Genomic DNA, 282,348 nt, shown 5'->3' with positions numbered 1-282,348 from the left:
GTTGAAAACAAGCGTTCTGACGCCCTTCGAATTTGCGAATTCAAAATCAACAAAAGTAGCGGAACAATATCAATAAACCAGATATTTTCAGCACTAATATCGAGATTAATCAGGCATAGAACTCGATACCAAGTAATAAGAATTTCCTGTAACAGTTGCGATATGAAAATGTTGCGATGTGAGTAAATAAATGATTAATTTCTTTATTCTGATTACCATTTCTTAATTTGACGGTTTGATCCCGAACATTCCAATGACGTCACTTTTTAGTGATCTACATGTATGAGCCCGGGTGATTCGACCTTGCAAGCTGACGTTTTGAAGGATTGAATAAGCATTCATTTGTGGCATTATGGTGGCAATTTGCACTCATATACAGCTTAACATAGTTTCAAATAATAGTGTTACTTTATCTTGAAACATTTCATTATTTAAACGTCACTTTGACAAAAAGAAACAGTAGGCCTACGTAGGCTACAATGTAAATCTTACAGCGTTTGTGGATACAATGCTTCGTTTAGTAGATGACATTCATGAAATATTGCACAAAAACATCATTAACATGCTTCTGAAACATATAATTAATGATTTGAATTGAATATGTTTGACATTGTGTGTAAAAAAATCTATTTTGGTCTTTCGCCGTCGAAAACCGATGAAACCGCGGTACCACTGGATAGCGAGTAGCTATCGTGATTTTTTCGTGTTTTTTTCTTATTCATTATAAAGGCGATCTTTGAAGACTTAAGACTATCTCTAGTCCAAAAGGTTTCGGCAATAGCATTCATTTTTTTTATATTTGAGTTGAATGCATCAAATCGGATCTGTTCCCAACATCGACTGTGCATTGTACATGTATAACGTTAGGTCTACATTGTACCTGTACCTGCAGTTATCGTGATTTTTCATGCAACTTAGTAGAATTTTACGATGCATACGCAGTAGAAAGATATAATCTAAAAAAGATTGTAATGTACAATTTCTCATTGCATATAACTTTGATATTCCATGGTATAAAATAAAAACTGTCGTTTTCTCCGTATCAACGTAACACGAGCCTGTGCTTCGTCTCGGCGAAATCTAACTCATTTCTCTCAGAGGGTGTCTTCACCGACATTCGAGCATATCAGAAAAAAAAGCAATAAAATAACAAAGAAAGATTATCGTAAACTAGGTATATTAAAGAACAACAAAAAACTTTGTGATTTGTGATCAATGTGTTATTATCATTTTTTTCACTTTTCTTGTGCATGAGGTAAATTTATGAATTACAAAAAACATATATTTCTTCAATATATTTGTTTAAGGAGATGGCCAGACTTGTAATGGAATGTTCATACAGGCTATTTCTATGCCAAAAAGTATTGTTTTAAATCTCTGTGTTTTTTTGTGTTTGTTTGTGTCTCATATTCATGTTCTTGCAGTTCTTTCTTCAATATATTCAATGTGGTCAGCTATTACTAAATGCTATATAACCGTACTATGGAAGGTATCAAAATAATCTCTGCAAACTGTCAAGGGTTAGGGGATAAAAATAAAAGAAAAGATGTTTTTACATTTTTAAAAAGTAAACAGTACAATATATGCTGTCTCCAAGACACGCATTTTACTACAGACATTGAAAATATTATCAGATCAGAATGGGGTTTTGAATGTTGTTTTAGCTCTTATAAGTCAAATTCTAGAGGGGTGGTTATTCTGTTCAATAATAATTTTGATTTTAAAATTTTGAGAGAGAAAAAAGACATGACTGGTAATTTTCTTTATTTAGAGCTAGAAATAGAGGGCACAAAAATAACTTTGCTGACACTTTATGGTCCAAACACAGATTCACCAGGTTTTTATAGCAATATATCAGACACTTTGAATGAATTCCATGGTAATTATATAATTTGTGGGGACTTTAATTTAATACTTGATTCGGACCTAGACTATGATGATAGCTACAAACAGGTAAATAATCCAAGGGCTAGGGAGAGGGTTGAAGAATTGATGGAGAAGCTTAACTTAGTAGATATTTATAGAGACAGTCATCCACATACTCGTAGATATACATGGAGAAAAAGGAACCTTAGAAAGCAGGCACGTTTGGATTTCTTCCTGGTCTCTGAAAGTTTATTACCTAGTATTAATCACTCAGATATCGAGCCTGGGTACAGATCAGATCATTCTAGTCCAGTTAATTATTCAAGTTTAATGATTTTACAAAAGGAAAGGGATTATGGAAATTTAACAATCTACTTCTTCATGACTTAGAATATCTTAAAACAATAGAGAAACTCATTTTAGACATAAAAAAACAATATGCTGTCCCAATATATAATTTAGATAAACTTGACCAAATTCCTGATGACCATATACAATTTCAAATTAATGATCAACTATTTTTAGAAACTCTATTACTTGAAATAAGAGGCAAAACTATTTCTTATTCGTCATTTAAGAAAAAACAACAGGATAAAAAAGAAAAACTATTATATGATGAAATTAAGCTTTTGGAAGACCAAGATAATATAGATTTTATGCGATTGGATGAAAAGAAAGAAGAAATGAAAAAATAAGAGAAAAGAAAATCAAGGGGAGTATTATAAGATCAAAAGCAAAATGGCTAGATGAGGGGGAAAAACCAACAAGTTACTTTTTGAATTTGGAAAATAGAAATTTTACATCTAAAATCATTCCAAAAATAGAGAAAGATAATGGGACAATAGTTACAAAACAGGATGAAATACTTAATGAAGTTAGATCTTTTTTTGAAGAAATTTATTCATTTGGTAATAATGCAGATATTGAAGAAAAAAGCATAGATGATTTCTTATTTCAGTGTGAAGTACCCAGGTTAGATAACTCTGAATCTAATAAATTAGAAGGTCCTATTACATACAGTGAAGCAGCAAAAACTTTAAAAAACATGAAAAATAAGAAAAGTCCTGGTTCGGATGGCTTCACTGTTGAATTTTTTAAATGTTTTTGGAAATTCTTAGGTCATTTTATTGTTAGATCACTAAATTTTGAATATAGTAATGGAAAATTATCGGTAACTCAAAGCCCAAGTAATTTCTCAGAAACTGGAGACCTATCTCTCTTCTAAATGTTATATACAAAATTGGGTCTGGTTCAATAGCAAATAGAGTAAAACTTGTTTTAGATAAGTTGATTAATAAAGATCAAACGGGTTTTATATCGGGTCGATATATCGGTGAAAATTCTAGATTGATTATATGATTTGATGCAATTTGCAGACGAAAATGATTTATCGGGTATGTTACTTATCATTGACTTTGAAAAAGCATTTGATTCAGTTGATTGGAAATTTATGGACAATGTATTGAAATTTTTTAAATTAGGAGATAGTCTGAGAAAATGGGTAAATATTTTAAATAATAGTGCAATTTCAGCAGTCAATCAAGGGGGCTATCTCTCACCTTTTTTGAAATCAAACGTGGTTGCCGTCAGGGAGATCCTATTTCTCCATATATATTTATTCTCTGTGTAGAAATCTTAGCCATCAGAATTCGAAATAATAATAACATAAAAGGCATCAGTGTAGAAAATCAGCCAATTTTAATATCGCAATATGCAGATGACACCTCTCTTATTTTAGATGGATCAAAATTGTCTCTTAAAGAAGCAATGAAAGAATTAAAAGAATATGCTAAATTATCTGGCTTGAAAATAAATTCTAGCAAAACTCAAATAATTTGGATTGGCAATAAAAAATATAGTGATGAAATTTTCTATCCTGAGTGGAATTTAAAATGGGGAAATACTAAGTTTACTCTCCTTGGCATAGAATTCCATGTTGACCTTCATCGTATACCAAAGCTAAATTTTGATAAAAAACTTGTTAAATTAAAATCTCTTATTCAGTCTTTGAAAAGAAGAATCCTTACACCCATAGGTAAAATACATGTTATTAAATCTCTACTAATATCTCAATTCAATCACCTGTTCATCTCTTTACCTAATCCTAGTGATGATTTTATTAAAAAACTAAATTCAGAACTTTTCAACTTCCTTTGGAATGGTAAAACTGACAAAATCAAAAGAGATGTGGTAATTAAGAAATATTATGAAGGGGGTCTTAATATGGTGCATGTTAATTCTTTCATTGCTTCTCTAAAACTAACATGGATAAGGAGACTTCTCACTGGAGATAGTAAATATAAGACCATTGTTAACACATTTATTGATTTGAATAAACTAGCATATTGTGGAAATGAATATATTTTTTATTGTGAAAAAAATGTAAAAATCTTTTTTGGAAAGATGTTTTAAAAGCTTGGTATATGTTAGAACAAAAAAATACGTCACTGGAAAAATGTGTTGAATCACTATTGAAAACACCCATTTTATTCAAATTAAATTTTAATTTATTCAAAATTGAAAACAAAAGTATTTTTTATCACGATTGGTACAGAAAAGGGATTTCTGTAGTTAATGATTTCATAAAAAAAGATAATATTTTATATACTTTCAACGAATTTTGTCAACGGTATGATTTAAACATCAACTTTCTCCAGTTTGAAGGCATTGCTACTAGTGTTAGAAGATATATTGCCAATCATGATCTGACAAATGTAACTCTAAATTTCCCTTATATGCCAATATATCTTAGATTATTTTTTAAGAGTAAAAAAGGTGCAAAAGATTTCTACAATATACTCAGTTCAAATGATACTATTGCAACAGGACGGAAAAAATGGGAAGACTTTTTTAACTTTGACAATGATAAATGGAAAATGATTTATAGAACCCCTTTTCTTGTGTCTCAAAATACAAAATTGCAGTGGCTACAGTATAGAATAAACCATCATATACTTACAACAAATGTTCATCTTTTTAGATTAGGTATTACAGAAAGCCCTTTTTGTTCGCTATGTAATGATGAAATAGAAACTATTGAGCACGCATTTTGGAACTGTTACAAAATTCAAGAGTTTTACAACACTTTGGAATATTTTATTGATGCTCTGCTAATTCCCTTTAGATTTAATAAAGAAACATTGCTTTTCGGATTTCATAATAGAGTAACAAATAGCGAAATTGATAATGAAATAGTTCTTATGATTAAATGGTATATATATAAGTCCAGATGTCTAAAAACACCATTATCCATCACAGCTTTCATAAATCATATTAAAGATCAGTACAATATTCAGAAATTTAATATACAAATTAGTGATAATATACTGAAAGTTAAATTTGACAGGAAATGGGTAAAATGGCAAAGTTTACTAGAATTATCATGATTATTTAAAAAAAAAAAAATAAAAATGTCACCATACCTTTCTTTCTTAATGCTTTACCATGTATATTTTTCCAAGTAGTTGACCACCATAGTCTTTTTTTTTTTTTTTAAAGCTATATAATTTAATCTAAATGCTTTTCTAATGTATATTGTTATGTTTTGTAAAATGCAGTTTCAGTGTTGTCTTTTGTGCAGTGTTTTGTCTATATGACTAACTATATGTGTGAGGAGTATGTGTGTCTTTGCGTGTGTGGGTTTTTTTTCTGTTTGTTTGTGGAAGTATGATTGATATAATGTTGTGTATTATACATGTATGATAAAATGGAAAAATAAAAGAAATATAAATTTTTTTTTCACTTTACTTCATGCTGAAACAACAGCTACATGCACATTACATTTACAAATTTTTATTTTTCCTATTAGGAAATACTCAATCATACATCATCAAAAAAATAACAATGTTATCTGCTTCTTATAAAAAAAATCACTGTATATAAAAAAGCAGAAATCTGGCTTAGTGTTAACGTGCAGATCTTCTGATCTTTCGATTCTCACCACCGGCGGCAATTTTGTTTTCACTTTTTTTTAATATATCATGCAAACATGCCTATTCAAACTATTCACAATATCTGGCGAGGGCTACATGTACATGTAGCTCTATTACTACAGAATAAATAATTATATATCTGAGGATTTACATCGGATATATATACACGGTCAGTATCTTACAGTACATAGGCCAAGGACGTGTCCTTGAATAGGCCTGTTAGTTTTATTTTGGTGTTGACACGGAAAGTCGAGATGACTCCTGTCTCCTGGACATTAAAACAAATCATTTATTTCATCTAGGCAAATAATAACTTGAAAATTCCATATACCGCCTGCAAGGAGACGTCCTATGCCTATCGCTACCCACAATACACTCGATCATGGTCTTATAGTACATATGTATTATGTAACTTTTCATCGATAATTTGGACCAGATATAGCTGTCTTCGACAGTTATATTCAGAATTATGAATATGTGGAAGGAACGTACATTTTATGTACAAGATAAAAACAACCCATCTCAACTGCTATTCCGGGACCGTGAAATGTAATATTGGTCACCTCAGCCCAAGCACAGGGGCACGCAAATTATTCATCATGTAAAATAATTCATATGTACGTCATGTCCACATGACTGAAAATTACGAAAAATGAATTATATATTATGTAAATATCGGTTAGCTTGTAATAATAATAATAGTCTTTATTTCCTCCAAACTGAAGATTACAATATCATTATATAATAATATTTATATAAATAAAGACATAATATGCAAAATTAAATTATGAGAAAAAAAATCTTTATTGTAATTACAACTTTTCATGTTACATTGAATATGATTATAATTTAATGACATTCAAACACTTGATGAATAAATAACTTTGTTGGAAATTGGCAATCACAATCTAATAGATTAGTTATTGTAGAGAGAGAACATATTGTAAATATTTATAACACAGACAATTCTAAAATCTTCTTAATTCGTTCTGCCGTAATCTGAATTTTAGTTCGCTTCCAAAGAGTTTATATATTATTTCATCTTCAGGTAATGAATGTATATACTGAATGAAAGTTAAATCATGAATATTGGCTATATCCATCCATAATTTATCCCTATAGTTGCTAGATAGATCCTAAAAAATCATTCCACATCTATGACAAAGTTTTGTTGAATTTTCGTTTCTCATTTTTACAATTAGATTCATGATAAAATATATCTTGTCCCTAAGAACAGGATATTTCTTAGATATCATCCATAAACAGTGTGGTTTTAACTGGTAATGAATATTTCTAAATTTACAAAAATCATGATCATTTGAAATACGTTCTCTGAAACAATTTTCTTTTTTGTGGAGACAGAAATTTTTACAATAGTTTTCCATTTTCTATTATTAGGAAAAATACAGTTATATATAAAATCATGTACATAACTATTCCGCGAAAGCCGATTGGGCTCATTTTGGTAGAAGAAAAAAAAATTCGCGTAATTACGCAAAACTATCGCGTTAATACGCGAAACCTTTGGCGTTATTACGTGAAACTTTTGGCGTTAATACGCGAAGCTTTCGCGTTATTACGTTTCGCGTTATTACGCGGTTTTTTGGCGTTGCTACGTAAAACTTTCGCATAATTATTCGAAACTTAAGCGTGAAACTTTCGCGTTATTACGCGAAACTTTTGGCGTTATTACGCAAAGCTTTCGCGTTATTACGCGAAACTTTTAAACAATTAATATTTTGTTTGATGATGTTATACCGCCCCAATTTACGTAATCGGAAGTCTTTATTTTATGTTTTACCTATATGCACATTAAGCGAATCAAAAGCCTCTAGTTTGTAATTTGTATAAGAAAATAATTTTCTCTGAAAAATGTCAATAGGATTATTTGAGGTGCTTGTTAGTAAGAAAAATGATGGCGATAAGACACTACCCTGATGAACCCAATGTCCTATTGATAGTGGAATTTAAAAGTCCAATATCGATGAGACTATGACGCCACAACACTAATATTAAACTGATGTTTCTAAAAAATGATCCAAGTACATACCAGGTATGCTATACATAGACCTCCGCGTGACCATAGGATAGTGGAAATTTTTGTCTTATACATTTGGATTTCCAACAAAAAAAATTCATAAGCCGTAACACAAACGTTTATGCTTCTTATAAATTGTGTGTAAAATGGTAATCAGAACCTATTCTAAAATGAACATGAAAAGTATGTGGATGCACGTGAGTAGGGGAGTATATTGTAGCTTTACACCTAAAAGTTATTGAAAGCAAACAATTTTCAGATTTAAACGATATTTCAACATTTATTTTGAGTGAACTTCAGCATTCCGGACAACTTCATGTGTACAGATGACAAAGTTCTTGCTCGTCCATATTAAATGTGGCTTCCGGAATCAAAATGTGGCTTCCGAGGGCTCAAACAATGTAATTATATAAAATATTTTTCGGTAATAACGCGAAAATTTCGCGTAATAAAGCCAAAGTGTCGCGTTATTACGCGAAATTTTATAACGCCAAAAGTTTCGTGTAATTACGCGAAAGTTTTGCGTAGTTACGCCAAAAGTTTCGCGTAATTACGCGAAATTTATTTATTTTTTCTTCTACCAAAATGAGCACAATCGGCTTTCGTATGTATTTACATATTATTGTCCAAAACAAACATAACGATTATTCTTAATATCTACCGTACCGCTCAGATCACATTTGGTGAAAAGACCTATTGTTTTTGTTCTGTTTTTTATTATTCTTCTACACTTTTTTTGTGTCCAAAAGATCTTCAAAATGGTAAGAGGTATGCCAATGGCCTTATTGTTATATTGTATGGCATGAGTTGAAGGGGTGACCGCAACATTTTTCAGTTGGTCAAAAATCCAAGATGGCCGCCATGACGTCATACCTAAAAAGTTTAAAACAGCCATAACTCAAACACCGTTTAAGATACAGCAAATATTTTTGATGTTTTATGTAGATCGTATAGAAGACTAACTTTTTTTTTAATTACAGCAATTAGGTCAAAGGTCAAACAAAAAAGTTCGCTATGGGGTCAAAGTTCACGAATTTTTATTTTTTTTTTGATTTTGCGAAATTTCTTTTTACATATCGATGCAGAATGTCATTCTGATGAATTTATTTTTTTTTTATTTTTCGGTAGCACTTCCGGTTAATGCTGTATGCCATTATGAAAAACAATCCTTTGATCTTTGCTAAATTCCCGCCAAAATGTTTAATAATATTATATATTGTCGAACTGAATGACTAATATAGTCTGCAATTGCTATAGAAAAGACCCCTCTAATGTTCTCTAACGTTTGATATGATTTTCATCTTCATCAAAAAAACAAAATGGCCGCTATGACGTCATATCTTAAAATTTTGAAAATGCATTTAACTCACTAACAGTTCTTTTCACAGATTTCATCCAATAATATTTTTTTTGCAGATAATCTTAAGCGTAAACTTTTTGTCTCTACATGTTACTACAAAAAATGGCAACTACCGGTTTTCGGTAAGGGTAAAATGTTAAAGGTTCTGTTTTTAACAATAAATTTGATTTTATTACTTCTGTAAGGTCTAGGATCTTCATATTTCATATATAAGACGTCCAGGGGATGGGCTATAAAGTCAGATACTAGGAATGACTTTGACCCATATTCAAGTTCACAGGGGTCAAATACACATGTCATAAATATATTGTTTAAATGGTCATAACTAACTTATCGTTGGTTTTACAGCTTTCATGCAGTTATGTTATTTGAAGATAATCTACAGGGAAATGTTTTTCTAATAATAACTTGTTATAACAAGAGCTCCCAGAGGGATCTTGGCGCCCACCATTGAGTGAACTTTATTGGATCTTTGTAAGACTGATCTTTTCTCTGCTTTTCCTTCTTTCCCTGCTTCCTCCACCTGTCGGCCATGCTGATTTCCGATTGGTCCCAAAATGCAATATGCATAACTAGGGACCAAGGGGAACCTACACATGAAATTTCAGAAAGATCCCTTTAGTGCTTTCTGAGAAATAGCGATAAGAAACTTCAAATGACAAAATCCAAGATGGCCGCCTGTCGGCCATGTTGTTTTCCGATCGATCCCAAAATGCAATATGCAAAACTAGGGACCAAGGGAAACCTACACGTGAAATTTGAGAAAGATCCCTTCAGTACTTTCTGAGAAATAGCGATAACAAGGATTGTTTACTGACGGACGGACGGACGGACGACGGACAATTTCTAGTTTTAAAATGATTTCTGCAGGTATGTTTCCATCCAAAAAAAATAAGACTTACATCTTATGTTGTAGCTTCTGTGTATATACATGTTTCACAAGGACCTGGCACGAAAAAATTTAACCAACAGTATACATATATATATATATATTATAATATCTTAATACATATACATATATATATATATGTATGTATACTGTTAGTTACAAAAATCGTGCCAGGTCCCTGTGACATATTTGTCTGTCCATTCGAATGATTTTCATAGCTTTATTCATCAAACCTGATGGTTTTCAATTGGTCATTTTTTTGACAGTTGTGGCATTATATCTAACATATTCTTCTGCTTTAACTTATTTCATATTTAACATAGACTGGTTTGTGTAATATTAATTCATGCAGGCGTCAATTATTTCTGAACGAGATAGTTTTAACATGATCATGTACACGTCTGTTCTGTAGGTAAAAACCGGCAAGGTATACATTATAATTGGAAATGGTGAAACATTAGATTAACTGTTGAGGGCGAATATAATCAGTATAATGCAGAAGATCAAAATTAAATTCAGGGATAACTCGTAGAATTATAAATAACGTTTCGTATTTCTTCACGGCTATGTGTAATGTGTATTTCAATGCGTTCACGTATCGATATACAGCATGTAGATATTATGCTCATCATAAGCGACCGTGCTTAGTCACATGACTTCAAAGACTCGATCTGACCGTTGGTCGGAATATTCCCGCCTAATCCATTGTTCATGAGAAGTCCGGCGAACTGACAACACAATTTTGAGCTTCCGAATTGCAACTCTTTATAAAGGCAAAAGGCAAGTCCATTTTGAACATTTCATTTATACGATATATTTATATATATATATACAGTATTGTTTAGATTTAAAGACTTATTAACAAAGTCTTACATTCCCGTATGTGAAATTATACTGGCATAAATCACAGGGACATGGCAAGAATTTTATAACCAACGGCAACGGTATATATCTCTCCTCTCAAAAAACCTAAAACCACGTGTAAGTTTTTTGTATTGTTTTTCTCTTTGTTTGATATAATATGTAAGCCACGTAACATTGGACATACTCATGAACATATCTCGGTTTCTACATGCAATTTCTACATGCGCACACATCACAATCATTTGAGTTATCGCACAAAATTACAATTACATGTATTTTTTTTTATGAAAACCATGAACTTCTCAATATTTTAAGGTTTAAGACCCTGTTTAAACTAGTGATGTTTTTGTATGCCTATACATTGTATATCACTGTATTCACTTATTAGGTGTATTTGCATAACATACATATACATGTACATGTCCTTAGTTACTAAACATCCTCGATATTCCAGGGGTTCCGTCACTTACGATATCTACACGTGTAGAGATAGTAAGTGATCGGAACCCCTGGAGTATCGAGGATGGTTACTATAAAGTGTCTATGCATCCGTACTAACCTTACTAGATATACTGTTGACTCTGTATAGGTTGTATCTGATGTGTTGTTTGTAAATTTTGGCAAATTATGCAAAAAATGTAAATTTTCAGTTTTGCATGTCCACAGGGTTCAGTACATATTTCTGTCACCAAACAGCCATGTCATTATGTTTACTAGTGTTTATAGCATGTAGCAGGAACGCTGGTTTGACCGGATTCGACTTTATGAAGGCATACACATATAAATTGTCCGGAAAATTTGACAATATTTAGGTTTTGTTCAACTACAGCTTAGACATGATATCTTAAACAGGGTCTTAAACCTTAATTGTCCATTCAAGATCTCATTTTACACTCTTCTATTTCAGGTTATACATGGTTATTTCAGTAATACAAACTTTATTCTAGTCCTACATATTTTACTATTAATTTGTATGGATATACATGTAAACCCCGGTCAATGCACAAACACTGATATATTGACTATATTCCACATAAATATTCGCAGCTTAAGAAATAAAATAACTCACCTCCAAAACATTGCATGTGAATTCCACGTAGTATGCATCACCGAATCTCATTTAGACAGCACTATTTCTGATGACGATATACAGACCGTGTACATTCCTATTGTGGAGGTGTTGTCGTCTATATATCTTATTATATGTATGCCAAACGTTTTCTTGACTTAGAATTTCCATCAGGTGAAGTCGTATGGGTAGAATATTCATTAACAATTCCTCATACCTCCTTTGCACAGTTTACAGACTCAATGATAGTATAAATCCTTTTTGGGAACAATTTGAAAACTGCACTGAAACCGCACTTGATGAAAATCGGCATGTGGTAATAGTTGAAGACTTGAACATTTAATGACTCTCAGACACCCGTCACATATTTATATATACTTAGTGATAGTATACGTCCATATTCCTTTTCCAATGTCATACACAAACCTACACGTGTACATTTGTAGGTCGAACGCGCGCTTCGTCACTAGATCCCGTGCTGGTCAGCGATGCGTGCGAAATAGAGCTTTCCGGTGTTATCGATATATGTAGACCACGATATATTTCTGATCATGATATCTATGCCACTATGGTTGAAGTACTAATAATTGTTTACGTTCGGTCTGGTGACCATGCTATAAAAATGCTAATTACCGATACTTTAATGATCTTATACAAAATATGCCAGGTCCCTGTGTTTGTTATTTAGAGGCGCTCAATCATGTAATGATATATGTAAATTATTTTCTGAAAAAATACTCAACTATGCCCATGTTTGTATTCCCACTAAAAATATCATTATAAGACCTAATGATAAGCCGTGTTTACATATGAATTATGACATGAAATAAGAGTGAGAAATAGGTTACATAAACATCTTAAACGTAGCTATTCATTGCTAAATTTAGATAAATTTGAAAAAGCAAAGAAATCATGTCAATAATTTAAAACGCAGAACCAGGGAATTATTTTTCGCTAATGTAAATGGACTATTAGACAATTTTGCCAAAAACAACCAAAATGATTTCTGGAAACTTCTGCGTAATTTAATAAAGGGTTGTGATACAGTTTCTAATATCCCCATTAAGATATCCTGTTAATAATACTATTATGGTAGAAAATGAACGAAAAGCTAATGTTTTAAACGATTACTTTGTATCTACAATGTATATCAACCTTATGTGATACTGGTGTTCCCTTACCAGATGTTAATACCAGAACACAAAGTCGTATGGGCGATTTTTTTTTCGCATACTGATATTATCGATATTCTAAGTTCCTAGACATAGGCAAAGCTGTAGGTATTGATAAAATATTACTATAAGAAATATATATATGTATACTGTTGGTATACATATATATTGCATTTTCTACACCTACCTACATCAATTGAAAACGCCATTTCGTCCCAGTATACATATACACTTAGCTTTGTTGTGGTCTTTGGGCGAGATGACTATGTCCATTAAATAATTCTGACTGTTTTTTAAAACTGTTTCGTCCCAAGACATGATTCTGGCAGCAGCAATATTTTCAAAAGGTCACCAGAGCGTGACCCCTAATGGGATGTTGTCAGATCCTCTTATCAAACGTACGTAGTGATAATAAGGATCTGTACTTTAATCAGATTGGGACTAGTCTGGAGTAGCTGGGACTAAAAGAGCTAACTTTGGTCATATTTACTGAGTTAAAGGACCTCTGGGCCTCTTGTACTTATTATATTTGGTGATTTAATATCCTGGTTGAGGATTATTTTCAGAAGCTACCAGAGATTATTTAATACATGTAGTTTGTGTAATACGTAAACGGAGACAAACTGTTCCCACTCTATAACATTAATCTAGGGGAGACAATCCATTCCTTTATAACATTACCTCCCTTTAATAGATAATGCTTTAATTTCTTTTTTCCTTTTCCCATTTATCATTTCATCTTTACAGTATATATAAACATATAATTACATATACTCCTATACATACACTTTTACTCACTTTCACACTCCCATTCAAATTTCTGATTTATATTGGTCAATCAATCTACATGTATATCCATTTTTCCATACTTTTGTTAGCTTTCTTTTTTCTTATAAATAATCATTGTATGTTTTCAGAATATATTCCACACTCATTTGCTTTCATTCTCTTACTCATTCATCATGGTTTAAGATAAAAACATAAGAAACATTTCGTTATGATTTTTAGTTATAATTCTTTAGTATATTGTCACTGTACCTTTTTGTAATATAATTTTTGTGAATTTAGAATTAGGTGTTTTTAGCCCACCATCATCAGATGGTGGGCTATTCAAATCGCCCTGCGTCCGTGGTCCGTGGTCCTTGGTCCGTCGTCCGTCGTCCGTCCGTAAACAATGCTTGTTATCACTATTTCTTAAAAACTGCTGCAGGGATTTTGTTCAAATTTCACATGGAGGGTCCCCTTTGTCCCTAGTTGTGCCATACAGATTTTGAGGCTGATCGGAAAAACAAGATGGCCGCCAGGCAGCCATCTTTGATTTTGGCAGTTGAAGTTTGTTATCGATATTTCTTGAGAACTACTGAAGGAATTTTGTTCAAACTTCACATGAAGGTTACCCTTGGTCCCTAGTTGTGCCATACAGATTTTGAGGCTGATCGGAAAAACAAGATGGCCGCCAGGCAGCCATATTTGATTTTGGCAGTTGAAGTTTGTTATCGATATTTCTTGAGAACTACTAAAGGTATTTTGTTCAAACTACACATGGAGGTTACCCTTGGTCCCTAGTTGTGCCATACAGATTTTGAGGCTGATCGGAAAAACAAGATGGCCGCCAGGCAGCAATCTTTGATTTTGGCAGTTGAAGTTTGTTATCGATATTTCTTGAGAACTACTGAAGGGATTTTGTTCAAACTTCACATGGAGGTTACCCTTGGTCCCTAGTTGTGCCATACAGATTTTGCGGCTGATCGGTAAAACAAGATGGCCGCCAGGCAGCCATTTTTGATTTTCGCAGTTGAAGTTTGTTATCGATATTTCTTGAGAACTACTGAAGGGATTTTGTTCAAACTTCACATGGAGGTTACCCTTGGTCCCTAGTTATGCCATACAGATTTTGCGGCTGATCGGTACAACAAGATGGCCGCCAGGCTGCCATTTTTGATTTTCGCAGTTGAAGTTTGTTATCGATATTTCTTGAGAACTACTGAAGGGATTTTGTTCAAACTTCACATGGAGGCTACCCTTGGTCCCTAGTTGTGCCATACAGATTTTGCGGCTGATCGGAAAAACAAGATGGCCGCCAGGCAGCCATCTTTGATTTTGGCAGTTGAAGTTTGTTATCGATATTTCTTGAGAACTACAGAAGGAATTTTGTTCAAACTTCACATGGAGGTTACCCTTGGTCCGGTCATCTTGGATTTTGATAGTTAATGTTTGATATCCCCATTTCTCAAAAAGTGCTGAAGGGATCTTTCTCAAATTTAATATGAAGGTTCCCATAGGGCCCTTGTTGTGCATATTGCATTTTTGGACCAATCGGTGAACAAGATGGCCGCCAGGCCGCCATCTTGGATTTCGATAGTTAAAGTTTGTTATGGCTATTTCTCAGATAGTGCTGAAGGGATCTGTCTCAAATTTCATATGTAGGTTCCCCTAGGGACCTGGTTGTGCATATTGCATTTTGGGACCAATCGGTTAACAAGATGGCCGCCAGGCAGCCATTTTGGATTTTGTTATTCAAAATTTGTTATCGCTATTTCTCAGAAAGTACTGAAGGGATCTGTCTCAAAATTCATATGTAGGTTCCCCTAGGGCCCTAGTTGTGCATATTGTGATTTGGGACCGATCGGTCAACAAAATTGCTGCCAGGCAGTCATCTTGGATTTTTATATTTAAAGTTTGTTATCGCTATTTCTCAGAAAGTATTGAATGGATCTTTCTCAAATTTCACATGTAGGTTCCCCTAGGTCCCTAGTTGTGCATATTGTGATTTGGGACCGATTGATCAACAAGATGACCGCCAAGGAGTCATCTTGGATTTTGATAGTTGAAGTTTGTTACCGCTATTTCTCAAAAGGTACTGAAGCGATCTGTCTCAAATTTTATATGTAGTATGTTTGAAAAAGTTTAAAAAGTAGAGAAAAGATCCATCTTTCCTTTGTCAGATATATATCATTCTTTGGCGGGCGCCAAGATCCAGATCTCTTGTTTTATGATGGCATCTAATTTATCTTTATACAAATATCTTGCTATCTATACAGGGGGTCCTGAGATGTATTGTCTCCCCTTCATTGGTCAGCCAATCAAAAACGTTTTGCAAACTGATCGTCGCCGAGTTGTGCAGGAGATCAAAGGGATCCAAACTATTTACCGTTACAAGTTTTGCTAAATAATAAGCGGTATCGCTGTAATTGAAATTGATCGATCATTTTACACTTGAACAGCAAGCTGAAAACAGTTAACCGAGTGTCTCTCAATCCATTTGATATTGATTACAATTTAATTATATTAATTAACTATATGTTTCAGTTTTCCAAGATCCATTTGACGACAGGAAGGGCAACATAGTAAGCATCCTTGGATGACGACGGATGGTTCACCTCCATGAATGGTATACTGGAGTCGTGAAAAACTACCAAGTGCATTTATGTAAGTATACTCTCACTGTGACAACACCTGGTATATCTGCCAGGTTAATGCATTTTCATCAATTTGTACGCAAATGTGCCATGCGACAGTGCAATAATGTGCCATGCGACAGTGTGTTTGTCACATGGCTCATTGTTGTATTGTCGTCATGTCGCCAATGCGACAGTGCGACAAAGCCTTAATCAATCACCATAGAAATAAGAAATATCTAACTTTCGACTTATCAAATGGAAAGGAAAGTCGGCCATGTTGATTGACGTGTTAAAATAAGCACTTGATATATATATTGCCATTACAGTAATGACATATTTTCTTCTCACGCAAATGGTAACCACGAAACGTGGCCGTTGTCCGAGACTATATGTTTCAGTTTTCCGAGACCAGAGTGACGACAGGAAGTGCAACATGATAAGCAACCTTGGATGACGATGGATTGTTAAATTCCATGAATGGTATACTGGAGACCCGAGTAACGATAGGAAGGTCAACATGGTAAGCATCCTTGGATGACGACGGATGGTTCACCTGCATGAATGGTATACTGAGAGTCTTGTAAAACTACCAAGTGCATTTAGGTAAGTATACTCTCACTGTGACAATAACCGGTATATCTGCCAGGTTAATGTTTTTTCATCAATTTGTACGCAAATGTGCCATGCGACAGTGCGATAATATGCCATGCAACAGTGTGTTTGTCGCATGGCTTATTGTTTCAATGTATATTTTGCCATTACAGTAATGATATATTTTCTTTCGCAAATGGTAACCACGAAACGTGTCCGTTGTTGGAGACTATATCTTTCAGTTTTCCGAGAACCGAGTGACGACAGAAAGGGCAACATGGTAAGCAACTTTGGATGACGATGGATGGTTCTCCTCCATGAATGGTATACTGAGAGTCTTGAAAAACTACCAAGTGCATTAAGGTAAATATACTCTCACTGTATCAATACGCGATGTATCTGCCAGATTAATGTATTTTCATCAATTTGTGCGCAAATGTGCCATGCGACAGTGCGATAATGTGCAATGCGACAGTGTGACAAAGCCTAAATCAATCACCATAGAAATCAGATATATCTTCATTTATGTGCATTTTCATCAATTTGTACGCAAATGTGCCATGCGGCAGTGCGATAATGTGCCATGCGACATTGTGTTTGTGACATGGCTCATTGTTCCAATGTCGCTTTGTCGCCCATGCGACAGTGCGACAAAGCCTAAAGCAATCACCATAGAAATCAGAAATATCTAACTTTTGACTTAACAGCTGCAAGGGAAAGTCAGCCATATTGAATGACGTTTCGAAATAAGCACTTAAAATATATATTGCCATTACAGTAATGATATATTTTCTTTTCTCGGAAATGGTAACCACGAAACGTGGCCCTTGTTGGAGACTATATCTTTCATTTTTTCGAAAACCAAGTGACGACAGGAAGGGCAACATGATAAGCAACCTTGGATGACGACGGATGGTTCACGTCCATGAATGGTATACTGAGAGTCTTGTAAAACTACCAAGTGCATTTAGGTAAGTATACTCCCACTGTGACAACACCCGGTATATCTGCCAGGTTAATGCATTTTCATCAATTTGTACGCAAATGTGACATGCGACAGTGCGATAATGTGCAATGCAACAGTGTGTTTGTCGCATGGCTCATTGTCCCAATGTCGCATTGTCGCCAATGCGACAGTGCGACAAAGCCTAAATAAATCACCATAGAAATCAGAAATATCTAAAGTTCTTCTTATCAAATAGAAGGGAAAGTCAGCCATATTGATTGACGTGTTAAAATAAGCACTTCATATATATATTCCCATTACAATAATTATATATTTTTTTCTCACGCGAATGGTAACCACGAAACGTGGCCGTTGTTGGAGACTATATGTTTCAGTTTCTGAGACCCGAATGACGACAGGAAGGGCAACACGGTAAGCATCCTTGGATGACGATGGATGCTTCACCTCCATAAATGGTAAACTGAGGGTCTTGAATAACTACCAAGTGCATTTAGGTAAGTATACTCTCACTGTGACAACACCCGATGTATCTGCCAGGTTAATGCATTTTCATCAATTTGTGCACAAATGTGCCAATGCGACAGTGCGATAATGTGCCATGCGACATTGTGTTTGTCGCATGGCTCATTGTTCCAATGTCGCATTGTCGCCCATGCGACAGTGCGATAAAGGCTAAATCAATTACCATAGAAATCAGAAATATCTAATTTTCGACTTATCAAATGCGAGGAAAAGTCAGCCATATTGAATGGCGTTTCGAAATAAGGACTTCCAATATATATTGCCATTAAAGTAATGATATATTTTCTTCTCTCGCAAATGGTAACCACAAAACGTGGCCCTTGTTGGAGACTATATCTTTCAGTTTTCCGAGAACCGAGTGACGACAGGAAATGCAACATGGGAGGCATCCTTGGATAACGACGGATTGTTCAACTCCATGAATGGTTTACTGGAGAACCGAGTGACGATAGGAAGTGCAACATAGTAAGCATCATTGGATAACGACGGATGGTTCACCTGCATGAATGGTATACTGGAGTCGTGAAATACTACCAAGTGCATTTATGTAAGTATACTCTCACTGTGACAACACCTGGTATATCTGCCAGGTTAATGCATTTTCATCAATTTGTACGCAAATGTGCCATGCGACATTGCAATAATGTGCCATGCGACAGTGTGTTTGTCACATGGCTCATTGTTGTATTGTCGTCATGTCGCCAATGCGACAGTGCGACAAAGCCTTAATCAATCACCATAGAAATAAGAAATATCTAACTTTCGACTTATCAAATGGAAAGGAAAGTCGGCCATGTTGATTGACGTGTTAAAATAAGCACTTGATATATATATATTGCCATTACAGTAATGACATATTTTCTTCTCACGCAAATGGTAACCACGAAACGTGGCCGTTGTCCGAGACTATATCTTTCAGTTTTCCGAGACCAGAGTGACGACAGGAAGTGCAACATGTTAAACATCCTTGGATGACGATGGATTGTTAAATTCCATGAATGGTATACTGGAGACCCGAGTAACGATAGGAAGGTCAACATGGTAAGCATCCTTGGATGACGACGGATGGTTCACCTGCATGAATGGTATACTGAGAGTCTTGAAAAACTACCAAGTGCATTTAGGTAAGTATACTCTCACTGTGACAATAACCGGTATATCTGCCAGGTTAATGTTTTTTCATCAATTTGTACGCAAATGTGCCATGCGACAGTGCGATAATATGCCATGCAACAGTGTGTTTGTCGCATGGCTTATTGTTTCAATGTCGTATTGTCGCCCATGCGACAGTGCGACAAAGCCTAAATCAATCACCATAGAATTCAGAAATATCTGATTTTCGACTTATCAACTGCAAGGGAAAGTCAGCCATATTGAATGACGTTTCGAAATAAGCACTTAAAATATATATTGCCATTACAGTAATGATATATTTTCTTTCGCAAATGGTAACCACGAAACGTGGCCGTTGTTGGAGACTATATCTTTCAGTTTTCCGAGAACCGAGTGACGACAGGAAGGGCAACATGGTTTGGATGACGATCACTTTGGATGACGATGGATGGTTCACCTCCATGAATGGTATACTGAGAGTCTTGAAAAACTACCAAGTGCATTAAGGTAAATATACTCTCACTGTATCAATACGCGATGTATCTGCCAGATTAATGTGTTTTCATCAATTTGTGCGCAAATGTGCCATGCGACAGTGCGATAATGTGCAATGCGACAGTGTGACAAAGCCTAAATCAATCACCATAGAAATCAGATATATCTTCATTTATGTGCATTTTCATCAATTTGTACGCAAATGTGCCATGCGGCAGTGCGATAATGTGCCATGCGACATTGTGTTTGTGACATGGCTCATTGTTCCAATGTCGCTTTGTCGCCCATGCGACAGTGCGACAAAGCCTAAAGCAATCACCATAGAAATCAGAAATATCTAAAGTTTTGACTTAACAGCTGCAAGGGAAAGTCAGCCATATTGAATGACGTTTCGAAAATAAGCACTTAAAATATATATTGCCATTACAGTAATGATATATTTTTTTCTCTCGCAAATGGTAACCACGAAACGTGGCCGTTGTTGGAGACTATATCTTTCAGTTTTTCGAAAACCAAGTGACGACAGGAAGGGCAACATGATAAGCAACCTTGGATGACGACGGATGGTTCACGTCCATGAATGGTATACTGAGAGTCTTGTAAAACTACCAAGTGCATTTAGGTAAGTATACTCCCACTGTGACAACACCCGGTATATCTGCCAGGTTAATGCATTTTCATCGATTTGTACGCAAATGTGCCATGCGACAGTGCGATAATGTGCAATGCAACAGTGTGTTTGTCGCATGGCTCATTGTCCCAATGTCGGATTGTCGCCAATGCGACAGTGCGACAAAGCCTTAATCAATCACCATAGAAATCAGAAATATCTAAAGCTCTTCTTATCAAATAGAAGTGAAAGTCGGCCATATTGATTGACGTGTTAAAATAAGCACTTCATATATATATTCCCATTACAATAATTATATTATTTTCTTCTCTCGCAAATGGTAACCACGAAACGTGGCCGTTGTTGGAGACTATATGTTTCAGTTTTCCGAGACCCGAGTGACGACAGGAAGGGCAACACGGTAAGCATCCTTGGATGACGATGGATGCTTCACCTCCATAAATGGTAAACTGAGAGTCTTGAATAACTACCTAGTGCATTTAGGTAAGTATACTCTCACTGTGACAAACACCCAGTATTATCTGCAGGGTTAATGTATTTTCATTAATTTGTACGCAAATGTGCCATGCGACAGTGCGATAATGTGCCTTGCGACAGTGTGTTTGTCGCATGGCTCATTGTTCCAATGTCGTATTGTCGCCCATGCGACAGTGCGACAAAGTCTAAATCAATCACCATAGAAAATCAGAAATATCTAATTTTCGACTTATCAAATGCGAGGAAAAGTCAGCCATATTGAATGGCGTTTCGAAATAAGGACTTCAAATATATATTGCCATTACAGTAATGATATATTTTCTTCTCTCGCAAATGGTAACCACGAAACGTGGCCCTTGTTGGAGACTATATGTTTCAGTTTTCCGAGACCCGAGTGACGACAGGAAGGGCAACATGGGAAGCATCCTTGGATGACGACGGATTGTTCAACTCCATGCATTAGTGAATGGTATACTGAAAATCATATTTAACATTTTCAATCAATATATGCACAACATTTAATGCTTTCTTCTTTCGCAAATGGTAACCACGAAACGTGGCGTTGTTTTGAGATATATTTTCAGCGAGACCCGAGTGACGACAGGAAGGGCAACATGGTAAGCATCCTTGGATGACGACGGATGTTCACCTCCATGAATGGTAAATGAGATGTCACTTGAAAAAAACTACAAACTGCATTTAGGTAAGTATTGAAACAATATCCAGAATATCTGCCATTATTAATACGAATACATGCAATTTGTGCAATTATAATTGTTCACTGTCGCATGACATAAGCATCGCATGACTCATGTGTATTCGCATTGTGTTTTTAATGCGAAAAATAATGTAGAAAAATTTACAATATATTATATGACATTTTATTATCAAATAAGGATTCATATTATTATTCTCAATGATGCAAATGGTAACCACTTGGATGTGGCCGTTGTTGGAGACTATATGTTTCAGTTTTCCGAGACCCGAGTGACGACAGAAATAAACATAAGTAAGCATCCTTGGATGACGATGGATGGTTCACCTCCATGAATGGTAAACTGGAGTCATGTGAAAAACTACCAAGTGCATTTAGGTAAGTATACTTTTTAACTTGACGTAATTTAAAAAGTAGCTCTATTGTATCAATGTCTCATTGTCGCACCATGAGACAGTGCGACAATGCCTAAATCAAATATACATCATAGAAATCAGTAACTATTATAACTTTCGGACTTACAAAATATTGTCGCAATGTCGCATGAAAAAATTAGTCATTGTTCATTGACCGTATCGAAAATAAGCACGTCATTTATCTTATTGCCAATTACATTTATCTTTTTACTTCTTTTTTCACGCAATTGGTTAACAACGTAAACGTGGCAGGTTGTTGGAAGTCTTTATTGTTTCCAAGGTTTTCCGAGACACAGTGACGACAGAGAGAGCATAAATGAGTAAGCTATCCTTAGATGTCGACGGTCATGGTTAAAACTTCATGAATGGTAAAAAAGAGTCAGTGACAATAATCTATCAAACTGCATATAGGGTAGCTTATAATTTAACTGACTAATTTGTAAAGAATAGAAATTATTATAAATAATGAATTTTTATAAAATTTGTCGCAACTATTAAGTCCATTTGATAACTCGACAATGCGGCATGCAATGCGGATTAGTGTGGTTTGTTGCAGATTGCATTGTCGTCTCGTCCGTTTACTTGTTTCAAATGGCATTTTTGTCGAACTGTCGCATGGCCATAATGGCGCCACATGTTTCCAATGTCCATCGTCGTATTCATTGTCGTTTTCGGAAATAAGCACCATCATTAATATACTGCTTATCACAATAATTATATACACTTCTTTCTCTTCGCAAATGGTAACCACGTGGAGGTGGCTGTTTTTGGAAACTATTGTTTCAGTTTTTCGAGAACCGAGTGAAGACAGGCAGGGCAACATGGTAAGCATCATTGGATGACGACGGATGGCTTCACCTCCTGATGAAGATGGTAAAAAAGAGGCATTGGTAAAAATAAAAACTGCATTTAGGTTAGTATACACTATACTTTCTCAGTTTATTGTAAAGAAAAAACTATTCTAAATAAATGAATTTTATCAATTTGTGCGACTATACGGCATGCGACTCAACTCGACACATGCGCCATGTGGTCAAGTCGTGTTTGTTGTATTTGGCGTATTGTCGTAATTTTCGCATAGCATATTGTTGCATTTTCTGCCATGACTTATTGTCGCACTGTCGCATGGACATTGTTCTGTATTCATTGACGTATCGAAATAAGAACATCATCTATTACTGCTATCACACTAATTATATACTTCTTTCTCTGGCAAATGGTAACCACGTTACGGGTGGCCCGCGTTTTAGCTACCACTATGTTTTAGTTTTCTGAGACCGAGTGACGACAGGAAGGGCAACATGGTATGCATCCTTGGATGTCGACAGCATGGTTTCACCTCCATGAATGGTAAACTGAAATACGTGAAAAACTCACCTCAACGGCATCTAGGTAGGTATGCTTTGAGATTTAGTATTAGTTATAAAAAATTCTGACAAATTGAATATATTTATAATTTTACTCAACTTATACGCCTTGCGATAAGACAATGCGACATTGATAATGTTTGAATTTGTCGCATAGCCGCATGTCGGCTGTTGCATGGCATAATGGTTGCGTGAATGGCATAATGTCGCATGACATATCTCGAAATACGCCACATCTACTTGCTATCAACATTTAATCATTGTCTATGATTGATGGGCGTTTTCGAAATAAGCAAGTTTTCATATATACTGTTATTACAATAATTATATACCATTCTCACTCTCTGGCAAATGGTAACAACGTGTGGTGGCCATTTTTGAAAGACTATATGTTTCAGTTTTCCGAGACACCAGAGTGACGACAGAAACTGTGCGCCTTGCGACATGTGGTAAGCATTGAACTTAGATGACGACTCATGGTTTAACCACTCTGACATGAATTGGTTAAAAGCTGGATTTTTATGATAAAACATAATTCAATTACTGCATTTAGGTAAGCTATACTTTAACTTATCAGTTTTAATTGTAACAGAAGGGGAAACATAATTCTAATAATGAATTGTTTCATCATGGTTTGTGCACACTACCACGCCATGCGACCAACTCGACAAAACCTGCGTCATGCGAAAAGTGTTTATTGCATAGCACGCATTGACAACTCGTATTTGCGCCATAGCATGCGCATTGTTAGTATTATTCGCATGACATATTGTCGCACTGTCGCATGAAACATTGTCGTATTCATTGACGTTTCGAAATAAGCACGTCATATAAACTGCTATCACACTAATTATATACTTCTTTCTCTCGCAAATGGTAACCACGTAATGTGGCGGTTTTTAGAGTCTATATGTTTCAGTTTTCTGAGACCCGAGTGACGACAGGAAAGGCAACATGGTAAGCATACTTGGATGTGGACTCATGGTTAATCCTCCATGAATGGTAAACTGGAGTCGTGAATAAACTACCAACTGCAAAATTTAGGTTGGTATACTTTGATTTAAGTATTTGTTAAGAAACTATCTAAATAATGAAATTTTTATCAATTTTATCGACTTTACGCCATGCGATAACTCGACAATGCGCCATGTGACAATGTTTTTGTCGCATAGCGCATTGTCGGACTGTTGCATGGCATAATGTTGCACTGTCGCATGGCGCATTGTTGTATTGATTGATATCTCGAAATAAGCACATCATATATACTGCGTTTCACATTAATTATACACTTCTGCCTTTCACAAAATGGTAACCACGTGAGGTGGCCGTTTTTGGAGAAACCATATGTTTCAGTTTTCCCGAGACCCGAGTGACGACAGGAATGGCAACATTTCGTAAGCATCCTTGGATGACGACGGATGGTTCACGCTCCATGAATCGTTACAAACTGCATTTAGGTAAGTAAAAAAACGTGAACAAGCTGTATATCCAAAATACCTGCTCAGTTTTAATTGTAAGCAGACACTGTTCTAAATAATGAATTTGTATCATTTGTGCTAATTCGACAATATACTTCTTATTGCATAGCTTGACTCTCGCAAATAGTAACCACGTCGTACGTCGTGGCCGTTTATATTAGAGTCTATATGTTTCAGTTTTCTGAGACCCGAGTGACGACAGAAAGGGCAACATGGTAAGCATCCTTAGATGTGACTCCATGGTTAACCTCCATGAATGGTTAACTGGAGTCGTGAAAAACTAAATTTAAAGTATACTTATTCTATATATACGCCATGCGATAACTCGACAATGCGCCATGTGACAATGTTTTTGTCGCATAGCGCATTGTCGGACTGTTGCATGGCATAATGTTGCACTGTCGCATGGCGCATTGTAGTGTATTGATTGATTTGCCATTATATATAATTATATATTTTTCTTCTCACGCAAATGGTAACCACGAAAACATGGCCCTTGTTGGTGACTATATTTTTCAGTATTCTGAGACCCGAGTGACGACAGGAAGGCAAATGGTAAGCATCCTTGGATGACGACGGATGGTTCTCCTTCATGAATGGTAAAAAAGAGTCGTGAAAAACTACCAACTGCATATAGGTAAGTATACTTTAACTTACGTATTTGTAAAGGAATTATTCTAAATAATGAATATTTATCATTTTGTGCAACTATAAGTCATTCGACAACTCGACATGCGCCATGCGACAGTGTGTTTGTTACATAGCGCATTGTCGTACTTGTCAAATGACATATTGTCGCACTGTTGCATGACCCATTGTCGTATTCATTGACGTTTCGAAATAAGGACGTGATATATACTGCTATCACGCTAGTTATATACTTCTTTCTCTCGCAAATGGTAACAACGAGTCCTGGTCGTTGTTGGAGACTATGTTTCAGTTTTTCGAGCCCCGAGTGACGACAGGAAGGGCAACATGGTAAACATACTTGAATGACGACGGATGGTTCGCCTCCACTAATTATATACTTCTTTCTCTCGCAAATAGTAACCACGTACGGTGGCCGTTTTTAGAGTCTATATGTTTCAGTTTTCTGAGACCCGAGTGACGACAGAAAGGGCAACATGGTAAGCATCCTTAGATGTCGACTCATTGTTAACCTCCATGAATGGTTAACTGGAGTCGTGAAAAACTACCAACTGTATTTAGGTAAGTATACTTTAACTTAAGTTTTTGTAAAGAAAATATTCTAAATAATGAATTTTCATCCATTTGATCGACTATACGGTATGCGACAACTCGACAATGCGTCATGTGACAATGTGTTTGTCGCATAGCGCATTGTCGGACTGTTGCATGGCATAATGTCGGACTGTCGCATTTCGCATTGTAGTATTGATTGATGTCTCGAAATAAGCACATCATACATACTGCTATCACACTAATTATATACTGCTTTCTCTCGTAAATGGTAACCACGAGAGGTGGCCGTACCATATGTTTCAGTTTTCCGAGACCCGAGTGACGACAGGAATGGCAACATGGTAAGCATCCTTGGATGACGACGGATGGTTCACCTCCATGAATGGTAAACTGAAATCGTCACGAAGTACAAACTGCATTTAGGTAAGTATAAAAACGTGACAAACATATATCCAGAATATCTGCTCATATTAATTGTAAAAACACTGTTATTAATATTGAATTTGTCTCACTGTCGCATGACATATTGGCGCACTGTCGCATGACTCATTGTCGTATTCATTGATGTTTCGAAATACGCAAGTCATATATACTGTTATTACAATAATAATATACTTCTTTCTCTGCAAATGGTAACCACGTTGGGTGGCCATTTTTGAAGACTATATGTTTCAGTTTTCCGAGACCCGAGTGACGACAGAAAGGGCAACATGGTAAGCATCCTTAGATGTCGACTCATGGTTAACCTCCATGAATGGTTAACTGGAGTCGTGAAAAACTACCAACAGCATTTAGGTAAGTATACATTGATTTAAGTATTTGTTAAGAAACTATTCTAAATAATGAATTTTTATCAATTTTATAGACTTTACGCCATGCGATAACTCGACAATGCGCCATGTGACAATGTTTTTGTCGCATAGCGCATTGTCGGACTGTTGCATGGCATAATGTTGCACTGTCGCATGGCGCATTGTTGTATTGATTGATATCTCGAAATAAGCACATCATATATACGGCTTTCACATTAATTATACACTTCTGCCTTTCACAAATGGTAACCACGTGAGGTGACCGTTTTTGGAGACCATATGTTTCAGTTTTCCGAGACCCGAGTGACGACAGGAATGGCAACATTGTAAGCATCCTTGGATGACGACGGATGGTTCACCTCCATGAATCGTTACAAACTGCATTTAGGTAAGTATAAAAACGTGAACAAGGTATATCCAAAATACCTGCTCAGTTTAATTGTAAGCAGACTGTTCTAAATAATGAATTTGTATCAATTTGTGCGACTATACGTCATGCGACAACTCGACAATGCGTCATGCGACAGTGTGTTTATTGCATAGCGCATTGACGTATTGTCGCATGACATTTTGTTGCACTATCGCATGGCCATAATGACGCACTGTCGCATGACCCATTGTCGTATTCATTGACGTTTCAAAATAAGCATATCAATATATACTGCTATCACACTAATTATATACTTCTTTCTCTTGCAAATGGTAACCACGAGAGGTGGCCGTTTTTGGAGACTATGTTTCAGTTTTCCGAGACCCGAGTGACGATAGGAAGGGCAACATGGTAAGCATACTTGGTTGTGGACTCATGGTTAACCTCCATGAATGGTTAACTGGAGTCGTGAAAAACTACCAACAGCATTTAGGTAAGTATACATTGATTTAAGTATTTGTTAAGAAACTATTCTAAATAATGAATTTTTATCAATTTTATAGACTTTACGCCATGCGATAACTCGACAATGCGCCATGTGACAATGTTTTTGTCGCATAGCGCATTGTCGGACTGTTGCATGGCATAATGTTGCACTGTCGCATGGCGCATTGTTGTATTGATTGATATCTCGAAATAAGCACATCATATATACGGCTTTCACATTAATTATACACTTCTGCCTTTCACAAATGGTAACCACGTGAGGTGACCGTTTTTGGAGACCATATGTTTCAGTTTTCCGAGACCCGAGTGACGACAGGAATGGCAACATTGTAAGCATCCTTGGATGACGACGGATGGTTCACCTCCATGAATCGTTACAAACTGCATTTAGGTAAGTATAAAAACGTGAACAAGGTATATCCAAAATACCTGCTCAGTTTAATTGTAAACAGACTGTTCTAAATAATGAATTTGTATCAATTTGTGCGACTATACGTCATGCGACAACTCGACAATGCGCCATGCGACAGTGTGTTTATTGCATAGCGCATTGACGTATTGTCGCATGACATTTTGTTGCACTATCGCATGACCCATTGTCGCACTGTCGTATGACACATTGTCGTATTCATTGACGTTTCAAAATAAGCATATCAATATATACTGCTATCACACTAATTATATACTTCCTTCTCCCGCAAATAGTAACCACGTACGGTGGCCGTTTTAGAGACTATATGTTTCAGTTTTCTGAGACCCGAGTGACGATAGGAAGGGCAACATGGTAAGCATACTTGGATGTGGACTCATGGTTAACCTCCATGAATGGTTAACTGGAGTCGTGAAAAACTACCAACAGCATTTAGGTAAGTATACATTGATTTAAGTATTTGTTAAGAAACTATTCTAAATAATGAATTTTTATCAATTTTATAGACTTTACGCCATGCGATAACTCGACAATGCGCCATGTGACAATGTTTTTGTCGCATAGCGCATTGTCGGACTGTTGCATGGCATAATGTTGCACTGTCGCATGGCGCATTGTTGTATTGATTGATATCTCGAAATAAGCACATCATATATACGGCTTTCACATTAATTATACACTTCTGCCTTTCACAAATGGTAACCACGTGAGGTGACCGTTTTTGGAGACCATATGTTTCAGTTTTCCGAGACCCGAGTGACGACAGGAATGGCAACATTGTAAGCATCCTTGGATGACGACGGATGGTTCACCTCCATGAATCGTTACAAACTGCATTTAGGTAAGTATAAAAACGTGAACAAGGTATATCCAAAATACCTGCTCAGTTTAATTGTAAACAGACTGTTCTAAATAATGAATTTGTATCAATTTGTGCGACTATACGTCATGCGACAACTCGACAATGCGCCATGCGACAGTGTGTTTATTGCATAGCGCATTGACGTATTGTCGCATGACATTTTGTTGCACTATCGCATGACCCATTGTCGCACTGTCGTATGACCCATTGTCGTATTCATTGACGTTTCAAAATAAGCATATCAATATATACTGCTATCACACTAATTATATACTTCTTTCTCTTGCAAATGGTAACCACGAGAGGTGGCCGTTTTTGGAGACTATGTTTCAGTTTTCCGAGACCCGAGTGACGACAGGAAGGGCAACATGGTAAGCATCCTTTGATGTGGACTCATGGTTAACCTCAATGAATGGTAAGCTGGTATCTTAAAAAACTACCAACTGCACTTTGGTAAGTATACTTTAAGTTAATTTAATGCTAAGTTAATTGTAATGAAACTGTTCTAAATAATCATTTTTATCAATTTGATCGACTATAAGCCGTGCGACAACTCGACCATGCGCCATGTGACAATGTGTTTGTCGCATAGGGTATTGTCGCACTATCGCATCCGGACTTATGGCAGCTGCCATGTAAAAGTTCTAAACAAGATTATCAATCTTTAAAATTTTCAATTCACAGGGTAGATAACCATAACGACCCTTTGGAGTTGACAGTATCTGTGAAACAGTTTTGTACGGGAACTTCTGAAGTAGGTCTTCACACAAGATGCAGGTCCAGATATATTTTCAGTGAGAGGGTTAAATGCATAAGGGTGGTGCTAATGTTGCTGTGTAAATTCATCATTGTTTTATAGCTGTTGCTATTGCTGGTGCTTGTTGAATTCGTTGTATACCGTCTGCTTCAAACCATGTAACTTGTCACCATCTTAATGTTTGTGTCTTAAGATGTCGCTTTAAATCATAAAGCCACTTATATTCTCTCAAGCAAAGATGACATTGGTGCGTCTTCAGTTAGACAGGGGACTTCTTCTTCGACTAGGGGTGTTGGTATAGGATTTGAACATCCTACCTGATTATGCTTCTTCTTGTGAAGTAGGTACTTATCTCATCGAGTAAATGTTCTGCTGCCATTTTTGCATCTTTATTTTCCGCTCAGATTGGCCATTAGGCTTGACTTGTGACTAAAGCTTTGGTCACAGGTGCCACAACGATAATCCAGGCGGGCTCTGTGATGGCAGTTCAAATTTCTGATCGAAGAACGGACATTCTACGTAATAATTGCACAGTCAATTTTATTGTTTTTGTCATCAACTGCGATGCACCACTCCAAAATCGTCCACATGAACTAGGGTGTACCGATTTAGGGCGGGATTACTTTTCTAGACGGAAAGAAAGAAAATAAGTAATCCGTCCCCGTAATTATCGGCAACCTTTCCGACTTATAGTTCATGTGGACACTTTCAGGGTGGTGCTGTGCTGTTGAGAACAACTGCATTGAATTGACTGTGCAATTGCTGTAGAATGTCCGTTCTTCAAGTAGAAAATTGAATCGCCAACACAGAAAGCCCACCTGAATTATCATTGTCACAACGATAATCCAGACGGATTTTTTGATGGTTGTTTCATTTGATTGAAGAACGTTTTATGTCAATCGCACAGTACATTTCATCGTCTTTGTCATCAACTGCGATGCACCACTCCAAAAGCGTCCCCATGAACTAGGGTGTACCGGTTTAGGGCGGGATTACTTTTCTAGACGGAAAGACAGGAAATAAGTAATCTGTCCCCGTAATTATCGGCAACCTTTCCGACTTATAGTTCATGTGGACACTTTCAGGGTAGTGCTGTGCTGTCGGGGATAACTGCATTGAATTGACTGTGCGGTTGCCGTAGAACATTCGTCATTCAATCAGAAAATGGAACGGCCGTCACAGAAAACCCGCCTAAATTATCATTGGGGTACCTGTGCCCAAAGTCCACAAGTCAAGGCTGGTACGTCGGCATGAGTCGGCTTCCAGTGCTAAATGAATCGGACAATTCAGATGCAAAAATTGCAACACAACATTTATTCGATGAGAAGTATCTACGTCACAAGAAGAGCCATAATCAAGAAGGAATATTCAAATCCTATATCAACACCCCTAGACTAAGAAGAAGCCACCTGTCTAACGGAAGAAGCATCAATGACATCCTTGCTTCAGAGAACAATGTGGCCATTTGATTTAAAACGGCATCTCGGACACAGACATTAAGATGGTTACAAGTTACATGATTTGATGCAGACTCTATATGACAAATTGTAAACAACAGTAGCATCAGCAGCAACTATAAAACAATGATGAATTAACCCAGCAACATCGACACCACCTCATTGTGTTTAAACACCTTTTTACAGCAAATTATCTGGACCTACATCTTGTGAGGAGACCTTCTCAAAGTTCTCAATTAACTGTTTGACAAAGATATGGCCACCTCCACAAGGACGGTATGGTTATCGGATGGCGGAGAAGACAAGCATGTAGCCTGTAACAATGGAGAAGACATGAAGACTCGAGGGAAGAAAAAATAACAAACACGAAGCCTTTGATACCATAATGAGGTAAGCCAGATCTGCTACAACGATGAGGAATGGGTTAGGAAATATGGAAATTACGATAATGAAGGAATGTCAGAGAAACAAGGTACTGGTGAAAATGGAGGGAACATGAAACTTGTGGAAATGAACATGTTTGATGCAAAGTTTAAGTCCAATTATCAGATACATTCTTCAGTTACAAAATGATTCAATACACGAAAAAAGTCATAGATGATGTAACAGAAGTCATTGATGTTGGAATCATTGTAATGAATACCTTTCAGTTGGCATTCATAGCCAATCAGACGACCATCAGGATAATGACAACCATCAGGATAGTGACGACCATCAGGATAATGACAACCATCGGGATAGCGATGACCATCAGATGGCAGACATTCCTAGATAGTGACTAAAATTAAAATTGGTACTTTCCCAGGTATAATATGTTTTTGAGAATGAACGTTTTGTGTTATTTCTGTACTTTTTTGGAAAAAACTTTTTGGAAAATAAAATAAATACAAGAAAATTTGCAATAAGGTCTAAAAAGAATATCGTTAAGCGGAAGAACAGGTTTCGTAAAGTATATGTATTTGAAAAGAAAGAAAAAATAGATTTTTTTTCACAATTTTTATAAGCAACTTTAACTAATAAAAATAGACAATGGATTGGCTGGTTTTATTCATGTATTTTCCACTATACTAATGATATTAATTAATCATTCAGGAGAGTGACAACCATAACGATAGGATAGTGATAAACATCAGGATAGTGATAACCATCAGGATAGGGATAAAGACATATCTGGTAAGCGCTTGTATGACTATATTTTCTGTTTGATGCTGTGAAACACCAATCATACATGTAGGTACAAAATGTACGCTCAGTAAGTCCGAGCACATCAAAACAATAATAACAATCCTCGATGAAAATTAAATGAAATCCTAATTGAAGGTATGAAATAATAAAAAAAAACATATGCAATGATTTTTACAACGATTATCGATGTTTACAATTATGCGATCGGTGATGTTTTCCAATGTTTACTTGGTTCTATTTCGTTTTCATATTTATGAGCAAAGTGTGTATTTCCACACACAACGCTTTCTTAATTTATTCCTCAGCAGTAAATTTCTATCTATCTATTTGAATGTTATTCAATTTGGTGATTAATAATTTATTAAAATGATTTATACAAAAATAGATTTAAATGTGTTTGCTAAAGTCTTTTTGTTTATACTACGCTCTCTTCCATCGAGATTTGGTAGCTCGAGTTGCCTCCCTTCATAGGGATATATTATTTTTAGCTACCTTTTAATCATATATCATTTTCAAACCAATACATATAGAAAGTATACATAAAAAGATGTCAATCTCTAGTCAAGATTAATTTTATCTTTTTTGTTTTTGAAAACATGATACGACCGTAATACTGCTATATTTAGTAACAGTGCATAGCACTTGTTGTTCGACTTGTTCAAGCTGTGTTTAAACAAAAATACACAGTGTATTACTTGCAGAAATGTTTCATTTCATAAAAAGTGTTATAAGTAACCAAATTATGTACTTTTTATTTGGCAAAAGTATCTGACCATGATTTATAAGTCAAACAAGAGGCCAATGGCCTCGTAGCACGATGGTCCAGTTAATTAATGTTTAATAATTGATTTTGACTAATATTCTTGATTATCATTCATATGCACTGTTTAAACTAATAATTCAAATGACCACTGGTATTTAATTGTTATCAATGTTGGTATTAAAACAATCATAAAATTTCCTTCAAGACAGATGTCATTCATCACATGTTAAGTTATATATAGATCAACAGTTTTATAAAAAGATTGATTTGTGCAGAACAGTTTTTTTTCTGAGCAGGATTTTAGTGTGAGCGTATGCAGAAGCAGCATCTTCTTAGTAAGAATATTGTTGGGACCAATTCAAATAGCATCAACTAAACTTTAATATAAGAAAATTTAATAAAATTCAAAATTTAACAATGCTGTTTATTCAAATTTATCAGAATATTGTTATATGATAAAAAAATAATTGGGGAAACTGTTTCCTGTATGATTGCTTATCGGTATCACACAAACTATGTATAATCAAAGTGTTAAGTTGACTAGACTTTTAAAAGGATACCTGCTGGAGGAGGGCTTAATTCATTATAGGTGTCAAAAAAATCAATGATGTTTGGCTGTCCTGGTTATAAGAGGTAAACTGAATTCGCTTCAATACGTTGAAATTAATTACTTATCTTTTATCTCATTTTCTTCAACACAATATAAATTTCACAATTAAGATAACAATGCACAAGTTGTATTGGCTGGGTCTCGGCACAACGGAATGTGTACTACGGGTCAACAAATTGACATTGGCAGCTACAGTCGAGCCTTTCCCAGGGCCTTGATAACAAAATACATTAATTAACTCTCAACCATTGTTTTTCCCTTTAACAGTAAATGGTATATGTAACACATTTACACGCACATATAGGCCTATAAACAGCATCTAGATGAAACTAGGTCACCTGACTTGTGACACTGTCCAGGGAATATAGATTATCCAACACAGGTAATTATGATGTCATGACACTTTGAGTAACATATTTAAGAATAGAAAAATAATGAATATTTCTTAATTGCCTTATTCTTTTCTTAAACTTTATTTCTTTTGTATGAAGTGGTACCGTCAGCCATATAATTTCCCATAATGCATTGTGTTTCTCATTTAAATATTACTATAGACAAAGAAGGAATGAAATATATTTTAATTCCTCAAAAATAGAGTTTATGTCTGTTTGTCGCCAAGTTTTATCAGTTCCGTCCTTATCTATAACTACATGTCTCTGCCAAATTTCATTGCTGTCAATGGTGTATAACTTGAGATATCCTGTTCACAACGTGATTTTCAAAACTAGGGGGTATGCTATAAGCTACGCTCCATCGTGCTAAAAAACGGCAAATCAAAGTGATACACATGTAAGCAGCCATGTTGGTTTTCTAAAAAGGAAACCAACACATAATCCGGAAATGGTAATACTTCTAATGTTATTTTTTTCGAAAATATTCTCAAATTAAGTAAACATTAATTATGGATATATTTACTTTTTTATTTTATTTTTTTCTTTGAAGAGACATTGGTAATTTAGTAATTAATATATGAATATAGAAATGATTAATTTGATTAAGAAACGGCACTTAGATTTTTACCGGATTTATTAGTGTTGAAATTGCTATTTCAGAAATAAGAAATTTTAAATAAATTTATTTCAGTTATATCAGGAAAATACGTTATTCAACTTATTGATCTTGAATCAACTTTAAATATCAAAAATAAATAAATACCATTTGTTTAACTCTAAAATTCAACATTGTACAAAATATACTACAGATATACTAGATTCAACATAAATGATAAACCAATTTCTTTATTCCTTTGTTTGAGTCCTTCATTCACAGCATCTATGAGTGGCTTGACTGGTTCTAAAATGTACTTGGTTTTAACCTTCGAGCTCTATTCTGTGTGTTACAGATTCACCCCCAACCCTTGCAACAACTCGGCGCCAGTTAAGTTTTCGGAGAAGCAGACTTTCTGCCACTGTTACAAAACATGCCAGTGAGGATAGGTCCGTGGACAGTTCCTTGACACCTCCCGAAATGTAGACAACATACGACACGTCCACCTCAGACGATCAAGATGTGAGTACACTTTATTTATTGATTATATGGGCGTGCTACCTTTCTTGTTTGCATACAGACAGTATGTTACCAATTGTATGTATTTTCTCTGTTACAGGAGTCAGATGGACCTAATGGAATGGAGAGCTATGGAGCGGTTGAGGCCCTGGCAGGGTACCACGTGTCCCCTGAGGGATCAGATGACAGCCCTGGCCAGACGACACGGTGATCACCATCGTTTCCCTGTGGGGCGGCCTTCATCCCTTTGACAGGAGTCCTACCACCTTCCCCTCTCGTCACCGAACTAGGGCAGTCGCCCGATTCGAGGCGTCGAAGAGAGGGTGGCCCTTGGAGTGGAGTCAACCAAACAATACTTCCTCGGTCAGAACGCAGGACCTGCACAGTGTCCCGACTTTAAACGTGGAGGCAATCATCATACGCCTATGTAGGGCTTTCTCGTCACCAGTGAAGAAGCAGGGAGCCTCTTGTACCAAGTGGACTATGGTGATGCAGGCATACAAGACGATCCGCGACAAGTTCCTTGACAAACAGCAGGTCATGTCACAGATTCAGCTTGTGTCACCAGTGGTAAGTAATATATGTATATATATTGTGTATGTAAAATGCTACAAAGAATATAGAAAGGTGGAAAGGTAAAAAGTAATTGTTTTGGCTTATTGTGAAACTGTTGCATACAATGAAAACAAATTGATGTTATGTTTCATTCCGGTATTTTACAGGTTCAACAGAAGATCGAAGAGACATGATCACAGTGCGTTGAAGTAAGGGTTACAGATTGAGATTTCGGAGGAGAGCTGAAAGCTCCTGTCCCACGTCGTTTGAACATGCAACCTCACCGGTCAGGGTATCCAAAGCCAGCAACACCAGTTTGATTCGCCATCCAACACCGCAGGTCAGTCACCAATACGGAAGTGTCGTCAGAAGTTCATATTGCCAACGAGCAGCGCCACGCCAGTTACTTTCGGTTGCCACGACCGTTGTCTCTGCGCCGGTTTCTGTTACTTCTGTTCCGGCTACCTTTGCCACGATTCCTCAAGGGCCATACCAGATATACTTTGGGTCTGCGCCTTTGACTGTCTTCTTCTGCTACAGATACCTAGTCCAGGTCAGCAGTTTGTTCCGATACCAATACAGCCATCCCCGCCTCAAGAAAGTCCTGTTCAGGTGGTTCCTCAGAGCGCTTTTCCGATTCAGCAGTTCGTCCCTATACAGATACTGCCATGCTCTCTACCAAGTCCTGTCCAAGTGGTTCCTCAAAGCACCACTCCATCACAGCAGTTTGTCTCGATTGTACCACAGGAATCCACGATGTCGCGTCTACCATCACCACTTCGTCCGTCACCATCCAGCCCTGGCCCATCGCGAAGCAGCAACTCGTACTACAAACGTCAAAACGAAGAGGTCGAGAAAGGCAGGGTTGTGAGGACTGCAATATTATCATTTGAAGAATGGACAGAGACGATGAAGGCTAGAAGCTACACCACCAGAGAAATCCCAAGATTTAGGGATCCCTGATCTCCGTTTACATATACCAAGTGCTGGACAACAAGGCACAAGGGGGGGTGGGTGGTGGTGGATATAAATATTTTAATGCTGCCTAGCAACATTGCTAGAAGGTCCCAAGCCCTTGAAAAAGCAGAGGGGAAATATTTGTATTCACTGAAAAAAACCCAACAAACACTGTGATAAATCGTGTAGTGTCTATAGCAATTCCTATGGTGAAGTGGCTATCACAATTGTCACTATGTGGCAGGAGACCCGGGTTCGATTCCTGGTGGGAATTTCAGCACAATTGGTTTGTTACAGCTTTTTTGGTCATATTTTGATATCTCGAGTCATAATTATATGAAGGATCATTCAAAGATAAAATTCTTGGTTCATGTTGCGAATTAAATTGTGTAATTGTAAATGAAATTTTCATTTTGTGTTCATTTTGCAAATTAAATTGTGTAATTTTATGTGAAATTTCCATCATTATTTTCTTTTCATTTGAAAAAACCCCAACAAACACTGTGAAAGACCATGTAGTGTTGAAAGCAATTCCTATGGTGAAGTGGTTATCACACTTGTCACTATGTGGCAGGAGACCCGGGTTCGATTCCCGGTGGGAATTTCAGCACAATTGGTTTGTTACAGCTTTTTTGGTCATATTTTGATATCTCGAGTCATAATTAGGGCTTTTCACCATGTGGTGAAATTTTCACCATGTGGTGAAAAGACCTATTGTTTTTGTTCTGTTTTTAGGGCTTTTCACCATGTGGTGAAAAGACCTATTGTTTTTGTTCTGTTTTTTAGGGCTTTTCACCATGTGGTGAAAAGACCTATTGTTTTTGTTCTGTTTCTTTATTATTAGGAAAAGACCTATTGTTTTTGTTCTGTTTTTTTTATTATTCTTCTACACTTTTTTGTGTCCAAAAGATCTTCAAAATGGTAAGAGGTATGCCAATGGCCTTATTGTCATATTGTATGGCATGAGTTGAAGGGGTGACCGCAACATTTTTAAGTAGGTCAAAAATCCAAGATGGCCGCCATGACGTCATACCTAAAAAGTTTAAAACAGCCACCGTTTAAGATACAGCAAATAATTTTGATGTTTTATGTAGATCGTATAAAAGACTAACTTTTAAGAAATTACAGCAATTAGGTCAAAGGTCAAACAAAAAAGTTCGCTATGGGGTCAAAGTTCACGAATTTTTTATTTATTTTTTTTTTTTATTTTGCGTTTTACATATCGATGCAGAATGTCATTCTGATTAATTTCGTGTCTTTTTTTTTGTAGCACTTCCGGTTGCTGTATGCCATTTTGAACAATCCTTTGATCTTTGCTAAATTCCCGCCAAAATGTTTAACATTATATATTGTCGAACTGAATGACTAATATAGTCTGCAATTGCTATAGAAAAGACTCCTCTAATGTTCTCTAACGTTTGATATGATTTTCATCTTCATCAAAAAAAAACCAAAATGGCCGCTATGACGTCATATCTTAAGATTTAAAAATGCTTATAACTCACTAACAATTCTTTTCAAAGATTTCATCCAATAATATTTTTGCAGATAATCTTAAGCGTAAACTTTTTCTCCCTACATGTTATTACAAAAAGTAGCAACTTCCGGTTTTCGGTAAGGGTCAAATGTTAAAGGTCCTGTTTTTAACAATAAACTTGAAAACTTTTCTCCTGAAGTTCTGTAAGGTCTAGGATCTTCATATTTCATATATAAGATGTCCAGGGGATGGGCTATAAAGTCAGATACTAGGAATGACCTTGACCCATATTCAAGTTCACAGGGGTCAAATACACATATCATAAATAAATTGTTTAAATGGTCATAACTAACTTATCGTTGGTTTTACAGCTTTCATGCAATTATGTTATTTGAAGATAATCTACAGGGCAATGTTTTTCTAATAATAACTTGTTATAACAAGAGATCCCAGAGGGATCTTTGCGCCCACCATTGAGTGAACTTTATTGGATCTTTGTAAGACTGATCTTTTCTCTGCTTTTCCTTCTTTCCCTGCTTCCTCCACCTGTCGGCCATGTTGTTTTCCGATTGGTCCCAAAATGCAATATGCATAACTAGGGACCAAGGGGAACCTACACATGAAATTTCAGAAAGATCCCTTTAGTACTTTCTGAGAAATAGCGATAAGAAACTTCAAATGACAAAATCCAAGATGACGTTAAGGCGCATTCGATCTCGTTATCATTTGCTTGAACGAATTTGGAAATATGAATTGGATTAAGATGAGAGTTATCTGCGGCTGATCAAATTTCATGCAGATCTTCACTAAAACACTTTTATTCAGGGCTGAAAGTCAAGGTCATTTATTGGTTACAACTTCAAAACCCATGCATTACCTAGTTCTTAACTTACCTGGCAATGGCGGTATTGTAAACTAAATATAGTGCAAAGCCCGCCAAACTGTCTGACAATTTCTAGTTATAATTAGCAGTGTTACATTTATTAAGAGATTCGTATAATTACAATGTTCAACAAGCATGTCCGATTTTCAAACAATGGATCAACCAATAGGAGATTGATGGAATTAGCCAAGGACGTACAAATGTATATGAGAAGGATAAATTACACTGGGTTTTGTGCATGTGCACTGACCGTGACGCTGGGCGACGACTGATTTTTCTTTGATGTCCGCTGGAGGCAGGGTGGTGTGAACAATGAAAAGTGTTGGTAATATAGAACAATGGAAAACCAATTTTAGTCAGTTCCATATTAATTTTTACCCGTGCTTACCTGTGTTCGTTTACCTGAGCTACTTATAGTTTGCCAAAAGTGGGGAAATAGAGAGATATCAATATATACACTACAGTACTATATATTAAAACATGGCTGTGATGTCATCTATTATTTTAGCTTGAGGTATAATCAGAGCAAAGTATACTATTATCACCTACTACTGTAGTTACCTTTTGCTGTGGAATAGTTTGTGAACTATTCCACGGGAAGAGGTAACTATTCCACAGTTGAAGGTAAATGTATAAGTAGAGACCGGGGTAAAACATAGTTTAGCATGTAATCAGAAATACATCCTCATTCACTAAATCCACGGGGAGATGGATTAAAGATTAACCCATGTACTTGTCAACGTTGTCGTGATGTATTTTTAAACTTATTTTCATAATACCGATATATACTATTTTCATCACTTCAAAAATAAATTTCATCATTTCTTTCGCAGCCTCCGTATTCACAATCCAGAAAAGAATTCACTTTCACAAATCCAGAGGAGAGAAGATTAAGATTTAATTCTATGAGTTAAATGCTGAATTATCTGTCAAAATGAAATTACAGATGCAATGCTTGACATGATTTTTTGGGTATCAATCAAACAAATTTACATCCCAACACCTTTCATGAAGATAATAATCCAAAAGGAATACTTACCAAAACACAATCTTTTGCCACACGATGTCACTTTTTTTCTGTATGTACCGAAAGTATTATGATCCAAAATATGGGAATTTTTGTTTTTTGGGTTTTTTTTGTTGTAAATTTTGATTAGCTCCCTCTAAGGGTTGTGCTTCATGGGAAAATATTTTTGCCCAAATTTCTTTAAATTTATATCCAGAAATCATCACTTCTGTGTTCAAAATCTGCATACAGAGCTACCTACACTGTATGTATGGTCCTCCATGTTGAAGAGTGAAAACTAAACTGAGTAAATGTTTCAGTGCGAGTACCATATAGAACCTGTGAACGGTTCTTTCAAAAAAAAAACAAACAAAAAACATGCAAATCATGATTCTTGTTTTCCGAGTGAGGTAATGAAATGAATCACGAATAGGTATCAACGTTTGAATAGGTAGTAAGGGTTTACCTGGAGCTGTGGAATAGTTAAACAATACCCAGTGTAATTGTGGAACGTACCAGCACATGACTTTCGGTCCCTTGTTTCACAGTTTTCGGTGTTTCTCCTATACATATTTTGTGCATTTTGACAGACAAATATAAATAATATTTTATATGTTACATCTTTATAAATTTCACAATTGGAATTGTGAATTAAAGAACAAAATTGTATCCAAGTTTTAGGAGAATTAAGTGTCAGAAAAAAGTTTTTTTACAAACTGTTGCAAAATGTGATATTTAGTAATACACAAATTCTACTATCATTATTATAAAGACGTTGTCAAGACAATAATGTGTTTGTAATATATATAAAAATGATACCCTTACGGAACAAGTACAGTACGTATCACAGGTAAAACACGGGTAAATAATTGTTTACTATGAAATACATGTAGACTATAATCCTTGTCACAATATTCTGTTAATTATCAGATTATAAAAAGTGGGCAAATGGAGATACAGCCATCTTACCGTCTTACTTTCTGAAGCGTGCTGTCATTTCATAAGGCCTCTCGCAATGCTCGGAATTAGCGCACGTGAAAAAATACCGCTGTTTTCCGTCAGTGCTGAATACAGCAAAAATATAGCCTATGTGGCCTAGGCCTACTCAGTAGGTGTATTCCGACAAAACCAATGCTAGTTGCAGGATAAACGTAGCCTATGTACCTGCATCAGATATTTTTGAAATAGTATCCTACATGTAGCTATACATGATGAAATGTATTTATTATCTAAGTATGTCTCTGCCTGCATGTACATGTACATGTAATTCGTCTACTTTAATTTATCATCTAATGGAACATGTTGAGACGGTAAAAAAGTAGAATATATTAGTCAAAACGACACTATTTCTTCAAATTCTTTTGTTGGATAATAAACCGAAAAAAAGAAGAGATGGTGATATAATTTAAACGCATGTTACTTTATATAGTAACAAGTACGTATATGCTCGGTTCGTTTTAGTAAAGGCTTGTGGTCTGATTTGATCACCTACAATGTGACTTCCGGTGTAAACATGCGGAAACCACAGACGTATCATCATCTTCCTCGATCCTCGTTGATCATAGCAGCTTGCAGGTTACAGGTAAATATTTAAACAATTTATGTGACAAAGAGTTGAATGAGTTCATGTGATGAATAGTTTGACGGTTTACACTGTTGGATGTCATTTCAATACCATTTATTGACACGACGTTTATATCAGGTGAGGTTGGGCACAACCCTGCATACGGGAAACAGTTACCCATTTGAGCCTAACAGTTACATGTTTCAGTAATCAATAAGTTACCCAAATGAGGAATTGTGTGTAAGAAAAATGCAGGAAGTTGTTTAAATTTTTTTTTATAAAAAAAAAGCGTGATAATTATAACATGGTACCATTACTAAGATAACTAAGTACATCATTAATAAAAATGGGACAAACTTCATTGTCTCAATTAATATGAATTTAAGGCAAAGCCTCAGAAGAGCGCAGCTACATGTAAAAGATTATAACATCATAACTTTATATTGTCTATATTTTTCTATGAGATAAACAATAGAATATTTCACTGACATGCAAAAAAAAAACCAACAATCCAAATGGAATAGTTCAATATACACGTACTCCAATCTTGTTTTTATCAGATGCAGAGAAAACTTGGCAACATGCCATATGTGCTATCAAAAATACGCGCGAATCTGTGCCGTCATCTTTGGCGTCAGGTTTTGTGACGTCACTGCTGACGGTGCCGTGCGCTTGAGAACATACACACTTACACAGTACATATTGGACAACTACATTTATTGCGTTGTTCTTGTACATGTGTAAATTAAAACTACTTACAGTAATTTTAAAGCGTATACTGATAACACATTTAGTCTAGTACAGAAATTTCAAATCTCGTCGTGCTGATAACGAGAATTAAAACATGGCTGCCTACATGGAGGCGCGAGACTTTTCCCGCGGGACACAATTTCAAAGTCCAAGGGGTACTGGAGTGTATTGGAATCTATATGCTCACACACGTGTTATGGTTAGTAGAGCTTCGCTCTCCGCGGCCTTCGGCCGCGCAGAGAGCTGCGCTCTTATTATTTAGGTAAAAGTCACAAACTAAATCACCTCCCTTGCTTATTTATGACGCCATTTTTTTTTATAATAATTTTTAAAACAACATTATCTGTTTTCTTTTCACAGAATTCCTCAATTGGGTAACTTATTGCATGATTACTGCAAACAGGTAATAACTGTTACTCAAATGGATAACTGTTACCAATATGCAGGGTTGTGCCCAACCTGGTTAGCAACGTTAACACTGATCACTGATTAATTACAGGCATATCTGCTTCTGGTTTTGAATAAACTATATACATACTTATCGTACATGTAGTAGAGGTTACGCAACAAATGGTTGTTGCATGGGTACTGGAATTCATTTTACCTGAGTGAAAAAGGACACGATCTTCGCTTTAGTGAGTGTCTTTTGTATCTTTTAAAAATAATTTACAAGTGTCAAATAAATTCCATATCCAACAGCCGAAAAAAATTTCCATATACAATAACCCCAATTTCAAGTTGTGTGACCTGTTTCTACCATAATGAAATTATCTACATGTAAAAATAAGACCAAAATGAGATAAGGTTATTTGCTGACAAGGTGTAGTGATATTATTAGAAATGTAACAGGTTGCTGGATTTATACTAAATTGAATACCTACCTCTGCCAGGGATCGTACATTTCTCTCTAGCCGAGTGATATATTGTGACTAGTATTGACCAGGGCTAAATATTCCCCCTTCCAGGAATCAACTCGTCCTCGAGTTTCCAAGGGTCACAATGATTCCTTTGCAGGTATCGTTCAGTATCATTCCCGAGTCGCTACATGGGCGCCAATGTAATATGATGCAGGATTTACAATAAATTTAATACCTGCCTCTGCCAGGGATCGAACTCGAGACCGTTGGATAAATTAATAGTCTGATGCTCAACCGATTGAGCTAAAGAGAAGTTTTCTCTTTAGCTGAAACTTCTCTTTAGCTGAGTGATATGTTATGGCTAGTATTGATGAGGGTTATAATTAATATTCAATTTAATTACTTAAAGAATGTATTAATAACAAATAATTATACTTTTCCATGCATTCCTACTTACTGAACATCTATTTGAATCCAGATTTCTAGGTACTTAAACATTATTTAACTAATCATTGTCAAACTACATTTTGACATGTTTACTGTAACTTAGTGCATGTGACATCTTCTTTCCACCAAATAATCCTCAAACCATGCATTTAACCAAAGTTAAAGTATGGTCTATGCGCGTTAATTCTAGTAAAATCACCCCTAGGGTCCTCGTACGATAAGATATTCTACTAAAAAAGACAATAATGAATTTTGAATCAATAGTTTATGCTATGACTGGGATAATATGGAAGATTCATGACGTTTATTGTCACACATCCAGTTTCAACAGTGGTTTTACTACAAGCAGGCCAGCAAGCTGCGTACAGTAATATGACGTCATTCGATAATTGATGACAGTTACAATTTGTGACGTGACAATGAGGAAAAGTAGTTCAGGTCAAAGTTTAAAAAATCTCGACCAGTCAATAGACCAGAAGGTGTTATTCCACTAGTGGAATATCAATATTTTTATCCAACACCCAGCACATTTATACAATGGCCTGAGAGTGGAATAATACAACGTATTGTGGTAGAAACATATACATTGTATTGTATATTAGGAATAACTCATTAAAGATGCTCTACCGCCAACAGAGCATAAATGACATTCATCATTAGAACAATAACTGGTGTTTAATCATGTGTAAATATGTATCTAATTTACACTAAAAATAATATAAAATAATTGATTTTGCCTTCGGTGCATGCGCAATCGGTACTTCATTCCATATAGGATATAGTGCCACAGATTTTTTTCGGGATGCAATTAATTATTTTTCATATTTTTAACTTGAAGTAAAAATAGAACCTCAAACTTTTCAATGGTGGTAATGGTGTAAATTAAATAACTTTTGTAACTGAAGAAAAATACTAAATTGTCTGCTCCTGTTTTTGATAGTGGAAAAAATACCAATTGTCAGCAGTGGAGCACATTCAAGAATTGAAAACATGCTGCATTATTTTTCTTTTCAGTCTTTCTTGATTTTAATCTCCGTTTTCGTACAATTAGTACCGGGAGTATCTGCAGAACCAGGTAAGATACATATGTTCCCTTAACATTAGTATTTCATATATAAAAATATTTTTTGATGATCAATAGGAAAACGGTGAAAATTCTGCCGAAGAATGAAAAGATTTGATTCATATTTTGTCTGCAGCATCTTTGATTGAAAGGAAATCACCAAATAACCTTGTCATTGTTTTACTAGTGTCTATAGCAGGTACGAGGAGTGCTTGTTTGACCAGTCAAATCTGGTCAAAGAAACACACTTAGTAAACATAACGGTATGGTTATTTAGTGACAGAAATATGTTCCGAGCCCATTGGACTTTTTTCTGTAATGTACATTTGTTTGCTTATTTTGTCAAAATTTACAAGTTACAAAACAGGTCAGAGATATCACTATATATCTGAAAGTAAACACACAATAACATGACTACCACAGCATATCCCCATATAATGCAATATTGTAATGACGACCAATCACTTGAATGAAATTGAAGCAATAGACTGTGTTTATATACATTGTACATGTTTACAACACAAAAACACATGTTTTAGGTGTTTTGGTGAAAATACCCCGTAGAACGAGGCTTTACTTCAAAAGTTGGGAGACATGTTGAATTTCATACACTTATAATCTGACCCATTTTGTAAGCGCCCAGAAAAAGTTGAAAATTGAATTGAAATAAAATTGAAAAAGTGCTAATAAGACAAAATTATTGCAATCTACACAGTTTTTAGTCTTTAGTTATGCCTGGGTAATTGAAATCAAGGCCAAGGCAATACGGTACATGTGTATGTATAATTTTAGACAGATGGATTTTTTCCCTATTTACTCCTTAAAGCAAAGTATTGGTGAGTTTAAAAGGACAAACAATATTGATACCAGTACTATGCATTGCTTACAATGAGCAATACAGGTCTTCTTTGCTTCTTGTGTAATATTTCTTTAGGTTACCCTGATTAACTGTTTATTATTTCATTATAGATTTCCCTGCATTGAATCACATCAGAACACAAACATCAGCCACAATCCAAACAGATGCATCACAAGCCCTGATTGGTCGAATTGTTGGGAAAAGAGCCAATGAATTTACAGCAAAGGTTCAACCAAACCTTGGTCCTAAGAACAGAGATACTTTTGTTGTAAGTAATGTTTGTCTGTGTAATTGTTTCACTTGATTATCTAAGTATGTCTCTGTCTGCATGTACTTCGAGTCTTACATAAAAACAATTTATGTTTTCTTAACAGAACCAAATTTGGACTAAAATTTCACAAAAATATTGCACAAAGTAAGCCAATAATTAGAGCTATCATTGATATACATGTAAATTTTAAGAATGATATATTGAAAGAAAAATATCATGATGTATCGATATATATCAAAACAATGCATAATGTTGTTGAGAAAAGGATGAAATCTGGAATGGACGTTTTATGTATTACATAATCGGTTTATGAACGAAAACAATGCATGTCACGCGGGAACTATTGCTGAGTTTTTCATATATAATTTGTGGTAATTGTGAAAAAAATCATATAACATGATAACATGATCAGGAACCTTACAAAATATATACAAGTACAATTGGAATACTGTAAGAAATAATACATAATTCGTTGGCATTTGAAATTCCAATGTTACTAGGTCATAGGCAGGTCATCAAGTACAATTTCGGTCATTGTATCGATTTAAAAAATTAGGATTCGATATCGTATCGCAAGATGAGAATCGTCAATACATTAATATTGTTTGTAAAGATGACAGGGCTAATCAATTCGTAAAATAAATTTATTAGAAACCTACATAGTTGACTGCATGTATAATTCCAGGTACATGTACTTTTAAAATTGAGGCCTCAAAAATGGGGAGGAGAGCTCAAAGTGTTAGGGCCGCTTCTTGGGTCAAATATAGTAAAAAGTACAATTAAATAATGCAATATTTTTTGTCATAGAGTTATGGTTAACAGTTCTGTATTAAGCATGACTTCAGCAACACAACTTAAAAATTAAACATTAAGTATTCAGACAGTTATAATTTTAGTTATATACATTTCAGATTTCATCTTTTGGTTCCCATGTCAACATCACCGGGACGACGGGAGTGGCGGTTGCCATGGGACTGTACTATTACCTGACCAATCACTGTGGCTGTCAGTACACGTGGGCAGGCCAACAGATGGACATTCCATCTACCTTACCAAATGTCCCATCCCCAGGGATCAAAATCACAACCAATGATAGGTAACTTTGTTTTAAGAAATAAATATTCAGCAAATCCCATTTTACCTTCAGAATGATCCATCAGGCTTTATTATTAAGCCATTCTTCTCCTTTTTGGCCCATTTAACAATAGTGATTAATTAATTTAATTTCATAGATTCATTATGCTTTAGATTTCCTGTAAGTGTTGAAATTTTAAAATGTTATTTAAATGATAAATTGAAGCAAAACTGTTTGTATAATACAGGATATCCCAGTTTTTATAATTAATGAGGATGATCTCCCCTTTGTTCCAGATTCCGTTACTACCAGAATGTGTGTACGGTCGACTACTCATTTGTTTGGTATAACTGGCCGGAATGGGAACAACAGCTGGACTGGATGGCCCTTCATGGGATCAACATGCCTTTGGCCTTCACTGGGCAGGAGGCCATATTTCAAAGGGTCAGGCAAAAGGATTAATCGAGGAGAAAAAAAATCTATTTCTGTTATTTTTTAATTAGTTGTACATTTCAATTTCAATTTCTGAAATAGTCCTGAAACAAATAACATAAATAACATTTTGGTGTTGTTTAACTTTAATCCTCAGTAAAATATCAATACTAGATAGCTGAATTTGTGTGTATCTATACTGCCATGGAAAAATAATATATTAATAACCAGTAGTTGAACTAGAAAACTATTCACAGGGCTTTCTAAATCTACCAGGGTGTTTTCATGTGTAGTAATTAAAAGAAAGGGTAAAAAAATATTATTTTTAAAGAAAATTATGAGGATGCAGGTTTTTCATAAGCATAAGTAAATGCTGTGGATCTAGCACTGGATATATTAAAAAAATTTTTACAGAAACATTAAAAGTCTTAAATTGGAAAAGGAGATGTACCAATTAACATGCATTTGTTCTGCAGTATATTAATTTTAGAGCTAATGTTTATACATGTTTATATTGTATTGTCCTTGATAATGTTTTCCCTAAAGGTCTATATGAAGATGGGGTTCACTATGAAAGAAGTTCAGGATCACTTTGCTGGACCAGGGTTCCTAGCTTGGTAAGTTACGGTAGGATGCAGAAAAAAAAGAATTGAGGAAATTTGTCTTTTGTAGCATATTTCTAAATCTAAAACCAGAAAAAGTAATTTGCCTTGTGATGTGTAATTAATCATGTTCTATCGCTGATGAATTGTCTCCCTTGACAGTTCAAGAATGTGTAACACGCATTGGTTGGGGACGACCAGATATATAATAAATCATTTTCTATCGCTGATGAATTATCTCCCCTGACAGGTCAAGAATGGGTAACATGCATGGTTGGGGACGACCCTGATAGGTCAAGAATGGGTTGCATGCATGGTTGGGGACGACCAGATATATAATAAATCATTTTCTATCGCTGATGAATTATCTCCCCTGACAGACCAAGAATGGGTAACATGTATGGTTGGGGAGGACCAGATATCTACTAAATCATCTCCCACTGATGAATTATCTCCCCTGACAGGTCAAGAATGGGTAACATGCGTGATTGGGGAGGACCAGATATCTACTAAATCATGTTCTATCACTGATGAATTATCTCCCCTGACAGACCAAGAATGGGTAACATGCATGGTTGGGGAGGACCAGATATCTACTAAATCATCTCCCACTGATTAATTATCTCCCCTGACAGACCAAGAATGGGTAACATGCATGGCTGGGGAAGACCAGATATGTACTCAAATCATGTTCCCTCACTGATGAATTATCTCCCCAGACAGACCAAGAATGTATAACTTGCATAGTTGGAGAGGACCAGATATCATGTGGTTCACTGATGAATATCTCCCTTGACAGGTCAAGAATGGGTAACATGCATGGTTGGGGAGGACCATTACCCCAATCCTGGATTGACCAGCAATTGGTCCTACAACATAAAATCCTTGACCGGGCCCGGAAGCTTGGCATGATACCAGTACTACCAGGATTCGCTGGACATGTTCCTAGCACCATCACCAGGTAGTGTTTTATTTTCATTTTACTTTATTTCAGTGTAATGGCTAGATATCAATGGATTATGCAGTTATATCAGACAAGTTTCAAACCTGTTATGGTTAAATTTGTTTGATTCATTTATTACACTAGTTGTCAAAAATTTGGTGACTGATATAGCTATTCTACATTTACCGGACATGTACATAATGAAGATTCATACCACTGTATCGGTAGTATTACATTGCATGCAAGATTTCATAACATTTTGTGGTGGCTCAGGGACTAAATTTTCATCCAAATATTTTTGGGATATAAAGTGTAAATGCAAGTAAAATTAATGACTTCTCACAACTTTTGGGGTTTCAGTGGTTACTGAGTAATACCTTGTCAAGGCTAATAAAATCTATTACCTGTAAGTGATTGAGATCGGGTTATCTCAGTCGAGGGCTATGATTTTGGAACATCCCAACCTCAGCTAACGCCTTGGTTGGGATTATGTTACAAAATCTTGGCCCTCGACTGAGATACCTGATCTTGATCACTTAAAGGTAATTGATTTTTTTTCTTGCACTTCTAAGATATAACAAAACCCATCTATATATATGCGTTCAGAGCGTAAAATTATCTCCGTCTTGGGCCTCCTGGTTCAAGGCCAAATAACCATTTCATCTGCGCTTCAAATTCAGTCATTTCTCATAAAATTATAGATTTAAGAAAAGTGTATTGCTTTATATCAATGAGACCTTAGATGGGTTCAGTTCTGGTCAAAATCCATCAATATTTGCAAGAGTTATGGGACTTTTAAATCATCAAAACATGGTTCCCGCTCGATAACTTTAGTATTTATTGTCTGATTTCAACCAAATTTGGTGTATTGCTTTATGTTCATGGGATCTTAGATGGGTTTGATACTGGTCAAAATCCATCAATATTTGCAAGAGTTACAGGACTTGATAACTTCACCTAATTATTAACAACATTTTGCATAAAAAATACAATACTCTGGTCTATGAAGTACATAATATGGTTGATAAGGAACCAGAAAAAATACCATAACAAAGCAACTGGATTCAACTCTGCTTTTATACAATTAAAGAATTTATTACTTACACATATCAATGTCTTTGTCAAAACTAGCTACAACAAAGACAACGAAAAAGAGATGGAAATAATTAGATTGAATGAGATAGTGAAAGCAAGTGGTGTATAGTGGAGTATAGTTATATGTTGTATGTATATAGTAGATATATATGTGTGTACATGATTTGTAATTTAATTTACTGTACATGTTATGTATTGTAATGCAACCTAACACATGTTTGTATAATACATTTCGAAGGAACAGGTTTCGTAATAAAATACTTATATTTTGGGACAAATATTTCCCACTTACAGTCAGAATTTATCATGTCTAACGTAACTTAAGAACGATAAAATATAATTTAAGTTCTCGTATGCAAACAAATCATGAAATCAAGACAATACTACCTTTTTATAACTGTTGCCATATCCCAACCGGATACATGTCAGGTTGTATAAACTTATGAAAAAAGGAGTCAAATTAGGTAGGAGAAATCCAGAAAATTCAGTACCTATATGTAGGCTACATTTTAAAGCGTACTGTATTTGAATAGGTTACATAAAGATATGAAAGTATTCATATCTAAGTGTATATATATATTTATATATATTAGTAACACAGATCATAATATAAATATTCTTTATATCATATTAAATTTCAACTAAAGGTAATTGGAAGAGAGTTGCTTCCCTTCTATTTTTTTACCATAAGGAATTGTCTCCCCTGTTATTATTTTTTTTCTTGTATAAAAGAATACGGCTGTAGTCACATTAATTAATTTGGTCGTGTGGCTATTTATTGTGATTGTTTATATTATAAGGATGTGGATGTACGGTTTGTAATAAAGAGATACATGAATGGTTGTAAAATTACGCCAATAATCACGTAAAGGTACCAGACAGATCGGAACAGATCGAAAAATCTAGCTCTGGGTATCATGTTAGATTTCCCTGTCTGAGGTGCGAGAAAAGGATTTGACGTTTGTAATTTTTACGGTATCTTCAATGCAAATTTTGGAAATTAAAGATTCTGAAGTGGTAGAAAGCTGAAGATTTGACATCAAAGTGGAAGCTAGATTGGTCTTATAAACAGTAGACTATATATATATACATGTTAATTGATAGTGTTAACATGTATACATTTATATATTCAAAAATATGAATATTTTGTGTTTTAATAGTGCTACATATAATAGTTGATAAGTGTTTTGTTCATCCTAATGTTGCTGTATAACAATATTTTTCAAATTTTACAGACTTTTCCCCAATGCCAGAGTGTCACATCTACCAGACTGGGGTCATTTCAATTCTTCATTCTGTTGGTAAGTCACAGGTTATGGTATTATGAACATAATTTTCTATGAAATTTTGTTTCAGTTTTAGGTCATCTGACCCAAAGGTTTTTAGGTCATCATGTTTTGTCCGTCGTCGTGCGCCGTAAACTTTTCACATTTTGAACTTCTTCTCAAGTTCCACCAGTTGGATTTAGCTGCAACTTAATGAAATGATCCTGACATGGTCCTGACAAAGTTTTATTATTTTTTGGGTCGATTCGAAATTCAAGATGGCCATGCCATGGGTGCACATGTCTATTGAGTAAAGTACACTTACCCATAAAGGTCTACAAACACGCTAGTAAACTGAGCTATAAAAACCTGTACATTCACTAACGCAACAAACTGTAGACTGACTACCAATAGAAAACTCATCAACATTTATACCTTTGCCAAATTGACTAATGTATTACATTTTTATGGGACGAGTTGTCTTCTTATCGTTATACAGGGAGGTCCCATTTCACTACATAACTATATTGTTATACAGGGAGGTCCCATTTCACTACATAACTATGGCGTTATACAGGGAGGTCCCATTTCACTACATAACTATAACTTTATACAGGGAGGTCCCATTTCACTACATAACTATAGTGTTATACAGGGAGGTCCCATTTCACTACATAACTATAGCGTTATACAGGGAGGTCCCATTTTACTATACATAACTATAGTGTTATACAGGGAGGTCCCATTTCACTACATAACTATAGTGTTATACAGGGAGGTCCCATTTCACTTAATAACTATAGCGTTATACAGGGAGGTCCCATTTCACTACATAACTATAGCGTTATACAGGGAGGTCCCATTTCACTTACATAACTATAGTGTTATACAGGGAGGTCCCATTTCACTACATAACTATAGCGTTATACAGGGAGGTCCCATTTCACTTCATAACTATAGCGTTATACAGGGAGGTCCCATTTCACTACATAACTATAGTGTTATACAGGGAGGTCCCATTTCACTACATAACTATAGTGTTATACAGGGAGGTCCCATTTCACTATTAACTATAGCATTATACAGGGAGGTCCCATTTCACTACATAACTATGTGTTATACAGGGAGGTCCCATTTCACTACATAACTATAGCGTTATACAGGGAGGTCCCATTTCACTACATAACTATAGTGTTATACAGGGAGGTCCCATTTCACTACATAACTATAGTGTTATACAGGGAGGTCCCATTTCACTACATAACTATAGTGTTATACAGGGAGGTCCCATTTCACTACATAACTATAGCGTTATACAGGGAGGTCCCATTTCACTACATAACTATAACTTTATACAGGGAGGTCCCATTTCACTACATAACTATAGCGTTATACAGGGAGGTCCCATTTCACTACATAACTATAGCGTTATACAGGGAGGTCCCATTTCACTACATAACTATAGTGTTATACAGGGAGGTCCCATTTCACTATACATAACTATAACTTTATACAGGGAGGTCCCATTTCACTACATAACTATAACTGTATACAGGGAGGTCCCATTTCACTACATAACTATAGCGTTATACAGGGAGGTCCCATTTCACTATACATAACTATAGCGTACATTATACAGGGAGGTCCCATTTCACTATATTTTCTGTAATGTCACATATCTGTATTGGTTGTTTTTTCCAGTGATTTACTGTTGGACTTTGATGATCCTTTGTTCAAGAGGGTTGGGCATGAAGTAATCAAAGAAGTAAGTATATACACAAAATTTTATCATATTTTGCCGTATAATGACATCGGGCGCACGCTGTTGGATTAAAGGGACATGAAGCTTAAAGAAGTTGTTGTTTATGCTTAGTTATGGTTTTCAGATGTTTGTTGAATATTTTATTACAATGATTGGTTATCTAAAACAACAGGAAAACGTGGGGAATACCTACCTCAAAAATGATAAAAATAGACTGTCATATTCTATTTTTGGAACATAAAACGAAAGCTGGCCGAAAGCGAGGTTATAATGAACAACAAACTTGCTGACATGACAAGGAATATTAGTTTTCCACATTTTAAGTTTATTTTCTAATTTATGATGGTTGACAAATGAAGTTTAAGCCATATTTGTTATAAAACAATATATATTTAGCGTAAGAATGAAAAGTCAAAAGAGACTTTTTATTCAACAGGGCACCGCGAAGGGAGGTTCCTGACTTATTGCACATATATACATCGTGCAAGTATAAAGTGGGGAGTTGCTCCCGTCTCTTGCATTTCAGCAATCCATTTATATTTACCTACTTTTCAAATCACACACGTTACTGACACTTGACGTACATTGTTTTCTATCGGAATTTGTTTGTGTTCCACTTCACCCACGTTTTTGACCCACCATTTTGTTTACATTAATTTAATTTGTGCAGTGCAATGTGGGAGGTCACTAATCAATAATAATAAAAGTTCAACACTTCTATACTATCGTAACAAAATTCGACCGGGCCGGTTCAAAATACAGAAAGATGGAATTTCCATTATAATTATTTTATTTGACACATTTGTACAATAACTGATATATATAACTTAGTAAGGTATCTGACATGTCTTAAATATGTATTTTACTCAAATTTACATGGTTTATTTCGGTTCATGTCCCTTTAAGCATGCGCAGTTATTTCAGACCATTTACAGATCATTTACTAACAAACACAATGTAATATTGATATTTTATGAATAAAAAAATGTAACAGAATTGTTTTATCTGCATCTGCAGTGTCTGCAGTTATCTCTGGCTACTGTGAAATTTGTAAGAAATGATTTGTAATTTACCAAGAAATTTTGAGGGTTTATTAGAGTAGGCCTCCTTAATAGGGAAAATACATATATGTATTTACCATATATACTTTATAGTTGGTACAATTTGTATTTACCATATACTATATAGTTGGTACAATCTGTATTTACCATATACTATATAGTTGGTACAATCTGTATTTACCATATACTATATAGTTGGTACAATCTGTATTTACCATATACTATATAGTTGGTACAATCTGTATACTTTATAGTTGGTACAATCTGTATTTAAAAATGATTTCGGTTGAAACTTAATATGTCTCTTCCATGGCAAGCTCGTGTGACTTGATTGATATAAATGACAAACATGTAAATTAGATTGAAAGTGGCCGTTTCATTAAAACAACGGATACATATCACTTTGTATAAACAATCTGTTTCATTTTATGTGTGAAATTACGTAATACAAAACCTAACTCTTCAAAGTTTTGTGCAAAACTATTAAACAAGTCAAAGATGGGAGTACAAAAAACGCCACAGAGATTACAAACCCTATGTAGTCTTGTAGTATAAAAACAGAATACATAGGGTAGAAATCTCTTCCCCCATCCGCAGTCTGTATTTACATTATCCTTTACATTTATTTTACTTTCAGATGTTGAATGAGTTTGGTACCGACCATGTGTATAACATTGACACTTTCAATGAGATGCTGCCTAAATCAAAGTAAATATTAAGTCAATATTAAAATTAAAAAATAAAGAAAAAAGAAATAAAAATCTTTCCATATACTATTTTACTATATTTTTGACTTACTATAAATTAAGATGGAAAATGCCATATAATTACTCCAAAATACACAGGAACAATTGACAAGTTACAACTGTATTGTACATGGTTACCTGTGCTTCTTCCCTCTGGTGATTTGCTTCAAAAAGGTTCCCTATTTGTATAGAAATTTTTAATGAATTTTTGTATCATCAATCTTCAATCCCTTTGTTTGTACTTTTTTTTTTTCATATTCCAGTTCGTCGACCTATCTAGCCCAGTCAGCAAAATCTGTATTTGATGCCTTGACTTCTGCTGATCCACAGGCAGTGTGGTAAGAAGCATTTTACATAGCTACTTCAAATAAGATCACTGTTTTAGGTCTTCACCATAGTATGGGGTGGCATATTATATGACTCTTTCACAATGTGAATATGAAGGATAGGAATAGTCTACTCGAGGGTCACAAAATGTAGTATAACCGAAAGACTTTCTGAGGGTTTTTCAACATTTTGTGATCCCTCTGGTAAAATATTCCAATCCTTCATACCCATGTATAATAGAGTATTTTTCTCTCATATCTCGACATTTTGTTGCAATTTTACAATTATGATAGCCCATCATTTTGAAGAATAAGTTAGAAGAAAACTGCAAGTCAATTCTACATACATGATGATCTTTGCATGATATTTTAATGTAAATCAATCAAATTTGTTCCTTGTGTGTCAATGCTTGTCCCATCCATACCTGTCCGTCTTGTTCAGGTTTCATGTGGAGGCAGAGGCATTTAAAATGTTTAACAGACACTTCAAGGATAATTGAACTACATTGTATTATAATTAATTTTTTCTTTGTTTTCATACCACTATGAAAAAAAAAATCCGAGAATGGCGCGAAACCCAATGTTATCGTGACGTCACAATAGAGACATTGACGTTGCGTATTGATTCGGAAAAAAGAATCCCTTGAAAAACCACTATAATGTTACATTTAAACATACTTCATTTTATCAAATAGAGTATAAAATTGATTATAAGTATTGATGTCACTATTTTTTAATTTTATCGGGTTATGAAAAGAAAAATTGTTTGCAAACTTTTGTGAGAATCCGCTACGCGGATTCACACAGTTTGCAATCATTTTTTTTCATACCCCGATAAAATTAAAAAATAGCGACTACATTGTATTATGGTTCTTGACCGCAATTTATTGAAACAAACAAATGCAAAAAAACTTTTATCATAAGTCAGTGATTTTTGTTTTGAAAAATTCAGGCAAGATTCATGAATATACATCTTTTAGGTTTTATGTATAAAAAGTAGAGTGTGGCAGTAGAAAATAAAACTTAAAGGAACATGATAATGATTTTAAATATTGATTTTATTGTTTGTCATCAAGTGTGCGCTAATCCTATTGTTTAGCTCACCTCTCGAAGAGAGGGGGGGGGGGGGGGCTTATGGAATCACCCTGGTGTAGATGTCGGTGTTGGAATTCCCAGATTAAGGTTTTGGCAGTAGTGTTGAAAAACTGTTATCTCATAATCTGTCACAACTGACATTAATTTAAAGGTGCAAAATACTGGATTTTGAGAATTTCAAGAGGCCCAATAGGCTGAAATAGCCAAGTTAAGGTTTTGGTTTAAGTGTTGAAAAACTATTATCTGTCACAACTGACATTGATTTCTACAACCATTTTGGATTATTAATTGTTATTATGGGGTGGACAATCATTTAAAGGAGTCAAATCCTGAATTTTAGGAATTTCAAAAGGCCCAATGGGCAGAAAAGTTAAGTTATGTAATGACATTGCTATATTTTATAATACTGGTAAATTACAAGGAACTTGATTTAAATAAAAAAAAATTCCAGAGGCGAGCTTTGCTGTTCTCAAACAGCTCTTGTTGATTTGCTGTTAATAGGTTGATGCAGGGATGGATATTTGAGAATTCTGTGGACTTCTGGAAAAACCAACAGATAAAGGCTGTTGTTACTGCTGTACCCATAGTAAGTATATAAATGATATTGTTAATTGATTTTTAATTACACCCTTAATTAAACGAAACTCACATACTGTATAACAGGAAATTTTTGTGGATATTTATTTTCATGGTGAATTGGTTAAAGAGTATTTTGTGTTGGCCATTTAAACAGTGATTACATTAGCATATAAAACAACTTCCAACGTTTCTATATTTGTGTTTTCATAGCACCCACAAAAACAACAAATTAAGACAGTATAAATGTACTTTCTCTGGGTCCTGAATACTCAATTCTATTATAATTTGACAAATACTGGGGGGGGGGGGGCTTTTTAATGAACCAAATTGAATGTTATGGACGAAAAAGGTCAGCCATATTTTAAATCTTTCTATACTCATTGTACATTAATCTGTTACCGTATACATGCATATGTCATCCTTTGAGACGCATTATTATGTTGTGATTCACATGTAAAAGACTGGCAAGTTCATGTAATATGGGATACAATGCTGATGTTATAGGCATCGCATATTGTAAAACATTATCAAATTCATGAGATGGGTACATTAATACAACTTCAACTCTTCTCCAAAAAAGGGGAGGGGTGCTAATAACCGTGAATATGGTAAATGTATTTTGTACTTAAAATTGTGTTACAGGGAAGAATGCTAATTCTAGAACTTTTTGCGGAGAATCGTCCTGTGTATCGCCACACTGAGTCCTACTTCGGCCAACCTTTCATCTGGTGTATGTTACACAACTTTGGAGGAACTTTGGAATTGTATGGCATGTTTGATAGCATCAACACTGTAAGTTATTTTGAACAATTCTGACTTTATATAAGCTGTTTGGTCGGTCTTAAAACAATGAACATCAAAACGCTGTCACTATATGAAAGTTTTAAATTAGTCGGGTGTTTTTTTACAAAATTGACATTTATGACATTTAGGAAATAATTTTCATTTTTCTTGGACATGATATAATTTAGGGTCCATTTGCTGGTCGTAATTTTCCAAACAGCACCATGCTTGGAATCGGTCTTACTCCTGAAGGGATTAATCAGAATGAGGTTATTTACGAATTCATGGCGGAGAACTCCTGGGTATCTCAGCCAAGAGATGTCTCAAAGTGGTGAGTATACTGGCAAATATTTCAAACCACTGATAAGTACATTTGTACTGTAAAACCTGCCTTAGTGACCACCTCTGTATAATGACCACCTGCCTTAGTGACCACCTCTGTATAATGACCATCTGTGGTAGTGACCACAACTGTATTATGACCACCTGTCTTAGTGACCACATCTGTAAAATAGCTGTTATCTTGAAAACACAATGCGATTTGACTGAAATGATTCTGATGTTGCCTTGAGAAAGTGTTGTTACATCTCTGGTTGATCTGAAATCCAAGATGGCCACCTGGACACCATATCTAATTAATTTCCTGTATGACTATTGGACGTCAGATGACCGTTAAAGCCCTTGGGCATGTTCTTTGTAATTCATATTATTTTATTTTATATGAAATTTAATTACAACAAGCTAGTGCAAGATAATTTTGTTAATTTGACATAGCTGATTATGATACTATTGCGCTGGTTAGTTTCGCTGACCAAAATTTTTGCGATTTTATCTAAAAATGAGGAAATCCAATTTCAGCGGTTTTAAATTTTCGTGATATGGATTAAAGGGTATATGTCGTTCAACCATTTCTTAATATTTTGCTGATTAAATTTTTGCGAACATCGTAATGTCCTACGAATTTGCGAAAATATACACAGGAAAGGTATCCAACTATACGATAATTTGTTTAAACTGTGAGTACATGTATTGGTAACCACAGTATCCTAAGATAATTTGTTTCAATTGTGTATCCATGAATTGGTAACCATGGTAACAAACATCCTCTGACAGTAACCATGATAACAAACATCTTCTGACAGGGTGATTGAGTATGCTGCTAAGAGATATGGAAAACACAACAGTTATAGCTCAAAGGCGTGGCAGCTGTTACGGGTAATCCTTTCCTCAAATTTACTTGATCATATCCCATGTACCTGTAATGTGTGCTTATAATTTCAAAAATGTTCTTGCAAAAGAAGTTTTTTTAAAATACCAGAAATTCTTTCTGTGATTGTTTTGAAAATGTACGTATCAGTATTTGCAAAAAAATTTATCTGGCATGTTTTTTAATCAATTATAATCTCTTTATGATTTCTTAATATGATTCATGGTTATACTAAAAAAAAAATTATTGAGGAGGTTGTTCAAAAAGTGGTAAGCTTAATCACATCATTAGTGAAATTCATTTCTCTTTCACTACGTAAAAACGGTGAATACATGTACCCGTACTTCAATAGAGATCGATCGTATACACAGATGGTTACGTGGGTACATAGGCTTTTGGGTGCGGCTTCTATAATGGTGCATCTTATACGTGTACAAAACCTGAAAAAATCGTAAAAAAGACCTCTGCGGCTTATACACAGGTGCAGTTTATTGTCCGGAAAATAGGTATATCTTCTCTAAAATGGGGCAACACTGATCAGTGATGAAATAATAAAAGAACAGAGCTGTATCTCTAAAGTCGATAATAGAATAAAATTTATCCTTTATTTTGCACATAGTATATTGTGTAATATTCTTTTTCTAGAAAAGTGTGTATAATAACACTGATGGTCTAAAAGACAAGAGTAAGCACGTGATACCAACATCTCGTCCCTCCTACCATCCACGGTTGGTCCCTGATGTAAGTCTCTGCATGTTACTCTAGTAAAATACTGTGAACCGAATTCATTTCACAGCTACTATATTCTGTGGTTCCATTTTCGCAAATTAAAAAAACTGAATTGAAATATCTTTCAAGTTATCAATGAAAATAATAATATGCGAAGATAAACTTTTGCAAACTTACCTTCATCGCGGAAATTGCGAAAAATAAATTGTATGAGAAAGATACCAACCCACAAGGGTAGATAACTATGTAATATTCAAATACATAATAGTGCTGGCGATTCAAGAGTCCTTGTAACCCTGTAGGTCTGGTACGATGTGGAGGAACTATATCAAGCCTGGGATAATTTTGTGTTAGCAGCAGACCAGCTCCATAATAGCTCATTGTTCATGTAAGTATAATTATGTTGTTTGTTTTACATCTCTGACTATGGGGAAAGGGATGGTGGTGGGAAGGGGGGCACAACGTTTTAAACTGGAAATTGCTGAAAATTTTTATGGAAGCAGCCGTCGATCCAAAAGAATACCGAGGCCTCCCTTGGGATCAAAGTACTGTGTTTTCCCTATTAATAGCGCCTCCTCTAATAAGCTATGGCGCCCCCCAAGTTTTTTTGCTGAAAAAAATCAACTAATTTCATATAATTTTTGTTGCAAATTGTGACAATTTGTCTTTACATTTTTGCAGAGTGTTTACGCATAGAAACAGCGAGATCGCCATGTTCAAAACAATTGTGTCACTTGAATGTCCCACACACTTGTGTGGATGAACACTAACAACCTGTAGCAACAACATTTTAGCAATGTCTATATAGGTTTTATGAATACTTACTGTATATTTATGATAAAGTTTCCTAAACAATATGCAGGAATGTTATAATTTCTAAGCGTTTTATTGTGTGCTCTTGTCGGTAATTCCTATCTGCGACAAAACGATCGTAGCGATCAAAAGCACTGTCTGCCATTTTGTGTACACATGGTAAACGAACAGGTTTGCATGAAATGCCAAAATTCCAATAATTTCAATAGTTACTTGACTTAAAAATGTTAGTGGGTTATACTAAGTTTTAGAATAATACTAAAATAAAAGCAAGATGATTATAAGCTGTTTCGGAAAAAAACTTCTAAAAAAGGTCTCAAATAACGGCACCCCTCTCGGCCAATTACCAGCACCCAGTGCCCTTATTAAGGTAAATATGTTAAAAGAGTGAGTCCAATTCGGTAGTTCCTTCCAGTAAACTGATTGTTTATTCAGAGCGTTGTTGACATGTTTCGACTCGAAGGGAGTTGTCCTGAGAACCAGTGGTCAATTTATTGGAAGGAACTACCATGTTGGACTCATTCTTGTAATGTTATGTTAATAAATACATATAATGTGTGATAATGATATAAATTGTTTATATGATATACACTAGATCATGACGTGACGTCACAGTTCGAGGTTATCATGACAAAATGGCTACCTCTGATTTTCGTAACACATTTTGATGTTGAGACTCTTCGAAAGTTAGATAGTTGTTCTTATGTGATAAACTATATAAAGGGTAAGGGTTCCACTATACAAGAAGACACAACACAAATATACCACAGTCTCCCAAAACACACACCCGCACTTCATACACGCAACCTAACGCATACATGGGAGGCCATTCTTACATGACCTTGGCTATTAATGGGAGATTAGTTTAATCAAACAAACAAAAACAAACAAGCAAGTCTTAAATTTGTGTTTATTTCATCTGAGTTTTTTTATGAAACTTGTTTCTTAGTTTTTATTTTTGTTCGCCAAGGCTGGAAAAAAATAATAACTTATATAATAGACTTATTGCATAAACTCTCGCATTGAATGATAGCTCTCTTAAGATTCTATTCATTTATCTCATGGAATGGATAAGTATTGAAAATAAAAATTGATATCCCCATTCTTTATTTATAGGTATGATCTAGTGGATGTTACGAGGAACTGTCTCCAGGAACTGTCCCTGACCTATTATAACTCCCTCGTGACCGCCTTCAGGGACAAAAATATACTTCAAGTCAGGTAAAGATAACAGTTGGGTCATTATATGTACCATTTTAAACCAACTGATTTTCATAACATTTTCATTTAGTGATTTCATTCCATTGGCATTATGGCTGTTTCACGGTACTGATATTGGGCCTGTAGCATGCTTGGGTGAAGGGCTACCATGTTTGTTCAAATAAATGACCTTGACAATCATTAAGGTCACTGTAGTTTAATATTGCAATTTAGTGTCATATGTTTCTACTGCAACTCTGTGTTTGAAAAGTTATTGCGGTGATATTGCATGAAGGATGGAAAACTAAAAAGCTGGTGAAATAAGTAGATTTACAGTTATAGCTCTATTCAGTTGTTTCTTGTTTAAAAAAAAAAAGTAGATTACATCTTTAAAATGTTAACACACACTGTCTGTAAATTATTGATGAAACAATATATAAGGATTCTTGGAGAGAAAATTATTGATGTACCGTAATCCCCGTCCATGATAAAATGGAAGCATGTAAACAGTCTAACCTGCCATAGCATCCACCTCAGTAGACCACCTACTAAATAAGACCACTTTTCAGTATTTCTACACAATTTGACCTGTGTATAAAGACCATCTACCTAATAAGACCACTTTTCAGTATTTCTACACAATTTGACCTGTGTATAAAGTCCACCTACTAAAGAAGACCACTTTTTAGTATTTCTACACAATTTGATCTGTATATAAAGACCACCTACTTAAAAGACCACTTTTCAGTATTTCTACACAATTTGACCTGTGTATAAAGACCACCTACTAAAGAAGACCACTTTTTAGTATTTCTACACAATTTGACCTGTGTATAAAGACCACCGACTAAATAAGACCACTTTTCAGTATTTCTACACAATTTGACCTGTGTATAAAGACCATCTACCTAATAAGACCACTTTTCAGTATTTCTACACAATTTGACCTGTGTATAAAGACCATCTACCTAATAAGACCACTTTTCAGTATTTCTACACAATTTGACCTGTATATAAAGACCACTGGACTATAAAGACCATTCTTTTCTTTGACCTTTGTATGGTATTTTTAGACAAGTTTGACTGTAAAGTCTAGTGTTACCAATATTTGTCTTGTCTTTACGAATTGTCACATTTTGTCTCATCTCATCCCGATTTTATATGGCTCTGAGGCAGGAGTATTTACCTGGTATTTCCCACAGACTGCCTACTAATTTTATCAAAATGTTTAACTACCTTGTTTAATGAATTGTATTATTAATTTTAATTTGATGTTTAATGCATTAACAGTGTGACAGGAAATAAACTGCTCAAACTTCTGGATGACATGGAAACACTGCTGGGGTCAGAAGGTCATTTCCTGTTGGGAAAATGGATTCAGGCCGCTAAAAATCTAGCTTTCCGGCCCGAGGACAGACTGCTGTATGAGTTCAATGCCAGGAATCAGATAACACTTTGGGGACCAACAGGCAATGTAAAGACATACATATTTCACTGATTCTGTACATGCTATAGCAAAACTAGATGTAATTATTAAACTAAGAAAATGACAATTTTAGTGAAAAAATATTGTGAAATAAATATTTAAACAAATTTTGCATCAATTTATAAAGATGTTGAATCTTTTACTAATTATAATCTCTTTGGTACAAGTGGATCACTATTTTACTAAAAAATATTGATCTATATTACTCAGTGAATATTTAATAATATTAGAGAAAAAGAGCTTGTTCTTTTGATATTTCAGCATTTAGACTATGCTAGCAAACAGTGGGCTGGTCTTGTTCATAGGTAAGTAAACTATTAATCTTATAAAGTTAGAGGAGGAGAGAAGTTATTTATGAACCATTTCCGAAATTACTGTCAGGAATCAATCTAGGTTTTGTAGGAAACTACCCTTTTTCAAATTAGGGGAAAAGTTTGACGAAATAATGGGGAAATTGACTCTCCGTATTTCGGTCCAAAATGATATTCATTTTTACCAAAAAGTACTGTAAGACAACTAATTTCATTTTTTGGTATAGTAAAGCAAGATTTTAAGTTCAATTACAATTCAAAATTTGAGTTTATCATAAAATATCCAGAAACTGTATGATAGATATGAAGAAATTTGCTAACAAAAGTCTAAAACAACTAAACAAAAATAAGATGTAGGGGAAATTGTGCAAAAAAGTTCATTTTTTAGCTTCATGCAGAAAGGGGAATTTTCTGCTCTTCAGGGGAATTTTAGGCCAGAGGGGAATTCCTTCCTTGAGGGGAAACTACCCATAAAAAATAGTAAATCATAGCTAGATTAATCACTGACTGAATAATGTTAATTGAATATAATTACAGTATATTTAAATAATATGAAATGGCAGATATTAAAGTGAATTTTACCTGGAAATTAATCTGTTGGATGTACTGTCATTGCAGATATAAACTTCAATCTTCTTAGTAATCCTCAAATAAGATTATGAAGATTGTGATGAATCAAAACTTCTGACGCTTTTCTATTAATTTAGATAAGTAGTTCTCATTTTCATCCAATTTTTCTATATTTTAAACCAGTTATAAGTGTAATTTTGCAATGAATTTGTATCTATCAATCTTCAGCTACTATAGACCGAGGTGGAAAATGTTTGTAGATTCACTAACGGATAGTTTGCATACGGTAAGTTTAAAGCAAATGTAGTTATGTTTTATGAGATAACAAAACTTACATTGTTATAAAGAGAAAAAAAGCAAAGGTATCTGCTACGACCACTGTGACGTCACAATGATAATTATACCATTGTAAGCGGATGGCAGTTCATAGACTGATGAATGCAAACTGTGATTGGTATGGGTACATAGTAAGGCTGCAGTGAAAATGTGTATATGATGATATAACAAAGTAATAAAATAATCAGGAAAAAATTGTCACTAAATGCTTATTATGGGAAAAAAAGCTAAAACAAACACCATAGTCATGAAAATAAATAAGTGATCATGCAAGAAAAGATCAAATTAAATTTAACTTGTTGGAATATGGCTTTTGAAATGATTGATTTTGATCACTGTTTTTCTTTATTGTTTCATAAAGCAATCATCCTGTTCAGATAAGAATATGTTTCTTTGTATTTTCACAGGGTAGAGCATTTAATCAAAGTGATTTTAATAGTAAAGTTTTCAACATGATAGAGCTTCCTTTCTCTGCAAGTACAAAGATCTTCCCAACTGTTCCCTCAGGTAAGACTTTCAGGCAAAATTCAGAATCCATCACTTTGAAAAGTACTATTCAAAAATATTATTATAAAATCTTCCCAACTGTTCCCTCAGGTAAGACTTTCAGGCAAAATTCAGAATCCATCACTTTGAAAAGTACTATTCAAAAATATTATTTTAAAATCTTCCCAACTGTTCCCTCAGGTAAGACTTTCAGGCAAAATTCAGAATCCATCACTTTGAAAAGTACTATTCAAAAATATTATTATAAAAGTTTAAATTGCCAAATTTGATCCAGTAAGCCCCTATAAGTGCATATCCTCCTTTTTGAGGCCTCAAATCAATTGCCCAGGTACAAAGACCAAGACTACACAAAACTGTATAGGTTTGCAATAATTTCATCTTATTAAGCACCTTTTCACCTTTTTTCAATTTTTTAAACGCCCTGGGCGCTTATTGGGTCGCATACAGTAATACTGACTTTGGTTTGACTAAAACTCGGTGAACCATAAAATCTTAACAAAACTAAAGGGATATTTTATCCTTAAGGACTGGCAAAAGCTTTGAATTACAACTTATTCATATCGTACAACTGCCCCACATGGGATTCAAACTTGTGACACCAGGGACGTTGTTGCCACTCAGTCTACATCTTCACCACTCAGCCACCACGACCCCATCAATAAACCCTATTCGACCCAATAATCGCCCAGGGCTTTTAAAAAATTGAAAAAGTGCTAATAAGACGAAATTATTGCAAATCTTTAGTTTTTGGTCTTTATTTATGCCTGGGCAATTGAAATCAAGGCCTCAAAAATTGGAAGGGGCGCTGATAGGGACATGGGCGCTTATTGGGTTGAATTTGGTATATACACTAAGATCAATTATCACTAATGTTTGTGCGAAGACTTCAATTAATTTTGTGGTACTGTAAACCTTTGTTTGTTCGTTTGAGTTTTTAAGCTCATCGGCAACTAACTTAAAGGTCATTTAGGGCCAAACTACTGTAAACCTATTCTATAATGTACCATACAATGTATGTTTTGTTTGTTTCTAGGTAACCCGCTAATGATTGTGAATCAGATACACCAGAAATATCGGCCACAAACATACCCTAACAGTCTACCAAGAAAAGGAGGATGAATGTATTAATCTGATGACATCTTGGTTATATAACTATGAACATTCTGAACATGGATAGTGTCCCCTGTCTTATAACAGACAAGTGATATATCGATCCCTAATGAATGGAGACTGATGCAGCAACATGGTGTAACACCATTGTATATATCAGCTTAATGCAACTGGCCCATTGCCACGCCGTATATTGATCTGTCATAAATTGTATAAGAAACTTGTATGATAATTCTACTGTCATATATCACAAGATGGTTGATGTACTTCATAATTAATGTAACAATGTATGGTTCTTCCAACCAAGCAGGATTTACTCTCATCTATTACAGAGACAATGCATGGTTCTTCCAACCAAGCAGGTTTAACTCTCATCTTGTACAACCAATGCATTGTTCTTCCAACCAAGCAGGATTTATCTTGTTTTGTACAAACAATGCATGGTTCTTCCAACTAAGCAGGATTTACTCTCATCTTTTACAGAGACAATGAATGGTTCGTCCAAACAGGCTGGATTTATTCTCGTCTTGTACAAAACAATGCATGGTTCTTCCAACCAAGCAGGATTTACTCTTGTCTTGTACAACCAATGCATGGTTCTTCCAACCAAGCAGGATTTACTCTCGTCTTGTACCGAGACAATGCATGGTTCTTCCAACAAAGACAATTGATAGTTTTGGTTATAATAGAATCTCTTACTCATTTCTACACGATATACCTACCATTTGCTAAGTTGAATCTCCCTAGCTTCATAATTAATAATTCAATGATCCTGTTTAATTAGAAGTGTCCTTTTGGTCCTAATTAAACATTTTTAGTGTATATTTTAAGATCTTGGATTACTCAAAGACTAAGCCATGGCTCTGTCAAGTTTGCGTTTTGTCTGCATGGTAGCCACAAGATTCTTTAAACAGGGGTTAAAATGGATAAAATGAAAATATTTGATAAGGTACCATTATTACTTTAAATCAAATCACATTTGTATTGTGTTGAAATGTCATATTATAACATGAACTATATGTTTGAAGATATTTTTTGTTTGACGACCAATGCCATATGTCCGATATTGAAAGCTGTAAAACTTTGAAGACTAATATTATTAATCCAAATGTCCATTGTCTGAATTAAGAATATTAATAAAGTCTGATTTCCATTGTAGCGTTCTTTTGAACATTTGTATGGTTAAACCTAGTTTAATTTCACCTTTGGCCTCCACTCTCCAAAGGATTTATTGCATTTTACTTTATTATTTGTTTTGTCTTCATGTATTTTTTTTCATCCTTAATTCTATATCAAAAGTGTGACCATGTTTGTTTAATGTATGTCTTGATAAAGGGACAAACTGCCTGTGAAAATTTGACAAACTATTTTGTCTACATGGTTAAGATTACTTCCTTGTCCCATATTTACTATTTGAGGTAGTTATACCTGCATAACCTTAAAGACATTCAAGGTCATTCATTTGTACGACTAGATAACCTACCTGGAGCATAATTATTAGGTCTTAATTTGATTTGTTATCTAAACATGCATCATCAAAACTATAAATAGGCAAGAGCTGCATAATACTTTATTCACCTTGTCATTTTATCTACCCCTAGCCTATGTTCATAGTGAAACTGAAGGCAGTTCATGAAAAACAAAGAGACCCATGGACCTTAACGTCATGCTGACTATGGCATAATACAACACCTCAAAGAATATAGCAGTGACAAACAAATAAGGCAATACAAAAGAACTCTTTTAATACAAGTTCATCTTGCTGATATGTTTTGATGAATTAGACCATGAATTAAGGTTCCTTGATACCCCGCCATTCTACAAATCCAATATCCAAGTCTCTAGGCCTCTTTAGTTTATTTTAACAATAGGGTTGTTCAAAAGAGTTTAGCCTATTTGAGTTCTTGTGACCTCTGAATGAAGGTCAAGATCATTCATTTGAACAAACTTGGTAGCCCTTCATCCCAGCATGTCACAGGTCCAATATTAGGTCTCTAGGCCTCTTATTTAATCACAAGAATTTGTTTAAGATTTTAGCACCTTTGGCCTCCACTCGTTTCAAAGCTATACAATTTTATTACCGTTATTTGATTCTCCAAAGGATTTATTGCGTTTTACTTTATTATTTGTTTTCGTTATCTAAGTCATGTATTTTTTTTATCCTTAATTCTATATCAAAAGTGTGACCATGTTTGTTTAATGTATGTCTTGATAAAGGGACAAACTGCCTGTGAAAATTTGACAAACTATTTTGTCTACATGGTTAAGATTACTTCCTTGTCCCATATTTACTATTTGAGGTAGTTATACCTGCATAACCTTAAAGACATTCAAGGTCATTCATTTGTACAACTAGATAACCTACCTGGGGCATAATTATGAGGTCTTTGATTTGTTATCTAAACATGCATCATCAAAACTATAAATAGGCAAGAGCTGCATAATACTTGATTATCCTTGTCATTTTATCTACCCCTAGCCTATGTCATAGTGAAACTGAAGGCAGTTCATGAGAAAACAAAAGACCCATGGACCTTAACGGTCATCTGACTATTGGCATAATACAACACCTCAAAGAATATAGCAGTGACAAACAATTAAGGCAATACAAAAGAACTCTTTTAATACAAGTTCATCTTCTGATATGTTTGATGAATTAGACCATGAATGAAGGTTCCTTGATACCCGCCATGCTACAAATCCAATATCCAGTCTCTAGGCCTCTTAGTTATTTACAATAGGTTGTTCAAAAGAGTTTAGCCTATTTGATTCTTGTGACCTTGAATGAAGGTCAAGATCATTCATTTGAACAAACTTGGTAGCCCTTCATCCCAGCATGTCACAGGTCCAATATTAGGTCTCTAGGCCTCTTATTTAATCACAAGAATTTGTTTAAGATTTTAGCCTATTTGACCCCTGGGACCTTGAATGAAGGTCAAGGTCGTTTATTTGACCAAACTTGGTAGCCCTTCATCCCAGCATGTAACTGGCCCAATATGAGTACCCTGGGCCTTTTGGTTCTTGACAAGAAATAGTTTGAATGAAAAATTTACCTTAGGTGTACGACTAATGAGTCACAGGTCTATACAAAGACTTTCTTTGAATATTACAGATAGTGACGTTTCAAAGCTATACAATTTATTACCGTTATTTGATTCTTTTAATATACATCAATGAACCAAACTAGCAGTACCTGTGTCTTCAGTTGCTTTCAGTTTGGCTAATATAATATATATATAAAGGTCATAGGTGTATTTATTGACAGTGATATTAATCACTAGAGTATCGAGGATTTAAGTTATTCACATGTTTTACTAAATTACAAAAGGAGACTGGAGCTAGAGTAAATAGTTTATTTCAGTAATTGTGAGTGTAAATTCTATGTAGACTAAGACATTTAAAACAATATTATTTGTACAAGCTTGGTGTGTCGGACACAGTTGTGATATGGTTAATCTTCAGATATGTCACTCGTACAATTAAAGCACAACTATGATAAATTTTGATTGTAATAAAGAAAACATTGTGTACATTTACATTACACAGTGCACACAGACAGCGATGAAAATCATCTGGAATTTGATATCTATGTTCAGATAATGAACACAAAACAAGATACATGTAATACAGTATGGTACAGATACTAGAGGCTGTGCACATTTCCAAAACATATACCATCTCTAGTAATATGTGTCAATTAAAACACCTTTAATCCCCAGCTAAAAATACAAGTTACCTTTTCAAAACACAGATTTTCCATCTTTGCATACAACAGAGTTGTCTCCCATGCAGGTAAGTATGGATCGTTGCATCATTAGTCTAAAAGGCGAAAAATTTGTTATTTTCTCTGAAAAACATGACGTAACAATAATTTCTTCTTGCAAGGGCAGATAACTCTGTAATATACAAATACAGAATATTTATCTTTACTTTAAATCTGTAAGCTCCATTGTTATGGTATAGTGTAAACATACATATTTTATTAATAATCTTTTTTAGCGGTTTTTTGGAACAAATCTTGCACCAATCAAATTAATTGCATTCCTTGGTTTACGTATATCTTGTATCGCAATTCTTGCACATAATTATGCAAGTTCAAAAATTAAATTTCACGTTAAGGTTTGATTAGTTCAAAATGTTTATTTACAGTATACATCTTAATTTCAACGAAACAAAATCTAATTCTGAACATATTAAGATCTACCAGAGTTACTTCCCTTCTTTTCACTTCATCAGGTTTCAACCCTCGTAGATCTGAATGTTCTGAATAATGCACAGCCATACTTCATGTACATAATACTAAAGATATGCGTAAAAACTATTCGAGATACAGAAAAAATACATTCAAATATATAAAGTAGCAAATCAACAAAAGAAAACATTTGAATCTAATCTGACAGCTAAATAACATTTAAGTGAGATGTCGCTTATCGCAGTGTTGCCAATATATATTCTGATGTATGCCCTATTTTTCTTACAAAAGTGTATTTACAGCATGTACATGTATTCATTAATTTGTGAAAAGAAATCATTATTATCCTTTCCATTCACTGGTTATAACCAAATTTATCTCCTTTTTTAATCTTCGTTCGTTATTAAGTTTATGGCATTTATAATATACAAGAGGCAAATCTAGAAATGTAATGAAGTTGCATGAAATGACATAAATTTAATCTTCAGAAATAATTTTTTCATGATGTCATTCATTTCATATGAGATGTTTTATGAAACTAAACTTCATAAAATCTCATCCGGATTTAACACAAATTCAAGATGCACTTAATCACAAAACTAGCCAACATTTTGAAAGGTTTTTAAATTTAAAATATATTTTTCAAAAAATTTCATGAGATGTTTTATGAAACTAAACTTCATAAAATCTCATACGTATTTAACACAAATTCAAGATGCACTTAATCACAAAATTAGCCAACATTTTGAAAGGTTTTCAAATTTAAAAAATATTTTTCAAAAAATCCATCAAAGGCTGTCATTTTGTCACACTATCCTCAAACCATGATCTCATTGTTTCTTAATTCATTGACCCCTCAAAACTCATAATGAACTCTTCTAGCCTTTGGGGGTCTTTGAATTGGGAGAGTTCAAATGTGTCTTCTGGGTGAATGGGAAAATTATTTGTCTTTTTTTCCCATAATATTCATTCAGATCGGCCAATATTATAAACAAAAATAACTTTTATTCATAATAATTTCACTTGAGACATATGCAAACATATTGCGAGAGCGAGTTCTCTGGATATCTGAGGGATTATGTAATAAAGCTATAGATTTTATACTAAACTTTAACTTGTCATGTACATATAATACTAACTGTACAAAAACAATGTACCAAACTCAAACACGAATTAATCCGTGTGAACTAAGGGAATGCATGGTACTGTGTATATACAGATGTATAATTATTATAATCAACAAATTTAAAGTAAAATCACATATCAATACATGTATATGTACAAATCAAAGGAGAACACAAATATCCAGTACAAATTGCATAATTGTTCAGCGAGAGCTAAGCCTACCGTCACCACAACCTTACTTTCTCCAGTTTCTGTACAATACACTTCATATTTTAACACAGTACATAATACATTATCATAATCAACAACTGTTTTCTTTAGTTTTGTAAGATGTAATACATTTTTGTAAATCAATTTATTTTCACAATTAATAAAGGTATGGATTTTTGCGTAATTTTGGTGAGAACTCAAAACACCAAATCAAAAGTTACACAAATAATTGCATGAAACGTACAATTTACCATATAGCCAGTTGTTTTCGCGGACCAACATTTTCGTGATTTGATCTAAAAACGAGAAAATCCAATTTTAGCAGTTTAAAATTTCCTGATATGGATTTAGGGGTATATATTGTTCAACTACCAGGTATATTTCTCAATATTTCGCGGATAAAATTTCGGCGATCATAACAACATCCGCGAAATCGTGAAAATATCCTACCATTGAAAATATCTGGCTATACAGTATGGAACATGAATGCATCGTTTGTCATGAATATGTTGGGGGAAAAAAACCCGATATGAAATATTGTAAATGTGAAAACAACTTTGTTTACAGTAATATATAATCTGTATCATAATCATTTATCAACAACAATATTTCAAAGCATAATTTAAACAGAATATCATTTGATGTAGGCATACATGTACAAAAGCACTGAGTGTACAATTGAACCTTGTTTATCTCGAAGAATTTGAAGCGTATTGTTGGTCAGAACAAAATGTATAAAACTACATTGTTTGTCAGATCATTCAAACTTTTGCCATGATCCAGCCGACAACAAGAATTGATTCTATAAAGAACTTATTTTCCTCCCTTTAATTGACCTTGACATTGATACCCATCTTTTTTCTGATATTGTATATTACGTACGAACATTAAAAATATTTTTAAATGAAAAACATATGATAAACCAAATTATGATTTAACCATGACAATTGTGCCAAATCATGGATGAATTGAGCTGTGAGGGAAAGTTACATACCAGTATGTTGTAGCTGCAATATTGTAGTTCTAAAGACTTGTGGACAAATATACTGATGTATTTAGAGCTACCATTGGTTCCCATCACTGCTAGTGGAGCACATTAAATATTTTACAAACTAATTATGTGATTTACACAACTGTATTTATTTTATTGGACCAGTTTCATACCCTTACTACTGGTAACTAGGTGATGTAAACAAGAGCTGCTGGAGAACAGCAAAGCTCGCCTATTCAGAAGAACATGGCAATATGACAAATTAACAGACTCAAAAAATCCCTAAAGGGCCCCAAATTGGTTGTATTATCACGTTCAGCATCCATACACATTAGGAAAATAAAATCATAAACATTTATGATGACTTAAGCTTAAACAATTGAGGAAACAGAAACTTGCTCAAAAACTTTAACGTGAAATGGGACGCCAACGCTGACGCCGTGAAATGGATTCTTCGAATAGGCGAGCTAAAAAAGGTTAAAATCACAGCCAGACACTTATATTTGTTTTACATTCAAGTATGGCTATCTTTTCAACAGAAAAATTGCACAGCAATAATACGGATTGTGGACGTCTTGTGAGTGGTAATAACGGTAGATATTAAGAGCATTTGAACTTGTTTTCTTTAAGCAAAAATGATAAATACATGCATCTAAACGTAGAAAACAACTTGAAATCTAAAAATAACAGACTATTGTACCAGTGATTCAATGGGGCATTGGTCCACTAGAGTCATATGGAAACCGTTTCGAACATGTATATATTCATTCTACATGCCTAGTAGACAAATAGGGAGAATTTTATAAGCTTTAGTTTGATTTCTGTGAAACTGGTCATATGAATTGATCACACCAGTCTAAACACTTCATAAAGTTGTTTATCAATGTTTTAAAGATGAACGCTAAAATTTTGACAAAATACAATGATGTACAGAACAATGCATTTTAAATCCCATAGTCCTTTATACACAGGATAATGTCAGGTCGCCAGCCAACAGAAAACAGCACTATCCAAAATAAACGGATATGTGACGTTGTTCGCAGAATCTTTCCAGATTTGTTCCAATTTCACGAGATTTACATGACAGAAATCTCAAAGATCCCTGTAGTGAACATAGTACATGTATTATAGGAAGTCGAACTCGTCATACTTTTGATGTAAATAAAGGCTGAGCTAATATTCAGAAATATTTCTGGTGTTGCTATGAGGTCAGAATAGTCATCACAACATTCCCTTTGGCATTTTTGAGTTTTACGACCGCTTCTTCATGGCTGCAGCCTTCGAGGCTTTCACCGTTCACATTCAGGATCTGATCGCCTCGTTTGAGATTTCCGTCCTCAGCAGCAGCACCTTTTGCGAAAACGTTTTTGACATAGATAGGAAGGTCACCATGTGGACTACCATGGCCACCCACGATAGAGAACCCAAGTCCGTCGCCTCCACGAACTAGTGTGATGACCTTCTGCTGAGGTGGAGCTCTGTCAAAACAGTAAACATATACATGTAACGATTTATCAAAAGAGCGATAAAAAGTCATCCCTTTGTGGTTTGTATTGTATCTATTCCATCTTTGCACAATACAGAGTTAGCTCTCTAGCAAGAAGGTATCAATTGTGAAGTCATTATTTTCTATCGCAATTCGTGTCGTTTTCTCCAAAATTATGACATTACGCTTGCAAAAACATGACGTTATAACTTTCTAATATGCAAATACAGAATAAAATACTCTACTTGTTTTAGAGCAGAACCTATTCTTGAAAATAAAAGGTGAAAAGTTTTCCTGAAATGAACCCTTCCAAAAAATTTTATTTTTTACTAGACAATAACAGAAGTTTATTAAAAAAGAACTTGGGAACTGTTATGTTTTCTGTTAGATGTTTGAATAGAGAATATTTTTTAAAAATATACTGACCCTTCTTCTTCCCCATCAAATACGTTGTCTGTAGATGTGGGTACAAGCTGGACATTAGCGATCTCCTGTGACATGTCCATGCTGACTTGACGAGAAGGGTGACCACTTACACTGACTCTCTTCTCCTCACCTGGAAATAAAAATAATTCTAGAGTTATTTCCCTTATAAAGTATCTTCATTTTAGTCAAACTCAATTTGAACTAGTCTATGAAGAGAAACATTAAGTCTCAGAATATCTTTGAGCTCATAGAAATTACAGCCTCCAGAAGCAGAAGAGCTACAAATTGAGTGATCAGAATTTTTAATCAGTAGAAGAGGGAAAACTGAGTATAGAACAGAAATATGTTAATTAAGGGATTTGTTTAAAACTTGTATTCCGTCTTTTCCATATTACAGAGGTAGCTCCCTTGCGGGTAGGTATCCATTGTGACTTCATTGTTTTGGGCACAATTTCACATCCTTTTCTCTGAAAAAGTATGGTATTATGCTTGCAAACACACACACCACAATCAATACCTACTCGCAAGGGCAGAAAACTCTGTAATATGCAAATACAAAATATGTGTTATCTCTCTTATAAATCAACTAGAAGTGATAGCCCCAACAAAGCAGAGGAATTATCTCCCCTTTATACAATTATAAGGGAGTTTCTCCCATAAAAATCATAAATGATTTAAATCCCTTCAGAATCACAATGGTACACACAGCCATTTACAACAGGTAGATTTTGAATTTCAACTAACATCAAGTGACCGCGGTGGCCAAGTGGTTTAGATGTTTTGACCTATGACCACCAGCCTTTGGGTTGCAAGTTCGAATACGAGGTGAGGCAGTTGCCCAGTACTGACCGCTGGTCAGTGGTTTTTCTCTCTGGGTGCTCCGGATTTCCTCCACCAACAAACCTGGCACGTCCTTACATGACCCTGGCTGTTAAAAGCATGTTAAACTACCCTGAACCAATTAAATCAATGACTTTAAAATCTACATAATGCTTATTGACAGTGCTACATACCATGTTGGACCTGCAATTTGACCACACCCGGCGACTTCAACAGCTGTACAACCTCGTCATGACTGAGACCGTCCGTGACCTGATCGTTGATCTGTAAAATCTTATCGCCAATCTACAATAAATAACATGATAAAATTAAAACCCATACTACAGGTGCAAGTTGCAGGAATTTACACCGATATACTGACAGTGTTTGTTATAAAACTTTATAGCTGTGAGGTCAGCAGTAAGATCACCTAAAGTCATTTAATAGTTCCAACTTGACATATGTGACAATGCGTAATGTTCATTAAATATTATCATGCTTCTGACAGACATGTTCCAAACGATGAGTCAAGAGCTATCATGTTACGACCTCTATAGCCCCTTATAGGGGTTAATAACTTTATCGTGGTGTAATATACATGGCTGCTATTGTTATGGCTGTAAATGGTACAATACTGTATGTAATATGAAACAAAACAAAGGTCTTTAGTACAATTAAGTCTTGTTATCAGATACTGACCCCCTATAAAGCCATCACCTATAGGAATATAGGATCATTATCCAGGTCACCTGACCGTCTATAAATCTTTATATTGACCCTTTATGGTTTTATTCTGTCTTTGAATATTACAGAGTTACTTCCCTTGCGGGTAGGTACCCATTGTGACGTCATTATTTTGTGAAAGAAATTCACATTGTTTTCCTCTGAAAATATGATGTGTAATATGAAAGTCACAATCAATACAAGGATAAGTCTGTAATATGAAAGGTCAAAATAGGGGTTTAGTAACTGAGTTTATAATTAATATAATTGTATTTCTCCTACATGAACAATATTATAACAACAAAGACACATGGACTGATATCTACCTTCAACTTATGACTTTTTTCTGCTGGTCCACCCGGCGTCATGTTTGCTATCATAACTGCCACGTCCCCGATAGAGCTGCCGATTCCGCCGGCGATGCTGAGACCCAGGGATCCAGCCGCATCATGTTGGAGTTCTACTACTCGTATGTGGGAGCTAATGTCTTCACTGAGGCCTGAAACAGAGAAGTCACAAGAATAAAGGAATGAAATCTAGTGGAAACAGAAAAACACATTTACTATACAGTATTCCTTTCTATATCACATTGTATTATTCCTTTTTTATATTGTATATATATTATATTGTCTCCTTTCTTAATTTTGTATGTCACAATATAATGCACTACTTTTAATGTCATATTTCACATTGCACTCCCCTTTATATCATGTCACATTACATTCCCCTGTTTATCATGTCACATTACACTCCCCTTTATATCATGTCACATAACACTTCTTTTTATATCATGTCACAATGTAATGTACTTCTTTTAATGTCATATTTCACATTGCACTCCCCTTTATATCATGTAACATTAGAATCCCCTTTTTATCATATCACATTACACTCCCCATAATATCATACAATATTACACTTCCTTTTATATCATGTCAAAATGTAATGTACTTCTTTTAATGTCATATGTCACATTACACTCCCTTTTATATCATGTCATATTACGCTCCCCTTGATATTATGTCAGATTACACTTCACTTAATATCATGTCACATTTACTCCCCTTAATATCATGTCACATAACACTTCCATTTATATCATGTCAGATTACACTCCCCTTCATATCATGGCACATTACACTTCAATTTTTATCATATATCACATTACACTCCCCTTTATATCATGTCACATTAGACTCCCTTAATATAACATCACATAGCATTCCCCTTTATATCATATCACATTAGAAACCCCTACATATCATGCCAGATTACACTCCCCTTTATATCATATCACATTACACTCCTCCTTATATCTTGTCACATTACATTCTATTATATTCTTATTGAAAACAGTACACTCATTTAGCTCTGAGGAAGTTCTCATGCAGTAATTTGAAGTATAACTTACATAATAATTCAATGTGAAAAGCCGCATCAATAATTTTAGAATGGTGTTCAAATAATCCAATATGAAAATGCTAATTATACAATCAATTAAAATGATGATGGTTTAGTAACCTTGTCTCTTAAAGTGACACTCGTATCACAGTAAACTGAAGAAACTGGAATAAATTCTGAATAAATTGTCTGGCGAACAAGTACAGATTTCAATATAATTTTCCAAGTTGTCTATAATTCTGGTTGCCAGAAGTCGGATTTTAACTTTCGTCCATCATGATACAACTTCTGCAGGCAATTAAGGTTGAAATTGTCCAGCAGGGCCCCATATTATGTCCATCAAGATTTCTACAGTCAATCATGAATCTGCATGTCTGACGGGGTGTCACTGTATGTCTGATACATTAAAGATGAATTAAAGAATAACAAAATCTAAAAATAACTTAATTAAGTGTGATTTTTATTACTGCTTGAATGCATTTGTAGAATAAAAAAATCAATTGTTTTAACTTTACATAAAATTCCATAAATTAACATCACAAATAACGACCATGAAAACACTTCATGAATAGAAACATGAAACTTTACATAAAGACTGCATACTAACTGAATCTCAACTTAAAGTTTTACCATATCTATAACATACAGATGTGTACATAACTGTTATCTTGGTATTCTCATGGGAAATAATGGTAATACATGAACAACTAATGTCAATCTATAGGAATCACTTAATTTCGGATTTAAACCGACCGAGATGTGAAATGAAATAGTTAGTGGTTAATTATCAAGAATTCTTCACCACAAAGGCTGAATCGTAAGTAAGGTTTGATATTTCTTTATAACTCATTCACCCCTGAAGACACATTTGGGCTCTTCTTAATCAAAGACTAGACCAGTCTATTATAAAATTTCAGGGGTGAATAATTTATCATATAGCCATGTGACACTGCGGGAATACTATGACTTATCTAGGAGTCAACATTACAGTGATATTGAAGAAATATAAGGTATAGATAACAACAACATATTTATAACAACAGCTGCATAATTAATTTACACTAATTAGCATAGTTAATTGGTCTAGTGCTATCCTCATTGTTGATTGTTTTTGTAACAGTTCATATATGAATCATCAAACAATACTTTCACTTATTTTCTTCAGGCAACAGTTTTTGATATCGAGCAACTATACAACAGACAACAAAGGGGGATCACTCTTACTTGTAAAATTATAATATTCGACACAAATGAATTTTTTCCTCTATTTCACATTTCCATGCTTTCTTTTTGGACAAAAATTCAAGGAAAACATTGTCAGCAACATTCACACATCACATAGACTTCCATGCATTTTCTATAGCAGAATTATTAAGACCTGAATCTGATTATCATTATCCTAAAACTTAATAGGATAAATGTCCTATAGAGAACTGATCTGTCATTTCTCAGTCTATCTGGATGATTTCCCTTGATCCAATTCTTAGAGTTACTTCCCTCGAATATCATTATCCTATAGAGTACTGATCAGTCTTTTTTCAGTCTATCTGGAATATATCCTTTGATCCAATTCTTAGAGTTACTTCCTTTGAATGTCATATCGTCCTACAGAGCACTGATCTGTTATTTCTAAGTCTATTTGGATCCAATTCTAAGAGTTACTTCCCTTGATTATCATCATCCTTCAGTGTACTACTCAGTCTATGATCTCGATCTGGTTTATTTCCCTTATATATGTAACATATTTTCTCATCCTTAAGTTATGTCTCTTTAACCTATTCCTATCTGATTTATTTCCCTTACTTCTCATCCTAGTTTGTCACCTTCAATCCCAACCTAGTGATGTCCCTTGACTCAGAGTTATGTCCCTTGATTACAATCCTAATTTGTCACTTTGTTCCACTCTGTACATGTAGTTATGCCCCTTTATGTTCACCATATATGGTCATGTGCCTGGTTTTGCCATTGTTTAGCCAAAGCCTTAACTCATTCATCCCTGAAATTCCATAATGGACTGGTCTAGACTTTGATTTAGAAGAGTCTAAATGTGTTTTCAGGGGTGAATGAGTTAATTCTATTCTAGTTGTTCCCCTAGCTCACATTCACTATTAGCTATATGGCCCTTTATTCATGACATTTCGTTATCCAAAACGTCATAAAAGCTTTTCATTTTTTTTTTGCTTTCCAGGGTGCATTCATTAAAAGAAGACAATTTTTTTTGGGGCTGTTAGGTGTAAATGTAACAAAAAACCAGATTAATGTGGAGTAACGATGCAAAGTACCAAAAGAGATGTAAATACAGTAATTATGTATGTCATGTATACAATATCCGGAGAGTTTTAGTTTAACACAACACATTCATGCTTCAGGCATGTCCAAAACAACTAAAAAGAAACGAAACGTCTCCATGCACCAGTCGATACCATAATGGCCCAAATCATGAGGATGTCAGCATACTGATAGGAGTACATTTATATTGACAACTGAGGATGGAGGGAGCATGCGGACAAAACGGCAGAAATTTTACAGTGTGATGTGAGTGTAGCCAACCGTATCAAGAAAATAATTCCAAGTACAATTATGTTTTCCTGAATAAGATAGACCAGATATGGCTGTATGCATATAAAAACATATAAAGAGCATTCTGGTAGTAGAAACTGATTATTATTTATTAGTATGGTGAATAACACTTTGAAACAGTTTTAGATACCAATACACAATATTTCAAATAATAGATCTGGACGATTCTTTTTGGATACATGTATAATCTGTCTATGTGTTCCCTAAAACGTCTGAGTATATTTGTCTGAAGCTGATACGGGGTTAGATACATATATGAACAAAATGTAAGTCAACATGTCTTTTTAGTGTTTTCTTTGTAGATTTATTGTGACGTATTTAAGGATTAACTTGAATAGATTTTTTATGTTATGGAGATATAACACAAAAATCTGAGTGTACTCTAAATAAACCGCGAAGCGGTTTATGATGAGAGTACACACAGATTTTTGTGTTATATCTCCATAACATAAAAAATCTATTCAAATTAATCCTTATAATTCAATTTACTAAAGATAATCTCTTCAATATTCAAAATTCATTATGGGACTCTTTTGTCTATGAAATCATTACGCCGTCATCTCAGCCAATCAGAAGCAACGTTATAAACGGCGACGCCATTTTTTCCTTTATGGGCTGATAAAGTAAATTTTTAAGCCAATGAAAATGCTCGTAACAAGCAAAATTGAATTATTTATAAATATGCTAATCTTCAACAAAAATACAACCTTTTAGTGCTTTGACAATTTTAATAGGAATTTTTTTTTAAATCCAAAAACTTATTAAAATTGATCGCTTTTGATGATAAGTTAACTCATTAACCTAACCCCCTTGAAATTCATAATGAACTGTTCCATCCTTTGAACTAGAGGATATTAAATGTGTGTACAGGGGTGAATATATCTTTGAGGGTATTATGACACCACAACTTGTGCTAAATTGGTCTGTGAAACTGAGCCTATCTCGATTTGCCCTAGCTCTTTTACTTCCAGAATATAACTTCCATTCACTCGATTGTAACTCTTTTACTTCTGGAAGCTGTTCTTAGAAGAGCGCAAATCGAGTTGAGCTTTGGGGACACTGTGTATGGTACAAATATTCCTGTGATTATCATTCATAGTAAGTCACCTACTCATCCCTAAAAGTTTATAATGGACTATTCAAGTCTTTGAATTAGATGAGTTCAAAAGAGATTTTAGAGGTGAATGAACTATGGGTGAACTTTTCATGTGATATTTCAATTTAATGACTTTTTGAGTTTAGTCTAATTTTTTTTTTTTTAATTTTGGAGGGATTCAGTAGAATAGTTTTAAGAGCATGCAAATTAATGTACACATTAAGATCAATATACGAAGGTATATATATATAGATAAATGCTTTTGCAACATATTGTCATAATTCACATGCAGTATCCATAGTAACTTACAACACTCCTTCAGCCACCGTCCTGGTTACGTTTGGTAACCTAAATTCCTTATCATATTTCGTATTAAAATGCTGTGTTACGTACTAGTTACGAAATAAATGACAGGTTTTTGCAACGTACAGTGTAACTTATGTTGATAGTACTAATATGATTTCTAGGGCAGATATATATACCAATAGACAAAGAATAGGAACAATGTCTTGAAAAATGTTAACAAAATGAAAAAAAAATAAACATATAAAATTCATAAATAATCTGAACAGAATAGTATTGTACAATATGACATTCATTTCACAACCGTTTTTGATGTTTAATAAGTGTCTCCTAACGTTGGACTAATGACTGCATATGTTTCTAAATATTCTATCATACATTTACTGAAAAAATACGAAAACATTTATGCAAGACCCTAGATATTAACAGTTTCAGAAATTAATCCTGATTATTAATCTGTTAGTTTGTTCTTGTATTAAAATCACGATCATGAAAGTTCTTTCTTCATATGACTTACAAAAACAAAAAAAACAAAAAAAAAATTGAAATGAGAATCTAATGACAAGTTAATTAATATAAATGCCTCTAAATGCTAGGAAAATTTCATATCTTCAGCACAAGATCAAATTTCATAAAAATTAAAGGAAATAATTAACTCTTTTTTTTGTCTCACAGTTGTTATTTGTTAAATATTGCACTTAAACAAAAACGACAGAAAGATATCCAATGTTGTGAAATCCAAACATAATTATTGCAAAATTAAAGAAAATTACTATTTCCATTTTTTTTCTGGGTTTCATTATTTTCAAATAAGAAAACATTTCTGTATTTCATAAATATGAAAATTGAATCTAAACATTTGCAGCCATTTTTTATATATAGATTTATTAAACTGAAGTATTAATTAATACAGAACTATTATATAACAAGATATATATATACAAACACCTTTGACTTTGGAATGAATACTTGGAGTATCAAACACAACACAGAAACCTTTAATATCCATATATACATGTACACGAAATTACCATGTAAAATATTCCATCTTTGCATATTACAGAGTTAGCTCCCTTGCGGGTAGGTATCGACTGTTACGTCATTATTTTGTGAGGGCAATTCACGTCGTTTTACCAAAACATATGACGTTACGCTCTCAAACACATGATGACACAATCAATACCTACCTCCAAGGGCAGAAAACTCTGACCACACACAATTGTCTATGGTAAGCAGTATTAACTTAAAAAGCACCAAAACAGAATGAAGACTCCCTGTAGGATTTGTACAGTGTACCCACTCATAAAACTATTAAGTTTGATTCCCATTAAAAACAAACACTTAACTTGTATAAAACTGTCATATTATTATTTGTTTTCAGAATTTTAATGTACCACAGGTAAAGAAAAAAAGAAAATGATATGCACTTAAAATACTAAATTTCTTTCAATGCTCCACAGGTAAATAAAAAAAGAAAAATATTATGTAAAATATTAATTTCATTGTTAAAACTGAGTTTAGATGAGATATACAAATTAAAAATTTAATTTTAGTCATTTGTATTTCTTATAAATGAATATGCAAAATGGATAAACTAGCTATCACTTAGGAACTGGGAAAACTGCTCCATCATAATTAAAGTACTGTTGTATTGTCATTGCGGTGAACTGATTAAAATCAAAAACATTGTACCACAATTTGGTGACATGTTGATGTCCATTACAAGTGTTCCCATGAATCAGACACTATGTTTAAACGTTCAAATGACTCAGACACCGTTTGAAACGGTGTTGGTTGGAGGTAATGTCTGTTCAACACAACGGGGTGTCAGGTGACCAAGCAGCCAATAACACCATATTTGGGCAATCACAACTTTGGTGTTGATGAGTGAGAATTAACTCGAATGCAGAGATTGGTCAATAAAAGTAATATGCCATGAGTGTGTTTATTTATAGTATCTAGGGTATAGTGAGCATGAAACAAAATGTCAAGCAACCAAATATAACCAGGTTCTAGTAGCTTTTTGAGGAAGGCAGACCTGTCAAGAGAGAAAGAAGACCGTTAAATCCTAATAGACAACTTGTCTACAAAATACAGTTACTCACCTTATATCAAGTTAACAGGCAGTTTTATAGACCTTATTATTTCTGCCTTGATCACCAGTAAGAGTTTGGATCACATCATAATAAAATTGCTTTCATTGATTATGATTATCTAGAATGTCATTGTTTTGTAACAGGAAACAGGCCGCTTGGAAATCTCTTTTGTATATATTGGAAAGTGTTCATATGTTAAAGCAGAGAAAAGAAAGGCATATATGGTTGTCATGTTGTCTAAATGTTATCTAATGATTTATGACAATGCTTTATTTATATGGAGGAAATTGATTATTATGATTATAGGGAAGTTTTAATGTGTGAATATTTGTGAGTGGAAACAAAGGGAGAGAGCATTACATGGCCAACATCAAAAATAAAGGAAAGAAATTATAATGCTAAAGTTTTAGCCTCATCTATCTCATGTTAAGGTAAAAGTGGATGTGCTCATCAACAAAGTCCTCCTTTAATGCAAATATAATGATAAACTTTACAATTGACGATTATAATACTTAGGGTGGAATTGGACTTCCTTACAATTTGATCCCTTCCATTTTATAAAAGGCAAAAAAGGTTTTTGAACATAACTTAAAAAAGATTTCTTTCATGTACTAAGCTGATTTAGACATGGATACACAGCATGGTAGAGGACCAATGTTGATGAGGAAGTATTGGTGTGACGTTAGTGTGAGGGAATGGCTGGACATGATCACTGTCATAGTGTGAGGGAATAGCTGGACATGACCACTGTCATAGTGTGAGGAAATGGCTGGACATGATCACTGTCATAGTGTGAGGGAATGGCTGGACATGATCACTGTCATAGTGTGAGGGAATGGCTGGACATGATCACTGTCATAGTGTGAGGGAATGGCTGGACATGACCACTGTCATAGTGTGAGGGAATGGCTGGACATGACCACTGTCATAGTGTGAGGGAATAGCTGGACATGACCACTGTCATAGTGTGAGGGAATGGCTGGACATGATCACTGTCATAGTGTGAGGGAATGGCTGGACATGATCACTGTCATAGTGTGAGGGAATGGCTGGACATGATCACTGTCATAGTGTGAGGAAATGGCTGGACATGATCACTGTCATAGTGTGAGGGAATGGCTGGACATGATCACTGTCATAGTGTGTCAATATCTTTAGATAGGATGTGATCACTGATGGAGTTTGTCTTATATACAATGGTATACGACTGGCACAGGACTGATCTTGTGACTGGTACAGGACTGGTCATGTGACTGGTACAGAACTGATCATGTGACTGGTACGGGGCTGATCGTGTGACTGGTACAGGACTGATCATGTGACAGGTACAGGACTGATCATGTGACTGGAACAGGACTGATCTTGTTACTGGTATAGGGTTGATCATGTGACTGGAATAGGGCTGATCATGTGACTTGTACAGAACTACTGATGTAACTGGTACAGGCCTGATCATGTGACTGGTACAGGGCTGATCATGTGACTGGTATAGGGCTGATCATGTGACTTTAATGTACAGAACTACTGATGTAACTGGTACAGGCCTAATCATGTGACTGGTACAGGACTGATCATGTGACTGGTACAGGACTGATCATATAACTGGTATAGGACTGATCATGTGACTGGTACAGGACTGATCATGTGACTGGTACAGGACTGATCATGTAACTGGTACAGGACTGATCATGTAACTGGTACAGGACTGATCATGTGACTGGTACAGGACTGATCATGTGACCGGTACAGGACTGATCTTGTGACTGGTATAGGCTGATCATGTGACGATCATGTACTGGTACAGGACTGATCATGTGACTGGTACAGGACTGATCATGTGACTGGTACAGGACTGATCATGTGACTGGTACAGGACTGATCATGTGACTGGTACAGGACTGATCATGTGACTGGTATCTGATCATGTGACTGGTACAGGACTGATCATGTGACTGGTACAGGACTGATCATGTGACTGGTACAGGACTGATCATGTGACTGGTACAGGACTGATCATGTGACTGGTACAGGACTGATCATGTGACTGGTACAGGACTGATCATGTGACTGGTACAGGACTGATCATGTGACTGGTATAGGGCTGATCATGTGACTGGTACAGGGCTGATCATGTGACTGGTACAGGACTGATCATGTGACTGGTACAGGACTGATCATGTGACTGGTACAGGACTGATCATGTGACTGGTACAGGACTGATCATGTGACTGGTACAGGACTGACCATGTGACTGGTACAGGACTGATCATGTGACTGGTACAGGACTGATCATGTGACTGGTACAGGACTGATCATGTGACTGGTACAGGACTGATCATGTGACTGGTACAGGGACTGATCATGTGACTGGTACATCATGTGACTGGTACTGATCATGTGACTGGTACAGGGACTGATCATGTGACTGGTACAGGACTGATCATGTGACTGGTACAGGACTGATCATGTGACTGGTATAGGCTGATCATGTGACTGGTACAGGACTGATCTTGTGACTGGTATAGGGCTGATCATGTGACTGGTATAGGGCTGATCATGTGACTGGTACAGGACTGATCATGTGACTGGTACAGGACTGATCATGTGACTGGTACAGGACTGATCATGTGACTGGTATAGGGCTGATCATGTGACTGGTACAGGACTGATCATGTGACTGGTACAGGACTGATCATGTGACTGGTACAGGACTGATCATGTGACTGGTACAGGGACTGATCATGTGACTGGTATAGGGTGATCATATGACTGGTACAGGACTGATCATGTGACTGGTACAGGACTGATCATGTGACTGATACAGGCTGATCATGTGACTGGTACAGGACTGATCATGTGACTGGTACAGGACTGATCATGTGACTGTGTACAGGACTGATCATGTGACTGGTATACAGGCTGATCATGTGACTGGTATCAGGACTGATCAGTGATGTACAGGACTGATCATGTGACTGGTACAGGACTGATCATGTGACTGGTACAGGATCATGTGACTGGTACAGGACTGTCATGTGACTAGTGTAAGGACTGATCATGTGACTGGTATGGGACTGATCATGTGACTGGTACAGGCTGATCATGTGACTGGTATAGGCTGATCATGTGACTGGTACAGGACTGATCATGTGACTGGTATCAGTGACTGATCATGTGACTGGTACAGGACTGATCATGTGACTGGTACAGGACTGATCATGTGACTGGTACGACAGGACTGATCATGTGACTGGTACAGGACTGATCATGTGACTGGTACAGGACTGATCATGTGACTGGTACAGGACTGATCATGTGACTGGTACAGGACTGATCATGTGACTAGGTACAGGATTGTGATCATGTGACTGGTACAGGACTGATCATGTGACTGGTAAGTGGACTGATCATGTGACTGGTACAGGACTGATCATGTGACTGGTACAGGACTGATCATGTGACTGGTATAGGACTGATCATGTGACTGGTACAGGGCTGATCATGTGACTGGTACAGGACTGATCATGTGACTGGTATAGGACTGATCATGTGACTGGTACAGGACTGATCATGTGACTGGTACAGGACTGATCATGTGACTGGTACAGGACTGATCATGTGACTGGTACAGGACTGATCATGTGACTGGTACAGGACTGATCATGTGACTGGTACAGGACTGATCATGTGACTGGTACAGGACTGATCATGTGACTGGTACAGGACTGATCATGTGACTGGTACAGGACTGATCATGTGACTGGTACAGGACTGATCATGTGACTGGTACAGGACTGATCATGTGACTGGTACAGGACTGATCATGTGACTGGTACAGGGCTGATCATGTGACTGGTACGGGACTTATCATGTGACTGGTATAGGACTGATCATGTGACTGGTATAGGGCTGATCATGTGACTGGTACAGGACTGATCTTGTGACTGGTATAGGGCTGATCATGTGACTGGTATAGGACTGATCATGTGACTGGTACAGGACTGATCATGTGACTGGTACAGGACTGATCATGTGACTGGTACAGGACTGATCATGTGACTGGTACAGGACTGATCATGTGACTGGTACAGGACTGATCATGTGACATGTGACTGTACAGGACTGATCATGTGACTGGTACAGGACTGATCATGTGACTGGTACAGGACTGATCATGTGACTGGTACAGGGACTGATCATGTGACTGGTACAGGACTGATCATGTGACTGGTACAGGACTGATCATGTGACTGGTAAGGACTGATATGTGACTGATACATGTGACTGATAGTGTGACAGGTACAGGACTGATCATGTGACTGGTACAGGACTGATCATGTGACTGGTACAGGACTGATCATGTGACTGGTACAGGACTGATCATGTGACTGGTACAGGACTGATCATGTGACTGGTACAGGACTGATCATGTGACTGGTACAGGACTGATCATGTGACTGGTACAGGACTGATCAGGTGACTGGTACAGGACTGATCATGTGACTGGTACAGGACTGATCATGTGACTGGTACAGGACTGATCATGTGACTGGTACAGGACTGATCATGTGACTGGTACAGGACTGATCATGTGACTGGTACAGGACTGACATGTGACTGGTACAGATGACTGATCATGTGACTGGTACATGATTGATCATGTACTGGTACAGGACTGATCATGTGACTGGTACAGGACTGATCATGTGACTGGTACAGGACTGATCATGTGACTGGTACAGGACTGATCATGTGACTGGTACAGGACTGATCATGTGACTGGTACAGGACTGATCATGTGACTGGTACAGGACTGATCATGTGATGGTACAGAGATGACTGGTATAGGACTGATCATGTGACTGGTACAGGACTGATCATGTGACTGGTACAGGACTGATCATGTGACTGGTACAGGACTGATCATGTGACTGGTACAGGACTGATCATGTGACTGGTACAGGACTGATCATGTGACTGGTACAGGACTGATCATGTGACTGGTACAGGACTGATCATGTGACTGGTACAGGACTGATCATGTGACTGGTACAGGACTGATCATGTGACTGGTACAGGACTGATCATGTGACTGGTACAGGACTGATCATGACTGGTACAGACTGATCATGTGACTGGTACAGGACTGATCATGTGACTGGTACAGGACTGATCATGTGACTGGTACAGGACTGATCATGTGACTGGTACAGGACTGATCATGTGACTGGTACAGGACTGATCATGTGACTGGTACAGGACTGATCATGTGACTGGTACAGGACTGACATGTGACTGGTACAGACTGATCATGTGACTGTACAGGACTGATCATGTGACTGGTACAGGACTGATCATGTGACTGGTACAGGACTGATCATGTGACTGGTACAGGACTGACATGTGACTGTACAGGTGATCATGTGATGGTAACTGGATAAGGTGATATATATGGTAAAGTACTCTGCATGTTACTAGTGTAGGACTGATCATGTGACTGATATGGGACTGATCATGTGAGTGTTACAGCACTGATCACGTGACTGGTATATATGACTGATCATGTGACTGGTACAGGACTGATCATGTGACTGGTACAGGACTGATCATGTGACTGGTACAGGACTGATCATGTGACTGGTACAGGACTGATCATGTGACTGGCACAGGACTGATCATGTGACTGGTACAGGAGTTGGTAAGACAGGGACTATCTAACATACAGGGAAGGATAAAGATTGAACAGGCTACAAACAGTGAATAAAGTTGGTGCACCAGGCTAATGGATGTATTGATATATAAAGAGAATGAAATAAAGCATTAATCAGCCACGCCCAAAACGTCTCTTACTTTTATTGTGTTTCCCTCTCGACTTGTTGCTAGCAGTGGATTCTGATTTCTTGAGAGCATTGCCCGAATTAGAGTTGCGTCTGGAGGAGGTACGTGAGCCAGCTTTAAGCCTGCCTACCGAGAGACTAATCTTTCCCATTGTTGTCTGTAAAACAATAAACATTTTATCTAACTGGATCCTATTGTGTTGCCACTTGAAGCAATCTCTACTAAGAAGGAACGGTATTGTTTTAATCTAAATTAGTTAACAAAGACCATATAAACCATGATTTTATGACAAAACCCTGAAAAACCGGTTTGTTTAACATGACAACAGAAGCTAATACTTATACTGCAAACCAATTATTTCTGTGTGCGAATAAATTATAGATATTTTGCATATAATCAGAAACCACTTAAATTAACCACAGCGAAAACACTTTGACCACAGATAAAGTTGAAGCATTCGACACAAAATCACAAAATAAAATCTCTGTGAAAATGTTGTTAGACAGGAAAATGTGGAATTAAAATAAAGATAAGGTGATTTACAGAGACTACCTATACGTTATCTATCTTTGAAGATTACTTATCTTACATATTAGAGTTTATAAAGGTGATAAACGAAAAGTTAAGACACAATTTGTGTTGGCCCTAGTTGTACTGACCTTGAGTACTGTGGCTGCGTACTCCTGGGTGGCATTCCTCATATCCTCACCATTCACAGCTAATATCTGGTCCCCTTGCATAAGTCTGCCGTCTGCTTCGGCCACTCCACCTTTTACCTACAGTCATATATAAGTAACAGTCAAACCTGTCTATAAAGACACCCAAACCTGTCTATAAAGACCACCCAAAGGACAAACATTGGTAATACTGCACAGTCAAACCTGTCTATAAAGACCACGCAAAGAACATACATTGGTAAAATACTGCACAGTCAAACCTGTCTATAAAGACCACGCAAAGAACATACATTGGTAATACTGCACAGTCAAACCTGTCTATAAAGACCACCCAAAGGACAAACATTGGTAATACTGCACAGTCAAACCTGTCTATAAAGACCACCCAAAGGACAAACATTGGTAATACTGCACAGTCAAACCTGTCTATAAAGACCACGCAAAGGACAAACATTGGTAATACTGCACAGTCAAACTTGTCTATAAAGACCACCCAAAGGACAAACATTGGTAATAATACAGTCAAACCTGTCTATAAAGACCACCCAAAGGACAAACATTGGTAATACTGCACAGTCAAACCTGTCTATAAAGACCACCCAAAGGACATACATTGGTAATACTGCACAGTCAAACCTGTCTATAAAGACCACCCAAAGGACATACATTGGTAATAATGACACAGTCAAACCTGTCTATAAAGACCACCCAAAGGACAAACATTGGTAATACTGCACAGTCAAACCTGTCTATAAAGACCACCCAAAGGACAAACATTGGTAATACTGCACAGTCAAACCTGTCTATAAAGACCACCCAAAGGACATACATTGGTAATATGACACAGTCAAACCTGTCTATAAAGACCACCCAAAGGACAAACATTGGTAATACTGCACAGTCAAACCTGTCTATAAAGACCACCCAAAGGACAAACATTGGTAATACTGCACAGTCAAACCTGTCTATAAAGACCACCCAAAGGACATACATTGGTAATATGACACAGCCAAACCTGTCTATAAAGACCACCCAAAGGACAAACATTGGTAATACTGCACAGTCAAACCTGTCTATAAAGACCACCCAAAGGATATACATTGGTAATACTGCACAGTCAAACCTGTCTATAAAGACCACCCAAAGGATATACATTGGTAATACTGCACAGTCAAACCTGTCAATAAAGACCACCCAAAGGACAAACATTGGTAATACTGCACAGTCAAACCTGTCAATAAAGACCACCCAAAGGACATACATTGGTAATACTGCACAGTCAAACCTGTCAATAAAGACCACCCAAAGGACATACATTTGTAATACTGCACAGTCAAACCTGTCTATAAAGACCACCCAAAGGACATACATTGGTAATACTGCACAGTCAAACCTGTCTATAAAGACCACCCAAAGGACATACATTGGTAATACTGCACAGTCAAACCTGTCTATAAAGACCACCCAAAGACACATACATTGGTAATACTGCACAGTCAAACCTGTCTATAAAGACCACCCAAAGGACATACATTGGTAATACTGCACAGTCAAACCTGTCTATAAAGACCACCCAAAGGACATACATTGGTAATACTGCACAGTCAAACCTGTCTATAAAGACCACCCAAAGGACATACATTGGTAATACTGCACAGTCAAACCTGTCTATAAAGACCACCCAAAGGACATACATTGGTAATACTGCACAGTCAAACCTGTCTATAAAGACCACCCAAAGGACATACATTGGTAATACTGCACAGTCAAACTTGTCTATAAAGACCACCCAAAGGACATACATTGGTAATAGACAGTCAAACTTGTCTATAAAGACCACCCAAAGGACATACATTGGTAATACAACAGTCAAACTTGTCTATAAAGACCACCCAAAGGACATACATTGGTAATACAACAGTCAAACCTGTCTATAAAGACCACCCAAAGGACAAACATTGGTAATACTACACAGTCAAACCTGTCTATAAAGACCACCCAAAGGACAAACATTGGTAATACTACACAGTCAAACCTGTCTATAAAGACCACCCAAGAAAGGACACCCAACATTGGTAATACTACACAGTCAAACCTGTCTATAAAGACCACCCAAAGGACATACATTGGTAATACTGCACAGTCAAACCTGTCTATAAAGACCACCCAAAGGACATACATTGGTAATACTGCACAGTCAAACCTGTCTATAAAGACCACCCAAAGGACATACATTGGTAATACTGCACAGTCAAACCTGTCTATAAAGACCACCCAAAGGACATACATTGGTAATACTGCACAGTCAAACCTGTCTATAAAGACCACCCAAAGGACATACATTGGTAATACTGCACAGTCAAACCTGTCTATAAAGACCACCCAAAGGACATACATTGGTAATACTGCACAGTCAAACCTGTCTATAAAGACCACCCAAAGGACAAACATTGGTAATACAGTGCACAGTAAACCTGTCTATAAAGACCACCCAAAGGACAAACATTGGTAATACTGCACAGTCAAACCTGTCTATAAAGACCACCCAAAGGACATACATTGGTAATAATACACAGACAAACCTGTCTATATAGACCACCCAAAGGACATACATTGGTAATAATACAGTCAAACCTGTCTATAAAGACCACCCAAAGGATATACATTGGTAATACTGCACAGTCAAACCTGTCTATAAAGACCACCCAAAGGACATACATTGGTAATAATACAGTCAAACCTGTCTATAAAGACCACCCAAAGGACAAACATTGGTAATACTGCACAGTCAAACCTGTCTATAAAGACCACGCAAAGAACATACATTGGTAATAATACAGTCAAACCTGTCTATAAAGACCACCCAACTGACATACATTGGTAATACTACACAGTCAAACCTGTCTATAAAGACCACCCAAAGGACAAACATTGGTAATACTGCACAGTCAAACTTGTCTATAAAGACCACCCAAAGAACATACATTGGTAATACTGCACAGTCAAACTTGTCTATAAAGACCACCCAAAGAACATACATTGGTAATACTGCACAGTCAAACTTGTCTATAAAGACCACCCAAAGGACAAACATTGGTAATACTGCACAGTCAAACTTGTCTATAAAGACCACCCAACGGACATACATTGGTAATAGTACACAGTCAAACCTGTCTATAAAGACCACGCAAAGAACATACATTGGTAATAATACAGTCAAACCTGTCTATAAAGACCACCCAAAGAACATACATTGGTAATAATACAGTCAAACCTGTCTATAAAGACCACCCAAAGGACATACATTGGTAATACTACAGTCAAACCTGTCTATAAAGACCACCCAAAGAACATACATTGGTAATAATACAGTCAAACCTGTCTATAAAGACCACCCAAAGGACATACATTGGTAATACTGCACAGTCAAACCTGTCTATAAAGACCACGCAAAGAACATACATTGGTAATACTGCACAGTCAAACCTGTCTATAAAGACCACCCAAAGAACATACATTGGTAATAATACAGTCAAACCTGTCTATAAAGACCACCCAAAGGACATACATTGGTAATATGACACAGTCAAACCTGTCTATAAAGACCACCCAAAGGACATACATTGGTAATACTGCACAGTCAAACCTGTCTATAAAGACCACGCAAAGGACAAACATTGGTAATAATACAGTCAAACCTGTCTATATAGACCACCCAAAGAACATACATTGGTAATACTGCACAGTCAAACCTGTCTATAAAGACCACCCAAAGAACATACATTGGTAATACTGCACAGTCAAACCTGTCAATAAAGACCACCCAAAGGACATACATTGGTAATACTGCACAGTCAAACCTGTCTATAAAGACCACCCAAAGGACATACATTGGTAATAATACAGTCAAACCTGTCTATAAAGACCACCCAAAGGACAAACATTGGTAATACTGCACAGTCAAACCTGTCTATAAAGACCACCCAAAGAACATACATTGGTAATACTGCACAGTCAAACTTGTCTATAAAGACCACCCAAAGGACATACATTGGTAATAATGCACAGTCAAACCTGTCTATAAAGACCACCCAAAGGACATACATTGGTAATAATGACACAGTCAAACCTGTCTATAAAGACCACCCAAAGGACATACATTGGTAATACTGCACAGTCAAACCTGTCTATAAAGACCACCCAAAGGACATACATTGGTAATACTGCACAGTCAAACCTGTCTATAAAGACCACCCAAAGGACATACATTGGTAATACTGCACAGTCAAACCTGTCTATAAAGACCACCCAAAGGACAAACATTGGTAATACTGCACAGTCAAACCTGTCTATAAAGACCACCCAAAGGACATACATTGGTAATACTGCACAGTCAAACCTGTCTATATAGACCACCCAAAGGACATACATTGGTAATAATACAGTCAAACCTGTCTATAAAGACCACCCAAAGGACAAACATTGGTAATACGACACAGCCAAACCTGTCTATAAAGACCACCCAACGGACAAACATTGGTAATACTGCACAGTCAAACCTGTCTATAAAGACCACCCAAAGGACATACATTGGTAATACTGCACAGTCAAACCTGTCTATAAAGACCACCCAAAGGACATACATTGGTAATACTGCACAGTCAAACCTGTCTATATAGACCACCCAAAGGACATACATTGGTAATACTGCACAGTCAAACCTGTCTATATAGACCACCCAAAGGACAAAACAAATGGTTTATACAGCCTCAAGTTTTTACACAATCAACAATTTATGTTATCAGCCACTAATTCCTCCCTAAAACTTCATAATGAACAGTTCCAGTCTTAGAATTGGAAGATCTCAATTGTGTCTTTAGGGAAGAGTTAAATATAGAAGATGTATATACATGTGTCTTTAGTGGAGAGTTAAATATAGAAGATGTATATACAAGTTTTTTTCAGTGGAAGAATGTCACATTAGATAAAAAAGATCAAATTTACAATAACAAAAACATCTGTCCGACATAAAATTAATATTCCTGTCTCCACATGAAATCTAACTTCGAGACGAAACACGACAGCTACGACAAAATGGGCCATGACACGATGGGATGGGACAGTCCGGCAGCTAGTGTGCGTACACGAAATACTAGCCCCAAATTCATGGCGATGGCTTATGTTGAGAGAAGACTCAATGGGTCAAATTCATAGCAAAATAAAGAACAAACCAGAGTATATTTGATTATTAAACTCATTCACCCTGAAAGTTTATAATGAACCATTCCAGTCTTTGTATTAGAAGAGTTCAAAGGTGTCTACAGGGGTGAATGAGTCAAATATACAATATACTTACAATGTCGGAGATGTAGACACCAACATCATTACGTTTGCCAACTATACTAAGTCCAAGCCCTCGTCCAGGCTTTTTCATAAGTTCTACAGCAAATATATTGTATATATCTTCCTCCTTTACTTGGTTGTCGTCGCGGAACACGGAAATTTTCACGGTTGCCGGAGTTTGGCGTAGCACCTGGATTGCATAATCATGGGTAGCCTCCCTTAGGTCTTCCCCATTAACCTGTACGAAACAAAAAATATGTTACAGCCGAGATATCAAAAATACTTGTCTAACCTGACAACTTGTTCTTTTTCTTGACAACCAAATAGATTCCCTTTCTTATCTAGACATGTCAAATCAATTTTTGAAGAAGTCCTTGATATAAGATTTATAATCTGGACCTATCAAATAGATCCCTACAAACAATCAACTCTATAAGACTTCAGTTTGATATAAGACTTCAGTTTGATAATCATGTATGACCAATTTCTTTCTTTATCGAAATACCTGCATTTTTTATTTCCAGGTCAAAACTAAAGCTATGACTTGAATAATGACATCACATTTACTACATATACAAGAAATAGAATAAAAAGTCAATTTTAATGTAAGAATTGAAATATATGCGTATGACTGACATTTGGTATAAGTGTTTATAGACTTACATCTAGAACCTGGTCTCCAGCCCACAATCGACCATCACGGGCTGCAGCACCATCCTCATAAACCTCATGGATAATAATCGCACCCTGGGAAAAAAATAAACAAGTTTGTAAGAAAACAAAACTTCTTCATAACAGCAAGTGAAAGGTAAAACAAAACAAGAGCTGTTGGAGAACAGCAAAGCTCGCCTATTCAGAAGAATTAAACATGGAAATATGACAAATTAACAGACTCAAAAACCCCCTAAAGGGCCCCAAATTGGTTGTATTATCACGTTCAGCATCCATACACACTAGGAAAATAAAATCATAAACATTTATGATGACTTAAGCTTAAACAATAGACAAAATAGAAACTTGCTCAAAAACTTTAACATGGAAATATGACAAATTAACAGACTCAAAAACCCCCTAAAGGGCCCCAAATTGGTTGTATTATCACGTTCAGCATCCATACACACTAGGAAAATAAAATCATAAACATTTATGATGACTTAAGCTTAAACAATAGACAAAATAGAAACTTGCTCAAAAACTTTAACATGGAAATATGACAAATTAACAGACTCAAAAAACCCCTAAAGGGCCCCAAATTGGTTGTATTATCACGTTCAGCATCCATACACATTAGAAAAATAAAATCATAAACATTTATGACGACTTAAGCTTAAACAATTGACGAAATAGAAACTTGCTCAAAAACTTTAACATGGAAATATGACAAATTAACAGACTCAAAAAACCTCTAAAGGGCCCCAAATTGGTTGTATTATCACGTTCAGCATCCATACACATTAGGAAAATAAAATCATAAACATTTATGATGACTTAAGCTTAAACAATTGACGAAACAAAAACTTGCTCAAAAACTTTAACGTGAAATGGGACGTCAACGCTGACGCCGACGCCGAGGTGACAACATTAGCTCCCCCTATTCTTTAAATAGGCGAGCTAATGATTACTTAAATAAAAAGCTCTAATTTTGTTGTTTGTTGTTGAATCTCACTAGGAGAAAGTCAGCCCAACCATTATACTGAGTCCTATATCTCGCTGTATAGATACTTACTAGTAGAGTGTCAGCCCCGCCCACTATACTGAGCCCTAGACCAGTGCGGCCCTTCTCTATTTCTATCGTCGTCTCTTTTCCTGGAATGATTGGACACGTAAAGGGGTCGTGTGGTGCAGAATCTTGCTGACTGGGAGAATTTGGGGCAGGATCTGTCGAAGACTCCCCTGAAACATAAAAATACAGGTTTTGAACACAAAAACCAAATATTTCCCTTCTTTCATGGTTAATCCACTTCAGGATTGTTATGATTAGCAGTCAATGCATGTAATAGGTAAACATTTGAAACACACATGGGTTATATTGTAGACCTCCACGGAGTGTTACTTGCCACCTGACAGACAGTGTTGTGTTGTAGACCTACCTGGGGCATTATTTGCCACCTGAAAGACAGCTTTGTGTTGTAGACCTACCTGGGGCATTATTTGCCACCTGAAAGACAGCGTTGTGTTGTAGACCTACCTGGGACGTTATTTGCCACCTGAAAGACAGCGTTGTGTTGTAGACCTACCTGGGGCGTTATTTGCCACCTGAAAGACAGTGTTGTGTTGTAGACCTACCTGGGGCATTATTTGCCACCTGAAAGACAGCGTTGTGTTGTAGACCTACCTGGGGCATTATTTGCCACCTGAAAGACAGCGTTGTGTTGTAGACCTACCTGGGGCATTATTTGCCACCTGAAAGACAGCGTTGTGTTGTAGACCCTGGCCACTGGAAACCTTTTCGTTGCTCTCCCCACACTTGCGTACTTTTAACCTCACCGTGCCTTGACTATTGCGTAAAATTTCTATTGCCTGAAATGAAATCAGAATGACGTGAGAATCACAGCACTTCATGACCCTATGTTATATTTTTTTTAAATATAAATACAACAACATTCTCATTTACTGAACAGGACTCATCGCATCTTTAAAATGAGAACTTTATATGCCGTACTATACTGTAAAGGGACCAATTTCAGGTGCAATTAAATTTGACATATCAGTATTTTATGGGTGACTATTAAAACTTGCAAATATTATTTACCACAATTTTTTTTCAGCACCGGTTGAGTAGAACTGTATTTGTCTAAATTAAACTTCAATTTTTGTGAAATATTATTAGCCCTGGAAAAACAAAATTGAAAGGCAAGGTATTTTGAATTGAGGTCATAATGTTGATCATATTTGTTGCTAGACTTACTTTATCATAATGTACACCGGTCAGAGGTCTGTCCCCAACCTCTAGAATCTGGTCACTCACACTTAACTGACCATCCTTCGGAAAGAAAAATAAAAAATAAAACATTGATATTTTGGTACTGTACAGCATTGGTCAGCTAGGGTAGAGATCTGGCAGTGGTACTTGGTTTCAATGTTTCCTATATGCACAGTAATTTGTATTTTTCAGTGAGGTAATTGTGGGTCTTATTATTTTAACTTCCTATTAACAGCCAGGGTCATGTAAGTATGTGCCAGGTTTGTTGGAGGAGGAAAGCTGAAGCTGAAGCTGAAAAATCACCGACCAGCGGAAGGTAAGAAACGGTCAAGCCAGTAAACATGCTTGTCTCAGTATCATCTGATTGGGTAATCATAAATTCAATAATTTCATTGAGCGACATACTTCTCATGCACTGTTCAGTGAGGCAGTTAGGTAGTTACCATATTACCGCTGACATAGCTCTGCCTATTCAGTTAGGTAGCCAGCAGCTACTACATCAGGAGAGCCTTAACCTTAAAGATAGGCTGTTCACAGGCTGGATGACACTTAGTCAACCTTCAATGTCATATTGTCTGGATCATTTGTATGTGTGCATTTATTTACCTACCTACCTTGATGCTATATGAACACCCAGCATACCCCACCTTTCAACACTCGGATTTCTGTTAAATTACCTGAGCTGCCACACCTCCGGGAGTTATACTTCGGACATAGATACCCTGCCTTCCATCTCTGTTATCTTCTACTATGGCAAATCCTAGACCTGAAGATCCCTGTCAATGAATAAAAAAAAACATGTTTAAGCTTGCAAAAATTTCTCATAAAAAGAAACCCAATATATTTCTATCTTAATTTTAGTTTTGTCCAATACAAAAATTAAAGCTGCAAAAGCCTTTCATGTCTTACAGAAGATCAAAGACAAAACTAAACACTTGTTAATTAGACTACGGTTGCATTTAAAACACATACCTTTTGGAGATTGAAAACCTGGAAAATATCTTGTGGACTTAGATTACTTCCCCCTGTTTCTATGGAAGGGTCAGGGGTCGTTGCAATAGTTGCAGGTTGGGAATGACTTGGATTGGAAAATATATCCTGAAAATCAATGATAATATGATGAACTTTCTGAACCAGCAAACAATTTAAAGATGCTCCACCGCTGACAAATGGTATTTTTTCACTATCAAAAACAGGAGCAGATGATTTCATATTTTTCTTCAGTTACAAAAGTTACTTACTTTACACCATTATCACCATTGAAAAGTTTGAGCTTCTAATTTTACTTTAAGTTAAAAATATAAAAAATAATTAATTGCATCCCAAAAAAAATCTGTGGCACTATATCCTATATCGAACGAAATACAGATTGCGCATGCACCAAAGGCAAAATAAATTATCTTATATTATTTTTTGTGTTAATTAGACATATATTTACAAGATTAAACACCAATCATTGTTCTAATGATGAATGCCATTTTTGCTCTGTCGGCGATGGAGCATCTTTAATGTAGTATGATTATCATCAAAATTCAGAAAGTAAATATGTAGGTTAAACAGCCTATACTTGGAATAACATCTGATTTTCTATAGATATTCAATCAATAGAGTTTGTCATATACTTTTACAGTTTATAAAATAATTCCTTATATGATCTTTTGGTTTTTCTCAATATCACTATAACACTCAATATCTGGGATGACCTTTGACCTATATTTTATTTTAAAAAATGACCTTTGAATTATATTTTAATTGAAAGATTGACATTTGGCCTATATATTACTTTAAAGATTGACTTTTGACCTTATTTTACTTGAAAGAATGTCAATTGACCTATGTTTAACTTTAAAGATTGACCTTTGACCTATATATTACTGTAAAGAATGACCTTTGACCTACCTCTGAGGACACAGCTGCTGCAGTGGGTTTCAGTGGCTTGACTGCCATGTGTTCCAAGTTTTCTTGTCTCCTTGGAAACAGAAGAGAAAAAGTTTCAATAAAGCAAATTAAACAATAAAGTTTGTTTAGATATACATACCCTCTCTCCAAGAAAAAATAATTTAGGATAATTTACAGGAATTGTTTAGAATATAAACCGTAACCATGTGTTGATCAATAAATATTAAGTAGTTTTGAGAAGTAGTATTATGATTTTTTAAGTGGAATTGCAGTAGAAACTTAGACAAACTGTAAAACCTGCCTAATAGGGACCACCTCTGTATAAAGACCACCTCTGTATAAAGACCATCTGTTTAATGACATCCTAATAGCCAATATCAACAGAATTTAACCTGTGTATAAGGACCACTTGGCTAAAACGACCATTTCTCTTTACCCCTAGGGTGGACTATACACAAAGACATTTCCCTGTAAATCAAACTTGAACTAAAATTGATGAAAACCATTATCATACAGCTAGTACTTTTACTCCTATCAGAACAATACCAAGAAAATGTTCTACGGAGAGGTTAGATCAGATAAAGAGTGGGATCTGAGAGCCTTGTACCACTCCCTGTCTGAGGCTGATATGTATAAACATAGATCTCCTGATTCCCTGACCAGAACCACTGACCATTACACACTACAGATACTGACCACACACACAGCGGTCAGTGTAAACTATAAACATTCTGTAAAATTTTATATATATAATGAGGTCAATGCGCCTAGTAAGTATAAATCTTTTGTCTTTTATCATAATAGGTTTGTATTAGTCTAATTTTTTAAGAAAAAAAAAAATTCATGGCTGCAATATCACCCATCATGATGTTCTCCCTGTTTATGCATTAACTCACTTTTGATCAATCTACTGATGTTGCATCTCCTCTTTGAAGTTAGATATCTAATAATGTTAAATGCCAGATAAAACCTCAGTAAGTTGAACTTCATTCACACAAACTTAAAGATCTGAAAGATCTTGTCTAATTTTAAGAGTTTTGTTGACTTCACCTAGACTTTTTATGACACATATATTGTTTTCAAGTACTTGAGTACAAAAGAGTATGCAAGATACCAAGGTTCATTGTATATTTTCTCAGACAACCCTGGCCAGCGTCTTACCTGACAAGAACAATCTTGACCACAGCTGCGGTCAAACCTTTGATGATGGCCGAAGCATTGAGGTGACTCCTACCATAAAGGACCTGACCATTCACCTGAAAAAATACGAAACATCAACAAAATTTAAACTTCGTCCATCATGGAGAATTCAGTCAGGACTAAAAGAATTGATGGTCTTTTAGCCCATATCCTTTATCCTCTTTGTACTGTCTTGGCTTTGAATGCATGCTGTATTGTGGCTCATACTCAGCATACGAGTGGGCAACACTAGGAGTGTCACAGATGAAATAAAGTGAATTACAAAGGGGAGATAACTCTTGATGTTACTATAAAAATGTGTGTGGGAATGGAGGGGACAAGGAAGTGACTTTATTTGTCATAATACGATCTTGGAAGTTATTGCCTAAACAACAAGGACATAGTCATTCAGATCCCCCGCAAATGGAGATATCAAAGCTGAAGTAAGTTTGATTGTGGAGACTTATGTGTATGAAAAAAACCAGGAAAAAGGAAGTTGAGCTAAAGAAAGATGGAGTATAATTCAAGTAGAGCGGGGCTGCAATTGTTGAATCAGGTATACAGCCTTGACATTTATATTAGACTATATACACAAAGATGGGTGGAGTTTTGCAAAGTAACATTTACCATTTACCATGATATTTTCAGCAATGTTTCCATGGTAACGGAAAAAGTGCAAAAAATGAAAACCTAAAAATAGCAAAAGGTACTACTAGACCATAAGAACAATGTGTCTATGAAGTTTCATGGAAATATCTCTGCTGGTTTTAGAGTTGTGCTCCGGAAACGATTCTTACACAAAAATCTGCCATTTTCAGCAATGTTTCCATGGTTACAGAAAAAAGTACAAAAAGTGAAAACCTTAAAATAGCAAAAGGCACTACTAGACCATAAGACCAATGTGTCTATGAAGTTTCGTGGAAATATCTCTTCTGGTTTTAGAGTTATGCTCCGGAAACGAACCTGGTACAAAAAATATGATATTTTCAGCAATGTTTCCATGGTTACGGAAAAAAAGCAAAAAATGAAAACCTAAAAATAGCAAAAGGCACTACTAGACCATAAGACCAATGTGTGTATGAAGTTTCGTGGAAATATCTCTACTGGTTTTAGAGTTATGCTCCGGAAACCATTCGTACGGACGGACAGACGGACGGACGGACGGACGACGGGACGGACGGACGGACGGACCCATTTGTATATCCCCCGCCAACTTCGTTGGGCGGGGGATAATAAATTACAGTAAAAAACACACTTATTTGACCTTTAACCTCAAGGTCAAGGTCACACAGACATAACGATAGCTATCCACATAACAGGCAAAAGAAGTATCCTCCATGCTTCATCACCATCATCAGTTCAGATGGTTCTAGGACTAAAACAAGGAACTATCAAAAAACTATCACTCTATTATCCTCCTTTATGTTGAGGGGAGATAATTCATATATGCATGGTCTTTGCATGGTCACTTGATCACAAATTGATACTCAATCATACACAGTTCAAATTGATAACCTCATTTTCTAATTCCTTTAATCATATTTATTTTGCAAGTTTTGATTAGGTCTTTAGTATTTTATTCCCTATTAGTGTTAGAAGCTATATAGTCGCTCCAACTTCGTTTTTACATATACCTCCAGTAGTTCATCGCCAATGTGTATGCGGCCATCGCGCCATGCAACACTCTCGGGTTGTATGCCAGCCACAAATACGCTCATCGTGTTGCGATCTTTGTTGCCAGCCAAACTGATACCAAGGCCATTCCCGCTCTTTTTTAAGTCCACCAGGTGTAGGGCCCCAGTCAGGTCACCATAGCGGCGTTGTATCCGTTCTGAAATTACACAAAGTTTACAAAATGATTAAAATCATGATGCTTCTTCTTCAAACCAAGTTCAAAATCTTTCGAAAGAAATGTCTATAAAAGTTGCTGTCTGCTTGAAACAGTAGGTATGAGAGACATTGGTAGTGCCTAATTTCACCCACTCCCCTCCCCTATTTCATGATGAGCTAGGACATTTACTCATTCACCCCTAAAAATTCATAATGAACTGTTCCAGTCTTTGAATTAGCAGAGTTCAAAGGTGCCTCTAGGGGTGATTGTCTTATATTGGTTTACAAAATTGTTGACTAGGACAAAAAATTCATTGAACATTGCTTATCTGGTATAATAGATTCTACTTATTCCAGTAAATATGAAGTGGGTCATGGACTCACTGGATGCAATTCATGGCCAAAGAATTTTCATTTTTAAGATTAATTTATCAAGGACAGCCAAGGATGAAAACTGGATAAACTAGTTACAGACAATCTAACACAGATGCTGTTTCCACATTAACGTAAAAATTGGAACATTTAATAGCGAAATATCTTTTGAAATAAATTGAGCATGCAAACATAAAGCCAAGATATTTATGAAAACAACCAGAATACAACAGATGTGAGTATTAATCCTTCCATGGTATAAAAGGTTGTCTCGACCATCATCACTAATGTGATTTCTAGTGTATACTGACAGTCAACAATTCCTTTGGTATATTGCTTTGGGCTCAAATGTCGAGAAAACGTTCTCCTTAATTTGTTGTAATTAAGAATGGAATTCCACATTTCCATGATTATCCAATTGAAAGTCAAGTTACAAGCAAGTTACTCAGATGTAGTTTGCAATTTCACTTCTTACAGAAATGAGAAAAAAAAAATTAAATGTAGGAAAAATTGCTTGCAAAAAGGTACATGGTCCACAGGACGTAACATTGGCCAAATTTGGGTACATTTTGACTTAATTTAAAGGATTTTTATTGTCAAATAACTTGAACTGGCAGATTGCCTGTCAGTCATATAGTGATAAAATCACTTTGAGTACAGGTATATTGTATGTAATATTGTGTGGTATTTATTTTGTTAGAAATGTCATTCCATCATTGATAATGTTTACTTAAAGCTCTATAACCTACCAATCATTTACAAAACTTCCAACATGTCATAATGGTCAAGGGCAACAACTCTCCTAAATATTCTTAATCTTGTCTTTGCATGAACCCTACATCATGTTATTTAAGCCATGAGAGTGTGACTCCAATGAACCCTATAAGAATTATAATCATATGCAGGGTTCCCACTATTTTTTGGACCAGAATTCAAGGCTTTTTCAAGGTTTTTTTTCAAGGACAATAACTGAAATTCAAGTCATATTTTCACACTTTCAGATACCTTTCTTAAGTTGTATGCTTTTTTTTTTAAGAGTAAATGCAATTTGAATGATGCTGACTGGATCCTATTCCAACATAAAACTATATTCATTATGAAAGAAAACAATAAATAAACTATATATTAACAATGGTATGTTTGTGTAGCTTCCTCCATTGCCTCTCATTGGTGATAGGACACAGTTTAATATATTAAAGCAAGTAATACAATTCAAGGCTTTATCAAGGTATTTCAACTCCTTTTCCTTGTTTCTCAAGGTTTTCCCTATCCTGATTTTTTATTTCAATTTTCCTCACTTTTTCCAGTTTTCAAGGTTGCGTTGGAACCCTATATAATATGCCTGTATATAACAAAACAGCTAGATGGACAGACGGTGTTCTTCATAACAATCCATTCAACTTGAGGTTCATTTATAAAATGGTGAACAGGCAAATAGACACAGGCCTAGACGGTTGACAGAAACAAGACTATGATACAGCGACTATCGGAGCTACAGAGCTTGTTAAAGCTCGTGTCTATACATCCATATGGACCGATCAATGACGGATTCACAGTCAACCACGGCCAGACTACATGGATGACCAAGTTGACCACACCTCAAGGACACTGGTGTCCAAGCTCTGACCTACCAGTATCCTAGCTATATAATTGTATTAATGGTGTTCCCTAATTTAGTCTGATTTAGGGAGGCCATTTGACCTAGTGTATCTGGCCGATTCCGAGTCTTCCTGCACTGCCAATGATCCTGCTAATTGACAGCGGTTCCTGGAACTACTACACTGTCCCTAAGCTATCAGGAAACCTTACTAGAGATAGTTTGTACAGGATGTGAGAATGCATAGAGCTTCCAATCTGCATTCTTAAAGCTAGCTGATTTAATTATCCCACTAACCTAGACAGCTGGCATATTGACAAATTACCCACGAAATAGTAAAAGTCATTAGTATTATATATAAACCTACATACAGGACAGTTAGTTCATCTATTTAGCATACATCGTAGGGGCCGCGGTGGCCGAGTGGTTAAGATGTACCGACATATAACCACATGCCCTCCACCTCTGGGTCGCGAGTTCGAATCCTATGTGGGGCTGTTGTCAGGTACTGACCGCTGGTCGGTGGTTTTTCTCCGGGTACTCCGGCTTTCCTCCACCAACAAACCTGACACGTCCTTAAATGACCCTAGCTGTTAATAGGACGTTAAACTTATCAAATCAAATCAAAAGCATACATCGTCCCCTACTAGCTACTTGTCCAGTATGGCTGACCATTGTCCAATGGAGAGGTGATTGACCAGTGTCCACTAAAGTGGTGACAGAAGGGAGGTGGCATTTTACTAAAAATCATTTGAACCAAAAAAATTATGGCCCCCCTCTTAACTTTGTTGGTGGTGGTATAAAAAATCTAAAAACTTTGCAATGTTTATGAAAATTTGAAAGACGTTTTTTGAATTTTGTAAGGCATGAAACAGGGGAACAAATATTACCCATATTTAATAAAATGAGGATCGAACAAAGGATCTGAAAGTGACAAGATGGTTTTTTTCATTAGTTTAATGTCCTATTAAATCCATGGTCATGTAAGGACATGCCAGGTTTGTTGGCGGAGGAAAGCCGGAGTACCTGGAGAAAAACCACAGACCAGAGGTCAGTACTGGCAACTGCCCCACATGGGATTCAAACTCATGACACAAAGGTGTAGGGTTTGTGGTAATATGTCGAGACATCTTAATCATACAGCCACCACGGCCCCTATGATTATGGGTAATATTTTACCCCTATTTTCTCAGGTTTCGAATATCTACAAATTAATGTCCCTCTGAAGTAATGATTTCAAGCAAGTATTCCATTCATTCCATACTTAACCATATATATGACCCGTATACCTTAATTATTTTATTAATTAATTCTAATACATGATTAATTATCTGGTTTATTGCTATCAACAATCAAGTGGAAGTTGTGCCAAACATCTTCTAAACACCACTGGCTCCTCTGTACAACACATGGAGATGAGAAATAGATTTGATTGCCCCAGAAATATTGATTTCACCAGAAGTCATGTCCAACCACTGCTAGCCTCAACACACTATAGGTTGTAAATATACCCAGTGTAGGCTGTCACGTTCAGTCTACACACAAAAATTTAAAACCAGGATCACATATATATTTGTACTTTTATAATGCTTGATTTATGTTGATGATACTTATATATTATGTATTTATCATGTGTACTACAACCCAACGTATTTTGCGAAGACTTAATCTTTTGACCCCTTTTCAATTGTGATTCATTCCCAAATTTAGAGTCATGTGGTTTTAATGTACCTCTGCTGAGAAAATTTTCAAGATCACAATTAATTTTTCTAAGGTTTTTCATTTTAATCATTGGAGATATACACAATTTTTTATTACACACATTCTACAGTATTTTTGAAAAGAATATTTCAAAATGAACACTTTAGTATATTCTTTCCATAAAATTTGCCAGTTTAAGAGAATAAACGTACCTGTATAAAGTATATATACAAACTAATACTTCTCTCTATTTACAGGTATATACAAGAGGGAGCTTATTACATAAGTCCACAACATAAGTGTTTAGATAATTTTTGTTTTTTGTTTTTGTTTTTGTTTTTTTTTATAATTTTCAATTATTGTTAGATTTTGTTGTTGTTGACATTTTTCAATTAATTTTAGATTTTTTTTCTTTTTTTTTTTTAATATTTTTCAAATATTGTTGGATTTTGTTCTCCCTTTTTATATTTTGTTCTCCCTTTTTATATTCTTTTATATTTTTAATATTTCTATACTATATGTTGTTAGTTTTAACTAAAACAGACAGTAATGGCAGTATCATACTCATCACAGAATAATTTTGATATATTTTATCCATAAGGATTCACCTCCATATTTTAATTTAGATGTTCTGGTTTAAAAGAAATGTGGTAAATATGATCCATTACAGATATCCAGATAATGCGCTACCACAAGAAAGAGGGTATATATATATGAATTATGGAATTATTTAATTATCTAAACAGTTATATCAGTTGTGATGGCAACAAGCTCTTATCCAGAAACAATAAACCTCATGGGGAGTGTTTGAGATTTCCTGACAATGCCATCCATCATTTATTATCACCATGATTTCAATCCCAAACAAAAATGTATTCCATGTGGGCTTAGCCCAATCTGCTTTCTACATTTTATACACACATGGGAAATATTGGAGATGATTTTGTTTTGGGTGCTAGACCTAGATAATTAATCTGTCTATCAATCACTGACAAAGTTTTATTACTGGCTCAACTAATTAGTTAGGGTGAAAAAGTTTGCATCGCATTCATATCCCAACATCAATACCGAAACTAAGGGGAGGTAACTATTGATATCAGTATTAATGCTTAACATAAGGGGAGATAACTTTACTTTATCATCAAAGCATAAAAGGGAGATGTTTATGATCACATTAGCATCCAAGCTATAAATAAGGAGAGGAAACATGTACCAATGCAAAACACAAGGGGAGGTAATTTTACTACATCAGCATCAGTGTCAAAATATAAGGGGAGGTAACTTTACTTCATCAGTGTTATATATGCATCAGTGTTAAAATATAAGGGGAGGTAACTTTACAACATCAGCATCAGTGTCAAAATATAAGGGGAGGTAACTTTACAACATCAGTGTCAAAATATAAGGGGAAGTAATTTTACATCAGCATCAGTGTCAAAATATAAGGGGAGGTAACTTTACTACATCAGCATAAGTGTCAAAATATAAGGGGAAGTAACTTTACTACATCAGCATCAGTGTCAAAATATAAGGGGAGGTAACTTTACTACATCAGCATCAGTGTACAAATATAAGGGGAGGTAACTTTACTACATCAGCATCAGTGTAAAAATAAAAGGGAGGTAACTTAACATCAGCATCAGTGTAAAAATAAAAGGGAGGTAACTTTACTTCATCAGCACCTATGTCAAAATATAAGGGGAGGCAACTTCATTACATCAGCACCATAAATAATACACAAAAGGGCAGGAAACTCTGTATATACATGTCCTGAATCAAAACTAAAGATGTGAAGTTACAGAGAAGAAAGCTTGGTTTTTCAGTTCCCATGTGAACTTAATAAACTGTTAGATAAACTTAATCTACAGCTGTTTTCAATCATTTTTACATGTATCATGTTCCAACAGATACAACACTATACACACATAGTATAGTAAACTCCATGTATCATCACGTCAGAGAAACACCATAAATATTGTTACATCTACATTGCTGAAACTCAAGGCTGATGAGAAATTGATAAATTTTACAGTAAAACTTTAATCAAATTATTGATCAACTGTCAACCAAATGTGTTCCAAATTTCCCCTCATTCCTTTAAGCAAATAAACACCAATAGATTACTAGGATGCTGGGAGGGAAAGGAAGCTTTCAATACACAAATTAACCCCTACCCATCCCCTGTGCTCATAAATCTCATTTACAGCTAGGGTATGAAAAACAATTATATGTGTGTAAGCTACACAGAAAGGAAATCAAAGATTGGTATCATTTTATCCTCTCACAGAGCTTACAGCTTACACACTTTCATTACAGATTCAGGCCTGCAGATGAATTTACAAGCCCTTGATTATGACGGCCACAAATGAACTTAGTGTGCATGACACAAGGATTGCCTTCTTATTCCAGAACATCACACAAAAAGAATCCTCACAATGCAATGTCACAGAGCGAATAACAAGTATATTAACAACATTAGACACCATCTGTTTCAAGCACAGAATGATAAACGCTGACATCAAACGGACTCTCAACACTAACTTATAGTCCAAGCAGCTTACTAAATACATAAGCCTGTTTGTGACTGGTCAAAATTACTGTCAAACCTGCATTTAGAGACCACTTGTCTATTACTTCAGTCAAACCTGTCTAAGATACCACCTGTCTATAACTACAGTCAAACCTGTCTTAGAGACCACCTGTCTATAACTACAGTCAAACCTGCCTTAGAGACCACCTGTCTATAACTACAGTCAAACCTGTCTTAGAGACCACCTGTCTATAACTACAGTCAAACCTGCCTTAGAGACCACCTGTCTATAACTACAGTCAAATCTGTCTTAGAGACCACCTGTCTATAACTACAGTCAACCCTGCCTTAGAGACCACCTGTCTATAACTACAGTCAAACCTGTCTTAGAGACCACCTGTCTATAACTACAGTCAAACCTGTCTTAGAGACCACCTGTCTATAACTACAGTCAAACCTGTCTTAGAGACCACCTGTCTATAACTACAGTCAACCCTGCCTTAGAAACCACCTGTTTATAACAACAGCCAAACCTGTCTTAGAGACCACCTGTCTATAACTACAGTCAAACCTGTCTTAGAGACCACCTGTCTATAACTATAGTCAAACCTGTCTTAGAGACCACCTGTCTATAACTACAGACAAACCTGTCTTAGAGACCACCTGTCTATAACAACAGCCAAACCTGCCTTAGAGACCACCTGTCTATAACTACAGTCAAACCTGTCTTAGAGACCACCTGTCTATAACTACAGTCAAACCTGTCTTAGAGACCACCTGTCTATAACTACAGTCAAACCTGCCTTAGAAACCACCTTTCTATAACTATAGACAAACCTGTCTTAGAGACCACCTGTCTATAACTAGTCAAACCTGCCTTAGAGACCACCTGTCTATAACTACAGTCAAACCTGTCTTAGAGACCACCTGTCTATAACTAGTCAAACCTGCCTCAGAGCCCACCTGTCTATAACTACAATCAAACCTGTTTTAGTGACCACCTGTCTATAACTAGTCAAACTGCCTTAGAGACCACCTGTCTATAACTACAGTCAAACCTACCTTAGTGACCACCTGTCTATAACTTCAGTCAAACCTGCCTTAGAGACCACCTGTCTATAACTAGTCAAACTGCCTTAGAGACCATATGTCTATAACTACATGCAGCCAAACCTGCCTAAAAGACCACTCGCCCTATAGACTACTATTTTGCAGAAGAATGAATGAGTCCTAAGTGGGCTAAATAAATAAAACACACTGGTTTATTTATGTACATTGTTTTATCATAAAAATGAAGTGCATTGTATCTATATTTACCAACAACTAGTGTAAAACAGAAGCCACTGTCTGAGGTATATGTACAGATGAAGGTGGTGAGTGTATCTGTAGGTATAACACACTGATAAATCTTGTGAGATATCTAACTGATAATGTGCATTGTTAGGAAAAATGCTACAAGAAGAAATCACAAACTTTTTCCCTCATGAATTCAGAAAATTTCAACTTAATCATTATCTTTGTTACATATAACAAATGTATGACGTCCTTCCTGACCTTAGTCCTTCCTGACTTTACCTTCAGGCTTTATTGTTTATACTACTGGTAGCAAACATTAACCCTGAAAATACATAATGAACTCTGCCAGTCTTTGGATTAGAAGAGTCCAAATGTGTTGCCAGGGATGATTGAGCAAAGTATCTGATTTAAATGTGCACATTTTTTTTTAAATGTTCATGTATTAGCAAACCTAGTATATTAACCACCTGACATAAAATTATCAAACATGTCTTAGAGGGACCACACTGCTGGATTAGTCAACTGCATATAGGAAACCGGTCCTAAAATAACAGCCAAAACCTTGCTCTATAACTACCTGTCTATAACTTACTCAAGTGCCTTGAGAGACAACTGTCTAATAGGTACAAAATATTTTCAATTTTAAAACACCTGTCGCTAGAGACCACCTGTCTCAAAACTACAGTCAAACATGCCTTAGAAACCACCTGTCTATATACCTATATCAAAAACCTGTTCTTAGAGACCACCCTGTCCTATAGGAAGTAGTCAAACCTGCCTTAGTGACAACCTGTCTATAACTACAAGGTCAAACCTCTTCTTAGAAGACAACCTGTCTATAACTAGTCAAACCTGCCTCAGAAGCCCACCTGTCTGTAACTACAATCAACCTGTTTAGTGTACCCACATTGTCTTAACTACATCAAAACTGCCTTACGAGACACACACTGTCTATAACTACAGTCAAACCTGATCTTATGTGACCACCCTGTCTATAAACTTCAAGTCAATTTTGCCATTAGAGACCACCTGTACTAATACTAGACAAACTGCCTTATATAGACTAAGCATGATGTCTATAACTTACATGCAGCCAAAACCTCTGCCTAAAAGACCACTTGACCCTATAGACTACCTATTTTGCAGAGAAGAATGAATGAGTCCCCTAAGTGGGCTAAATAAATAAAACACACTGGTTTATTGATGTACATTGTTTTTATTATAAATAATGAAGTGCATTGTATCTATATTTACCAACAACATTAGTGTAAAACAGAAGCCACTGTCTGAGGTATAAGTACAGCATGAAGTCGGTAGACCGAGTGTATTAGTAGTACATAACACACTTGATAAATCATTGTGAGATTATCTAACTGATAATGTGCATTCGTTAGGAAAAAATGCTAGCAAGAAGAAATCACAAACTTTTCCCTCATGATATTCAGTAAAATTTCAACTTAATCAGTTATCTTTTGATACATATAACAAATGGTATGGGACGTCCTTTCCTGACCTTAGTCCCTTTTTTTTTCCAGAGTGACTTTACTTCCGGCTTTATTGTTTAATACTACTGGTCAGCAAACATTAACCCTGAAAAATACATAATGAAAACTCTGCCAGTCTTTGGATTAGAAGAGTCCAAATGTGTTGCCCTTGGGATGTATTGAGCCTAGTCTGATTTTAAATGTGCACAATTTTTTTTTAAGTATGTTCAGGTATTAGCAGCCAACCATTACAAATTGTCATATTGATCATTCAATAACAGCTAGATTAATTGATGGAAATTCTGTGTAGTACTCTTGATGGCTACAGTGTGATGATATTTTGAAGGCCCATTCTACTACAGAACAGACAAGACCATTGTCTCAGCTATCAATGAACCACAACCATCAGGGTTTAAGGTTTAAAGCTATTCCACAAGATGTTGCTCTGTCACAATTAACAAGGACAAAAAATATCAAAGAAATTCATTTCTCTGGATTATCAGTATTAATAATCACTTCTTACATCTTATACAATCAGAATACACTTTTTGTTTACCTCCCACCAATGTGGCCAAATAGTCAGTGTTTTAAAACACTCAGACGCTAGGAATTGGTTTCACACCTAGAGGTTTAGAATCTGTTAGCTAATGTGATATTTATGTGCCTTGGGTGGTCTTTATAGACAGGTTTGACTGACCCTTGGGTGGTCTTTATAGACAGGTTTGACAGACCCTTGGGTGGTCTTTATAGACAGGTTTGACTGTCCCTTGGGGGATCTTTATAGACAGGTTGACTGACCCTTGGGTGGTCTTTATAGACAGGTTTGACTGACCCTTGGGTGGTCTTTATAGACAGGTTTGACTGACCCTTGGGTGGTCTTTATAGACAGGTTTGACTGACCCTTGGGTGGTCTTTATAGACAGGTTTGACTGACCCTTGGGTGGTCTTTATAGACAGGTTTGACTGACCCTTGGGTGGTCTTTATAGACAGGTTTGACTGACCCTTGGGTGGTCTTTATAGACAGGTTTGACTGACCCTTGGGTGGTCTTTATAGACAGGTTTGACTGACCCTTGGGTGGTCTTTATAGACAGGTTTGACTGACCCTTGGGTGGTCTTTATAGACAGATTTGACTGTCCCTTGTGTGGTCTTCATATACAGGTTTGACTGACCCTTGGGTGGTCTTTATAGACAGGTTGACTGACCCTTGGGTGGTCTTTATAGACAGGTTTGACAGACCCTTGGGTGGTCTTTATAGACAGGTTTGACTGTCCCTTGGGGGATCTTTATAGACAGGTTGACTGACCCTTGGGTGGTCTTTATAGACAGGTTTGACTGACCCTTGGGTGGTCTTTATAGACAGGTTTGACTGTCCCTTGGGGGATCTTTATAGACAGGTTGACTGACCCTTGGGTGGTCTTTATAGACAGGTTTGACTGACCCTTGGGTGGTCTTTATAGACAGGTTGACTGACCCTTGGGTGGTCTTTATAGACAGGTTTGACTGACCCTTGGGTGGTCTTTATAGACAGGTTTGACTGACCCTTGGGTGGTCTTTATAGACAGGTTTGACTGTCCTTGGGTGGTCTTTATAGACAGGTTTGACTGACCCTTGGGTGGTCTTTATAGACAGGTTTGACTGACCCTTGGGTGGTCTTTATAGACAGGTTGACTGACCCTTGGGTGGTCTTTATAGACAGGTTTGACAGACCCTTGGGTGGTCTTTATAGACAGGTTTGACTGACCCTTGGGTGGTCTTTATAGACAGGTTTGACAGACCCTTGGGTGGTCTTTATAGACAGGTTTGACTGTCCCTTGGGGGATCTTTATAGACAGGTTTGACTGACCCTTGGGTGGTCTTTATAGACAGGTTTGACTGTCCCTTGGGGGATCTTTATAGACAGGTTTGACTGACCCTTGGGTGGTCTTTATAGACAGGTTTGACTGTCCCTTGGGGATCTTTATAGACAGGTTTGACTGACCCTTGGGTGGTCTTTATAGACAGGTTTGACTGACCCTTGGGTGGTCTTTATAGACAGGTTTGACTGACCCTTGGGTGGTCTTTATAGACAGGTTTGACTGACCCTTGGGTGGTCTTTATAGACAGGTTTGACTACATGATGTCTACAGTGTATATTTGAGCACATATTGTCATAAAAGTATGTGGATAAATAGTATCTACATTACAAATAACGTAGTCACCCCAGTAAGTGTAGCCACAAAAAAATAAGAAATAAGAAAAAAAATAACTGCAGTTCAGAAATATAAAAACCAGTGCTTTCTTATTTGATTTTCTTTTGCACATTAATTAATGGATTAATTTGAGCAAAAGTTTTCTGAAAGGATTTTCCAAATTTGATCCCATTTCGTGGTTCTCATTTTTTTTCTTCAATTATTTGAGTATGCTGGGCGCCTATTGAACCGAATTCAGTATGTTTCATCCAACAGCAAATTGCTAGAATTTTTAAATAAAATAAAAATGATGAAGTATGGTTTACATAGTGATCGATGACACTATCAATAATTTTACTGAATATAAAACAAATATTGGATAATTAGGTAAGTAAATAAAAATAGCACTGTCTGATGATCCCATCAAAGAGTTTAATGGTGACAAAATATAAATGTTACCTAACATGTGACACAATGGTGTCTCTATATCTGTTGTTCTGATTATCCCCTGCATCATTGACTTTCACACACCTAACCTCTATACCACACATGTTTTTATCCTGAAAATTCACCACTAAATCCTTGTGCCTCATGCTAAGGCATGCTCAAAGTTGACAAAATATCACCACTGTCTGGTCGTGGATTTTCCCATCAATGCACAGTAAATGTACGGTATGGATCGATCCCAGCAGTTTCTTAGTAAAACTCAAGTACCTTTTAAAAAATCCTGAAGCATGGTTATACTTTATAGTGGCATAAACGTCCTGGTAAAACTGTTTAATTGTTAAAATCTGTGCCACAGATGAAATATCTTTCAGAATTTAATTTCGTTCGGTACATTGTTCTGTATATAAACATACTGTGGCACAGTGTCATGATGCAGTAGCTGGTGGCTTGTTGTGTCACAGTAGCTGAGTGGCCAAGGTGTTTCCTACTTTAGGTACTGACCATTAGGTTGGTGGTTTTTCTCCAGGTACTCACTCCTCTGGGTAGTGAGTGCAAAATTACCATTGGGTAGTTTCCAGAAATACTGATTATAGGACAGGGTTTTTCTCTGGGAACTCTGACTTTCTGCCACATCCTAAACCTGGCTTATCCTAAAGTGACCTTACATGCTGTTAATAGGACATAAAGCGAAATAAACCATAAATACAGGACGAGCAGTCCAATTTCTCAAAAAGCGCAACCCTTCATCAGCAGAGAGTGTCAAGCACTACACTTGGACTCTTCACCCCAGGCGTCATCGCCTTATTAAGCTATTACGGTATTCATGTTTTTCGGTAATTCACAGAAGTTAATCAATATCTAATAGTACTTCACCACCGTTTGAATTCACCAGGAGAACCTTTATATAATGTAAATATTCTCATCCTTAAAACACGGAAATCGATGTTACCAATTTAGTCTAGCTAATAAAAGATGTTTCAATAGTCTGACTGTACTACTGTGAAACACTAAAAGTCCAATACTATACTCACTCTCCTGCCATTACTGGCACTAGCTAGGCTATATGGGCTAGTATTTGTTCATAGTTATAAACTTCCTAAATGTGTGGTGGCTAGTCAATAATTATGCAATAAACCAAATCCCTATTAGATTTCTTTGGATCATATTTGCTAGCCTGGATTTTATTTCAGAGAAAATGTATTTTAGGACCCTGGCATTAAATTGCCATATTAAATGTAAGGACAAATTTTTGAGCATGAACTTCTGCCAAACTGTGAATGATTGATTGAAATTGAGAAGTCAAAAACGGTTAAGCCAGATATTATAATTTTTGTGTTTTTGTTATTTAAGATATGACAGACTCCATAGGAAAATTGGTGTGAAGTTCAAATTATTATAGCAAATATATGGATGTCTAAACCATACACCAATGTCTAACAAATGTAGGGTTCATACATTGCCTGGCATATATGCTGGGAAATATGTGTATGCACAAAACCTTTTTGAATTACCTTGACATATTTAATTTTGCTCTACCATATGAAAGAGTACTAGTAATTTCACTTATCTCCAGAACTTACTCATATATCCCCAGATCTTACTCATAGAATATTTTCAAAATATGCCAAGGAATTTTTTTGTCTTGGCATGTTGTCAATGAAGTGTCAAAGAGTGTCAGGGTCTTTAGGAACAATCAGTGTTATGTTAACTCACTCACCCCTCAAGACACATTTAGACTCTTCTAAATCAAAGACTGGACCAGTCCATTATGAAATTTCAGGGGTGAATATGTCCAATGTAACACTGACAGTAATCTAAATAATCCAACTGTAGCAGAATTGAACTAGGTCATTTATCAGTGACGGTAGCTCAGTCTGTAGAGAATGTGGCTTGTGTTCTGAGGCTCCAGGTTCAAGCCCTGGACTGGTTGTTTGCTATATTTCCCCAATTCACCTGATACAGAATTGATGTCCAACTTAAATACACAGGGTAAACGTGGTTGAGTATATATATTAGTGTCTCATTTGTCTTTTAGGGTGAAAACATTGAGAAGGGACGGAGGAGCGTAGTGGTGTTGGACTGGGTAGCTCATTTGTTTAAGAGCATTTAGTGGCTTGTATTCAGAGGCTTCGGGTTCAAGTTCCAGTCTAGCTGCTCTCTTCTGTTAAACTACTGTAAGACTATAATGCTTAACCTACTGGGATCTACTGAATAATTATAATGAAAAAATGTAAAGGAATATTGTATGAATTTTAACCAAATCTAGAATGTTACCGTATTAGGAACGCATTATTATAACATAGGATAGAACAAGATATACAGTGGCCAAGACAAGGTTAACTGGTCAACAAAACTTTTAGTGGCATTTATGGTTAATAACAAGTGAAAATCATGCATACAATCACATTAACGTTTGCCAGCGAATTGTCCTGGGGCAGCATTCAGATCAATAAATTCTTCATGCTTAAACAACTGAACTAGTAATCAAACAAAATGTATTTGCTTATCCTTCCTTTATGTACTGCCTTTCGATGTCTCAATATGTCTAGCTGAATAATAATCAACACTTTCATAGAGGAATAATATCGTATGAACACCAACATATGCTTTCATACTGGACAGAAACTTCAAAGTAGGAATATAGTCAATGCTAGTTAACACTAGAATATACTGGACATTTATATACCTTATATAGCCCGTTATTTTCGTTGGGATGACATTTTGTGGTTTGATATTGCTAAGGTCATGAAAATTTGATCTCTGAAAAATTGAGAGATAGATGATTGATTTATAAAATCACTAAAATTTGAATTTTTCATCTTTAACCCAAGTCGCTAAAAATTTGAATTGCGAAAATAAATGGCCATACAGTTTATTATGCTTTTTAAAACTGGAGAATAATCGGCACCTCGATCAACAGAACAATTATGTACAGCAAAGGCAGCATGAACATTATGCCAAATGAGACTCTTCCTTAATTGTATAGATCCCCTGTTTACTTTCACTACCCACTCAAATTAATTACAAAGCCAACTTCAGAGGAGAAAATGTTTAATCAAGCATGGTGCATAGCTCAATCAGGTGTGAAAATAGATTTGTCCACCCTATTTATGACAATATCCAATTGCATCATTTCTAAAGATAGTCAAACTTCATCTATGGGAACAAGACAAGGACAACACTGCAAGTTCTCCAAGGACTGTAGGTGTTTAGTTAACTGGAGTTAAATTGAATAGAGTTAACTGGAGTTTACTTGAATAGATTTAACTGGAGGTTAACTTGAATAGAGTTAACTGGAGTTTACTTTGAATAGAGTTAACTGGAGTTAAACTTGGAGTTAACTGGAGTTAAATTGAATAGAGTTAACTGGAGTTAACTTGAATAGAGTTAACTGGAGTTAACTTGAATAGAGTTAACTGGAGTTAAATTGTATAGAGTTAACTGGAGTTAACTTGAATAGAGTTAACTGGAGTTAAATTGAATAGAGTTAACTGGAGTTAACTTGAACATAAAGTTAAATTTTAATTGGAACCACTACTTAAACAGGGTATTAATGATATAGTTAATGTTAATTAATGATATAGTAAAAGTTGATTAAGTTATCAACTGTGTATACCTGCTAAACCTGTCTAAAACGGACAAGGGAAAAGTGGTCGTTACAGTCAGGTGGTCTTTATACACAGGTCAAAATGTGTTATAAGTGATGGGACCCCAAGAGAGTGCTCATAATAAAGAGGTGGTCTTTATACAGAGGTGGCCGCTAAGTCAGGCATCACTATATATATATAAAACTTGGTTCAGGGTCATATCTTAGCGATGACCTCGCCATGAACTATTTGTATTGAATATACATATCCCGAACCCTGGATGTTTTGTACACTTCCTGAACGTTATTGAATACATTTGGCTGCAGGGCCAACTAATGAAATAAATCATGTAGGATTTGGCCTTTGGGACGTTTGGCTATTAATTATAACCTGGAATAGGATACATATACTAATGATCTGGACTATGATACATCTTCTGTAGACTTACCTGTAGGACTTTCATTGATGTGTAAATTCATTTGTCGGCATCCACAGCTTCAGAAACTTTACGGCCTATCCTCATACTGTTGTGACCGGTTTAAATGTTATAAGCCTGGACAGTATGCGTTCACAGTCTTATACGATGTGTAAGTGCATTTAACACCTTCCTGATTGATATATTTTTGTAATTCTTGTTTCAATAAACAATAAATTTCCTTATCAGCAGAGCAACGAACCCCCAAGTCGGAGCTTTAGTATAAACACACTGAGTCTTACAATTAGCAGGTTCCCTAATATCAGTAGATCTTTCTATAATAAACAGGTCTCACTTAGGACTTTCACATTATCATAAACGGTCGGTCGTAAATATGCAGCAAAATTCATATATTGAGAACCTTTTGTGATTGTCTGAAAGAGACAAATATAGATTTTCTTTCAGAGACCAGAGAATTTTTCTCTTCAGCTTATGAATTCCTCAGATGGCAGCCAAATGGAGTGCAGTTGTTCACACACACCAATGTTTTATTTAACAGTCAGATATGACATTTTGCTGGGTGTTTTTCACAGAATCTGCGTAAACCATATTCACTGTTAGCAGCTGAAAGACTCGCACATCCTATAGGCTGTAGATATATATATCTTACTGTTGTCTTTTCATCTGTTACAACTCTATTCCGACCACAGAACAGACTCCAGTCTGCTGGAACTCGGTGTTACTAGTCGTGCACAGTAGTATAGCACAGAAAACACACCAACAGTCAGCAGATTCTGCGAGTGGGACTAGAAATCTGGTGAGTTTTCCCCAAGGTATTCCATCTGTTGATTACTTCATCTGATTCTGTTGTCCAGTCTCACAGTTATTACATACATGTGGATGATGCGGTGATTAAGTCGCCTCTCCATGAACATCACATGTAAAGACAAATCCCCACGCAACACATCTATACACACAGTTACTAGGACATGGGTTTCACTCCCACACTCAGTGTCATATCCTTACGATACACATGATGATGCCGTCTGCTCACCAGACAGGAAATATCCTCCACTTTCAGGTGACTGTTGGCGGTGATCTCCGGGAGTCACTCCAGCTACACCCCCTACATTTCAGACCTGTTCTCCATATTGATTCCAAGACAGCCAGCCACACCGCACAGTTCCATCAAAATAGACTTTATGTTGCTGATAATACAAACGTTTCAGATATGAACTATACTGCTTGAAAAGCAATGTGTGTTTATGGAAGCTGTGTAGTGTAAGTGTACATCCAGGCTGTTGTGTCTCTCCACCACATACTGGTTCAATATATACCTTATTCTCCATCAAGCTAAGTGTAAGTGTACTTAGACTTTACTACAGATTTACCACTCTACAACCACTGTTTCTGTACTTTACTACAGATTTACCACTCAACAACCACTGTATCTGTACTTTACTACAGATATACCACTCTACAACCACTGTATCTGTACTTCACTACGGATAAACCACACTACAACCACTGTATCTGTACTTTACTACAGATATACCACTCTACAACTACTGTATCTGTACTTTACTACAGATATACCACTCTACAACCACTGTATCTGTACTTGACTACAGATATACCACTCTACAACCACTGTATCTGTACTTTACTACAGATATACAACTCTACAACCACTGTATCTAAATTTACAATAGATATATCACTCTACAACCACTGTATCTGTACTTTACAACAGATATACCACTCTACAACCACTGTATCTGTACTTTACTACAGATATACCACTCTACAACCACTGTATCTGTACTTTACTACAGATATACCACTCTACAACCACTGTATCTGTACTTTACTACAGATATACCACTCTACAACCACTGTATCTGTACTTTACTACAGATATACCACTCTACAACCACTGTATCTGTACTTTACTACAGATATACCACTCTACAACCACTGTATCTGTACTTTACTACAGATATACCACTCTACAACCACTGTATCTGTACTTTACTACAGATATTACCACTCTACAACCACTGTAGCTGTACTTTACTACTGATATACCACTCTACAACTACTGTATCTGTACTTTACTACAGATATACCACTCTACAACCACTGTATCTGTACTTTACTACAGATATACCACTCTACAACCACTGTATCTGTACTTTACTACAGATATACCACTCTACAACCACTGTATCTGTTCTTTACTACAGAAATACCACTCTACAACCACTGTATCTGTACTTTACTACAGATATACCACTCTACAACCACTGTATCTGTACTTTACTACAGATATACCACTCTACAAACACTGTATCTGTACTTTACTACAGATATACCACTCTACAACCACTGTATCTGTACTTTACTACAGATATACAACTCTACAACCACTGTATCTGTACTTTACTACAGATATACCACTCTACAACCACTGTATCTGTACTTTACAACAGATATACCACTCTACAACCACTGTATCTGTACTTTACTACAGATATACCACTCTACAACCACTGTATCTGTACTTTACTACAGATATACCACTCTACAACCACTGTATCTGTACTTTACTACAGATATACCACTCTACAACCACTGTATCTGTACTTTACTACAGATATACCACTCTACAACCACTGTATCTGTACTTTACTACAGATATACCACTCTACAACTACTGTATCTGTACTTTACTACAGATATACCACTCTACAACCACTGTATCTGTACTTTACTACAGATATACCACTCTACAACCACTGTATCTGTACTTTACTATAGATATACCACTCTACAACCACTGTATCTGTATTTTACTACAGATATAATTACTCTACAACCACTGTATCTGTATTTTACTACAGATAAACCACTCTACAACCACTGTATCTGTTCTTTACTACAGATATACCACTCTACAACCACTGTATCTGTACTTTACAACAGATATACCACTCTACAATCACTGTATCTGTACTTAACTACAGATATACCACTCTACAATCACTGTATCTATACTTTACTACAGATAAATACCACTCTACAACCACTGTATCTGTACTTTACTACAGATATACCACTCTACAAATGTACTGTAACTTTACTACAGATATACCACTCTACAACACTGATATACTACAAATAACCACTCTACAACCACTGTATCTGTACTTTACTATAGATATACCACTCTACAACTACTGTATCTGTACTTTACTACATATATACCACTCTACAACCACTGTATCTGTACTTTACTACAGATATACCACTCTACAACCACTGTATCTGTACTTTACTATAGATATACCACTCTACAACTACTGTATCTGTACTTTACTACAGATATACCACTCTACAACCACTGTATCTGTACTTTACTACAGATATTACCACTCTACAACCACTGTATCTGTACTTTACTACAGATATACCACACTGTTACTTCTACTACAATATACCACTCTACAACCACTGTATCTGTATCTTTACTACAGATATACCACTCTACAACCACTGTATCTGTACTTTACTACAGATATACCACTCTACAACCACTGTATCTGTACTTTACTACAGATATACCACTCTACAACCACTGTATCTGTACTTTACTACAGATATACCACTCTACAACCACTGTATCTGTACTTTACTACAGATATACCACTCTACAACCACTGTATCTGTACTTTACTACAGATATACCACTCTACAACCACTGTATCTGTACTTTACTACAGATATACCACTCTACAACCACTGTATCTGTACTTTACTATAGATATACCACTCTACAACCACTGTATCTGTACTTTACTACAGATATACCACTCTACAACCACTGTATCTGTACTTTACTACAGATATACCACTCTACAACCACTGTATCTGTACTTTACTACAGATATACCACTCTACAACTACTGTATCTGTACTGTACTACAAATATACCACTCTACAACCACTGTATATGTACTTCTAAATCTGTACTTTACAACCACTGTATCTGTACTTTACTATAATATACACTCTACAACCACTGTATCTGTACTTTACTACAGATATACCACTCTACAACCACTGTATCTGTACTTTACAACATATACACTCTACAACACTGTATCTGTACTTTACTACAGATATACCACTCTACAACCACTGTATCTGTACTTTACAACAATACACACACACTACCACACATACAAACTACACACATACAACTACACACAACTACCACACATACAAACTACACACAACTACCACACCTACAAACTACACACACAACTAACTACACACACACAACACAACTACACACATACAACTACACACAACTACCACACATACAAACTCTACACACAACTACACACAACTACCACACATACAAACTCTACACACAACTACCACACATACAAACCACTACACACAACTACCACACATACAAACACTACAACAACTACCACACATACAATACTACACACAACTACAACACAACTACACACATATCACAAACTACATACAACAACTACCACACATACAAACTACCACACACAACTACCACACACATACAAACTACTACACACAACTACCACACATACAAACTACACACACAACTACCACACATACAACACACAACTACCACACATACAAACTACTACACACAACTACCACACATACAAAACTACTACACACAACTACCACACATACAAACTACTACACACAACTACCACAACATACAAACTACTACACACAACTACCACACATACAAACTACATACAACTACCACACATACAAACTACATACAACTACCACACATACAAACTACTACCACACACAACTACCACACACCAACAAACTACTACCACACAACTACCACACACAACTACCACACATACAAACTACCACACACAACTACCACACATACAAACTACTACACACAACTACCACACATACAAACTACCACACAACAACTACCCACAATACTACACACAATTACCAAATACAGGTACCACATACAACTACCACATACAACTACCACACAAACAAACTACTACACATACAACCACCACATAAAAACTACACACAACTACCACACATACAAACTACCACACACAACTACCACACATACAAACTACCACACACAACTACCACACATACAAACTACTACACACAACTACCACACATACAAACTACTACACACAACTACCACACATACAAACTACTACACACAACTACCACACATACAAACTACACACAACTACCACACATACAAACTACCACACACAACTACCACACAAACAAACTACTACACACAACTACCACACAAACAAACTACCACACACAACTACCACACATACAAACTACCACACACAACTACCACACATACAAACTATCACACATACAACCACCAAATGCAAACTACACACAATTACCAAATACAGGTACCACATACAACTACCACACACAACTACCACACAAACAAACTACTACACATACAACCACCACATAAAAACTACACACAACTACCACATACAACCACTAACTATCCAACTAAGTGAAATTGAGTTTTTGCCAAAATTTTGACAGTTAAGCAATCCACCAGCCTCTTAGACTTCTAGATTATTGAGAGGAATGAATCAAACAATTAGAAATGTTTGACCTCTATGACCTTGTACCAGTCAAGGTCATTTATCTTCACACATACTGTTCTACTGACACTGATGTCATTTAAACAGAGGCATTAAGTGTCTTGTTTTACAGGCACTTTAGATCGTGTAAACCCCTGATATTTAATATCTAGATAATATTTGACACGTTGCCTCGAAATAAATTAATTCCCTAAAGTGTGTAGAAATTAATGTTTAATCTGTGCCCATTAATCCTGCTTGACAGCGACAATGTAATAATAGATCTTAATCTGCAGTCCTCTGAAATGTAGTGATGTTTCCAAACCACCTGGAGGATACAAAGAACGTCTGCACTATTAAAGAGGCACAACATGACCCCTGACCCCATACAGTACTAAATGACCTTTGACCCAGACAGTGCCTTACAAAGCAATCATAAATGTTCCAATACTTTTAATTAGATAATGTTGCATGATATAGAAAATGATGAGCCAATGGACAGAAAAGAATATTGTTATAAAATAAATGAAACAACACATAGAAGACGGCAAACAATGGCGAAACAACAACTGATACAATAAACAACATTTTCATGAGTATCTAATGATGAAAACAACAGATACAATAAACAACATTTTCATGAGTATCTAATGACAAAAACAGCAGATAAAATAAACAACTCTTTCAAGATTATTTAAACAGATAGAATAAACAACATTTTCACCAGTATTTAATGATGAAAACCACAGATAGAATAAACAACATTTTCATGAGTATCTAATGATGAAAACAACAGATAGAACAAACAACATTTTCACCAGTATATAATGATGAAAACAACAAGAAAAGTTAACACTGTCACAAGCAAATGCTTCTAGTAACTGGATTATACCAACATGGAAATGATGAAGTAATAAATTAACAAGAAATCTTGTTTAAAGCAACAAAAAAATCCACATTAACACATGGATCTGAAGAATCCGTTCAAAACCAATAATTGGATTTAGGTTTTGTTTAACACTGTTTGATGATCAACGCTGAAAGTCTTTAGCAAATTACATCAAAGTCTTGCAATGAAGAGCGATGGCTCTGAACCCCATCGAAATGAAAGCACCATTACATTTAAACTTCAACTTGGATGTAAGTCTCATTCAGCTAATCTAATAAATGTACACGAACTGATTCCTTGGAAAAAACTGAACTATAGGCTTCAACTGTAGTTTTCCAAAATAGTTTTAAAAACTTGAAAGACTCTATATATCTTTGAAGTGAAACATTCCCTGTACACAAATGGATACAATTTATAGATATAGCAAATACCTAAGACCTCCTGCTTAATAAAGCCACTCTTTGTCAGTCCAAACGGCTAATTTCAAACAATTTGACCTCTAAATACAAACCACATGGCCATAAAGACCATGTTTTCTTTGACGTTTGAGTCATCTTCGAATTCATTGACAGGTTATACTGTAGATATTTTTTCAAGGTATTAAAATTTTCAGCTAGATTCATTAATCTGCATTAAAAGCTATTGATAACGAAACTCATTATCGTCTAATCAATGTCCGATAAATCAAAGAGGTCACTTCAATCTCTCGAGACAGATTTATCACAATCTTTAGGTGGTATCAGCACATTGAATGACTGTCATTTATATATAAGTTACATTGAATTCACATGCCTTCAATGAATAAAACAACTAGAATTGTCATCCATGAAAAGCTATCCCCCTACCCCATCCCAAACTCTCCTCCATTTTGTAACAAAGGGACAAAACTCTTATAAAAGTGGAGGTACTGATGTAGATTTATTTCTCTACCGATAATATATTTAGCATAACAGGTCTGAAACCATATCTCACAAAATAAAGTTATATATAAATTCTGGAACAATATCTCACAACATAAAATTATATATTAATTCTGGAACCATATATCACAAAATAAAAATTATATATTAATTCTGGAACAATATCTCACAAAATAAAAAATTACATATTAATTCTGGAACCATATCTCACAAAATAAAAATTATATATAAATTCTGGAAATCATACTTCACAAATTATAATTATATATAGATTAAGTAAAAAACATACCTTGTCAAAACCATACACCAACAAAACTATACTAGAACTGTCGCCAGTGTGGACACTTATACCTCCCACTGCATAAATTTAGTAATAGCACCATTAATAGGAGACAATGGAGGACCCTATATACCGATACTTAATTCCCCTTTATGTCAGAGTTCTGTGTACCAAATTTTATCTATATCTGTCCAGTAGTTAAGGAGGAGTTTGCCAGACAAAGTTGTGCCTACAGACAGATAGACAGCCGGAAGGACAGACAAGGCGATTCAAGTATACCCCACCTTAACTTTATTGCGAGAGATATGATTATATATAAATTAAGTAAAAAACATATACCTTTGCGAAAATCATACACCAACACCACTATACTATAAACATACTTGAACAGGTTCCTCAGTAATCACCGTAATAGCTGTATGAACCATTTACAGAAAATAAAAGTGTGTGATCAAATTTTAGTGTTACCATATGCGCTGGCGCGAAAAGTACTAAAAAGAAACTACCACTAAGATATGTATGTCTACAGCACAAAAATTAAGAAAGTTCAAGGAAATATTGAAATTAGATCCAATTTTGCTTAGTAAACAATAATTCTGATTTATCGCATGTCTGATTGGAGCGTATTGTTGCAAGATCAAATAAGTCTTATATGATATGCACAGCATTTGTCAATATCAGATGCGGGCAACGGTCATATGATCCCCACACGAACGACATATCAACCATAAAAAATCAATACTGCATATTGGATGGTGTACAACTCAAATAATATAGGCACATTATCTATTCTGTTACTTAAAATCTCACATGACGAGCTACAGGTGAATGATGAGGTCTGCGACATTCAGAAGAATATACCATAGGAATAACGCTGAGGTCAATTAATGGAGGAGTTGGCAGCGATATTTCTGGTTATTTTTCAACATTTACTAGTATCACAACTCAACTAGCTATATAGAGCAATATGATTTCTCTACTGTTAAATTATATGAATTTTTTTATCATTCAAGATACATTGACACTTTGGTAAACTATATATTTCAATTTCTCTCCTTTTTTTCAACATTCTTTCACATTTCAGTGGATAATGTGAATTCTCTTGTCATTATTCGACTTTCCCTGGCACTATGAACTCTATGTCAACAATTGACATATCAGTGGATAATATAGTCTGTAAAATAAATCAACCTAAATGTTCTTAAAGAATATTCATGCACATAAAGACTAAATTTCAACAAACTCATTTCACAAATCATGGAATCTTGCCATCATGTGTTCCAATCCTTGGTATTCTTAATTGGTTACCATCGCAACTATAAATGTGCCAAAATTATTTGAAAAAAAATGATTTCCCCCCCCCCATTTTTCAAACATTACAAACAAATGTTTATTTCAAAAACGAAATGAATTCAACCAATCAAAAGCTATCATTAGGATTCCACGATATATTTTGAAACTGTTACACCATTGTCTTTCAAGAAAGTTTCCCAAATCAACTTTAATGTAATGATCAATGTGTGTTTACTCAAGTATATAGGTTACACCTCATCTTTAGATATCATAGTGCCAAAAACTAACTGTGTAATAAAATCACATCCAAATATTAACAACCAAACTTTGTGACTGGCTTAAGCACTGTGACCTTGACCTTGATTGATTGCTCTTTTGAACAAAAATATCGGACCAGATATATAGGGGTTAACTTTGGATGACAGACAGACAGACATGAAAGATGATAACAACGATTTTGATCAATGATACAGACATGTACCCATTAAAACTAGAACTGTTGTCAAGGGAACAAACTTATACTCCCCACCCGACCACCCTGCAAATATGTCAATTAAATTACATCTCTACTGTATAAAGATTATCGCCACCATTAATTTCATTGAAATCCATTCAGTAGATAAGGAGAGGTCATTTTAAAAATCATTTTACAACAAAGGGACATAACTGTGGAAAACAGGGGAAGGTAACTGACAAAGATTACATATACATTGGAATCAGAATAGGACATGGCGGGCCGAGATGCGACAGGATGCCAGGGGATACAATGGCCATGGGTAACACAGTGGTGTGACAGTAGCCTATTCCTCTTTCATGTTAGAGGTTAAAAAGTGTAGAAAGTAAAAACTCATTTCTCAATACAAATCCCTGAGATATGAACTACTGTATGACAAATTAATGACTTACTCATTGTGTACCCAAACTCATCTTCCTCTCCACTGTCTTCTGGGTCCACAACCTCCACTGCCGGGGGTGTTGTCGGGCGGTCACTGGCCTTGTCACCACTGTCCACTGTCTCTATGGCCTGGTAACATCAAAAACAAATATTATCTTTTATTTTGATTTTTTCCTATACAACCAATGAAAATATATGATGTTCAAGAACATTTCCTTTTAAACACACATTTTAATACTTTTTGATGACTTATAACTGAGGTGTATTAGTTACAAATCTTACTCTACAGTTGAGCTCATTCACTCCACTCTCATTCTAGTCACTATGGGTCAGTTTACAGTAAGTAGTCAGGGCCCTGAGTGTACAGATAGGGCAGTCACTATGGGTCAGTTTACAGCAGTAGTCAGGGCCCTGTGTGTACAGATAGGGCAGTCACTATGGGTCAGTTTACAGCAGTAGTCAGGGCCCTGTGTGTACAGATAGGGCAGTCTCTATGGGTCAGTTTTAGAGTAGTTGTCTTGGGCCCTGCTGAGTGTTCACATAGGGGCACGTCACTATGGGTCCAGTTTACAGTAGTCAGGGCCCTCTAGTGTACAGATAAGGGCAGTCACTATGGGTCAGTTTACAGCAGTAGTAAGGGTCCTGTGTGTACATAGGGCAGTCACTATGGGTCAGTTTACAGTAGTCAGGGCTCTGTGTGTAGATAGGGCAGTCACTATTGGTCAGTTTACAGTAGTCAGGGCCCTGTGTGTAGATAGGGTAGACACTATGGGCCAGTTTACAGTAGTCAGGGCCCTGTGTGTACATAGGGCAGTCACTATGGGTTCAGTTTACAGTAGTCATGGCTCTGTGTGTAGATAGGCAGTCAGTCAATTGGTCAGGTTTACAGTAGTAACTGTGTGAGATTGGTCATGGCCAGTTTTACATTAGTCATGGGACCTGTGTGTAGCTAGGGCGGTAGACAATATGGGCCAGTTTACGTAGTCAAGGCTCTGTGTGTAGATAGGGCAGTCACTATTGGTCAGTTTACAGTAGTCAGGGACCCTGTGTGTTAGATAGGGTTAGACACTATGGGTCAGTTTACAGTAGTCAGGGCTCTGTGTGTAGTTTACTATTGGCCACGTTTACAGTCATGGCCCTGTGTGTAGATAGGGTAGGACACTATGGGGTCAGTTTACAGTGTCAGGGCTCTGTAGTGTAGCAGTCACTATGGGTCAGTTTACAGTAGTCAGGGCCCTGTGTGTAGATAAGGTAGACACTATGGGCCAGTTTACAGCAGTCAGGGCCCTGTGTCTAACAGTCAATCCCAGATGAAGGCCACTTAGACTGGTTACCATGTTAATGTCATTACAACTAACTACATTCTATGGCATATTTATCACTATAATCTCATTACAGCCCTTCATTTGTCTACATTCCAGCCCAATCAATTAACTTTCTTACACAGTCTGGAGTCTACAAAAAACAGGAAATCAATGGTAAACTCAGAGCATTGAGAAGGCTGTCACTGCCAATATATAACATAGGAATCCCTAGTGGTCAGGACTTAATAACTACGGCAGACACACTGACAATTACACACCAGACACACCGACAACTACATACCAGACACACTGACAATTACACACCAGACACACTGACAACTACACAACCAGACACACTGACATACTACACTACCTGACAACTGAATGACACACCGACACACTGACAATAACACATCAGACACACTGACACACTGACACACAGACGACACTGACAATACACACCAGACACACTGACAATTACACACCAGACACACCAGACACACCTGACAACAGGACACAACTACACACCAGACACACTGACAATTACACACCAGGACACACTGACAATACACCACTGTGACACACTGACAATTACACACCAGGACACACTGACAACTACCAGGACACACTAACCAGAAGGACACACTGACAATTACACACCAGACACACTGACAAAGTACACCCAGACACACTGACAACTACACACCCAGACACACTGACAAATACACACACAGACACACTGAGCACAACTACACACCAGACACACTGACAACTATAACACACCAGACACACTGACAACTACAAACAGTTTAGACACACTGACAACTACATTACACACACTGAAATAAACACACAGACACACTGACAATTACACACCAGGACACACTGGACAACTACACACACCGAACAACGACTGGACAATTACACACACCAGACACACTACACAATATACACAATTACACACAGACAACTACACACAGTCCAACTGACACTGACAATTTAAACACACCATACTCCAATCGACAATTACAACACACTTTAACACTGACAATTACACACCAGACACACACTGACTATTACACACCAGACACACTGACAATTACACAACTCACACATCACCAGCACACACCTGACAACTTCATACAAAAACACACTGACATTGCTGCAAACACCCTGACTCAGACATTACTGACAACTACACACTCAGATACACTGACAACTACTATTCAACAGACAGACACACTGACAATTAAACTACACAAGGACACGCTGAAAATTACACACTTGGAAACACTGTCAACATACACACCAGACAACACTGACACACTTACACTCCAGACAAACTGGAAACATATACACACAGATTATTAACTGACAATAACACACCAGAACACACCTGACAATTACAACACCAGACAGACTACAACCTGACACATTTACACACAACCATACACAATGTACAACTCACACACAAGACACACTAGACAACTTCATACAAGACACACTGACAATTACACACCAGACATACTGTACAACTACACACCAGACACACTGACAACTACACACCAGACACACTGACAACTACACACCAGACACACTGACAATTACACACCAGACACACTGACAATTACACACCAGACACACTGACAATTACACACCAGACACACTGACAACTACACACCAGACACACTGACAACTACACACCAGACACACTGACAACTACACACCAGACACACTGACAACTACACACCAGACACACTGACAACTACACACCAGACACACTGACAATAACACACCAGACACACTGACAATAACACACCAGACACACTGACAACTACACACCAGACACACTGACAACTACACACCAGACACACTGACAATTACACACCAGACACACTGACAACTACACACCAGACACACTGACAACTACACACCAGACACACTGACAATTACACACCAGACACACTGACAATAACACACCAGACACACTGACAATTACACACCAGACACACTGACAATTACACACCAGACACACTGACAATTACACACCAGACACACTGACAATTACACACCAGACACACACTCACACAATTACAAACCAGACACACTGACAATACACAGACCACACACTGACAATTACACACCAGACACACTCAAAACTACAAACAGACACACTGACAACTACACACCAGACACACTGACAAATAACACCAGACACACTGACACACCACACCAGACACACTGACAATTAACATCAGACACACTGACAATACACACCAGACACACTGACAATAACACACCAGACACACCAGACACACTGACAACTACACACCAGACACACTGACAACTACACACCAGACACACTGACAATAACACACCAGACACACTGACAATTACACACCAGACACACTGACAATTACACACCAGACACACTGACAATCTACACACACCAGACACACTGACAACAACACACCAGACACACTGACAATACTACACCAGACACACTTGACAACACACAGACACACTGACAACACACACCAGACACACTGACAATTACACACCAGACACACTGACAACTACACACCAGACACACTGACAACTACACACCAGACACACTGACAACTACACACCAGACACACTGACAACTACACACCAGACACACTGAAAATACAACCAGACACACTGACAACTACACACCAGACACACTGACAACTAACACACCAGACACACTGACAATACACACCAGACACACTGACAACTACACACCAGACACACTGACAACTACACACCAGACACACTGACAATTACACACCAGACACACTGACAATAACACACCAGACACACTGACAACATACCACACAACCAGGACATCTGACACACACTGACAATACACACCAGACACCTGACAATTACACACCAGACACACTGACAATTACACACAGACACACTGACAAATTAACACCAGACACACTGACAATTACACACCAGACACACTGACAACTACACACCAGATGTATACACTGATAACTACAAACCAGATATACTGACAACTACATATCAGACACACTAATAACTACACACCAGACACAGACAGTGATATATCTACCACATGTATTACCTGTGGAGGTAAAGAAAGTGCCTCTTCATATGACTGTACTGACTTGGTGTCAATTTCCAGATCTGTTGGCTGTAAAAAAATAAAAGCAAGTTTCAAAACTTGAGATATAATAATACATAAGGTTGCAATATGAATTAATTTAAATAGATGCTTTTTAATCAGGTTTTTTCATCAATACCATACATGGACCTCTCATGAACAGATATGAGTCTGTTACTAGACGTAGGCTCTTTTATCAGTCATTGGCTTATTACTAGACATGGGTTTACTACAGAAATGGACCTATTATAACTGCATAATAGTAAAATACAAATTTTATAACAGCCATCAGCTTAGTACTGCATGTTTGTGACCTGTAACATGACCATGCAGACATGGGCTTATTACCAGATACAGGCTTATTACCAAATATGGGCTTATTTCTAGGCAATGGACCTATTACTGGATGTGAGCTTATTACCAGATGCAGGCTTATTACCAGATACAGCTTGTTACCAAATATGGGCTTATTTCTATGGGCTTATTTCTAGGCAATGGACCTACTACTGGATGTGAGCTTATTACCAGATAAAGCTTATTACCAGATATGGGCTTATTTCCAGGCAATTGAACTATTACTGGATATGGGTTTATTAACACGTAAGGGGCTAATGATCAGACACAGGCTTTTTAATAACCAGAAATGGGCTTATCATCAGACATGGGCCTATTACCAGGGTTTTGCTTATTACCAGACACAGATTTATTAACAGATATCAGCTATGGCAGATAACTAGAAGACTACTATAGCTAAATTCAAGGTATTATATATATATTTGTAGAAAGTAAGCACACTTTTCTAGAATCAAAATACCTTTTAAAAAAAATTTGTTCTATATACATGTACAATTAATCAAATTGAAACAATCGTCATTCTATTCTGTACTCATGACAGCAACAGCTGATGTACGTGAGGATTTTTAAAAAAAATCTACACTAAAAATAGAAATGCAATGATTCCAGGTGAGCTAGACTGACCCCTTGCAGGTTTCTTTCTATACAAAAATTTTTTCTATCTAAAATAGTGTTTAGCATCATGAATATAAAAATAAATTGAATCAAACAATCAAATTCTGTCGAGATAATTATTTGTAACGGAAATAACTTGCAGGAAGCCTCTCAGAGGAATTCCACACGATTTCTCACCAAAATTTAATCATAAAATAGAATGTTGGGGTAACTTTGAATCCAATCCGATGTGTAAAAACTTAATCAAATTTTAAGACACCATATCACAGAGTAAAACTATTTAAGCAACCTCACACTAAATCAATACTGATTACCCTGGAAACGGAACTAGCACATGGCAGAGAAATGTGCAGGCCTCACACTGGATGGCAATCTGTTGTCAATACTGCATACCCATTACAATGCACATTTTTTTTTTTTATTTCATTCGATATTTTGGTATTACAAAAGCGGATTTCATGGGCATACAAATATCTGATTACAATAGGAAATGTCCTCATATGTGTAAGAAATGTCCTCCTACACAACAACATACTTGTTAATTAGTTATTTAAAAAAAAAAATACTGAAAATAAATGTCAATAGCGGAAAAGAAGGGACAATATGGGCAAAAGTAAATGCCCCTCCCCCCAATTTCATTGGAGAAGTATTATTCATAAGCTATTTTTATAACTCCCCCCCCCTTGCAATAAAGTTAAGGGGGCAGTGGAATATACTGAAATGGGGTTGTCCATCCGTCCGTCTGTCTGTCTGTATTTCTATCTGTCGACACAACTTTGCCCGATGAACTCCTTCTCTACTTGACACATTTTGATAAAATTTGGTACACATGCAGAGCCCGAACCCGAAGAAGAGTAGAGTTAACTATATATAGGGTTCTGCACTGTCCCCTAATAATAGTATTATTACTAAATTTGTGTGGGGTTGGGAATTGGTAATTCAGTCGTCCAATCTGGAAACAGTTCTAGTTGCTTTTTATTGTATTTCAAATTCAACAACAAATTATTTCAATGCATCAATTTTTTTTTCATTTTTAGGAGAGAGAGAACTCTACTATAATAGGAGAATTTTGCATACAAAGGGAGCTATTTAGATTACAACTTCAAAGAGATTTCCCATTACTATGGCAGATTAACTTAATTATACATGTGTAACTATGGATTTTCTAAATACAGTAGGAGCTTATCTACTGGCTATAACTCACATTAACTAATCAATCAGAGATTACATCAGCATCTTTATATTGCTAATATTTTAAAATTTCTAAATGTTTTCTCTGCAGCACCATTCGCAGTACTGTTTTGAGCTTTCTATATGTTTTCTCTGCAGCACCATTCGCAGTACTGTTTTGAGCTTTCTATATGTTTTCTCTGCAGCACTATTCGCAGTACTGTTTTGAGCTTTCTAAATGTTTTCTCTCCAGCAACATTCTCAGTACTGTTTTAAGCTTTCTTAATATTTTCTCTCCAGAAACATTTTCAGTACTGTTTTAAGTTTTTTTCAATTTTTTTCTCTGCAACAAAATTCTCAGTAGCGTTTTAAGATTTCTAAATGTTGTCTCTACAACATATCGCTCAGTACTGTTTTAACCTTTTAATTGTTTTCTCTGCAACAAAATTCTCAGTAATGTTTAAAGCTTTGTGATATATTTCTCTGCAACAAAACTCTAAGTATTGTTTGATTTCTAATTTTTTTCTCTGCAACGAAATTCTCTGTAATGTTTTAATCTTTCTAATTTTTTATCTCTGCAATTCAATTCTCAGCAATGTTTTAAGCTTTTTAATTTTCTATTTCTGCAACAAAATTATCAAATGTGATTTTTTTTTTTATTTTTATCTTTTTTCTTTCTCTCTACAACAAAATTCTCTTTTAATTAATGTTCATAACATTCATCATTTCTCTAACAAGCTTGCAGTACTTGTAAATATATTTATATGAAGGCAGCCTCAGTGAAATCACTTGATGAACTTATAATGTTCAATAGAGTGTTCTTGGCCCAGATGGCAGAGTGCGTGGGAGGATCCAACTGCAGTATAACCCAACATGTCGACCTCAGGCGAGATGGCATATTTTTGGCAGGCAGTAAGCTCAGTTACACTTGCTGATAATCTAAAGAGCTATCCAGTTTAAATGAGAATCGGAATGAAATTCATTTTCAAACAAGAGGCCCCAAGGGTCTGTATCCCTCACCTGTCACCCGGGTGTACATTTTCCACAGTTGAATGAAAGATAAAAATCTTTCCACAGATTTCCATGGATTTCCATGGTTTTCTGCGGACATTTGTGGAAATCTGCGGATTTGAAAAATCTGTGGATGATCAACAAGTATGCAGTATTTGCATACATAATCTTAAAGTGCAGCACAGACTTTTAATTGACAACTGGGAAATTTGACAATAAAACATATGGTAAGTAATGCTATAGTTTATGGGATGGAAGCTAGTATATAATACTTGATATATCTTATATCCAGATGGATATGACCTCTGCAGTACTAATATTTCCTCCCGAACTGTAAGTATCTTTTTATGTAAGGCCATGGCTATAATAGAATGGGATATCAAATCTCTTATGAAGTATATCCGAGAAATTTTGTCTTTTAGGGCTGAGGTCATATCCTTTATTAAAGAATCAAACATTACATCACCATTGTGTTTATTTTTTTAAGCTCGACAGTGCTATATGGGGTTACGTGGAAACTCACTAGATCGCAAATATTTCAAACAAATAACAGATATCAATAGCACCCTCCCCCTCTGGCCCTCCTCCCCCTCTGGCCCTCCTCCCCCTCTGGCCCTCCTCCCCCTCTGGCCCTCCTCCCCCTCTGGCCCTCCTCCCCCTCTGGCCCTCCTCCCCCTCTGGCCCTGGTTGGGCAAATTCATGGTGTACACAAACTTATTTCCTTTCATTAATTCAAGCTTCAGACAACATCTGAACAATCTTCTTTTCTTTTCTGCAGCAGAAGAAGGATTTCAAGGAGTTTGCAACGCTTCCTCTATAGGACCATATATATTTCATGGCATCCTTAGGGGCCAGATCTACATTTAAGCAGTATACCAAACTCGAGGCAAAATCCTTCCATGTAATCTTAAAGAGCTGAAGTAGTTAAGGATTTTTATGACTTTGCTTAATACCCCTTCCCCTACTTGGCTACTGTCACATGGGCCTTACCTCCTGCCCCCCAGGGCCAGATTCAAGGTTTCAAAATTAACTTCCATTCATCAATATCTAAGGATGCTTCAGATGAAATTTAGTCAAAATCAAAGATGTAGTTTACAGAAAAGGTTCATATGACATATGGAGGCTTGAAGCAGAAATGCAACCAATGGTAAGATACTGTTCATGCTTGGTCTGAACTAGAAACTTGAAGCTGGTTGTATACTTACACATGCTTGGTCTGTGAGGCTCTGGACCAGAAACTTGACTGGCGTCGATGCATTTCTGATGATTTCAACAGCCTGGTCATGTGATGCATTTCGAAGGTCCTTACCGTCCACCTGAATTAGGAAAGATATTGTCTCTTAACACATTCACTCCTAAAATTTCATAATGGACTGGTCTAGACTTTCATTTAGATGAGTCTAAATATGTCTTCAGGGGTGAATGAGTTAATATTCCACTCAGATTTAAATTCTTAAGATTTCACTGAAACATATAAATACTAATATGAGATATTCATATCAGTTATATATACATTAAGTAAAGAATAATCCTACATATACAATATCTTATAATTTCATCTTAAGTGTTTATGAAACTGGAATTTCCAAATCAAGTAGAATTTAATTTATTGGTAAACATATGACATTTATATAAAATCAAACTTATCTTTAAGTTAAATAATCCATATTTTTAATAAGACATCAGCTATTGTTCGTACCTCCAGAATACGGTCTCCAGTTTTGAGGGTGCCATTTTTACCAGCAGGACTATCATCTAATACATGTTTGATAAAAATTCCTGAGATTGTGTTTTCCTGCTGGACATGGAACAGATCCACTCTTCCTCCTAAAAGTAACATTTTGAAAGAGTTTTGCATAAATACTATAAGCGACCATTGGGTCTTATGTTATCAGAGCTGGAAAACATTAAAAATATTACCGTTTTTGTAGATCCTATTATCCATCATGAACATCAATATTTTACAACAATCATGCTATATTCTTATATAAGGTCTATGAGGCTGCTATTTTTTTTTAAAAAGAAGTCATTTAAAGATTTGTATTTGACCCCTATGACCTTTAGTGAGATTACAACGATTGTTTTGATCAAACATGGTACTCCATCGCTATGGCATATTTCAGGCCTAATGTGAGGTCCACTGGCCTTTTAGTTATTAAGAAGAAGCAACTTTCAAGATTTTAAAATATTTGAATCATGTGACCTTGAATTAAGGTCAAGATCATTGGTTAAAACAGATATTGGTATCACTAAATCCAGCATTTTAAAGGTACAAATTCAGATTTATTATTCTTATGAGAAAGTCAAAAATAACTTTCTCATGTGACCTAAAGATAAGCTTCTTCAGAGAATGAATGCAATTTCAAAAGTATCAAAGGTCAACATCTTCATACCGTCTTTCATTAATTAAGGTCAAATTCAAGGTCAATGTATACCTTCAATGGTGATACTTAGTACATTCACCAAGGTCAAACTCAAGGTCATAACTTTATTTAACTATTAGGTTTGCACATTCACCAAGGTCAAACTCAAGGTCATAACTTTATTTAACTGTAGATTTATACACAATAACTGATAACTACTTACCCACTATACTGATCCCGAGTCCCATGTTGGGTTCCCGTGACAACTCCACCATGCGTTGTGGTCCCCACGTCTGGTTACCCGTAGCAGGAGACCCATCAGCAGCTAGGGACTTCTGTCGTGGTGACACGGGGGCAGGTTCGAGTGACGTGTTGGTGATGCTGTGAGTGGTGGCTTCCACAGTCAGGGCAGCCACAGCTGATATGTTTGTGGTGACCGCGGTGGTAGTCGCAGGCTGGGTGGTGAGTACAGTAGGAGTGGCAGTGTTGGTTTCGTTTGCTGACTTGGTTGCCAGTGGTGACAGATTCGCTCTGAAATCACAAACAATATAACATTTATAACAAAGAACTTAGTTTTATATACAAATGCAAAATTTCTAAAAACATGTATGACATAAAAAAAGCTTAAGAAATCTTAGGAAACCATAGGCTTATTATCAGCACATTATTCAACACCCAGACTTATACCATAATGGTCGTTTTCTTCCAATAAACAAAAATATTTTGATGCAGTGCATAACATTTCTTCATCTGGCTGTCGCTGAAAAAGATGCCATGTCTTCTTCAGACTTTGTGGTATATATTCCATATGGGATCAATATTTATATTTCATGAGAACTATGGTCAAGTACATATTACACAATATACATTGAATATTCCCTTTCTTTATAGCAAATTTGTGTGCCCTTGTATACATATTCAGTTGCACATCTACATTTTTAACAAATGCAATTGTAAACTATAAAGGTTTTTTTAAATAAAATATAACATGAGTTGAAACGAAAGAAACACATTAAGCAAAGAGAAAAATTAAGATTTCAGGAAAAGGAAAGTTGACATCGGAATGTGACATAAAACACTATCTTTAAAAAAAAAAAAAAAAAGTAAACGAAGATAAATATTTGACATTGACTTGAATTTTTTGCTTTATTAGAATAGTTTTATTTCATTTTTTTACAATGACCTTTAAAATGACCTTGACCTTTGATCCTATGACAATGATCTTTGATGCAAATAAAATTGACTCAAAGTTTTTTTTGATAAACTTTTAATTTGCTTTATATAGAACTAACAGTGAACCTAGCTTGTATGACCTTAGGATTTTTTTGGCTCCAGATTGCAATTTATTCAGTTGCATCTTTTATTCTCCTTATCCATTATTTGTATGCAATACCATGAACCATAAATTCATCCATTATTTTACAAAATTATTCTCCATTGACCAAAGAACATTACAAATAATAAGATATGTCGCTGAAATCCTCAGTAATGTACATGGTTATGCAAAATTAGCAGACTGTGGAATAAAAAGTTTACTGCAGACGCTAATGGTTACTTCGGATCTTTAATTTGATTAATTTAGATTATGAAAAAAATTCTTTACCTTAAATGAATAACATCAAAACAATGGGAGTTATATATTTCAGATTAGAAAAAATTAAATAATCCTTACATTTAATCTCACAAAACAATGACATTTATAGTTAGAGATGAAGAGGAGATAATTATGAATACAAACAGGTGTGAACAGGTGTGAATTCAAGGTGTGGCAAACAGTGCCGACAGAGAAATCAACATTGACAACAACCAGAAATAAATAGCTTTAGAAATACACTCTTACCGATAATGTTTTGGAAATATCCTTTATGCAGCATGCAAAAAAACACTAACATTCTATATTTTTTCTTTGACATAATTTCTAATTATATGTATATAATCAGTTACATTTTTGATACACAAGGAATTTGATCACTTAATTGTTTTGATGGATATTATGGACTAATTTTGAGAAATAATTTAGAGTTAATTACAGGAGGCAAATTATAAACAAACTCCAGAATTTCTTAATTTGGTTTTAAAACATACACATCCTGTTTGGGAACAGGGCCATAATTTATAAGCCTGCTGTGGAGAGCTATCTTTGCACACATTTGCTGCTTAAGCTGAAGGTTGGATAATAATGTCAATTAGCTCTGTAGAAATTAACTGATTTATTAAATAGAAAGGGCATCATTACCTTGGCTTAGAGGGTTAGGCTATAAATAACTTTGAAGAAGACATTATGAGACTGAGGTTGGGGTTTAGGGCTTTGGAGATCTGCTCTGGGTTGGGCTACAGACTTACTTTTGAGAAGACATTATGGGACTGCATGGGGCCGTGGTTTAGGGCTTTGGAGATCTGCTCGAGGTTGGGCTACAGACTTACTTTTGAGAAGACATTATGGGAATGGGACCGTGGTTTATAGGGCTTTGGAGATCTGCTCGGGGTTGGGTTACAGACTTACTTTGGAGAAGGTATCATGGGACTGGGGCCAGGGTTTAGGGCTTAGGAGATATGCTCGGGGTTGGGCTACAGACTTACTTTTGAGAAGACATTATGGGACTGGGGCCGTGGTTTAGGGCTTTGGAGATCTGCTCGGGGTTGGGCTACAGACTTACTTTTGAGAAGACATTATGGGACTGGGGCCGTGGTTTAGGGCTTTGGAGATCTGCTCGGGGTTGGGCTACAGACTTACTTTTGAGAAGACATTATGGGAATGGGACCGTGGTTTATAGGGCTTTGGAGATCTGCCTCGGAGTGGAGCGATGGAAATTGGTATTCAAAAAGGCATCGCAAGAGTACCTAATGACACCTTAGGTTGGGGCTATGGCTAAGAAATTGTATTATACTGTGGATATGACAGTAAGGAGAGATGGTTTAGACCCTGGGACTCAGGCCTGTAACCAGTGGGACATTGGATGGGGCTGCAGATATCATATCATAATGTATACGACAGCAAGGAGAGATGGTTTAGACCCTGGGACTCAGGACTAACCAGTGGGACATTGGATGGGGCTGCAGATATCATATCATACTGTATACGACAGCAAGGAGAGATGGTTTAGACCCTGGGACTCAGGACTGTAGAGACTGGGACATTGGATGGGGCTGCAGATATCATACCATACTGTATACGACAGCAAGGAGAGATGGTTTAGACCCTGGGACTCAGGACTGTAGAGACTTACTTTGGAGAAGGCATCATGGAGTAATGGGTAGGGCTCTGTGGGGGAGGCTGGTTAGCAGCAGATTCCTTGAATGCAGCAGCATCTTCACTTGATACTTGATATGTAGGTTATGCTGAAATAGAAAAGAGAGAGTTTTTATGTTTGGTAGTATTTTTTACCAAATGTTAGTCCAAATAAACATTTAAGTAACACATTTCTATCCATCAGAGGACCTGTAGTGATATCTTAAAAGCTAATACGTACTACTTACAGAATGCTGTATCAACTCACAATGCATTCCAAGGTATTTATGTAGAAAATGTTGTAAAAAGTTAAAAAGAAATTTAATTTGGTCACATGGCAAACAATATCTTATGATGACCTTGACCTTTAACCTGGTAACCAATTCCAAGTGAGCATTTTCTCATTAGAATAATGTCTGTCGTTTTAAATGATATCACACAGTGAGATATTTTTAGTAATAATCACATTGACCTTTTACTTTCATTCCTTGAAAACAATCTTAAGTAATTTCACTGCCCTTTCCCTAAGAAAGATAGCCATGAAGTTTCAGAATGATCAGCCTAATAGACTTATTGCATGGAAACACTATTATGTAAATTATTTTTGTAACAGTGACCTTGACCTTTATTACATAACAGACAAGCTCACTTTTGTGATACAGTCCTGTCATATGAATATCGCAAGACATATGTGTAATTGTTTATTGTTTATTGTAACATCATAGGTAATACTTATAATATCATAATCAAAATATGATATATGTAATGATTTTCATGAGAGTTAGTGAATATTTTCATATGTGACATTTCGATGACTAGCACGACACTAGCCACTGTCCACAGTGCAAGGTTCAATTCCATATCCAATAACCACTCACTGCATAACCTCTAATACCTAAAACATATAATTACGACAAAAACGGAAGTAAAGTGAGCAAAGATCGTTACACAGATAACAGTGTCAATTAACTGTAGGGATTAACATGAAAAAGTGAGCTAGGTAGAAACACCCTCCCACACATATTTTTCGCTCTCAACTTGCCCTTTTTATGTGTGGGGGAGGTTTGAAGCGTTTATTAATTTGATCAACATCATTTATTCAAAACTGAAATCAAATAAATTAACAGTAACTCGATCTGTTGCACTGCTCATCTCTATGTAATAAAGTGTATATATTGCAGTGTCAATATATAGAGGTAAGATTTAAATCCCATTCCTATATAAGCAGATACATTACACAGAAGCAGAAGGTTTTTGAATGTAAAAATCAATAGTTATTGGAGATAAAAAAGCAGTATTTGACATGTAAGTAATGGTTAGGTTAGCCATTGTCATGTGATGTCTCTGTTTAATGTCTGTTGTGAGACTCCCAAACCGCCGATTTGTATTCTCTGATCAAAGTTGATCTGATCAATGTCTGTAGAGTCTGTCTGTAGGTCAGCAGGAAAGCTGATATAGGTTGTAATAAATTGGCCAAGGAGGGTAAAAAACAGGAGGAGCGAGGAAAACAAGGAAGAGGATAGGGAGGAGGAAAAATTCTAAAAGAGGAAAAAGATGTGAAAAAGGAAGAGGAGGAGGAAAAAAAATTTCTAAAAGAGGAAATAAATGTGAAAAAGGAGGAGGAGAGCAAAAAGAGAATGAGGAGGAAGAGGAAGCTAAGGACGAGGACAAAGACAACAAGGTGGAAGAGGTTGATAGGGATGAGGATGAGGAAGGGGGAGGGGCAGAAGGAAGAGAGGAAAAGAGATTGAGGAGGGTGATGAAGAGGAGGAGGAAGATAAGGACGAGGACAAAGACAACAAGGTGGAAGAGGTTGATAGGGATGAGGATGAGGAAGGGGGAGGGGCAGAAGGAAGAGAGGAAAAGAGAATGAGGAGGGTGATGAAGAGGAGGAGGAAGATAAGGACGAGGACAAAGACAACAAGGTGGAAGAGGTTGATAGGGATGAGGATGAGGAAGGGGGAGGGGCAGAAGGAAGAGAGGAAAAGAGAATGAGGAGGGTGATGAAGAGGAGGAGGAAGATAAGGACGAGGACAAAGACAACAAGGTGGAAGAGGTTGATAGGGATGAGGATGAGGAAGGAGGAGGGGCAGAAGGAAGAGAGGAAAAGAGATTGAGGAGGGTGATGAAGAGGAGGAGGAAGATAAGGACGAGGACAAAGACAACAAGGTGGAAGAGGTTGATAGGGATGAGGATGAGGAAGGGGGAGGGGCAGAAGGAAGAGAGGAAAAGAGATTGAGGAGGGTGATGAAGAGGAGGAGGAAGATAAGGACGAGGACAAAGACAACAAGGTGGAAGAGGTTGATAGGGATGAGGATGAGGAAGGGGGAGGGGCAGAAGGAAGAGAGGAAAAGAGATTGAGGAGGGTGATGAAGAGGAGGAGGAGAAGATAAGGACGAGGACAAAGACAACAAGGTGGAAGAGGTTGATAGGGAGGATGAGGATGAGGAAGAGGGGAAGATAAGGACGGCATAGGGAGAGGAAGGGAGGGGGGGGCAAGAAGAGAGGAAAAGAGATTGAGGAGGGTGATGAGAGGAGGAGGAAGATAAGGACGAGGACAAAGACAACAAGGTGGAGAGGTTGATAGGGATGAGGATGAGGAAGGGGGAGGGGCAGAAGGAAGAGAGGAAAAGAGATTGAGGAGGTGATGAAGAGGAGGAGGAAGATAAGGACGAGACAAAGACAACAAGGTGGAAGAGTTGATAGGGATGAGGATGAGGAAGAGGGGCGAAGGAGAGAGGAAGGAAAAAGAAAAGAAGAAGGAAAAGAGAAGAGGGGAGGGTGATGAAGAGAGAGAGGAGCTAAGGACGAGGACAAAGACAACAAGGTGGAGGGTTGATAGGATGAGGATGGAGGGGGAGGGGAGAAGAGAAGAAAAGAGATGAGGAGGAGAAGAGGAGGAAAGAAGATTAGAGGAAAAAGGAGGAGGAAGATAATAAGGAGGAGGATGGGGAGGAGGAAAAAATTCTATAGAGGAAAAAGATGATGAGAAAAACGAGGAAGAGCAGAAGGACATAAAAATACTGATAAAAATAAGGAAGAGCAGCAGGAGGGGAAGGAGAAAGAGAATGAGAATGATGATGTATTATATTACATTTGAATTAAAAAACAGTTATAGCAACTACAAACTATCAAGTTATACTTCTTATTGGTCTGAAAATATTCCATTTACAATAAAATAAACTAAAGTAGGGTTGAAGTTATTGAGCTATCATGATTTTGAATTAGATATGTAATTCAAATATCTTACTAAATATATAAATTGACTTAGGAATGTTTTGGATATCATAAGGCATTTGACTTAAATGCTGTATGTCTGATGGACAAGGGGAGATAATGCAATGCCATGTTTAATGTCTGAGACATTCTAAAACAAGTTAGTAAATGTTCTATCTGACTCTGATCACTAAATGTATAATATGTCTGTAGATCAGATACAACATATGTTTAAGCAGGGACACAGGTAGACAGCTGCAGTCTCATCTCCACCTGATCACTCTATAGAAATTAATGGACTAGTCCATTATAATGAGAGGAAGAGTCCATTACAAATACAGAGGGCCTGCTATCCAGCCATCTGTTATTATACGACTGCGTCTGTTGTATATCATTCCTGTACCGGCCTTACCACAAATTTAACCTTCTGATCCTGGACTGGGGAAATGGGGTGTGTAAGATGGTAAACGAGACAGAAAGTCTCCCTGTAGCACTCTCCTTTCCTAATTTGTTAATTAACTTTCAATATCACATCATAAGTTGTGTTGCTGCCATGTCAAGGTTACATTGGTTATGCCATACTGCAACTGTTGAGACCATGCCAAGGATGAATGTAACTCAACTTTCTCAACAATATTGTAAGTCAAGAAAGTATCTTGTGTCCCAAAGTCAGTCTAATACCTACTGAAAAAGTCACCACTACTTTAAAATCTAATATCAACTGTGCAAGTTTGATGTCAACTGCACAAGTTTGATGTTAACTGTGCAAATTTGATGTCGATTTGTGCAAGTTTGATGTCAACTGTGCAAGTTTGATGTCAACTGTGCAAGTTTGATGTCACCTGTGCAAGTTTGATGTCAACCGTGCAAGTTTGATGTCAACTGTGCAAGTTTGATGTCAACTGTGCAAGTTTGATGTCAACCATGCAAGTTTTATGTCAACTGTGCAAGATTTATGTCAACTGTTCAAGTTTGATGTCAACTGTGCAAATTTTATGTCAACTGTGCAAGTTTTATATCAACCGTGCAAGTTTGATGTCAACCGTGCAAGTTTGATGTCAACTGTGCAAGTTTGATGTCAACTGTGCAAGTTTGATGTCAACTGTGCAAGTTTGATGTCAACCATGCAAGTTTTATGTCAACTGTGCAAGATTTATGTCAACTGTTCAAGTTTGATGTCAACTGTGCAAATTTTATGTCAACTGTGAGTTTTATGTCAACTGTGCAAGTTTTATTTCAACTGAGCAAGCTTTGTGTCAACTGTGCCAATCCATTTTCAACTGAGTAAATTTTATGTGAATTGTACAAGTCTGATGTCAACTATGTATTAGTCTGATGTCAACTGGGCATATCCAATGTCAGCTGTAGTGCAAGTCCAATATCAACTACGCAAGGTTTATATCAAGTGTGCAAATCTGACATCAACTGTGAAAGTCGGATGTCAACTGTGCATTCGTTTGATGTCATTTTTGTGCAAGTTTGATACCCAAAGGACAAGTGAAATAGCATCTTGAATAGTGTTAGATTTGAAATGCATAACATATTACATGATGAGGAATTCCTAACAGTTTATATCTGCAATACATATAATTCATGAAGAGTTATCCCCCTTGCGTTGGAAATATTTTGACTATAAATCACAAAATTCCTCATCAATGCACTAAGTAAATTCTTACTTCATAAATTGTAAATATAGTTAACGAAGTCAAACATTTCTGTTTTATTGTTAAGTGAATATAAATGGATTGAAAATTGTACAAATCTAACACTTATCAACTTTTATAATTAGTGACAACTCATCACAACATTATTGCAGAATTTTTGACAAGCATTTATGTAATGATCATGGAATAATCACAACTCTTTCAGCCAACCTGAAATACACACATTCTAAATATGTTTACACATTAACAGTTTTCCTGATGGCACAATGGCTGCTAGAATATTCAAATCATCACCAACTTTTCACTTGATAATTTTTGTTGCTATGACATATATAATTCTAAGTTTTTAACTAGTGGGAGATAATGTAACATTTAAGAATTCTGCTGAAAAAACCCTTAACAAAATACAGTCTACTAGCCAATTGATTGTGATAGATTATCCTGAATAATTAAATCTATTTTGAATACTAAGGTGTATCATGTTTACTGTGAATAGCCACAAGATCAATGTAAAACTATATTTCTATTATGACAATCTATGAGATATTTGTATGATTTGAAAAGTTGCATGCAGTAAACAAACACTAATGCTATGAAACACAACTTACTCTATGTCTAGACCGAGTAATGTAGCCCTACGGATGATTGCCCTTGCCTGGGCATTTGTGATTTTTCTCATGCTCTCGTTGTTAATGGCGACGATGTAGTCCCCGGACTGAATACGTCCGTCCTTGCCCACAGCCCCTGAGTGTAGTACAGTCTTCACCAGGCAGCCATTGATACCTTTATCCACTGCTTCAACTGTCATACCTAGTAAATGTAAACAGGTGTCACAGAGTTATCTCCCATGGTAAATATAAACTGGAGTCACAGAACTATATTTCCCGAGGTGAATATAAACTGAAGTCACATAGTTATCTCCCTTGGAGTATATAAACAGGAATCACAGAGTTATCTCCCATAGTAAATAAAGACAGGAGTAACAGAGTTCTCTCCCTTGGTAAAAATAAACAGGATTCGGAGTTAGTTATTTCCCATGGTAAATATAAACAGGAGTTACAGAGTTATCTCTCATGGTAAATATCCTATAACATTCATTTTTTTTTTCAAAAAAAATTTTCTTAATTACTTTTCAAGGGACTATCCAGATTTTTTCCACAACTCAAGATCAGTAAACGTCTACTAATTATCAAAAAGATGTTAAGTTAATACAGTAACAAATCATCAAATATCATCAATTTGCTACTAATTTTTTAATCTTTCAAGAAATCTCTACATATAACTCTAATCTTTCACATAGAAAAAAGACTTTACCAAGTTCATCTTTTCCTTTCTTCAGCTTCAGTTTTTTCTCCAATGAGGAGGGTAAGGAGTCCGATCCTCCCGAGAGGGTACGCCTTAGGTTTGGGGAAGACATGGGTGAACGCCCCGGGGACATGGTCCGCGGGGACGAACAGGGAGAGGACTGCTTAAGGTCACTTGCAGCAGGTGCTTGTTCCGATGAGGAGGAGAATGAACTATCAAGGCTGTCTGTCTGTCGATGACGAGGAACTCGCGGGCTGATCTGAAATTCAGAAAAAAATTGTATTTTACAACATCATCAGGCAAATGGCCAGTGTAATATGATTACTGAACCTAATCTATTTTAATTTTTGGCTCAAAAGTTACTTTTCAACTATCATTAAACAGAAGCAGTTTGAAAAATAGGGTCAATAATTAAATGGTAAATGAAAATCTCTGATTGGTCAATAATTTAATAATCCATTGAAGCTCTCTGATAGGCCAATACTGAAATGGTATATGAATCTCTCTGATTGGTCAATAATTGAATGGTATCTGAAACGTTCTGATTGGTCAATACTGGAATGGTATACGTATATTGATTGCATTGCTCTGATTGGTTAATATTGCAATGGTATTTGTCACACTTTAATAGTTCAATAATTGAATGATATATGAACTCTCTGATTGGTTAATAATTGAAAGTATATGAAACTCTTTGATTGTTCAATACAGAAATGGTATGTGTATTCTAAGTATGTTCCTAAAATAAAAATGTGTCAAAAATCTTTGATATAGCCTAGCTCTAAAATTATGACGATAATATTATTGTATTTATTAGTGATGATGAAAACTGAGCATGCATATATTATATTATATATATAATTGTTCATGCATAAATATTTTTAATTTCTTAATATGTTATGTAACATACCGGTACATACATAAAATGTATATAATACAGTATTTGATTGAATGTAAATTAATTTCGCTTTAGTTAACATGTTGAAAATCAACAATAAGCCTAATTGACAAATTTTTTTTTCTGAAAATAAAAGAGAGTTCAGGGATGCAATCAAATAATGTATTTAAAATGAAAATCCTATGCACAATTTGAGCTCCTGAAACGTTTATGGAGATTCGCAGACATTTTGAGAGGAAAGTTGTGTTAAAAATGTTGCCCTTGAACATGTTTATCTGCAATGGACACATGACCCTTGAATATGTTTACCTTCTCTGTGGAGAAACAATTAATGCAAGGCCTCATGTACTTTGTGATACAGTGAAGGCTCTGCATACAGCATCTTCAATATATAGCCTTATATTGCAGGAAAACATCAATTTACAAGGCAATAAACCATCGGGAAATGCTTCAACTCATTAAAAATGCAATGAATGAACCCTCCATTCTTCCGTTAAAGTAAAATTTATATTGCTTCATCGACTGATTCAATTATGAGTAAATTATTACCTGCATGAACGAAATTGATATTCTGTTAACATTTTCAGGGACAATGGCCTTGACCCATACCACCACCATCACAAAATTGAAATTCTTTGTAATTTTTGTCAACAGACCAGATATGATTGATGGAATATTGGATATACAAGAGGCCTCAGAGCCGTTGCACTGCTCAATACTTACCCATCAAGTTACATAAAGAAGGGAACAATGAATACTGGCCACCAGATCCTATGTTTTTAATGTGAATTTCTTGCCTACAAGATTCTAGGTTAGCTCCCTTATTTTAAAAGGAAATAAATACCCAAGAGACCTCACATCCAATCATATTGATAATTCTATAATTCCAGACACTGGTGATCAATCTAAAAGGGGCTGTTTGGGACTCACACATTCCTTTTAGCCCAGTTGTTAGGGAAGTCAATGTTCAGAGTTTGATTAAATCTCGTACTATAAAACCCTTAATTTTCATAAGGTATAGATTTTCTCACTATTTCTGAAGTTATTTACATAACTTGAGTCAGTAAAGAAAAATGAAATCTATATAATTTTACTTTCTCACTCTAAGAATGTGAGAATGATTACTTTTCAGCCTAGATGTGTGTCAATTTGAAAGTAGTCATAAAAGTTAAAGTTCAAACAATTACATTCAGGCATCAAAAAGTTTATAGTTGTCTAACATAAATATACACAATAGGGCATTTTTGAGGCGACATTGTTTAATTCCTATACATGTATTTAGAACAATTGCAGAAGCGTTACAGTGCTTGTTTTAATTGGAGTTATATATAATTGCATCTGAGATTTTTTATTTATTAAGGCAGTAGGAGGTGATCTTGCATTCCTACAGGCTCCTTACATTATCATTTATTAGAGCTTACTCTAGGCTTATAAAGGTGTTACTAATTACAATTATTTGTACCAATAATATGCCTTGTTATGCATTAGAGCTTACCTATCACTTATATGCATGCATTTGAGGGCTTATTATCTAATGCCTACTCATGCAAATAGAGCTTGCATATGTTTTTCTTAAAAGCTTATGTAGTGCCTATATATATGCATTAGGGCTTAAATATTATATAATGTAATGCCGACTCGTGTGCTGAGCTTGCTTATGTTTAACTAGTTCTCACATGCATAAGGGATTAGAGCTTGTTACCAAAACCGACTGACATGCATTAGAGCTTACCTATGCTTACCTATAGTACCCACATATGCATTAGGGCTTATTAGCTAATGCTGACTCAGGCAAAAGAGCTTTGTTGTTTTATGCTTACCTAGTAACCACATATGCATTAGGGCTTATTAGCTAATGCTGAATCAGGCAAAAGAGCTTTGTTGTTTTAAGCTTACCTAGTAACCACATGCAATAGGGCTTAATAGGGCTTATTACTCAATACTAAATCATGCAATATGCTTATGCTTACCTAGTGTCTACATGCATTAGGGCTCATCACCTGATGCCGACTCATGCAATAGAGCTTATCACCTAATGCCGACTCATGCAATAGAGCTCATCACCCAATGCTGACTCATGCAATAGAGCTTATCACCCAATGCTGACTCATGCAATAGAGCTTGCTTTATGCTTACCTTTAAGCCTACTTCTACTCTATTGTCAGCACCAGCAGATTGTAATTTGGGGGGAGAGGAAGCTGGCAAGGGGGGTGGTGTTTCCTGAAAGGAAGTTCTGTTAGTATTAGCACGGGCAGACAATTAACAAGTGTTAATCAACAGTGAACAACAGCACACAATATCATCAACTGTGTTCAAATAGGAAACAATCTGTCTATAGATTCAAAAGTCATTCAAAGAGAAACTTTGCTTGAAAAGAAAGAAATATTCAAATAACTACGTATACCATAGAGCCGGTTATTTTTGCAAGGATGAAATTTTCGCAATTTTGTTCGACATAGATATGATCAGAGAAATTGAATCCTTGAAAATTAAAAAATGGTTGCCGGTAAATCACACGTTGTACCCTTAAAGCAACATTGCAAAAATCTGAAACCGCTCATTTTTTTTTCTCTTATTTTCCATAAAATTGGGAAAATTTGAACCAGTGAATATAACAGTTTAAGTCTAATGAGTTTAACGTACCTATACGATAAACATCGTTTCTGGGTACGAGTATAACCGGCTATATGGTACATGACTATTTCACTACTCTGGTATGAGATCAGAAGATCAATGTCAGTGTCTAAACTAAAGAATAAGTTGTTGAGTAAACTTTTAGCCATATAAATATGGCCTATGTACTATATAAATGCATCTGAACCGTTTTTATTTGAACATAGTTGATAAGTTTTGAACCTCCGTGAAGCAAATGTATTCCAAATTTTGTGGATATTTAAAAGACACAAATACATATATGCATATAATTATATGAGGCAATACATATGTATAATCCCATCTATGCACCCTCTGTGGAACAAGCTATTCTTTGTATGCAGCAGAATATCAATACACCATATATCTACATAGAGCTTCAACTTTTCAATTTTCAAAGCATCAGATGCATGAGCATGAAATAACCAAAATTTAAAAGTAAGCTCCCCCACAGCAGGTAAGTTTTAATATCCTTTATATTCCGTCTTTGCATACATATTACAGAGTTAGCTCCCTTGCAGGTAGGTATCGATTGTTACGTCATTATTTTGTGAGTGCATTTCACGTCATTTTCTCCGAAACGTATGACGTTACACTCGCAAACACGTGACGCCACAATCAATACCTACCCGCAAGTGCAGATAACTCTGTAATATGCAAATTCGGAATAATAGGTGAGAGTAACATTCTAGCTGTATCCCTAGCTGACAGGATGTTAAAAATGCAGCCACTTTCTTTCCTGCTGATAAACTACAGCCTGTGTCAATATCGAAGCTGTACATCTTTAAAATCTGATTCATGTAATCTTATGTTTCTAATGTAGTAGATCTGACGATGTTTGTTGAAAAAATACATAATTGTTCATTTGGTCGATTACACATCTACAGCCAGTATTTATAGACACTGAATTTAAATATAACACGGTGGTGATTTATTAGTATATAAATCATCTGTAGCAGCATGGTAATGCAATTTGTTATGCTATCTGCAAAATAAAAAAACTAACAATATATCATGCTAAAAATAGCACCATAAATATTATATACAGTTACATAACATTACACATAACATATGCTATATATGTGTATACAGTTAAAGCAATGCAACCAAAATCCCACTTGTAAAACGTATAATATTGTAAACCGTATGATATCTTTATACTTATCATAAGGTAATATGTGTGTATATATCGATGTTATATTGTATTTTCACCGAATAATATCAATATTTAGCCCTGAATATCAAATATCACCAGGTATATAGATTGCAATATAAAATCTATGACTTACAGGTATGGCGTTCCATAGATTGCAATGTAAAATCTATGACTTACACAGGTATGGTGTAGATATAGAACCAGTTAGTACAGGAGCTGATAAACAAATAGTTACATATATATATATATATATACAACAGTCCAGCAGCTGTACCTAAGGTAAATCAATTACCTACAACCCAGCCACTGAAACTGTTACGCTCCGGCAAATATTTAAATGACTTGTTAATGAACCATGACAGGTATGAAATATTATATAGAAGAATGGCATTGAATCTGTCTACAAGTGTGTATAACATAGAAGCAAAAACAAAACAGCATGCAGAAAAAAGTCGATGGCGCATAGCAAATAAGCTGAGGAATGCAAGGTGTAAAGGACAGGTAAAAACTGGTACTGGTTCGTCATCCGGGGTTAGGGGATTAGATATTAATGGAACAGGTGCGACAGCTCTATTAGACGAATCGCTACTCATCATCATCAACTACGGATCTTTAACCTTATTACAATGTGTTACAATTTAGAAATTCTGGTTGACCTCATTAACTATTTATAGATCTATGTATGTTGGTATCACAAGCACCAGGCAACCGTAAAAGTGTTGGTATGTCATGTATGTCCTTGTTCACTGCTTCCATTTCACCTATATTTTGTGTCCCTGTTCAAATTTCAACATTTAACTACAAACACATACAATATTACCAAAGTACTAGACCTGATTTCAACCTGACATCAATACTGCTGGATGTTTAAAGCTTAAAATTTATACCATATCCCATATAATGCCATGAATGAATGCCCCTGTGTCATGTTTAATTTCATCCAAATGGACATTCCCATATATGCAAAGTTCACCTTTCATTTTGACCCATATATGCCTGTGTTACCCGATTAGTCCATTTTCAGACTGACTTTATTGTATGAGGGCTGACATTACCAAGTAATCTGTACCCTTCATAAATTTCGGTAAAATTCTAATTTTGTTGTATGACATTGTTATGATATCCATCATTCAAGATAAAGTTGTTCTTTCTTCATGGTAAACTATAAGTGCTATATTATGGCTTTTGGTGACCAAGCATGGTCATCTTGTATCTTGTAGACATACTAGGTTTTGACATTTTTGTTAAATGTAACACCATGCTTGAACAAGATTTTGACCTGAGCTTATTTGATCAAGGTTATATTAGGCCCAAAAAAATATGTTTGTTTAGGGTTACATTGGCAAAAAAAAAATAGGGTCGGGAGGTCGTTTTTTTTTTTTTTTTTTTTTTTTTTTTTAGTGTTTTACACTCTAAAATGCTGGAACCAGAGTCTCAGATCAAAATCCTGACCTTTTTTTTTTTGTAGAAAAGTGGAAAAAAAAAATTAGGGTTGGGGGTAAAAAATTAGTCGGGGAACCCTAAACGGACATTTTTTTTTTTGGCCGTAGTCTTTCCTTCCATTACTGAACCTTAGTTGATCACAGTTAGTTGTTTACCATATGGTTGACCTTGATTGAATAAAAGTTTGCTTTTAGTTAAAGTCCAAGGCTAAACTAAGGTTAAACACGTTAATCTGATTTCTATGGAGAGAGACAAAATTCATGGCAGTTGCATATGACAAGAAGCGTCAATTGAATTATCAAAGGACTTTCATTGCGTGGCAGAATAATTACTCAAGCTACCAGGTAAATCATATTACATTGTTACAAAGTTAGGCTAATTTGTACTCATAGGTATTCTAATTGGCATTGAAAGAATTACACATCACAAAACTGAAATGATTGCTATGACAGAAATTCACAAACAACTACAAATGTCCATAGCAGATAAAGATGATAGTCAACTAGTATATGAATCAAAGATCAGACCTACAGATACTGTTAAAAAAATTCATTTCTTTTGCAGCTACAAATTTTCGTGATTTCCATTCCACAAAAAAAGTTTGTGAATATCAACATTCATGGATATAAAATTGAATCGAAATTCCTATAAAAAAACCATGTAGATATTAATTTGAGAAGATAAACTTTCGCAAATATACTTGGATTATGAAATTCATGGAAACTAATAAACATAACTTGTTTCTCAATCGATATAAATAAATTAAGTGTATATCTAATAAACATGAAGGTAAATTTTTTCAGAGAAAATGTTTGTGATCAAAAATAATAAATCTTAAAAATGATATTTGGATAATTGTGAAATAAAAAATATATCTCTATGTGAAGAAATACTAGATGTATGTTTCAAAAACATAATATTCCGTCTTTTCATATTACAGAGTTAGCTCCCTTGCAGATAGGTATCCATTATGACGTCATTACTTTTTGGGCACAATTCACATTGTTTTCTCCAAAAAATATGATGTTATGCTTGCAAGCACATGACATCACAATCAATACCTACCCGCAAGGTCAGATAACTCTGAAATATGCAATTACAGAATTACCAGGCATAAACATTTTCGAATTTAAACCTGTAAAAGATTTTCCAAATATTGTTTTTACTGAATATGCAGTGAGTTTAAATGTTTTTGTGTTAGTATAAATATAACAGAAGTAATAGCTGACGGTGTTAGGATCAAGATCAGACAATCCAACATACAACGATAAAATCTGTGCATGCAGAAGAGAAGGAACGCATGTGTCCAGTTTGCTTGGTTACCTTTGGTTTCACCTGTATCAGCAGGGCTTTAGGCGGAGTTGGTTTGGGAGGGATCGGGGGAGGTGTCCGCTTGGGGGAGGACGCCTTTTTGTCACTGGGGGGAGCAGCACTTATCACGGGCTGGCGAACAAAATCGGCAACACACTTATTACATCAAAAGCGGCTAGCATAACTAAAAACATCTCAAAACATCACAGACACAAAACAAAGAGAAAACATATCATTAAGCATTACAACAAACAAAACACACAAAATCAAAATGTGAAAAATTCAATCAACTGCTGTATGATCGGTCTGCTAATAAAAACAGGAAAAGATACTCTCTTTTTATTGTTTTAAGGAAATGGTCTGATCGCTCTGATAAAAAAATTGTAAAAACTCTTTCTTTTTTTTTATTGTTTTAAGGAAATGGTCATTGTATCTACTTTTACTCATCATGGTGACAGCGTTACAAATTAGAAAAAATATGCATCTCTAGGCATTTCTGTGTTGCAAACCTATATATCTGTAGTGAAAAGCTATATACCAAATTGTGATAGAGTGAATATGCTTATATTGTTAGCTTTACATAGCCACACACTTCTAATAATTTAAGAGTTAACTCCCATGGTTAGAGTTACCTCCCATTGCTCTGTTTTATAGGTTTTCAGTGTTTTTATGTTTTTTTTTTTTTTTTAATTGAATGCTTAAGACAACGTAATATCTAAATTATGGCCTTAGGCGGTACCACTACTAAATACAGTTAAACCATTTTGTTTACATGAAAATATATCTACTACATGTACCTTCAACCTGAAAATTTACAGGAGGGGAGATTTAAGCTAAAAACATGGAGGCGTTTTTACTATGAAAATAAAGTCTAATAAGTATTTTATACAGAGGACTCCACATAATCGAATAACGGTTATTTGAATATTTCGGTTATTTGCATAAAATTCTGCGGTCCCGATTTTTTCCTTCTTTATCTTTGTTTTTCAACTCCGTGTATTTGCAAAGACTTTTACATGACCTCCGGTTATTTGAATAAAATACTTGGGAAATTGTAAAAATAAAAACGAATATTTTTCTGCAATTTTTAGCGAAATTCACCGATGTATGTTTCAAGATACTTCGCTTTTACTAGAAATCATCATGGTGACAGATTAACGTTATCGTATGGCTTGTTATTTTAAGCATGAATCTGCAAAGGTATTCGATGCTGTTACGATTTACATCAGCAGCGGTTGATCATAACTTTAGTATAATCACTGATTCAAACATCTAATTAAAGCATTTGCACTTTCAAATATGTTTATTTATTAACGTAACGTACCTTAGTTCGCGATCGGTTGGAGAAACCATGCTTCCTTACAACAATCGCCATTCATGAGTAGTCTCGTTCAACCAGAGTCTTGTTGACTACGACAGACATGTGCGAATCAAGCGTCTCGTTGAACGAGACTTAAAAGCATGCAAAGTCGGCGTGCAATGACTACCGCAAGTTTCGTACAGTATGAAGGATACAAAAGATACTTGCTACGTTGTTTCATTGCTTCTTGAATATGCATTAATTTCTGAAATGTTATCAAGCTATTCGCCGTATAGATCAACAATACAGGCAGAATTCTCAAAACGCATTTAGGTCCAGTGAACGCATGGCTTCATCACCTGCCGCCATTTTCGAATTCATACACATGTGTAAAAACAACACTACTAGTTGATCGGCACTTTGAAGTTTAATCACGATCGTAAGTTCATTTTGCCAGGCATATGTACGTAAATTTGTTTATTATTTAGGTTCAGAATTGTAGACACAAATTCAATCCTGTTTAGTTATTGCATTTGATATCGATCGTTTAGCTGTTCCTCAAATATTCACGTGTCGATCTAACGTAAACAAGAATCTAATATTGGAATATTTTTTGTTATTAAACAATTAAAATCGATTTACAACTTCGAAAATAATTACTTGTTGTTCATTTTAAGTGTAAATAATTTACGTATTTATCAAGTAAACGAAACGATATATATTTGCCTGTTCATATACATATGTGTGAGGTCAAACGAAGGTGCAAAATGTCATCTTCGCCTATTCGAATACTCCAGTTATTTGCATATTTTCTTCTGGAAAATGACTTATTCAAATAAGCGAAATCCTCTGTATATGAAATAATGATCTAAAATATTTGAATGCATATTCATTGCAAAGATAACAATTTTACGAAATGCTTCCTCAAATTAAAAATAAAATTAATCACTTATGAATTAAGGTATTCATGTTTACAGTTATTCCAGCCATATAATGACTGTATAACTAATTTGGATATCAAATATAGAGAAATCATAAGTATAACATGCTAGCTGCTAATCAATTTTGAAAACAAAAGAGTATTATATAGTAGCAATAGAACTGACAAAGAATCTGAAGATTTTACTTTTCAAAATATGATGCTAGACACACATATAACACAAACAGTGGATGGCCATCTTGATTTTGAGTCAGACCTAGAATTTGTCCTTGTGGGTATAGTAAACATGACTTGTTTTGCACTACACGCAGCTTTAAATACAGTCTTTCCATATAATTTTTTTTGTAAATAAGATAAAACAAGAGATCCCAGAGGGATCTTGGCGCCCACCAAAGATTGATCTATGTCTGACAAATGAAAGAGGGATCTTTTCTCTGCTTTTCAAACTTACACTTCTTTTTTCTGCTTTTCAAACTTTAAACTATCAAAATCCAAGATGGTGGTCGCAAAATGCAATAGGCAGAACTAGGGTCCTAGAGGAACCTACATATGATATTTGAGAACAATCCCTTCAATACTTTCTGAGAAATAGCGGTAACAAACTTTAACTATCAAAATCCAAGATGGCTACCGGTCGGCCATTTTGTTGACCGATCAGTCCCAAAATGCAATATGCACAACTGGGGTCCTAGGGGAACCTACATATGAAATTTGAGAAAGATCCCTTCAGTGCTTTCTGAGAAATAGCGGTAACAAACTTTAACTATCAAAATCCAAGATGGCTACCTGGCAGCCATCTTGTTGACTGATCAGTCCCAAAATGCAATATGCACAACTGGGGTCCTAGGGAAACCTACATATGAAATTTGAGAAAGATCCCTTCAGTACTTTCTGAGAAATAGCGGTAACAAACTTTAACTATCAAAATCCAAGATGGCTACCTGGCGGCCATCTTGTTGACTGATCAGTCCCAAAATGCAATATGCACTACTAGGGTCCTAGGGGAACCTACATATGAAATTTGAGAACAATCCCTTCAATACTTTCTGAGAAATAGCCGTAACAAACTTTAACTATCAAAATCCAAGATGGCTGCTGGTCGGCCATCTTGTTGACCGATCAGTCCCAAAATGTAATATGCAGAACTAGGGTCCTAGAGGAACCTACATATGAAATTTGAGAACAATCCCTTCAATACTTTCTGAGAAATAGCGGTAATAAACTTTAACTATCAAAATCCAAGATGGCCACCGGTCGGCCATCTTGTTGACCGATCAGTCCCAAAATGCAATATGCACAACTGGGGTCCTAGGGGAACCTACATATGAAATTTGAGAAAGATCCCTTCAGTACTTTCTGAGAATTAGCGGTAACAAACTTTAACTATCAAAATCCAAGATGGCGGCTGGTCAGCCATCTTGTTGACCGATCAGTCCCAAAATGCAATATGCACAACTAGGGTCCTACGGGAACCTACATATGAAATTTGAGAAAGATCCCTTCAATACTTTATGAGAAATAGCGGTAACAAACTTTAACTATCAAAATCCAAGATGGCTGCCTGGCGGCCATCTTGTTGACTGATCAGTCCCAAAATACAATATGCACAACTAGGGTCCTAGGGGAACCTACATATGAAATTTGAGAAAGATCCCTTCAGTGCTTTCTGAGAAATAGCGGTAACAAACTTTAACTATCAAAATCCAAGATGGCTACCTGGCGGCCATCTTGTTGACTGATCAGTCCCAAAATGCAATATGCACAACTAGGGTCCTAGGGGAACCTACATATGAAATTTGAGAAAGATCCCTTCAGTACTTTCTGAGAAATAGCGGTAACAAATTTTAACTATCAAAATCCAAGATGGCTGCCTGGCGGCCATCTTGTTGACCGATCAGTCCCAAAATACAATATGCACAACTAGGGTCCTAGGGGAACCTACATATGAAATTTGAGAAAGATCCCTTCAGTACTTTTAGAGAAATAGCGGTAACAAGAATTGTTAACGGACGGACGGACGGACGGAAGGACGGACGGACGGACGGAAGGACGGACGGACGACGGACCACGGACGAAAGGCGATTTGAATAGCCCACCATCTGATGATGGTGGGCTAAAAATTAAGATTGCACTTCTATCAATAAATTGTGTCAAAAATAAAACAAAATCATGCAACAAAATTATTTTATATTAAAAACAAAACAATGCACTTTTCAACAATAGAAAGTTATCATGCGCTTTAACTGACACTGAAAACACATTACAACATGGTCAACTTGATATCAATGTGTAAAGATGTAACCGCCGACAACCCTGAACACGTAACAAATTCATAAAGAGAACACCTGTATGAATATCATAGTCACAGAATGGACAATCTATATGAATATTGTTACTCATCAGACAATAGAATACCTATTTAAATATCATCATACCTCGTCAGATAAGGGACTTGACCTGACCATGCTCTCCACCTCACGCTGGATGACCTCCTCTTGGACGTACTGTTGAGATTCAGTACGAAGTGGCACAGGAGGCGGCGGTCCGTCAGGAATCGGCGGCGGAACAGATGGAAACATATCGTCAAGGTCACCCGCTGTGGCTTCTTCGTATGTGGGCAGAGAATTTTCATAATCCACCGGAGATGTCGAAGGTGGACTTTCAGACGCAAATTTGGCAGGTTCAAGCAACACTTTCGGTTGCGTTGTTTTCATGATATTTTCGTAGTCGGGAAGCATTGTCCGTGGTTGCGGGGTTGGAGGTGTGCGATCGACAGCCATCTCGACTTGTTGTTGCTGTAGACTTAACACAACACTATCATTCTCATAAGAACCAGATGGCATGTTTTTATGTATATGAGTCCGCGTTGTAGTCAAAGGTTTGACGGGCTTATTTGGCGAAAGAACTCCCTGGTCATCGTCACTTTCATAAAAACTATCACGATTTGATTTTGGTCCGTCATGTCTCTCACCACTGGAGAACGAGTCCATCTGTCCTTCTTGCATGTGTATAGGGAAGTGGTAGTTATCCTCTTCGGGAAGTCGTTGTAGATTTTCAGCAGAGTGTGCTATTTGCTGATGGGGTTGGGGAAGACTGGAAAAGTGGTACCCCCCATCAGGGTAGCTTTGGTGATTCAGAGGGAAGGTGGCATTCTATCCCAGGAATAAAAGAAAATACCGACTCATTCAAATTGACACAAAAAGTGTCTACAGGATAAGAAGTAGCTATAGGGAGGTAATGCTTATTAAAACTACCTATAGCAAATGTTTTTCTTTTTAAGGGTTTAAAGAAAGAGCAATTATAAATTTTTTCACAAAAATTCAATTATTTGAATGAGAATAAATCTATTTCTTGTCTTTTTATATAGTAAACAAACTGCTCTTAATGACCACTGTAATATAGAAGCTAGCCATAGAAAATCACTATAAAATCAACCAAGCCAATTTTTCTCTAAATGGAATGGGATATGTGTACAATATGGCACCACAAATTCAAATTTAAATTTAAAACAAGCACCAAACCTCGGCCATTAATTAACTAGCTAGGTATCTACTCATATAGGTTAAAACATACATACCTGACTACTGTTAGCTGGTTGGAATGCATTGTTTCCTAGTGGCAAGGGTTTGGCGACGCCGATCCGAACAATTCCTTTTGGAGCACCTTTCAAGGCTTGGACAGCTTCATCCAGATTTGCATTTTCGAGATTGTCCTCATTAACAAATATGAGTCGGTCCCCTGGCACTAGTCGGCCATCTTGTTGCGCCACGCCGCCAGGGACGAGGCTTCTAATTACTATCACAGTCTCAGTTGGATTACCAGGGTCCTGTACAAGTTCAAGGGAGACAACTCTCACACACACATGAAACACTGTAATGCTTTAACAATTCAGATTCAAATTGATTAATTTTATAGTCACACAATAAGTTCATTAGACAGTTGACTTCAAATTGAAAAATCAAAATAACTTGATTGAAATTACCTATCCAAATTCTTTGATTTTTAATACACAAAAGATTCAATTTAATTGGTTTAATTTTGTCAAAATCAAGATTATGATATATATGAGATATGTGGTAATAGCAATGAGAGTACTAAATAATTGCTATTGAATAAGATGGTAATCCAGTATACTAAATCCTAGCCCTTACCTGGTAATCCAGTATACTAAATCCTGAGCCCCTACCAGGCAATCCAGTATACTAAATCTGAGCCGCTACCTTGTAATCTAGTTTAATAAAGCTGTGCCCCTACTTGGTACTCCAGTATACTAAATCCGAGCCCCTACCAGGCAATCCAGTATACTAAATCTGAGCCCATACCTGGTAATCCAGTATACTTAATCTGAGCCCTTACCTGGTAATCCAGTATACTAAATCAGAGCCCCTATCTTGTAATCCAGTATACTAAATCTGAGCCCTTACCTGGTAATCCAGTATACTAAATCCGAGCCCCTATCTTGTAATCCAGTATACTAAATCCGAGCCCCTATCTTGTAATCCAGTATACTGAATCTGAGCCCCTACCTTGTAATCCAGTATACTAAATCTGAGCCCCTACATGGTACTCCAGTATACTAAATCCGAGCCCCTACCAGGCAATCCAGTATACTATATCCGAGCCCCTACCAGGCAATCCAGTATACTAAATCTGAGCCCCTACCAGGCAATCCAGTATACTATATCCGAGCCCCTACCAGGCAATCCAGTATACTAAATCTGAGCCCCTACCTTGTAATCTAGTTTAATAAATCTGTGCCCCTACTTGGTACTCCAGTATACTAAATCCGAGCTCCTACCTTGTAATCCAGTATACTAAATCTGAACCCCTACCAGGCAATCCAGTATACTAAATCCTAGCCCTTACCTGTAATCCAGTATACTAAATCCTGAGCCCCTACCAGGCAATCCAGTATACTAAATCTGAGCCGCTACCTTGTAATCTAGTTTAATAAAGCTGTGCCCCTACTTGGTACTCCAGTATACTAAATCTGAGCCCCTACCAGGCAATCCAGTATACTAAATCTGAGCCCATACCTGGTAATCCAGTATACTAAATCTGAGCCCTTACCTGGTAATCCAGTATACTAAATCAGAGCCCCTATCTTGTAATCCAGTATACTAAATCTGAGCCCTTACCTGGTAATCCAGTATACTAAATCCGAGCCCCTATCTTGTAATCCATTATACTAAATCTGAGAACTTACCTGGTAATCCAGTATACTAAATCCGAGCCCCTATCTTGTAATCCAGTATACTGAATCTGAGCCCCTACCTTGTAATCCAGTATACTAAAGCTGAGCCCCTACTTGGTACTCCAGTATACTAAATCCGAGCCCCTACCAGGCAATCCAGTATACTAAATCCGAGCCCCTACCAGGCAATCCAGTATACTAAATCTGAGCCCCTACCTTGTAATCTAGTTTAATAAATCTGTGCCCCTACTTGGTACTCCAGTATACTAAATCCGAGCTCCTACCTGGTAATCCAGTATACTAAATCTGAGCCCTTACCTGGTAATCCAGTATACTAAATCTGAGCCCCTGCCTTGTAATCCAGCATACTAAATCTGAGCCCCTACCTGGTAATACAGTATACTAAATCTGAGCCCCCACCTGGTAATCCAGTATACTAAATCTGAGCCCCTACCTGGTAATCCAGCATACTAAATCTGAGCCCCTACCTGGTAATACAGTATACTAAATCTGAGCCCCCACCTGGTAACCCAGTATACTAAATCCGAGCCCTTACCTGGTAATCCAGTATACTAAATCCGAGCCCCTTATCTCCCTTCTTCAACTCAATCACAACAGGTTCTCCACTCCACATCGCTAAGTTGGTCAGTGGCTCGAGTGACCGAGACTTCATCTTATTAAGGGAGTTTTGGATTGGAGTATTGTCCACTGAGGCGAGGGCCATCTCAGACTTAGCCTTGACCAGTCTGTCGGAGATGGGTGTGACCTCGTTCACTCCTGAGTTGAGCTGAGAACTGTGGAACTGGTTCTCCTGCTGTGCATAGATATCAGTGGAACTCTTCTGTATCCGACGAGCACAAACCAGACGCACATTCTGGGGCAGCTCCTTAAGGATTCCAACAACCTCTTTGTGGTTCAGACCTAGCAGCCTCTTACCGTTAACCTACAACACATGATAACATAATTAACAATGTTTTAATTCATTGTGTTTAAAATATCCTGAACATATTCAAAGAAATTCACACTTGCGTACACTTTGTTTTTCAATTTCAAAGAATTATGGCGTAAATCATAGATTCATATATGAACAATCTAAAGAATAAATAACTTTTGAGGCTCCATAAGGGGCTCAAATGGTAACAGGTGATGTATTCTGTATTTGCATAATAAAGAGTTATCTGTCCTTGAAGGTAGGTGTTGATTATAACGTCATGTGTTTGCAAGTGATTAACGTCATATTTTTCAGAGAAAACAATGTGAATTGTGCCCACAAAATAATGATGTCACAATAGATACCTATTCGCAAGGGAGCTAACTCTGTAATATGCAAAGATGGAATATTGCATTGAATTACAAAAAAATGTCAGTATATGCAGCCATTCTTAAATGATAAAACGATGTATTTTTATCTTTTTTACCTCTAGTAGCTCGTCTCCACTCATCAGCCTGGCGTTGACGCCGACGGGACCGTCAGGGAGAATGGAGCGTATGTAGTGATGTGGACGGACCTCCTTGCCATTTTCCACATCCACTGTACCCTCAAGGCTGATACCCAGTCCACCTCCTTCCTTAAACTTGGATAGCTGGGCAACCTGTAACATTAAAATTAACACAATTCAATGTTTTAAAACATTTCTTTTTTTTATATTTTTTAAAAAAAAAATTTTTTTTTAATTTTTCATTTTCCAAACAATGTTTTAACAAAGACTACATTTGCCACATATACATGCACATTACTTCCATGTCATTCCACTCTGGCATTTTCCTCACATACACTAGAAATTACATTGTTTTTTATTATCATTTATGAAAAGGGGGCAGGGGTAAGGGGGAAAAAAACAGATGGGGAGGGGGAAGGAGGTAAAGGGGGATAAAGGTATGAAGAGGAATAGTGTATAAACTAGTAAATAAACAATTAACATAAGAGATAGGAAAGGGGGAAAAAGGACAGAAAATGGATATCACTTCACAGATCTATACAAACGTATACACAGTGCAAGCATGACACATGGAAAAAACATGTATAAATAACTATTTTATTTCAATTTAAAATATGAATAAACTGTCTGGGGTTTGCAAGTTTCACTAGTTTTAACCATTTTTGCCAATCTTTATTGAATCTATTAATTTCTCTTTCTCCTTTACCAAAAGCTATATACTTTTGAACATAGTAATACTCTTTAATAGAGTTTAAAAAAGCTGTCACATTTAATGAACTATGTAAGCATCTAGTTTTGTAAATATAATGTTTAATATAAAGAACAATTTCATTATCAATCCTATGATATATACAGTTTTGATCTAGTTTCCCAAAAAGCATAGTTTCTTCATTAATAGCAAAAGAAATAAAAAGAATATCCAAAAGGTTTTCAAAATTGGCTAAAAGTTCTGAACTTCAGAGCATTAAATGAAAATGAACATAAAATGTTTGTATTAATCTGCTTTTTATATATAGATACTATAGGTACAATATAACCCTGTATTCCTTGAACTATATTGACCTGGTCCCCTGCAGTTCGAATTAAAGGGGTTTTACTCATAATACTGTACTTTCAAGGTATTCTGTGTATATAAATATTTATGGCAGTTTTTGATTATAAGTAATGCTGAAAATAAATTTAATTAGTCATGCTTATATTCATGGTTTCAAATCACCTACCAAATTTTCCATATGATGCCTATCGCCTTTAGAAACCGAAATTTTCAAATGAGAACAAGGTACTGGCAGTATCTTTTTCAACTTTTTCCTTGCTCTCATTTTAAAATGAAATGTTTGAATAATCCACTCTAATTCTAAGCTGGACTGAGGGTGGAAGCTATAATTACCACATTTAAAGAGGATCCTTTCAAAAGTTTTTGAGGTATTGTCCTAAACAAACTTTTTTTAGAATTTGAAATGAGGTGGAAGGGGGGGGGGGGGGGGGGGGGGCGCTATAAGTAAAGCTAATGCTGTCATTTATTGAATGAGATAGTAGCTGGATCATTTTATTTGCAATACTAGAAAAGCATGCACATACAGTATGCACATAGGTTCTTCATGTTATTTACAATAAATAATTCACATATTGTGACAGGAATTTATTTTATCAAACTAAGGTATACTATTTTGGGATCAAATAATCATCCTTCATGGTGCTCTGCGACCCAGATAAAACAAGCGTTTGATTAGAGACATACAAGCAAAAGATCAGATAGACTATTTTCTTAATCCTGTATCTCATCACAAGCGTCTTCCCAAGCTGTGACAGACGCTATATCAGTATTCTGACACACTCTCAGGCAATGGATCAGGTCTATTCAGTCGACAGATAAAAGTTTATTCTACAATCAAATAAGTGTAAATTCTCCGACACAGCGCCCGTATATGAAGTGTGTATTTAAGAGGATGGACCGTGAACCCCAGAAGATGTCCTGTCGGCGTGCGATATTACCGATAATCTAGAATTATCTGATATTGATCTTCCACCGACATCAGTACCGCAGTGAATAGGCATGCCAACGCGAGGAAATACAGTAATCACATCAATAAAATACTCACTCAATCCAAACCACACTAAATGCATTTTACATTTCCACCAATTTATAGAAGAAAAGAAGCTTTCAGAGGACAAACTTTCGACTGGATCATAATATTGGTTAGTTTTAAGTTTAATTTGATCACATGTCAGCAGTTTGTTCTTGTAGCACCCTGATCCTGTCACCCCTCTTTTGAGATTCAATAGATCTGTCCAAAAGATTCCGGATAAAGATAAATCCTTCATGTCCTTTTGAAGGATATCCTGATACCTGGATATACAGAACATCCAATAAAGATATAAACCAAGTCTCCAAAAGATACGCAGATATACCGTACTATAACCGGTTATTTTCACGGACAAAATTTTTTGCGATTTGATCTAAAAACAAGAAAATCACATTTTAGCAGTTTTAAATTTTCACAATATGGATTTAAGGGTATTTATCGTTTTCTATTTTCTCTATGTTTCTCGGATCAAATTTTCGGGATCATAGCAAATCGAAATCGCCAAAATATCATACACACGAAAATATCCGGCTATAAGGTAATTGTACTGTAAAACAGCTTTACAGCTATTTTTTTGCAAATTCTTGGAGATAAACTTTCGAGAATGTACTTGGATTACGAAATTTGTGAACCATTTTGCACATGATAGAAATTTAGTTTAAAGTTTTATATATACTCCAGTTGTGTAATCATGAGAGTGTCCCACCTGTCTGTACATTAAAACCTGCTATAATGACCACCTCTGTATACAGACCACCTGCTTAATAAGATTATTTTTATGGTCACAAGTGGTTATTTATAACACCAATTGACATTTGTTTAAAGACCACTTGGCTATAGAGACCCCCTTTCCCTTGTCCCTCAAATGGTCTTTATAGACAGGTTTCACTGTACCTGTATCAAGAAATGGAGATTCCAACTCATGATTTTTGTAAAAAGATGTGCAGAGAGTCCATATGAAAATACCAATTGCTATTATCGTTTTATAGCTAGATAATCTATCCCTATTTTTTGCCTCCAATATGAATGGCCTTGTGTAACAGAAATCAATTGCCATTACATGTATTGGGATTTATTGAGCCTCCCTAGGTACATCTTCCTTTCATAATGAAATTGGAAAAAATTATATTCAAATTTTAACATCCAGCTGCTATTTATTCCTTTTTTCTTAGCTCTCTAATACTTTAAAGCAGCTCATTCCACAAACCAGCCTGGATTGAAAATGTCCGTGGACACAAAATAATCTCAAAGACAGGTGATGAGGTCGACCTGGTAACGATTCTAATAAAGAGGTGTTAAGACCGTCTGAGCAGCTGATAACCAAGACTGAGTGGCCTGAAACCAAACTGACCCGGAATATGATCGTCTGGCACCGTCTAAAAATCGCAGACCTCTCTGTCAGTCACTAAAGCTTCTTCCTAACGTTCCTAAGAAATATCGCCACACAGCTGACAACATTATTACTGTACGAGGAAATTGTTTCTGGTTATCACCGACAGCTAAGTATGATGGTCTGTGACAGTAAGTTTATACAGGTACAGCTAAACTTCTCCACTACCGACTCCCACGGGACCTACATGTCCCTAACAGTAAAGGTTAAACTGGCTAGTGCTTAACCCTATGGGACCAGATTTTTTAAACAAGCCAGACCTGTCTAGAATCATAATGAGGACAAAACATGTAATGGTGTGCTGTTCCTTCATAAAGCTTCTTACCCTTCAACAATGATGGGCAATCTAAGTCAAACAGGGGAATCAAATTAGACCGAAAGTTCAAATAAGGAGGACGGAATATGTAATAATGTGTTGGTTTCGAGATCCCAAAACAACAAGGGTGAAGTACAATTTATCATGAATTAGTCCCACATTACGGGGATTACGACGTCATAAAATAATGTCAAAATACAATGTAATAATCACCTAAACGTGGGACACATTGACAGCGTAAATCATACTTTACCCACGTCGTTTTAGGACCTTGAAATCCCTGTAATGCGGTATCGGTGTTTTGTTTTCTACTGAAATCTGTTCTGATAATGGGTTTTAGTTCAAAGTCATGTTTGTTAAGCACCTTGTTTTTTAACTCACTCACCCCTCATAATTTATAATGAACTGTTCCATCCTTTGAATCAGAAGAATTCAAATGTGTTTGTAGGGGTGAATGAGTGAATGTTAATTAATCATGATCAAACTTATGATCAAACTGTTTATTGTATAATTACATAAATGTTAGAACAAAGGGACAGTGGTCTGTATGGCAATGTGATTCTTACACACTGGTCAAATGGTACGGAAATTGGCCTTAAAAGTGGTCTTATTTATAATATACAGGTAAAATGGTATGAAAATTGGCCATTTAGGACCCTATGAAAATGGTCTTATTCAGCAGGTGGTCTTTATATAGAGGTGGTCACTAGGGTAGGTTTGACTGTACAATGATATGTAGTACTGTCTTACCACAACTTCAAACTCCTCCCCAATGATAGGTTCCCAGCATGCTCTGATGGCAGTTTCGGTGTCGGGAAGTAGTTCACCTGCTGGAAACAAACAAAAACAACAATAAACACTGTCCTTAATGAGAATGACATTGAAGATGACAATTAATATTATCTTTGATAGATATCATGGATCAATCAACAAAATAATTGTGATTTTAGCATCATGGGCATAAGATAAGGGTGAAGGTCATTCATAACCTGCCTAACAGTATAAAGTAAAGGAGATCAATAATGAAAATTCAATATTGCAAACAGAGTATGACTTGTAAAAATCACTTTTGATGGCCCAAATGTAAGCGTGCAAGGGTCTACGATTTGGAAAAAGTCAAAGTGCCCAGAGAAAAACCAAGTAATCTGCAGACAGGTGACCCCTGACCTTTTCACATACCAACGCTTCATCTGATCATCCAGAGATCAGTATCAAATTCAGGAAAGCATTACACACATTCAAACTCAAATTGATCACCGATGATAAGGCTAAGGCATAAAAGAACACTTCGGAGCATATAATTATACAATCACACACACAGTGAAACTCGAATTAATCTAACCACCTGTAATAAAAGCTAATCACATGTGACAATATAATAAAATTAATAATTTACCTGTGTTAAAAGTACCTGTTAATGTGTCTTAGAATTTATCTTTAAAAATATCACCTGTAAAACACCTCAGGTTTCTACTTTATCAATATCACCTGTACTAAATTTCATATCACCACACCTTTACAAATACCTGTAATACCCCACAAACGTCACTTACAATATCACCTGCTATACCTGTTATAGATATGACTCAATACCTGGAAATACCATTTATAATTTACATTTATCACAATCAAGAGGGCATACCTCAAACCTTCCTTCTTCCTTCATAAAAATGGCATTTCAGGTAAATTGTAAATGGAACCTTATACAATTACCTTTATACACTATACACAATCTTACAATGTTCCAAGAGATCCTATTACCACCATACACATTTGCAACAGCATAAATAAACCCCTTAATACCTCTTTACCTTTAAATATCACCTGTAATACCTGTCTAATGAACAAAAACACAGTTAATACTATATCACCTGTAATACACCCAATTTACAATGCATCACCTGTAATACCCAGTTTGGAAACAATTTAATATTTTAATACCTCATGGACACATATTCACAATATCACCTGTAATATTAAAGTCACACATTATACAATATCACCTGTGTAATATCCCAACCTTTACAATATCACCTTTTTAATACCTCACACTTTATAACAAAACTATTAATTTTTAATGACCTGTATTCAGTACCTCACACATGTTTATAAATATCACCTGTAATACCCAACATTTACTATATAATCATCTCAATAAATACCAACAGATATCACCTTTACAATTTCACCTGTAATACTCACATAATTAGTGATTTCCTTTACAATATCACCTGTACTGACCTCACACCTTACAATATCACCTGTAATACCTACACCTTATACAAATCAACACATGTAATATCCCACATGTCTTTTTAAAATCACCCTGTTTTGACATAAACACAATGATTATTATTTTCACCTTAATACCGATTTTGTACATCCTTTACAATATCAAAAGCTGAACACAGTGGGACCTAAAATAGCAATATCACCTTAATAAAATGTCTACACCTTTTCACAATTACTAGGATTATCACACTGTAAAATTTTGTACCTCACACTTTCCGAGTTTACACAAAAGCGGATCCTTTATAAATCAACAGTAATACACCTGTAATTATTTTGACCTCACAGGTTTACATTTTTCAATATTACCTGTAATACCTCACACATTGAAGCATCTATTACAATTTATTCAAAATGACTCACCTGTAATAACATAACACAAATTCACCAATAATACCTCAATAATCCTTTATATATCACCTGTACCCAAACCTTTCACAATATCACCTGTAAAAATGTAGATATTTTTACTACACCTTTACAATATCACCTGTTAAATAACCTTACCGACAAAGTTTACAATATCACCATTAATATCACATACCTTTAAATATGACCTGTAAATATCCATCACAGTTATTCAATATCACCTGTAAAAATTCCCATAATCAATTTTTACAATCATTTACAATATCATGTAAAGTATCTACACATTGTCCCTTTTTCAATATCACCTGTAATACCCACACCTTAATATTTTACCTGTAATTTCATACCCACACACATTTACAATATCACCTGTAATACCCCAACCTGTTTATAATATAAACATTATATATACCCAACACTAGTTAATAAACAAGTGATCACCTGTAATACCAATGTCAAAAAACAACCATTTGACTTTTTCATACAACCTTATACCTTTTTTGTATGTTTAAACATATATCACCTTTATTATTTTTTTTAAAATCAGTGATAGTAGACAACAGTAATACCCCACACATTTTACACCTGTAATATAACCTGTTACAATATCACCTGTAATACCTAGATTGTTACATCTTTACAATATCACCTGTAATACCTATGTCACCATTTTCAATATCACCTGTAAAACCTCAAACAGATGGTGACAATATCACCTGTAATGTCCTCCATGTTTAATAATATACATGTAATAATACACACATACATTTATTATATATCACACTGTAAAACTGTACAGTACTTTACCCATATATAATATCACCCTTCAAATGTTATACCTGTAAAACCATCACCATAACACTGTACAATATGTCCTGTAAATTTAAGAAAAACTACCAGGAAATAACGTCACCTTTAAATTTTTAAAATATCAATATCTAATACCCTCATTCATTAACACCTTTACAATATCACCTGTAATATCCCACTTTACCTTTACACCACCTTTACAATATTTACCTGTAATCACCTGTAATACCTCACACCTTTACAATATCACCTGTAATACCTCCCTGTTTACATACACACCTTATAAAATCACCTGTATCACCTGTAATACCCCACACCTTTACAATATCACCTGTAATACCTCACACCTTACAAATATCACCTGTAATCCATCATCACCTGTATAATACCCCACACCTTTACAATATCACCTGTAATACCTTTACACACCTTATCACAATATCACCTGTAAATAATCCATACACCTTTTACAATATCACTGTAAAATAATCCCAGTACATGTGATTCAATACAATATCACCTGTAATACCTCAAGTTTTACAATTCACCTTTACAATATCACCTGTAATACCTCCAGACACTTTTAAAATATCACCTGTAATGACCTGTCAGTCCAGTACACCTTATAAATATCACCTGTCATACCTCACAATTTGTAATACATCACACATTTACAATATCACCTGTAATACATCACACCTTTACAATATCACCTGTAATACCCCACACCTTTACAATATCACCTGTAATACATCATACCTGTACAATATCACCTGTAATACCCCACACCTTTACAATATCACCTGTAATATCTCACACCTTTACAATATCACCTGTAATACATCACACCTTTACAGTTTCACCTGTAATACCTTACACCTTTACAATATCACCTGTAATACATCACACCTTTACAGTTTCACCTGTAATACCTTACACCTTTACAATATCACCTGTAATACCCTCACACCTTTACAATATCACCTGTAATACCCCACACCTATACAATATCACCTGTAATACCCCACACCTGTACAATATCACCTGTAATACCTCAAACCTTTACAATATCATCTGTAATACCCCACACCTTTACAATATCACCTGTAATACCTCAGACCTTTATAATATCACCTGTCATACCTCAAACCTTTATAATATCACCTGTCATACCTCAGACCTTTATAATATCACCTGTCATACCTCAAACCTTTACAATATCACCTGTAATACCCCACACCTTTACAATATCACCTGTAATACCTCACACCTTTACAATATCACCTGTAATACCCCACACCTTTACAATATCACCTGTAATACCTCAGACCTTTATAATATCACCTGTCATACCTCAAACCTTTATAATATCACCTGTTATATCCCACACCTTTACAATATCACCTGTAATACCTCAGACCTTTATAATATCACCTGTAATACCTCAAACCTTTATAATATCACTGTAATACCTTACACCTTTACAATATCACATGTAATATCTCACACCTTCACAATATCACCTGTAATAACCCCCACACCTTTACAATATCACCTGTAATACCACACACCTTATACAATATCACCTGTAATACCCCACACCTTTACAATATCACCTGTAATACCCCACACCTTTACAATATCACCTGTAATACCTCATACCTTTATAATATCACCTGTAATACCCCACATCTTTATAACATCACCTGTAATACCCCACACCTTTACAATATCACCTGTAATACCTCACACCTTTACCAAATCACCTGTAATACCTCACACCTTTACCAAATCACCTGTAATACCTCACACCTTTACCAAATCACCTGTAATACCCCACATCTTTACAATATCACCTGTAATACCTCACACCTTTACAATATCACCTGTAATACCTCACACCTTTACAATATCACCTGTAATACCACATAACTGTTACAACATCACCTGTAATACATCACACCTTTACCAAATCACCTGTAATACCCACACATCTTTACAATATCACCTGTAATACCTCACACCTTTACAATATCACCTGTAACACCTCACACCTTTACCAAATCACCTGTAATACCCCACATCTTTACAATATCACCTGTAATACCTCACACCTTTACAATATCATCTGTAATACCCCACACCTTTACAATATCACCTGTAATATCTCACACCTTTACAATATCACCTGTAATACCCACACCTGTTACAATATCACCTGTAATACCCACACACCTTTACAATATCACCTGTAATACCCCACACCTTTACAATATCACCTGTAATACCCCACACCTTTACAATATCACCTGTAATACCCCACACCTTTACAATATCACCTGTAATACCCCACACCCTTTACAATATCACCTGTAATACCCCACACCTTTACAATATCACCTGTAATACCTCACACCTTTACAATATCACCTGTAATACCCACACCTTTACAATATCACCTGTAATACCCCACACCTTTACAATATCACCTGTAATACCTAACACCTTTACAATATCACCTGTAATACCTCACACCTTTACAATATCACCTGTAATACCCACACCTTTACAATATCACCTGTAATACCTAACCTTTACAATATCACCTGTAATACCCCACACCTTTACAATATCACCTGTAATACCCCACACCTTTATAATATCACCTGTAATACCCCACACCTTTACAATATCACCTGTAATACCTCACACCTTTATAATATCACCTGTAATACCCCAACACACCTTTACAATATCACCTGTAATACCCACACCTTTACAATATCACCTGTAATACCTCACACCTTTACAATATCACCTGTAATACCTCACACCTTTACAATATCACCTGTAATACCTCACACCTTTACAATATCACCTGTAATACCTCCACACCTTTACAATATCACCTGTAATACCCCACACCTTTACAATATCACCTGTAATACCCCACACCTTTACAATATCACCTGTAATACCTCACACCTTTACAATATCACCTGTAATACCTCACACCTTTACAATATCACCTGTAATACCTCACACCTTTACAATATCACCTGTAATACCACACCTTTACAATATCACCTGTAATACCTCAACACCTTTACAATATCACCTGTAATACCCCACACCTTTATAATATCACCTGTAATACCCCACACCTTTACAATATCACCTGTAATACCCACACCTTTATAATATCACCTGTAATACCCACACCTTTACAAATCACCTGTAATACCTCACACCTTTACAATATCACCTGTAATACCCCACACCTTTACAATATCACCTGTAATACCCCACACCTTTACAATATCACCTGTAATACCCCACACCTTACAATATCACTGTAATACCACCTAATCACTGTAATACCTCACACCTTTACAATATCACCTGTAATACCCCACACCTTTACAATATCACCTGTAATACCTCACACCTTTTACAATATCACCTGTAATACCTCACACCTTTACAATATCACCTGTAATACCCACACACCTTTACAATATCACCTGTAATACCCCACACCTTTACAATATATCACCTGTAATACCTCACACCTTTACAATATCACCTGTAATACCTCACACCTTTATAAATATCACCTGTAATACCCCACACTTACTTTACAATATCACCTGTAATACCCTTAACACACCTTTACAATATCACCTGTAATACCTCACACCTTTACAATATCACCTGTAATACCCCACACCTTTACAATATCACCTGTAATACCTCACACCTTTACAATATCACCTGTAATACCTCACACCTTTACAATATCACCTGTAATACCTCACACCTTTACAATATCACCTGTAATACCCCACACCTTTACAATATCACCTGTAATACCCCACACCTTTACAATATCACCTGTAATACCTCACACCTTTACAATATCACCTGTAATACCCCACACCTTTACAATATCACCTGTAATACCTCACACCTTTATACAATATCACACTGTAAATACCTGTATCAACACCTTTACAATATCACCTGTAATACCTCACACCTTTACAATATCACCTGTAATACCTCACACCTATACTAATCACCCTGTAATACCTCACACCTTTACAATATCACCTGTAATACCTTACACCTTTACAATATCACCTGTAATACCTCACACCTTTACAATATCACCTGTAATACCTTACACCTTTACAATATCACCTGTAATACCTCACACCTTTACAATATCACCTGTAATACCCACAACCTTTACAATATCACCTGTAATACCCACACCTTTACAATTTACAATATCACCTGTAATACCTCACACCTTTACAATATCACCTGTAATACCTCACACCTTTACAATATCACCTGTAATACCCACACCTTTACAATATCACCTGTAATACCTCACACCTTTACAAATCACCTTGTAATACCTACACCTTTACAATATCACCTGTAATACCTCACACCTTTACAATATCACCTGTATACACCTGTAATACCTACCCACACCTTTACAATATCACCTGTAATACCTCACACCTTTACAATATCACCTGTAATACCCCACACCTTTACATATCACCTGTAATACCCCACACTTTACAATATCACCTGTAATACCTCACACCTTTACAATATCACCTGTAAATACCACACACCTTTACAATATCACCTGTAATACCTCACACCTTTACAATATCACCTGTAATACCTCACACCTTTACAATATCAAATATCACACCTTTAAATATCACCTGTATCCCCACACCTTTACAATATCACCTGTAATACCTCACACCTTTACAATATCACCTGTAATACCTCACACCTTTACAATATCACCTGTAATACCTCACACCTTTACAATATCACCTGTAATACCTCACACCTTTACAATATCACCTGTAATACCTCAACAACCTTTACTATCAACTTTCAATATCACCTGTAATATCCTCACACCTTTACAATATCACCTGTAATACCTCACCTTTACCTTCACAATATCACCTGTACATATCCTGTAATACACCTTTACAATATCACCTGTAATACCAAAACCTTTACCATATCACCTGTAATACACTCACAATCACCTGTAATACTCACACCTTTACAATATCACCTGTAATACCTCACACACCTTTACAATATCACCTGTAATACCTCACACCTTTACAATATCACCTGTAATACCATCACACCTGTAATACACCCACACCTTTAATACCATAATCACCTGTAATATCTCACACCTTTACAATATCACCTGTAATTCCCCACACCTTTACAATATCACCTTAATAATCACACCTTTACAAATCACCTTAACACTTTACAATATCACCTGTAATACCCAACACCTTTATAATATCACCTGTAATACCTCACACCTTTACAATATCACCTGTAATTCCCCACACCTTTACAACTTTACCTGTAATACCTCACACCTTTACAATATCACCTGTAATAATCACACCTTTACAATATCACCTGTAATACCTCACACCTTTACAATATCACCTGTAATATCTCACATCTTTACAATATCACCTGTAATACCTCACACCTTTACAATATCACCTGTAATAATCACACCTTTACAATATCACCTGTAACACCTCACACCTTTACAATATCACCTGTAATACTCACATCCTTTACAATATCACCTGTAATACCTAACACCTTTACAATATCACCTGTAATATCTCACACCTTTACAATATCACCTGTAATACCTCACACCTTTACAATATCACCTGTAATACCTCACACCTTTACAATATCACCTGTAATACCTCACACCTTTACAATATCACATGTAATATATCACACCTTTACAATATCACCTGTAATACCTCAGACCTTTATAATATCACCTGTAATACCTCAAACCTTTATAATATCACCTGTTATATCCCACACCTTTACAATATCACCTGTAATACCTCAGACCTTTATAATATCACCTGTAATACCTCAAACCTTTATAATATCACTGTAATACCTTACACCTTTACAATATCACATGTAATATATCACACCTTTACAATATCACCTGTAATACCCCACACCTGTACAATATCACCTGTAATACCACACACTTATACAATATCACCTGTAATACCCCACAATCACCTGTAATACAGGCCTCAAAGTTGAGAGAAATTTACTCGCATATGCGAGTAAATATTCCCAAAGGCGAGTTAAAATTAACAATGTATCGCCAAACGGCGAGTAAAAAATTCCTTAATATTTCCGGATTTATTTTATGTGTTCGGTTCTTTTAATAGTTACACATATCTAATCTGTGTAAGAAAAGCGCTTAAAAGCATAATCACTGCCTGCTGTAAAGCGTCTTGATGACCCTACCTCATGTATCAGTAGCAATATGGCGGCAAAAAGGCCGGGGCAAATCCCCCTGACTTGTTTTGGCTTTAAAAAGTCAAAACAAACAGAGAACAATGGCAGTTTTGACTCTGGATTCATGTGAAAAAAGGGACTGAAGCCAATACATCAACAGGAAGCAAACGCTTCGACATGGCTGAACGAATGTTGTGGCCAAGACATGACGAAGGTACGATGTTCTGAAAGATGTGTAAACAGGTTATTAATTGATCAATGGCCGGCAAAACAGACTTTGTGTCCAACTACTGATTGTTACGAAAGAGACAGACGCTTGTGTGACACAGAAAGACAGTAAGACATTCATGATATTGTTATCGCTTCAAGTTCAAACGAAAGTACAGTCGGACACAACTTTCAAACAACGCAAACAATGTGTTGCAAAAACATTGCAAGATATGCACATAAAGTTCGTCAATGTATATATGTATAGATTCGCCAAGCCACAACTAAATTCCAAGCCGCTGGTAGACATATGCAACGAAAAACGGACTCTTGGAAGCTTGTACATTACTGCCTGAGATATTAGGCCCAATTTATTCAATTTTAAATAAAATATAATAACCCTAATCGGCGCGATATGAATTAGTAACTGAATAAATTTGAGATATATTGATAATTACTATACATTTATATATAAATTACTTATATTACCGTATATAAAATTTAAACAGATTGAAAAATGGTTTAAAACAAAAAGGAAGCTGAAGTACAGAGGCTGTTTAGTGGGACATTGCAGTTGTTGAATAAAAAGAGTTTTGACCAACACAAAATTATGTTTTTCATGTTTTTAATACTTGTACATGTGTATCTGCTTGCTCAATAGTGTAAGGTGTCTCAATAAAGCTCTTAACACATCAAATCAATATATGAATCTTATAAATTTCTCTTGACAACATTTGGCGAGTAAAATTTAGAGGTCACTCGCCAATTGGCTAGTCATTCCCAAGTGCTACTTTGAGGCCTGTAATACCTCACACCTTTACAATATCACCTGTAATACCCCACACCTTTACAATATCACCTGTAATACCTCATACCTTTATAATATCACCTGTAATACCCCACATCTTTATAATATCACCTGTAATACCTCACACCTTTACAATATCACCGGTAATACCACACACCTTTACAATATCACCTGTAATACCTCACACCTTTACCAAATCACCTGTAATACCTCACACCTTTACCAAATCACCTGTAATACCCCACACCTTTACAATATCACCTGTAATACCTCACACCTTTACAATATCACCTGTAACACCTCACACCTTTACCAAATCACCTGTAATACCTCACACCTCTATAATATCACCTGTAATACCCCACACCTTTACAATATCATCTGTAATACCCCACACCTTTATAATATCACCTGTGATACCCAACACCTTTAAAATATCATCTGTAATACCACACACCTTTACAATATCACCTGTAATACCCCACACCTGTACAATATCACCTGTAATACCCCACACCTTTACAATATCACCTGTAATACCCCACACCTTTACAATATCACCTGTAATACCTCACACCTTTACAATATCACCTGTAATACCCCACACCTTTACAATATCACCTGTAATACCCCACATCTTTATAATATCACCTGTAATACCTCACACCTTTATAATATCACCTGTAATACCCCACACCTTTACAATATCACCTGTAATACCTCACACCTATACAATATCACCTGTAATACCCCACACCTTTACAATATCACCTGTAATACCCCACATCTTTATAATATAACCTGTAATACCTCACACCTTTACAATATCACCTGTAATACCCCACACCTTTACAATATCACCTGTAATACCTAACACCTTTACAATTTCAACTGCAATACCCCACACCTTTACAATATCACCTGTAATACCACACAACTGTACAATATCAACTGTAATACCCCGCACCTTTACATTATCACCTGTAATACCCCACACCTGTACAATATCACCTGTAATACCTCACACCTATACAATATCACCTGTAATACCCCACACCTTTACAATATCACCTGTAATACCCCACACCTTTACAATATCACCTGTAATACCCCACACCTTTATAATATCAACTGTAATACCTCACACTTTTTCAATATCACCTGTAATACCTCACACCTTTACAATATCACCTGTAATACCTCACACCTTTACAATATCACCTGTAATACCCCACACCTTTACAATATCACCTGTAATACCTCACACCTTTACAATATCACCTGTAATATCTCACACCTTTACAATATCACCTGTAATACCCCACACCTTTACAATATCACCTGTAATACCTCACACCTTTATAATATCACCTGTAATACCTCACACCTTTACAATATCACCTGTAATTCCCCACACCTTTACAACTTTACCTGTAATATCTCATACCTTTATAATATCACCTGTAATATCCCACACCTTTACAATATCACCTGTAATACATCAAACCTTTATAATATCACCTGTAATACCTCACACCTTTACAGTATCACCTGTAATACCTCACACTTTACAATATCACCTGTAATACCTCACACTTTACAATATCACCTGTAATACCCCACACCTTTACAATATCACCTGTACTACCTCACACCTTTACAATTTCACCTGTAATACATCACACCTTTACAGTATCACCTGTAATACCTCACACCTTTACAATATCACCTGTACTACCTTACACCTTTACAATATCACCTGTAATATCTCACACCTTTACAATATCACCTGTAATACCCCACACCTGTACAATATCACCTGTAATACCTCACACCTTTATAATATCACCTGTAATATCTCACACCTTTACAATATCACCTGTAATTCCCCACACCTTTACAACTTTACCTGTAATATCTCATACCTTTATAATATCACCTGTAATATCCCACACCTTTACAATATCACCTGTAATACATCAAACCTTTATAATATCACTTGTAATACCTCACACTTTACAATATCACCTGTAATACCTCACATCTTTACAATATCACCTGTAATACCTCACACCTTTACAATATCACCTGTACTACCTCACACCTTTACAATTTCACCTGTAATACATCACACCTTTACAGTATCACCTGTAATACCTCACACCTTTACAATATCACCTGTAATACCTCACACCTTTACAATATCACCTGTAATACCTCACACCTTTACAATATCACCTGTAATACCTTACACCTTTACAATATCACCTGTAATACCTCACACCTTTACAATATCACCTGTAATACCTCACACCTTTACAATATCATCTGTTATACCCCATACTTTAAAATATCACCTGTAATACCTCATACCTTTACAATTTCACTTAATGTACAAGTATAAAGCATAATTTTATTGCTAGATTGTTAATAGTTTTAAGATAGCCTTTAAGCTTAGAGTTTGTATAGATATGATTAAAAGATTCTGGTTTATCTGGAAAAAAAATAATTTCTGAAAATTCTGTTGAGGTGTCCAAGTGGAAATATTGATTTTATGCTTTTGATGAAGGCAGCAATCATCAGAAATGAAGATTGATAGAGAGAAGAACAGATAATTCTATTAGAGATGCATTAACGTCTGTGTTTTAGACAGCATCCAGAAATGCCACGATATCCATGCACTTAATTTCATATCTATCAATCATCATACTGGACTTATTAACCTCTGGAGGTCACTGGCTAAAGGCCAATTACACTAAAGGTCATGCAAAGGTCATAAGTCAATTCAGCTGAATGCTGTGCAAGGGTCACAGGTAAAAGTTTTGCATAGTCATGCTGGGAATGAATGCTAAAGTGGTATTCTTGCAGGTCTCTTGATTTACTGAAGATGTTATACCTGATAGGTTAAGAACATTCAAAGTTCAATCTTTAAACTTAAGGATACAGGTGATTATCTGATGAATGCTTACTTATAAATACACATATCATTGATTCTGGTTTATCTGTAAATGTCTCACAATTTAAACCTACCATAACACTATAACGTTTAGATGGAGATTTTCAACACCTTATATTGTTTATTGAAAGACAACAATGTAAGGTTACTAAAAATCTAAATAACACAGATCTAGAACAAACTTAGAACTGTCACCAGAGTTGACGACTAATTACCCCCGCTGCACAAATTTAGTAATGACTCCATTAATAGGGGACATTGTAGAACCCTATATAGTTTACTCAGCTTCCCTTTATGTCGGGGTACTAACAAGTTTTATCAAAATCTGTCGTGTAGTTTAGGAGGAGTTTGCCAGACAGAATTGTGTCAACAAACAGACAGACAATACACGGACGAACAGACATATATATACCCAGTATACAGCCCCCTACCCCTTAACTTCAATGCAGGGGTATCTAAATCTTAATAACACAAATTTTTAAAAAAATGGTCGAAAAAGTATCACTGGGCTATGAAGGTAATGTAGTAGATAATGATGTAGTAAATAATCTGGCTAGCTAGGTCCATATCTGTGACGATCCAATTTTATTGGCTGCCATATGTCTCCGTCGAAGAGTTCTCGACACTAAGCAACACAGATGTTAACGTTGATAGAGTTTGTATGAATCCTGCTGAACATGAAATCGGGTCCTGATGAGGATATATAGACCATACCAATCAAATCAGCCCAGCCGTTCTCCAACAGACAATGAAAGGCTAATCAAATTGTCTAAAAAAAAGTATTACACAAGTACTGTAGGAGTTAATGAAAAGACCGAGAGTCACTCTTCTGTATGGGGGCATTACTGAGTGTTTAAATAGTACGTCCTCCGGGAAATCCGTGAATTAACGGTTTGTCTTAGCTGTGTATTCTCTATTTGCATATTACAGAGTTATCTACCCTTGCAGGTAGGTATCGATTGTGACGTCATGTGTTTGCGAGTGTAACGTCATACTTTTTGGAGAAAATGACATGTATTGCGCTTACAAAATAATGACATAACAATCGATACCAACCAGCAAGGGAGCTAACTCTGTAATATGCAAAGACCGAATAGAGCTACATAGTGGTTTATCAATGACATTTTAGAATGAACTTTTTCTGGTTTTTGAAAATAGTACAGGCATAGACCACTGTTGTGAATACTAATGTGTCACATTAAAAACACTTTTACATTTCCCCTCAATATTACGATCAACTCCCCTCAAACTCATCAGGATGGAGCAGTAAGTTGTTATCACTTTTGTTCAATCCTATTGTCTTTTTTTCTAATTAACAACTAAATGTCTTTGAATTAATCTCATTAAATTCATCCCACAAAAATACTATAATCTCCATCTAACCAGAATCTGTTTCCTCACCTTAAGCTAGTTCCTTACAACTCAGTAATCAACCTAAAACCATTCCCCAATAAAGCCCTGTACCCATTCATCTATTTTTTATCATTGTTTCCACAGATTTCCAAATAATTTTTATATAATCTAAAGCTTTTAATCCATCCCCTCTCATCTTATGCCCAAATCTCTTCCTTCAAAATCACATTCCCTATCCACTTAAAAAAAAAATCTTTGCTTTTCAATTTCATTCCGACCTGTTCTTTTCTACACTTATGGTACTCTAATCATTTTCTCTCCAACCCCAATTGTTTTCCTTTCAACCAAATCTTTTTTTCCTTTTTCCTTTATTTTTTTTTCATTAAATTTCCCTCCCACTCAAATTTTTTCAACCAAATATTTTCCTTTTTTCATTAATTTTTTCATTACATTTCACTCCCACTCAAATTTTTAACAAAATTTTTCCCATGCCATTCAAATCAGCTCCTTCTCATTTCAATTCTTTCTCAGCTCCTTCTTTGATCCTTTTTCCCTCCAATTCTAATCCTTTCTCCTTCCGCCTTATTTCCCTTTCCACCCGAATTCTTTCCTTAATTCCCACCATAATACTGTCCCCTTTCATATCATTTTTTTCACATCCCCACCCCTTCACCCACATCCCCACCCCTTCACCCACATTCCCAACCCTTCTCCCGCACCCCCATGGCCACCCCTGGCATTTTGTATATTTTCCCTCTTTCCAGTGTCGAACAATTTCCCTTCCAAGCTTCCAAGCTAACCTAACTGATCCTTACTATGTAACTTCTACATGTTCTTAAATCATTTTCCTACAGTATAAAACAACTCTCTACACGACATGAGAAATCCATCTTGATCCTGGTATCTACTAAATCAGGCAGGCAAATGTGTCTAAATGGACTTTGGGCAGAAAGATGGAACCTGATGCTTAGCAAACCTGATTCTTCAAATTTGCTTCATGGCCAACACTACATATGAAATGCTACTCAGAATGGATTTTCTATCTGAGGAAAGTGCTAACATTGATCTTGCTAACAAAATCATCTTTACTGTAGTGAATGGTGTCTGAAGCAAGTCTCGACAGAGAGACGTTGTTACGTAAGGCGTATGACCTCGGTACTTATATCAGCTCCTACTGGATAAGTCCTGACAAGTTTAAATACCGCAGTCAACCCTACAAAGCCCCCCCCCCTCCTATCCCTATAAACACCTCTTCACATTTTTGAGTCCTCAATTTCACTCTCATATATATTAAAAGCCAAATTTACAGGCTTGAAGTCGCCGCTTATACAATATCATTCAAAAGTAATTAAACTAGTCAAAATTTAGTCCTATTACGCACACCATCAGATATATTTGTCTTATGTAATTTTTAAGTGCCCTGGGCACTTATTGGTTTGAATATGGTATCAGATTTCCTATCGTCCAGACTAACACTATACCAGCACAGTATCACACAGTACTATTAAATATAAAAAAAACAAGAGGCCCAATAGGCCTTAAATGTCATCTGACTATTGGCATAATGCAATTCAATAGAAGTAATGCAATTGTGATAAAATATAAAATGAAGGTCAAGGTTATTCATTTGAACAAATTTTGTAGCTCTTCATGATCAAAAAGCATTTTGGTATTGTAGTAACTGGTATATGATACAGCAGATTTGCACAGGACACTGGTACAACAGGACTGAATCTGTTCATTAAATGCACATTTGTCAATAAGACACGTGGCATTTGGACATTATATTCCTATGTATGATAAGTAAGACTGGCATCAACTATCATTTATCATGTAATAAGACATTTAAGACATCATGACATATGTCTACTCATCAATAAGACACATCATCATGTGTTGCCATGTCTACTCATCAATAAGACATATCAGCATGTGTCTCCATGTCTACTCATCAATAAGACACATCAGGATTTGTTGCCATGTCTACTCATCAATAAGACATATCAGCATGTGTTGCCATGTCTACTCATCAATAAGACACATCAGCATGTGTCTCCATGTGTACTCATCAATAAGACACATCAGCATGTGTCTCCATGTCTACTCATCAATAAGACACATCAGGATTTGTTGCCATGTCTACTCATCAATAAGATACATCAGAATGTGTTGCCATGTCTACTCATCAATAAGACACATCAGCATGTGTCTCCATGTGTACTCATCAATAAGACACATCAGCATGTGTCTCCATGTCTACTCATCAATAAGACACATCAGGATTTGTTGCCATGTCTACTCATCAATAAGATACATCAGAATGTGTTGCCATGTCTACTCATCAATAAGACACATCAGCATGTGTCTCCATGTCTACTCATCAATAAGACACATCAGGATTTGTTGCCATGTCTACTCATCAATAAGACACATCAGCATGTGTTGCCATGTCTACTCATCAATAAGACACATCAGTATTTATTGACATGTCTTTTCATCAATAAGACACATCAGCATTTATTGACACGTCTGTCATCAATAAGACACATCAGCATTTATTGACATGTCTTTTCATCAATAAGACACATCAGCATTTATTGACACGTCTGTCATCAATAAGACACATCAGTATTTATTGACATGTCTACATCACAATAAGACATATTCTTCTTTAACTAAAACATTCCTTATATTTATACTTACTGTAATCTTCGTCCGTAAGGAAGCCGATTTCATCCAGTCCGAGGCCCTGGTGGTTCTGATCATGGACCATACCGGTCATGTCCATCCCCTGGGCCATGTTGTACGGAGGTATCGTTTGCATTCCGATTGGTTGTGCTGAAGAGAAAGGAAATACTTGTACTAGAGTTACATTAGAAAATTTCAGAAGCTGTTGATCATGTGTTCTGAACAAGAAGTGAAGAATCAATTTGTTTCAACATTTTTTAATTCATAAAGAGTTTTTCCAAATTCTTGAAACAAGCCTTCTCAAAAATGAACTTAAGTACAAAATTTTGACCTAAGGTTTGCTTTGGTTTGATTACACTCAATATAACCAGACAGTACCTGGCAACTTCCCCACATGGGATTCAAACTCATGACCTGGCTAGCGGTGGAGGCCAAGGGCTTGTGGTAATATGTCAGGAAATCTGTACCACTCGACCACTCACTTTGACATAATTTTTTTTTTTTTTTTTTTTTTGGACACAAGAAAAATCTTAAGTTTTGACCTAATTCTGTATTTTTTGTTTCTAGAAATCGGGACCTGGTAAAATCGGCAACAAAAACGTGTACTTATTTTATTTATCAACTGAAAAAGAAGACAATTTTTTAAATTTTTTTGTAACAGTTAAAAGCCTTTTTGTCTATAACATTATATATAAATTCCTGCCAGTCCTCAGACATTAATATAATGTATACTACATGTAAATGTAGAAGGGACAATTACAGCAGACGACAACTCCAATCTATATTTACATCACATTCGATGAGTACACTCAATAAAATATGGTAATAGTTAGCAAACACAGGTGATTGTTTACATTTATCAGCCTGACAAATGATCTTAATGTTCCCGACAAATGAAGCACCAGATCAATGGCCGTTCTCTGATTGTATCATCTGTAGCACTTCCAGCCCGTATTGATGACACTTGCCTGGTGAATGAAGCCGTACAAAAACAACATGTTATCATTATTTCCGCCATATTGCTCAATTAACCACACTCTGATTCCTCTGTGAAATGTTTATTGATCTTGATCTCGATAACTCTTGACAGTTTTTAATCCATAGCCCACAGGTGTTTATATATATAACTGAGCGTTTTGCACCACTTTCAGCCACTTTGAGTTGATTTGCTAAATAGCAACTTCAAAAATATTTAAGTTGACAAAATATCAGTTTGCGCTGCAGCTTTGTCACATGTCTTTTAGTATACCTTATTCGGCCCAATAAGCGCCCAGGGTGCTTAAAAAATTGAAACAAATGAAAAGGTGCTAATAAGATGAAATTATTGCAAATCTATACAGTTTTGTGTAGTGTCGGTCATTATTTATGCCTCCGGAGCAATTGATTTTGAGGCCTCAAAAAGGGGAAGGGACTTGTTGGTACATCTGGGCGCTTATTGGGTCAAATACGGTATATTATACTACATTCTACTTTTATAAGTCTGAAGAGTAGCAAAGACATAAATAAATATCTTGTGTACACCGTAAATCAACCTTCTTCCGCGTGCGACTTACTTTCACAAATTTCGTAATCCAAATAAATTCACAAAAGTTTATTCCCTCGAATTAATAACGAGTATTTACATCATTGATTTTGTAGGGAATTTATGTATATTTTTGAAATCTGCTAATGTTGATCTTCGCGAACATGTTTTGATATGAAAAATCGCAAAAATTTAAATAGCCGCGAAAGAAAATTGGTTTAAAGTATTTTTTTTTTTTACAACATTGATCATTTAATTAAAAAGATCTTTAAGGAAATATCTTTGACAATTTCTTCACTTATCTCAAGTCAATTCTATGGAAGTTATAGTCTTAACAACAATCCTGACCATTTTTCTTCATTCTCATAGCCAATTAATCATTAAATAGAAAATTTTAGACATAATTACAGATTAGCTAGATCTTTTCAAGAACTTACACAGATACTGCTGGAGCTTCTCAAACTTCGGTCCATGTTGGTAGCGTGCCAGTTTGAGGTGGACCATCTGGCCTGTCTTACGGAGAACTTCTACTGCCTCGTGATTCGAAAACCCAGTTAACACCTGATTATCTACCTGTAAATAAGTAATTAACTCAGGTGTAAAAGAGGAATAAAAGTCAAAGCATCCCAGATTCATTTCAAGTAAGTTTATCGCTTCTTAAAGCTAAGGTAGTATGAATTTTGTTTCTAAGTGAGTTGGAAATAATGATTTAAAATATTGCTCTAATAAGTTCAACAACAGTCTTTCAGATCTTGAATTTGGTCATTAACCTGTATCATGCCTGTATAATTTGGTCGTTAACCTGTACCTTATTTATATGATTTGATCGTTAACCTGTATCTTACCTGTATGATTTGGTCGTTAACCTGTATCTTACCTGTATGATTTGGTCATTAACCTGTATCTTACCTGTATGATTTGGTCGTAAACCTGTATCTTACCTGTATGATTTGGTCGTTAACCTGTATCTTACCTGTATGATTAGGTCGTTAACCTGTATCTTATCTGTATGATTTGGTCATTAACCTGTATCTTACCTGTATGATTTGGTCGTTAACCTGTATCTTACCTGTATGATTTGGTCATTAACCTGTATCTTACCTGTATGATTTGGTCGTTAACCTGTATCTTACCTGTATGATTTGGTCGTTAACCTGTATCTTACCTATATGATTTGGTCATTAACCTGTATCTTACCTGTATGATTTGGTCGTTAACCTGTATCTTACCTGTATGATTTGGTCATTAACCTGTATCTTACCTGTATGATTTGGTCGTTAACCTGTATCTTACCTGTATGATTTGGTCATTAACCTGTATCTTACCTGTATGATTCGGTCGTTAACCTGTATCTTACCTGTATGATTTGGTCATTAACCTGTATCTTACCTGTATGATTTGGTCATTAACCTGTATCTTACCTGTATGATTTGGTCGTTAACCTGTATCTTACCTGTATGATTCGGTCGTTAACCTGTATCTTACCTGTATGATTTGGTCATTAACCTGTATCTTACCTGTATGATTTGGTCATTAACCTGTATCTTACCTGTATGATTTGGTCGTTAACCTGTATCTTACCTGTATGATTTGGTCATTAACCTGTATCTTACCTGTATGATTTGGTCATTAACCTGTATCTTACCTGTATGATTTGGTCGTTAACCTGTATCTTACCTGTATGATTTGGTCGTTAACCTGTATCTTACCTGTATGATTTGGTCATTAACCTGTATCTTACCTGTATGATTTGGTCATTAACCTGTATCTTACCTGTATGATTTGGTCGTTAACCTGTATCTTACCTGTATGATTTGGTCGTTAACCTGTATCTTACCTGTATGATTTGGTCATTAACCTGTATCTTACCTGTATGATTTGGTCATTAACCTGTATCTTACCTGTATGATTTGGTCGTTAACCTGTATCTTACCTGTATGATTTGGTCGTTAACCTGTATCTTACCTGTATGATTTGGTCATTAACCTGTATCTTACCTGTATGATTTGGTCGTTAACCTGTATCTTACCTGTATGTGTTAACCTGTACGAGTTTGTATAACCTGTATCTTACCTGTATGATTTGGTCATTAACCTGTATCTTACCTGTATGATTTGGTCATTAACCTGTATCTTACCTATATGATTTGGTCATTAACCTGTATCTTACCTGTATGATTTGGTCGTTAACCTGTATCTTACCTGTATGATTTGGTCATTAACCTGTATCTTACCTGTATGATTTGGTCGTTAACCTGTATCTTACCTGTATGATTTGGTCATTAACTTGTATCTTACCTGTATGATTTGGTCATTAACCTGTATCTTACCTGTATGATTTGGTCGTTAACCTGTATCTTACCTGTATGATTGGGTCGTTAACCTGTATCTTACCTGTATGATTTGGTCATTAACTAGTATCTTACCTGTATGATTTGGTCGTTAACCTGTATCTTACCTGTATGATTTGGTTGTTAACCTGTATCTTACCTGTATGATTTGGTCATTAACCTGTATCCTGCCATCCTGAGCAGCAGCACTGCCTTCACCAATACTTTTGACAAAGATACCACAGAGCTCATCTGAAAATATAACGACATATTGAATCAACTGAACAAAAGTAAACTGATGCTGAGTTTAGCTCAATTACGACTTTTCAATGTATTGCATCAGCTGTTGCTTTGTTATAGCTTTGATTAACAATTCAAAAGTTCTCATGACAGACATGGTTAACTTATGGTGAGTTCTCACAGCTGATATAACTAACTTAACCTGGTGAGTTCTCATGGCCGACATAGCTAACTTTCCTGTCAAGCTCTCACGGAAGACATTACTAACTTACCTGATGAGTTCTCATGGCCGACATAGCTTACTTACCTGGCGAGTTCTCACAGCTGATATAGCTAACTAACATGATGAGTTTCATGGTCGACATAGCTAACTTTCCTGGTGAGTTCTAATGGTTGACATAGCTAACATTCCTGGCAAGTTCTCACAGCTGACATAGCTAACTTACCTGGCCCTGATTTCTCGAAACAAACTTCAGTCAAAAACTAACTTAAGTCATAAATTTTCATATAAGTTACATAAGGAGAAAAACTTCAGTTTTGACTTAAGTCTGCACTTAAGTTTCGAGAAACTGGGGCCAGGTGGGTTCTTACAGCCGATACAACTAACTTACCTGGCGAGTTCTCATGGCCGACGTAACTAACCTACCTGGTGAGTTCTCATGGCCAACGTAACTTACTTACCTGGTGAGTTCTCGCGCCATCATAACTTACCTGATGAGTTCTCACGGCCAACATAACTAACTTACCTGGTGAGTTCTCACGGCCAACATAGCCAGCAATAGTGATACCAAGGCCTTGGTCATCCTTCATTAGATCCACATCAAAGTACTCGACCTCCGGGAATTCTGGAGGCTACAAGGACAAAACAACATATATTTATATTGTTAAATTAAGAGTACCTGATGGCAACATATTGATAAGGATATTGGCAAAGTTTAAGTTGTTATTATCAAAACTGGACTTAATTTGTATGAAACAAGAAATGTTTTCTCTTGCGTTGCTCTCTTTGAAATTTACTCTCACAATCTTTCATATATTAAGGCTTTAGAATCCATATAGCCAGTTATTTTCGCAGGGATGATATTTTCACCATTTCGCAGAACATCACTACGATTGTGAAAATATAAACAGCAAAATAATAAAAAATGATTAAATCATGTAAAGATTGGAAGCCAAATCACAACAATTCAAAACTTCTAAAACATTATTTGTTTATTTTATGTAAAACCTGCAAAAATTTTTGACCAATAGAAATAACGAGCCGCACAGTATGTCAGTACTTACTATATGGACTTGGACGAGTCCATCCATACTCTGCTGTTGTAGCTGTTGCTGCTGTTGTTGTTGCTGTTGTTGTTGCTGTTGCTGCTGCTGTTGTTGGAGATTTTCTTCATTCATCGCCTGGATGTCTGTGCCCTCAAGGAATCGGTTGATCTGCTGGATGTGGTCGTCCAACTGGTGGGTCGGTACAATGGGGGCGTGGGGTACTGGGATAGGGGAGGGCTCCATTACAGGGCGGGCCACGATCAGACGCACATGACTGCCCGACTGACGTAGAACCGATGCCACTTGTTCAGACCCCATACCTCTTACATTGACTTCGCCTATTTGAAGGACATGGTCGCCACTATGAAGTCGTCCATTCTGTAGAGAAGAAGATATTCTTATGAATTATAGATATCTGATATAACCATTCATGATAATAGCTTTTACCACTTTTTATAATTTCAAACTTTTCAATATATGAATATATCATACCTTTTAGATTAAAGGTCAAACACATGATTTATCACAATTTTTCCTACTTTTCAATATACACCTGTGATCCTTTCTTTTTTCTATTCTTGACAGCTTTGACAATTTATTAGCACACTAGAATGTCATTTTACCGACCAAGAAACTCCAAAGGTTTTGTTATACATCTGAACACATTATGTCTTATAACTATATTACATTTTCTTACAAGAAACGAACCCAGACACAAGACAATTGACCCTGTCTCCATGTACCACACGAAACCAAATAAGACGCAATATAAGGCAACATTACGTCATGCAAATCAGGACATGCATGCGTTATGTGTAATCCTCATTCTCATGTCATAGCGAGTTCATGAACATGTAAATGGAAAATGAATTTCCATCAGTCAAGTTTTTTAAAGTTTTTCTAGAGTTTGTGAACTAACAGTTATAACATGCATGTTTGCACATCAACCAGGAATTATGTATAATCTACCAATTACCTACAACAAGACATATGAGTTCTATATAACTTATATCCATCATATGGATAATCTCTGGCCAGTGTACCGGGACAAATAAAGGCTATTTTTAACTTACCAAGTCGGCCACACCTCCCGGTAGTATGGTCTTAACCACCACCCCTGTACTGCGTCCTCCAATGATTCCAAAACCCAGGCCTGTCCCATCATTGATTAAGTCTATCACTTCAATTTGGGTCCATTCTGTATTCAACTGTAATTATACAAATGTGGAAAATAGTCATCAATTATTATCATAGCAAGATCATTGATTTAAACACACTTGCTACTGACTCATTAGTCCCAGATAACTTCATGGACAAATATCGGGTCTCTCCTGGCTATTGGAATATTGTAAAGATGCCATCGTGTGATAATCTTAGAGTACTGATTGACATCTGTGACCTTGAATGAGGTCGATATCATATCTGTCAATTAACCCTGGTCAAGGTCACCTTCCCCTCAGCATGTTTACAGCGAAATATCATATCTACGATATCTTCATGTAAATTGAGCAGATTTTTTTTTATTCTGATCTCTAATTATGGTCAGCTGTTTTAATAGAATTAAGACAAAGCATGATGTAACCACGCCACCTGGTGGCAACCTTCAGAGTGACCAACATATGGACAGTGGCCATTGAAAGCTTCTGGTCAGCTTGGAATCTAAAAGTTTTGTAGGAGTTCAAATTATGATATGATTAAAGTATACTTTGCATTAAAACTGCTGTGAGCTTATACTTATTTGCGATAAAATTTTGGTTTTTTTGCGAGCATTAAAAATGCAGAAAATAAATTGCCACCAAAATGTTTCAAATACAGGTTAATAATTTCATAGAAGAAGAGGTTGCAAAATCACATTATAACAAAATTGTCCTTATAGGCATGAAAATGCAAAATTCAGTTGGTTTACATGTACAGTATATAGATAAATAACTAGAACTGTAAGCCGATGGCTGACTTATTATATATATATAATACCCCCATGCTTCCTCTTGTTCTTGAAAAAACTCTCATGGTAAAAGAAAATTTACAAATTATCCAGACAAATTTTAACCTGTGTATACTAGTAGTGACCTGCTTCCCATGACTTCTAAAATTTTGACTAACGAAAACCTGCATACCCATCCCCACATAATCCCAAACAATACTGTCAATTTTCATGGAAATTGATCCAGAAGTTAAGGTGGATTTGTTACGACAAATTTTGAAACCTGTGTATAGTGACCTGGTAACCATGGTAACCAAACTTTTGACAAAGGAAAACCTGCATGCACGTCCTGACATGATCCTCAACAATACTGCCAATTAAAGTTTAAATCAGTCCAGTAGTTTATGAAAAGTTGTCCGGACAAAATTTTTCTACGGAAAACAGACAGACAGACAGAAAAGTTGATTCCCGGAGTAAACCCCCCTAACTTTTAAACAATAGGTATAAGACACAATTGTTATACAAATTGTCCTGTTGGAGTTGTACTTTCAAGCCGTATTTCTGACTGTATGTAAAAGTACAGACTCTGGAACAGGATATTGGCAGTTCTCCATTAGTGTTGGACTGGTTTATGAGAATGTTCCTTTCTACAAACATATCAGATTTAATCTAGCTTCCATTCAAAAGATATCTGTCACAGACATATCAGGGCAGTAAAAATGTATAAAGTCAGTGATATCAAAACTAAATATTGAGACTATAATCCGTTCCTGTAAAACAAACATCAACTCAGTTGATGATCCTCACAAAGATCTTTGTCATGAACCACCCAGCTTTTCAGGGTTGGTTACAATCAAATTATAAATATTCATGAGAACTGTCTCGACATATAAACATGTTTTATCACATCTGTGTGACAACACTAACAAACATTAAACATTATCGTAAATCTCACCATAAAAAATATGTACCAGAGATATTAGAAACTTAGAAATGACACTGATCCAGAGCAGTGATTCAGCGAGTGACAGGATCTTGTCTGAGACCTATTGTGGGAGGCAGAAAGGGCCTCTCAGAAGGGATTTGTTGATTTCACCTCTTTTACATTTGGACCAGGAAAGATGATATTCCTGTAAGAATCTTGCTTCATCCAGTTTTAAGTTAAAACCTAAACTCAGACTTTGACATTTTTTTTTCATACCTAAATAAAGTATGTAATATTGATTGATTTTCAGTTTAATCATCAGCAGAAGAATTCCCATCAATACACCAATGGCCCACTTGACAATTCACTCTATCAGTGATACAAATGTTAAATGTTTTTTGGGAGTGTATTCACAGACAACTTTCAAATCTGGTGGAAAATGTGGTGCCATGCCAAGGAGATCGTATGAATTGCTGAAAGTATAAAAAAAAATTAAAAAAACAAAAACGCCTTCACGGCTAAATATATATCCTAGTCTTTACCTAAGAGATCAAGTGTAAGGAGTGTCCTGTTGGTGGTAATGTCAAATCTAAAAGTGCAGTAAAAATTAAACATTATAACATATATATAACCTTTTCCTTTAGTTGTATTTTATAATTACTTGTTTCTTTTGATAAAAATTTAATCTAAACAAAACAGATATTTGTCTAAATTCTATGTTACTACTAGTATAAGGCTTATAGTTTCATTCCTTTATCCTTCTTTCTTCTTTCTTTTGTTCTTTCTTTCTTTCTTTCTTTCTTTCTGTTATCTCTGCTTTTCTTTCTTTATTTCTTTTATCTCTGCTTTTCTTTCTTTCCTTCTTTATTTCTTTTATCTCTGCTTTTCTTTCTTTCCTTCTTTATTTCTTTTATCTCTGCTTTTCTTTCTTTCTTTTTTCTTTCTTTCCTTCTTTCTTTCTTTCTTTCTGTTATCTCTGCTTTTCTTTCTTTCCTTCTCTATTTCTTTTATCTCTGCTTTTCTTTCTTTCTTTTTTCTTTCTTTCTTTCTTTTCTTTCTTTCTTTCTTTTTTTCATTTTTTATTTTCTTTCTTTCTTTCTTTCTGTTATCTCTGCTTTTCTTTCTTTCCTTCTCTATTTCTTTTATCTCTGCTTTTCTTTCTTTTTTCTTTCTATCTTTCTTCTTTTATCTCTTTGCAACACTTTACAAAGAGTTTCTAGATGGATAAATCACCAGCAAACAGGAAATGCTAAATCTTTAATACCACGTCATAACACTGCATGACAGCAGGCTTTCCATAAGTTATAAGAAACTTTGATACAAAACAATAAAATGTACAAACATTGTGATTACACACACTTTTTCTTTGACATGAGACACATATATGTAATCACACACACGTAATCTCATGGCAGCATAAAACTGTTTTCTGTCGTCTGTCTGTCTGCTTTAAGTCTGTGTCAATCATTTGAAATCAATTTGAAACACCATAACAATTCTTAAGATTGTTCAAGTCTGTCCAGTATAGCTGATCTCTTGTTGTGGCAGCATTAATATTTCAGTCAGAGTTTGCTATCCTAAACGAAACTTGCTGTAGGTGCTCAAATGCACATAGTACATATTCCGTCTTTGCATATTACAGACTTACCTCCATTCCGAATAGGTATTCATTGTGACGTCATAATGCGTGGAAAAAAACTTGCATTGTTTTCTCTTAAAAGTATGTTACCCTTGGAAATATGCGACGTTACGATCAACACCTACCCATAAGGGCAGATAATTTGTAATATGCAAATAAGGTTTATGTCTTAATTTATGTTCTTGCAGAACAAAGAATTTTTAAACAATGAACAAGGATAATTGTTTGCTTTGTTCAATGTTTTACTTTCCACTGACAGCCAGGGCCATTTATGAATTGCCAGGTTAATGAGGTCGAGAAAAGCTGAGGTACCCAGAGAAAAACCACTTGTTTGTTTGTTTGTTTGTTTGAGTTTTACGGCCCATCGACAGCTAAGGTCATTTAGGGCCAAACTACAATTCAGGCATTAATATCAGGATAAAAGATCAGGGTAAGAAAAGGCAAGTAAGGATTAAAACACAGATTGTAAACGTTTATTTGATAAAAAAGGTTTGCATGGGATAAAATAGTTTTGGCTAAAACACACGAGAAAACTCATGCAAAATGTTGATGTAACGATGAAATGTTGAGCTGGTACGATGATATGATGAGAAAAACGTTTCGGTAGACCACCTTTGTTGCCAATGGTGTTTGATGGCTGACTGAATTGAAGGTTTGATGTCGGTGTATGGTAGTTTCAAATCTGTTTGTGCTAGGCGAAGAGCAGTCTTAGCTGCTTTATCAGCCTGTTCATTCCCCTTTATACCAACGTGACTGGGAATCCAGAGATAAGTAATTTGAGTTTTAGAAGATAATCGAAATGTTCGGATTAAAAGATTTTGGATTAGAGTATTTCTAGGACATCTTGATTTCAAAGCCTGCAGAACCGAAAGAGAGTCTGAACAGATGATTGCCTTTTCAATGCGGTGTACTTCGATGTGGTCAAGAGCCAGACCGATAGCACAAGATTCCGCAGAGAAAATGGAGGCAACATCTGGAAGTCGGATAGAAAAACCACAGACCTACCATGACAGATAATTAAATTTGAAACTCAAGAGGTTGAGGGTTTGTGGTACATTGTAATATGTCGGACCATCTTAACAATGAGATACAACAACTGATTTTAAACAGTTTCTGTTCCAATTTAACATTCTAAACAGTTTTACCATTTTTATCGCTCCCAGCATCAATCTCAAACTCCTAAATTGCCAAAAATACAACGATATCTCCTGGTAAATGATTAATTTTTAGTCTGTTTTGTTATATTTATCCCACTGTATATCAGGCAAAATTTTTACAATTATATTTTCTTTGAAAGTGAACTGACAAATCCACACTTTAAATCTCTATGGAAACAGCGACATGTAATAGATATTTTTGTATATAACCTAGCTATATCAAACCTCCGCAGAAAGCATTAAAACAAAATTTCACCACAAGGCACCTATGGAGTACGGATGAAACTGAAGCACAAGTAAATCCAATCAGTTTTACTTACAGAATAATAGAAAGTGAAATATCAATGTCCGTAGGTGACAGATATAGATTAAGACACGACAAATGAACATGATAGACTCTCGGTAAAACTCTTCTTATCTTTCACAATTATTTACAACAGCACCACCTTCTTCCCTTGATAAATTGCACACACTTGGCAGACGATCTTTTTAGTTTTGCCTCACTAAGATATTGACAGTTTAACAGCACCGAAGCCATCGGCTAAGTTAATTTTGTGTTCTGCAAAGGTGCATTAGTGACTCTGCCAACAGGGTGAAGGCATGGCAGTCTTGTAGCATTTCACTTTTATTAAGTATTAGGGTTACTCTCCTTCCTAAGTAGCTAGAGAATATACCCAACGTTAACTAGGCCTAGTCAGAGTACCACTTTAATCAAACAGTACCTTCACTCTAATAAAATTTACATCGTCTTACACTGCTGTAGGATGGTGGACAAGAATACGACCTACCCATGAGACAATCTGCTCCTGATCTTTTGATTAGATTTCTCTTCACATAATGATTTCCATAAAATCACGAATCTTCTAAAGATGCAATTCTGTTAAAATTTCTTATTTTTTTTAATTTTTTTTCCCGGAATGTCATTTATTTTAAGAAATGAATATCTACATTAATTCACGAGAATTTGATACCTCATGAATTCTCAAGATACCAATTCTGTTGAAATAAAATTCAAAATTCTTGCAAAAGGCTATTTAAATTATTTCTCTCCGCATACTTTTTTTTTTCTTTCTTTTTTCATTTTTTTTTTCTTTCTTTTTCCGTTCATGCAGACAATAATTCTTTACATCAAATAAATTCAGTTAAAAATTTATTTCTCTTGAGGTATTCTCTGAAGAATAAGACAATTCTATTAAAACATGTGCTGTCCTAATTATGTAAACCATACAAACCAAAAAAAAAAACAATTATTTCAACATATGTTCTTTGAATAAGACTGATTCTTAAGAAAACTGAATTATCTCAAGCTATCAATAATACTGTAAAGAAATACTGTATAAATAAAATCTGTTAAGTCATTTGTTCCAATTATGATTATATTAAGACATACAAATCTGTTTAGACATACAGACCAATTCTTTACAGACATAAGGACCAATTCTATACAGACATACAGATCAATTCTATACAGACATACAGACCAATTCTATACAGACATACAGACCAATTCTATACAGACATACAGACCAATTCTATACAGACATACAGACCAATTCTATACAGACATACAGACCAATTCTATACATACATACAGACCAATACCATACAGACATACAGACCAATTCTATACAGACATACAGACCAATTCTATACAGACATACAGACCAATTCTATACAGACATACAGACCAATTCTATACAGACATACAGACCAATTCTATACAGACATACAGACCAATTCTATACAGACATACAGACCAATTCCATACAGACATACAGACCAATTCTATACAGACATACAGACCAATTCTATACAGACATACAGACCAATTCCATACAGACCAATTTTATATAGACATACAGGCCAATTCTATACAGACATACAGACCAATTCTATACAGACATACAGACCAATTCTATACAGACATACACACCAAATCTATACAGACATACACACCAATTCTATACAGACATGAAGACCAATTCTATACAGACATACAGACCAATTCTATACAGACATACAGACCAATACCATACAGACATACAGACCAATTCTATACAGACATACAGACTAATTCTATACATATATACAGACCAATACCATACAGACATACAGACCAATTTTATACAGACATACAGACCAATTCCATACAGACATACAGATCAATTCTATACATACATACAGACCAATACCATACAGACATACAGACCAATACCATACAGACATACAGACCAATACCATACAGACATACAGACCAATTCTATACAGACATACAGACCAATACCATACAGACATACAGACCAATTCTATACAGACATACAGACCAATACCATACAGACATACAGACCAATACCATACAGACATACAGACCAATTCTATACAGACATACAGACCAATACCATACAGACATACAGACCAATTCTATACAGACATACAGACCAATACCATACAGACATACAGACCAATTCTATACAGACATACAGACCAATTCTATACATACATACAGACCAATACCATACAGACATACAGACCAATTCTATACAGACATACAGACCAATTCTATACAGACATACAGACCAATTCTATACAGACATACAGACCAATTCTATACAGACATGAAGACCAATTCTATACAGACATACAGACCAACTCTATACAGACATACAGACCAATACCATACAGACATACAGACTAATTCTATACAGACATACAGACCAACTCTATACAGACATACAGACCAATACCATACAGACATACAGACCAATTCTATACAGACACACAGACCAATTCTATACATACATACAGATCAATTCTATACAGACATACAGACCAATTCTGACATACATACAGATCAATTCTATACAGACATACAGACAAATTATATTGACATACAGACCAATTCTGTACAGACGTACCGGCCATTTTATACCGACATACAGACCAATTCTATACAGACATACAGACCAATACCATACAGACATACAGACCAATTCTATACAGACATACAGACAAATTATATTGACATACAGACCAATTCTGTACAGACGTACCGGCCATTTTATACCGACATACAGACCAATTCTATACAGACATACAGACCAATACCATACAGACATACAGACCAATTCTATACAGACATACAGACCAATTCTATTCAGGATGACAATACCATTATATCGTATATGTAGTTAGCTTCCACTCTTACAAATCAAATATTTCAATAATACTTCACTTAATTTATAACTCATATTTTCTTTCCCAATGCATGAATGACATGGATTCCCTCCTTGTTTTCTTATCAAATACAGCGAAATACCAGACGAAGATAGCAACACACATCATTAAGTAACCATTTTGTCTGTTAGCGCATGTCTTATCCAGTTAATGGTTATCCTTTAAAAGAAACATGCATCGTAGATTTATAAGCTGGCAAACCGCCATCAAGTCACAGAGAAACGGATCAAGACATTGTAGTCCTTGCTATAACTATAATCCCATGGTATAAAGTCATAGAAATTAAGGTTTAATGTTCGAAGGATCCCGAGTATATTGTATATATGGTATATGGCTTTTGAATGGGTATAGAACTACTCCTAAGAAACAAGTACTCCAGTTTTAACAACTGTTTCCGACCAAATACAGCAATGTTTACCTTTACAAAATGTATATTTCTGTACAGATACGGGAATCATTTGGCTTTAAAATAGACTTGAAACATGGTTAAGATGTCATCAATTGTTATAGCTCGATCGCGGTGAGACAAAGTCTGTTATTATATCATCTACTGTTGTTGAAAAGTTACTTTTTCATGTGAAATAGTAGCGTTTTAATCGAGGTTTTAAGAACCATTTCTACCAATTTATACAGCGACAATCTTTCTGAAAATTCATATTTTGTACATACGTAGTATTCATATGGCTTTTAAAGATTTCGCAGAACCAAGTACCATATTAAAAATTTCATTTGCACAAAACATGGTACATATAGTAACTTTTATAAAAAAAATTATGTTTCTGTACAAACGCAGTAATATGTTGGCTATTAAATGCATGTATAACAAATTCGGAACCAAGTACAATATTTATAGCTAACTTTATTTTTTCCACCAAATACAGGAATGATATAACATTTATTAGGAAGTCATATTTCTAAACAAAATTATTTATCTTAAATACAGAGGATTCTTAAAAACAGTAGTCTGGCCTATACTAAAATATATATTGATATGATTAACAATTTCAAAACTATTTGTATGAAAATCTATATTCATTATAGTAAAAATTCTATATAAATCTATTTATACTAAAACCTTATTATACTAAAACCTTATTATACTAAAACCTATTAATACATGAAAGTAACAATCTTGAAACTGGTTTAAACCAAAAATAATATTCATATAATAACAATTTTGAAATTGGTTTATACCAAAATGTAGATAAGTAACAATTTTGAAATGACAATAAAGTTTACCGGTGAAGCCTGTGTGATAGGTAGGTGGTGATCCTGATGAGGCCGTCGAGTGTTGAGGTAACACATAGTGGCGACTAACGCCCCACAGATTGCGTCCTGGAAAGACTGGCCCAGGTGTACATCCATCTAACGTTCCATCACAGCTTTGGAACACCACTCCTTCTCACAGCACAGTAAAACCAATATGACTGACACTAGCACTTGTTACCATCCACACATAGTACACTGTGTATTTTATATAGTTGATGTCACCGTATTTCCCAATGATCACAGTCATTATGATGTTATTGCTACGATAACGGGAAGTTTTATTCACTTTACAGTATACATAGCCAGTATTGGTACAGCTAGAGCTTGTGCCTCATTCAGCCGTTTCCTCTGCTAAAACTTTGAGAGAGATTTTCACTGTTGACGTGCTCTATCAGAATACAGAGCTTCTTCTGTCTACGGCTTTGTGTGTCGGCTATATCAGCCTCTTAGCCATATCATAACTACCAAATCCTGATATCTCGTCAGAGACAACCTACCATATCCTGATATCATGTCAGAGACAACTTACATACCAAATCCTGATATCATGTCAGAGACAACCTACCAAATCCTGATATCATGTCAGAGACAACCTACCAAATCCTGATATCATGTCAGAGACAACCTACCAAATCCTGATATCATGTCAGAGACAACTTACATACCAAATCCTGATATCATGTCAGAGACAACCTACCAAATCCTGATATCTCGTCAGAGACAACCTACCAAATCCTGATATCATGTCAGAGACAACTTACATACCAAATCCTGATATCTCGTCAGAGACAACCTACCAAATCCTGATATCTCGTCAGAGACAACCTACCAAATCCTGATATCATGTCAGAGACAACTACCAATCCTGATACTGTCAGAGACCTACAATCCTGATATCATGTCAGAGACAACTTACATACCAAATCCTGATATCATCGTCAGAGACAACTACAAATCCTGATATCACGTCAGAGACAACCTACCAAATCCTGATATCATACCAAATCCTGATATCTCGTCAGAGACAACCTACCAAATCCTGATATCATGTCAGAGACAACTTACATACCAAATCCTGATATCACTCAGAGACAACTACCAAATCCTGATATCACAGTCAGAGACAACTTACATACCAAATCCTGATATCACGTCAGAGACAACTTACATACAAATCCTGATATCACGTCAGAGACAACTTACATACAAATCCTGATATCACCTCAGAGACAACTTACCAAATCCTGATATCACGTCAGAGACAACTTACATACCAAATCCTGATATCACGTCAGAGACAACTTACATACCAAATCCTGATATCACGTCAGAGACAACTTACATACCAAATCCTGATATCACGTCAGAGACAACTTACATACCAAATCCTGATATCACGTCAGAGACAACTTACCAAATCCTGATATCAGTCAGAGACAACTTACATACCAAATCCTGATATCACTCAGAGACAACTTACATACCAAATCCTGATATCACGTCAGAGACAACTTACATACCAAATCCTGATATCACGTCAGAGACAACTTACATACCAAATCCTGATATCACCTCAGAGACAACTTACCAAATCCTGATATCACGTCAGAGACAACTTACATACCAAATCCTGATATCACGTCAGAGACAACTTACCAAATCCTGATATCACGTCAGAGACAACTTACATACCAAATCCTGATATCACATCAGAGACAACTTACATACCAATCCTATATCACGTCAGAGAGACAACATTATCACCAAACTCCTGATATCACGTCAGAGACAACTTACATACCAAATCCTGATATCATGTCAGAGACAACTTACATACCAAATCCTGATATCACGTCAGAGACAACTTACATACCAAATCCTGATATCACGTCAGAGACAACTTACATACCAAATCCTACTATCACGTCAGAGACAACTTACATACCAAATCCTACTATCACGTCAGAGACAACTTATATACCAAATCCTGATATCACACCAGAGACAAACTTACATACCAAATCCTGATATCATGTCAGAGACAACTTACATACCAAATCCTGATATCACGTCAGAGACAACTTACATACCAAATCCTGATATCACATCAGAGACAACTTACATACCAAATCCTGATATCACGTCAGAGACACTTACATACCAAATCCTGATATCACGTCAGAGACAACTTACATACCAAATCCTGATATCACGTCAGAGACAACTTACATACCAAATCCTGATATCACGTCAGAGACAACTTACATACCAAATCCTGATATCACGTCAGAGACAACTTACATACCAAATCCTGATATCACGTCAGAGACAACTTACCCAAATCCTGATATCACGTCAGAGACAACTTACATACCAAATCCTGATATCACGTCAGAGACATCTTACATACCAAATCCTGATATCACGTCACATCAGAGACAACTTACATACCAAATCCTGATATCACGTCAGAGACAACTTACATACCAAATCCTGATATCACGTCAGAGACAACTTACATACCAAATCCTGATATCACCTCAGAGACAACTTACCAAATCCTGATATCACGTCAGAGACAACTTACATACCAAATCCTGATATCACGTCAGAGACAACTTACCAAATCCTGATATCACGTCAGAGAAAACTTACAAACCAAATCCTTTTATCATGTCCACACCAATTTGTATCATTATAGCTTCAAAATCCTTTCATAAAATCAGATACATTTTTAAATTGACCAAATATTGTTTTATATGATTTTTAATTATACACACATAATTCCTGTTACTAACGATGCTGTAATTCTGTCCATCGACACCTGACCATCACACAGAGTAAACAAACCGTACAGATAGAATACTGTATTATATTACCTTTATAATTATTTGTGATAAATGCCTATTCGAGATCCAATTTTAATTTTTGAAAATGAAATTAAACACTATCAAGTTGAAGTGCATCAAGCAATAATGATAGAATAGTGCTCCTAACTTGATGATATCTATTCTATATCTTAAGTCATTTTCCACCTGAGACCAAACCCCAATAATGATTGCCATTAAAACCTTGTCGCTGACTCTCTGTACGGCATTAATGATGGCACTATATACAGGAATCTGAGCACCAAGTTCACCTCACACTCTATCAAATTTTACTTCACCAAACTGAAACATTTCACAGTCCCAGAGGCCACATGTATATTTTCCAGATTTCAGTAAAATATCAGAAAAATAAATTGATAGAGGCAGCCGATCGAGGATATGCATATGCAAAACGATAACTCAATTTACTCTACTTTGCCCAAATAAGCATCACAGTGAAGAACCTTTTAGTATGATATTAACCTTGAGTAGCACAATGTCTTGATCATTTGCTGAGATGAGAACACAGTACACATGCATTGTAATGCCCGTCATTTCCATAATTAGAAAACACTGAAGCCAGAATATTTCTTCTTTGATGATATCAACAGGAAACAAAAGAAACATTCAATTACGCGACAACCTGAATCTACAATGAGGCTAAACCCGAAGAGGTGAGAAAGATCAGTAAAATCAAGTCATTTTATTTCCATATCTGTTTTAGTCACAGAGCTACGAAGTTTCGCTGCCTCTCTTATCTTGCCAAAACAATAGTTTTCCTTGCAATTGGTACCTCCAAAATTATCATGTACCTCTGTTAATTATCACCATTAGCCAGATGTTTCAGGAAAGGATCAGTGGCACCATACATGACTTCCAAGGCTGAGATGAACTTTTATTATTTTGACAAAGTGCTGTATCAGTAGAGAAGCTGTACCTCCATTAATGAGGTAAAGCGTGATTACTTTGATATATACATATATAGAGCTCTTTCCCAGCTGAGAAGTGGTACCTCCAATGTCATAACTGATAAAATACTGTTCCAGCACAAAAAGTTTACCTCAAAAGTTAAGATAAACTTCTCTTAATCTGATGAAGTCAGCTCCTCCAGCACAGAGAAGTTTATCTCAAGAGTTGAGATTAACTTTTGTTAATTTGATGGAGCGCTAGGTTCTAGCAGAGAAGTGGTACATCTCCTCCAAAGCTGTGATAAACTTCAGATACTTTGATGAAGCGCTGTAATTATAACTCAGTAGAGAAGTTTATCTCTAAAGCTGTGTTGAACTTCTGTTATTAAGATCGAGCACATTTCCAACAGAGAAATGGTACCTCTAATTGAAATTGAGGTGAACTTCTGTTACTTTGATAATGCTCTATTCCAGTGTCTCTGATCGATGTCAGATCCTCCCAAGTTGAGACGAGCTTGTATAAATACTGTGACGGAGCGTTGTTTCAGTTGAGCAGTGATACCTCCAAAATTGAGCAGTACCCCTGTTTTGGTGCATACAATGACGAGCCGTGAAACATTTCGTGGCAGTGTTGACACTATACCGGCGGAGGGATGGGTACGAGAGATTATTGATCTTTGAATGTGAGGTTTGTCTCCGACTCAATTATGACATAGTCATTGAAGGTATGGGTCTGTGCCATAACGTCTGCCTTTCTAACCCCGTAACATTAGACTGGTGGCGACCCCTGGTGGCGACCCCCGGATTTAATTACCTTAAACAGCCCGGAGGGGACCAATCAAAATACATCATTTCTTTTACTCTAAGCTGACAGCCTTTACAACCATCATTACACCATTCCGTATCTTCTCTTCATTCCACTTTCAATTTTCACAACGAATATTCTCTTTAAGTCGGAATAGTCTCTGAAGTCATATATATATGTCAATCTGGTTTTTTCATAATCTACCTGTAGCTCAAAGACACATAATATGTGTAAAAAGTACATTATTTCTGATCCAGATAACAAATCACCATTTAAAAGATACTGCAAGACTCTTTTCTTTTAATTTTCGAAAATCTTAAATCTTCCAAGATACTTTCATGGAATTACCCTGGTTTTTGGTTTTGGTTCTGTACAGAGTTGAAACAATCCTGAGAATTGAATTAATTTCCCCATGAAAAACAATTAGTTATAGTACCTAATTACAAGCATGTTACTGTTAATTGATTAATTAATACCGAAGTGCAAAACAAAAAACACTTGTACATATCAACTCTGTAAAAGTATATTTTTGTAGACTTTTAAACATTTCAAATCACAGCTTAAAACAATGAACATGTCAAATAAAGCATGGTCAGTTTGACCTGAGAAACTAACTGAATTAACTCTTTATATAGACCCACTTTCAATCTAACCATGCCCATGTCTGAAATCAGGCAATGTACAAGTATAGCTGACTTTAGGTACCATTTCTCAATCACAGAATCTACTACAACAAATATACTCAGCAAAGCTCAATTAGTAAAATAGTAAATTCATCAAGTTTAAAGGTCACAGTTTCTCAAGAATGATCAGTCAAGTATAGGGTCAAAGGTCAAATCTTAAGGTCAGACGAAGTTCTATAAAACAGACGAAGTAGAGGTCAATAAAGGTCAAATCCTTCGGTCTGAATGACATTTTGAATAGCGTTTCATGAGCCTTATAAACATGTATGTATTAAGTTACATCACAAGATTTTCCCACATTGTTTTAGAAGCTCATTTCATTCAAAACCCCGCATCAGTTTCCAACATTACATAACAACTGCAGTGACATATGCAATAGCCTGCATCCTAACAAATTTGAGTAAATAATCAGTTGTACTTATGAACTTCCATCGCCTGTACAATGTAATGGGTTTTAATATTAACAATTTTGATGGTGGTTCATGGTACAGACGAACTCTCCAATCTATTTAAATATATAAAAGAGCGATTCCAACACGGTAGTTCCTTCCAGTAAGCTGATTTTTTCGAGGACGACTCACCTAGAGTCGAAACATGTCAACAACTATCTGATTAAAGAATCAGCTTACTGGAAGGAACTACCGTGTTGGACTTGCTCTTTTATATATTTACCTGGATTACAAGTGAGGCCTCTGTATTCTTTTGAATCCACGGCGGTTCCATCAAGAATTTCTACATTTTCCATAACCCAGGACGTTGCGCATCCACCCCCCGTAGTGATTATCTCTAATCTATTATAATCAGATTTGAAATATTCGTGAGATTCTGTTAGTTTACTTAAAATGACCATTGACTTTTCCCTTAACATTGTGTTTCTAACACAGTGCTCAGAGGGTTCAAAGGCCAATCTTTAAATAAGCATTGCCCAAACCAAAATACACACACAGACAAATTGATTAATTGTATTGTAGTTACTCGCCCTCGTTAACATATCAAGGGAGATAACTCAGCTGTCAGTTGCCCCGATTCACTTTATTCTATAGTGTACCAACTGTTAGACCATGTTTGACTTGAACTAGATATATTACCACTGTAGATATTAGCAAGTGCCTTTATTGTCTTCAGATTGTAAAATTGTAATGTCTATATTAAATTGAATTCTCACTTCTATTTTTACCTTTGATATTAAAATCTAAGTCATTCGTGAATGATAATGCTATACTTTTGAGCATTACAAACCAAACCGACTCAAATCTTTAACACTTTAGGAAGTATCTTTATCACTGAGCATTTATCCTACTGAACCAACTATATGACATCAATTTTGAAATAAGCTGTTTTCTCAAAAATCTATGATTAAAAATGAATTTTTTAGAGGAGACATATCTTGAATTCCAGCTTTCCAGATGCCTGTAATTTATATGTCATATACTGGAGTGACTATAAAATTTTTAATGTGGAGAAAATATAAAATGTAGGCTTTCTTTTACATGATCACCACGAAAACAAGCATAAGATGTCCAATTTTCAGGGCACAAAATCAATACATTTGTATTATTTTTTGACAAAAAATCATGTCTTTCCATGTCTTGGCTTACGGCTGATCTACTGGTGTACTCAAATCATCTCACAATCGTTTTTGCTCAGTTAGAACTACAGATGTCATTTTCGATTGTCTTTCTCAGAAGAATTTCAACATTTTTACTACTGAAATGTCATCCCATCGATAAAGAAAGGAAGCATAACTTTTATGATGGTCTGGGGGAAATAAAGTCCAACATTTCAATTTATTTTGGCTCTGTTTTTTGTGGATTTTTGTTACAGCTGACTTTCTGGATGATATCTTTCTTCAACACTGGTCAGATTTCTCATATACAACAGATTCAAATATAGACTATTCCGTCTTTGCATATTACAGAGTTAGCTCCCTTGCGGGTAGGTATCAATTGTTACGTCATTATTTTGTGAGCACAATTCAAGTCATTTTCTCCGAAACGTATGACATTACGCCTGCAAACACATGACGTCACAATCAACATCTACCCGCAGGTGCAGATAACTCTGTCATGTAATATGCAAATTTGGAATATGGCAAGTTAACGTTATGGCTTTAGATCATTTTTTATTACAAATATCTTTCATTCTCATAATGTAATTGAAACCTAAAAAAAAAAATGTTGAAAATAAAATTATTTCACATCACCAGCTAATTTGTGACTTTAATTTATGTCAGTAATAATGTTATATCAATATACATACTTTAACAGTAACATTATTCTAGTTCGTATTCCTGAAAAGAAATTTTGTGCTAAATTTCATTGCACTAATTGTGTTCTGTTTTTGTTATTAAAAAATTATAACTGTGAATGTAAAAAGTCATTGATATTATTAACGTACCTGCTCAATATCAACTAAAGCTTGAATGCATCAAATTGCTATGCCTAATGAATATCAATGGAAACAAGCATAAAATCATAAGATACATAATCATGAACTTATGTAAATGTGTTGTCCATGGTGCCCCCTTGTCATACAAGAGTGTAATAATTCCATCATGATTTCTGATAATCGACCCTCAATCACCAGAAACCGGCTGCCACCATGTACACTTTTAAATCTGTTGATGATCTTTTGTACATAGGGAAATCAGCGTGTTGACCTTGAACTATTGAACTTGAACTATCAAATGCTTCCCCTGAATTACCACCTTATTTACTGATCCTAACGCAATTTTGACATTAATCTGTTGCCTTTGAATCATCAAATGATACACCTTCAAGGATTTCTGCTTTTCCTGCATGGATTCTAACCTTGACCTATTGACCTTCAATCATTAAATGTCACCACCATATCTTTTGATCCTTGACCTAATTTTGACATTGACCTTGAACCATCAAATGTCACTCACCACTATATCTACTAAACCCGACTTCATTTTGATTTCTGACTTTGACCTATTGGCCTTGAACCATTAGATTTCACCCACCATATCTGCTGATTATGACTTAATTTTGACCTTGACCTATTGACCTTGAACCACTAAATGTCACTTACCACCATATCTGCTGATCCCGCATCAATCTGGACATCAGTCTGTTGATCTGTAAACTTGTCTGCGTTGACGAGGTCGGGTTGCTGCGGAATAGGTCCACGCGCAACAATCAGTTCCACAAGCCCACGCGCACCCTGCAGGATACGGATAGCCTCCTGGTGGGAAATATCTATGGGCTGGCCATCAATGGCCAAAATCTGGTCTCTTTCTCGTAGTCGTCCATCTCTGAAACATCCAAAACGACAAAACTATCAGCTTATTGAACCTTATTGACCTTCAATGTATGTAACATTTGAATTTCTATGACAATGTCATACTGAAAATGTCGAAATCATCATATGAATATGTTTCAACTTTCAGTCAATGCAGTTTTCAAAGATGTCACCATCTTATAACAATGCTTCACTATAATTTTTAGCTTATTTACGGTTGGCATCAAAAAATCTCTATCCATGCTTTGCAACTGTTTTCTAAAAACTAGACTTCAAAATGCCCTATTTATTACTGTAAGATATAATTAGATGCTTTTTTAGAGATGACCCAAGGTATTTTGTCTTGTCATCGAGACACAGGATTTTTAATGTCATTATTCAACCTCTAGAGAATGTTGACCACTTTAGCAGCCGAGTGAATATTAAACTTATCCAATTATCTACCATTCCATAGTGAGACATATCAGTGCTTTTTATGGCAACTTAATTGCCTTAAGGTCTTTAATCTAAAGTGGTTTAGATGAGAGTGTAAAAGGTTTTGACATGAGTAAATTTTAAAAAATATTGTAAATTAAAAACAATTTGTGATGTCAATATGATAGGCGATTCCACCGATTACCAACCAGGTTAAAAAATACATTAAAACGTTGTATATATCATATTCGCTGTATTTAGTGCACAGAGAATTTATGAAAATGTAAAAGTGCCAAGAGAGGACGGGGGCGTATTAGGAAGCCAAAATATACAACATATGGACAAAAAAAATTAAAAAACAAAAGTCAGACATATTTCAATTCAACTCTTTCTGTACTTATGGCACAAATAATTTGCCTTCTTTTCCTTTTCAGCCACATTATTCACATGTGAAAGACTTGCAGGTTGATATAAATTTCATATAATTCAGGATACAATTCTGATGATTAAGTACCACCCAGTTGTAAACCATTGTTACACCCATGGAATAGGGGTGTTTATATAAATTCAACTCATTCAAAAGAGAAATTGAGGGCCACTTATAAGGGAGGGGCGCTGATTACAATAAATATGGTAGGTCTACGTCTCCTGAACATCTGAAGTAACTGTAATCTAAGAGTTACGTTCAAATGAACAGGGATGTCATGAACATTTATTTGGTCGTTACCCATGACAGGCAAGCATTTTAAAATGCCGAAGACATATATGCATGGTTGACGTGAGGAAGGATAATGGCTGGAATTGAAAGGGTATCAGTTCCATTTTGAATTTCTATGTTTAAAAGGCCGTTAACATACCGTTGTTGTCAATTTCTTTCACAATGCATGTAAATGGAAATCTACAAAAGCTTTCATACAATAAATCTTTCTTAGCGTTCTTAGAACCAAACGAATGACAAAGTCATTGATTATCGCTGCAATGGTACCTTGCAATTGTAGTGTCAGCACCTGAAGGACCGATAGATGATTCGCCACAAGAAAATGGTGTAACCCCAAAGGTTATCTAATGAACGCTACCCTGATCTCGGTACTTTAAGAAATATAAGCGTAACCAAGATATCAACGAAGCCAAGAGTGTAAGTAGTGAAGGTATTTAGAACTATATGTGCTATGGTTGCTGGCCATTCGGGATTCATTGTGTGTCCTTATGAGGTCTTGTACGGAATATGCCTCTGGTAAAATTGGCCAATATTCAGCATAGACTAGTATGTTGGCACGGCAGAAAAACAACGCCATTGTACAGGTATTGATTCCATCAGACCTGTATACCATCAGAATATAGGTATATACACACTGTCCCACAGGATTCCTGTCATTACACAACATTGTAAATCATTTGTATGGTCCAATGTTTCCAGAACAGAAAGCACTTACTCCTGGCCAAACATACCATCACAACTGTTAATTATTTACACCGGAATCATTTTGATATTACGGCTTTATTTTGATCACTTGCAGTTGTCAAATAAATCAATTCTCCCTTTCAAGATTAATTTCAGGTAACTGCATACAATTACCCATGAAAGCCATTCACAGTTATCAAGACAAAAGGGAATTCGCCAGATAAAACTGCATATTTCAAAAACATTGAATTTGATTATCTCATACAATATGGATCCCGTTCGCAGTTGTAAATCAAAAAAGAGCTTCACAGCTCTGAATTACCATATGATTGACGACTTAACAATTAATGTGATAAATGTGTCAATCAACATAGTTTAGTCAGCAGTACTGTTTTCTCCTAACGAGTTAAATGAACGAACTTATAATACTTGTGCAATTAAGAGTACAGAAGTGTCTACAGTTAAGCTATCCAGCAGTACTTCAGCAGTGCAAAATGCCTGCTCAAAACTTAAAAGCTGCTGTAGATTCTACTGAAATCTAGCTCCTGCTTTCTGTTGTTATATAGAATATGACTCGGGAATAACAGGATGACACAGAGAAAGCATCATACATTTCATGATAGTGAAACATGTATATCATATGTACTTTAAATATGTCCAACAATAGATATTTGAAATCACTTTTAACATCAGTATCAATTTCCCTTATGTAGTAACATGTAGAAAATGTTTTGACATCTCGTCGGCACTAAAATACATGAAAACGCACTCGGAGGCACTAAAATACGTGAAAACGCACTCGCAGGCACTAAAATTCATGAAAACGCATAAATCTATATGATAACAAATTGATGAAAAATCCCAAACTGCTTTTTCGAATGCTTTGAATAGCAACAAATCTCAAATCTTTTAACACACACATCAATTTCCAGGCAATCATGTTCATAGTACGCTTCCGGCAGCGGGTCATATTTATCTTATCATAAAAAAATCATTCTATTCTGTGGTTTGTAAATATTGGAACAAAGAAGTAACAAGATGACTGCACTTTTGGCTTGAGAATGGATTACATCAAGTCTGATTTGGTTTATGGCATACAATATAAATCAATGACGTCTGCGAAGAAGTTGAGATGGTGCGCAGGAGGATAGCTAGAACACCAGTGTTACAAACCAAGATGTACAAGGATGTGATAGTACCCCCGAGGATATCAACAGGATCAACACTGTAACACAGTATACGAAAATTTAAAAAAAATTGTAAAAGTCTAGTACAGCATATTTGGATTTACAGTAAAACCTTCCTTAGCAACAACTGCGGTGTGAAGACCACCTGCTTATACTGGACACCTCCGCATGGTAACCACCACTTATTGTAATAAGGGTTTGGATTTTCTTTATTTTTTTTATTTTTTTTTTCCAGTTCAACGTCATATTAACTACCAGGGTCATGTAAGAACATGCCAGGCTTGTTAGTGGAGAAAAGCCTGAAAACCAAAGACCAGAGTCTCAGTACCTTGCAATTGCCCCAACATGCCCGGATTCAAACTCGAGACCCAGAGGTGGATTCCTGGCTTGTGGTATTTTTATTATGTCTAGACATCTGAACCACTCAGTCCTCACTGTATTATAATTAAGACCACATGCTTTAAAGCTAGACTTTCTTTAGGTTCCATTTGACCAACTTTAACACAATTTAACCCGTATCTATGTCCCTGGGGTAGCTGTAACAGACAGCCTATCTATAAATATTTTTTTGTTTTGAAGGTATAAACCATCAAATGTAAAATAACATGCATTACGGTGAATTCTCTTCAAATATGTATAAGGTAACCATCAGCTACAACAAACGTCCCTCACCACTAATCAACAATGTTTTTTGTTTGGGCAAGGAACATTAACAATCACTGAAATCCCAGATAATAGTAAACTCCGGTCAATTAAAATCACATCGTTTTTTTTCTAAAATAATTATTACAAATCATATAGAAGATTACATAATTCCAAACAGAAAGGCGTCTTGATCGGTTATTCTGTTTTGTCAATGTTCATATTCAACAAACAACTACATTTTTCATTTTAGAATCTGCTTCCAGAATTGAATCAGGGATATTTTTTAATACAGTTGTAATTATCCATAATGGCAAGGTTTTAAATAAGACGGTTTGGCAGCTAGGGATAATGGTCTCTACTAAAGCAAATACAAATGTTAGGAGAAACAAAAATAATCTCAAGTTTTATAATAGTATATTATATCTAGAATATAACGTCAACCTTGTAGAAACAAATATTTTGTTGCTTTAAACTCAAGATTCATGTTATAAGAGTTAGTATTACTTAGATCTATATTCACAAACATATTTTTTTTCTCTTTTTTTTTAAACTATGAATATTATCACTTTTCGGTCAAAACAAGTCGATATGCACCATATACCTCTTTAACATGAAAGTTTTGAAGCAAGGTGTGATGGTGTGCTATCAACAATCAAATCATTTATTTTCTGTAACTAATTTACATTGTTCGTGTCTTTAAATAAATGGCTTGCATGGTTATAATAACAATGTATAATGATAGAAAATATTCATCATTCGATCAGGTTTGTTCTCTTGTTGATAATTACATTGTAAAATAGATTAACCAAATCTTCCACAGAAAGAATCTTGAGCTAATTAATCACTCATTTCTGTAATTAGGGCATTAACTAGATTTAAAAGCGGATTCAAATTTTTAAAAATCACCAGGAAAACGTAACTTTAATGGCTGCCAACTTTGATGAATTATTGACATTTTTGGACAGATCATAAAAACCTTGATGACGATATATAGCACAAGATTTCCTAATGTCACAAATGTCTAACAAGAGATTCCAAAGAGATCCTGGCAGCCACCAAAGAATGATCAATGTCAGATATTAATGGAAAGTAGGATTTTTTTTTCTTTCCCCCCTCCCTTTCTAATATTATACAAAGTAATAAATTGCCTACATTAATATCATGGTGGTCTATTAAACAGATCAAGATAACTGGCTAACTTTACTTATCCATTTTCAGAAATGTAACAATTAAACTATAGTAACCAATCAAATTGTGTCTCAACGTTTCAAATTCAAATATAAATGATGTAATGTGCATGGAAAGAAACCTTTACTGGCATTATTTTCAAAGAAACTTATCAGTTAGAAAAGTAAAAATTTTCTTTGTTAGAAACATTATGCTGATCATAAATACTATCACATTATTTTCAAGAAACAACTTAGTCACAGATATCTTTTAACATTTCCATTAAACTTGCCTCAGGCAATTGAAAAAATCACATCTCGATCCATATTCAATCTGACTCGGATTGCTCAATAGAAATATTAGACAATTGGCAAAATTACAGTCCACCAAAATTTTTGTTGAGATACCATATATGCAGCCTCCATAATTAGCTTACATAATAGGATAAAAACACAGGTAACAGAATAACAGGTAGGCCTCCGTTTTAATGCAACAGAAAAGGAGAAAATCATCTTCAGGCTCTGACTGTCTAAGACAAAAATGACCCCATCTCTATATGAAATCGTAACAGGACTTCATTATCTAACATGAAGCTAAAACCATGCCCCTTATATCATGATGAAGGCATAAAAAGAAATATTGTAATTTGAAACATGAAAATACAGTTAACAAAGAAAGGACCATACATAATGCTCAATATTTCATGATGATGGCACAAAACACATTATTGTTGTGTTAAGCATTTGAAAATACTACCGTATTCCACCCAATAAGCACCCATGTCCCTGTTATTATTGTAATTTGAAACATGAAAATGTCATTGTGACCTCATCAATTCTTAATAAGACACAGTTAACAAAGAAAGGACCATAAATAATGCTCAATATTTCATGATGATGGCACAAAACACATTATTGTTGTGTTAAGCATTTGAAAATACTACCATATTCCACTCAATAAGCGCCCATGTCCCTATTAGCGCCCCTCCCACTTTTGAGGATTGTGCGGCCATATATAAACACTAAAACTATCAAAACGGTATAGGTTTGCACTTTGCTTTGCACTTATTTGACTTATTAGCACCTTTTCATTTTTTCAATTTTTTAAACTCCCTGGATGCTTATAGGGTCTAATAAGGTAACCAGCTGACAGGTCATGTGTCATGGATACCAATATAACATAAGCTACAGCACTAATAGCTAACTGTCCTCTGGATTCTATAACGGTACATGTATTATTGTAACCTTTCACTAAGGTCATAAACTAGATGGACAAAGCGGCTGAGAGATTCCGAGACTCAATTTATAGAAGAAAGGATGTGATCTAAATATGGCAGCCAGGGAATTCAGTATCACAGAATGTCAAGTCCTGACATTTTAATTTCTTAAGCACAAAATTATTCTACTCGTAATAATTCTATCAAAATTGCATAAACTTCGTGATGCAATATCAAAATTTTCTAACTAATCAATTAAATTGAATTATCGTTACAATGTTTATTCTTTAGAGATATGGTTCAATAGATAATTTTCTTTTATAATGTTATTACTTCAATGAAATATGTCATAAGAAATCATAACCTGAAAAAGGGTTACGCTGGTTTGCATTTTTATAAGCTTGGTAAATTATCTTAGGCTTCAGATTTCTCTGTTTCGCGTAAAAAGAAAATTGCAGCTTTGTCATCATGGTATTAAGAGATATATAATGGCACAAATGCCATAAAATACAATCACCTGAAGTTTATAAGTCCTTGGGTAATAACATTGATCTCTTTTTCTACTTTTATTCCTTAAAATAAACCTCTGCTCCAGTCGTAATTAAATCAGAATCGCAACGAGTTAAACATTTGACCCTGACCCGCACGAACGCCCAGTCTCTGTAGTCAATATTGATTATTTTACTTGGGATAATTTCATTTGTAACACATTTGTTGGTACTAATTCACTCCCACTTGCTCTATAAATAGCACCATTATTGGTGGCTTCTGTATGTATCTGGCATGACTTACAACATAAAACATAATGGTTTGTGTGAACGGAGTCAGCTAGTGTTTATAACCCTGTCGTCAACCCTAATCAGCTTCATTAAGTTTTATAGTCGATGTCATTGTACCATGTCGTAACTGATGAACGCCAATACACAGAAATTACCGAAAACATACTTATTCTGGCAGTAGTTTTATTTTAGCACTTTTCGCCCTGTCTTTAAATCATTGATTCATGTACATGCAGCGCTAAATTCTGTAAAAGGGTTTTTCCGGTGTTGAACCACCAGATTGCCCTAATACATATCCGTGCCAATAAACCATCATTTACATTTTTCGATGTAATTGCTGATGCCATTCTTTGAAAGTGAGAATCCATACATGATATTCAGAGGTAGAAACTCTAGTGTATTGAAGGGACTGTAATTATTTCAGTTGGCATCATGACCACTGGAACATGTGGACATTTAAAGTGAACAGTCGGGCAAGGATGGCTAAAGACAGTAAAAATGGTGTGAATGTATCAAGAATTATTTCTTATGGAATAGAAAAATAAACTTTCTCGTCAAAATCTGTCTGCGTACGTAGAAATTAATTTAAAGTATAGGAAACCTAAAACGTCCTCCCGACTGACTATGTCTGTGGTTACATTTCCACGCAGCCTCGCTTTCAATGCTTTCAACTTTTCTTTCTTTCAATGGTCAGAACTGGGAAACATAAGCAGAACTTGACCGTCGTATTAATATGTGAGAACTTTTGGAAGGCCAATGAACGCATTTAGACTGGTTTTCTTTGCCCGACTATTCACTTTAATCCCAACCAATACAAATTTTATAGTGTAATTGCAGATGTCATTTTTTAAAACTAAAAACATGCAAGATCTTCACACGGTATTCAAAGATAATGCATAGAAAATTGCTCAAATTAATGTGCATTAGAAAACTCCTCAAAAGGCATGAAAGGTCAGTCTCAAAATTATCGAGAGATCACATGGTAGAGTTATATATCAAATGGATTTGTTTGTGTTTTAAGTCTTTAACTGCCTGGGTCATTATAGGACATGCCTGGGGTATAGAAGACGAAGGAAAGCCAGAGTACCAAGAGAAAAACCACCCACATATGGTCAGTAACTGGAAACTATCCCATGTGTGTTTGACAAATTTGTAACACTGAAGTGAAGGGCTTCGTGACAATAATTTGTTGATTGTTGGAAGATCCTGACCACTAAGGCCATTGTGATAACCTATTTCTACATATAGGAGAATTGGCTATTATAAAAATCAAAATCAGCGAGTATTTTCATTGGTTTAAAAATTTACTTTGTCAGCCCATAACGGTAAATATGGCATCACCGTTTGTAACGTCGCTTCTGATTGGCTGAGACAACGGCATAATGATTTCAAAGACAAAAGAGTCCCAAAATGAATTTCAAATACTGATCAAGAGGAAATCTTTTTTTAGTAAACTGAATTATAAGGATTAATTTGAATAGATTTTTAATGTTATGGAGATATAATTAAAACAAAAATATGGGTGTACTCTCTTTGTGGTTTACTTAGAGTGCACTCAGATTTTTGTGTTATCTCCATAACATAAAAAATCTCTTCAAATTAATCCTTAAATAATGTTTCTGAAGCATTCAAAACATAAAACAAGCTACATGTTAACAATAATGAAAAGACAAGGAAGAAAACAGAATTATTATTCATGAGAATTTATCAAAGAAAGGGCAGATCAACAATCTGTTATCCCCGTAGGCCAATCAGCTCTAATGTAACCCTTGATTATATATAGGGAAACAGAAATTTGCATATCACTGAATTAGTTGGCTAAGATTCGCAAGCCTACAGACTGTTATATACTGACAGTTCCATCAATGTCATGTGCAGTGAAATTTCAATAAATCTGCAACTGTATTAAAGCTTTCATTACTATTCATGAAAGAATTATCTTTTTTTTTTTTTAATTTCTATATGATGACTAATAGGATAAATACATCCAGGAGATGTTTAACTCCAAATTTACAAACCACTCTTGCAATTCCATAAACCTTCAGTGAGACACCAAGCATAATAAACAAATTCGCCAAGAAAAAAAATTGTAGCCTGTTACCACGGAAACGACTTACAAAAGAAGCATCAAGTTTGTAATGACAAAATACAGACATGACGTCGTCGCAGGACCATGGCGATAATAATTGGCATTGTGAGTGATAGTGAAATTTGTCAATGTGATGTCGTTCATCATTCTATAATTACATAACAGTATGGCCTGATTTATCACCTCATTAGTCGTTAATCACTTGATCATGATGGAATGTGACTATTTCGGGACACTTTACCTGGTTTGAAAGCCTATACCTAACAGAGTGCTATATTTCCATTCTGAAATAGCTTTGATGGAATCCACTTATCATATGTAGACATTTACACTGGAATCAGGTGACTGAAAGACAAATCTACATGCTTGTTTGTTTGTGCTTTACATCTCTATATCAATATTAACAGCCAGGGTTATTTAACTCATACACCCCTGAACACACACTTAGGCTCTTCTAAATCAAAGACTAGAACAGTCCATCATGAAATTTCAGGGGTAAATGAGATAAAGTTAAAGTTACACCAGGGAACAGTCTAAGAAAATATCTTAATTAATCAAAATCTTATATATTTCTTAAAAGAGATTTTTTGGCTTATTCACAACAGACAAAAGAAATTTGTTTATTGAAAACGATTCTCAAAAGCATTAACTATATGGTAAATATAGTCTGGTACACATTTTATGTTCAAAGCAGTAATAGGCTTAAACATGGGTAATCCTAAATGAATGCAAAACAATTGCACAAAAAAAAGCACTAGAAAATTTCTCCAAGAAATTGCAATCATCAGCATGCACAAAAAAAAGCACTGAAAAATTTCTCCAAGAAATTGCAATCATCAGCAGATTCTATGGTGGCCATCTTTGATGCTTTATGACATAATGGTGTAGTACCTGGCAACTGAACCACCTGGTTTTTGAGCCCACATCCCAGAGGTGGAGGAGGGCTTGTGGTAATATACTGGGACATCTTAACCACTCCCCAACCCCCTGATATAAGACAAGTAGGACAGACATGATCTTATAATTTGTAAGGGGAGATAATCCAAGAAATCTGCCTGTTAGCTATATCCAATTGAGACTTGACACCAAACAGTTCAACATGTATAACTTCTTGGATGAATGAGCTAGTTAGGAAATGCAACAATAAAAATGGAGGACGACTGCCTATAAGCCATTTGCTTTCCCTTACAGTCTCAAAGTTAAATACCAGTAAGTCAGTTCTTTGGGTTTAACTCTGAGAAAGGATTTAGCATACCTATATGAAGCTAGAGAAATTATCCTTACAATTAATGACCTTATTTCCCTTAAATGTGAAGAATAGAAAAAGAAATCATTCGTATTCATTTATAATTACGATATTTATTTAGCCTTGTTATAGTAAGGGGGTAGAAATGGCTAGGGTGAGATACAAGAGGACGTTACAGCTAGGATACAATATGGGACAAGACATGTACATGTCCACCCCGATTCTATCCCCTTCCATTCATTCCCCCTCTCCGCCAATGACAAGAAATATAAGATGTTGAATGCAATAGAACAGACATTGGTAACACTATCCATCCAAACCCCATCCAAACCCCTCCTAACCCATCAGTCTCTGAATTACTGTTAAGAACTGACCTTCAGAACATAAGGTATCTCCAAGTTATACATCAAGTCTATAGTACATCAGTTATTCATATTGGGTATATCCAAGTTACTGTAGTTTAAGTCTTGAATGGCACTTATAAATTTTATATTTTTTGTGCGGATCCAAGAGTACTCTAAATGTTATCAGAAACATAACAACACTATATTAAGTAATACATGTACAAGTGCTTGCATGTACTAAAAACAAGTAAACGTAAAATCATGATTCTCCACACTAATGTTAAAAGCTACATATTATTTGATATTTCCATCGCCGTCCTGGACCATCTGTTATCGAAAATACAGTTATTGTAAGTGAACTAATAACAGGTTTCCATCCTCTAACCATAGAACATAGGAGTTTGATTTATGATGTACGTATAATACATTGTATTCCCAACATCAGGATCAATATCAACGTACACTGAAGATAAACAGGTGCCTGTTCCATAAAACAGTCAAGTAGCAATATAAAAATGGAAAATACCTAAACTTATATTTAGAAAGGTAAATGAAAAATGTTGGATCGAATTGAGATGTGTACAAAACAACTGCAGATTTGTATTTCTAGCATAGATGACATCAAACAATGGCAGTTATTAACAAAATAATATGAATGATATTATCAACGTTTGTGCCTAGTATCTCCCAGCAGATTTCAATTAACGATGTGTTACAAATATCAAGAGGGGGTAATGGAAATACACCTCATTTGATCAGCATTCGATATATACATCACTTTAGTACATGAATGAGTAATTACATGGATGGAGTGTGTGGAGGATGTACATGTGTAATTACACAGACGGATTGTGTGGAGGATGTACATGTTTAATTACACAGACGGAGGAGTGTGTGGAGGATGTACATGTGTAATTACACAGACAGAGTGTGTGGAGGATGTACATGTGTAATTACACAGACAGAGTGTGTGGAGGATGTACATGTGTAATTACACAGACAGAGTGTGTGGAGGATGTACATGTGTAATTACACAGACGGAGTGTGTGGAGGATGTACATGTGTAATTACACAGACAGAGTGTGTGGAGGATGTACATGTGTAATTACACAGACAAAGTGTGTGGCTGTGTAATTACACAGACGGAGTGTGTGTGGAGGATGTACATGTGTAATTACACAGACATGTGTAATTACACAGACGGAGTGTGTGGAGGATGTACATGTGTAATTACACAGACGGAGTGTGTGGAGGATGTACATGTGTAATTACACAGACGGAGTGTGTGGAGGATGTACATGTGAGTAGGATTACACAGACAGGTGTGTGAGGATGTACATGTGTAATTACACAGACGGTGTGTGGAGGATGTACATGTGTAATTACACAGACGGAGTGTGTGGAGGATGTACATGTGTAATTACACAGACAGAGTGTGTGGAGGATGTCACATGTGTAATTACACAGTGTGGAGGATGTACATGTGTGACAGTGTGTGGGAGGATGTACATGTGTAATTACACGACGGAGTGTGTGGAGGATGTATGTGTATTTACACAGAGAGTGTGTGAGGATGTCATGTGTAATTACACAGACGAGTGTGTGGAGGATGTACATGTGTAATTACACAGACGGAGTGTGTGGAGGATGTACATGGTAATTACACAGACGGAGTGTGTGGAGGATGTACATGTGTAATTACACAGACGTGTGTGGATGAATGTGTAAAGAGATGTGTGGAGGATGTACATGTGTAATTACACAGACAGAGTGTGTGGAGGATGTACATGTGTAATTACACAGACAGAGTGTGTGGAGGATGTACATGTGTAATTACACAGACAGAGTGTGTGGAGGATGTACATGTGTAATTACACAGACAGAGTGTGTGGAGGATGTACATGTGTAATTACACAGACAGAGTGTGTGGAGGATGTACATGTGTAATGAGAGTGGTGGAGGATGTACATGTGTAATTACACAGACAGAGTGTAATACACAGACAGAGTGTGTGGAGGATGTACATGTGTAATTACACAGACAGAGTGTGTGGAGGATGTACATGTGTAATTACACAGACGGAGTGTGTGGAGGATGTACATGTGTAATTACACAGACAGAGTGTGTGGAGGATGTACATGTGTAATTACACAGACAGAGTGTGTGGAGGATGTACATGTGTAATTACACAGACGGAGTGTGTGGAGGATGTACATGTGTAATTACAGACAGACAGAGTGTGTGGAGGATGTAGGATGTACATGTGCAATTACATGTGTAATTACACATAGACAGAGTGTGTGGAGGATGTACATGTGTAATTACACAGACAGAGTGTGTGGAGGATGTACATGTGTAATTACATGGACTGAATACTTTGCCACTGTAAATCATCATGTCCCCGATTATTATAACATTTATGGCCAATTATATCAGAATGTATATATCTATTGTACTTGACCTACTATTCTACTGTATTGTGTGACTGCACTTTACTTCAATATGTCATTATATCAATTAATACTGTTAATTACTTTGGATGTGTGGAGGAAGCCACAGCGAACCACCATGTCCCTAATTTACATCTATTATGGTACAGCTAATCAGAAATCATATATATCATACTAATGGTCTATTGTTCTATTACATTGTTATTTTGTATTGTACTAGTTTCCTTTCTGATTGAACTACAAAGATACCATTAATCTTCATTAAACGGGGCATATCAAAAATGAAAGCATTAATCTGTATTTCTAATATGTCATTACATTAGTGCTACCAGTAGATTAACAAAGATACATTGTAAATGGGGAAATAAATTGGTTCACATGCATTTTTGCAACTGTGCAAATTCATAATTTTATTCTCTCCTTGATATTTAATCTAAGTAGGTCTACTAAGAATACCATACTATTTATTATGTTTATCACTTACAAGTAATAATTTTAGTGTAGGACAAATACAAAAATTGCTTCATTTTTCATTTTATGTCTTATAAAGTTATAAACACCAATGGTCACTAAAGTATATTGATTGACTTATGCACCCGTTCAATTATAACACAAGTGAATTAAATATTTAATTTGTAATTTCCGTATTAACTCAATTAGCGCCCATGTCCTTATAAGCGCCCCTCACCCTTTTTGAGGCCTTGATTTCAATTGCCCAGGCATAAATAAAGACCAAAACTACACAAAACTGTAAAGCTTTGCAATAACATTGTCTTATAAGTATCTTTTCATTACGTTTTTATCAAATTTTTAAACGCCCTGGGCGCTTATTGGGTCAAATACGGTAAGGGATATTAATTAAGGACAATGCTTATTATTTCTTGTATTTAAGCCATTGTACATAAAATGAAGATCATTTTATGTTTAAAATTCACATAATACCATAAATTCAATTAACACGTCATTGACTAAATACAAAACTCCAGACCAGTTCAATTACTCTTAGGGATGAATCAATACTGTCTTTGTCTGTGTGACTGCTCATACAAAAACCTGTTCCACTAATGTCCGACACACATTTCATAAATGTACCGTACATAAACACATGTTACACCTCTACTCTGAATGGCTTTTAAATAACACAGGAAAACAAAGAAAACAATCCATATTGATCATATCTACCCATTCAGAGGTAAAGTGATATCAAAAGCAATAACCTTGAATGGAGTTATCACAAGATTCCTTGCCTGGTGGCAGACTGTTCAGTGAAAAAACGATCCACCAGGAAAATGAATTGCTTTTGAATTTGGTTTGCTTTGTTTTAGTTTTAGGTACTATTAACAGTCAGGGTCATGCAAGGACGTCCTAGCTTTGATTTGGAGGAAAACCGGAAAATCCTATTATAAACCTCAGACCAGTGGCCATGGTCAGTACCTAGCAACTGTCCCACATGGAATTTGAACTCATAACCCAAAGGTGGAGGGCATGTAATAAATAATATGTCTGGACATCTTTTAAAACCACTTGGGCACCGCAGCCTGTTACTTTTTTAAATGCAGTGTAGCTTATCATATTTACGATATTTTTTCTTCTTTTGCTTTTCAATAAAATATTGCAAATTCCATATGTAAATACTATTTAATTATTACAATCATATAATTAACATTTAAAGTTATGAACATTTTCATTTTTGATTGGGTATATGAATTGTCACAGAAGCAGAAAGCCTAATGATCTGCATGTCAAGGCATAATGCATACGTCCACATTTACATCAGAAACACAGACAGACATGGTACACCTCCTGAGTTACTTCAGACACACAGACATAGTACACCTCCAAAGTTAGATCAGACACACAGACAGACACAGTACACCTCCCCAGTTACATCAGACACACAGACAGACACAGTACACCTCCCAAGTTAAATCAGACACACAGACAGACACAGTACACCTCCCAAGTTACATCAGACACACAGACAGACATGGTACACCTCCCAAGTTACATCAGACACACAGACAGACATGGTGGACCTCCCCAGTTACATCAGACACACAGACAGACATGGTATACCCTCACCAGTTAGAGCAGACCACAGACAGACATGGTACACCTTCCCAGTTAGAGCAGAACACAGACAGACATGGTACACCTCCCCAGTTACATCAGACACACAGAACAGACAGGGTACACCTCCCCAGTTACATCAGACACACAGACAGACAGGGTACACCTCCTCAGTTACATCAGACACACAGACAGACATGGTATACCTCACCAGTTACATCAGACACACAGACAGACACGCTACTAAATTTTGCCAATTTAATCTGAGTGACAGACATGTTTCACTTGACTGACAGACACTTTCTCCTGCAGCCTGCCTGGTTTTCATGTAGAGACTTAATTATCTTGAGACCTAATGTTTGCCACTGGCTATCAGGACACAACACCAAGAACTTACATGATCATTATTAATGCAGGTCTTCATATAAGTTGCATGGCTTCCACCCCTACAGGTACACAGAGCTGTATTTCCTCGTCTTACCCCCTAGGTAGGGCTTTCCAATGAAACTTTAACATCCATACACGCACATGTAATCACGTATCCCAAAAGAACTATTTCACTGTTTTAAAGATGTTAGCATTAAAATTGTCTCGTCTAATAAACTGATGCTAAGTCTATAATGCACTAACTTCATGCTCATATATGTACCTATTACACAAGAACATACCACTTGTTGCATGTATTCAATTTCTTCTTAACTTTTACGATTGCTATGTGCATTGAATACTTCTTTCATTAGATATATATATATACTGTTGGACCAGATTCTGCAACAAATATTACTAATGAGAAATCTTCAAAGACTGGATTGTGCATTGAGCCCTTTGACAAGAATTCTGTAAGTCCATTGCAGGTATAAAGCTAAGCATTACGGGTCAGGCAACCTTACACTGGTAAAGGTTGATGGATTCCACACGCCAATTGGTTTGTTCTGATAATCTCTTCACTACAGGATCTCTTGCTATTTCAGAATTTCTCCATTATAATATGATCCTTCACTTCTGTGCATACAATAGTCAAGAAAAGCCAGTTACCAATGGAAAGTTGATATTTATACACAGTTGAGAATCAAAGACGTCATGCTATTATAATCATCCAAGAAATGCAGTTTTGTTGAGTCCCATGTTTTTAATGTAGACATTCTAGAGGAGCGTTGTTTTGATCCCGTTACACTATAATGAGTATATATCCCCTATTGGTGGTTGTAGTCCGATACTGATACTCTACGACATATTAGGTTTCGTCTGATTACCAGAAAAACTAGTCAACGGAGAGTTGGGTCATGACACTAATTAATTAGCACTTCAATATTAGCCTACTGCTATATCGGGGGACAGTCTATATATATATTGATACCTATATAGAATTCTCCAAGCCACTAGTCACAGACAGGAAGTCTCTCTCGCTGGACAGGGTGTACAAGCCTAGTCCAATCCCACTGTCCTCCAAATGGCCCTAATGTGTTTCGTTAATTCCACCCAATTTTGATGAATTATTGCATGTTTGGATCAGATTATTTATAACCTTGATGACGATTTATGCACTAGTTTTCTAATGTCCAATGCTTATAACAGAGATGCCTAAGAGTTCCTTGGCCAGCCACATAGTAGAATGTTCTATGTCAGTTGTTTTTATGGATAGTAGGATTTTTTTCTTTTTTTTTTATTTTTTTCTTTACCCCTCCTCCTTTCTTATATTTTAGACAACAGTATTAAATTGCCTACATTAATATCATGGGTGGGTTCTATTAACTAAGATCAAGTTCAGTGGCTAACTTACTTATCCTATTTTTCAGGAATACTGTATCATGTTAAAACTATTGTAACCAATCATATTTGTTGTGTCCCTCAACGTTCAATTTCAAATTAATAATGTGTTCTGTGCATGGATAAAAAGAATACACTTTATCTGTCATTATTTTCAAAGAAACGTATCGGTTTTAGAAAAGTAAAAAAAAAAAAAATTTTCTCTTTTGTTAGAAATCCTTTAGTGCTGGATCCATAAATACTATCATACATTATTTACAAGGAGAAGATAGACATCCTTAGTCAGCAGTTATTCTTTTGAACATTTACCATTAAAACTTGCCTCAGGCTTAATTGAAAAATCACATCTCGATTCCATATTTCAATCTGTACTCGGATTGCTCATAATTGAAATATTAGTATACACTCAATTGGCCAGAAAAATACAGGACCACCAATATTTATTGTTTGTATGAGATTCCTTAAATATGCAGACCTGCCCATTATTTTGCTTAGCCATTAATAAGATAAAAACACAGGTAAACAGAAATAACTGGTAGGGCCTCCGTGTTATACTGCAAAACAGATAAAGTAATAAGTGAGGAGAAAAGGGGATTAAATTCCTTCTTCAGGCTTCTCTACTACTGACGCTGTTCTTATAAGGACAAAAATGACCCCCATCTCTCTATATGAAATTCGGTAACAGGAGCTTCAGTATCTAACATGTTGCTTAAACCTATTGCCCTTATATTCATGATGAAGGCATATAAGAAATATTGTAATTTGAATACTTGGTAAAATACAAGTTATAACTAAGTAGGACCATAACATTAATGCTCATTATTTCATATGATGATGGCTACTTACAAATTAGTGTGCCGGCTGTTTGTGGTATGCATTTTTGAAAAATACACCGTATTCCAACCTCCAAAAATATAGCACCCATATGTCCCTGTTTATCCTATTGTAATTTGTAATACATGAAAATGTCAGTGTGACCTCATCATTTCTTAATAAGATCACAGTTAACAAAGGGAGAAGGACCATAAATAATGGCTCAATATTTCATGATGATGGCACAAAACACATCATTGTTTGTCGTTATGCTTTTGAATATTCTTACCATATTCCACCCAATAAGCGCCCATGTCCCTATTAGCGCCCTTCCCACTTTTGAGGATTGTGCGGCCATATATAAACACTAAAAACTATCAAAACGGTATAGGTTTGCACTTTGCTTTGCACTTATTTGTCTTATTAGCACCTTTTCATTTTTTCAATTTTTTAAACTCCCTGGATGCTTATAGGGTCTAATACGGTATCCGGCTGACAGGTCATGTGTCATGGATACCAATATAAAATAAGCCACAGCACTAATAGCTAACTGTCCTCTGGATTCTATAACGGTACATGTATTATTGTAACCTTTCACTAAGGTCGTAAACTAGATGGACAAAGCGGCTGAGAGATTCCGAGACTCAATTTATAGAAGAAAGGATGTGTTCTAAATATGGCAGCCAGGGAATTCAGTGTTCACAGAATGTCAAGTCCTGACACTTTTATTTCTTAAGACACAAATTATTCTACTCTAATAATTCTATCAAAATTGCATAAAACTTTGTGATGCAATATCAAAATTTTCTAACTAATCAATTAAATTGAATTATCGTTACAATGTTTATTCTTTAGAGATATGGTTCAATAGATAATTTTCTTTTATAATGTTATCACTTCAATGAAATATTGCATCATAAAAAATCATAACCTGAAAAAGGGTTACGCTGGTTTGTATTTTTATAAGCTTGTTAAATTATCTTAGGCTTCAGATTTCTCTGTTTCGCGTAAAAAGAAAATTGCAGCTTTGTCATCATGGTATTAAGAGAGATATATAATGGCACAAATGCCATAAAATACAATCACCTTAAGTTTATAAGTCCTTGGGTAATAACATTGATCTCTTTTTCTACTTTTATTCCTTAAAATAAACCTCTGCTCCAGTCGTAATTAAATCAGAATCGCAACGAGTTAAACATTTGACCCTGACCCGCACGAACGCCCAGTCTCTGTAGTCAATATTGATTATTTTTAGTTGGGATAATTTCACTTTGTAACACATTTGTTGGTACTAATTCACTCCCACTTGCTCTATAAATAGCACCATTATTGGTGGCTTCTGTATGTATCTGGCATGACTTACAACATAAAACATAATGGTTTGTGTGAACGGAGTCAGCTAGTGTTTATAACCCTGTCGTCAACCCTAATCAGCTTCATTAAGTTTTATAGTCGATGTCATTGTACCATGTCGTAACTGATGAACGCCAATACACAGAAATTACCGAAAACATACTTATTCTGGCAGTAGTTTTATTTTAGCACTTTTCGCCCTTAGTCTTTAAATCATTAATTCATGTACATGCAGCGCTAAATTCTGTAAAAGGGTTTTTCGGTGTTGAACCACCAGATTGCCCTAATACATATCCGTGCCAATTAAACCATCATTTACATTTTTCGATGTAATTGCTGATGCCATTCTTTGAAAGTGAGAATCATACCATGATATTCAGAGGGTAGAAACTCTAGTGTATGTGAAGGGACTGTAATTATTTCAGTTGGCAATCATGACCACTGGACATGTGGACATTTTAAAGGTGATCAGTCGGGCAAGGATGGCTTAAAGACAGTAAAAATGGCACTGTGAATGTACAAGAATTATTTCTTATGGAATAGAAAAATAAACTTTCTCGTCAAAATCTGTGGTACGTAGAAAATAATTAATTTTAATGTATAGGAAACCTAAACGTACTCCCGACTGACTATGTCTGTGGTTACATTTCCACGCAGCCTCGCTTTCAATGCTTTCAACTTTTCTTTCTTTCAATGGTCAGAACTGGGAAACATAACAGAACTTGACCGTCGTTTAATATGTGAGAACTTTTGGTAAGGCCAATGAACGCATTTAGACTGGTTTTCTTTGCCCGACTATTCACTTAATCCCAACCGAATACAAATTTTATTAGTGTAATTGCAGATGTCATTTTTTAAAACTAAAAACATGCAAGATCTTCACACGGTATTCAAAGATAATGCATAGAAAATTGCTCAAATTAATGTTGCATTAGAAAACTCCTCAAAAGGCATGAAAGGTCAGTCTCAAAATTATCGAGAGATCACATTGGTAGAGTTATATATCAAATGGATTTGTTTGTGTTTTAAGTCTTTAACTGCCTGGGTCATTATAGGACATGCCTGGGGTATAGAAGACAAAGGAAAGCCAGAGTACCAAGAGAAAAACCACCCACATATGGTCAGTAACTGGAAACTATCCCTTGTGTGTTTGACAAATTTGTAACACTGAGGTGAAGGGCTTTGTGACAATAATTTGTTGATTGTTGGAAGATCCTGACCACTAAGGCCATTGTGATAATCCTATTTCTACATATAGGAGAATTGGCTATTATAAAAATCAAAATCAGCGAGTATTTTCATTGGTTTAAAAATTTACTTTGTCAGCCCATAACGGTAAATATGGCATCACCGTTTGTAACGTCGCTTCTGATTGGCTGAGACAACGGCATAATGATTTCAAAGACAAAAGGAGTCCCAAAATGAATTTCAAATACTGATCAAGAGGAAATCTTTTTTTAGTAAACTGAATTATAAGCATTAATTTGAATAGATTTTTTATGTTATGGAGATATAATTAACACAAAAATATGAGTGTACTCTCTTTGTGGTTTACTTAGAGTGCACTCAGATTTTTGTGTTATCTCCATAACATAAAAAATCTCTTCAAAATTAATCCTTAAATAATGTTTCTGAAGCATTCAAAACATAAAACAAGCTACATGTTAACAATAATGAAAAGACAAGGAAGAAAACAGAATTATTATTCATGAGAATTTATCAAAGAAAGGCAAGATCAACAATCTGATATCCCCGTAGGCCAATCAGCTCTAATGTAACCCTTGATTATATATAGGGAAACAGAAATTTGCATATCACTGAATTAGTTGGCTAAGATTCGCAAGCCTACAGACTGTTATATACTGACAGTTCCATCAATGTCATGTGCAGTGAAATTTCAATAAATCTGCAACTGTATTAAAGCTTTCATTACTATTCATGAAAGAATTATCTTTTTTTTTTTTTAATTTCTATATGATGACTAATAGGATAAATACATCCAGGAGATGTTTAACTCCAAATTTACAAACCACTCTTGCAATTCCATAAACCTTCAGTGAGACACCAAGCATAATAAACAAATTCGCCAAGAAAAAAAATTGTAGCCTGTTACCACGGAAACGACTTACAAAAGAAGCATCAAGTTTGTAATGACAAAATACAGACATGACGTCGTCGCAGGACCATGGCGATAATAATTGGCATTGTGAGTGATAGTGAAATTTGTCAATGTGATGTCGTTCATCATTCTATAATTACATAACAGTATGGCCTGATTTATCACCTCATTAGTCGTTAATCACTTGATCATGATGGAATGCGACTATTTCGGGACACTTTACCTGGTTTGAAAGCCTATACCTAACAGAGTGCTATATTTCCATTCTGAAATAGCTTTGATGGAATCCACTTATCATATGTAGACATTTACACTGGAATCAGGTGACTGAAAGACAAATCTTCATGCTTGTTTGTTTGTGCTTTACATCTCTATATCAATATTAAGAGCCAGGGTTATTTAACTCATACACCCCTGAACACACATTTAGACTCTTCTAAATCAAAGACCAGACCAGTCCATTATGAAATTTCAGGGGTGGAAGAGTTGAAGTTAAAGTTACACCAGGGAACAGCCTAAGAAAAATATCTTAATTAATTTAAATCTTATATATTTCTTAAAAGAGATTTTTTGGCTTATTTACAACAGACAAAAGAAATTTGTTTATTGAAAACGATTCTCGAAAGCATTAACTATATGGTAAATATAGTCTGGTACACATTTTATGTTAAAAGCAGTAATAGGCTTAAACATGGGTAATCCTAAATGAATGCAAAACAATTGCACAAAAAAAGCACTGAAAAATTTCTCCAAGAAATTGCAATCATCAGCAGATTCTATGGCGGCCATCTTTGATGCTTTATGACATAATGGTGTAGTACCTGGCAACTGAACCACCTGGTTTTTGAGCCCACATCCCAGAGGTGGAGGAGGGCTTGTGGTAATATACTGGGACATCTTAACCACTCCCCAACCCCCTGATATAAGACAAGTAGGACAGACATGATCTTATAATTTGTAAGGGGAGATAATCCAAGAAATCTGCCTGTTAGCTATATCCAATTGAGACTTGACACCAAACAGTTCAACATGTATAACTTCTTGGATGAATGAGCTAGTTAGGAAATGCAACAATAAAAATGGAGGACGACTGCCTATAAGCCATTTGCTTTCCCTTACAGTCTCAAAGTTAAATACCAGTAAGTCAGTTCTTTGGGTTTAACTCTGAGAAAGGATTTAGCATACCTATATGAAGCTAGAGAAATTATCCTTACAATTAATGACCTTATTTCCCTTAAATGTGAAGAATAGAGAAAGAAATCATTCGTATTCATTTATAATTACGATATTTATTTAGCCTTGTTATAGTAAGGGGGTAGAAATGGCTAGGGTGAGATACAAGAGGACGTTAACAGCTAGGACACAATATGGGACAAGACATGTACATGTCCACCCCGATCCTATCCCCTTCCATTCATTCCCCCTCTCCGCCAATGACAAGAAATATAAGATGTTGAATGCAATAGAACAGACATTGGTAACACTATCCATCCAAACCCCATCCAAACCCCTCCTAACCCATCAGTCTCTGAATTACTGTTAAGAACTGACCTTCAGAACATAAGGTATCTCCAAGTTATACATCAAGTCTATAGTACATCAGTTATTCATATTGGGTATATCCAAGTTACTGTAGTTTAAGTCTTGAATGGCACTTATAAATTTTATATTTTTTGTGCGGATCCAAGAGTACTCTAAATGTTATCAGAAACATAACAACACTATATTAAGTAATACATGTACAAGTGCTTGCAAGTTATCATGATTCTCCACACTAATGTTAAAAGCTACATATTATTTGATATTTCCATCGCCGTCCTGGACCATTTGTTATCGAAAATACAGTTATTGTAAGTGAACTAATAACAGGTTTCCATCCTCTAACCATAGAACATAGGAGTTTGATTTATGATGTACGTATAATACATTATATTCCCAATATCAGGATCAATATCAACGTACACTGAAGATAAACAGGTGCCTGTTCCATAAAACAGTCAAGTAGCAATATAAAAATGGAAAATACCTAAACTTATATTTAGAACGGTAAATGAAAAATGTTGGATCGAATTGAGATGTGTACAAAACAACTGCAGATTTGTATTTGTATCATAGATGACATGAAACAATGGCAGTTATTAACAAAATAATATGAATGATATTATCAACGTTTGTGCCTAGAATCTCCCCGCAGATTTCAATTAACGATGTGTTACAAATATCAAGAGGGGGTAATGGAAATACACCTCATTTGATCAGCATTCGATATATACATCACTTTAGTACATGAATGAGTAATTACATGGATGGAGTGTGTGGAGGATGTACATGTGTAATTACACAGACGGATTGTGTGGAGGATGTACATGTTTAATTACACAGACGGAGTGTGTGGAGGATGTACATGTGTAATTACACAGACGGAGTGTGTGGAGGATGTACATGTGTAATTACACAGACAGAGTGTGTGGAGGATGTACATGTGTAATTACACAGACGGAGTGTGTGGAGGATGTACATGTGTAATTACACAGACGGAGTGTGTGGAGGATGTACATGTGTAATTACACAGACAGAGTGTGTGGAGGATGTACATGTGTAATTACACAGACGGAGTGTGTGGAGGATGTACATGTGTAATTACACAGACGGAGTGTGTGGAGGATGTACATGTGTAATTACACAGACAGAGTGTGTGGAGGATGTACATGTGTAATTACACAGACGGAGTGTGTGGAGGATGTACATGTGTAATTACACAGACGGAGTGTGTGGAGGATGTACATGTGTAATTACACAGACGGAGTGTGTGGAGGATGTACATGTGTAATTACACAGACAGAGTGTGTGGAGGATGTACATGTGTAATTACACAGACGGAGTGTGTGGAGGATGTACATGTGTAATTACACAGACGGAGTGTGTGGAGGATGTACATGTGTAATTACACAGACAGAGTGTGTGGAGGATGTACATGTGTAATTACACAGACGGAGTGTGTGGAGGATGTACATGTGTAATTACACAGACGGAGTGTGTGGAGGATGTACATGTGTAATTACACAGACGGAGTGTGTGGAGGATGTGCATGTGTAATTACAGATGGAGTGTGTGGAGGATGTTCATGTGTAAATACACAGACAGAATGTGTGGAGGATGTACATGTGTAATTACACAGACAGAGTGTGTGGGAGAATGTACATAGTAATTACAGAGACGGAGTGTGTGGAGGATGTACATGTATAATTACACAGACAGAGTGTGTGGAGGATGTACATGTGTAATTACACAAACAGAGTGTGTGGAGGATGTACATGTGTAATTACACAGACAGAGTGTGTGGAGGATGTACATGTGTAATTACACAGACAGAGTGTGTGGAGGATGTACATGTGTAATTACACAGACAGAGTGTGTGGAGGATGTACATGTGTAATTACACAGACGGAGTGTGTGGAGGATGTACATGTGTAATTACACAGACAGAGTGTGTGGAGGATGTACATGTGTAATTACACAGACAGAGTGTGTGGAGGATGTACATATGTGATTACACAGACAGAGTGTGTGGAGGATGTACATGTGTAATTACACAGACAGAGTGTGTGGAGGATGTACATGTGTAATTACACAGACAGAGTGTGTGGAGGATGTACATGTGTAATTACATGGACTGAATACTTTGCCACTGTAAATCATCATGTCCTTGATTATTATAACATTTATGGCCAATTATATCAGAATGTATATATCTATTGTACTTGATCTACTATTCTACTGTATTGTGTGACTGCACTTTACTTCAATATGTCATTATATCAATTAATACTGTTAATTACTTTGGATGTGTGGAGGAAGCCACAGCGAACCACCATGTCCCTAATTTACATCTATTATGGTACAGCTAATCAGAAATCATATATATCATACTAATGGTCTATTGTTCTATTACATTGTTATTTTGTATTGTACTAGTTCCCTTCCTGATTGAACTACACATGTATAGATACCATTAATCTTCATTAAACGGGGCATACCAAAAATGAAAGCATTAATCTGTATTTCTAATATGTCATTACATCAGTGCTTCCAGTAGATTAACAAAGATACATTGTAAATGGGGAAATAAATTGGTTCACATGCATTTTTGCAAATGTGCAAATTCATTATTTTATTCTCTCCTTGATATTTAATCTAAGTAGGTCTACTAAGAATACCATACTATGTATTATGTTTATCACATACAAGTAATAATTTTGGTGTAGGACATATACATAAATTGCTTCATTTTTCATTTTATGTCTTATAAGTTATGAACACCAATGGTCACTAAAGTATATTGATTGACTTATGCACCCGTTCAATTATAACACAAGTGAATTAAATATTTAATTTGTAATTTCCGTATTTGACCCAATTAGCGCCCATGTCCTTATAAGCGCCCCTCACCCTTTTTGAGGCCTTGATTTCAATTGCCCAGGCATAAATAAAGACCAAAACTACACAAAACTGTAAAGCTTTGCAATAACTTTGTCTTATAAGTATCTTTTCATTACGTTTTTATCAAATTTTTAAACGCCCTGGGCGCTTATTGGGTCAAATACGGTAAGGGATATTAATTAAGGACAATGCTTATTATTTCTTGTATTTAAGCCATTGTACATAAAATGAAGATCATTTTTATGTTTAAAATTCACATAATACCATAAATTCAATTAACACGTCATTGACTAAATACAAAACTCCAGACCAGTTCAATTACTCCTAGGGATGAATCAATACTGTCTTTGTCTGTGTGACTAAGGCTGATCATACAAAAACCTGTTCCACTAATGTCCGACACACATTTCATAAATGTACCGTACATAAACACATGTTACACCTCTACTCTGAATGGCTTTTAAATAACACAGGAAAACAAAGAAAACAATCCATATTGATCATATCTACCCATTCAGAGATAAAGTGATATCAAAAGCAATAACCTTGAATGGAGTTATCACAAGATTCCTTGCCTGGTGGCAGACTGTTCAGTGAAAAAACGATCCACCAGGAAAATGAATTGCTTTTGAATTTGGTTTGCTTTGTTTTAGTTTTAGGTACTATTAACAGTCAGGGTCATGCAAGGACGTCCTAGCTTTGATGTTGGAGGAAAACCGGAAAATCCAAATATAAACCTCAGACCAGTGGCCATGGTCAGTACCTAGCAACTGTCCCACATGGAATTTGAACTCATAACCCAAAGGTGGAGGGCATGTAATAAATAATATGTCTGGACATCTTTTAAAACCACTTGGGCACCGCAGCCTGTTACTTTTTTAAATGCAGTGTAGCTTATCATATTTACGATATTTTTTCTTCTTTTGCTTTTCAATAAAATATTGCAAATTCCATATGTAAATACTATATAATTATTACAATCATATAATTAACATTTAAAGTTATGAACATTTTCATTTTTGATTAGGTATATGAATTGTCACAGAAGCAGAAAGCTTAATGATATGCAAGTCAAGGCATAATGCATACGTCCACATTTACATCAGAAACACAGACAGACATGGTACACCTCCCGAGTTACTTCAGACACACAGACATAGTACACCTCCAAAGTTAGATCAGACACACAGACAGACACAGTACACCTCCCCAGTTACATCAGACACACAGACAGACATGGTACACCTCTAAATTTAGATCAGACACACAGACAGACACAGTACACCTCCCCAGTAAACCAGACAGGAAATCAGACACACAGACAGACAGACAGTACACCTCCCCGAGTTACTTCAGTTAGTACACCTCAGTTAGATCAGACACACAGACAGACACAGTACACCTCCCCAGTTAAATCAACATTACACCTCCCAGTTAATCAGACACACAGACAGACAGGTACACCTCAGTTAATCAGACACACAGACAGACATGTACACCTCCCCAGTTAGAGCAGACACACACCTCCAGTTACAACAGACAGAGTCTCCCCAGTAACAGAACACAGACAGACACACATCCCAGTAAAGAACACAGACAGACAGTACACCTCCCAGTTAACAAACAGACAGACATGGTACACCTCCCACATCAGACACAGACAGAATGGTCACCTCCCCAGTTAGGACCTGGTACACCTCCCAGTTACATCAGACACACAGACAGACATGGTACACCTCCCCAGTTACATCAGACACACAGACAGACATGGAACACCTCCCCAGTTAGAGCAGAACACAGACAGACATGATACACCTCCCCAGTTACATCAGACACACATGGTACACCTCCAAAGTTAGATCACACACACAGACAGACACAGTACATCTTCTTAGTTACATCAGACACACAAACATGGTACACCTCCCTTGTTACATCAGACACACAGACAGACATGGTACACCTCCCCAGTTACATCAGACACACAGACAGACATGGTACACCTCCCCAGTTACATCAGACACACAGACAGACATGGTATACCTCACCAGTTAGATCAGACACACAGACAGACACGCTACTAAATTTTGCCAATTTAATCTGAGTGACAGACATGTTTCACTTGACTGACAGACACTTTCTCCTGCAGCCTGCCTGGTTTTCATGTAGAGACTTAATTATCTTGAGACCTAATGTTTGCCACTGGCTATCAGGACACAACACCAAGAACTTACATGATCATTATTAATGCAGGTCTTCATATAAGTTGCATGGCTTCCACCCCTACAGGTACACAGAGCTGTATTTCCTCGTCTTACCCCCTAGGTAGGGCTTTCCAATGAAACTTTAACATCCATACACGCACATGTAATCACGTATCCCAAAAGAACTATTTCACTGTTTTAAAGATTTTAGCGTTAAAATTGTCTCGTCTAATAAACTGATGCTAAGTCTATAATGCACTAACTTCATGCTCATATATGTACCTATTACACAAGAACATACCACTTGTGGCATGTATTCAATTTCTTCTTAACTTTTACGATTGCTTTGTGCATGGAATACTTCTTTCATTAGATATATATATATACTGTTGGACCAGATTCTGCAACAAATATTACTAATGAGAAATCTTCAAAGACTGGATTGTGCATTGAGCCCTTTGACAAGAATTCTGTAAGTCCATTGCAGGTATAAAGCTAAGCATTACGGGTCAGGCAACCTTACACTGGTAAAGGTTGATGGATTCCACACGCCAGTTGGCTTGTTCTGATAATCTCTTCACTACAGGATCTCTTGCTATTTCAGAATTTCTCCATTATAATATGATCCTTCACTTCTGTGCATACAATAGTCAAGAAAAGCCAGTTACCAATGGAATTTGATATTTACACACAGTTGAGAATCAAAGACGTCATGCTATAATAATCATCCAAGAAATGCAGTTTTGTTGAGTCCCATGTTTTTAATGTAGACATTCTAGAGGAGCGTTGTTTTGATCCCGTTACACTATAATGAGTATATATCCCCTATTGGTGGTTGTAGTCCGATACTGATACTCTATGACATATTAGGTTTCGTCTGATTACCAGAAAAACTAGTCAACGGAGAGTTGGGTCATGACACTAATTAATTAGCACTTCAATATTAGCCTACTGCTGTATTGGGGGACAGTCTATATATATATTGATACCTATATAGAATTCTCCGAGCCACTAGTCACAGACAGGAAGTCTCTCTCGCTGGACAGGGTGTACAAGCCTAGTCCACTTCCACTGTCCTCCAAATGGCCCTAATGTGTTTCGTTAATTCCACCCAATGTCCTTGGAAAGGATTAAAATATTTTTCACTCAGTTGTAGAACATGTTAGATCAATGTTAATACACTTGAACCACACAGTAATTATTTGGCTGCGATGGTCACTACATATATCTAGCTATAAGTCCATCAGAGTATAACTCGTCTTCATCCAAAATTTATTATCTTTCCTGTGTTATTTTACATACAGGTATCTAATACGGTTTTCAGCTCCTCCGCCGAGTGTTAAATAATTATATATACCGGTATGACATCGTAAGGTCGTCAACACGATGGAGTGTTACTCATCAGCCCCAATGTATCGCTACAGGATGCTGTTCTTCATTAGCGACGACAGGAGCTTATACGATACCTGAAGCAATTATTCCAGAAAGTCATTACTCCCGGAATTTTTTTCTAATTGAAGTTGTCAAACACTTACATACTGGACTTTTGAGCAAGTAGTTTTCAAAAATATTTTTGTATTGTAGAATCTTACCAATTGTCCTGTAGATATGTGTTAATTTTCTTTGATATGGCAGTAGTGTCATTACATTACATCCTAAACAACATTAGGGTTGACCCACAAAATCATGCCCTAATTCTACCATTTCTTACAAAATTGAAAATGTCAAAACGTAGCACTACTTCCTGAAAATGAGATCCATTAGCATCCTCAGGGTTAAATATCCAGCGGTTTCATTACTTTTTTCAATAATGCTGTTTGATATTAAAACATTGATCCTTCTTCTGTGTTAATTGGTGTGTCAGGCTCGTCAGAGAAAGCCTTCCCTATGTACGACACAGTGTTGACAGGTTGGAGGGCTGAACCTCTGGTACACCTCCTGCATTAAGCCCGCCGGTGTCACAACTGTCAATGTCCTCACTTGAGGTGCCAAACTCCGATTCCAAACACGCGGATAGCCGCGTCCAGGAATAGTTCCTCTGGACTAAAGTCCCTAGGCTTTACAGCCTGTATATACATATCCTACACCCCGACACCATTCACAATCACACACTGTTGATGTCTGTAACAAGACCGCGGGGTCATGCTGTGATCATCAGGTGTTGATTCTGGACCCGGATCCTGTGACTCAGAGGATGATTCCGAGGCTGATGATTCGGAGAACCCTCGGGGATAACTAGGATTCGGGAGACCCAAAGAGATTGGCAAGCTAGTGCAGCACGTGTGCCAATGTGTATGTACGTGTGCTCACCACCAGCACACAGTGTTCTATAAGGCAGTATTTCTGACAGATCAATACAGTACAATAGTCTCTCTGTATATCCTTCTATTACAGATCTATTCAGACCATCCACCATTACAGTCTAGCACCAGAGCACATCACACCAGATGGCTCAAGTTATCTGACTCCCAAACAACATAATCATTAGCCTTTCTTGCATAATTTTATTTCACATGTTAACCAAGCGGCATTATATTTGCCGAGCATTCACTTACATGGAGTTTTATTGAACACTTAATAATTCATACCAAACCTAATACAAACAAGCCCTAGCTTGCTTACAGTAGAGAGGGCCAGCAGAGTTATAGAAGCATTTCAACACATAACTGTAGCCACACACTTTCTGTAATCATGGCTCGTCAATGAGGACAGAAGATATTGATCCGAATTCTGCTGCCACCTGTCAAAATAGGCACAATACCGATGCACGACTAAGGGGAGATAACTGGCACACAAACAGAATATTGATTTTTACTGGCTATACAGAAACCAATAAATCAAGCCCAAGGATCACATTATCAATAGTTGAAATTGATGAAGAATCCTTAACATAAATGAAACCGTAGCAGGGAGTTAAATAAATGGATAAAATTTAATGTATCCTGAAATGTTAAATAATATTACCCTATCAAATATCATACTCTATTATATTAGATTTTCCCAAATACATTTTCTGAAGATTTTTTTTTATTATAACTGTACAGAACATTTAAAACGAATTTTCTAAAGAGTATTTTTATTACAACTGTACGGATAAAAGTTTTTTTTAATTATAGCGTCCTCTTAATTAAAATTTTCCTTAATTGCCAATTTATTTCTTGCATCTTCAAAGTAACATAATGTTTCATGTATATATATGGTCATCTTGGAATTGTATTTGACACTGAGTACAGAAGTATTTCACTGTTGTTAAAGTGACTCATTAACATTAAGCTTGTTCGGGACAGGTAGTCACGTGCACATGGCCAGTCGAGTACATCGGTTACGATAATATACATGGAGATATGTGGACGGTTAATCATTTGGATTTCTATTCATTGGTGTGGAAATTTTATTTTGACAAACATGTAAATGAGAGCTTAGAGGTTGTGATGTATTTTGTTGCCAAACAAGCCCCATATACCTGTATAGGTAAGTGTTTTGTTTACGTAATGGTAGGTGATACACACTGGACAACTGCCGGGTGTGTATGTACGTGTATAGACTGAGCGCACGTGTGTCAATTCACGCGCTTTATATAGGGGTCGGTGAGAGCACCAGATACAGACAGAGCGAAAAATAAAAATGGCTGACCTCGAATGGGGGTTGTTTCATAAACGATTCTTGAAATACAAGATACTTAATTTTTTTTAATCTCAATTTAAAACTTTTTAACTTGCATTGTCAGCTTTAAGCATTCTTTCCTATTCAACCCTTAATACCTGAAATTGGATGCAACGTTTTGCATATTTTTAACCTTGATTGTGTATCTATTTTATTACCAGCTACTTCACAATTGAGCATCTAGTCACAAAGTCTTTTAATTTGTATTGCTAAGGCTAATACAAGTGCCAATAAATTGATTTGATTGGTCAACACACACGGTACAGGTACACACTACACACATTGATTTTAATATTGCTGCAACTGAACCTATCTCATTGCCTCAATCCTTTGGCCTGAACCAAATTGCTCGGAAAGAATACATTAAATAAATTTTGTGTGAATCAAGATATTTTAGAAAATGTTTTTATACTTGAATTCAGAAAAATTAATGATCATACCCTTACATATTTTCTATAACTTAAAGGTAAACCATTATGTAATTAATCTAAATAATAAACTTTTTGAAAAAATTCTCAAACATACAAAAAAAATTATCCAAAGGTTCATTTATCTAAATAATCCAGGATACACAGTTAAACGTGGTGGTATAGCACACTTCAAGATATTGTGATTTCTTATCTTAATTAATTCAAAGGAATATAAGAGCTAAAATGAGATCAATGTTTTAACATGGCCTGCTCAAATTTATGTGGTATGCTGGCTTTTTGAAGACACCAAATTTGTCTACTGGTTATCTTCTCAAACTGTTATGGATCCGTGTTAATTCAGAAACTCTGTAGCCCTAAATAATTTAATCTACCCTATCATAGTCCATCAACATCATTTTTAACCATTTTAAAAGCTGATTGAATTAATAGACTCCATCACTGCGTTTGTAATCCATAGGAATAAGCGTCATTACTAGCAAGAGCACTTACAAAATTATAGCGTTTAAATTTAGACTTTGAATTCACAAAATTATTTCACATATTGCTAAGTAACCTCTAATCAATCATTTAATTTGCAAACTAAATCAAATAAAGAAATAATAAAAGTATTCATATTTTCAGTCTGCATTTGATAAAAAATTACCGTATTCGACCCATTAAGCGTGTATGCCCCTATAAGCACCCCTCCCCCTTTTTGAGGCCTCAATTTCATTTGCCTGGGCACAAATAAGACCAAAACTACACAAAACTGTATAGGTTTGCAATAATTTTGTCTTGTTAAGCACCTTTTCATTTTTTCATTTTTAAACCCCCCGGGCGCGTATTGGGTCAAATATGGCAATTAAATTTAAAGTTATGTGATCATGAACTTAAGGTCTAGCTTGCAAAGAGGAAGAGGGCACTTAATTGATAGCAGGTATCATATATATATGGTGGGGAGGGGGGGATTATTGGGTCAAATACAGTAAAATGTACAGATAATAGATATAGGTTAATGGCTGTATGATAAAGGATTAAGGTTAATAGAAAGCGGTATAAACCAAGGCTATGATCCAAATTCTATACTCTAGGGTACCACCATAAAGAACTCTAAACTGTGTACATGTAATGTGATCACCTAATTCCAATCCCATTAATCTAATAATGCATTTTTATATTTCCTAGTTATTCGTGATACTATCATTCATTTATATAGCTTGGTGATATTATTTGATTTTATATCTCATTTATTCATAAAACTGTTATTATTCTTAATAGCATTGTGATATTATTTGATTTCAAATCAATTGAGCTAAACTATTATTACTCTTTAAGCGCCCATGTCCCTAAAAGCGCACCTTTGCATTTTTTCAATTTTTTAAACGCCCTGGGCACTTATTGGGTCGAATAAGGCATTACAAATCTGAGGAAATCTCCCTTTTTTTGTAGAGTTAATACGATAAAAAATAATTGCACTGTGATGACAAAATAAATCACAAAACAAAAATTCTTCGAAAATATTAAATTGGCCACCTTGAGGAAATATATACTTGATATATAACATATATGATTGTGCAATCTCCAACTTAACAAGGATGTTCTCATTTTGATCAGTTCTAAATCGATTTCCAGATGGTTAAAACTGTTTATCTTAACAAATATATTTTTTACTTTGATGAAACAACTCACAAAATGATAATTTATAGAGAATATTGAATGAATTCCCTACCTTGCAGATACTGTACATATACATATGATGGTGTAATAATCAGACGTCCAGAAGGTTAAAACGGTGTATCTTGACAATATGCAGATGCATGTGTACATACGTTATGTAATGTAAAGCCCTACCAATTCCATGTTAGTGGCCTAAAGCCTGATTTGATATGTAGAATGATTTTAATGAATATAAATGAGGTCTAGTAGACACACACACATATATATATATGCACATGTACATGTTGCATAAAATAAACAAAGACATTAAAATACTGGTGTTTTGTACATGGTGTCATGTACCCTGAAAGGTCATTAAAATATTAGGATTGGATGACGGTACAAATGGAAACAAAGCATAATAGTTAAATTTTTAAAAATTTCAAAAAGTTTGCCGTAATGAATAGAATTATTCTGAACAATAGGCATATACATCAGTCTAGCTGTTACACTACTCCAACGACAGCAGATTTAATTACTATAGCAAATTAAACATCAGTTATAATATAATTATATCCAACTGTTGACATGTAAATCTATCCGAAAGGACACATACAGTTGTGAAATGTTCCTTATATTAATAATGTGGGGAAATGTTATCAAGGATTGAGTTACCAACTCCTGTGGAAATCTTGCAATTGGCGCAAAGACTTTTTATCTTGTCAAAATAGTTCAGTTCTTTTAATTTGATGTCCTCAAAATTTGTTTCTAAAATGACCTGGCACTAATTAATGAACAACATGTGACCTACGACCTTTTAATCATAAGAACTAATAGGTATATGTATGAATGAGTTCCGTCACAAACTACAGTCACTGTAGGGAAACTAAAGTGTGATCAAACTTGCTTTAGTTTCATATTGTATGCACATGTACAAAAACAAGAAATTGTAATGCGCATGTCTTATCGACTAGCGCCGGCCGGCGCCCAGCACCATAAAACTATTCTCAGACAGTTTTTTTCACTCAAGAATAAGATTTTACAGACTTGAGAAAACACCTGTCTGACAAAGTTTTATGGTGCAAGGCCAGATCTCAAACATTATAGATTTCTTTCCACGGTAACTAAACTTCTTTTGAGCATGCATCATTTTTTAAAACAAAGCAGTGATTGGTGGTTGCTAATAAGCATGTGCAATCTCAATGAATTTAAATAGAACAGCATGACCATAGTCATTAGTTAATGATTGAACTCGTTCGCATACAAAAAATACTTGGGTGTCGATCCTTGCAAAAATATTGCTACTTTTAAAGTCTAAGCGTATCCTATCTTTCAGTGTTATTCAAAGGTGGGAAAAGCCAAGACTTTTGAATTTACACCAGGTGATAGCTGAGCCATCATATCCCTGGTTGTATAGGCCATCCAGAAAGTTTCTGGATGACCTAAGCCATATACAACCAGGGATACGATGGCCTTGCTGTCACTTTGGCAGAAGCTGTTCTAAATTCCACCTGACAACATCAATCAAAGACTGTTTCACAGCCATTTCAAGAGAAGATAACAACATTTCACAACACCGTACCAACACCTTAACCTGTCCATTTTAGCCCATTGGGAATTTTGAATTTCTCGAAATCCAGCATTTTTCTCCTTTTAATGAATGTCCATACCAATCACAACGCTTATAATCCTATATTACTGTAGAAATCATACATCAATAACAGCTGTGACAGACAGGAGTATTTTAGCACTTGCACCATAACCTACCCGGCCATGTTGGTCCATCGGACCTCTTGAAATTCTCCAAAACTAGCATTTTGCTCTTTTAACAAGAGCTGTTGAAGAACAGCAAAGCTCGCCTATTCAGAAGAAGTTGATGTTCAAGTATTTACTATTTAAACATGGAAATATGACAAATTAACAGACTCAAAAACCCCCTAAAGGGCCCCAAATTGGTTGTATTATCACGTTCAGCATCCATACACATTAGGAAAATAAAATCATAAACATTTATGATGACTTAAGCTTTAACAATAGACAAAATAGAAACTTGCTCAAAAACTTTAACATGGAAATATGACAAATTAACAGACTCAAAAAATCCCTAAAGGGCCCCAAATTGGTTGTATTATCACGTTCAGCATCCATACACATTAGGAAAATAAAATCATAAACATTTATGATGACTTAAGCTTAAACAATTGACGAAACAGAAACTTGCTAAAAAACTTTAACGTGAAATGGGACGCCAACGCTGACGCCGACGCCGGGGTGACAACATTAGCTCCCCCTATTCTTCGAATAGGCGAGCTAAAAAATGATTGTCCATATGTGTATACTCATCATACCAATTTTAATCCTAAGCCATCAATGTCACTTGTGATAGATAACGGTACTAATGTCACAACACTTGCACCTAAGTCTTGGAATTTCCGACGCTATTAAATCCCCCTCTCTTAGAGAGGCAAGCTAATAATTAAGGAAGAAGTGAACGTGATAAAAGAGTTCCGGTAACGTTTAATTTATTAAGGGGTTTTAATTGCAATTAAAGCACACAAATGTAACACAGCCAAACTTTGTAACTTTGTATTTATTAACACTAAAACTTTAAACATCACAGTTTCACTGCAATAAATATTCAATAAAACATGCAATAAATATTTAACAAAACAAACTTTTAAAAATATCGTATTCCAATATCACAACAGCTTTTGTTGGTCTGTTCGTACCTGAGGCTCCGATTTCTCAAAAAACAAGAGGCCCATGGGCCTTAACGGTCATCTGAGTACCTTAATAATTATATAGGAAATTAATTAGATATAGTGTCATGGTTGCCATCTTCGATTGGGGATCAACCAGAGATGTAACAACACTTTGTTGGGACCATGTCAGGCTCCTTTCATGCAAGTTTCAGCCAAATCGAACCGGTAGAACTTGAGAAGAAGTTCAAAATGTGTTTTCAAGATGGCAGCTGTGGCGGCCATCTTGGATTTCGGATCAACCCGAAAAATAAGAACACTTTGTCGGGACCATGTCAGGATCATTTCATGCAAGTTTCAGCCAAATCTCACTTGTAGAACTTGAGAAGAAGTTCAAAATGTGTTTTCAAGATGGTGGCTGTGGCGGCCATCTTGGATTTTGGATCAACCCGAAAAATAAGAACACTTTGTCGGGACCATGTCAGGATCATTTCATGCAAGTCTCAGCCAAATCGCACCGGTAGAACTTGAGAAGAAGTTCAAAATGTGTTTTCAAGATGGTGGCTGTGGCCGCCATCTTGGATTTCGGATCGACCCGAAAAATAACAACACTTTGTCGGAACCATGTCAGGATCATTTCATGCAAGTTTCAGCCAAATTGCACTAGTAGAACTTGAGAAGAAGTTCAAAATGTGTTTTCAAGATGGCGGCTGTGGCGGCCATCTTGGATTTCGGATCGACCCGAAAAATAACAACACTTTGTCAGGACTATGTCAGGATCATTTCATGCAAGTTTCAGCCAAATCGCACCGGTAGAACTTGAGAAGAAGTTCAAAATGTGTTTTCAAGATGGCGGCTGTGGCTGCCATCTTGGATTTCGGATCGACCCGAAAAATAACAACACTTTGTCGGAACCATGTCAGGATCATTTCATGCAAGTTTCAGCCAAATCGCACTAGTAGAACTTGAGAAGAAGTTCAAAATGTGTTTTCAAGATGGCGGCTGTGGCGGCCATCTTGGATTTTGGATCAACCCGAAAAATAACAACACTTTGTCGGGACTATGTCAGGATCATTTCATGCAAGTTTCAGCCAAATCGCACCGGTAGAACTTGAGAAGAAGTTCAAAATGTGTTTTCAAGATGGCGGCTGTGGCGGCCATCTTGGATTTCGGATCGACCCAAAAAATAACAACACTTTGTCGGGACCATGTCAGGATCATTTCATGCAAGTCTCAGCCAAATCGCACTGGTAGAACTTGAGAAGAAGTTCAAAATGTGTTTTCAAGATGGCGGCTGTGGCGGCCATCTTGGATTTCGGATCGACCCGAAAAATAACAACACTTTGTCGGGACCATGTCAGGATCATTTCATGTAAGTTTCAGCTCAATCCCACTGGTCAAACTTGAGAAGAAGATTGAAATGTGAAAATTTACGGACGGCGCACGGCGCACGACGACGGACGAAGCATGATGACTATAGGTCATCCTGACCCTTCGGGTCAGATGACCTAAAAAAAAACAGACTTGTGTAAAAATGTTTTACTAAAGTTACATGTTGAATGGACTTAAGTTCTTGACATAAGTCAATGTTTTTGTTTCGAAAAACATAACCAGATATCAAAGTTTGACTGTTATATATATATTGCAGTATTTTGACTACACTAATATATTACCACCAATATAAACTAGTAACACTTACCTTGCAGCTATACCCACTGGCTGAATCTCCTGTACATAAATCCCCATATCCACCTGGTTTTCCATCCGTTTCGGGCCCACAACACTGAATCCCAGACTACTATTCTCAGGTTTGAACAGTTTGATAATCTCTATCTCTCTGCCTTGAGAAGCTCGCTCCAGCGCCCTCTGGAATTCTATGTTGTACGCCGGGGTGACAATCGGGTTCTCTGCCCCTGTGTAGTTCAGGGTTGAGGCATCTGCTGTGCTCTCGCTGAAAGGCTGTTCATGGTGGTTGCTGCTGTTGATGCTATCGGGAGGCATATTCAGGATTAGCTCCCCTGACGTGGAGATCTCAAATGTGTCGTCATTGACAGGATATGTATTTGCAACCTGTTTGAGTTCTGTGAGTGATTCCTGAAGTGTGAGGAGCTGTCGAAACAATGGACTATCCAGCATAGCCATGATAGATGTGATGTCATCATCCTGAGAGTGGTCTCCCTGCTCCCACAGTCGAGTCTGGAGGTGCTCCAGATATCCGGAGGCTTGTTCGCTGTCTGTAAAAATACAAATACTGATAATGGATTATCTGGTCATTCATACATATTCTTCCAAAGGTGACTTCTTCTCTTTTTTATTTTATTATTTCATAAGCTACCAACATTTTATAAAAAGATGCCACAGACCTGTAAAACCAAAATTAATTTTTTTTAATGTTTCTTTCCCCTTCTCCTAGCTATATCTATAAATAGCTTACCAACGTTAACTCTTCAAATAGCTCGCACACTCAAATTTGTTTTTTTAAATGTTTCTATGTATGGTTTTCTCCCAGTATAAACAAACCCACTTAATGGAGTGCCAATTAGTGCAGATCTTTATGATTCAAAATATACTGTGTTCCGCTGGCTTTACGTAGATGCATTACTAGTCTATTTTCATATCAAAAGAAAATTAAATATGTGCTGTCTACTTACCTGATACAAGAGACATGATGTTTACTTGAACATCACTTTCCTATCCAAGTAAATAGTCCTGTAGCTGACCTAGAAAAAAGCAAAACAAACAAGATAAAATATGTAATACTTTATGTCAGTGATTGACATTCATCTGTGGTCTGTCATTGAAAACTTAAAGGTTAAAAAAATACATACATATTTAGTTAAAGATGCTCTACCACAGACAGCTAGAGCATAAATGGTACCCATCATTTGAACAATAATTGGTGTTTAATTGTGTATATATATATATATGTCTAATTAACTCAAAAATTTAAAATAATTGATTTTGCTTTTGGTGCATGCGCAATTATTACTGCATTTTATAATATTTATAGTAATTTTTCTGATTTCATAATTCTGTACCATATATCAGCAACAGTTTCATTATTACTTGGCCATTGGTAAATTAACAAGAGGCCCAGAGGGCCTGTATCGCTCACCTGGTTTGCAATGCCAAGTAATGTTCTGAATACAGGTTCATTGTTTCTTTTCTGAAGGAATTTTAATATTAACCTCTAAATCCCCTATTGGGCCCCACCCCTCCTGCCCCTGGGGTATCAGAGCCAAACTTTATACAAGTTCTGTTCCCCTTCCCCCAAGGATGTTTGTGGCCAAATTTGGTTACAATCCATGCAGAACTCTAGGACAAGTAGCGATATATAGAATTTACCTCTATTTCCCCTATTGGGCCCCGCCCATCCTGCCCCTGAGGGACCAGAGCCAAAATTCATACAAGTTCTGTTCCTCTTCCCCCAAGGATGTTTGTGGCCAAATTTGGTTACATTCCATTCAGAACTCTATGACTAGTAGCGATTTAAATGATTTACCTCTATTTCCCCTATTGGGCCCCGCCCCTCCTGCCCCTGGGGGGTCAGAGCCAAAATTTATACAAGTTCTGTTCCCCTTTCCCCAAGGATGTTTGTGGCCAAATTTGGTTACAATCCATGTAGAACTCGAGGACAAGTAGCGATTTATAGAATTTACCTCTATTTCCCCTATTGGGCCCCCGCCCCTCCTGCCCCCGAGGGACCAGAGCACAAAACTTTATACAAGTTCTGTTCCCCTTCCTCCAAGGATGTTTGTGGCCAAATTTGGTTACAATCCATGTAGAACTCTATGACTAGTAGCGATTTAAAGGATTTACCTCTATTTCCCCTTTTGGGCCCCGCCCCTCCTGCCCCCGAGGGACCAGAGCCAAAATTTATACAAGTTCTGTTCCCATCCCCCCAAGGATGTTTGTGGCCAAATTTGGTTACATTCCATTCAGAACTCTATGACTAGTAGCGATTTAAAGGATTTACCTCTATTTCCCCTATTGGGCCCCGCCCCTCCTGCCCCCGAGGGACCAGAGCAAAACTTTATACAAGTTCTGTTCCCCTTCCTCCAAGGATGTTTGTGGCCAAATTTGGTTACAATCCATGTAGAACTCTATGACTAGTAGCGATTTAAAGGATTTACCTCTATATCCCCATTGGGCCCCGCCCCTCCTGCCCCTGGGGGGTCAGAGCCAAAATTTATACAAGTTCTGTTCCCCCTCCCCCAAGGATGTTTCTGGCCAAATTTGGTTATAATCCATTCAGAACTCTATGACTAGTAGCGATTTAAAGGAAATGTTGACGGACAGACGGACGCCGACGGACGCCGACGGACGACGGACGCCGCGCCATGACATAAGCTCACCGGCCCTTCGGGCCAGGTGAGCTAAAAATGTCAAATAGTAATGATCGAGTAATATTATTTTTGAACGCTGCCTTAACCAATCATAAACACTTTATGGTGCCTAGGTACTTTATCTAAAATGTAGTGTGTAGCAACTTCTATATTAACTTCATCCCATTAACACTGTGCTTATCAAACTGTATTTACAGTCATTGGTGAATTGATAGCATATATAAACCCCGTTGATTTCAACCAAAGGCTACTCAATTCTTTTTCTCGATAGATTGAGTATGTCATGCTCCTTTTTGAACCGCGCAGATGAATTTATGACGGTCCGCATCAGAAAACTGTTGGGCATTTTCTAGTACTGATAGTGCGTTCGAGGAATATGTATCAAAATAGGATTGAAAACATACAGGCCTACATGTCTGTGTGTCCATTCCAATTATATAGATACCCTACTCAACTTTATCCATCACTCTAAATTAAACTGATTCTCAGGTGTAGATCTGAATAGGGAAGAACACATGATTTCTGTTGAATGCCAAGACCAGGAATCGAACCACTACATATGTGTATTTGTACAAACTGCACCAACCCGCTCCTTTTACATTTAGACTCTCAAACCCATGGCTACCTTCCATGGGTTATTGATTTGAGTGCCAATGTAAAAGAACGAAAAAATACACATGGTTCCCATGGAGTGCCCCGGCCAGAAATTGAACCCGGGATCTCTGGTGTGATTCTGCTGTACGACTGAGCCAAAAAAGCATTGCTCTGTCAGTGACAGTGATCGTATTTATATACATGTATGTACAAACCACATTGACCTGCTCCTTTTACACTGAAATATTAGGTGAATTTTAAGTAAAGGGTGAAGAGGACAGGGATGTTTTACTGTCAATATATGAAACTATGTTGCAAAAAAGTGAACAGGTGTGTTTTTTTGCGAAAATGAATATCGTGAAATTAAACACTCGCAAACTGGTCAAAATCATATGGAAGTTATTTCATGATCAGATAAATGCACATAATATGTGAATCTAATATACGAGAAAAAAACAAAATCATGTAGACAGAAATTACAAAGACACATGGACATGCATGGTAGGGATGTTATGTTGTCAACATTTTTTTTAATCAACTGGCATGGCTGCATGCAATGGTTATACATTACTCATCATGTTAGAAGGGAGATAACTCTCGCATGCAGATCTGTCACAATTTAAATGCGATTGGTAAACAATTGTTCTATACGTAGCAATCGCGTTATAAAACGAAGATTCGACATCACGATATGTTGTAAATTAGGACAAATGTGATTTTTATGCATCCGAAGTGCCATTCACCTGTAGATAGCCCCGCCCACGGAGACACCTGAGAAAGCTTACCTTCCTTTGGAATGTGTGGTATTTCACAAGTTCTCAAGTTAATTAAACGCCTTTTTACATTATAAGCAAAAAATATTTGAGTCAAAAGGTTCACTAAAATAATTTGACACAGAAATCGAGTAACAATTTTGTCGTATGTGTCCAAAGATGTCCACTTGACGAGTCTTGACCCCTGGGGCACCTTACCTTGAAATTTGTCCGTTTATTTTCTTCCATTGTATTTAAGATGAACGATGTTAATCACTTGGCTTAAAAATGTTAATCATTTAAAAATATCTCGTAATTAAACATACCTTGACGAGTATTCGTAGGCTCTGTTTACAAGTCGAAGACGAACTGCTCTGTTGACTGCACTGGCAATAAAAACTGCAACTTTCAATAATATTTCAATATTGTTCTTCCGGTATCGTTTATCGACTACTTTTGCCTTTAACGAGTGCCCGAATTTCTTTCACTTCTATTAGGATAAACCATTACAAGAATACTTCTTCGCTTTAACTGTTGTATTAAGAGTTGAATATATTTTTATTAATTATTTTAGATAAATTATTTTTTTGTATCTTTTCTTATGAAATAGAAAGTACAATCACAGGCGTCTGCTTCTGGTTTTGGAAAAATGTTAAAGTCTGGGTACACAACCTAACAAGACTGATAATTTTGTATATATGTACGCACAAAAATGTTGGCTTAATATTAATGCTACACTTATAATCTCTTCAAAAAATAATTGAAATAAATTAAATGCTAATTATCACAGCACATGCAGTATTATTTTTAAGCCATTCTCCTATTGTATTCACTCAGAAATATATGTTTCTGATTCACTGTACTTATATATAGGGCCATTCAGGCTGACGTCACACTGGTCAGAACAATTGAGATAGATTATTTTCAGTGAACCAAAATGTAAGTTGTTACGAAGAAAGTCTGTTGCAGCAAACATGCATATGGCTTTTAAACTTTCGTTGAGACGCATAATTCACATGTACGAAACCCTCAAATTCATGTTAATATGGGATACAATGCTGATGTTAAGCATCATATGTTGTAAAACATCCTTAAATCCATGGGATATGGGCGTTAATACAACTCCAACTCCTCCAGAGAAGGGGAGGGGCACTTTATGATTAATAAGATCCTTGGACACCTAGGCTGTTTTTGTTTAATCAAATAACCTGTTAAATTTGACCATTTGTTAAATTAAGTTATTATTTCAAGTACAAATCCTGACTGACCTGCAGTTTTCAATATAGGCCAAAGAGGGCATTGTCTTAAGGCTCATCTGAAAACTGAAAAATCCGTCTTTAATTCATAAACAAACAACTAGGTTAAACCAGTCAAACTGTATATATCTATATACACATTGTATAATCAAAAACAGCCTCAACCTATAAATTATTTCTTTCAACTTTCCATGTATATTTGCTATACTTGTGAAACATATGGAAGAATAAGTTGAATAATATATTCATGCAGGCATTTAATTAACCAATAAAAAAAATAAACACACAAAAAAATAATAAATAATCTTCATTTATTTACAGATCTTATACATTTTCAATGTACAAAAAGATTATTCACAAACAATTGTACATTTATTTCATATACTGTAGAGCATGATGTAGATTTACTGAGAAACATGATATGTAATTTTTCTTCATAACATATCCCTTATAACTTTTTGAACTTCAAAGTCTCTTCGAATAGTAAACGGAATTTTGTCAATAACTTTTTTGCATTTCAACTAATTTGGAATGAAATGTCGGCTAAAACAGATTATAATACTGCTACAAAAGAAATTTTGAAAGGAGCAAATCACATTAATAGATTTTTAAAATTAGAATGTATATGTATGAGACTTTTTATGTATTTTCTTATTTCATGTCAAAATATATCTTGTGGTACTTTACATCTTAAACAAAGAAATATCAAAACAATTTAAGCTATATGTTACCATTTATTACTATAGTAATAATTCGAAGTGAAAAAGTATTACTGAATAATGAAAATGAAAAAATTGATGTTGATAACCTTTAATAGTTATACAGTATTTAAGTAACTTCTGTTTCCATGAAATATATTTATCATATACCGTATTTGACCCAATAAGCGTCCATGTCCCTATAAGCGCCCTCCCCCTTTTCGAGGCCTTGATTTCAATTGACCAGGCATAAATAAAGACCAAAACTACACTAAACTTCATAGATTTGCAATAATTTCGTCTTATTAGCATCTTTTCATTTTTTCAATATTTTAAAAACTCTGCGCTTATTGGGTCGAATACGGTATATTATTAAAAGGACAATTATCAGTGACCTTGAATAGACAAGCAATACACTACTTATAGTTACTACAAAAACAAATAAAAACATTGAAAAGGTATCGTAATTATTACAGGGACGGAAATGTGAAAAAAATGAGAGAAAAAAATTCATTTACCGGGTAACATATGTGGCCCTTCTTTCAATAACACTTAACTAACAGATCAATCATTTTCATAAATTTTGAGAAACTAAATTCTTGAATGGAGTGATTGAGTGAATAGATGAACAAGCGGACAGATGGATATATGAATAAGAATTTTTTAGAAGAGATAATTGACTTTACGAACACTGATATAGATGACCAACACAACGGTCACTACAACCTTAGGTCTATAGAATTATGTACCAGTATTTATCTTAATACCGGTATGTTATAATGGATTTATCATTATAATAGACAGTTCATTCACCCCAGTTTATAGCTTATCCATAGTTATCTCCCCTTTAAAAGTGACTTACATTACATAAACTACATTCATGAATGTTGCCAACTCAATATAATTAAAGAATGCAGATAGATTTAATAATGTCATCTATAAGTCATTTTTTAATCTGTCTAGCATGCTATTATGGTGTCATTTTTAATAGTAAGCCACATAATGTAATGTTGTTGAAATCAGAAATTACTGAAATCATGCTGTTTTTACCTATGTATCTTCACATTAAGAAAAGGATCATCACCAGTTACTTTAAAACCACAAAATGTGCGACTTTCCTATACAGCACTCTAAGGAAGAATCCATACCACATGTATATCTTGACCATGAACTGAGACATGATCAGGTGACTGGACTTATTCCTAGTGGTGTCATTGAGAAAACTCTACTGATGGAAATGTTAGAACCAAATGTAAGGCCTGTTTTTTGTATGTCAATGTCTTTGACATCAATGTTTATCTGTTGACGATTCCTTTCCAGTACAAGTCTGTCATAAATAAGTCTGTTATTATAATTATCACAGTTAGTTTCTTCACAACTTCAATGCACTATATGTGAGAGATCTTTAATGTGTCGTCTGCAGATCTATCAGAAATACTAAAGTCTTGTTATCAGGTGCTAAAGAACCAGTGCGTCCGAGCCGCCTGCCCCGTCACCTCCATATTGGGCTGTGTCACGGTCATAGTCCTGATCCTGGAACAAAGATTCACATCATAATGTATCACAGGTATAGCATAATGTCAGCTGTACACTATAATGTCATAAGTATATCATAATGTCAAATATATATATCATAATGTCAGCTGTAGACCATAATGTCATAAGTATATCATAATGTCAAATGTTTATATCATAATGTCAGTTGTACACTACAATCTCATAAGTATATCATTATGTCATATGCGTGTCATAATGTCAGCTATACATCATAATGTCATTAGTATATCATAATGTCATATGCGTGTCATAATGTCAGCTGTACACCGTAATGTCATTAGTATATCATAATGTCATATGCGTGTCATAATGTCAGCTGTACACCGTAATGTCATTAGTATATCATAATGTCAAATGTATATATCATAATGTCAGCTGTAGACCATAATGTCATAAGTATATCATAATGTCAAATGGGTATCATAATGTCAGCTGTACACCATAATGTCATAAGTATATCATAATGTCAAATGGGTATCATAATGTCAGCTGTACACCATAATGTCATAAGTATATTATAATGTCAAATGTATATATCATAATGTCAGTTGTACACCACAATGTCATAAGTATATCATAATGTCATACGCATATCATAATGTCAGCTGTACACCAATATGTCAAAAGTATTTTATGTCATGGGTACATCACAATGCCATATGGTACAATAAAATGTCACAGGTACATCTTGATGTCACAGATATACAAAAACATTACAGGTACATCATATCTATGTCATAAGTACATCATAATATCACAATTACATTGAAAAATTACGAAAATTTATAATGTATATATTTTTTTATATAATTTTTATAAGATTACAATCCAATTATCAAATTAACAAATTCAAGTAGTAAAGAAGTCGATACCTGATTAAGTTTCTTGAATTCTACAACTTGAGCAAAGATGTACTCCAAAATGTGTTTGGCATCACGTGCTTCAGCCGGTAGTCGTGTTGTTACCCCCAGTATGTCACCACACTCTCGAACATAATACTCCAGGTCATCATCTGTACCTGTGGACAAAAATCATACATTCAACAGAATTTGTTCTGAAACTGGAACAAAAATCATGTGTTCAGAAGAATTTGTTCTGAAACTGGAACAAAAGTCACGTGTTCAGAAGAATTTGTTCTGAAACTGGGACAAAAATCACATGTTCAAAAGATATGTTCTGAAACTGAATGAGAGAAATTTGCAAGGCTAATATATACATACATTTTCATTTGCCGGTTGGTCAGTGATAAAAGTTAAATTATTCCATTGTTGAATTAATTATATGTATGAAATATAAACTTTGTTTTTTAATATTAGATATAAAGAGATAAGAGAATGACTAGAAAATGATAGACAACAATACAAAGTCTGGCCTTAATAGCTTACATTTGTTAGTTTGTTGCGCTAGTCTGACTTTTTCTGACGAGAACTGTTCATCTAAATCAAACAGATCCAAACAGGGTGGAGGGCATTCCCGGAAAGTGGGAGGAAACACCTGAAAATCAAAAATGAGTATGTAAAGAAATCAAAAGAAAAGGATTGTTAAACTTACATTATATTAAGGTAGGTCCATACTTTTGAAAATCGCGCCAATTTATATGACGCTATACCGGAAGTTGCGGAGGTTGTTTTGAATTCCAGAATGGTTTCCGATACGCCACGACATCACACTTGGATATTTTTTCAATGGGTGAAAATTGTCTACATATAATATTGAATGTTTAAAATCATTAAATAAATCAAATAAAAGCAGTGAAGTGAAAATTATATGCTATCTCTGTGGTTTTTGCGGTCCCTGTCGTAAATGGGAATGGATTTTTAAACACCGGAAGTGCCGTTCGTCGCTATAAATCATAAGAGGGGACCCGGCCGGACCAAAATTCCGGAATTCTAAAAAAATCGCATACGGATTTCTTTTAAACACACAATTTGGAGAAAATCATAAAAACAAACAGACATAAACCAGATATAATATCACAAAAGCGTATGAACTGATGTGGAATGTTTTTTTGCGGCATGATTTTCAAAAAATAGTCAAATATAACTCATCTTAGCACTGGATGAAACGGGGGTAGGGTTGCGAGATACAAACTTCAAGCTCACAAAATTGTGAAATTTTGATCGAGGATCCTGTGTTTTTATATGATATTTGAAAAACATATTACCTTGGGCATATCATATACAAATATTGTGAAATTGACATGGGTTTTCATTTCCTTTTTGGCCTATTCATTGATTTTTTACGGGCGAAAATATGGCAAAACATGATAATAACGTATAGAAACGGTCCTGGGAAATAACAAAAATTAGTTAGCATTTGTAAAAATAAAATAGTTTTGTATATTGTTCTATCGTAAGAAATTTAGGACAAAAAATCAACAGGATCGAGACTATATTCACCCTAATATTACAGAAAACATAATTTTACGAATTTTTCTATTTTCGGTCAGCAAATTTGCATGGATGGTATATTTCAAGCTCAAATATCTCAAAAAGTAATCCGAGAACACCCATTTATCGTTACAGATTTGAAATCTACATGAAAAATGCAAGAAAATAAGACCTGTTAGAAAAAAATGACATGGGTTTTCCCAAAAGTATGGAGCTACCTTAAGCACAAAAATATAAATACAATCTTTAAGGGAATACAATGTATAACTGAACTGGTCAAAGGTTTGATTAATGTTGCATAGATTTCTACAAAAACCATCTTCATTGCAACATAAAAGAAATTATTTCAATTATTTTTCATTTTAAATTTATCTTTATAACCAATTGTTGTATTTCTAGTATAAACTTCAAATGAAAATTGTGATTATCTCAAAATACGATTTCATAAAGAAATATCAGAAATAAACTTGTATACTTACGGCAGGATTAAGTGGAGGCAATGGCGTTTCAAATGAAGGGGTGATTAATGTTAAAGGCTCATGTTTTGTATGTAGCTCTGTGAATGCTCTGTGGAAAAAAGATGATAATATTAATACAATTAACGCAGGAGAAAAATTGACTAGCCACAACAACATAATGCCTACCTAAATTTGATAAATGAACTGTGAGCAATAAAATGTCTCACCTGCATTACACTGTTATAGACATAACTAAATATTAAATTCTGAATTTCTAAAATAAATGTCATCATTATTTTTAAATCACTGTACAAACAAAAAGTTTGACGAGTTGAACTGGCCAAATAGAAGATTTTACCACATCAATTTTAAATTTAATTTCATATATTTATATGTCTGATATATCATTGAACTGGTTTAAACATCACTTAAGTAGTGAATACCACAAAAAATAGTACAATTATAGAAATATTTAGCAGTAGGTGAGGTATAATAGTGTACATTTGATGCACTCACTTGATGGCTTTTGGAACAAGACTTGTGTCAAGTTTAAAAAGTGAATTGTCAAATAACGATGTTATGTCCCTTGGAACATCATCACTCTCCTGTAAACATGTCTTTAGGTCCCCAGCCAGCCTCGCCACGTCTGGTAACATGTTGTAGTCCGATATCTGGAAAGGAAGGACAACTAGGAATGAGCTAGTACAGGGACATGGACAGAGTGATTCACAGCACTACCTTAGGGCTAAGGATTCTACTGTTAATTTGAAATAAGTATTATCCATCCCCTGTTTCTATTTTACAGAATAGAACTATTGTGGTATATATGGTTTCTGTCCACTTGTGTGCATGATGACAACAGCAGAGGATATTAAATTGAAATATTGTCCTTAAGAGATCTTGTTGCACTGTCAAGCAATTCTTGAAAATGCATCTTTTAGTCAGGATATAAAACATTTTTGCTAAATAAAATTCTTAGGAATCTACAATGTAACAATCACATTCCTTTTTACACTGCATTGTTAGCATTGATTAATGATTTATTGATATCAAAGAAAGACCATTATGGGTAAATCCATCAAACATAAAAAACAAAAAAACATTTAAATCCTAGACTTACTTCTGGATCTTCTGCGTCTATTGGGTTTAGTCGAATGTCGTCTGTTGTCAGGAAACGTATCAAAACATCCTAGAAAAAAAACACATAATTTGAATATATCATATCATACTCTGGCATAACTACTATTTAGATTTCATCTAAAACCTAAGAACACCCTCAATTTGCCTGACCATAAAGCACAAACTGTATTCCACCCTATAAGCACCTAGGGCGCTTAAAAAATCGAACCAACTCAGGGGTGCTTAATAGAAACAAATTTGGACTTGCCTTTCATAAAATTATTCTACAAAGTAACCATAAATCAATTTGCAAAAGAACTTGGTATGAAAACCATCAAAGTTTTCATATTTTTAGTCTGCATTTAATTTAAAGTGAGGAAATTATAAGCCTAAAAAGGGGGAGGGATGCTTATAGGGAAGTGGGCGCTTATAGGGTCAAATACAGTATTCTACTTCTATCTTCTAATACTTTCTTCTGACACTCCAGTTTCCTCCCTCTTTAAAATCCTTTGCACGTTTAATACATCTATCTGGACTGTCAATATCGATTTGTAAAAGTTGTATATTAAAACTTATTTTGCAATCAATGTACAATAAATAAAGTTTATTTTAATTCTGTCCATTTACATAATTACCAGACTCTCTTATTGAACATGCAAATACTCACATCCATAAACATCTGATTTAATTATTTCAATTTTGTTTTGTAAACTTACCAAGATTTTCGTATTTTCTTCTTTGTCTAAATATCCATCACTGAAAATGTGAGTTGAACCAACAACTGCAAGTTTTCCATTTCCCTAAGACAAAAAACAAAATTTATTAATTTAATAACAAATTATTTACTATATCAACAGTATAAAGAATAGAATTTTTGCAACTCTTCCTCAACCATTTTTGCATTTTTTATGACAGAAAAGAATTCTTGGTGTTTTTTTTGTGTGTTTTTTTGGCTGATGATTTTCAGAGCACCTTAAAAACAAAACCATATTTTATACAAGACTATGTAAAAACCATATATTTCTAATACATGTCTATGTACATTCTATTTGTTATATAAATCTAGAGTAATCTCCCTCAATCTATGACATTGATTGGTATTACTAACAGTAAATAATGCTTATCAAACATGTTTACACTAACATCATGATAATAACATAGCATTTTCACTCCTTGCCAAGGTTCCAATGTGTTGTTTGCAAGATGTGTATCACAAACTATGTTTATAACAAAGTAACTTCCTTTGTCGTCAGAGATTCATTATAACCGTATTTTACTAAGAGTGATGTTGATCTTGATCTTGATTCTTAGAAGAAGATGATACAAATATTTCAATGGACCAGAACTTAGGATGATATTGAGGGTGTCAAGAAAGCTTACCTTGGAATGATAAAGACTACAGACTGGCCTGTTGAGGGGGAAAGACACACTACCAGTCGATAGGACTGCCACTGATGGCTTCATTACATTTAATGTGGCTCCATAAGGGTAGAGAAATGATAGTGCTCTGTAACATAATAATGTTCATGACAAATAATACTTGGGAAATACTGAATATAATTTACTTGTAAAGAAATCCTCTCTTTATCATAATAAAAATTTCTCTCAAAATTTTCAAAATATAAATAATTTTCTCTTACACTATTCATAGAATCATTCAATGTGCACAAACATGTTTTCTGTGCTGATTTAAAAATAAGAGCTGTAAAAGTTACATGTACAGTCATACCTGCCTAATAACAACCACCTCTATAGAAAGACCACTTTGCCATAGAGACCATTTTTCTAAGTCCCCTTGTGTGGTCTTTATAGACAGGGTTTGACTGTATAAAACACAAAAGTGATTTACGTCTTCACCAACCCTTTTTTACATCAAAAATGAATAAAAATTGTCCTTCCTAGGAGATTTGCGATAAAACTTCACTTACTGTGCATTGTTTTCTTCATCTTCAGTTACAGAAAAGGTTTTCCCTGCAGCATGACTGACAGCTCTAAAAGTAATCAATACAAAATAATTTCTTTATTATAAACTTCAATTTGTAAATAAGCAATTCATTGTTCAAACATTATCCACTACATTATTCAGTTTTTGTATATCATAGAGTTCTCTCCCTTGTTGAAAGGTATCAATTATGAGCTCATAACTTGACAGCAAAATTCACATACATTATGTAGTTTTTCTTTGGAAAATATCATATCAAGCTCACAAACACAATTGGATGTCACAATAAATACCTACACACAAGGGCAGGTAACTTTTTTTATTATCCAATGACAGAATAGATAAATGTTAGAATCTAATGTGAATTTAAGTGAAGAGATATCACTTTTTTAAGCTCTGTCTAGTATGATTCAATTTGTAAAGTAAAAGTAAAAATAAATCTTTTATTTCTGTGATAAAAATCAATCCAACATACCTGTTAAGAACACCATTGGCGATTAAGGCCTCCTTTGGATGGAAATATTTGTAATATGACGTTCTTACAACAGAATCTGAAAAATAGAAAGGTTTGAAATAAACGTTCAATATGATCTGCTTAAAATTAAATATTGAATGAAGTAGTTGAGACATTCAAACAACAGTCATTGGAAACATATTGTATGAACTATGAATACCTCAAAATTATCTATTAAGAATACTGACCAACAATGTATTACAATTTTATGAATCACAAAATTTAACCCCCATTGGTATGCCCTGTTGAGGAAACTGTTAAATATGAACACTGCAATTTCAAATTCACAAAATTAGCCAACTCACCTGTGTTAATCATCACACCAAATTCTTCCAGGAGGAAATTGATATTTGTGTCAAACCTGGACTCGCCTCCCTCCCCCAACATTACAAGGAGACTTCCGCCATTCTGCATGTATTTCTTCATCACATCAAACTGTTAGAAAACAATATAAACAACATTTTTCTAAAGAATACAAAAACACCATTTTAAACAATATTGCAGGGCTGGAAGCGGAATACAGACCTTCTATTTTGACTAAGTGAGAGATGGCCAGTTTGGTGCTACTAGATCCAGCCCATATGGCCAGTTTGGCGATACTGACCACAAAATCTAGACACCAACTGTAAAATTGTTTGTAGGCATGATTTGTAATATGCAGAGACATTTTACATGGAACTAATGAACTAATACTCTTTCTACATTCTAACTGTATTATCAGTGACAGTGCACGTGGTAATATGAATTTAACAGAGGCACTGTATTGTTGGGTTTTTTATATATATATAATCGCCCATATGATTCAACAAGTGAGCTTAATAAGTGGTCCCTTATTCAGGTCTATAATAACCAATAATGAATCTAAATCTTTCCACCAGACAAAAAATGAACCACATTGAGTCATTTGTAAAACTAATGAACCACATTGAGTCATTTGTAAAACTTCATAGACTATATAGCTATGTCAGTAAAAGAGTTCAACAGTAGTTCATGCTATTCAAAATGTATCAAGTGTTGTACTTATCACCATAAGCTAGCATGAATAAATTTTATTTTTGTGTATTTAAAATATTCTTCGAAAGCCTTCAACATTAATTTTCTCAAGAATTCAAAAAATCACTGATAACTTATGTACCTCTCCTCCAGTGAATTTTTCTCGACTGCCACATAATACAAACATGCTTGCCCCAGCTAGTCTGTCAAGTGTAACTTCATCTTTATTGCTGAAAAAAAAATCAGTATTACATAGATTCTCAAAGAGAGTAATACAAAGTTACAGAACTTTATATATACAATCATCATCTTTGAATAAATCAAAGCATTTTAGATATTTATTTAAGCTTTAAAATCTGTTCGGCTCATTTGATCGCAGACATGAAACTTTCAATTTGGACATCAATGATTTCAACCAATCAACAGAATCAATGCTACACTCTTTTGTTACTTTGCCACCTGCAGCTGCTATGCTACTAAATGTCTGTACCTGTATATTCCAAATGTTTACATCCAATAAACCAAAATAATATACAATACAACATCAATTTAATATCATCTATTTTGATAATAATGCAAGAATTTAAAGCTGTTCTACAGCATTTTAATTTTTTGTTTCACATTGAAAAAATGAAGTGGGCTTGCGTTGAAATAAAAATCTAAACTTCATACCTTGGGTATATTCTATTTTTGTTCTATTCATCTTGTTAAATCCCTTAAAGGCCCACTACCTTTCCGAAACGGCTTTTAATTTTTACAATGGGAATCTACAACAAGATCGATAATTTTGTAGAGTCTTAAAAATTATTAACTTACCGTTAATACTATATTTATCATCACCTTCTGAACGATTTGATTAAAATAAATACAAGAGATCCCAGAGGGATCTTGGCGCCCACCAAAGATTGATCTATGTCTGACAAATGAAAGAGGGATCTTTTCTCTGCTTTTCAAACTTACAATTCTTTTTTCTGCTTTTCAAACTTTAAAACTATCAAAATCCAAGATGGTGGTCGCAAAATGCAATATGCACAACTGGGGTCCTAGGGCAACCTACATATGAAATTTGAGAAAGATCCCTTCAGTGCTTTTTGAGAAATAGCGGTAACAAACTTTAACTATCAAAATCCAAGATGGCTACCTGGCGGCCATCTTGATGACTGATCAGTCCCAAAATGCAATATGCACTACTAGGGTCCTAGGGGAACCTACATATGAAATTTGAGAACAATCCCTTCAATACTTTCTGAGAAATAGCCGTAACAAACTTTAACTATCAAAATCCAAGATGGCTGCTTGTCGGCCATCTTGTTGACCGATCAGTCCCAAAATGTAATATGCAGAACTAGGGTCCAAGAGGAACCTACATATGAAATTTGAGAACAATCCCTTCAATACTTTCTGAGAAATAGCGGGTAACAAACTTTAACTATCAAAATCCAAGATGGCCACCGGTCGGCCATCTTGTTGACCGATCAGTCCCAAAATGCAATATGCACAACTGGGGTCCTAGGGGAACCTACATATGAAATTTGAGAAAGATCCCTTCAGTACTTTTCTGAGAATTAGCCGTAACAAACTTTAACTATCAAAATCCAAGATGGCGGCTGGTCGGCCATCTTGTTGACCGATCAGTCCCAAAATGCAATATGCACAACTAGGGTCCTACGGGAACCTACATATGAAATTTGAGAAAGAGTCCTTCAATACTTTATGAGAAATAGCGGTAACAAACTTTAACTATCAAAATCCAAGATGGCTGCCTGGTGGCCATCTTGTTGACCGATCAGTCCCAAAATACAATATGCACAACTAGGGTCCTAGGGGAACCTACATATGAAATTTGAGAAAGATCCCTTCAGTGCTTTCTGAGAAATAGCGGTAACAAACTTTAACTATCAAAATCCAAGATGGCGGCTGGTCGGCCATCTTGTTGACCGATCAGTCCCAAAATGCAATATGCACAACTAGGGTCCTAGGGCAACCTACATATGAAATTTGAGAAAGATCCCTTCAGTGCTTTCTGAGAAATAGCGGTAACAAACTTTAACTATCAAAATCCAAGATGGCTACCTGGCGGCCATCTTATTGACCGATCAGTCCCAAAATGCAATATGCACTACTAGGGTACTATGGGAACCTACATATGAACGATTTGATTGAAATAAATAAAATGTTTATTTTCATAAAGTGGGTCGTATTATGTTTCCCGCCGTCGTCCTAAATACCGCGCGGTAGTTGACTATCACTGCGCCAGACGGCAAAACAGCGAATTGACTCTCCACTGTTTTCATATATTACGCAGGCAATCTTGCATATGTTTGGTGTCGAAACCTTATTTTAGATCATCGGTATGCATTTTCTGGTGTTATTAATGTTTTTTAAGAAACCTTTATATTTTGCTCCGGAAAGGTAATGGGCCTTTAAGATTGAAAAATCCAGTAAATAGCAAAGATTTAAATTCCTTTATATACCTTACAATCTTCCATGTTGAACGTAACCGTCTGTTGAGAGTCTTTAGTCCATTGCTTGGTGTGAACACTTCACTTTTACATGCATTGAACACAATAGTGTTTCTTTGTGCTTTGTCATCCATGTTGTTCTGAAAAAAATTAACAAAGTTATAAGTAAAATAGAAACATTTACATTAAAAGGTACATTTTGAAGGAAGAAGTATACCATAAAATACAATAATAACGAATCTCTGCATGGACCAACATAATCACTTCATCATAAATATGTAAGCATAGTTTTTTATACACATATACAATACCGGCATATGATCTTGCGCACCTAAGAGTTTCATAGCCGATAGATAATTTATTCAATACTTAACGTTTATTACTGTACACGTCAGTTGTATGACAATATGCAGATAAAAAGTCATCAAAAAACAATATAATGATAAGCATGTTATTCAAAATAGACTTGAGCTAATATGATGGTTACTACAGTAACTGTGCCCATAAAAGCATAGTTTCAGACATGTTCAATTGTACTTCCCATAACATAAGAGGACAATTTTTAAATGTCACTCTGTATATTTTAAATATATATCATGTATGTTTATTGTTACAAAAGGGTATCATACATACAAACATGTCAGTTGACTGATTAGAGATTAACAAATTCGAACAAATATTCATTTAGCAAACATTAATAATTATATATGGAATGACCATTATGATCGTTCAATCGTGTAACGGTCACGATCTCGTGTTTCAATTTGAGTTTTACTGGTCAACTGCTTTATAAAATAAATGATTTAAATCAAAATGAATATAAAACCAGAGGCAAAACTAAAAGAAACACAGTAAAGATTGATGAAAATATCAAAGTAAAAATCGGCACGCATGACAACAAGAAATCATTAAGGTATTGAAATAATTACCGTGAAAACACACGTTTAAGAAACGCTCACACTCGAGAAATTAAATGTTGTGACGCTCTGTAGTAAAAGTTGAAATCAAAGTCTCAAAATAAAACGTTAATTCAATATTTATCCGCCCATAGATTCACTTTACCTCAGCTGTCGGCGCCATATCAAAACTATGTGCGCAAAGCATTATGGGAACTCTTATTAGTCTCGGTCAACCAGACCCTTGTTGACTACGCAGATTTAACGCTTAGTTCAAGCCACTGGTTGACTGAGATTATTCCTGTAATTTGCTCAAGGTGCGCCAAAAAATATGAACTCGATTTGAATCGCTGGTTGACATCGTTTACTTCTACTATAGGATAAAACTGCCGCGAGAGGTTCTCTCAGTAAAAATTATTTACTTCCATTGATTATTGGAATAACGTATATATTTCTAAAATGCCGACAAACCAGTATGTTCTCGATGACTACAGTGGATCAAAAGAGGAAACCGTTGTCAGAAGTGTTTTCAAACATATCATTTCCGATTCTGGATTTCTCCTACCTTCATTTTTAAACATAATTATACAAAGAAGTAATGCCATTGAAGGGAAATCATTCAATGATGCATCGGTATATCTTCGACTTCACTATGAACACACGGAGGCATATTTCAAAAACTATATCGAAGGCTATCCTGAATGCAAGGGTCTTTACTTGAAGGATATTCTTATTGAAGATATTTTAAAAGAATTTCTGGCGGATGGAGTAGATGCAATCAGGAAACACTACTGCTCATCTGCTTGTCGCCAATCATTCTTGACATTGTTTGAATTTCTGCGAGGTACAGTATTAGTACTGGCTTCCATTTCAATAACTTAAATTTTTCTAAAAACCAAATGACCTATTCTGATCTATCGAAGTTACTTCCCTTCATTTCACTCTGACAGCACAAACTAATCGTTGACAGAGTGAAATAACTGATAGATCGGAATAAAAAGTAGCTATAGTGACTAAATATTCCTGTGGCTAGCTGTAGCTGTGATGCCAGTATGAAGGACTACAAAGTTAATGTTTGTTCAAGTGGATGACATTGACCTTCATTTAAAGTCACCATGTACAGCTAGGGGTCAAATTTCTGATATTGGCTGAAGGTCTGCCAAATTTGTTCAAATGGATGACCATGACCTTCACTCAAGGTCATAGAGGTCAAATAGGCTAAAACCTTTGACCAACTTCTTGTTAACTATATGTTGGGTGATAGCTACTGTTGTAGCTGAAAAGATATCAACTTCTGACTGAAATCAGTCAGAAGGTGATATTTTCCCGCTACAACAACAGCTACTAGCTAGTTGGATGACAGTCTGTAGCATGGTATGATCCTGGAATATATATATATTAAGGGCTTCCAAGTGTGCAAGTCAAGGTCACATAATCACGAATCATATAGGATAAACATTTTGAATGGCTAGTCAGTAACTAAGGAGCTTTAATAGGAGGACTGATAATGGGCATATATAGTATGCTTGCATGAAGTGCTACAAAGTTGTTAAAATTATTGACCTTGTATCAACCTTCATTGAACGGCACATGCATGTCAGCTTCTGTCAAATAGGCTAAAATCTTTCAAAAACTTCTTATATTTTTTATCAATAACTAAGAAGTCTAGAAACCTAACATTGAGTCTGTAATGAAATTGTTCAATTGAATGAAGAATTACCAAGTTTGTTCATAGGACCTTGACCTTCATTCAACTTCACAGGAACCAAATAGGCATAAACCTTTGAATGACTTCTTGTCATTAACTAATTATATGAGTCCTGATCCTTGTAGTATGCTAGAAATGGAATAAAAGGGCTTCCAGGTTATTTGATTCAGTAAGCTTTTTCTTTTGAATATTTGTTGAGAAAAATGTACTGAGCTACTGTTGTAGGGGAAAAGATATCACCTTCTGACAGACTTTTCCGCTACTGTCCCTTAATAGCCCTCTCAGAGATTGGCGTGTGCACGGCATTGTTCACAAATTTCAAGTGTTCAAATTAATGATCCTGACTTTCAAGATCACATGATCTTGACTCCCAACAGTCTTATATTTTCAATGACTTCTTGTCAATAACGAAGTATCTTAGATGTTAGCCACTGTTGTAGCAGAAAGATATCACCTTCTGACTGAGATTGTGATATCTTTTCCGCTACAACAGTAGCTACTTAGATGTATGATACATATTGAGCCTGAAACATGTTTTGAAACCTTGGCCTCATTCAAGGTCACAGGGATAAATCAAAAGGCTAAAATTGACTTCTATTCAATAACTCAAAAGCCTTAACTTCAAATCTAGATCATTTGTCAGTTATTTAGGTAGCAAGTGATCATGAGCAATCGCCAACAAGATGCAAGATATGATAATTGTCAACTTATTGAAAACTATGACTGAAAATGACATGTTGATTCCCCATGGCATGGTCTATACTATATTTTTTGCCACATACATTTCAAGTGATTGGGAAAAAAGTTACAACATGGCCATCTGGTAGCCATCTAGTAACTAATCCATTCAGGCCTCTATAATCTGTGACCAATTTTCATTAGTGACCATTCCAAACTAATACCATGTACATCAACTCCGAACAGTTTGCGTAGAATGCTAAACTGCTTAATATTCATGGACTAGATGGAAATACAACTTGCACTTAAGCTTATTTCCCCAAATTTATTGATATAAAGTATCTCGAAGTCCTGATTAAGTTTGAGACTAAAAAAGGCAGAATTTGCATGGTCCATTGGAATTGTTTACTCTAGTTTTGTATATCATTTAGTTAGGCAACTTCTAATATTAGTATATAATATTGAGAAAGGACAATATGTGTAACAATATGTGTAACAGGAGAGGAAAAAATGTAGCTGCCAGACTGGAATTCGAACCCAGGACCCTCCGAACACTAGCCGAGTGCTCTACCAACTGAGCTACCTGGTCACCGATGATCGACCCAGTCCAATCCCGCTACACTCCTCCCTCCTTTCTCGAAGTCTTCGTCCTCGAAGACATGCAAGACCCTTCCAAACACCACCACTGTGGGTTATTTAGTTGGGTGCCAATTCTGTAACAGGAGAAGAGAAAATGTAGCTGCAAGACTGGGATTCAAACCCGGGACCCTCCGAACACTAGCCGAGTGCTCTACCAACTGAGCTACCTGGTCACTGATGATCGACCAAGTCCAATCCTGCTACATATGCATCACCAATGTCCCTATACAATATATTTTATCTATATTTTCTACACATATATGTGTGTGTTCATTGTTTAAGTTTTGTTTTTTGTGAACATTTGTGACCGTCCTTAATATGTTATTTTATTTGTTCTTTTTGTGTCTTGATAAAGAGGCAGATTGCCTCAAAAATCCGACAATGTATATTTTGTCCATACTGTTAGAATTTCGTCTTTGCCCCATATATAATAATTGCAATTATAACTTCTCTATAGCTCAATGGTTGCTCAATTGGTTGAGCGTAACTCAGACTTGTAAGATAGAAGTACCAAGTTCAATCCCTATTGGAGCCAATGATTATATAATGTGAAAATAATGTGCTCTGTTGTAACATTATGACTGTTAAAATTGTTCCCATGTTGTTTCCTTAGATCGAAGTAAACACGAAGAGGCAATATGGAAACTTACCAAAGGCACTTCATCAAATGAAATAACCGGGTCAACACAAGTAATGGTTGGACTGGCCCATCACCTGTTCTCACAGTTGGTCCCAGGCAAGAAATTTGAAGTTAATCAATTTGCAAAGCAGCTTCCAAAAGAGTGTTTCTGTGGCTGTAAAGCGACGATTTATGGTGGAAATACAGCTATAGGTGAGATAAGATTTTGTGACATTCCATTCAAGATCCTACTTATTTTCCATATAAACAGCACTAGCTGTATCCAATAGTTATGAATCCTTTATAAATTCCTGAATGACCAAATGGTTGTCATGAAGAAATGGATCGTGTATGGGCAGAGCTAAATGGAATATGGAGGTAAATCTTAGAAATAAATCCCTAGTGATCAGGAACTACTGGTGTCATCTTGATGAAATTTAGTCTTTAGCATTCTTGGACCACAGGACGTTCTGTCAATGAAATATAATTTATATAGTATATACCGGTAGGTTTTTTTTTATATATGTATACTATATATTGTTGACAGAACGTCAAACTCCTGTGCTTGGACAAAGAATATACAATGTATAAACATGACTTCCCAGAGGGGAGTTGGAAGGGAGTGGCCCAATAAGGGGGATAGCAATCTGTTCTTTATAATCCTATAGGAAAAATTGGTTTTGGTAAAGAAGCCAATTTACTGAATACAAGGATTTTCCTGCAATAGTGAGTCCATTCCCCTAAAAATCCTATTTCGTATCTAAAAAAATTCCAATTTGATGGTCATTTTTTTTAAGATCAAATTCAAAAGTCACATTAAGAATACCGGTACAATATAAGAACTGCATTTAAAGTGTACAATTTACAATATGTAGATAAGTTACTTCCAACTTCAAATCGTAAAGTATATATCCATCAAGACTTTGTTAATTTATTATCAACATTTTAACTTAGAATCTAAACTAAAACACATCATGCTCTTAAACCTGTTATTGTGAGTAACAATGTGTTGCTGCCAGAATAAAACAACACGGACCACGAATCATGAATGAACTTTACCAAAACTCAAGGTTACTTGAGTATCTTATTCACCCCTGAAATTTCATAATGGACTGATCCAGTCTTTGATTCAGAAGAGCTTAAGTTTGTCTTCAGGGGTGAATAAGTAAACATACAAAGACATGCCCATTTTGATTCTTGTTTTTCAGTGTGTAGCTTTTTTATGCAAATTTCTTTGATTTTTGTTTTATGAACAGGATCATCAAGAACATGGCATGGAAGAGTAGATATGATGTTGAATGACACAATTGCTGTGATACTCGGTGATGAAGAAACTGAAGAGGACGCTGAAACTGAATCTGGTAAAGAAAAAAGTGAAGAGGGTGAAGAGGAGGATGCAGACGCTGAACCTACAAGTAAACAGAGAAAGATAGAAACTGATGGGAATAGTGATATTTGTGTTGAAGTTAAAGCCAGTAAGAAACCTGGCACCGTTTTGGAATCAAAACTTTTGGACAGAATCTTGGCTGCAGGTATATCCAATGGATTTGCTCAAGTGAACCGGAATGGAAGTCACCTGTCTCATTTCTTAATTCCAACTATTGGAGTTTCGTCTGACAAAGTATGTGTATGTTTGTATGACTCGGAATCTGACTGCTTGCTTTTGTCGAGTAAGTGGCTGCAGTTATGGGTTCCAGGGAAGGAGATCCTAACAAATGAACTGATCGTTGTTGTTTGGCTTTTATTGAACTTCACCGTTTTCACAGATCTAGATCAAAAAGTGGCTACCAAATATGGTCTTGATAAGTCAGGTTTGCATGCAGAGTTAAAAGGTCATATTCAGCATTATAAGAAGGTGGAAACAAAAGGAAATTTTGTTTCACCTTCTGTACCATTGAAGTTCAGCTTTTGTCCTAATAGTAAATGAGTTTATTTTGTTGTTAGTGGTTGGTTATGTGCAAGCCATCCTCTATCGGACATAAACTTTTAACTCGAAAAGTTTGATGTTAATTTAACATTTTAACTTCCTTTCATACCTGATTTTCCATTGGAAGTAATTCACTTTGTTAGATTAAGGAAGTTTGGATGGAAGTTTGATGATATGATACAATATACATGTGTACACATAGTGGCCTAAATAAACTAGGGGCTTATGTGGCTCAAATAATTCTGAATTAATTTTAATGTTTCATTATAAGAAGGTTGAAACAAAAGAATGTTTCATCTACTAGAAATGAAGAACAATATAATATATCAAAGGAAACTCTCTGTTCAACCAATAAAACATTACTTGATTCAGTCATTGTTACGACCACTATGTATTGATTTATGTGTTCCTCATCACTTGAAAATGTCATCATTTTTGCCATTATTTTGGCATTTTCTAATATGAAATCTTGTATTATCTAAACATCTTGAAGTGAAGAACATTATTGAATGTCAAAGAAAATACATTGTACCCGTATATTGTTCAACTAATGAAACTTAACTTTACACTGTTCGATACAAGATTTTGTGTTTTCATTATTGATCTTGAAGAGAAGAAAATGAATTCAGTAAAAAGTAAGGTGAAATGAAATTGTGGATTAAAACTAATAACTAATAAGATTTTGACCTTATGTACTCATCATGATTTTTGTGTAACCTGCAACGCAAGAGCGACACTTGGGTATCGCTATATGTCGGCTACGGCATCAGCGTCCGGGAAACGGTTTCCGTGCGATAACTTAAGTATTTATTGTCCGATTTCAACCAAATTTGGTATATAGCTTCATATCAATGAGATCTCGGATGAGTTAACTGGTTAATGGTAATGGTTAAAATCTGTCAATATTTGCAAGATTTACGGGACTTTAAAATCGTCAAAATAGAAAAATCCATGGTTTCCACTCAATAACTTAAATATTTATTGCCCCAATTCAACCAAATTTTATAAAATGTTTTATATCAATGAGATCTCGATGAGTTCAATAATGGTCAAAATCTGTCAATATTTGCAAGAGTTATAATTACGGGACTTTAAAATCGTCAAAACAGATTTATCTATGATTTCCGCTCGATATCTTTAGTATTTCTTGTCCGATTTCAAGCAAATTTGGTCTGTTGCTTTATATCAATGATATAATCATATAATCTTTATATCTTAGATGGATTCTATACTGGTCAGAATCCATCAATATTTGACTACTTGATTACTTCACCTAATTTTTAACAATATTTTCAACTGTAAATAACTATTTTTCGTGATGCTGTGCAGGCGACACATCCACCTCCGTGGAATTCTTGTTGCAGTTCTGAACTACATATGGTATACTGCCAAAATTGATTTTGAAATTGTATTTGTCTGTTACTACTAAAGACTACGCATTATAATTCTCAAAATGACCGTAGCTTTTGGTAGTGATTAACTTATGAAAAACTCCTCTTGATTTGCCAGTAAGGAAATTATGGTACATACCGGTATTAGTAAGTTTCATGATAAATCCACATACACTTTATCAAGAATCAAGCAATAAAGTGTCATCATTCTCTATTAGCATATTACAGAGTTATCTGCCCTTGTTGGTAGTACTTTGTACTCCGGTGCATCTCTGATTCAATTATATTGTCAGTTTTCTCATTTCGCCACTTTAGTTGCTCTAGTTACCATTCAAATTATTTCAGTATGCATATAAATTAAGTGATTTTTTTTTTCATTTTTGGCCTATTTTGTGATAGTCATTCTGTAAGAAACAGCAGAGAGCAATCGTGATAGGCGCTTTTAAGTATAAAACTGTTCCAATATGCACTCTCTGATGTCTGAATGAACAAAAATGCCAGTATTGACAAAATTTACATATTTGCATTATTAATGCACATTTAGGATAGTTACCATAGCAACTACATCTGCAATGATACAAAACTACCTCATAAATTGTATGGGGGATTGAAGTCAATATTTGAAATTAAAAAAGGAGAAGGTACGTTAAGACTCGAATATTGCCCCAAAATTAATTCTCCAATAAAGAACAACATATTTTGCCATATAGCAGTTGAATACATTTGCTAACATATAACATCCCAAAAATATCCGGCATGTGCCAATTATGTCCACTATGACGTCATCAACATGCAGTTTCCCGCCATTTTTCACAAAAATCCTTGAAAAATCATACTTTTTGAGTGGTTTTCTCTAAAAATGAATGTGGCCACCTTCGTGGAGCAGAAAGAGATTTTCACACATTGTGTATCATGTATTAACGCATATCCATGCAAAATATAAAGGTGCTCCAAGGTGGCGGCCAAATCCATTTCAAGCCTTTTCTAACCTAAAGATGATGAATTTCTAGCAAAATTTGGCGAGAAGAGGAAAATCATCAATTGATGACATCATAGGTGGAGCACATCGTGAACAAATGTAAAAAGTTATGTTTTGATGTAAAAATGGCAAGTATGAGAGTATTTATTGATGTGAAATTGATGTGGATCAGAGTTTATATTTTTCGGCCTCAAAAATTAAGGCCAAATACTGGTTCTATCATATCTACTCCTTTGATTTTGAATGATAGTTTGAACGTTTGATTGAATTTGCAGTCAACAAGAGGCCCAGAGGGCCTGTATCGCTCACCTGGTTTGTAATGCCAAGTACTGTTCTGAATACTGGTTCTTTGTTTCTTTTCTGAAGGAATTTGAATATTTACCTCTATTTCCCCTATTGAGCCCCGCCCCTTCTGCCACCAGGGGGGGTCAGAGCCAAAATTTATACAATTTCTGTCCCCCTTCCCCCAAGGATGTTTTTGGCCAGATTTGGTTACAATACATGCAGAACTCTAGGACAAGTAGCGATTTATAGGATTTACCTCTATTTCCCCTATTGGGCCCTGCCCCTCCTGCCCCCAGGGGGTGAGAGCCAAAATTTATACAAGTTCCGTTCCCCTTCCCCCAAGGATGTTTGTAGCCAAATTTGGTTACGATCTCTGCAGAACTCTAGGACAAGTAGCGATTTATAGGATTTATCTCTATTTCCCCTATTGGGCCCCGCCCCTCCTGCCCCCGGGGGTCAGAGTCAAAAGTTATACAAGTTCTGTCCCCCTTCCCCCCAAGGATGTTTTTGGCCAAGTTTGGTTACAATACATGCAGAACTCTAGGACAAGTAGCGATTTATAGGATTTACCTCTACATGTATTTCCCTTTTGGGGCCCCGCCCCTCCTGTCCCCGGTTGGTCAGAGCCAAAATTTATACAAGTTCTGTCCCCCTTCTCCCAAGAATGTTTGTGGCCAAATTTGGTTACAATACATGCAGAACTTTAGGACAAGTAGCGATTTAAAGGATTTACCTCTATTTCCCCTATTCGACCCCGCCCTTCCTGCCCCCGGGGGGGGGGGGGGTCAGAGCCGAAATTTATACAAGTTCTGTTCCCCTTCCCCAAGGATGTTAGTGAACAAATTTGGTTACAATCCATGCAGAACTCTAGTAGCGATTTAAAAGAAATGTCGACGGACGGACGGACGACGGACGTCGCGCCATGACATAAGCTCACCTGCCCTTTGGGTCAGGTGAGCTAAAATGGCACAAACCGTAGTCTTGTGCTGAATTATACAGAACAGAAATGTAAGTCAAATGTGTAACTTACGTTGTGTTTTGGTTTACCGTATTTGTCGTAAATAGCGCCCAGGGTATTTAACTAATTGTAACAAAGGGGAGGCTTATTAATGAACCAAAATGTAAGTTGTAGAGGAAAAAAGTCAGCCATATTTTAAATCTGTTTGTACTCATGGTGCATTAATCTACGACAGTAAACATGCATATGTCATTTATCCTTTTAGATGCATTATTGTGTCATGATTCACATGTAAAAGACTTGCAAGTTCATGTAATATGGGATACCTAATATTGATGTTAGAGGCATCACATTAAATCCATGGAAAGGGGGCGTTTATACAACTTCAAATCTTCTCAAGAAAATGGGAGGGGCACTAACTTTGGTTGATACGGTATGTACTTCCATAAATATGGTGTATTTCTCTGGAAAAAAAGGCTTTTGGCCCCAGTATTTTGGCACCCCATAGAATGATCTTAGTCAGTCAAAGCAAAGAAATTGATTTATATTATTCGGATCCTAAAACGTCCTCCCGGATTGCGATGTCAGTGTTGACATTTCCACGCAGACTCGCTTACAAAGAGTAAGGCGAAGTTATTTTTACCATTAGACGGGGCTTTCCCATAATTTTAATGGTCTAAAATGGACAACGTAAGCAGAAGTTCGCCGTCGTTTTGATCTTATGGAAGGCCTATGAACGCATTTACATTACATGTAGTTTTCTTTGCCGGACTATTCACCTTAAAGGTTGGTATTTGTCAATCATCTGAAAATGCAACCAGGAAATAAAAAAAACATAGACATTTCAGATAATAATGATAACTTCAGTAATCAAAAGTCAAATTTAAATATGCTTTCCTGTTGGCTATCTTGTTTTTGGATCAGTCCCGAAATACAACGGGCACAACTAAGGACCAAGGCGAACCTATATACGAAACATTATGGAGATCCTTTCGGTACTTCATGAGAAATGACAATAAGAAACTAAAATCGTCAAAATAAGAGATACTCGCCTTTCAGCCATCTTGTTTTCAGACCAGCCCCAAAATACTTTATTCACAACAAGGGCAACACTTAAAAATTACTTTTCGTGGAAATTCCTTCGGTACTTTCTGAGAAATAGCTATAACAAAGTTTGATTTTCAATTACAAAGAATGCCTCCTGTTAGTCGTTTTGGTTTTGGATCAGTCTCAAAATGCAAAACTTTAAAGGCACAAGAACCCAAGAGGAACATTTAGGAAGATCCCTTCTGTATTTTCAGAGAAATAACGATCACAAACTTCAATTGTCAAAACCAAGTATGTCGGCATGTCGAGGGAGGATTGAAGATGAGCCGATCTCCTATGCTTGACCTGGAGCAACACGCAGAAGAATCTGGTGAGACAAAGGAGGAGGTTCCGGGATGCAATCACAACTAGAGCGAACTAGTGAGGAGCTCAGACTGGACAAAGCGGCATGACGACAGATCGATGATACTATTCTGGAGGTAATGATCATTGTCGGGAATTTGATAAAAGGTACTTTTGGCACGAAGGAAAGGGAAAAAGAGGTGGAGCCATAAGGAATATATAGAAAAGAGAAAGAAAATCAGAAGGGAGCTACGTTGACGCAAGGCCGTAGGGGGGGGAGGGATCGCGAACCCGAGGAAAGCAGAAAGAAAAGAGCAAGATCAGGCAAACTTAATGGCAAATCCTTTTCAGTTTATGAAAAGTCTTGGGAAATACTGCATCAGGGCAGTTGGCCTATTCAAAGGAGGAAGTAGAGGAAAAATCAGTGATCCTTGGGGAGAATAAGATCTGACAGAGAGAACAAAGACTAAAAAGACATACGTGACAGCAGATATTATGAAGGCAAGAGCGGAATCAGGGGATCAGCGCCGGAAATACATGTATGTAGAGATTCCTGTCCGAAACTGCCGACAACGTTATGGTTTTTGCATTAGATTAGGCCTACCTGTTACCTGTCGTTGAGGTCTTCTATCGGTTTTCACCGCTTTGACCCATTACAATCGGCGGAGACATGGCATAGAGCTATTTCATACCAAAAGATAATAATCCCAGAGACATAAGCCAGTTCATGACCATATTTTTGCTGAATATGTAAAATGTAAATATGGTATATATGTCTTGTTATACGACACATATAGGCAACAATCGATATGCATTGTATCCAGAGAGAAAGGTGAGACTGGTGCCTAATATAAAAGATAACGATTTCTTTTTGGCTCAAAATAACCACTAGATAATATTTGGAAAGGAGCAGTGTCAATGACGTCATAATACCTATGGCGTCACAATCAATATGACGTCAAAGTAGCAATTATCCATTGCATAACTACAACTTGATGTTGGGGTGTCGGTGTTCAATTTATTCATGGACGGATATGGAGAAACGTGTATGGATGGACACACCGGTCTCTGTACAAACGGACATAGTGGTTTGTATGTAAATAAAAACACGCAAGTGGATTACTATAGTGATGAAATGTTCGGTCCTGGTAGAACCTCTACATTTCAACATAAACCACACACCCGTCAGTTTCGGAAACGCGTCAGCGGCGAGGAGGCGTTTGCTGGAGATGAAAGCTGTAGGCAGACGTACGTCGGATCGACTAAAATGTCTTCACCCGAATGTGGTGACAGAAGCCGCCCAATGGAGTCTCGGAATGAAAACTTCTGGTCAGCTGTACTGAGAACATCTCGGATCAACATCCAGCGACGAGGTGATTTTGTCTTTCTATGTTTACTTGTACCTGTCTGCTATTGTAAGCTTTTGAATGCGTTCAAATTACCCAATGCAATAATCAACCGATTCTATCATCATCGCTGTTAGTGTAGTAGGACTGAACCTACGTCCGCCTCATATACCCAGGTTCTGTTTGGGGTTCCGTATTGACAAAGAAACAACACATTTAATTTATTTAAAGTTGTATTGCTGCTAATTTCACTGTAACGATATGTAACTTAAACATTTGATATTTAAACATTGACATGTAACTTGATGATTTAGCTCCCCAAAAGCATATGTCGGCCTATAAGATAGCCGAAATCTAGGAATCATATATTTCTGGTTTTTGAATAAAGCGCCTTCAATCACCGCCATGTTCAGTGACTTTCGGGTTTTGTCGGATTCCTAATCGTATTACGTGACTGACGTTCGACACGACCTGCACGTGGTGAGCCAGGTAACTAGCGTAAGCACACATGTGTTTGTTTACGTTTTCCTTCTGGCCTATATGAGCAAATCATGCTAGTATATGTCCACAGATTGAGGTATTTTGAAACATCCAATTATATACATTACCCTAAAATGTTATGTGTATCAAATATTGTAATGTGCGAGCATTATTTTCTTTGTAGATATAGAGTCTGATGAGGTCGACCACATATTTTGTTTATGAAAAATTGTTGATATTTTCTCTTGGTTTCACAACTCTCGTTTTACTTCGAAATTGTGTCGCGACGATGTTCGGAAGAGTTCGGAATGATTTCGTACAGATACAGATGCGAAGGCGAAAATTTCGTACTCGGCGAGAACTGGTCGCCTGCCAGTATACGTATGCCAAGTCAGTCACGAGTGGCACCAATGACTGTCACTCAGATCTACTATTGATATTGCTATTTGCAGACGACCAAGACAATGATATTAATAACAGTCTGTATTTCCCTTGATATTGAAGATTATAGCACCACATTACATTATACTAATATTTATAAAGCTAAAACTTTGTGTCAAATGAAGTGCAACAAAGCTAAGACTTTCCTAACAAACCAGAACACCCATTATGAATTATTTATCACAATTTCCAATTTATTTCAGCTCCATCTTCCTATTTCCGTCTTTTTCCTCGTTCATTCGTGGTTTACATTTAGCTATAAACATGATTTATATTAACCATCAACGTCTCAACAAGTTTGTTTGTTACAAAAAGAAACGTTTTTGTATCCAAGGACAGCGTACCTTTATGAACCTATACCAAGCATGTTACAATGAAAAAGTTGACAATATACATAGTATATGCATTAACTTTTGAAGCGTTTATAACATTGTGCCGACTTTAAATAGATTTGTGTATATTGACGTCGTCGTGTCTTTTGTGGAAATTTTATCTTAGATAACTAAATGCCACAATTAAAATGGTTTTGGATCGTACTTGAAAAAGAAAAAAATCATAACGCATGGGGATAGATAGATAATTGTTGTCACATCTTGAATGCATATATTATGTTTCCGAAACAATAATGAAAAATGTAACTTTAGAACATCTGATTTATGACCTAACATGAAGTAACAATACAATCCAAATTCATTATTCCCTGTTGTAATTATATGCTAACAATGAAGGCCCATTTCGCTGCTTCGCCGTCTGACGTAGTGATTGTCAGGTACTGCGCAGTTATTAGGCACAACGAATGGAAACATAAGACGACCCGCCTTATGAAAATTAGTATTTTATCTATCTACTTAGAACTGTCAAGAGAGTAATAATAAGTAAGCTAATTAGTATTTTAACTTTACTTAGGACTCTACGAAATAATTAAGCTAATAAATTTTTGGCGTCTTCATGAAATTATATTTTTAAAATTTAAATCCGTTTCGGAAACATGGTGGGCCTTTAAGCCATTTTGAATAGTTTTAAAGAGAAATACTAAAAATTTCAATTTCATTATCTCAAATAGTCTTCTTATTATTTTTTTTCAGACTTCAACAACAATACAAAAAATCGTAAAAGGAAAAAGGACAAGCAACAGAATAAAATTGTGATACCTTGCGGAGAAAGTCTACATTCTCATGAATGCACTATGAAACCGAGAAAAAGAGTATATGAGTTGCCGCCCCTTAAAGGCGCCCCTTGTGAAGTTGCGCAGCGTAAGGTGAACCAAGTAATGGTTGGTGCGTATTGTTCCAATATCAAGACACCAATGGAAAATAAGAATCTGGAATCGAGGCTGACGTATTTAGACAAATCAGAATACCGGCCATGTTTTAGACCCCCTGCAAAGAAAACCCAACAAGCTAGAAGCTGCACGTCGAGTATTCTGTCCGTAAAATTACCGAAACTTGTTGAAAATGAAGATAAATCGAGGGAATATGAAGAGAAAATGGTGAAAAGTCTTTTCAAATTGCCGTCAATAATTGGTACAACCTGTGTGTTGGATACACCAGCAAAACAAAATCAAAGTACAATAGGACCGGAAGTGGAGGAGGGCAGTGGCTCCACCTCGTGTTCACTCGGAAACGTGAAACTTCCACCTATTGGTCCATGCGTTAAAGATGATAGCAATCCAAAAAGGAAGAAAAAGAACAGAGGATAGTGAGGCAAAAAAAGTCTGTTTATGGTTATATTGGCAAAAAATAGGGTCGGTAGCGTCTTTCACTCTAAAGTAATGGCCGGAACCGGAGTCTGAGATCGAAATCCCGACTTTTAATTCTTCTTTTTTTTTCGTAGAAAAGTGGTAAAAAAATAGGGTCGGGGGTAAAAGATAAGGGTCGGTCGGGTAACTATAAACATACATATTTGTTTTTGGCCTGACTGTTTTAGCCGTCTATGTGGCAACAAATCAAAGCTAATGGAAAAATAAAGACGGATTAATTTCATATCAGAAATATTTCAAATTAAAAAAAAAATCAATAAATCTATGACATATTTGAGCAGAAAGCAAAATAAAAAAAAAAATCATTTATGTTTCATTGTCATCGGTACATTGTCATCGGTACTGAAGTATGTCTATAAAATAAATTCGTGTTGCTAGTTGCGCATGGCCTATGATTTTTTTTCTCCTTCTGATTTTAGAATAAAACTAATCAGTATATTCTGGTGGCCGATTTGTTTTTGTTTTTTTTTTTACGTTATTGCTTAATTACATTGCAACCACTTTTTAATATATGTATTCCATATACATGTACAGTGTGTACTTTTACAGACGAGAGATGGAAAAAAGGGAAGTAACTCTGATAGACTCGCGTTGGGCAGAAAGTATTTGAGACTAACAAACCGGAAAACATGCCTTTCTCGTGGAATTGCATTAGCTAAGGTCATGTAATAAACATCTAGAATATATTTATATGTTACACTAGGGCCCAGTTTCACGAGCATTCATTAAATAAGGACTTCCTTCACTTAATTTCTCCATAGGAAAGCATTACAGAATTTAAGGAAGGCTCCTGTACTTAAGAACATCAGATTGTTTCCTTAACTTTTGTAATGATTTCTATGGGGAAATTTAAGTTAAGGAATTCCTTAAAGTTAAAGACCCACTACTTTTCCGGAGCAAAACATATAAAGGCTTCTAAAAAACATAAGTAACATCAGAAAATATATACCGATGGCCTAAGATGAGGTTACAACACCAACCATATGCAAAATTTCCTGCGTAATATATGAGTGGAGTGTCATT

At 35.9% G+C, this 282,348-nt stretch overlaps 5 protein-coding genes across 7 annotated transcripts; 3 read left to right on the top strand and 2 right to left on the bottom strand.

The window, feature by feature from the left end:
- Positions 1-42,164: 42,164 nt before the first annotated feature.
- Positions 42,165-67,710, top strand: LOC138324795 (alpha-N-acetylglucosaminidase-like). Its single transcript, XM_069269946.1, has 23 exons — positions 42,165-42,285; positions 45,336-45,396; positions 46,354-46,511; positions 47,426-47,610; positions 47,886-48,033; positions 48,568-48,638; positions 49,423-49,584; positions 51,897-51,962; positions 53,628-53,691; positions 55,387-55,457; positions 55,759-55,833; positions 57,418-57,502; positions 58,138-58,287; positions 58,467-58,609; positions 59,421-59,493; positions 60,131-60,226; positions 60,517-60,602; positions 62,144-62,248; positions 63,518-63,701; positions 63,975-64,018; positions 64,823-64,880; positions 65,338-65,437; positions 66,471-67,710. The coding sequence occupies exons 1-23, from the start codon at positions 42,217-42,219 to the stop codon at positions 66,554-66,556; spliced, it is 2,340 nt and encodes a 779-aa protein (XP_069126047.1). The 5' UTR covers positions 42,165-42,216; the 3' UTR covers positions 66,557-67,710.
- A 5,799-nt stretch (positions 67,711-73,509) lies between these two features.
- LOC138324794 (multiple PDZ domain protein-like) lies at positions 73,510-252,883 on the bottom strand. The gene is given in 42 exon segments (XM_069269944.1): positions 73,510-74,543; positions 74,978-75,107; positions 75,991-76,102; positions 76,846-77,018; positions 89,846-89,990; positions 90,493-90,609; positions 95,867-96,091; positions 96,517-96,600; positions 97,580-97,746; positions 98,238-98,373; positions 98,762-98,836; positions 99,454-99,552; positions 99,749-99,874; positions 100,676-100,745; positions 101,837-101,931; positions 103,489-103,685; positions 129,239-129,356; positions 133,650-133,718; positions 138,044-138,154; positions 138,538-138,665; positions 139,425-139,732; positions 141,042-141,062; positions 142,429-142,522; positions 147,890-148,120; positions 148,625-148,874; positions 151,650-151,733; positions 156,088-156,207; positions 160,751-161,467; positions 161,893-162,141; positions 164,066-164,452; positions 164,928-165,101; positions 169,489-169,568; positions 186,600-186,734; positions 188,544-188,679; positions 190,596-190,687; positions 191,422-191,527; positions 191,960-192,319; positions 193,015-193,149; positions 210,407-210,629; positions 248,449-248,983; positions 249,401-249,469; positions 252,768-252,883. Coding segments are annotated over 41 exon segments (7,107 nt in total). The 5' UTR covers positions 249,417-249,469; positions 252,768-252,883; the 3' UTR covers positions 73,510-74,266.
- A 1,104-nt stretch (positions 252,884-253,987) lies between these two features.
- Positions 253,988-266,926, bottom strand: LOC138324793 (intraflagellar transport protein 52 homolog). Of its 3 annotated transcripts, none has more exons than XM_069269942.1 (14): positions 266,760-266,926; positions 265,843-265,970; positions 263,511-263,598; positions 262,681-262,810; positions 262,337-262,412; positions 261,848-261,910; positions 261,300-261,426; positions 260,636-260,719; positions 259,921-259,989; positions 259,317-259,471; positions 258,822-258,909; positions 257,338-257,446; positions 256,825-256,970; positions 253,988-255,928 (listed from the first exon to the last, which is right to left on the bottom strand). In XM_069269942.1, exons 2-14 carry the CDS (start codon positions 265,962-265,964, stop codon positions 255,854-255,856), a joined length of 1,332 nt encoding a protein of 443 aa, XP_069126043.1. In that variant the 5' UTR covers positions 265,965-265,970; positions 266,760-266,926; the 3' UTR covers positions 253,988-255,853. The 3 variants fall into 3 exon arrangements, with proteins under 3 accessions (XP_069126043.1, XP_069126042.1, XP_069126044.1); XM_069269941.1 differs by having other exon boundaries at positions 266,893-266,925; XM_069269943.1 differs by having other exon boundaries at positions 266,773-266,912.
- Positions 266,927-267,021: 95 nt separating this feature from the next.
- On the top strand, positions 267,022-274,078 carry LOC138324791 (uncharacterized). The gene is made up of 3 exons (XM_069269940.1): positions 267,022-267,570; positions 270,365-270,583; positions 271,627-274,078. Exons 1-3 carry the CDS (start codon positions 267,186-267,188, stop codon positions 272,295-272,297), a joined length of 1,275 nt encoding a protein of 424 aa, XP_069126041.1. The 5' UTR covers positions 267,022-267,185; the 3' UTR covers positions 272,298-274,078.
- A 4,167-nt stretch (positions 274,079-278,245) lies between these two features.
- LOC138326237 (uncharacterized) lies at positions 278,246-281,621 on the top strand. The gene is made up of 2 exons (XM_069272361.1): positions 278,246-278,672; positions 280,652-281,621. The coding sequence occupies exons 1-2, from the start codon at positions 278,324-278,326 to the stop codon at positions 281,263-281,265; spliced, it is 963 nt and encodes a 320-aa protein (XP_069128462.1). The 5' UTR covers positions 278,246-278,323; the 3' UTR covers positions 281,266-281,621.
- Positions 281,622-282,348: the final 727 nt, after the last annotated feature.

Source organism: Argopecten irradians, chromosome 6 (assembly GCF_041381155.1).
Source record: "Argopecten irradians isolate NY chromosome 6, Ai_NY, whole genome shotgun sequence".
Taxonomy (NCBI): domain Eukaryota; kingdom Metazoa; phylum Mollusca; class Bivalvia; order Pectinida; family Pectinidae; genus Argopecten; species Argopecten irradians.
This window is presented reverse-complemented; position numbering and strand designations above follow the sequence as displayed.

What these genes read in the sequence shown, in the direction of transcription:
- LOC138324795 (XM_069269946.1), top strand. Translation starts at nt 42,217, where the DNA reads ATGCGGAAACCACAGACGTATCATCATCTTCCTCGATCCTCGTTGATC. An exon ending in AAAATCACAACCAATGATAG is followed by an intron (nt 47,611 to 47,885) that starts GTAACTTTGTTT and finishes CCTTTGTTCCAG; the next exon opens with ATTCCGTTACTACCAGAATG. An exon ending in TTCAATTCTTCATTCTGTTG is followed by an intron (nt 51,963 to 53,627) that starts GTAAGTCACAGG and finishes TGTTTTTTCCAG; the next exon opens with TGATTTACTGTTGGACTTTG.
- LOC138324793 (XM_069269941.1), bottom strand. An exon ending in AAAAATTCACTGGAGGAGAG is followed by an intron (nt 262,811 to 263,510) that starts GTACATAAGTTA and finishes GTTTTCTAACAG; the next exon opens with TTTGATGTGATGAAGAAATA. An exon ending in AATTCAAGAAACTTAATCAG is followed by an intron (nt 255,929 to 256,824) that starts GTATCGACTTCT and finishes TCTTTGTTCCAG; the next exon opens with GATCAGGACTATGACCGTGA.
- LOC138326237 (XM_069272361.1), top strand. Translation starts at nt 278,324, where the DNA reads ATGGACGGATATGGAGAAACGTGTATGGATGGACACACCGGTCTCTGT. An exon ending in GATCAACATCCAGCGACGAG is followed by an intron (nt 278,673 to 280,651) that starts GTGATTTTGTCT and finishes ATTTTTTTTCAG; the next exon opens with ACTTCAACAACAATACAAAA.
- LOC138324791 (XM_069269940.1), top strand. Translation starts at nt 267,186, where the DNA reads ATGCCGACAAACCAGTATGTTCTCGATGACTACAGTGGATCAAAAGAG. An exon ending in ATTGTTTGAATTTCTGCGAG is followed by an intron (nt 267,571 to 270,364) that starts GTACAGTATTAG and finishes TTGTTTCCTTAG; the next exon opens with ATCGAAGTAAACACGAAGAG. An exon ending in TGGTGGAAATACAGCTATAG is followed by an intron (nt 270,584 to 271,626) that starts GTGAGATAAGAT and finishes TTTTATGAACAG; the next exon opens with GATCATCAAGAACATGGCAT.